Source organism: Hirundo rustica, chromosome 11 (genome assembly GCF_015227805.2).
Source record: "Hirundo rustica isolate bHirRus1 chromosome 11, bHirRus1.pri.v3, whole genome shotgun sequence".
NCBI lineage: Eukaryota > Metazoa > Chordata > Aves > Passeriformes > Hirundinidae > Hirundo > Hirundo rustica.
Window position 1 is genome coordinate 20688647 of NC_053460.1, and position 207497 is coordinate 20896143.

The 207497-nt window shown below is 42.5% G+C and overlaps 2 protein-coding genes and 1 long non-coding RNA gene across 4 annotated transcripts; 2 read left to right on the forward strand and 1 right to left on the reverse strand.

Annotated features, from left to right (window-relative positions):
* The first annotated feature begins 6225 nt into the window (after positions 1-6225).
* Positions 6226-50433, forward strand: KCTD15 (potassium channel tetramerization domain containing 15). Of its 2 annotated transcripts, none has more exons than XM_040075158.1 (5): positions 6226-6659; positions 12387-12562; positions 35680-35824; positions 43553-43858; positions 49278-50433. In XM_040075158.1, exons 2-5 carry the CDS (start codon positions 12399-12401, stop codon positions 49431-49433), a joined length of 771 nt encoding a protein of 256 aa, XP_039931092.1. In that variant the 5' UTR covers positions 6226-6659; positions 12387-12398; the 3' UTR covers positions 49434-50433. The 2 variants fall into 2 exon arrangements, with proteins under 2 accessions (XP_039931092.1, XP_039931091.1); XM_040075157.2 differs by lacking the exon at positions 6226-6659 and adding an exon at positions 6869-7177.
* A 1412-nt stretch (positions 50434-51845) lies between these two features.
* On the reverse strand, positions 51846-201906 carry LOC120757649 (transcription initiation factor TFIID subunit 4-like). The gene is made up of 16 exons (XM_040075154.1): positions 200883-201906; positions 197041-197213; positions 183391-183513; positions 182269-182496; positions 181289-181411; positions 179587-179676; positions 177552-177809; positions 168197-168302; positions 164017-164131; positions 156816-156985; positions 137850-137980; positions 134236-134361; positions 124338-124394; positions 99018-99140; positions 54260-54524; positions 51846-51932 (listed from the first exon to the last, which is right to left on the reverse strand). The coding sequence occupies exons 1-15, from the start codon at positions 201904-201906 to the stop codon at positions 54357-54359; spliced, it is 3015 nt and encodes a 1004-aa protein (XP_039931088.1). The 3' UTR covers positions 51846-51932; positions 54260-54356.
* LOC120757652 (uncharacterized) lies at positions 200698-203986 on the forward strand. The gene is made up of 3 exons (XR_005702607.2): positions 200698-200839; positions 202379-202537; positions 202766-203986. It is a non-coding gene; the product is annotated as an uncharacterized LOC120757652 (long non-coding RNA).
* Positions 203987-207497: the final 3511 nt, after the last annotated feature.

A 207497-nucleotide genomic window follows, 5' to 3' on the forward strand; every position in this document is an offset into this window, starting at 1 on the left:
CTCCTTTCCAAGGGTCTCTGGCTTAGCAGGGTTTGGATAGGCTCTGGCTCAGCTGGCCAGGTTCAGAGCTCTCCTCTTCTTTGTGCTGAACAATGGCAGCTCGGCTGCGGCTCGGCAGAGCAGCACCAGCGCGCATCAGCCCTGTACTGGGGCACGTCCTGCGCTGGAAACGCTCCAGCTGAGCCCGCCTGCGTCACAGGTGGGCAGGGAGAACCACCGGGGCTTAGCACGCAGAAATCATCGGCCACAACACTGCTACTGCTCCCTTTTCATACTCTTAGCAGTAATGAGTTTTGTTCTGTATTGTGTCTTTCGCTATGCAAGTTTGCCGCAGTCCCACAAATTCCAATTCACTAATCATCTCATCCAACAGATGAACATCACTACCTCAAAATATTCTTTTGGTTTTCCCCTTTCAATTCTGCAATTTTTCCCCTAATATTTAGATATTTTTTCAAAATAAAGGTGTGCTTAATTCCATGTTGGTGTGCTGTTAAATTCAGGTTCTGGAAGAATTCACTCTGTTTTCTTTTTCTTCCATTTTCATGTCATTGTTGTGATACCTTACTGAGCTGCTGCTCTCTCAGGTTCTGTTCCTGCCATGCATGATCCAAACCTCTTTGGTCTGGTATTTGCCAAAGAAAAAGTGTGCCGAAATGCTGCTACATAAATAAGCAATACACCTATGATTCTAGAGGTGCCTGTGCCCAAAGATCCTAAAATGTGTAAATGATTTCTTACAAAGGGCCATTTGAGCTCTTTTCTTCATTCTCTATATTCTGTTCAGTGATTTTTTTTTTTTTTTTTTTTTTTTTTAGTTTAACATATCCCAGACCTTTGCTGGCAGAAGCAATGCATATAACGTCCCTTAGAAGTGTGTTCAGTTGGGAGCTGCCTGGCTACACAGGATTTTATACATCGTTCAGCTAAGTCAGCGATCCATATGCAAAAATCAAGCGTGCAGGGACACCATGTGGATTTGTGACATTCTTCAGAGTACATTGTGTCTCTAATAAACCAACGAATGGATTAAACTCAGCCAAAAAAATGTTCTCTCCTCTCTGTGACATATACAATATGGATAAGGTTTATTTAATAAGTAGTTAAAAACTGACACCACACATGTTCCTTAAACAGGTTAAAAAACACTCCTCAGTTTTATAACCTGTTTAAGAAGAGGAGGTAGAGCACCTAACAAAATGTGTGAAACTCAAAACACCATGCTGAACATTAACATGGGACATCCTGATTATGTAAATTTCATTTTGGAAGCTATCTTTGGCTTATAACAGTTGGAAACAGAAGAGGCAAACCAACCTTTCCTGTACTGTATTTCCTGACAAGTTATTTCATCTTGGCATTCCAGGACAGATTATTTCTTTGTATCACGCTGTTGTCACGAGTTAGGCACTGGATAATGGATAGTTTTAAAAACAGTCCATCTGTATTTAGTCAATAAAGTAATGGTCTGTAAACTTACTCAGCAGCAAGCTGTTTCTTGAAAAGAATAGAAGAGCATTCAAGGGAAAAGACTGACAAAACTTGGTTAGTTCCTAATGATCAGATTTTGTTCTTTGCGTGGTCATGCTTACTGCTCTCAGGAAACCCCTTATCTGTCTACAAATGACAAACGATTATTTGACTTAATTAGCAAACTCTGGGTCAAGTTCCTGTTCCAGAATGATTGGCACTGCAACTGGCTTGAAAACTTGCTTCAGCTGGGAGATGTATTTTTTTTTATTATTCCTTATATGTCAACTGACTGTAGCAAGTACTGAGATTTCAAGATGCTTAATATTATCATGTTCCTCACAAGAACAAACCTTTCTGTAGGCTCAACACATCTGCAACATCAGCTTTCCACAGCTTCTCCTTCTCTCTCACTTCCAGTGACAGAAGCAATGGTGGCAGTCAGAGCACCCATGGCCCCCGATGTCTGCGTTCAGATGTGTTTGTCCCCCTCTGCTGTCCTGGAGACAGAGCCAAACCCAGTCACAGCCGTGAAAACCCACTGGAAGCAACAGTCATCTAGCCTTTGCTCACTGAGTGTGCATCCAATGTCCAACAACTACTTTTGAAATCCCAGTTATTTACTCAAATCTTCTCTTCCAAGATAAAAGTCCACCTAAGCTACAGTGGTGTCTTAACACTGTCTTACAGTGGTGACTGGGAGGAGTATTAATCTACATATAGACATTGATTCCTTTGTTTTAAAGGGACTATCCCTTAATTCTCATTCATCTGCTTTAAACATTTAATGAAATGATCCATTTTCTCCCGTACTTCCTGCTTTCTCTTAAAATGCCTGGTAGAACATGGTGAGTTTCAGTGAGGACCAGGCACTCCACAGTTTTCTCTCTGCACTTATTGCAGTTGGTGGAAATACTGGTATCATCACCAGAATGTCTCAAGTTAAGTTATGTAAAATAACAAGTGCTGAAGTCAGGTCTAAACATCATGATAAAACCCAAAACGTAAGGAAAAGAGTAGGGACTAGGACAGGATGAGGTTTACTACCACAAAGTCATACAGGGTCCTCAAGAACAATACCAACTGTCCTGCTCTAATGTAGAGCGCATGGCACAGAAGAGGTTGATGTTCTTTGCCAATTCATGCTACTTTATTTCACACATCTCAAAATATATTTGGACCATCTTTTTGATAAGAAACTCATATCCCTTCAAATCAGCAGATTTTTATGGTCTAGTAATATTCTATCCCGCAAAATACACACCTTTTTTTTTTTTTTTTTTGGGGGGGTGGGGGGGGGAAGCAAATGAGCTGGAGTTCCTTATGGGCTTCTGTTTCACACTGTCTTAGGTGTGAATTAATCAATAAATATTTTACCCATTTATTTAAAAAAAAGAAAGTAAACTATAGAATAATTAAATATAAAAACAGATTAGAAAACAGTTCTGTCCAATTCCATTTTTAAGCATCTGCAGAGAACTTTTGGTAAGAGAAAAATCCAAAGTATGTATTTTTAAATACTTAGGATTGTAATAAACACATGCTGGACATTTAGTAAAGAACTTCTAAGCGCCTATGATAAATTACAACTTATAATTTCTAATTCTAATATCCTGCAACTGAGCTCAGGAATCTTCTGCTACAAATTTTATATTGCTTTATAGGGAGGATAATTAGAATTGTTGAGAAAATAAGTTATATTCAGTTCTAACAGTGTTTCTTCTTTTATGTTCACTACATACTATTTAATATTTTCCTTTGTACACTTCTTGATAGTTGAGCTTTAAGTGAAACTCTGAAAGACAACATTAGGATTCAAAATCCAGCGAAGATTTTATTTTCAGGGTCACAAGTAGCAGAGCGAGTTTTCTCTCTTAAACAATGACACTTAGTATCTCTGTAGTTCTATGAATACTTTTGAAGTGTCATATTAAAACCAATCTCTTGGCCTTCAGGCAAAGAGAAGCAATTAGTCTTGGAGTTGTGAATAAATAAAAATCCATTTATATACCCGTCCTTGACACGTACCTTGCAAATCTTAGAAACTTCATCTAGTGGGGGAAAAAAAATGTTAAATCATGAACACCAATACTAATCATACCGCAATGTTGCTTCCTAAAACTGTTTAGTTTATATCAATCTTTTAAGTATTGATTCATATGTATATATTCATACATATTGAAACAAAACAACAGAAAGGCACTCACACACTTGAGTGAGAAGAAAGAAACGAGAGCGTGCATATAGAGCTGGAAAGCGTACCTTTATTACTCTCAACATTAATAGAGGCAAGAAGAAACACAAAGCTCCCAAGCACATTGTCCTTTTCTCAGATACGGTAAAAACAATCCCGCACAAGTTATGTACCACGCGCAGGTTTTTCATCCCAAGCGCTACTGTGTCTTTGCTTTGATCTACAAGCAAACAAACAAACAAACCCAATCCTTATCATCCGTGCATCCCATTTCCGTGCAGCACAATTAAACAGCGCCTGTCACAGATGTGTTGGGATGAGTCAGATCACAATTTCTACTTTTCATACAAGTGCAGTATTTTTAGGTCTTCTCTTTCCTCTTCAGCGCGTCTCGGTGCAGAAGTATCCTATTTTTATGCTGCTCTGATTGCTGTTTGAGATTCTCATATATATTTTTCACTTAGCAGTCAGTAATTCACAAAGGAAATGAAAATTACGATGCCAAGTCATTCCGAATAGCCCGCCCGCACCCCTACGTAAAAGCCGAGTGAACCTCGGGCTGCGCAGCAGGTCCCCGTCTCGGTGGAGCTTGTCCTCCCCGTAGCCACTTGTTGACCAGTGCTGAGGAAATGCGAGCACTCAGGCTACAGCCTTGTGCGACCGTCAGGTGAGGCAGCTGGCCGGGGGCACGCTTGTGTTCGGAGGTTATTTTAGAGTAAAATCTCCCCCTTTGCGCCATGCTCACAGAGGCGGAGTCCCAGCCTGGAGGTCAGAGGTGGGACAGTGACCCCCACAAAGGATCACACCTGGCCTGATGGGATGGTCAAGGAAAACAAATTTTAGTCTCTTCTGGATGCAAATCTCTCTGCTGACCTAGTTCTCATTCTCCTTTTCATTTCAGAAGCTCAGCTAAAAATCCATAAATTAAGGAAATTAACTGATGGAGCCTCCGGCATCTTTGTAAGCTATTTAAATCTTTAAATTTACAACATCTTCTGCATATATCAAGTAATTGAACTAACTGCAGGGATGTAACTTTAATGAGAAAATTTCCCTCTTCTCCTGTAGTTTGTACTCTAGAAGGGGAAGGGGGGGGGGGGGGGGGAAGAAAAAAAAGAGAGAAGCTCCCCTTAGGAGAAAAGTTTCTGTTTATTCCTGCCACGGCAGAAAACTTTAGCCCCCCTCCCGCAGTGCTAGGGTGTCCGGCCCGCTCCGCGCCCGGCCGCTCCGGGGCGGGGGCGGCGCAGGCCCCGCGGCGCGGGGGGCGCTCCCGGGCCCGGCCTCTCGGGGCCGCGCAGCGTTGCGTAACGGCCGCGCGGCGGCGCGCGCTAGTGGGCGCTGCGGCCCCGCCGAGCCGCGGCCGCCGGCGCGCGCGGCGCCGTTCCGCGGGCGCGGAGGCGGCGGGGCCCCGCCGGGCGCAGCGCGGGGCGCGGCCGAGCGCCGGGAACGCCGCGGGGCCGCCCGCCGGCCGGGGCGCGGAGCGGCCCCGCACCCGCCGCCAAACTTCCGCGGGGACCAGCGCGGAGCGGGGGCGCATCCCCCGCGGCGGCGCGCAGAAACACGCGGGCACCGGCGGCCCCGCGCCTCTGGCTGAAAGTTGAGGGAGAGATTTGCTTTATTATTATTATTTTTATCTTTTATTTATTTTTTTTTCCCCTTCGCGGGGGGGTTCCCTGCCGGTCCCCCTCGGTACGTGGGCCGGGCGCGCTGCGCGCCCGCGGAGCCGCCCGCGGAGCCCCGCGCCATCGCGCCGCGCGCTCTAATTGAAATGGCGCTTTTGGCCGGGGGCGGGCTGCCAGGGCGCTCCGCAATAGCACAATGCATGTCGATAGACGTCATTTGGTTTTAATGGCCTACAGGAAATTTGGCGTTTACAATGCGAGACATTAGCAAAGGGTGAAAGGGAGGGGGAGGCAGGCAGGATGGATGGCTGGGAATAATTGCAGGCCCCCCCCGCCCCCGAGGCCCCCCGTCCGCACCTCGGGAGCGCCGGGTGCTGCAGGGAAGGGGGGGTCAGCGCTCTATTTTTATTATTTATTTTTTGACTTCATCTAGTTTATCAACAAGTGCAGAGTGGGTGCTATCCTAATTGTAACAGAAGAGTCAAGAGATGTGAGAAACGTGCCCTGTGTTGCTTATTTGGGAGCTGAAAATTTATGCCTAGTTGAAAATGCCTGGGGAAATATTACATCAGACCAAATGACAATGATTAAAATCAGCTTTTTTCCCCCTTTCTCCCCCCCCTCTCTTTTCCTCCTTCTTCTTTTCAGTAAGTCTGTTGAAGGACGTGACAGCGGCCCGATCCTCCCCAGCACCGAACCGTTATCCCCCGGCAGGGCCGGGTCGGGCCGGGCTCCGCGGGGCAGCGCAGGGCTCCCGCCCCGGCCGCGCCGCGCGGAGGGGCTCTGCGGGCGGCGGCGCCGGGGGCGCGGGCTGGGGAGCCGGCTGCCTTCCCAGCCTTATTTCATTTTCAAGGGCTGTATTTTATTTTATTCTGGGGGGGGGGAGGGGGTGGGGGGGAGTAAATCTGCAGACCTTCACCAAAAGGAGGGAAAAATATCCAATTTTCATCGCAAAATTAGCTAGGGCGAGAGCAAAGGGCTGAGCTAATTGTAGCCTAATCCTCTGCCCTGCAGGCGTTTGCAAAGCCCTGAGCAAGAATTCGCTTTTTTTCCTCCTCTTCTCCCTTCCCTCTGTTATTTAGAGACGGGATTATTGCCTTTCTTCTCATAACAGCCTCGGCAGTTTCATTTAAAGGCTTTTTTCCCCCCCTCTCGCACACACACATACACACACACGCGCAAAATAAATAGGAAAAGAAGCAGCAAAAACAGGGGAAGAGAGAGGAGACAGAGAAGCTTTAAAAATAACAATAATCGCAGCAGGATCTGCGGAGCAAAGATAGTAATAAAAGCAAAAAGCTGAGCCCGTCCACACACAGCCCCGGCAGAGCCCAAAGCCAAAGGGGGGCTCGCAGATCTCTTCTGTGCTCAAGGTAAGGACCGCGGCAGCGGCTCCCGCAGCCGCCCGTGCGCCCGCCCGTGCGGGGCCGGAGCGCGCCGTGCGCGCCGCGCCGTGCCTCGCATCGCCTCACCGCGCGGTTCGCGCCTGCTCGTGCTCCTTTCCTCCACCACCCCCCTCACCACCCCCCCGCTTTTTTTTTTTTTTTTTTTTTTTTTTTTTTTTTTTTTTTTTTTTTTTTTTTTGGAAAGTGCCGCTTCCAACTCACTCGGCTGCCGGCTCCGGGGAGCAGCGGCGGAGGGGTGTTTTTTTTTAAAGCTACAGGATCCGTTTGCAGCCGCCCCGCTTTGGTAGCGCTGCGCGTGTCTGTGTGTGTGTGTGTGCGTGCGTGCGTGTGTATGTTTTGTTTTGCTCCGCTCCAGCATGGGCAGCGCCGGCGGAGCCCCGCGGCCCGGGGTGCCCGCGCTCCCGCTGCCCCCCCGGCCCCGGCTCTGAAGACGGCCAAGCGCCAGCGCGGCGGAGGCAGCGCGGCTCGCTCCGCGCTTTCGCATGGTACACGCGGAGCCGCGGGCTCGGGCGGGCGGGAGCGCGGGGCTGCGCGGGCCGGGGCGCGGGGGCTGGCGGCGGGGCGGCTCGGCACAAAGGGAAGGCGGGCGACAATGGGGAGCGCCGCGTATGGAAAACACGGGCGGGCTGTGAATGAAACTCTGGCGCCAGTGAGAGTGGAAGGCTTGGTTTGGGGTAGACTTCAAACCACTCTAGGCTATAGTTTGCATTCCTGCTCCTGCATGCGATGTGGCACACTTCTGCAAAATTAATACATTAGCCTGGCTAATGTTCACCGCCATTGGCTGCGCGGAAAATGTGCAGGATCGGGGATTCGGGCTTGACTTTTTTTTTCTTGCATTCATCTAAGACATCTCCTTTCTTGTTATGTGGGAATAAGTAAAGGACGCCATGTTGTGCCCTTTTTTTTTTTTTTTTTTTTTTTTTTCTGGTTGAATTTTACCTTTGGGCATACAGTGTGTTCGAAAGAAAAAGGCAGAAGTTGAGTGACCGGGTGCGTTGCTCGCTGGTGATTTCCCTGACCATCAGTAGGGAAAAGCATTTGGGTGACGTGAAACTTGCACTAAATAGACTGGAGACTGCCAGAGAGAGGCGGGTTGCGGGGGGGGGGGGAGAGGGGGAGGAAGGAGAAAGCCTTTCCTTTTATTTTTTCTTTTATTTTTTTCTTTTTTTTTTCTTTTTTTTTTTTTTTTTTTTTTTGGTGGTGTTGGTGGGGGGGGCAACCAGAGCTCGAGGGAGTTCCCCCTTTGCCCCCCTTCCCCCCCTTTCTCCCCCCAAAAGTTTTGGGCACGCTCTCCTCTTGTCTCTCGGTGCAGCGTTCAGTAAAGCAGCGTGGAGGTGTGTGCAAATGTTTATGGAGTTTTTAATTTTGGAGGCACCGAGCGCGAGGTTTGTGCCCCCCCCGGCCGGCTTTGTCTTTGGGCTGGGAGCACGGCGCAGGCAAGTTGTGTCGGAGGGGCTGTGGAGGCAGACCCGAGCGGTCGCCGTCCCTGTTCAGACAGACAAAGGTAATTGCCCAGTCTGGGGCTGTGCCCCTCCGGCAGCGCCGGGCGCAGCCCGGGCACGCAGACATTGCCCTGCAGCCGCGGCAGCGCCGGGGGAACTTCTGGCCCGCGGTGCCGAGGATGGGGCGGTCGGGGGGCTGCGGTGGGTGGGTTTAGCCCTAGTGGGTCTGCTGGTACAGAAATCAAGGGCCCTGGGGAGGAAGAGCGGCTTCCCCGAGGCTCCAGCCGGGCCCGGGTCGTGCGGCCCGAGCCGCCCCCAGCCCGGCTCCCCGGGAGAGCAGCTTCATGGCAGGTCCGTAAACCTGCCGTTTTCATTTCACGTCTTAAATGTGCATGAAGGAATTAAACTGCACGAGTGAATAACAGCATTAGTTTCAATTAATTTTTATCCTGGCAACAATAAACTTTAGAAACAAAGCGCTTTTACATCCTTAATTAGTCTTGCTTCCCATCTGTAGTCTTTTAAGTGCCTGCTTCTTGATTTAACTTTGTCCCTCCTTCAGAGCCGCCTCCTTTTTTATTATTTTCCTTTTTTTTTTTTTTTTTGTTCCCCCTTCCACACTGCTGCCTGTTTCTTTCCTGCAACCTTTCACCTCCCTTGTCCCTATCTGTCTGCTCTGCTCTGTGCAGTTTATTTCTCCTGTATTTTCCCAACATCAACAGCAGTATTGGTTACCATGGCCCCAAGCTATGTGCAGAGGTGGGAAAGCTTCATCCGCCCAAAACTTCTTACACTTTTGAAGTCTTTCTTTTAGTAGGATCTGAAATGTATCATCTAGATTGTGTATTAAATGAACAGTATTCCTGAAGGCTTTAGAGCAAGAAAGGCAACACCCTGGAAAATTCTGCAGTCTTTCAGCATTCTCTGCCCTAGGGTTATAGCCCTGGGCACGGAGCTGAATGGAGCTCTTACAACTGCCTTCTGTTTACCTTTTATGGTTAAAATAACAGCTTAGCAAAGAAGCAACTTCATGGAGAAACGATTCAGTGAAATCATCTCAAGCTGTAGCAGCATAGCTAGTTTAATCACCCCTAGAGAGCTGAACAACTGTGAGCACAATGGGACACAAAATCATTTTGTGTGTAAATGAGCATGGCATTGTGATTATTTCACTTTGCATGGGCAAATAGTTTTTACAAGCAGTTAGCTTAGGAAGGCAGAAAAAGATAAGCTGGCTCTGAAAGATCTTGGTGTGTAATGTTTGAAAAACTAAATATTCACATAATTTGGGAATCGGGCTCTATTGATTTTGCCTTCAGCAGGTTCCTTGTGTTACTTATTAGAGCAGGGTTATTGCTTGTGCCACTAGTTGGGATGCTGTATCCTGTTGTAGGCAACTAAAAAGCAAGGATTATTTTACATGGTTTAATAAATGAAGTTTGTTAGTGTTTCTGCGATATTTACCCTTAAGGTTTTAATTTTCTCATCCATATTAGAAAATATGTGCATAAAGACTTTCACTGGATAAATACATTTAGGATTTTGCTTTGTGCATAAAATAAGTACATTACTCAGTGTGATGAATTTTTGCTGTGTGTTACATTAAGAAGAGGAAGGAGTCATTAGAAATATGGTTATGGTACCTTAAGAAGCAGGGGGTATTTTTTTTTTTTTTTGGAGCAATATTGCCCTTCATGTAGTGCTTAGCAGTTGTGCCTCTTGCTAATTTGCTCATACAAAAATGATTGAATTCCACAATTTCAATAAAAATCTAGGATTCATTTTTTAATATGAATCCTCTCCAGCCGGTGTTTTAATTCCCCTTCTCCTCTTCTCCCCCAAAAGCCAGTGGCACCTTCAATAAGTATGAAAAGCCATAAAAGTTTGAGAACTATTTTAGCTTTCCAGTGATTTTCTATAATTAAGTGTTTTTTCAACACATGCTCTAGCTGAGAAATGCCAAAAGCAGAGGATTGTTCAAAAGGTCCCTCCAGTGAATAGTATAAATTAAATATCTACTGTGTGAGTATGGCCTCACTGAGAATCTCAGTCTTTACAGATCAAGGAATTTACTGGTATACTAACATTAAACAAAATCCTAAGATAGCAGCAGTGTTTAAATATGCACAAATAGATTCATATCACTTGATCTTTAGGTATCTGTGCATATTTTAAAATTGATGTCTGTATTTCAAGACAAATGGTTAAATGTAAGACACATTTACAGAGGACTGGAAGTCCTTTGATTTCATTTGGAAATTGTAACAAGGGGTGCAGATGAGCCCTGATTAGACTCTTGTTTTGTGAAACTGCATGAGGTTTATTTCTAAGGCAGCCCTGTACCGTGCAAGGTCTGTACCTTTATCATTAGTGATAATGGTTGGGGTCTGAACAAAGACAGGGTTGACATTCAGCCTGGATCTTCTGACCCTTTCATTTAAGTGAAGGAATAGAGACTGAACACGAGTTTACAGTGCTCTTTGGTAAGAAAAAAAAACAGCAATCTTTGTCTGTGCTGGCAGACAGATTAGTAAACACGTTGCTAAAATACTGTAGGTACTTACATACTAAGTTGTTTTTAGAAGTTAGTTGTTTTATTTATGCTATATGACATATTTACTGAAGGTTGGCCACAACAAGCTCTTGTGGGAAACAAGAAAGCAACATCTTCAGTCATGAAAGGATTCAGTCACTTTCCTTGAAGGTGGTGCTGTAGTGAAAATGTTAATGCCCAATTTCGCATCGGCTGACACAAGTCCTAGGACAGAGCTGGCATTTGCTTCGTGTTCAGTGCAGATGTCCATCCAGCCTCTGAAGAGACGAGGATGTGGATTCATAATGGGGTGATGTATTTCTGTGCTGTAGATGCAAGAAATTGTTAGGAGCTAACCAAGATGAAATACAGTAAATGGAGATGTTGTGATGACTTTGTGAAGCTGTTCAGATGTGTTAAGATTTTTCAATCCCTTTCTCTATCGCTTGGAAATAATTTTACAAAGAATGTTGTTAAATTATGTTCATCAAGTGGTGTAGTCGGGCATCTCGTACAAAATACTGCTAAGAGAAAGGCAAGACCAGCTTTAGATTTTGAAGAAACATTGTCAAAGTAATGTGGGAGAAATAGAAATTCACTTTGCAGTGCTGCATGTGAAGTGTTTGTCAGATGTAGGGAAGAGCCTGGGTGCTTGGTAGCATGCTTGAATTACAAAATACCAGGAAAATCAGATTATATTCAGAAATGTCTTCAACTATAATGTTTTGCATATGTTGCTTTCCCCATAAGAAAGAGAATGGATGTACATTTTCTTAAACTTTTCTAAAAGGTTTTTTTTTTTGTTTGACCTGTGTGCCGTCTGCACCGATTGAACTGAAATCAGCTTTGAGACACATGTTTTGTGCAGAATAAGCTGTGCTTTTCTTGAGAAGAGAATTGAGGAATTTTCTTTTTTTGGTTGTCCTGTTCATTTTTAAGACATTTCAGTATTTTCAGCTTTGGTTTTGCTGAAAATGTTTTGATTCAATTCAAAAATTTCACTAATTTTCCAGTATTTTTAGGTGGATTACATTAGGTGGATTGTAGAATTTGTAATTTCATGTGCTAGATTATACAGTACTTTCTTGTCCTGAAAGCATGGGTCTGTTTATTTATCTTTGTGTTTTCACTGTTTTCAGGTATTAATTGCTTTCAGTTTGAAAGCTTATTAGTTGTTTAGGTCTAATATTATGGCTTAACTGAAAATTATCCATTTATTTCACAATTATTGAAAATAAGCCAGAAATTTGATCTTAGTTTGACGTGAAATTTACTACTTGTATAAACTAAATGCCTTAGGTACTGAGGAAGTCACTAATTTAGAGGTGTCTTGTTACTGAGACAAACTTGCAAAAACCCCCTGAATCCCAATTCACAAATTGGTTATTCGTTTGTCAGGGGATATTTCACATCTAACACATAAGCCCACGACCTTTAATTAGAATTTTGCAGTTTGTTTTATGCCCCTTGAGGCTGACACCTTGAAATTTTTTTTCTTGATTTCTTATTGCTAATAAGCATCTTTCTCTTCCCCTCTGGTACTTAGAAGAAAATGATGCAAATACACTTAATTACAGTGGTGGCAATAATTTGTTAGCTGAATATGTGATCAGGCAGATGCAAAAATGATCTGATTAGATCTGTGATCACACTGGAAAGAAAGGTAACACACTGCTACATTTAAGAGAAACTGTTCTTCTTGCCTCCCCATTGCAGGAGGGAAGAAGCATGTCCCGTCTGTCTCTAACACGGTCCCCGGTTTCTCCTCTGGCTGCTCAAGGAATTCCTCTCCCAGCTCAACTCACCAAGTCCAACGCTCCCGTGCACATCGATGTAGGAGGACACATGTACACCAGCAGCCTTGCTACCCTGACCAAGTACCCAGACTCCAGGTAAGACCTTGGTGTTGCCAGGCTCGCTGCCTGCTTCTGTTCACTGCGTGCACCTGTGAGGAATATTGCAGTGCAAAGTACGATTTATTATATATTCTCCACTCATGAATAATTCAGTTTCTGATTTATACAGTAACTTCACTGGGGTTCTGCAGGAAAAAAAAGGCCTGTACAATTTATATATTATTTAGAGAGTCTATTCATTTTCTCTCTCAACATCTGCGCTCTGCTGATGCATTTGAAGCACCTGTTGGTGCACTGCCCTAGATTATTTCCAACTGTACCAGGAAACTCGTTTCTTTCAGGTTTAGGGGGAAAATTGTTTTTTTTCTTCCTCAAGGAGAAAGAATGGTTCTACTACTGTGGGACTACTACTGGATGTTTCTGTTGGCCAGCCAGATTGCTGACCTCTCTGGTAGCTGTGTGCCTCAGCAGTCTGTTCCTTTGGGCAGTGCCTGGCTGAGCCGCTCTGGCCGCTGCAGATTAAATTCCGGATTAAATTCCCGTGTGTTTAAATGCAGTCCTTGTGCTGGACAGGTTGGTGACGTGGCTGGCAAGATTTGTGTAAATCTGGCCAGTATTATCTCAGGATAGACTCCAGATATGCCTGTTAGGAACAGATGTGGCACGAGATGATGCCTGTGTGTGACATGGAGTGTCTCTATTGTTTGCCTGGCTGCCGTCCTGCAGGGTAGTGTGCGCCATGAGGGATGGGGGGTCCTGGGCAGCGTGGGAGGCACTGCTCTGTGAAGGGTTAAAGCACATTCATGGGAGCAGGATGCTGAGAGGTGCCTGATTCTGATCTACAGTTATGGTCACTAAACCAATTCAGCTTTTTATCACGGAGGCTGCTCAGGGTGCAGAGGGTGAGTTCCAGAGGCTGAGTGTGAGTTCGGGGCAGGTGTGGCTGTGCTGGGCCAGGGTGCCCAGTGCTCTGTTGGCTCCAGAGCAAACCAAAGCCCAGATTTTGTTGCAAGAGGTTTTGCTACCTGCATGGCCAGAATTCCACAAGGGAGATGTTTGTTTTTTTTTTTTTTTCCTTTTTTGGTATGACAACCAGGGTAAAGGGCTGATTTCATCTGAAGGTTTTTCTTTTAAAAGAACTAAGGGGTTTTGCAGATTTGGCAGGTTCCCAAGCAATAAATGACATTTACGGAGACACCTTGAAATGCCTCTAATATCATAAAGCATATGGCTGTGATTTCATTCCAAGGAAGGGGAGCTGTTGAAATTCTCTTGGAAAAAAGCCCAATTATTAAAATATGTATATTTTATGGTCAGACCAAAACAATATGATTTTTTTGGACAGTGTCTGTTTAAGAATGTCTTTGTGGTTCTACTTTAATCATAGAGAAGAAATCTGTTTAGTGAAGAGAGGTTTATAATGGAGAAACGTACAAATGCTTCATAGTATTAAAAAATACAGTGAAGGTTCAGCAGCTGTAATAGAGTGGCACATCTGTTTCTACAGTTTAAAATATCGCTGCTATTTTTAAAATATGCCCCACATCAAACTTACTTAATAAAAGCTTCAGTTACGGAAGCTTTGGGAGAATATACATAAATTCACAGGTTTTATTCCAAGAGAATAGAATACTGAACCAATTTTTTTTCCTGCTTGATAAATAACAAAAACATATTTCTTCAGATTTTGAAAGTAAAAAAATGACCAGAGCTTACATGCTGCCTGATGTTTTGCTGTGTACGGTCTTTCGTTTGTATTGCTATATTATCTCATAAGGCTTGAATGCTTTTTCAGCTGCTCCAACTTCAGTTCTCACTGAAGTGAGAGCTTCCAGGATGAAACCTGTAGATGCCATTATTTTTATAGCAAAAGATAACCATTCACCAGGACATAGGACATATGCAGGACATAGTGCTTGATACATAATGAAACTGAGTGAAGGCTGTATCTTAATTTATTATCTTTTCTTCTTTTTTTAACTGTTATTTGTTTTTCTATGGAGCTGCGTAGTAAAATTAGTTGTAAGTCCCTCACTGAGTCTGGCCTGCTCCCATTCCTGGTTGAGGCAAAGTACTTGCAGTTATTCCCATGGGGATGGTTGGAGCTCCTTATGCTGCTTCCCTGCCCTGTTGTGCATCTTCCATATGGCACAGACTGGCTTTCCAGTGTGGCTGGGAGAGGATTCCCGGGTCTCTCACAGGGCAGGAGGAAGAGATAGCTCTTCTGAGCAAAATACCTGGAAGTAATGCCAGGGCACTGCTGGCTTCTGCTCAGAGGTAACTTATGGCCACACTGATCCACATGCAGAGCTTTCTGGATTATTTTGGACAGCATGTTATACTCTTGGTTTGAGCGTGAGTTTAAAAGCTTCAAATCCAAGAAATCACACAGATTTATAGATTGTATTTCAGCAGAAGATACGAGCATATGTTGAAATGCTTTGCTAAATTTTAGCTGCAGTCACATAAAATAGTTTGTGCTCACTGAAATTAAAAAGGAAGTTTATTGCCACAGTTTTCATTTGTTTTACAATTTGTGCTGCCTTCTCTGTGCTCCCAGACCCCAAAGAGCTTTTAGCTTGTAGGCTTTTTAGCATATACTGTACTTGGATTTCTAAGGACACGTGGAGTGTGAGCATGTGTATAAACTCAGCCCAGGTGTGCATGCACAGAAACATCACATGCTGGTGGAAAACAGGAAAAAATAAATCCCCAAGTCATGTTTAAACTTCCTCAATATTTTGAGGAGGTCCAGTCCTATTCAGTCCTGAGCAAACCGAGTTCATGCTGACTTCAGTGAGAGGGAGGAGCTCCCAGGAGCTGGCAGGTCAGGCCCAGCAGTGTAGGTATGACCAGTTCCTGCCCATGCTGCTGGGCTGTCACCCCTCTGGTGTGACACAAATGACACCTGACAGCAGCAGCGTGGTACATCCCTCCCTGGCATCTCCGAGGAGTGGCTGTGCCAAGGTGTGTGTGTGCTTGGCTCTGGTGTGGGGAAGAAAAGGAGCACCTTCGGGAAATGGGACTCCAGTTAGTGAATGGCTGCTAATGTGAAGCCAGAGGCCAAATCTTGCATTTCAGAGATCCCAGAGTTGTTTCAGAGCAACTTTGACAAAGTCTTTGATGTTGTTTGCATTAGTGCAGCTGCTGTGATCAGAGCATTTGTCCATTGATTAAATTTGCATAAGTAAAGGGTGCCAGAATAGGCATTAAAGGGGGTAAATGTCCTCTTTCCCAGAAATTTTTATGGCCTACATAAACTCTCTGAAGAGGAGAAAACTTGAGCAGCGCAGGACTGGTGTGACAAAGGAGAGGAGGGTTAATCAGCCACTGTCAAAGGTGGTTTCTGAACCACCCACACTCCCCCACTACTCTTGAACACCTTTCCAGCTGGCTTTTTGAATTAAGCCACACACAAGAAAAAAAAGCTGGCCTTACAGGGGGTGAAGGGCAAGGGAAATGAGAAACAAAAAGAAATTGTGATCAACAACAGCATAATGATGATGGTCTCAGAAATTACCTCACAAATAATATTATTATTATTCCCACATCCTATACCTACTTGTGGCCACTTTCTATGCATACCCAAAACTGTCATTGAAGTTGACAAGCTTTGAAGGTACAAGGAGGTTGATGTTGTCTTACCTGGATCTGAGACTCAATTTCAGTAGTTTGTTTTCAGCAAATTCTCCTACTTAAACTCCCAATTCTTGTAGCTCTGAATTACAGGTAAAAAACAAAAAAAAAAAAACCCAAGCAAACCAAAAAACTCTGCTGAATTCTAGTGACTCTTACCATCAGCATCTTATTTTTATAATAACTGGCTAAGTAGAGAAATTATTCATCTTTGTAGCATTTGCTCTGGAAATTTCATTCCTGTTTTCACCCAGAGGACCTCTAAAGCAGCCCCTTCACACGTTGACACTTGAATGTGGATTTATATGACAGATTGTAACGGCTGCAAAACCTCTAGCACATCTACAGAGTTGCAAATTGTATTTATCCAATGGAGTGAGACAATTTTTACATTTATAAAACAAACCTGCACCAAAAGTCCAAGCTCCTTACAAGCAGTCAGGAGTACCCCAAGGCATTGCCAGATCCCCCAGTCTTGTTCCCACTGAACTCTGACAGACATCTCATTGACTTAAAGCAGAAAAGAAGTAGAACCTCCAAATCCCTGTAGACCACAGCAAGACTCAGCTTCTAGATTTCACTGGAAATTTTGATACCACTTTGAATTTTTGCTAGAAAGCAGAACAAGATTTTTAGTCAGAAGCCTGTCCTTTTCACAGTCCTGAATGTTTTTATCTCAGAGAATTGCTGTGAGCTCTCTCTGAGTTGTTCTGCTGTATGAGGTAGATATATCTACCTTCCATTCTTGGATAGTTTGTGTAACCCTCTGTTAGAGACACTTCCATTTGCTGTAAAAGCTCCTGCTTTCTGTGGCATTACTTATGGCACAGGGGAGCAGAAATGATTTCTGCTGTCCAGGTGGGAGCAGGATGGGTGCACAGAGCCCAGAGAGCCTCCCCTTGGGGTTTGGGAGCTCTGCTCCCAGCCTTTCCCCTTGGGAGGATGGATCTCCCTGGCCCTGTGCCCCTTCTGATCTCAGCTTTTGTCACTGGGCTCTATCACCCCATCTCTGGAGCCTGTGGCCTCCAAGGAAAACCAACACAGGTTTTATATTATTTGTTTCAGGAACCAATGGCCTCTCTACAAGACAGTAGTTTTCCAGGCATATCCCTGCCTCACTTTCCTCTGAACCTGTGGACTTTTTTGGTGATTTACAAAGGACTCCCTTAAAGCATGTGTCTTCTCCTCTGGATGTTTCTTGACGCATTGTCATTCTTCTGACCCACCCTTAGACAAGCTCTCCTATCAAGTGACCTGATTCCAGCTACTCTCTAGGTATCTTTGGGTTTTAATTCACCTGCCTTTTCCTCTAGCACCTCCATCTCTCTGGTTGTTGGAGCTCAGCACTGACACCTGAGATCTGTTTTTCCCCCCTCCTCTTGCAGCCACACCAGCCTGGGTGAGTTCAGGGGGGTTCTCTGCTCCAAGTTTGGGGCCCCCTGTGTTCCCTGGTGGAACACGATTACTGACCCTGCTGCACACGCTGGCTTCATAGCTCAGACACACCTACTGAGATCTACCGGACAGATTTTCCACATCACCCTTTTCGTGAAGGGCTCTGGACTGGGCCCCACTCTGCCCTTTTTGGGAGAGAGCAGGGAAATTCTTAATTTGGATATATTTAGGACATATAATTCTCTGGATCTAGCAGAGCTGAGAATATCTCATGTATCTTGCTCATGGTATTCAGTGTCAGTCTTATAATAATTTATTTGCTAATTTTCCATCAAATCTGTGTATTATTGAGGTTATTGCCTGAAGACAATGTCCAATTAGCAAATTTTGTCACTTACCCCATGCTGGCGGTTAGGGTGTAAATCAGTGATTAAACAAGGCCCCTGCTCGAGACAGGTTAAGTGGGGTGAAGGCCGGATGCGTTCCTGAGCAGTGAGTGTTGGTGGGCTGTGAAAGCACAGCACAGCTGAGGGAGGGATCCCCGTCCGGAGCAGCCCTGGTTCTCCTGGGACAGCAGAGCCTGCTGTCAGCCCCGTGCTGCTGCAGTCCTGCACCGCTGCAGTGGCACTCCTCACCGAGGTGTCTCCCAGATCTCGGCGTGCCGCTGTCGCTCCGTGCCGCCCGCCCACCCAGCGGCCCTGCGCTGTCTGCTCCCTCTTCCGTCCCTCCCTCAGCCCCTCACGCCCTCTGAGGCGCACTGGGGCCCATTTCAGCCTCGGCGAGGCGCCGCTGTCTCCCCGGAGCTGCGGGGTGCCGCGGGCCCTGGCAGTCCCCGCCCGGCCGTGTGCTCCCCACAGGCAGTGCAGGGTCAGATCCAGCGCCCCGCGTTCCGGCAGAGCGCTACCGGCGCTTTGTGCTGCCTGAGAGCTGCAGCACAAAGCTCGTTAATTTCAGTGGCTGTTGTGAACTTCGCCCATACTCAGACTTTTAAGCAAAGCACCTCGAGAGGCGGGAGCAGGCGTTTTCCGTGCACGTGAGGAATGCTGTGAGAGGCAGATCCTGGGCACGGTGCAGGAGCAGTGCACAGCGGCGTGGCAGCGCCCAGCCGGGGCTGAGCCTGCCGGGGCTCTGCCCTGTCTCAGGCCGTTGGGTGTGTGCTGCGGGTGAGAACAAGTAAAGGAGCCCAAACCCAGAGGTTTTGGTTATATGCAGTGCTTTCTCTGAATTAACATATGAATAATCTTACAGAGATTAACACAGGTTTTGGGTTCATATTGTGCACTGGAGATTCAGAGATAATTTGAGTTTTTCTTATCTGGGCATTGAACAGATGTCTCTCTGGTTTCTAAAGGAACTTTGACCGGCAGAACCCATAAGACAAAAACCCAAAGACGGGCCTTCCCTGCTTTGCACCCTCTACTTCCCCCCAGCGTGGATGTTGTACTTAGTAAAACAGGACGTGGAGCAAGCAAAGGGTCTCCCTTTGCCAGTCTGCTTTACCGGGGGTGTAAGCTGAACCTGTCTGTCCCCATCTGCAGAGCCAGTTCATTACAGGTGCTACGTGGCCAAGGTCACACAAGTCCTTGCAGCACTTTGATAAGCTCTGGAAAAGGTGTGAAGTGTTTGTTCCTACAGGCCTTGTGTCCTACAGCACTGTGTGTTGCTGCTTGGACACACCCAGCACAGCTCCTGAGCAGGGGCAAGGCTGACCAGAGCTGCTACAGCTTGAGCTGCACCAGTCCAAGGTGCCAGAGGGGGTGTACCTGGCTTGGCCTCTATGGAAAATAAGAATAATCTGTAGTAGGGATGTATTTACAGCGGGGAATGATGATGTTAAATCCTCTGTCACTAACTGGACAAAGCCCTAGGTGCAGTGTCTGTCAGAGCTCATGGAGGAAGCACACCGTGACAGCAGATTTCCACATGTTCCCTCTGCTGTTGCACAGCTGGAGCAGTGGCTTTGGTGGTGAAGGGAAATAACCCCTGTAACCCTAACCCTGCACCCAGTGATTTAGGGAGATGGGAAGGAAGGAATTTTTATGAAAACTGATTCTTCAGACCTGTTTGTATCCACATCTCCAGAATCTCCTACTAACTGGCATGTAGAGAGCCGGAGCAGAGCTGCGGCTGTCTGCTGTGATAAAGGTGTTTACTCCTTCCTGGACTTGATAACCACTACCTTGCCCAGCACAGGCACAGACTGGGAACTGCCCACAGGCTCTGGAGAGGAAAGCAGAGTTTAGCCTGTGGGGAGTGCAGATCTTACTGTAATTGGGTGCTGAGATTGGGTCCTGTCGATGGATGAATTATTTGTGTGTTTACTTGGAAAAGTTGAAATGTTCAAGAAAATACTGCCTAGCTGGTCTCTGATGAACATGTTTTCAGAAATGATTTTTCCTCTTGACTTTGCAGCCTGGGTTCTGTGGGGTTCTAGGCATTAGTGGGTATTATGGGGACTAGGACAGGGCAGACCGAGCTCCTTATATGAAGGAGCAGATAGCAAATCACCACTGGGATGACATAGAGAAATAACATGGTTGTGGGGCTGTGCCTGGCACAGGTTGTTCAGAACCCCTGAATGTGAGAAAATTGTGCAGTCCTACCCAGACAGCAGCTTCCTTGCCTCAGCTAGTCAAAAGGAAGAGCAGGCCTGTCCATGCAGCTGGTGCTGCCAGGCTGTGGGTAGGAGGAGTGACACTTGTGGCCTCTGAGGGCAATCCAAAAGATGAACATTAAAGCACCTTTGGTGCAAACCCCAGCTGACCTTGCCTTGTTTTCTGCTCTTCCCTTTCATGTTCTGCAATGATAACATGACTGTAGCTGATTTACGCCTACCACATCACTAATTCCTACTCTTCCTGCGTACAACAGGTTGAAATATTGGCTGGTTTACTAAAACACACAAAGAGAAGCCAGCAGACAAGGAGACCAAAATTTCTTTTTTTTTTTTTTTTTTTTTTTCCCCCATTTAGCGCTCTGTATCTATCTCAGTTTCTTGTTGGTCAAGTTTGGTTTGTCATTTCTCTTGTTGCTACCTTTGCTTACCACTTACCTGAAAAGGCACATTGATGCCAGCAGCATAATTTAAGTATTTTTCAGCAGTCAATTTCAGGAGGGTAAGAGGAAAAGCATTAGCAGCGTATTTTGAGAAACCACTTCCACAGGATGCTGTGGAAGTAACTGCTTCTTCCTTTTAGGTGCTGCAAGTGGAGGCTCTTTCCTGCTCAACAGTGTGGTGTAAAGTACTGGAAAGATGCTGCACTATGAAATGCAGCATCTTTACACTTAAAACAAAGGGGGATCTCCTCTATTGATTGCTGCTTCACGTGCTGTGCATCCAGCTCCCTCATGGCGTGCAGAGGAGTTATGTAAAGACTCAGGTTCAGTAGCTTTGTGCTGGAAATCGTGTCCTGAGGTCACAGCTCACCACAGGGGCTGATGAGGCCCTACCCCTTCGTAGCTGGTTTGAGCACACATCGCTGGTGTTTGTCTTCTGATTCATAAACTTTTGATTTACAAAGACCCTGCAATGGCAAGTAGACCTATTCTGCTTAGGGGGATATTTCATGGACTACTTAGGAAGTTTATAAAACAGACTCCCTAGATTATGAAGTAAGGGGGTATCTGTTTTGTAAGGAACATGTTGTGAAATGAATTTGTCTCTAGGCCTAACTTAATTACTTTAATGATCCCACTGGTGGTTGTCGTAGGTGTCATTCTGTGTGCATATTGTGACCTACATGCTTGTGATCATTTGTGAAATCTAAAGATTTAAAAATACATTGGACTTTTTTATTTCCTTGCCTCCTTCCACTGAAATAAATGGAGGTGGTTTGGGTGTTGGTATGTTGGACCAGGTCTCTCTTCCACTGAAGTCGATGAGAGTTTTACTGTAAGCTTAAATGAAAACAAGCACTGTTGTTTTAGAAAATGATCCAAATAATGGACCTGGCCAAAAAGATCCTTAGTGTGACCCTGTTGTCGTGTGTGGAGTTACAGCAGAGATGGAGCTGGTGTGCTGCATGGTGAGGAGTTACCAGAACCTGTCAGATGCTGCTGCTGGGGGTCCACAGTGAAGTCTCAAAGACTTCTGAGAGTGTAAAACCAGCAGTCAAATGAACACGGAGTGTCCTGCCCTTACAGGTGCATGCACAAACCTCCTGGCCTTCCAAAGCCATCACTGCTGGTTTTGAAGGAGTTCCTTTAAATTTGTATCTGTATAACTGAAATCAGAATTAATCTATTCATGGGTTAATGAAATCCTTAAGAACAAAGTGCATATTTAACTAGAAGAAGTATGCAGGCATGCAAACACAGGGTTCACATGTGAAAGCAGAAGGGAAGCTGGATCTCTGGAGCACAGAGTAACGAGCTGGTGTGGAGGATGCCAGGCGGGAGCTGATGCAGCCTGTACCCTGTGCTGCTGTTACCCCCAGGAACTTTGCTAGGTTTTTGTTATGTAAAATGTAATAAATGGATGAGCACAGCTAGGCCTTGCAGAACCTTGGCTTGTTCCCTTGTGCTGTCGTGATGTTAAATGCATGATCTGATGTTAGGGACAGGTACTGTCAGTCACTCTCATGGCTGCTGTAACTGCACTGATACAGAATTTCACCAGGTTGGTGGCTTTCCTAACCCAAACTTACAGCTGGGAGAGGCTGCAGAGCTGGAATAAAACTCCAGAGTTATAAACTCACTTCATGCTCTGCTCACCCAACTGCTTACTGCTTCATCTCAGCTGCTGTGATTAGCATGTACTTCATTCTTTTGATGCTTTAAAAGGAAATGACATCTGTAAAAACTTTACCAGGGTTTGTTTTTACCTGCGTTGCTCTCACTTGAAACTCTGCCAGGCAGGACAGCTCTTAGCTTCACAAGTGTGCTTGGTTGTGTTCCTTCCTGGTGCAGGCACTGCCTGCTGCCTGTGTGTCAGAGCTGGGCACAGGGACACAGAGGCAGAGCAGAGCAATTTGGTGTTCACCTGTACTGTGTTAAATTTGCTCTACTGCAGTGTGGGATGCATTCAAGGGCCAAAATTGCTGCTTTTTTATCTGCTGAGGATCACATGAAGCAAAACCTGGGAGGAGTCCTGCATGTGGGTGCTGGGAAGTTTCTATGCAGCATTTGCAGCGTCCCTCTTGGTCAGACTCAGAAGGGATCAGTTGGCAAGCACTGGAAACTGAGCTTTGCAGCATAAAGCTGAAACACTGGGGGAATCCCGGTGCACAGGGCAGGCTCCTGTTTTGCCTCCCTCCTAATGGAGTGCAGATGCTGCCAGTGCTGTAGATAATCTGTTTAGATCTGGGAGATGCTTTGGCAGCAGCAAATCTCTCTCTTGAGAAAGTGGGCAATGAAAACCAGGGACTCTCTTTAAGCTCTTTGGTGTCACAGTGTGTTAGGCCAACAATCTGTGCCAGTGCAATTCACACCAAAGACTGCAGCTTTGGCATTTGGGGAATGTGGTGTGCAGGCTGGCACCTGAACTCTGCCCTTGCAGAACTCACAGGCAGTACCATGGGCAGGTTTGACTTGTGGAACTCCATGGGAACCACTACGTGACAGTAGAGAAACTGGGTCCTCTGCTTCTGCCAGGGTTGTCCTGGAGGGAGCAAGGGCTGAAGTTTGGCCATTAGTACGTAAGATTGCTGTTGAATGAGGGAAAAATTCAATGACTGCTTTTTAGTCTTATGGAGGGAGGATAATAAAGCTTGTAGTTAATACCAGTTTCAAACATATTTCTTTTTTGTTTCATATCCAGTTGTATTCTGTTTGCAGGCATGAGGGTTAAAATGGGGGCCTGCTTCTGCTTCCAATTAAACCAGAGGATGTTTTGGCCTTGACTTCACTGGAACCAGAATCAAACCCATGACCAGAGTATTGTATTTAAGAATGAATCTCTCACAGTCACATAAGAAAGTCAGGTTCAGCTTTCAGTAGTTCATCAGAATTCAACAGTTAACAGTTTACTTAGTATTGAAAAGTTTTTGATAAGCTTCATGTTGTGGGGGAGGTGTCTTCTGTTGCAGCAGGTGTATTGCTCTCTCCTTCCCAGGTGTGGGCTCCTTCTCTATAATCCCTAGACAGGGGCTCCTTTTTTTGGGAACATGGCTGGGGGGTGGACTCTGCCCATGGTGGTGGTGCATTGCTTCCTGTCTATCCCTGCTCTCTGGCTGCAGAACAGAAAAACTTGCTGTAAATTCCTCTTTTTTCTGCTCATCTGCCAATGGCTCAGGCTCAGCAGCAAAAAACGTAGACAAACCTTCCTACTTGCTGTGGCTCTGTGGGCTTTGGGGATTGTTTTCCCTTCGAAATAGCTTTTTTACAAGTTTTTCTTGATGTGTGCAGTTTTTTTAAATGAAGAGCCGGGAAAAATACATTGGTTACAGCTTAATCAAAAGTTAGAATAAACAAGAGAATAAACGTTATTCGTTCATCATTTGAAGCTTGATAGTAAAATAGGGATAGAGAGCTGGATGCAATTTCCCAATCACACACATGCTTGTAGAGAAACAGGACCAGTGACAGATCCTGTAACTTCCTGCAGTGCCTGCTCCAGAGCAGAGGCTGGTGTGAGCTGTGCTAGAGGTGTGCAGCACTGTACTGCAGCAGTTTGATGTGCTGGGACTGGGCAAAATCAGTGTGGTTTACTCAGTGGAGGATGCAAGGATGGGCTGCAGGAAAAGCAAAAGGAGCAAGAATGTAAGACAAGCCGGGTTCTTTCCAAAGGAGAGCTGTACCAGTTGAGTGGATCGGCATACCAAGGAAATGTCCAAGCAGCAGGGGCAGCTGCTTGTAAGCAGAAGGCTGATTTATCAGTACCAGAGACTGGAATCATTCCTGTTCCCAGCACTGGACATGTCCCAGTGCAGCACAGGACACTGTGGGCACCAAGGGTCACTGGGTGTTCCTGCTCAGCCCCCGTGATGCAGAGTCCTGGGCAGCCTGTGTCTGGGAGCTATTTCCTGTGAATCTGGAAGTAAAGGAGATAATCACAGGAAAAAGCTGCTCAGCTTTCATATGTCTGGGATTAGGAGTGAAGGTGTGTGGTTCCAGCAGGTTAGACGTTCTAGCTGTGTGTGTGTACCAAAGTCAGTGTGTTGGTTGTCACCGTTTGCGCTTTATAAAAGGTTGTGAAGCCCTGGAGTCAGTGACATCCCTCTTTCTCCTCCTGAAACGTGCTGGTTTCACAGCACCCACACATGCAAAAGATGTGGAGGGCCAGACTCACACTCTGAAAGGGAAATGAGTTCCACTTGAAATTTTCCCTGCCTTCACTGAGTCTCAGTGGGAGTTTCACTCTTGACTTCAGCGAGCAAGGATTTAGCCCATTTGTATTATAATATAACTAGTGTCTGCATGTTTTTGGCCTCCCAGCATGCCCAGCTGTACTGGGGTGTTGGTGATTGAAGTAATGACCAGATTTGGTCAGATGGAAAATCTCAGTAAGATACTGAGTTATCCTCCACTTGGAGTTACAGAAGGGAGGTGAGCAGCAAGAGAGCTGGTGTTTGGTGCAGCTACCCAGGGCCCTTGTAGCACCACGATTAGGAGAAAAGGGATGGTTAAAGGAATAGCAAGGGAAGACTTGTACAGGCAGGAATGTTTTATTTGAAATTTGTATCTTCTCAAGTATTAGCAACTTAATTTTCTTGAGTGCCTGCAACTCCCACAGAGTTTAAGCTGCAATGCAGGATTGGGACCTTTGGAAAACCAGGCAACACTTTGCAAAACCAAGATGCTAGTGTTGAATTTTGGTTTAAATTAAATAATTTTAGTTCTGAGTCGATTTTCATGACTAATATTTAGTGTAAATTATGTGTTGAGAAAACATGAGAGGCCCAGTATCCTCACAGGCCTCAAATCAGAGCAGCAGAAACAGTGGCGTAATAGAGGATACAGTTTAAATTTATATTAATGTTTTTAATCTTCCCCAAATATTTAGGCAAAAGTTTGGTTAGAATGAAGTAGAAGGCACAAGGAGAGAAAAAATAGCTTGAATGTTATACTAGAAAAAATGGATAGGAGCAGAAATCCAGCTTACATGCTTCTTTAACTTCAAGTCCACAATTTAAAATCCAGAAAGGAATTCCCAGGTAGATGGATATTACCTACAGTGTAGCAACTTCTGTGTAGTCACTGGATCTCGGCATATTTCATTGCAAGAATAATACTCAGCTCCTACCCCAAACACATCCTGTGTTTTGAAGGCTCATAGTGTATTGTAATATTATTTGGTTACTTTTATTAAAATTATGCAAGTCAGCCAGAGTCTGGTATTCTCACTCTCCCCAAACAGTTGTGCTTGCTAGGAGCAGGGGTGGCAGAACTGGCCTGTCTGGCACTACGGTAACAGCAACCTCTCTGCTGGGATTGGGGTGCCCTGGATCCTCACCCTGACGTGGTCAGAGCCCTGCTCTGCTCATGGTTACCCCAGAGCACCTCAGCCAGACCAAACAATGGGAACTGGATGGTTAAGCATCATAAATCATGGCAGGCTCTTTGTCACTATCCAGTGCAAAAGGTGAACAAGCCGTGTCCGTGGCAGGCAGGAAACTTCTAAGGAAGAAATGCAAATTGTACCTGTATTTGACGTTTACGTTTCTTCCCTTGTGGAGCACAGCAAATGCTTTTTATCAGTGATGAGTTCAATAGGTGTGGTGGGATGCTGATGTGTGTGCAGCAAAAGGTCTCTGTCCTCTGTGCGTGTATCTGCTTCCCTTACCTATGGATGTAGGCATGTGCCAAATTAAATTAAAGGGTTCCTGATGCAGCAATTAACATAGTAGAAATGTTTGTTAAGTGAAGTATTTTAATAGCTGTTAATGCACTAAAACAGACAAACTCTCGAAGAAGGCAGACTGGAATCATCAGCCTGAGGAAAGGCTGTGTCCTGCCGCTCTTGCTCTTCTCCTGCTGGTCACCCACAGGACACCCAGGGAAAAACTGGCTGCTGAGAAACTGGGGACAAGTGACCAGTGCTGATGGGCCTGATCCCATCAGCAGGTGAAGGGTTTAGGGTTAATTCCCTTGTGAACCCTGTCAGAGTGAAAAAAGGAAAGGAAAGCTTACAGGAATCTCAATTCCCTTAGTATTTGGTCTGCTCACTGTAATTGTTTGACCACCCCTCCTCCTCCCTGTTGGGATGTGTGCCTGAAGGGTTCCAGGGCCAGAGTGGCTCTTGACTACCAAGAGAGTTTTTTTCATTCAGGAGAAGACACAGGCTTCTCTGCCTGGGATTAGAGTTTCCACTTCCTTGTCTTACCTGCTAATTTATGATGAGTTGATACTTAAGAGGTAAGAGTAGTGCATCAAAATATGAATACACACACACTTCCAGGAAATTATATATCAAAGTCATCTGCTAAAGTGTCTTAAATGTGGAGATAGGCCATGAACAACAAGCATCTCTCACCCTTACCATGAATGCTTTGTGGTATTTCAAAAATAATAGGTAATTTCCACTTCAGTGGATTTTATTACCTGTTGCTCCAGTGGACTTTAGTTGATAGTAAAAGTGAACAGAAAACGGAATTGTCCATGGCTTTGTTTTAACTACAAAATCCATTATATACCTAATTTTGGTTTTTTTAGTGGTGGCATAGAAAGAAGAAAGAAAACCCGTCCACAGCTTCCTAAGAATGATTCTGCGTGGTAGAGTATAATGTTCTTTATGGATTATTGACTTTTAAAAATACATGTTGATACCATATAGACAAGCTCTGATCTGTAACAAAAATAGATATCATGGCCTGAACAGCAAAATATGAAGTATTAAATCTAGGTAATAGATCCTGCAGTTCCTTCAGGTGCTCAATAGTTAATGAGTGTAATATCCTTCAGAAGCACGGCAACGTGAGCATATGGCTCAAAAACTCCTGTGGCATTCCAGGATCAGCACTGGGAGGCAGGAACCGGAAGTTACAGGAATTGGAGATGGAAAAGCGTGTTACATTGTGAGTTACTTCCTCGTAGTGAGTTGGCCCTGGCTGGACTCCACCACCAAAGTCGCTCTCGCCCCTCTCCACAGCTGGACACGGGAGAGAAAATATAATAAAGGTTCATGAGTTAAAGACTGGGAGAGATCACTCAGGAGATACCATCACAGGCAAAACAGGCTGGAATTAGAGATATTAATTTGATTTATTTCTAACAAAGTCAGAGCAGGATAAAGAGAAGTAAAATAAAACCTTCCCCCAGCCCCTTCCTTCCCAGCTCTGCCTCCTCTCCTGATGGCACAGGGAGACAGGGAATGGGGTTTTGGTCAGTTCATCCCCCATAGCTTCCCCTGCTGCTCCGGGACAGGAATTGTTCCCCTGCAGGGTGGTGGGGTCCCTCCCACACCACTGGAGAGTTCTGCAGCAACTTCTCAGATGTGGCTCCATTCTCATGAGCTGTGGCTCCATTCTCATGAGCTTCAGCTCCCTGTGCCCTGCTGCAGTGTGAGTCCCTCCTCCCAAACTGCTGCAGCGTGGGTCACTGCTCCATGGGGTGCAGTCCTGCAAGGACAGGCTGCTCCAGCCTGGGAGCAGGGCCCTCCCTCCACAGGTCACCCACTGGGGCACAGCCTGCTCCAGGCATCGCCTGCTCCAGCATGGGCACCTCCCCCGGGGGCTGTGGGTGATCTCTGCATCCCCGTGGATCCCCAGGGGCTGTGGGTGATCTCTGCATCCCCATGGATCCCCAGGGGCTGTGGGTGATCTCTGCATCCCCGTGGATCCCCAGGGACTGTGGGTGATCTCTGCATCCCCATGGATCCCCAGGGGCTGTGGGTGATCTCTGCATCTCCTGTGGATCCCCAGGGGCTGTGGGTGATCTCTGCATCCCTGTGGATCCCCAGGGGCTGTGGGTGATCTCTGCATCCCTGTGGATCCCCATGGGCTGTGGGTGATCTCTGCATCCCTGTGGATCCCCAGGGGCTGTGGGTGATCTCTGCATCCCCGTGGATCCCCAGGGACTGAGAGTGGATCTCTGCATCCCTGTGGATCCCCAGGGGCTGTGGGTGATCTCTGCATCTCCTGTGGATCCCCAGGGGCTGTGGGTGGATCTCTGCATCCCTGTGGATCCCCAGGGGCTGTGGGTGATCTCTGCATCCCCGTGGATCCCCGGGGGCTGTGGGTGATCTCTGCATCCCCGTGGATCCCCAGGGGCTGTGGGTGATCTCTGCATCCCTGTGGATCCCCAGGGGCTGTGGGTGATCTCTGCATCTCCTGTGGATCCCCAGGGACTGTGGGTGATCTCTGCATCCCTGTGGATCCCCAGGGGCTGTGGGTGATCTCTGCATCCCCATGGATCCCCAGGGGCTGTGGGTGATCTCTGCATCCCTGTGGATCCCCAGGGGCTGTGGGTGATCTCTGCATCCCTGTGGATCCCCAGGGGCTGTGGGTGGATCTCTGCATCCCTGTGGATCCCCAGGGGCTGCAGTGGCACAGCTGCATCCCCATGATCTCACCACAGCTGCAGAGGAATCCCAGCTCTGGCACCTGGAGCATCTCCTGCCCCTCCTTCTCCACTGACCTTGGTGTCTGCAGAGTTGTTCCTCTCACACGTTCTCACCTCCTCCTCTTCTCTGGCCACAAGTACAACTGTGCAGTCACTTTTTTTTTCTTCTTAAATCTGTTTATCTGTTGTCACGGGGGGTGTTCCACCATTTCTAATCAGCCCAGCCTTGGCCAGTGACCCATCTGTCCCTGGGGCTCCCAGGGATTAGCTCTGCCAGACGTGGAGGAAGCTTCTGGCAGCTTCTCATGGAAGCCACCTCTGTAGCCCCTCTGCTACCAAAGCTTGGCCCTGCCAACCCAATGCACTCCCCCACCCTTCTGCTGAGATTGGACCGTACTGCTTGATGCTCTTGTCAAAAATTGAGGGTTTGGTACCTCTGTTTTGTTCTCACAGGCCAGATTTGTTGGAACACCTGTGGTAGCTCACTTGTGTCATGGGGATTGGCAGGCCTGGGGCTGCCAGGGTGGTGCCAAGCAGTGTCTGTGGGACACTGGCACCTGAGCCTGCCTTGCTGCAGGGTAGGTGCTTGCCCCAGCCGTGTGGGTGTGAGGAGAAGGAGCCGGGGTCAGGGTGGCTGGAGCCCTTGGAGCGGTGGGTGACCTGTCTGACACCACGGCCTTGGTGCCTGCACTGCCCTTGGGACTGGAGGTTGGTGCCTGATCTGGTACCTGCTTTTGCCAGGAACTCTTTTTAGGCACCTGTCTGTGCCTTGGGGCGCACGGGCCCGCTTGGATGTCACAGTTTGCAGAGCAGCACTTTGGACCCACGGTTTAAGACTCAGGCTCTCACATACACGGTTTTTCCTCATCCCAGTCCAAACAAAAGGTGCTTAAAATTCTCCCCAGCCAGAACAGCCTCCAAGCCAAGCACACTGCCTGCAGCAGTCTTAGGGGTGAAGATGTCTTTGATTAAGGTGGGAGAGCTGCAGGGGCGAAGCCTTGCGGGGTTTCTGCAGCACAGGGCAGCCAGGTTGGGTGGGCACCAACTGTGCTGCAGCCCTGCCTCTCCTCAGTGCTTTCTTCTCTCAGCTGCAGAAGGGCTTAAAATCACCGCTCAGAGAGCAGGGAGGGAGGGTATGGTACAGCAATACGACTGTCACACCAGTGGTAGCTGAAGTTTTACACTGAGGCACATCAGAAAACCTGCTGCAGCCAGATGCAGCTTCCAGCCACGTTCCTGGCTGTACAGGGCGTGAGGGAGCTTGTGCCCTGGCAGAGGCTGTGCCTTCACACCTCTCATAACTCATGCCAGGCCAGAAGGCAGAAGACACCCATCTGCTGGGTTATCCCTGTCCTCCTCTGGCCAGCCTGGCTGCTTTTCAGACAGGCTGGGTGTTTTAAGGTACCTCCCTGGGGAAGGCAGCTGCAGGTGCTTTCCCCATCGTGGTTTGCTTTGCTGGGAACTTGTGCGCAAATCCAGTTTTATCGAAATAATGGAAATAGGAAAAACGCTACTGGGAAGGTCTGACAGCACTGTCCACCGCCCACTGAGCCTGTGCTGCTTCAGCTGGGCTGTGCAGTGCCAGCTGAGAGCTGGCTCCTGGCACAGGCACTTCAGAGCCTTTCCCCAGGACCTCCCAGCAGTGTGTGACGGGACAAGGAGCGGGCCCCTGGCAGACACAGCTCTGCGAGCGGCAGTGCCAGACACAGTGCAAGGCCTGTCGAGCACCTCTGCTCCAATTCATGGCATTTTTTCTCTTCCAAGCAGATGACGGTATCTATCCTACCCACCTTGAGCAAATATTTAAGAGATAAGCAGCGCTGTTTGTGCTCAGCAGCAATGACTGGACTCTGCTCGTGCACCAGGGACGCTTTGCTAGCCTGTCCTGCAGGGCAGTTTCAGGTCATGCTCGGTGTCCCACCTCGAAACAACCCTCTAGTCCCTCTCTGTGGCATTTCCCATTTCTCCTCCTGCTAAAGAAGCCAGGTACAGCCGGCAGCCCCCGTAGGGCGCAGGGAGCTCTGCAGAGCCCGAGCTGGCTCCGCTGTGCCTTGGCTCTGGGGGCAGGAGGGCACAGGGTGCAGCACAGACCCCCCACGTGTTTGCAGGACACACAGACAGGCATTTCTCCCTTCTTCCCCCGCCCTCCCATAAAATCAGGAAAGAGACACGTTTTAATGACAGATCGCTGAAATGTGCGTTCCCTGCTGATTTGACATTGGGCAGGAAAAGTGTCTACAGAATCAATTTTTAATAAATGTAAACAACTAAATTATGAATGACAAAAATATCACTGAACGGTTAAATATTAATCATGTAATTACTTAAATTAATACTTTTAGTGCAATATTGTGATAGAGAGTTCTGCTAACGCTGTGTCACTGCACTGGCCAGGGGACCACAGTGGCCCCCACAGCGGAGGGACCTGGGGGCCTCAAGGTGCCTCAGCCCCGGCTGCTGGTTGTCTCACAGGTCCCACAATGCTGAGTGCTCTTCTTAAGACCTCTGGAACCAGATTTATTAGGAAAGAACTTCTATTTTCTTTTCAAAATAAAGCTGTCAAGAAAATGGCTAAACTGGCCCAAACCAGAGAGCAAACTGCCCCACTCCAGAAACTTTTCTGTCCCAAAGTGCCATGAAACTCCCCAACAGCTGTGAGTGATGTGCAGACCCACAGCTGTGCTCAGTGCTGATCTTTGGGAGGACCAGAGGTGCTCTGGAGGGAGCTGGGGGTGCCAAAAGCCCTATATGCTTCTGAAATGGAGTTGGGAGAGTTGAGGAGGGAGTGTGTGAGCTCTGCTGTGGGGGCTGCACTTACTGCCCTGCAGGCCCCCTCTCTGCTCCTGCCTCAACAGGTGCTGCAGGGAGCCTGCAGGCTGGAAAATTGGTCACCAGGATTAAGGGGGGTGGGCAGCAGCCTTCTGTAGGTGCTTGCAGGCAGCACAGGGCTTCTTTCCTTGCCCAAGAAACTAAGAAAAGAATTTACTGGCACTCTTGTCCTTGTGGGTTGGCTGTCTTTGTTGTTTGTTTTTAATCTAATAAAAGGAGATCTTAATACCATAGTAAAATTGGTACAAAGCTAGAAACTCACCCCTCGGCGTTTTGGCAAAACATTATTGAAAATGTAAAAGCCTTTAGCAGAAACAACAGAAGCACAGAGAAACAGGAGGAATGGGATCAACAGGTTGTGTTCTGCCTCTTGGGAGAGGCAGAGCAGTGCATCCAGCCAGGGCTGGAGGTGCCAGGCTGGAGGTCCCTGGTGGCTCTGTGGCAGCGGTGGCCGAGCGCAGGGACCCTTGGAGGGCTGGGGTGGGCAGCACTGCAGAGCAGTGACCAGGCAGGTGGGAAAGCATATTGCTGGGAGGGCAGGAGCACCTGAGTAGGAGGAAGAGGCTACTGGGAGGATCTGTCACTGGGCAGATGGTGTGAGCATGGCAGGACCTGGCCAGGGCGGTGGAGGCAGTGGGAAGACGCGCTTGGCATCCTTAGGCTTGCAGCTGCTGGAGTTGATCCTGGCTCAGTCTGCTCCCTGTATGGAAATTAAATATTGGACACAGATTATACAAGTGTTTCTAAATTAGAAAGTGAAGCATCTCTTGCAAAAAGGTGGGGATGCTGGAGAGATGTTCATTGTTCAGACTCGCCCTTTGCTGTAGGATCCCAGTGCAGCTCTTTCTGCCTCGTCTCCCTTTCCCTGTGCCTCCTGCCTCTCCACAAGCATCACTTGGGAGTACCATTCCTGTGTGCCATGAGCAAGTGCCTCCTGAAAATGCCATTAACTGATTTATCCTCCAGTACAGTACCGGTTGCCGTGACCACTCACAAAAACAACCATTTTCGGGGTGACTGCTGCCCAGTCTGAGCTGCAGCATCTCCCCACGCCTTAGCTCACGGCGCACGGCGGGTCACTGGAGGGAGCTTCCCGAGGCTGCCAGCCAGGCTGGTACCTCATTTCTGATTGATCATCACCACGACTGTACAGTGCAAAGCCCTTCCTGTCCCCTGCTCTTGCTGAGCTCTGACAGCCTGAGTGCATTTTGCTGCTCTGCTCCCGCATTTTGTTCTGGCCACCAAAGACCCATCCGCAGAGAGCTTCGTGTCCTGGTGCAGAGCACGGAGCTGCTCTGGGCACTGTGCTCTTCTCCAGAGCTTCACACATGGAGAGGAATCCTGTCAGGGACTGTCCATTTGAAGCTGCCATTTGAGTTCATTTTGTGCTCTCACAGCGTTGCGTTTTCCGAAGGACTTTTCCAGGTATGGTTTAAACTGGCGAGATGGGAGAAGTGGGAGCACTTTCCACATGCAGCATTACAACATGCTGCAATGAAGTTGGTTCTTGGAACATAGCAGCCCCCTAAAATGTCAAATAAATCCTTAAACTATTCATCACTCTGTTTTTGGGGTGGCAGTTAAGTCTTTCAACACTCTGTGAGTTTCTTTCCCCAGCAGTAATTTTGCTGGTGAAGAAATACAGCTCAGGGCACTCCACAAAGTGGAGCCTCAAAATTCATGTTTTGTTTTCATTACCAAAAAAATGCTTTACTACATTAAAGAGTGGTCCATTAAAACTTTGTACCCTGTCTTCTCTGCACCCTGTCGTTGTTGGCAAGCCTTCCCCCGTGCCCATGCAGAGCCCAGCAGCTTTGCTTCTGCAGACTCCACAGAGAAAGGGTGGTAGAGGGGAGGAGGGTTCAGCCACAGCTCAGCTTCTTTAGATGTAAGTTCTCAAAACTTCCAATAGCCATGCAGATTTACTCAGTCAATGTACGTACTGAACCTTAAGCTATCAGTGCTTCCTCTGCTTTCAGTGTATCCCAGCACAGCACACTGCCAAAGGAAATAAATTAACTGTCTGGTTCCTGGAATAAAATGTAATGCCGTACAGAGCAGTATATTTAACTGTCTTGGGCAAATAAAATAACAACAAAAAAGAAAACAGTGAATTACAGGAGTCTTACTGAACCTTGTGATTATATAAATTAAATGTCTCCAGATGAACTGGATGGTATTCTCTGATACTGTAGGAACGCTGGAGGTTGAAGAGAACAGTAAATGTTATAATTAGGGTTTAGGAGAGCACTTGGTTATTCTCACAAGTAACTCAGACTAGCTGTGTGCTGGCATGGGCATGAGAGCAGGCAGTAAAACCCGGAGCTCCCTTAATTAAGAGGGCAGAGAGGTTTTTAGCAAAATTCAGTGGACGCTTACTAAGTCCAGTTTTATTTAATATATCCACATTTTATTTAGCTATAAACGGCACATTAATAAATTTACAACCGTATTAGCAAGTTAGGAGATCAGAGCAAGGTGCAGCTGTGGGCCAGGGCGCAGGGCACAGGCAGGAGCAGCAGCAGGGCGGCGGGGCAGCAAACCTGTCCCTTCCCAGCACCCGCATGGGCCCTGGGAGCACTTCCCACTGCTGGGCGGAAAGCTTGGGCTGGGCTGCGCTGGTGCTGCTGGCAGGAGGGAGGCTGCAAGGCTGCGGCTGCACGCGGGTCAGCAGCGCTGGCCATGGCCTGCGGCAAGGTTTGATGAGCTTGTTTTCCAGGGAAGGGGAAAGCCCTGCCCTGGTCTCGGCCGGGGACACGGGGGCATTTCACGGGCGATTTGAGGGGCGGCTCGATAGGGAAATGCAGCCAGCTGTGGGATAGTCTCTCTGGGAAACGGAGGAGTCCTCAGTGGCAGGATTATTTAGGACTGGACTTTGAAAGACGAGACACTCTGCAGTTGGGAACAATGCTGCACTGTCAGAGAGATGGACTCAATTACTTAATAGGTCGTTGCTGTCTGTCTCCTGCGTTTTCCCTTTCAAGAACATATATTCAGCTGGGTTATTTCTCATGGGAAGACAAAGCGTTGTGAGAGAAGGCAGGCACTTGGAGGGGAGAGCTTGGAGGAGCAGCAGCCAGGCAGATCCTGGTTTGCTCTCAGTGGAGCGGGCTCCTTGGGAGTGGAAAAGCCCGGAGTGGTGTAGCCGATGTGGTCCTTTGGTCCTGTAATCAGCTGATCCCCTCACCTCACAGGTCTTGCTCCCGTTTTCTTTTCCTCACAAAAGATTTGCCGTGGTGCTCTCCCCCTGCCAGGCTCATCCCCAGGACTGCTGGTGGTGGCACTGTGGTCCCACGGGCTGTGCCATAGGGGCTGCGTGGGCCATCGGTTTCTGTTTTTCCAAAACATTCTGCACTGGATGGACACTGACAGGTCCTTCCAGCCCACCTCAGCGCGTGGGCAGCCCCTCCTTGGGCACAGAAAGGCCTGGATGGCGTTGGACGAAGTGACAGCCAGGCCGGAGGCAAGCTCGTGGCCAGGAGCCCATCTCTGAAGCCACCGCTTGGTTCCATTAGCAGGACGTGCTGGACTGGGATGTGTGACAGCCAGGGACTCGTGCTCTCACCAGAATCGCCCTGCCAGCCGTGGGTGGGCACTGCAGGGAGCTTTCCTGGGGGGGCCATGGGCCTGCCCGGCCGAGGGCAGCCCCAGCCTGCCCCCGGCGCCAGTCCCTGCTGGCGTCTCACTGCCCACCCCCCTGGGCACTGCCCTCCTGCTGTGTTTGTCACCTGATTAATCCTGCATTACCTTATGCACACGGAACTGATGCACCTCAATTGGTTGTTCTTGAGCCCCAAGGCTGTAATGAGGCTTTGTCTCTTTTGCCCATCTCTTTTTCTCTTCTTTTGTTTCAGGATAAGCCGTCTGTTTAATGGCACAGAGCCTATTGTCTTGGACAGTTTAAAACAACATTATTTCATTGATCGAGATGGGGAAATTTTCAGATATATATTAAGCTTCCTAAGGACATCTAAGCTACTGCTCCCAGATGACTTTAAGGTAAGGAAAGCTATAGTCTGCAATCTTTTTTCCTCCCTTTCTGTCATTTGTTTTGGTGCAGGTTGGTTTGTGTGCTTGACCTAAACACACTTAACTAAATTTGTTTCTGTTTATTTGTTAGGATTTTTAGTACTTGTGTATTACACCAGGGATGTTATTATTTAATAAATGGACCGATGGTTGTCATGGATACCAAGAAAAGTTAAACTATGAAGCTTATGGCTAAATCAGTTTTTCTAAACTAATTGTGTTTTCTCACATTTTTAGCTTATTTATCAGGGTATAACAACAATTAAGAAGCAACATCAGCAGCTTGCACTTAGCAGGGTTTAATGCTCAGAACCTGAAAGAAATGTTTTAAATTTGATATGTAGAGGACTTGAACTGTGTAAATCTTTTTCTCGTTGGTATAAAAAATAAACCCTTAAGCAAGCCCATAAGCGTTTGTGTTAGACATAACCAAAGCAGATACTTTGATTTCAGGAAGTAATCTGCTCACAGTTAATGTCAAAATAATTCTTGGGAAATGGAATTGACTGAGGGCTTTTTGAGGAGCAGGACATGTTTTGTTCGAGGTCATGGTGCTGGTTGTTTCTTTGCAGGCCCTGATTGTTTAAAGGCTCTCTTTTTGGCCTTGTTTGGCTTTGCCCTCAGAAACTTCCAGCATTGTCACCCTTACGTAGGAAAATTGGAAGACAAAAGTGTCCAAACTGTAGATGACAAGATTCAACAAAAGCACGTATTCCAGGATGAAATGATGAATAAATGGGCATGGCAGATGGGGGAGGATCTGCTCAGTTAGAGGATGCAGAGCATCGCTAGGAAGGAAAGCTCCTGCTTTCTCTGAAGTGCCATTTCACTCCGTTGTACTGGCAGGGCCCCAAGATGGCTTGGTAGCTGTGACTGAGCGAGGCCAGAGCTGTGGTGGTGGCTCTTGCCTCGGAGCAGAGCCGGTGCTGGTGCTGCAAACTCAGCCATTCTCACCTGGGTTAGGACCATCACGCCTGGCCCCAGCAGGGAGGGTCTGCAGCTCACACCTCGTGCCGAGGCAGGGGGAGGTTTTGGCAGTCCTGGGCGGTTCGAGCTCCAGCCCAGAGGAGCTGTCCTGAGCCCTGGTGTTCCTGGTGAGTGGCAGATGGGCTGGGGAAGCTGCCCCTGGGATGGGGGGAGCCAGAGAAATGAGGGCTGGGTGGGAGAAAACTGCAGAGAAATGAGAGAAAACGTGTGTGTAGAAGTGAAGCCGAAGACCAGACCAGTCCCAGGGGTCGTAAGGTGGATCAAGGAAAGGGGGTGAATGGAGAAATGGGAGAGGTGCAGGAGAGATGCCTTAGCAGCAGCGTTTCGGACAATCCAATGGGACAGGGTGTGGGAAGAGAGGGGACGAGAGGAGAGGAGAGGAGAGGAGAGGAGAGGAGAGGAGAGGAGAGGAGAGGAGAGGAGAGGAGAGGTGGTTTGAGCTGGTCATGGCCTCAACCAGCTTCCAGATCTCAGAGATGCTCAGAACAGAGCCGGCAGGACTTGGCTGGAGCCTGGAGGGGAGATGGATGCCAAGGACTTGTCTGTGCAGCGAGCCCTGGCAGGGCAGGAGAGGCTCGGGGGAGGCGGCGCTGCCCTGGCCCAGGCCGCTGCTCCAGACCAGCCCTTTGCACAGGGTTAACTGGATTTTATTTAGTTCCTCCCTGGGAGAGCTTTAGAGCAAACCCCAGGCTAATGAGGGCTCAAGAACAAAGCGAAGCATTGCTAGGTAGGGAGTAACTAAATCAAAATGCATAGAAGAATGCGCTGTAAAGCTGTATTAAAACTGCACTGTAAACGAATTTAACTTCACAGAAATAGTGTAATTTTGCCAGCATGATTAAAGTGACAGAAGACAATAATCAAAGGCAGCAAATGGAATCACTCGGTGTTTCTAAATGCAAAACTCTATTTAAGGTAAAAAACCTGACAGCTTTTCCAGTGAGACTTGCATTAAATGTTCTTTATGTCAAACAAAGCATTATCAAGTGTTTTGAATATTTATTAGTTTTTACCCCTTAATTTAATCAAGCAGTTTATTAGCCTCAAGGTTTAGCCAAGTTGCTTTTCAACTTGAATTGCTGCTCAGATGGTTATTTTGGAAAGTTTGGAATGCTAGTACCACACCGGCATTATTGCGTTCGCTGTTTCAGTGTTGTTTTCAGACGAAGTTAACACTGAAATGCGGAGAGAGTGGTGCGTGTGTTCGAGGCTAGTGATTCTTTATTATCAAGTCTGAGCGGTGTGTTTACAGTGAATATTAATTACACTTACAACTACTGCTAAGCCAGAACTTGAAAGTGTCTCCCAGGTCTCCCTGCTGAAAGCGGCACTCCTACAGTTCCTGTAATTTTCCCGGGTTTCGGGGAATTTGATCCACACGAAGTGTGCTGAGGGCTGAGCGTGAGTTTGGCTGGGCTCTGCTCTGCAGCCAGCCCACGGCAGGCTGGTGCTGGTGCCCGGGCTGGAGCTGTGCCAGCTCCCTGTGCCTGCCCTGCCTCGGTGTCCCCGGGGGACACGACCCCGTGCGAGGGCGCGGGGGCCGGCGCACGGCTGTGCCGCACCGCGGGTCAGGGCTGGCTGCCCGGCAGCTGCTCCTCCCTGGTGCGCAGGCACTCCTGCCCTGATCTGCCCTGCCCGCAGAGGGGCTTCCCCAGCACCCCCTGGCTGAGCAGCACGTGTCCCTGCGCCGGCAGCGCCCGGCTGTGCGCAGACCCAGGAGCTGTCGTGCCCGCTTGTTTGAGACTCGCTCCTTGCTCAGAGAGCATCAAACAAAAATAGACAAGGGCAGCCTGTGTATTGTTCCTCCCTCTCAGAGGGGGCAGCAGCACAAAGGCGCAGGACATCGGAGTTTTATGTGGATTACAGAGATCGCCTGTAACACCAGAGTGACAAGGCCACCACTCTGATTTATTAATACAGTTAGAAAATTTGTGTGCCTGCATCTAAAGTCTTCTCCGGCTGACCTCAGGAAACGGTGCAGTTGTCATCGCAGAAGTGAACAACTTCCTTTCATAGCCAGGAGTCAGATCTTCACAGCGCTAAAAATATAAAAGAAACACTGAGTTAGGATGACAGTTTGTTGTTTCATGTAATAAAGAATAACAAGTGAAAAGTGGACAGAAAGAGCCATTTCAGCCTGTTCAGGAGTCAGCATTAGGTACGAAAATAGAGGATGTCTTTGGTACCAAGAGAAGAGCATCAGGTCTGTGGGACACATGGTCTCAGCCTGTGCTGGCTGTGCCTTGGCAGCAGCTCTGTCCCAGCCCATTGGCACTGACAGGGAACAGCAGCGCTGCTGGCCTGCAGGTCACACCCCCCTTCTCCTCCCCGGGAATGTCACCCCTGTCAGGGGTGACTGCAGAACTTAGCCTCTTGAAATCCACCACAAAGAATAGCTCTTCTACTGAACAAAAAGCAGAAGATTATTTTGTGAAAGGCAAAAGGCTGCATCTTTGAAAGATTTGTTTGTGTTTCCCATGAGGTCTAAATGTAGGCCAGGAGCTGTGGCAGGAGAAAGGCTGTGTGCATCCTGCCTGCCTGTCTGCTCCCTTTTTCAAGTGACCTGGCAGAACTTCCCCACTAGTTCTGCAACAGCCACAGCAAGTTGAAGGCTCATGGTAGCTGTAAAGGCTTTTTGTGGTACTTTACAGAAAAATCAAAGGCTGTACTATCCTTTCCATCAAACAGCACCCTGCTTGTGGCTGCTACAGGTGGTGGGAATCACCTTTGGAGTAAAATGTGTTCCTAGGCTAAACAGAAGCAGCTCCACTATATCATAGTGCTTTGCTCTGCTACTGCTGTTAGGCAGCTGGGAACACAGAGAAATAATGTTTATAAGAAAGGGGAGATGCATTGGTCCTGCAGGACAAGGAACTCCCAGGTGTTGTACAAAATGTGCTGCGGAGTGCTGCCTGCTGCTCAGCACCACTGCCCTGCCACCAGGCTGGAGCCTCTGGGACACAGGCTGCACGTGGCCATGGGCACGGGGCAGTGCTGGTGTGGGGCAGCAGCCCTGCTCTGGGGCTGTTTCAGTCACCTCTGTGCCTGTGGCCACTGTGGCTCCTCCCTGCCTGGTGCAGTGAGATGTGCCTCTCCTGGATGGGGCAGGAAGATTCGTGTCTGCATCTGCCTTTGGTAACTCACTGAAACTATCAGCGTGGAAATGTTTTCATGCAGTTCCTGTGGCATTTCCCTGGCGAGGGCTCTTGTGGGTTTAATTCTTCTACTTCTATATTTCATATTAAACTTCAGTAAATCGTCAGGGTAGCATTTGGTATCTACAGTGCAAGGGTGAAAATACCTGTGCCAGTATTACCTGGACACCCTGAGCATTCGTGCAGATGGTCCAGAGCTGGACTCTCCCGGGCTGGTCACAGACAGAGCTCTGAGCAGTGTATAAAACCTGAAGGAGAAGATGGTGGGCTTGGTGTGCGGAGCCCTGCCCAAGCACAGGATTTAGAGAACCAGACCCCCATGCTGTGGGACACTCACTCTGCATTCTTGGCTTTGTGAAATCCTCTTCCCTCCCTAAACAAAGTCAGATTCCCTCAGGATGCCCCAGTCCCTGGCTGCAGAAATGTCCCCTAGGAGGAGCAGAGCGGGGCAGGGCAGCCTTTGCTGCTGGTGGCTGTGGGCAGCAGTGCCTGGGGTTACACACGGTGTCCCTTCCCAGCACTGTCACTGCTGCACAGCAGGGAATTCCTCTTGCCTACAGAAGACACTTTTCTATCCCCTGCACTTGTTACTGTGCTACAGCACAACAAATTCCCCGTACTGGCACTGCCTGGCAGTAGGTGCCCTGATTCCCTGGCATCACCTCTTGGCACCAGCACACCTCCCTTCCCAGGGTCTGTTACAGGGCCCTTCTTCAGGTGCACAACCTTTTCTCTATTTGTGCTGAATCCAAGCGTGGAATGACACAGCCATGAGAGTCTGACTTTAGAGACTAACCCCAACACCAGACTGAGCCCAGGCCGTGGGAGCAGGTGCCACCTTGTCCCACAGAGCACGGGTGTTCCAGCACAGCCCTGATTTCCACACAGCCCCCTCAAGTGTGGCTCTGGCATCCTGGGAACTGTAGGGGAAGAGCTGTTCCATTTCAAAGCAGGTTTTCTTCTCACAGAATGGTATCAGAATGTAAAATTTCTCCTGTTCATTTTAGGGCAAATGACAGCTAGCAAGAGTCACTAAGTGGGGTGGGCTGGGTTGGCTGTGGGAATAGGGGTGGTGTGATCCGAGTTTTGCTTGGTTTATGGCATTGCTGTTCTGGCCCGAGGGTGCAGGACCTTTGAAGTCTTGTGATTCAGGGTACTGCCAGGCTAGTCCAAAGCCAGTGAAGGCAGTCAAAGACTCTCTAATGGAATGGGCTTTGCATCCAGCCTCAGGAGCACTGTGCTGCTCTCTGCTCTCAAAAACGAAGGGCTGTTTTTTCTGTCACTGTACCATCTCTTCCAGTTGAGTTTTCTTAGCACATATTCTCTTGATTGATTTTACAAATAATACCTTATTTTATAGTGTCCATGAACCCAGATACTCTAAAACTGCTTTTTCAGGACCTACTGAAAACAGCAGATGACTTTCCATTACCTTCAGAAAGTACTGGGTGCTCCTGTTCACTCTACACCACTGCATTTTTCCTTAGCATTGCATGTTTCCTTGCTTGAAAAAGCAATCCATGGCACCAGCAGATGCGAAGTGAACGTTTGGCAGGCCACTGCACACACCTCTGTAGTGAACAGTTAGGTGGTAGACTCTGCTGATTCAGTGTCCTGCACAGAGATTTCAGATTTTTTTTTTTTTTTTTTTTTTTAATTTAGGCCACTGATTCCTGTAGGTTTAAACTGATCTCGTGTTCAGTACCCGGGGAGTGTCACTGGTGGACAGAGAAAAGCAGTAATAGCTCAGCAGAGAGTGCTGGTTTTGGGGAAGGGTGAGCATCCCTGCCATCAGAGGACGAGGCTTTGGGGCTGAGACCAGCAGTGCAGGCAGCCTCCACACCTCTGTGCCTGGCCTCTTCCCAGCGCCGGTCGGTGGTTGTTTGCAGCATGCTCTCTGCATGATTCCTCCTTTAATCTTCTGTTTTCCATCTTCGAGCTGTCCCGTGAGAGTGTTGACTGCCCTCATTTCTTCCCACTTGCTCTTATCCCTCTTCCCCTCTGCTCCTCTTATCCTCCAGTCCTTTTTTCTCCCTCAGCCGTGTGCACGTTGTCCCAACCTTAGCAGACATCAAAGAGATGTAAAGGGTTGGATGTCCCTTTTGTAAGTCGATCACCTTGCCCTGTCACTGTGAATATTCATTCGTCTCCGGGCTGCAGGCAGCCCTGGGGTGAAGGAGCACCTCCACTACCGCTGGGGCTGTGGGGCCAGATTTGAGCAGAGCTAAGTGCTTTGGTTCGGTAATACCCTGCAGCAGGAGATTTTACAGGTTAATTCTAAAGCGCTGTGAAGAGCTGCACCTTTCACTGGCCTTTGATTCCCCTCCTCCCTGGGTGCCGGGGCAGCAGCACACCCGTTATTCTTCATGTCGTTTTGGTGCCCATTTCTTGACTGCTTCTTGTCATATCGTACTTTCCGGTCCAAATTATTTCAGTCGTTCCAGTCTTGATTTTTCATTTCGTTTTACGTTTCATTTCCTTGGAGTAGAAGTGGCCTTTGTCCCAGGTGCTGACCTCCAGCACACCCCACAAAAGCACCTGCGGTGCAGCATTTGCATGTGGAAAGAGGTGCTAGAGCCAGGAAATCGAGGCCAGGTCTGTGCACGGGGTTGAGCTCTTGTTGCTCCTCTTCCCCTCGGGGGCTGGAGGAGGCAGGGGAGCAGAATGCCCCAGGGCCTTGTCCCTCTCCTCCTCCTCCTCCTCCTCTGGCCTGCGGGGCTCAGCTGCCTCTGGGCTCTGGGGGTGCTCGACACCCCTTGCCTCCGTGTGCTCTCACATCTTGCACTGAGGTGGGAAGATCTGTCAGAATCTGATGAAACGATCACTGAACTGGGAATTGGATCACACTGGGAATTTGAATTGCCCAAAGCCCAAGTGTAGTGATGGACACATGGCGGGGAAGAACTGTTCCAGTTCAGCTGTCGGAGCACAGAGCTGGCTCCCCGCCAGCAGCATGGGCACTACCTCCGTGTCATTTACCAGGCTCCAACACTCCAAATACATGAATAGTCATCAAGCGCAGGCAGCAGCTCAGCTGCTGTAGCTGAATTTCAGCCTCAGCAAAGACAGGTGAGAAGTGAAGCTGAACTGACATCTCCATCTCCTAATGTGTGTGAGAGGCGACAGCAGAGCCTGAGATCTGCTCTGAGATCAGAAGGAGCCGAGGCCACGAGTGAAGATTAGGGCTTGGAACATCTTCTCTTACATCAGTAAGCTTTGTTTATTGCAACCAGCTATTCTGATTTCTTAATCCAAGAGTAAAGCCTTTTGGCATCGAGCTTGTGGGATAATAAATGAAAGGATAATTCAGTGCAATGGGAACTTCTCAGTCAGCTCAAAGAGATTCAACACCAGCACCGTGTGGTTTTCTGTGGAGGTGTAAGTACGTGGGTACCTGTTGCCTTTGCTCTCTTGCTGACAATACATAAGCCTAAGTAGGTCAAACAGGAACAATACTCATTTTTAAAAGAGAACTATAAGCATTTCTGGTTTCTCTCTCTCCCTCTCTCTCTCTCTTTTTTTTTTTTTTTTTTTTTTTTTCTCTTTCCCTTCTCAGGACTTTAATCTTTTATATGAAGAAGCAAAGTATTACCAGCTGCAGCCAATGATTAAGGAACTTGAGCGATGGAAACAAGAGAAAGAACAAAGGAAACATTTCCAGCCTTGTGACTGCTTGGTTGTAAGAGTGACTCCAGATCTGGGGGAGAGAATTGCATTGAGCGGGGAGAAGGCTTTGATAGAAGAGATCTTCCCGGAGACCGGGGATGTCATGTGCAACTCGGTGAACGCGGGCTGGAACCAGGACCCCACCCACGTTATCAGGTTTCCCTTGAATGGATACTGCCGGTTGAACTCAGTGCAGGTAATGAACGGCCTTGCCTGCTGCCTCATTCCTTGCTGGGGTGCTTTTTTACTATGTCTCGTTCAATTATATGCAAATTATTTGCTTCTGCCCAATTACTTTCAGTGCTTATACTGCAAGGAAACATTTTTCTGCCTGGTGAGATCACAGTCTTTCAGGTTTTCCTAAGTCTAAGCAGAAAAATACATTTAGATTTTGTGTATGTTAGTACCATGCTGGCCTCATAATGGTGTTATACTGATAAATGCTAATTTTTTTCATCAATGTATAGCCTTTGGCAGGTTTTTTTTTTTTTTTTCCTTCCAAAGTGCCTCTAGGAAGAAAGAGAGAGTTCCAAAAACTACAAAAAAAAAAAATCTCCACACCATTTTATAGAAAATGCAACAATGTGTAAATGCATAATTTATGTCTCACTCATAATTAAATGATGGTGCCTGCGGGATGGACTTAAAAAAATTGATCTCTGCACTTTTTTTTTTTTTTTTTTTTTCGAAAGGATGTTCTATAAAAATTGCCCAGAGTATTTTAAACAAAAATGTATTTCATTTTATACTCAGAGTTTTGACATTAGGTTTAAAATTAAACATACGAAACAAAAGAAGCTAACTGGACAGATAGGTGGATGGCAGCAGGAGTAAATACATGGTCTGTGTTTAGGCAGCAGCCTGTGGGCAAGCAGTGCCATTTCTCAGGGGTCACAGTGCTGCAGCCGGGGCTCTGCTGCTGTGGCTGTCCTGTGGCGGTGGGGAGGAACCTGGCCATGGTTAAAGCCCTTAACTTGGGCTTTCATTAACACAGGCAAGGCAGAGCTCTCGGTTTTCCTGTGTGTTCCTTTGGCACATGCTGCAAATGCTCGTGTTAGGGGAAGGGAAATCAACCTGGAGGGGAGTATTTCCCCAGTGAGCATCCCGTGCAGATGGGCTGTGGCTGGGACGTCAGCCGGGCTGTGGGAAATGCCGTGGCTGCCTCGATAAACTCCCCAGTGGGCAAAAACCCACAGAAGAGCTGGGCCTGGCTGGGGAGGGAGGTGCAGCAGCTGGGGAGGACAAGAACCTGGAGCTCCTGTGCCTGTGTGGGTGTTACAAAGCAGGCTCAGGCTCCCTGTGTCTCCCAGGCTGCCGGGGGACATCTGCAGGAGCTGCAGTCACCTGAATATGGAGAGGTGACCCCTGGGTGAAACCAGCCCAGACCCAGTAGGCTTGGCTGGGTTTGGCTTCACGACTCCCAAGTGGTGTATTTGCTTGAACTTCACCAGGCTGTGGTTAAATCTGCACAGTCCTTAGCAGCTTCACACTTGGCAGGGTTTGGGGTGTGTTTGACAGGGTTTGGGGTGGGTTTGGCAGGGTTTGGGGTGGGTTTGACAGGGTTTGGGGTGGGTTTGACAGGGTTTGGGGTGGGTTTGGGGTGAGTTTGGATGGGCTGCCCCAAGCCCAGGGCTGAGGGTGGTCAGAGGCAGCTCTGTTGGGTGGCAGTGGGACAGGGAGGTGTCTCCATTGCTGTGCTGGGAGCAGAGGGAGAGTTTAGCTCGGGTAAGTGGGTAGGGAAGAGCATTTGTGTGCCAGCCGTGCTGACCCTGTTAGATCACACAAGGAGCTGGAGGAACTGCCACCACCAAGGGTCAGGGTGAGCCACTGACCAGCCTGGCACTGCCTGGCACACCTCTGGCTGCCCACATGGTTGAGCACTCAGCTCTCTTTTATCCAGGGCTGTAGCTCCTAGGATACACGTGCTACATGTGTAGCAAAAGCTGAACACTAATTACTGTTATTATTTGAATGTTTTTTGAATTCAGTCAAAATTCAGACAGAATCAAAGGGTCCCTTTGCAAGTTCATGGTGTGGAAAAAAAATTCTGTCAAAGAGTCTACAGTATAAGTAATACTGTTAAATTACATCATTTTACTAAATTGCATCATTTTACTATATAATTAATAGAAAGTGTTTTCAAACACTTTCTGGAAAATGATGCATTTCTGAGACCAAAGGCTGATGTAATCAGCAGCTAATTAGCATTGGCTCTGATGAACTCTGGTCAGCACACAGGCACTGCTCTTCCCCCTCCAAGGATTTTTTGGCAAAACAATATTAAGTCAAAAGTTGGAAGTACAGTGAGGCAAATGCACAGACTTTAGGGAGATGGGTAGTGGTTGGAAGAGCAGAATTGCTTGCAAAGGATCCCAAAGAGCAACACAGGAAGCCCGTCTGCTGTTTGCTGAGATGATACATTTACCTCTGTCTCCCTGTGCTCTGCTCAGTGTGTTTGGTAGCACAATTGCAATATATTTATACATTTTTTTCTATATGTGAAAAATATTTTCATTACATGCTTTATTATCAAGAAGTGTGCATATAAAACAAAGAACATCAACACCGAATAGGCAAAAAAATACAGTAACTCGTAATTTTACACCCATTTGTAATTATGTATAGGTATAGGTTTTTTCAACTCCTTGCAATGGGTTCTGGTGGGAGACATGAATTTACCTTAGAGAAAATTCTGTGATGCTTGTGAATGTTGAACATTAAGTCCTCATCATTAAGAATGTATTTGTTAATATTCTGCAAAATTTAAATGAAATGCACTAAGTGAAAGGATCAGGTTTCCTTTTGGAAAACCTTCCAACAAAATCAGATGTGCTTGGAATATTGGAAGACAGCATATAGTAAATCCAAGCACAAATCCTCTATTTAATAATGTGCATGTGTCCCTGTGCATGGGAGAGTCACAGCTGATACTCAGTTTTTGGCATATCCTCTCTGGCGGTTTTCAGCAAAGTAGCTCTGATTTCAGCAAAGGAGCAGAGACAGTCACTGCTTTCCCCTGTCCATATCTTACCTGCAGAAGAAATAATGTTGTAGAGCCAAATTCTCTGAATGAAATTTAAACCTGTCCATGTTCAAAATGCTGTTCAGCGCAAGGAGCCTTTCTCCCTAGACCTGAGCTCAGCCTCACCCAAGTGACACTTAAAACTGCAGTATTTAAACATCCTTAGCATTGTTTACAGAATTTGGCCTGTTCTGTTTCTTGCTGAGAAAATTGATGATCCCTGGGTTTTTACCACCAGATTATAGCCTGCAGTCTGGTCCTTCCAGCACGTACTGAGCAAAAACGAAATCGCTTTGTTCAGCGCGTGGTGCTCTGAGGTGTAATGTCTATCTGGGCTGGGTGTTTGCAGAGAGAAGCTCAGTGAAAAAGAATCCTGTCTTAACATCCAGCTTTCCATAGCTTTGGTCTGAGGCAAGCCAAGGGCACCCCCCTGCTTGTTTTGTCTTATAAGCAAATTGATTTAAAAAACTTTTTAGCAAGGATTTTGAAGTCCCTTCTCTCAGAAATCTTACCTGTCAATCCTCTGTTCCACTGTGCAGTTCAGTGGGAGAAGCCTCCTTTCCCATGGCTGGGTTGTCTCTCATAGTCATCCTGTCAGGGCTAGGAGCAGTGAGCATCATACAGGCAGAATATATTCCAGCCTGTGAAACAGCAGCCTGCTGATGTCTTATTCCTCCTTCTGTCTCAGACTCCTCCTGCCTTCCTCTCTGAGGAGGAACAGTGTTGGTGTCTGCACCCCATTTCTGTCCTACAGGCCTCATACAGCCTGGGCGATTAAGAGGGATGAAAGCTTTCTTTATCTCAAATGTATTTTATTAACCCATTCCCCTGCCTTTTCTTCTCTCTCACTTCATTTTTCTTCCATACTATGGTGTGCTTTCTTGATCTTTCAGTTTTACTATTTCTTGCAGTGTAGAGGCCGTAAAAATCAGGGCAAAAGTCAGGGAGATTTGGCAGATGTGACTTTCCGAGAATGTTAATTCCCTGTGTCCCAGGGCCAGGCAGAACTCTTCAGGCAAGTTGATTTTCAGCAGACTTGGCATGACTTAGGCAAAGCTCTGCTGGAGCAGCCTTTCCTTTGCCCGTCCTTTGAGCCAGGGTAGCAAGAGTAAAATGTTTTAGTTAGCCCTGAGAAGCCAGACCCTGGATTAAATGCAGATGGATAACACAGGCAGCCCCTAAGGAGGGATCGAAGGGATTAAAGCCAGCAAACGCTGCTGCCATGGTTTGCATTGCACTGTGACATCACCTTGGGCACAGCTGTCCTTCCAAAGTCATGTTCCTGGAGAGAGCAAAGCCAACGCTCAGGCAAAAGCAATGGTGCCCTGAGAAATGCGCCATGGCCTCCCGTGGGCCTGTGTCAGGGGGAGGGCTGTGCTCTGGTGTAGGCACTGACTTGCTCCCAGGGAAGCTGAACACACACCAAACTCCTTCTAGAACCTGAGCCCAGGAAAGTACCAGCTGCCTCCATTTGGAGGTGGATGTATTGCTTAGACACCTCCCCAGGACAAAGAACAGGGGTGTAAAGGGTTTGGTCCAGGTTGCAGTGGCTGCACAGGGGTGTCACACAGAGCTGGGGCTGCTGTGACTGGGATTCTTGGGTTAAAATAAACCATGGGGTCACTTCCCTGTTCCTGTGCTGCCACAGTGGGAACCCCACTTTGGGTGAGGCTCTTGGAGACCAGCACAGGCTGCTGCTCCTTGATGGCATTTACCAGTAGAGACAAACGCAGCAACCATTTTTCCAGGACTCAGGAGAGCCTGAGTGGGAGCTGCACCGTGATCTGCCCAGGGTGGATCTGGCATCTGCCCTCACCTGACTCTGGGAGAAGCCCAGTGTGTCCTGAGTATCACCAGGCTCCACGTGAGAAACAGCCCCGATGCCAGTGCCAGGATCAGGATATCCTGAGGAAATGTGCTGGGGGACAGTCACAGAAATTAAAGTTGCCTCTGGGTTTTCTTAATTCACCCATCTAAATTGCACCAACTTTTCTTTAGGAGGACAAAGAGAAAATACGTATTTGGGCAGTACAGATTAACCTCTTTCTTGGGCCAGAACATTTCCCTGTTCACATCCTGGCCCTGCATCCTGTCCCTGCCATGCTTTGCTCCCTTGCAGCGAGGGCAAACAGCTGTGATTGCCACGAAGGTCTGGTGGATGTGTCATTCAAACTCCTAATACGTTTTCATCTACCAAGGAGGAGCTTCTCAGCCCCCCTTTCTCTCAGCCTGTTCATATTAACTAATGAATAATTGGCACTTTTTATTAGAACTTAAATCTGATGTTGTTTTCTATAAGTAGTGAGAGCATCAATATCACCACAGTCCAGTACTTTACTATATAAAGTACTAAGCTGTTCTGCAGAGTGCTTATTTCTTTGATTAATTTTTGTTTTCTACAGAGGTTTGCTGAAAGCGAGACTTTAATCACAGTATAGTCATTTAACGATAAGTTATAGAATTATAGCTGAATAATATTCATTCAACGAGGACTGGAAAGACTGAATCCATCATGTAGATCTGGTGCTTCCGAATGCTTTTATCACTAAAATTTTCTAAATATTAATCTGATTTTTTTCCCTCCACATTGCAGGTGCTCGAAAGGTTATTTCAGAAGGGATTTAACGTGGCAGCTTCCTGTGGTGGCGGGGTGGATTCCTCCCAGTTCAGCGAATACGTGCTGTGTCGCGAAGACAGACGACCACAACCCACCCCAACAATCAGAATAAAACAGGAGCCCCTGGACTAGACCCTCCCCGTGCCCCCTTTGTAACCGTAGAAGTGTTGAATAGTCCCTTATGTGAAACACTAAGGATTTGCAAAACAGTATTAGCAAACAGACTTTGACTTTATGTTGCCAATTAGTGGTATTCTGAAACTACCTGTCACATAGCCAGCCCTGGAATGCATTTGAAAAACCAGCTGCGTGTTGTTCACGGCGGAGTTCCTGAGCACACTCAGCGTGGCAGGGCTGGGATGTACCTTGGGCTGACCAGCAGCGGCGTGGAACAGGCAGAGCTTCGGAAACCCTGGCCCTGGACTGGACTTCTGCAGCAAGAGCCATGGAAGCAGTGGAACTGACCAGCAGGAGCCCAGGGACACCCCAGAGCTGCGCTGCGGGGCCGGGGGCGTCTGCGGGAGGAAGAACCCTAAAACTGCACTGAGAACCTTCCCTGACTGCTGCCCCTCCTCCATATCAGACGTGCTTTGCACCCCCAGCATCACGCTCACCTGGTGATTGTACTCACCCACATGAGCAAATGGCTTATTTTTATACTACATTTCCAACTGAGGTCTCTTTCTGTGAACAGGATCCAGAACCAGAACAGGACTGATTCGTAGTCACTGGTGCTCAGTACTTAACCCCCACCCCCGCCACAAACCAAACCAAACAAGTGACAAGAAATTAGACAGGCCCACTCATGGCAATATTTGCAACGGTAGGGATCTGGAAGCACAAACTAAAATGCCATCACACGAGGGTCACGTACCCCACGTGGAGCTGTAGCTTTTTTAAAGCCAATCATGTTTTGACACAACTGTTAAGTTTTGCATCATCAAAGAAGCGTGGTTCTACCAAGCAAGCCACCCCTTATTAATCATTTACTAACCATGTTGGAAGCCCACATTTAGCAGGAAACTAAGAATTTTGGACAAGCCCACCTTTTATGGGTCGGGAATTCTTGCAAAGAGTTGTTAAAACCCTGTATTGCCACTGCCAGATGAAAGCAGGCTGCCTTCGGTTTAAATTGTTTTATTATATTAAATTATTATTAAAATTTGAATTCTGTAGCTGCCCTCTACCTGTGTAACTTTCTCTGTAACAAAGTCAGGGGTCTGTCTGCAGGAGGGTCCTGCTTCTGCCAGGACTTGGCACTGACTCACAGGGCTTTCTAACTCAGGAGACAGCACCATGTTTGCAGGTGCAAGGTTATAAATAGCATTCTGCTAAATCCTGTTTATTGCTGTTTAGCATGATTGGGTCCTCAATCACTAATTCATGTGTTAATCACAATTTAGTTTCCCCCACATTAATTTATAGAATACTGTTGTAGATGCTGAATTTTAATTAAATTCTTTTCGGATGCATAAATATGGCCATACAGAACAAGGGACAGAGTATTAAGTGGTCAACAGTTCGTAATGCAAATCGATTGCAATCAGGCAAAATTTAAAAGTCGTATTTAAGACTATTTTCAAAAGCAATGAGCTGTACTGACTGTCCAAGGTAAAATCTAGACAGGGGTCTAATTTTTGGAAAAGGGCTGGATACCTGTCCATGGAAAATCAGACCTCTGCAGGTTTTCTCACCTTGGTCACCCAACTCGGAAATCCCTAATGGCAATCCTGGCCAGTTGGCCTGCTACCTTAGCAGAACAGTTGAGCAAATCTGTCTACTTTAAGAGTTGTAAAGTTATGTTATTTTGTGGTTTTATACTTGTACGACATTCTAAAGTTGCTAGGCGTTGCCATATTTGAATATATGGCGCAACATTCACCTTTGTATGTAAGATATCTGTAGAATTGTATATTATACATTTAATATTGTAAAGAACTTAACGTATAATTGTCATGTATTTGTGTATGCACATTTCTTATACAGTACTTCATGCCATAAACATTTCTGTAAAGTAAATGAACAAAAACAAGCACGTAGGGTGGAACACTCACTGTATCTCCCATGTTGTTTGAAAGAGGTGAGAACTTTTGATTGCGTCTTCTCCAGCCCTTTGCTCCGTTCAGCTTGATGTAGCCACGTCTTACAAAAAGATAGAAGTGTTTTATTTATTACTTTCATACCTTTAAGTCCAAAGTATCCTTCAATAGTCCATTCACGTTCTTGTTTTTATCCTGTATCCACTCCTGCCCTGCCCTCCAGCACGGGGTGAGCTGAGCACTAGTGGCAGCGCACCCTGTCCCGTTCTTACCTCTCAGCCAGGGAATAAAGGTGATATTCCATCCCAGGGGCCTGCTCCTGCCCCTGGTGCTCTCCCCAGGCAGCTCTGGGGAGCGCAGCCTGGGATGGTGCTTTTACACATCTGTGGAACGGTGGAAGTATTTGTGGTTGGTTGGTTGGTTGGTTTTTCCTCAGTTTGGTGTTTACTGTATTTTTTTATGGCTCAATAAAGCAGCTCCTGTCGTTGGGGCAGCTTTGCTGAGGTGGCATTGGAAAGGGTTCCAGGCTGTGCCAGCCGAGTTAAATGTGAACTTGAGATGGAAAGTTTAAACCATGACATCACAGCATTGACTGCAAGACAGCACAAAGGCAAGGAAGACATGTGGAAACAATCACTTTCTTAGAAGAAATATGCCTTTTAAAAAAAAAAAAGTTAAGCTAGGATATGTTTTTTTAGTTAGTAACTTCAGGTCACTTATTTAAAGATTATTACGGTTTCATTTATATATTTTTTACTTATTTCCCTATATTTTTAGGCATCGATATCAGCAAAAACTGATTTGAATATTTACTTCTGGCCTTAAACCACAGCAACATAACTTAATGAAGAACATTGCTCAGCATCAGTAAGATGTTTTAGAGCACCACAGAGCCCCAGTGAAGCTGTGGTGCGCAGCCAGCACACGTTTGCGTGGCAAAGGCCGAGAAGCGAAGCACAGCCTGGTTTTTCACCTAATCCCATTGAGCAAAACTGTTCTGATTCGCTGTTGCTGAGCACTGGCCCCGTGCTTGACAAGCACGAGGCTTCACAAGCACTTTGCGTCCAGGCTGTCACAGCTCCAGTGGCAGACAGAAAGTGAATGTTCTGTTGTGCTCGTTGGACTCCTGGCTCCCCAGAAAGCCACTGCTGAGTGCATCCATTCTCTCTGCTGATGGCACCGAGGTTTGTTGACAATTTTACTAGATGTTTCACAAAGGATAAGAATCAGCACAACAAAACATTGAAGTATTTGGTTTTAATATTTGTTTGTGGGTATTCTGTTAATATTTTAATGCAAAATGTTTCTGACCAGTGCTTAAGAACTACAAGACAATGTGAAATTCATGTTTGATAAATTAATACTGTATGTCACTCGATGTGTTACTTTAGTAAATTGTTTTATTTCTTTACAAAATAAGTACAAATAAGGGAGTATGTTTTCACACAAATTGGGGGTATTTACCAGTATGTACAGAAATCATCAAAATAACGTAACTCTAATAAACACAAGGCCTTTATAAACAATATGTACAAATTATCGATACATTTAAAACATAACTTTACACTTCCTGGCCTTAAATACCTTATGAATAATCTTTTGGCTAAATAGCAGCAGTATAAATTTTCTTCTGCTTTTCATAAACCTTAAAAAATAATTAAAACCTTTGTTTTTAAAACTATCGGACAAATAGTTCTATTTGTGCTTTCGCTATGGTTTCCCATCAAAAAAAATATTGCCTCAAAAAAGTGGCAAGCATAACATAGTAAAAACGGAGAAGATAAATAAGCAAATGTCTCCCTTCCGTGGTGACTGTAACACTGTTAACTCTGCAGCACAGCTCGTGCCCCCTGCCTGTTCGCGTCCTACTCGATCCCCATTTCTCAGGCTCACACCGACGTCGCCGGGTTCCGTGTGCGCCCAAATTCTGCTTCAGCAAAGCATTTAAAAGGCATTCCCCCCGCCTTTAGGTACTTACAGCTGCTCCTCATGCTTAAAGCCACGTGCCTGCTCAGGAGCCTCTCCAGGCTGGAGCCTTGGTGTCCAAGGTGTCCTCACTGCAGGTGGCACTGGGCTGCCAGGGCTCACCTGCTCTCCCCACTCCAGGAGCAGAAGCGGCCCCCAAAAACCTTTACAGCGACTTTAAAAACCCATATAGAATACTCTAAAATCTTTACTGAACAATAGTCTCTTTTAAAATCACCATTAAACCATACTCTTTGCAATAAATAAATTAACTTTTTTTTTTTTAGAAAATAAAACGCAACTTTGAATCTTGTTACTAACCAGCTGCTACAAATGCGCAAAAGGTTGATGAGATTTCGAAAACAACTGGAAGCAAGTCAAGGTAACTCAGCTGAGACCCCGCACACTGATTTCATACACTTAAGATTTGGTTCAGCAAATGGCTCAGGAAATGAGCTGTGCAGTAAAAGCAAAAATCCTAAATACATAAAATTTATGGGAGTGTGCAGTGGCTAGTCTCTTGGCTGTGCAAAAAATTGCCATTACAACTAAGTTAAACAGCAACAGGTATCACCATGGTTAGTGAGATAGTGCTCGTAAACTGAAAACAAGCCCAGCACCAGGAGTGAACACTCAGGTGAACACCAAGGCTGGGACCCACTCCTGTGACCCTGTGCCAGGCCTGGCCAGGGGGTGGGTTAGGTGAGCCATTGCATTTGTGTCATTTCAACACCAGCTACTTCAGCCTTAAAAATGGCCAAATGAAGCAAGACTTCGATGCTGATTTTATTTATGGAGTTAACATTTTAAAACCTTTTGCACATTTTTTGTGGTTTTTATATATATATATATATATATATATTTTATATATATATATATATAGTGGTATATATTTATATTTTACATAAAGGGAATTTATTGCATGTGTCTGACAATTTTACAAAACAAAATTACTGGAACATTGACTTCTGAAAAAAATAGAAGGCACATCAAAATGACAGCTTTCAAAGCAAGTTGAGCTTCTGTGGAGCAATCAGTACGACCGTTGGCTTTATTTAAGCAGAGCTCGGTAGAGCAGGAGGGAATGGCTCATTTCTCGCTCCTGTTCCATGTAGAAGATGAAGTCCCTGAGGTTCACCCGTGTGATTTTCTGCCGCGGGTACTGCCGCGGGGACGCCGTGCCCAGCCCGGCCTGGCTGCCCCCGCACGCCCCCGCGCCCTGCAAGAGAACAACCACAGCTGAGGCCTGCAGCACCAGGGCCTGGATCCAACAGCTGCTGGATCCAACAGCTTCAGAGGATCGTTGGGAGCCTCCTTCTGAACACATCACATCAGGGGTTTTTTACTGTTACATTATTTTTTCTGTTCCGAGCCTCACCGTGTTAACCTGAGTAAAGGCCTCAAGTGCAAACACGTGAGACTGAACCTTGCTCGCTTAAAATTCACTGGAGACGTATTTGACCAGTGCAAATTCAGGAGCCTTTTAAGAACGAAATGATTTTCAGCGGAGAAGGCCATTAATATGTCAGATGTGTGCAGGATCCTGCTGCCCATCCAGGGACTGGAACAGGTGAGTGCCGTACTGGCAGTCCCCACAGGGACCCCAGGCCTCCCTCTGGGCCTGCTGAAGAGAAGGGCTCAGGGTGGGGACATTCTCAGCAAACAATCAAAAACTTAAATGGAAAAATCACACAGACTCAGACATTGGAGATGCTAAACACAAACACTAGTGTACTTGTTTCGACAGCTATGTTAAATAATTATATGTATTTTTTATTGGGTCATTGGTACTGAATTACTGAATACTTCATCCTGGCTTTGTATATAAAGTTCTGGGCCTGAGAACACTGTGATCTAAATATTTAGAAAAGGAAAGGACATAATCACAGCCCCTGCAGACTCATGGAGTTTAAACTGAAAGCTGATGCATACACATGTTCAGTCATTTTTTCATCCATGAGTCCAGTGTTTGTATTAATTCCAATTGGTTTGTAGCAAAATAAAATGTTCTAACTTAGAAAAACAGGTTTTAATCTCTGAAAAGGTTTAAGCTCTTTTTCAAACCTCTTAAGACAGCTAGTAAAATTTTCAATACTTTTAATACCCCGAATTTACTTACTGCTGCTCAAACCTACCTTTCTTTCCCTAGGAAATAGTTATCCTAGGATCTTGACTCCACACATTAAGAATACAATTAAGGGTAATTTTACTACTGAAAGGTTGTAGGGGAAACAGATCTGGTCTGCTGAGAGCAGGGCATGGCACTGCTTCCCTCTGTCCACCACAGTCAGTGTGACTGCTTGCAGAACTGCTTCTCCCTTAGCTGCTTTTTCAGTTACAGCAATGGGGCAAATCCTGTTCTGTAGCCACAAACAAAAGGCTTCATGGAGTGCAGTGCATGTGGCTCAGCATGCAGGGAATGGAGGGAGAAGCCCACAACCTTTGGGCACCCGGAGCATTTGAGCTGAGGGACTCTGCTCTCCAGTGTGGAGCAGTTTTTGTTAATTAATTGATTGAGCACTGAACCTCACTGCTCACAGGAAATGCAGCTGCAAGGGCTGCTCATCCGTGCTGGAGCCAGACACATGCCCAGTGCATAATCCGTGTATTCAGCAGTGCTTCCAGTTCAGACCTTAACCCAGGAAACACTTTGCATTCCTAAAAGAAACAAAATCATTTGAACTCTTTGTGTTCTACAGGTTGGAACACCTTGACCTGCCTCTCCCTGCACTCTGACCATGCACGCACAGCTGTGCCCACTGTTTCTAAGTCCCTAAGAAACCACCGTGTGTGTGTTTATTTTAAATCAAGCTGACTCAAAAAATACTTCTTCTCTGTTCAGCCCATGGTGCATCTCTCTCCTGCCCACAGCACTAATTTCAGATTCATCCTGACCACGGGACCTGTGACAAATACACTTGTAAGGAATGTGGCCACCTTACACTCAATAGAAACCACTGTCCATAGCACTCCAGACTGGGAGCATCCCACACACATTTACCAAACAGTCAGAGAAAAGCTGCATCATTTAATTTTTTTTTTTCTTTATATAAAACTATTTCTTGCATCAGTTGACAGCAAGCAACTGCCCTCTGTTTGGACAGAGTAGCTGGAATGTAGCTGTGCCAAGTCATATTCATTGCATTTATCACTAGAGATGCTGAACTTCAACAGAGGAAGAGCATATCCCAACCCAGCACCAGAACACAGCACCAAGCTGTGCACACCCACAACCACACCCCTGAGCCCATCAGTTACCCAAGCATGTTCTGGAGTTGTTTTACAAGGTGAAAATTAATCATAAAAATTATTTTAGAAACACAGAAGCACATCTGTAAGCTGACAGAACAGTAGTGTATATGTGTCAATATGATCACTAATTTAAATTAAAAATCAGTTTGTCTGGTACTGCATTGTACTCAAAATTTTCTGCAGCTGCTATATTAAAAAAGTAGACTCCTAAATGCCATCATTATTTAATTGCACACATCAATTAACGTATAGTTGAAAACAATGGCCAAGAATAGTGGAATTGAAGTAATTCAAAATTTTCTCAGATTCTCACAATTTTCTCAAGAAAAATCACATTTTTTATCAGCATGACAGATTTTTCATCAACCCAAACAAGCCCCTGTGTTGTCTGTATCTATGGCAACTAATCAGTTACACAGATAAAAGCTCTAATAAAAGAATAAATGCTTGTCAATTGTTTACCTCCTTTACTTCCTGGCCTGCCACACACAAGCTATTCCCAAATCCCACACACTCAAACATATATCAATGCTAGTTTTTTTATCAGTGAACTTCTAGTTGTAATTTCAGGAAAACTTCCTGACATTCCAGACCAGAAAAAATCCCATTTATAATTTATATATGAACTCTCTGCCTCTTCACTTTGAGACGGCTTCCAAACATGAGCTACGGCGATGTCCCAGCCTCTCCTGTCCCCACTGCCTCTCTTCCCCCGCTCCTTCAATCCTTTCCTGTGACACACCTGGGGACTGGGGACTGCCTCAGACCTGGCACATCACCCAGCTGAGCCCAGCTGAGAGCAAACACTCCTCCTGTGCTCTCTTTGCAGGGGCTGGGGAGCTCAGACTCGCCCCAGCTCCTGCTCCCGGCCAGGGCTGAAGAGAAAATCAGTTCAAGAAAATCCCAGGCAGGACTGCGTAACCCCGCCATGGTGCCGTGCTCTTGGGTAACGTGTAATCCCAGAGCCACTGAGACAGTCACAGCCTGTCTGCCTGAACAGCTTCACTGCACTTCAGCCCCTGAGCTGATGGGACAGAGCTCACCGCGTTCCAAATAACAGCGCTGGACTGACAGGCTTAATTCAAGTGCTGGAAGCTACCTAGCTTGAAATTATGGCTTCAGAAGAATCAGAGTAGTCACTCATTCAGTATGCACACTTTGAAGCAATTCTGAATTTATGTCAGACGCGACACATGATTTGGGCCGCCTTTCTCAGCCTGTTTGCTATTTTCATGATTTTCCTCTATGAGAAAACACGCTGTTCGCAAAGGGAAGTACAAACAGTTCAGAATAAACTACTGACCAAAGATTTGGTAGATCAGTAGCTAAATATACAACAGTCTGCCACAGAAACAAAGCTTCCTGAGTGACAGGGAGGCTACACCAAGCCCTGCGCACAGAGAGGCCAGCGAAGCCACATTCGTGTCACAGCGCTCCGGCACTGCTGGCCACAGTGAACAGCGTGTGCATCACCTCTCCTCTCTCCAGGAGCAGTCTGTGCCCTTCACCAACCACCAAGTGCCCCCAAACCTTCCCCCATCTCGGACTGTCGGAGCTACTCCAGGCTGGGCTCCCGTCGCACGCCCAGGTGCCCCAGGTGGTGCCCAGGTGTCCCCAGCCCGCAGGGCCGTGTGGCCCCGAGGCAGGCGCTCCCCGGAGCTCACGGAGCAGCCTGTTCCTCCTGAGAGCCCAGCCAGCCTCTCTCTGCTGGAGCCAAGCCAGGAGCTCCCGCAGGAGCTGCAGGCACTGGAAATCTCCAGCTCCCTCCTACCTCTGCCCTCCTTCTGCGGGGCCCCAACACCCAACTGCATCCCTAAGGATCCCCAAGGCTGCTCGGAAAGGGGACTGAGGCAGACAGACGCATCTCTTCCAAAATGATCTCGTTCCAAAATGGGCAAACTCGCCCAAAGTAGTAGTGTCTTTGTGAATTAAATTACAATAGTTACGGCAGCAGGTGGATGGAAATCAAAGCGTGTAAATCCCAAAAATGTGCTGTTCCCTGCTCGAGATAGAAGTGCTTTCACAGAAGAAAGCAAATGTAATACAATCTACACTTATTTTTAGAACAACGATTTCTACTGTTGAACAATTAATTGTTTGGTTGGGTTTTTTCCTCACAAACCTGCATCCCTTCAACTTTGAATTACAGAACCATGGAAATACAGTACAATATTCCTGCCAGGGAACAGAAAGATAAGGGCAAGATAAGGGAAGATTGCATTTAATATTTTATCCATCCTTCCTTCACCAGAAAACAATTCAGTGCTGACATCTCTGCTTTGAACAGAGTCTTGATCTGCAGCTATTGCTTCTCTGTGAGCCAGAGACAAGGCAATAATGATAAAAGATCCGCTGGGTTTCTTCCCAGGCTACGTGGCACATCCTTGTGGCAGACTTCACTTCAAGCCAAAGTCTGAAAGTGGGAATCATACAGCAACAATTCAAAGCCGAGCTATAGAGTAAAATACACCAGGAATTTTGTCTCTGCAAGCTGCATGCACTGCAGAGGAGTGGGAAGATAAGGTATCTATTAGTCTGCTCTTATGAATAAGAGGTCTTGAATCACAAGAAACATTCTGGAGATATTCTGCAGCAATTATGTTTTTACTTGCATAAAGTGCTATTAGATCTCTGGCTGAGAGGCACATGAAAAACAGGTATAATACTGTTTAATACTGTTTAATAATGATTAGCTGTCCCACATAAATTAGGGTTTAATCCAACATCTACTGAGGCTAATAGTAATGATTTCACTGAAACGTCCTAAAATTAAGATGCCTCTAAAGTACAGAAATGTAATAACTGTTCATCAGCACCTCAAAGATTAACAATACTATATGAAATATAATTATATCTACAAAAGTAACGTGTATCTTCATATGTGCAATGTGGTGGCTCTACAGTGTCTTTAGAAAGGCTCATCACCAAAAGCTATCATTTAGGCCTTCGGATGAGCAGAATTTACAGGGAGGATTAGTTCCATGCTTTCTTCAGAAGCTGGTTATTTTCATTTGCCAACATTTTTACCCTGTACTATTTTAGTGCAACTGTTCCTACAGACTGTTTTGGCACCCGTTCACTTGCTACACCCTCCTGGATGCAAATGCATCTCCTTTCCCCTGGGCACATAAACACACACCTCGCCCTGCAGACAAACATCAGAAAAACTGATTTGCACAAGTACTTACAAGTACTTCAAATACCAACACAATTGCAACATTTCAAAGACAGCATGCAGTAATTTTTAAATTAAGAAATAATAAGGGGAAGGTAAATCAAACTAAGTCATGGATACCGTGAAAATTTTTTCTTCAGATGTGATCACTTCAGTTTATAATTACCTGGCGTTATTTGAACCTAAAGAAATGGGCTGCCATTACAAGCAGAAAATTTTATATGTACCTGCTCCTTGCCTTTATTACATTACGCCAAGTCACATATGCAAGTACTATTACAGTAAAAAAACCTGCTTGGTAAAGCAGCATCAAACCAAAATCTTCCAGCTGAGGGAATTGGGCATCTATTCCAATCTCACCACTTGTTGCTCCCTCTAAGACAGCATTTCCCTCCCAGCTGAATGAGAGCAGGGGCAAAAAGCAGGCTCTAAGGCATTTCAGTGAGAAACTGTCTGGGAAAAAGAGGAGCTTGCCCCAGTGCCAACAAATAATGACGTGAAGTGTAAGGCAGCTTTGGGCATTGACATTTACTTGCTCAAAAGAGATGGGTGTTCAGTACCCAGTCCTCAATGGGTCACTCTAGGTAGGAACCAGACTGCAACTAATTTTCACTCCTTAATCGATGTATCCATGCAGTGTCTGAATAATCACTGCATTGATGTGAGGCAGAAATTCTCAGGGGTTAGAGATAAGCTCGGCATTCTGCAGAGACCTCTGACCTTTCCAAGATCTTCTGGTACCCCCACTGCCCATTTGGTGTCTGCTAAGAACACAGTGCCCTGTATCCTCCAGCTCCTTGCAGCACACCCACAATGGGCTGCTGGTGCATGCTCTGGGTCTTCTCATTTCCTTTGTTCATGAACCTGCTCTTCAGAGCAGCTACGGGTCCTGCCAACATCTTTATCCACAAGCATCTCATACTCAACACAACCCACTGCCTTACTTGGACTTAAAAGCAATGACAATTTTACCTGATTAAGAATTCTTAAGTTTGGGCTGCATTCTTGCAGTGGTAATTATAAGTGGAATATTCTATTTATCCTGTTTCCACCATACACGTATATTTTCATTTTGCTTGGAATGTTTCTCCTCGCATGCTTTCCAAATGTTTAATCAAGTGCTGCTCCCTTTGAAATACTAATCCTGCCGAAATTTTTTATTGCTATTTTTCAAGCATTGTGGTGCTTTACCCTTCTCGTCTTTCAATATTAACATAGGGGCTTTTTCCTTGTTTTCTGTTGCTTTGTTGAGGTTTTTTTAAGGATTTGCCTCCGTTGCTCCAACCTAGTCACTCTGTACATCCCTGCACTCTCTTACACTGGGAATTAAGAAACATCAAACCAACTTTGGGAGAAGCCCTACAGCCCAGCTTGCAGGATTCACATTTTCTTTGAGACATTCTTCATTCCCATCTGAATTTTTTCTAATATCCTTGATATTAGTTTGAAACTATTTCAGCTTTACACAGTGGGTGGCCCTTCCCTTTCTAACCTGTATGACTGTGACTTTCATTAAATCAGAAACATAAAATAATTAGAATATTCTTGACATTCATCAACCTCTAGACACATAAAACTGTAAAATTTAGTTGTTTCAATATCTAATTAAAAGATGCCTAATTGCTGTGCAGTAAAGGCTGCTTTTTGGCCTGTCTCTTTCTGAAGACACTCTGAGCAGAAGGACTGGTGGGGAGCAGGCTCATTGAGAGCAGGTTTTGGTGAGCAGTCAGTACCCCCATGAGCATCACAACATCCCCCACACGTGTCCAGCTGAGATCCAGGGACCACACAGCTGCTTCACATCCTGCCAGCCCTGCCATGGGAGGGGGACGGGCAGCACACAGAGAGAAAAGTATCCCAATCTAAAACACAAAATCACTTTCTCAGCTCTTGAGAGCATGAATTGCCCTCATTCATCTCAGCTGACTTTCGGTTCTTAAGCCTAATTATGATGTATAACACCCAGACTTTATAATAATTGTGTTTCCAGCTGTTGGCCATCCTGCTCACTCCCAGCAACTGTGCAAGTGCCAATCAAGGGACTTTATGCACCAAACAAAGGACAAAAATACCCGCAGATCTACCAGCTCCTTAGGACTTTATTCCTGAGTAAAATCTGCTGGTGGATTAGTCACTCTCTCTGAACAGTGATCTAAACCTTTCCTTGTAATTACCACAGGTTCCTCTGTGGACTGAGGGTAGTGCAGGGACCTTACCCATACCCAGCCCATTAAACAAACCAAAGTAAAGCAGGCAATGCAGTTATCTCTGGATTGAGTGGCAATAAAATTAAGCCCTAAATGCTAATACCTTCAGCTCACAGGATAAGCACATTGCCAGAACACAGTCCAGTATGCAGGAAACAAGACATTAACATTTGTAAATAAAAGGTGGAAGACAGCTAACACTCTATTACAGCAAATATCATGGAATATAATTAAGGCTGGTGCATTTCAGACATTAGGGAGAAATGATAGAGTCCAGCAGGGAGAAGTTACCAGATCATTCAGGCATTCAGTTCTTGATTTCTTCACATTTCTTACAGCTAAGTCTCACTCTTGGCTGTTTTTAAGTTAGTGGTTTGCTTGTTCTGAAAACATTTTAAAAACTTAGATTGGCACAAAGAGCTCTCAGAAGAAAGGCCCCCAAAAGGAAACAAATTCCTACAGACATCAGTAACCTTGAATGAGCCCCACTGCCTGCATTGCCTCCCTTCCACACTACGAAGAGAGTCCCAGCACAGAGTCCCGCTCGCCGAGTGCTGTTTCCATCACGCTCTTTCTCAAGTCCTTTTCCACCTTCCTGTCTTTCTCTCCCACACCAGGATCACTTCTCCAGGACTCAAAGCAGATACACTTGATGATCTGCATATCTCCACCACTTCTGATTGCTCTGCATTAGACTGCCTACCTAATCTGACCCTAAACTTCCAAAACCAACCCTCTGCTTCATGCTGTCCTTTAAGCTCTAAATGTCAATCCAGGTTTTTCTTCTTCCTCCATTATTAGACAAAATAAGACTGCCAAGCCTTGAGTAGCAAGCAGATAATTTTAATTTATAAACACATTACTGACAATTTCAACTTTGCTCTACACTTTAGAAACCCTGTAATCCCCTCTTACTTAACAAATTCCCAAATCTTTATCCTCCAGCCCATTTCACCATAAAGCAACCAATCTTTTCACTTACATTCAACACAGCCAGAAACAAAGAATAAACCTTCATTTCAAACTGAGCTAACTGAAAAAAACCCAAACATACTTGTCTTTTGTAAAGTTAACCCTTTCACAAACTCACAATTGTCCCAGGTCCACCTCACTGCATAAACAGTGGGATTAAATGCATCACAAAAACTTTCCAAAAGATTCTTTAACCAGCTCTATCTTGCTGTAACAAAATGATTGGCCAATTTATATCAATATTTATAAAGAATAAATGTCTTCAGTCTACAGATGGTCATGGAGGAGACACAGTGATCCAGAAAAACATTTTTTTCAGATATTCAAGCTCTACTCTTAGTTATCTCTAGCTTTTCATTTTTACTATGCTGATAGATTTGAACACCACCCAGACTACCTCAAGAAAAGATTTAACAAGTAAATGTCACAACTGTCATTAAAACCACCTTTATTAAAACCACCCCTAACATATATAGTTATTAATTATTTAAAATAAATTAAAAACCAGGAAGTCAAAATCAAGTGCTCCACCACAAACAACTCTAATTAAAAAAGACCTTAAAATATATTACAGAAATAAGCCTAAACCAGACACAAAATCACCTGATCAACCATCTGATACATACTGAAGAGCTCTTACAGATGGGTCCTGACTATTGACAGTGATCAATGTATAAACTGACACATCTATCAGATGGAATTACTCCCAAAACAAAAAAAACCTGAATATTATATTTAAAAGAAGGCTGTAACTATGAAAGAAAAACCTTTACCACCAAAGTACTGGCTCAAAGCAGAGGCTGGTGATGTGGTATTTTTGGCTAAGTTAAACAAAAGGCAGCGGAGCTGGCACAACAACCCAAGGCAGCAACGTGAGAACGGAGCAGATGCTGGGAGTGGGCACCCAGGCAGGCAAACACTGAGCACACACCGAGGGGATTACTGCAGTAATTACAGAGCCAAGGGAAACAACAGCGTGGAATTCCCAGTGTGCTCCATGGCATGGAATGGTGCTACTGGCCTATTTTTACCACTGGCAGTAGGAGGGGAGGCAGAGCAACTCCGGTAGGAGCAAGTGCATTATGATACAACACAACATGAGCATTATAAAATGCGAGATGAATCTCAAGCCCAGAGGCTCTTTAGCACCACTCCAAATCACAACTCTCTGCCTTCATTTTTCTTCTTTGCTACTATTCCACTTCTTCTCTCAGTACTTCTGACTCGATTAACCCTTTTTTTCCTTTCTTGTCTTCTACCTTCCTGTTTTTATGGTATCACATCAGATTCCTTAAAAAGTGTCTGAGTATTATCAGTGGAGATTACAGATCAGCAGTCGGGTTTTCTGACATACTCTAACCCAGTGAAGCTCCAGTTGTTTCCAGTGGGAAATTCATCATTTCGATGGCACCTCAATCAGACAGCATGCTCTTTTGAATCTGGCCCCTGTTACAAAAATCATAAATCAAACTGTAACCTGTTTTTAATGGTCTGAATTCAAGTGCTCTGCATTTGTTTTTTTTCTTCTAATACTTTCCCCAGAAATTCAAGTCTAATGAGCCCAAAACACTCCCTGAAACACAAGCTTCATTTTTGTTTTGTGGGAATTAGAAAAGATGCAGTTATGTGTTATGCCTAATTTTTGGTATCCCTTTCTGGAATGGTGAGTTCTGGTGTTTGGTTTAACAAACTACATCTTTCTCATTAACCTGGGCTGAAATGATTAAATCGATTTTTCAAGCTCTTTTTTGGTCTTTCTACAAATCTGTGCTGGGATCCTTGATCTTTCTGCACTGTACACATAATGTGCTACCTGAACGCGTGCAGCAGCAACATATGGTGCAGTAGGTTATAACTATTTTACCATCTGTTCTATCTGAACTCTAACCTCAATAATCCCAGATCAGCTTTTCCTGTTAACTGCCATTGCTCTTAGATCTTGGCTTCTACTTACTCTTTTAAAATTAAATTGCAGCAAAATGCACGGCCAGATCATAGACTGCTCTTCAGAAGCCTCCACTGCTCCCCAGGTGACTTCATTTGGCCAGGGTCTTAAACAAATTATGCCTTCAGAGCTACAGGCCTTTTTTTTCAGTGAAAAAGATAAATCAGTAACTGGAACATTCTTCATTCTGAAAAATATTGTTCAAGATCCCGCCGTATCTTTTACTTACTCATTTCCAAAGTATTGTGTTTCCATTATGCTCCTATTTAGAAAAGGGCATGCCCTTCAGTGGAACTACAGCAGATTCCAGATTCCATCCTTTCCAGGAGCAAACTTCAGAGCCGTCCCTGTCTAACCACCTCCCACTATGGGCCTAATTCAGTTTTCCACAAACAGCACCATCACTATAACCCCTTACTGCCTTGCTACTCCGGGTACCCATAAAACCCAAACGATACCATCATAGTGAACAATAAAATGTTAACTTTATTGCAATAAATCTAAGTTCTATCCAAAGTTCAGGAAACTGGACAGATTCTGTAAACTGAGAGAAGACATTCGAAACTTTCAATGTTAGGGCTTGTTGGTTTTGTGTTTTGTTTGGGCTGTAGGGTTTTTGTTTTGTTTTGGTGTTTTATTGTTTCATTTTGTTTTACTTTTAAGACCTGCATCTCATGCCATCAAGTTTTTTTTCCTATAGATGTTGGAATTTGAAAGTAAGCTCTAATTCCAGCTAGAACAGCTCATCTGGTGGACTGCCTTCAAATTTCAAGTCTGCTTCATTTACAAAAACTTCAAAAATAGCTACATAGTAATTAAAATCCATGAAAGACTGTGGCTTTGGTATAATTTATACATACCCATGCAAAACTACTACATACACACGGACATATGGAAAACAAAAAAATATTTTTAATATATACTAATCACAGCCACAAGAATATGCCCCTCTATTTTTTACTGTAGTACCTGACAATACCAGTTCTTATGGATGATGAAATTGAAGAAAGAATTAAATATGATTATCACCAATTACTATTTTACAATATCCATATTCAACTCAAAACAGTAAATCATAACAGCTCAGTAAACTTCTCTGACTCATTATCAACTGAACCAGACTGTAATGCCTACACAATGAAAACAACATTTGTAAAAGAGTATTTCTGTAAAATTATTCAACTTTTATAATCAGTAGAATGCCTTCTCATTAAAAGTATTTGTATCTTCTCCATTTTGAAATAGCACATCTTGTGTACAAACGTTGCTTCCTTTTGGATTCCTGTTTCGTATCTGAACAAAAGGGAAATTCAATTTTTTTGAATGTGTGAAGAAATCAGTTTGTGAGATATAATTTTGCTTTTTCACACATGAGCAGTTTAAATATGTTATTCAATGTTATCTTGAGGCACAAACATAAGGCATGGAGGTTAGAGAAGTCAAAACTACATACTAGCCTGTTACCTCAAATGTCTTCCAAAACACGAAGCTGAAGAATGTCATGGAATCTATGGTTTAACTAAGGAATATTAACTTTAATTGTAATCTGGGTCCTATTGCACAGATGGTATACGGTGTCTATACAAATATACAGAGTCCCTAAATGTATAATGCCACAGGAGTTTTCCAACCACACAAATGGATCTATATCCTGTAGCTCTGCTGGGGGAAGAGAGTAGCACTTTGTTTCTTTTGGAGTTTATGCTAAAACAGCCTCTTCCTCCATCCCCCCCACCCTCCCCACTGTGCAAGGGGGCTGTAGTAGCTGTCATGGTTAACAACTGAACTTCACTGTTCTCCTCCAAATACAGGAGAACATGGGCTCTGCCCTCCCCCACCAATTCTTCTTTGCATTCAAAATATTTCCACCTCTGCATAAAAATGACTTTTTTATTATGCAGTTTCACAGACTTTCCTAGGTGGCACCCCAGGAGCATAATCCTGATTCACAGAACAAAACCATCTAATTACCCCAGCTGCATAATTCATTGGGCCATGAGCAGGAGTTGGCCAACCCATGATCTTATCTGACAGACTCTGGGGAGCACCTGTGGGCATCTCTGCCAGGGACAGACACCAGGCAGGGCCAAGACCTCCTTGGGCATCTTGGGGTGGCCAAGGGGAAGGAGGACAAAGGAGAGGAGCCATCCTGCAGCCTGGACCTCGGGCTCTGCAGGCAGTCAGCCCTGCCTCTGTCTGCTCAGTCTGGCTGCAGGTTAATCAGTGAAGGAGAGGTTTCTTGCAGCTGTGATCCTCCACAGCCACACTGCAATGAGCCAACACTTAACTGCCAGGAAAACACTTGAACTGGAAATACTCACAGTATATACTACAGGTTTGCTTCAATCTCATTCAGAGGCAAGACTGTAATTTGAAAATCAGACATTGTTCAGATGACAGAAAGAAAACACAGTTCTGGAGTGTTCCTTACTTTGCATCTGTTTTTTTCTATCATGCTGATGAAAAGCTCTCAGTATTCTGGCAAAATTCCCAACAGAAACTTTTTTAGACGCTGTCTTTAGAGAATTGCAGCAGGCCCTTTTATTATTCCTTGTTTGTTTTAATTTACCAGAGCTGCTCTCAAGTTCCATCTAACCTTTGAAAAACAGCATCCTGTTTGTTTTCATGGTCAGGTATCTGCCATTCACTAAATTACAAATGAGGATGAGCCCTGGACCACTCTTGGTGCCAGCTGGCAAAACACCGGGTCTCAGGTGAATTTCAAATGTAAAGCATTGATATTTAAAAGAACTATGAATTCGGTTCCAGTGTGTAACATTTTACCTTATAATAAAGACTAAGCTGGAAAACATTTCAATTCTCAACAATGTTTTCATCCCGCATTATAACAAACATGAGTGGCAGAGAGACTTGTCAGCCCAGTGGTTCAGGCACTATTCATCTTTCATCTCCTACATCTGGGCTGCAACCACTTGGCAATAGACTCACTTTCTCACTAGAAATGTCATCTCGGAGCTGAGAAACCTTCTTGACAAATATGTTTTTGAAACAGATGTATTTTTGCTAAACATTTTATCTTTGACAAAAATGTATTTTGACAGAGGAAGTTTCATAGCAATCTTTTTTTTTTCACCAGCTCTAATAACAACGTAGACTTTTAGGGCCTGAATGGAGAAAGATGCTCAGGCTCTGCCTTGCAGATTGAGGTAAGGGCTCGCTGGCTGGAGCAAGGACCATTGCTGGAACCATCCCGATGGAAATAAATCTCTGCCGTTTGTCCATTGCTCTGCCCCGATTTACCGCTGCTTACCCTGAACCAGGGAGCTGCAGGACGTGAACTCATCTCATCCTCCTCTGCTGCTCTTCACAGCTTTGTCTGAACACTGCTTCGTGTACTTAAGTAGTAATTAACAACATAAATGTTTAGAATAAACAGTAAGGACAGGGCATTGGAAAAAAGAGTTAACAGATGTCCTTAACATTGCTGCTGGCCTAATAACGTTTCTGCAGTAATTTATTTGATGCGGAGTTTATTTAGCTGCTGCAAACATGCAGGGTTATAATAATCATAAGCAGGTTGCATTAAGCACAGTACAACTTGGGCGTGTAACACAGCGTTACAAATAATCCCAGAAACTGTATGCCTTGAAGATATTAGATGTGCAGTATCTTCCACAACTCGATTGTGAAACGCTAGCCAGAAAGCACCTTTCAGACTTAAAAAAAATATTAAAAGAAATATAAAACCCAAGACTTCTTTTACAGATAATTTTGCCGATAGTTTGGGATAGCAAGCATTAAATTCAAACATCAAATCCTGGCATACTTCAGTAAGCTATCAGCACAGCAGTGCTGCCTTTTTTCCTTTGAAAAATGAAAGAATTAAATTCAAAACAAACAACTTCAATTTAACACCAAACTACAGGATAACCAATCTTAAAAATGTCAAATTGTAATGGATCTTAATACCCATATAAAACACAAAAACAGTGGCATTGTTCCTTGGTAATGCATAGCAACCTTACAGAATTTCAGTGAAGGAGAAAGAAGGGAAAAACACCTTATTACTTCTAACTCCTGCGAGCCATTTTGGTCTCCAAAGGTTTTAGAGCGCCCGGGGCCATGTGTCTGCAGTGTTTCGGGAAATGACTTGCCTTCGCACGAACACTGCTATGTTCTGCAGCACTGCTGCCCCCCAGCATCCCCGCTCCATTTCTAGTTAACTCTTCCTTACCTGTATCAGCCTTTTCCCCCATTTCTTTTTTTTTTTTTTTTTAAAGCAAGATTCCAGAAAGGTTCTGCTTAAGGGGGAAAAACAAAAACGAACAAACAAAAAAACACAACAAAAAATTCCCCCCACAAAAACACAAGCCAAAAGCTCCTCTGCTTTTTCTGACCGGTTTTCTCAGAAAGAAACAGGACCAGAATTTAACTCTATAAACCTCTGAGAGAAAAAGGAAATCAATTTGAAAGTAAAATATTTGGCAAAGCAACTAGTTTAGCTAACCATCACCATGGAGCTTTGAAGTTTGATACTGCTCTGATGTTTGTTGCTTTGCCTCAGTTCACAAACAATAGTTAGAAAACAAACAACAACAAAAAATCATCAACACCTCCCCAAGAATACAAGGGCACTACTAAAATCCTTCACTCATCACTGTATTTAGATTTTTAATTACACTCCCAGCACCACATTACAGGCTGCGATTAAGTCCCTGGATAAGGCCTCATAACTATTCACCGATTTGTCTTAGCAGCAGTGTATTAAATAACAGGAAATAACCCATCCAGCATAGAGGGGAAAAGAAAGATTTAATCCTCCATATAATGTACTCATAAACTCTCTTAGCAGAGACGTTTTGCGTTTCCCTCTATTTTCTGTAAAGATACATGGCTGCACACAAAGCTATCCCGCTTGATAGCTTTTTAAAAAATCTCCAGAAAACTCTTTGCCAAGGTCACTGCTGATTGACACAAAATATGACAGTGTACAGGGCTACTAAAACATTCTGTTCATCTCAGAGGTTGAGTAAGCAGCTCTAACTAAGAGGAAAATCAATATAATACTTCACAGTGAGGAAGAAAATGGAAAATAGTTTAGCAGTTAAGTGGTTAATGCAATTCCTAAGTGTTCAGCAATCATTGCAATTTAGTGCCATTTCGATTATTACACAATAAACAGACCATGTTGTCTGGAAGCAAATTTTTATGAGTATAGCTGAAGGGGTTGCAACTTATTTAGCTGCTGAAACTCTAAGGGAAAGAACATTTCTGAATGCTAACGCTACAGATCAGAAATATACAGGTACACTGGAAAGGTTATTTTTAGGTCACTACTATGGTAACTAACCACACTGACCTTTAAAATTAGTATGCAGTTCAAGAAAAATGAAGTTCAGTAAAATGTTCTTTAAACAGCGTCATTTTAATAAACAATATTGCACATCCTTACAGCAGAATTGTCACTTTTTACAGCTATTAATTTTACTTTTATATCATAATATAATGTACGAAAATATCATTATGCAGAACTGACTAGAAAAAAAATGTAAACAGCCAGAAAACTGATTAAACTATCATTAATTTATGTTTGAAGAATTAAAAAAAATAAGAACAGCTATATTTATTTCCATAGAATAAAATAAAACTGCTACTTGGAGAAGAGCAGTCTTTCATATCACATGAAATATTCAGAAGAGGCATAGATAATTTCATATCGTGGAAATATTCAGAAGAGGCATAGTTAAAATCATCTCACTTTGTCTCATTTTGAAATACAGAATTTTAAGTGGATTTCAAAAGCAAACCCAGTTCTGCAATTTAAAAATTCAAAGAAACAGGCAAGATGTTTGGGGCAGATGAGCTAAATCGCATGAGACCAAGATGAGCTAAATCGCATGAGACCAAGAGTGTATGGTTGAGGCAGCAGGGACTCAATAAAGGAAACAGTATTTTGAACAAAAAGTGCTCTGAATCCAACCTACGAAGACAAAACATCAATTAGAATCATGGCTCTAATAAATAATACATAATGTGCCAGCCCATAAGGTAAGAAATGGAAATTAAACTTTGGTTGGTCATAAAGGTGTGCTGGCTGTCCAAGGAACCACCAGCGCCACACAGAACACACTGACAAGTAGTTAATGCTGGCTCCTGCAAAGAGCCAACTTACCCTGCAACCCCCAACCATCACACACAGCACAACTCTTCTCATTTGATTGTCTCAGCCATCTTTGAGACAGCTTATAATGTTATGTCAAATGGCTGATAATAAATCAGATCCATAATCAAAAATTATTTTATAAGCACGCATATACATCTATATGTGCGCGTGTACAGGGAGAGAGATACACAAGCATTTTAGTCTAGGCCATATTATAGACCTTTTTTCAAAATGTGGATCTTCCAGAAGAATATATAAAAAATATTTTTAAAGGGGGAAAAATTATATCTGCATTTTTCAAGCCTCAATATGTGAGCAACATTGCTCTTGAAGTGACTGTTAAACACCTGAGTCATAACTGCTATGAAAAAAGAAAAAAAATCTCAGCAGCTAGGGGGATTCTGGGTGACATGTACAGTGTTCCTGTGTTTGCTGAATTTCGTATCGTACCTACACCTCTGTTAGTCTCAGGAAAGAGAGATGGATGCTGGGCACTTGGTAACTATTCACCTTTAAGGCCCATCTGGAAGTGAGCCCTCTCACAATATTCACTGTACAAAGAGACAGCAAGGGACAGGAACAATTTCCAATCTAACACCACCAGCAACAAAATAAAAACAATCAAGACAACCCCCAGAGCACAGATGATAAGCTGTGCTTTATTCTCCTTGTCCTCCCAGGGCTCTCAGCGCAGCCACGGGAGTGAGCTAGTCCTCATGGCAAGGGGAGAAACATGTGCTGGGACAGGGACTGCAGCCAGGAACAGCCAGGAACAGGCAGAAACAGCCAGGAACAGCCAGGAACCCTGCTCTGACACTGTGTGCTGGGACAGGGACTGCAGCCAGGAACAGCCAGGAACAGCCAGGAACAGCCAGGAACAACCAGGAACAGCCAGGAACAACCAGGAACACTGCTCTGACACTGTGTGCTGGGACAGGGACTGCAGCCAGGAACAGCCAGGAACAGCCAGGAACCACCAGGATCCATCAGGAACCCTACTCTGACACTGTGTGCTGGGACAGGGACTGCACCCAGGAACAGCCAGGAACAGCCAGGAACCCTGCTCTGACACCGTGTGCTGGGACAGTGACCACAGCCAGGAACAGCCAGGAACCCTGCTCTGACACCGTGTGCTGGGACAGTGACCACAGCCAGGAACAGCCAGGAACCCTGCTCTGACACCGTGTGCTGGGACAGTGACCACAGCCAGGAACAGCCAGGAACCCTGCTCTGACACCGTGTGCTGGGACAGTGACCACAGCCAGGAACAGCCAGGAACCCTGCTCTGACACTGCTGGGCTCAGGGTTCAGGGACAGGTTTGCCAGGTTAGAAATTCAACAGAGACAGCTCAGAAGCAGACATCCAATCTGCCCATGTCTAACCCTGCACACCTAGGGCAGCACGCTGATTTCTCTCCATTGGTGCTGAAGGAGCTACATTGGCAGACACACTCTCTTTTTCTTTTTTCCTCATCTCATTCACACTTAAAATAGTTTTTCTTTTAGCAAAAAACACTTCAGCATATTTAAAAAAAAAAAAAAAAAAGTAACATGGCAACAGGGTCTTGTTTCCAAAATGCAAAGCAAAATCTTGAACTTTGCTTTTCTGAAAATTTAAGACCTACTGATTAGCCTCCCCTGCCTTTCTATGAGGTAATTTTGCTGATAGTAAATTATCAAAACTGTCATTTTTTGAAAGCCAACCAAGACTCTGAGCATTCCTTCCGACATCTTTTCAGCCAAGACTGCTTCCAGCTGTTGGGCAAAGAGCTTATTGAAGGAAGGGAAGGCTGGAATGTGCCAGCCAGAGGAGAGCCCCCAGCAGGAGGGGAACGAGCAAACACAACAGGTAGAATGCCTGGATGGAAAAAACCTCCCCATGGTATTCTCTCATCAGCAAAGACATTCATTCTGCTGTAATGAATGTTACAATCTCCATATTTATATTAAGGCAGATACAGGTTCTGAAAGGTTATTTTTCATTTTGCTTGACTGGTGTTTACACAAACAAATCCAAATTTCAGTTCAAACAAACAAAAATGCTCATATAAGTACTAATTCAGGACTAAGATTCCACCAAGATTATATTTTCTGGCCTGACACAAGAGAAACACGAAGCAGAAATAATTACTGTCTGACACTAGGAAAAACGATGCTGATTAACTACACAGATTTAGGTTTAAAATACAGATTTCACTGCAATACTACAGCCACGTACAAATAACTAGCTTTAAAAAGAAACTGCTAATTCAAAGGAGAACATGGAGGGGGGGGGTTGAGTGTATAAATATATATTCTTTTCATCTATTTAGTGTGCACATTTATTTAAAACACAATAAAATCACAGGCAGGTCTAAAAACTAAATATAAAAATATAAGGATGTGAAATGAACAAACTTTTTCACTCTGCAGTTTTATTTTATTATTAGATGCTATTCCTTACTTGTTAAAATTGATCAAATAGAAAGCTGTGAATAGAGAAAAAATTAAGCCAACTAGAAAAGTGTGACTTGGATTTAATATTTTATAATTGCCAAGGGACATACTGAGATCAATGAATTTTTGCCCGAGATGAACGTCAGAAAGAGATGTACTTCAGTCTTTTAGGGAACATTGGTCTATTTAATTCTTGTGTCTGATGCATGTGAAATATGCCTGTCTTGGCCTTCTTGGTGCCTCAAGGCCGTGCTGGAGGCAGACATTACCACTTTTAATAGGCCGCCATCTGAGCAATGGCAAGGGATCCAATAACCCATCGACTCTAATGGATTTGCCTGTTTATTCACTTACACCTTTTTTGCAGCTAATTTTAGTTTTGCATGCTGAGTTGTTTCACTTTAAATTAAATGAATAGAAACAAAGGGGAAAAGGCTGTGCAGCTAATAAACCATGATTATTTTCGAAGTTCTTCGCAACAGGATCCTCCATATACTAAGGTATATCACTCGAGAACAGATTTGCTGCTGCGTTTTTCCACTTGTTGTCACAATTAACAAAGCTTCTTTTAAATTTGGTGAGACAAAAAGTAGGTTATTATAAAGTCTTACTTATAATGCACAGTATAAGGCAACCAGCTTCAAATCATTATCACGAGCATCTTCAAAGAATAATACAGGTAATGTTAAAGGCTGTGCAGTATTATCACAAACAAAACCAGTATAGTTTAATCTAGCCCTTCATGTGTACTTTGAAGATCACAGGTAACACTTAATGTGTTACTTATAAACTTATAGTCCCTCTAGATACAGAGGAACTCTGAGTAATAAAAATTTCAACTACATTTGATCCTTAGGAAAAATATACATTACAGGCTAAAACTTATTAGGGGATATAATCTCTATATTTGGACTGCATTAATATTTTGTTCCTTTACAGAAAAGCTCTTCCTCCCTTTCCTTAGGAGATACCTCTTGCATCTCACCCTCCACAACTCGTGGGTCCTCTGCAAAAGCTCGAGGTGATCTTTCAGGTCCCTTCTAACCCAAAACGTTCTATAATTTATTCCAGAACCTTCTGCTCAGCCAGCTCCTTTTCCAGACCCACAGTCCAGGTGCTTTGCTTTTCTCAGAAAGGCTGAAAGGAACTTACTCAGGGGCTGTCCCGGCAAGGCACAGCTTCAGAACAGCGCTCAGTGAGTTACAAAGGGGCTTTTGCTCCAGGTTGGGTTGACCCTCCCCTCCCCAGGGCTCCCAGGGTCCATCAGTCAGGAGGGGCAGGCAGGGCCAGGTGTCACCTGCTGCTGACAGGTCATTCCCTGGAGCTCTGCAGGAGCCTTGGTGTCCCTGCCCAGGGGGACACATCCCTCGGGGCACACCAACAGCCCCCGACCACTGCCTGCCCTGAGGAAACCTTTCAGGCAGCAAGTCATCAAATCCAGGCAGGAATCGTCCTCTTTTAATGGCATAAAAATAATACAGCTCCTACTTCCAGAAAGAAGAGGCCAGGCTTGGTCCCTGAGGTAACCAAAACACAGCACCGCCGGGGTCAGCCCAGGAAAAACAGCTGCTGAGCTGGGGCAGTCCCCGGAGACTCCGACTTCACTGCTGCAAAAAATTACCCTTTCCTATAATAAAATTGCATAAAAATCAGCAGCATATGGTCATTTGTTCCCTCTTCATGACAGAAACCAAAATGCGTGACATCTACGAAAGGCTGTCATATGGGGTAAGGTTTGTTGACCAAACTGCAGGAATATGGACATGAGAAACTAATATTAAAGGGCCAGAAAGTTGGGAGTCAAAACTCAGCACCACTGTGAGCCACTGCTGTGGGGAGAGCAGAGATGCAGCAAGAGGGGAGCATGCCTACCCTTCATGTAAAAAAATACATTTAGTGTGGAGATGCTGCCCCTGTAAACAGTGTCTGGAGCACTAAATAGCCATAAAACAATATAAAAACTCTCCTTGGAGCGAAATATATCACAACAAAAAAGGGTCTGTGCCATTCAGAGGGCTCCCACAGCACTACCAGTTACTAATACAGAAGGAAAACGAAGCAGCTTCAAGTCTTTTTTTTGTCTCTAGCTGGTTGTGTTTTTAAGGGATCACATTATGAATCTGACATCTCCTGATTTTTGCCAAAGAGACTTCACCTCCTTTTCTATCAGTTGCTGATCTGTTACAGATTCCTTAATAACATGGAGTGACACAGAATCAACTCAGAGGCTTTACCAGGGCTTTTGGGCTGGATTTGGGGTTTTTGGTCACTCGGTGGCTCACAAGACACAAAAATAAGTATTTCAAAGGATGATCCACACATTATGAAAATCGGCATCTCCACTTTGCATTCATTTTATTGCTAGTGAATGTTTTCTCTTAGAATTGAGGCTGCAATTGGAAGACTTTTTCTGACACAAAACTATCATGAGTATCCCCTTAAATATGCAGCAAGAATTAAAATAAGGCTCCTCAAATAATTTCACACCAATCTACACATCTAAAGATTAAACCTGTTGGAGAAAGCTATTTTTGGATGGTTACAAATCCAGCTTCCCTCTTAAAATGTTAACTCAGACCCATTATTTAAATGTCACAAACACCCAAAACCAACAGGACATTTTACAAGCACACAGACAAGTTAAAATAATCTGCCTGCTTTAGCTATGTGTAAGTGAATCTGCAAAGCAGAAGTTACACAGCAGCAGAATAATTTTTTTTTCCCCAAATTGTATTTGTAGACCTGGATACTAACTCCCAGACACACTGTGGAGAGAAAAATGGGAACAACAGACTGAAGTTGGGATTGATTTACTTCATTAGCTGGGATTACAAGTTTAACTTACAAACCAGAGGTCAAAATTTCTCATTAACAAGGGGGCCATGAATCGCTGCAGGGCTTGGTTCAAGAGGAGACCACTCTTATTACTAACTACACATTTCAATCTGTCTTTGATGTTCTCCTTCTACCCTCCTCCCTTTTATTTTTTGGCAGAGGAGTTGATTTTAATTGTGGCTATACAACACAGCTCAGTTTGCCTGAGAGCCAGCCTCCACATCTGCAGTGAGTGCAGTTCTAGTGATATTGGGTGCAGTCCATAGCTTAGGGCTAATTTTAATGGCTCCCCTTTTCATACAAGGCTCAGATTGTTTTCCACGTGATTCCTGTTAATTTAGCTGCAGGAAAGGGCATCAGTTTTCCTTGCGAGTTTCTGATCCATACTTCTAAACTAGGTGAAATGTATTAAAGAAGAGAAATGATCAGAAAATAAGAGATTGAATTTTCTACCGCCTCCCCCAGCGATTAAGCAAGTAATCCCACTATTTTAATACACAAAAGGAAAATACAACATACAAATGGTATTTTTCTTATGTCTGTATTTTGATAAACGATTTATGAAATGCTGTAAAGAAGCTCTTGAAATCCTTTTTGTGCTAAGGGTTAAAAAAGGAAAGCTGAAATGCCTGGGTATTGTGCATTTTCAAAATCTACAGATCCAAACAAAGATTTCACAGTACATTTCTCAAAACAAGAGTTGTGTGCATCATGGCAGCAGGCGGTGGAGTGCACCATCAAATAATAAAATGTTTAACGAAGATTTTTTTATTTTTGATGAATAGAACTAAAATATAACTGAATAGTCAAAGGTGGAGTATTTAAACAGATTAAAATTGCCCATTCTACAGGACCTACTCTAGTTTTTAAAGGAAAACATGTCACTGAGGCTGGTTAAACAGCTGAAATTTTCATATATCACATATAGTTGAAATCAAATTTTTCTCAGCAATTGAAGTTATACTCTTTACATTTGGAACCACCTTTGAGCATTGCCAAATTAGAAAACCCTCAAAGAGAAGAAAAAAAAGAAAAAAAAAAAAAAAAAAAGCAGTCAATTCTTACAAGTAAAAAACACAGATGTCCTTTTAACGAAAACAAAGTATGATGGTAATTTTTTTTTCCATAATTTAAATGTAGAAAAACAATCGCTAAGGGTAACGGTTACCAAAATAATTTGTCATAGATATACAGTTTCTTGCCTTTGTTTACACACATCTATTTCGACTGCAAAGAGGTACCATCTCCAGCTTCATACCTATTATTACTAGTAATGAAAGACAATTCTGCACACGGTAAATTCATGCAGGCTTATGATGCAAGACCCCAAGGTGAAAAGACAGGAATGATTAGGTGAGTAATTTTAGTTTAGGACCAACACAAATTTTTATTTATTCCAATAGACAAAAGTCTCCCGCACATTATGCAGATCTCTTTCACGTTTCCCATTTTCTACTGGGCCAGCTTCCACTTCCCGCTTGGGGGTAGGACGTATTAAATCCCTCTGTTTATATTTCCAGTTGCTGTTAAGACTTCCCTCTCCGAGCTCTTCCAGTTGCCAGCCAGCGTCAGAGCATTCGAAGGTACGCTTTCACCCCGCGCTCGCGGCCAAGAATTCACTTTTTCCGACGGCCAAGCGGGTCCCTTTTGTGCGAGCCTTCTGTCGGCAGCGTGGAACCAGCGTGCCTCTGGAAGTCCATAAAGGCCCTTTGTGTGGGAGCTGTGGGGCTCAGGGCTGGTGGCCACACAGGTCAGGGCGCTGGCCACGGCTCCCCGGCACCTTCACGGGATCCTCTGATCAACATGGGGCGCAAGAGCCACCGCCAGCTTTCAACAGGGGGTTATCTTAACAACTAGACATCTTTAAAAGGTCATTATTGCAGTCTAATTTCAAACTGGCACCAAAATGAAGGGTTGTCTTTGTGCAGGATTAATTTAAAAACCTCAGGATTTGATGTCAGTGGGAAATAACCAGCGTGGGACTCATAATGCTGCCTTCTCCCGCTTCTGGCCAGCACCTAGGGCTAATTTCTTAGGAGATGAAAACTATGACAAGCCCTTCAGTTAAGCTGAAAGCAGGCAGCAGTCCAGTAACACCCACAGGCCTCAGAGGCATCCTGTGACCCCCTTAGAAAAGTCACATTCACTTTGCTCTTGAGAAAGGAAAAATAATGCTGGAGGCATTTTGTTTTAAACCATGTGAAATAAGGAAATGTGAGGATGTGAAAATGAAGTGAAAAAAGTTAGAATTCATTTCCTCCCTTTGCAATGGCTTAGAAGCAAAACTGGTTCATTTTGAAAGTGTGTGTAAAAATCTGATACATTCACCAGTAGGCAGTGACTACAAAATGCTTAAGGTAAAATATGTAAATATGTAAAATAATCTCTTGAAAACCATCTCCTTTTGTGCTTGAAAGCATTTTGTAAAAGCATCTTTATTTCTCGGTAGCATTAATAGACAGTCAGACAGAAAACTTGTCAAAACAAAAAATTGCAACGGAATTCAAGGTACTAGAATAATATTTTGAAACAAATCTGCAGAGTAGCAAAAGGGATGAAAATTAATGCATAAGTTCCTTGGATGACTTCTGCCCTTTTAGTATTAATCTGAATAATAATAAAGGAACATGTAAATTACAGTTTCAAAATTTTAAATGGGGTTATTTTAACTATCATAGACTTAAGGCAAATCTAATCTGCCAAATCTTCACTCTCATTTCAGCCTAAAACTGTCTCTCACTTTTTTACTCCTATTATGCCTTTTAACTTAGATGGGCTTTTTATCTCCTAGCTAAGCATATCCAACCTCATTTCCTCGTTCCCATTAAAGAGGTCTACACAAACGTGCATTCAGTCTGTTTATTACTTGCCAGAAACGGCTCATCTTGTTCCAAAATATTCTCATTAATAAAAGGTTGCACATTGAGGACCCATTAGAATGCTCAAACTAAAGAATACTCCTGAAACTTTCATTCTTTGTCCAAAATTCTTGAGATGTATTACGTACTGTCATATTATCAACTACATCACCAAAACCAAGTAGCAGAGAATTCATTAACATTAATGCAATTTTTAAAAACTGTTCCACAAGTGAGGTTCTCAAGTCTGAAAAATGAACTCCAGCACTAAAATAATTTGTCTTGATTTAATTGTTTTTCCTTATGTGGAGAAAGCTAAGAATATACAAGGAAAGCTAAAATAAGGAACATGTAAGGAGGAAAACAGGAACAAAGGCAGAGGATGGGAGTCTTGAGCCACTGCAACACACAGGTAATGAATGATCCTTCTAGCAAAAGGCTGCAAGGAGTTGGCTGAAAAAATTCACATGCTATCAGGCTTCAAAGGGGTATGTAACTACAGAAACACTTACACTAGAAAGGAAATGATAAATTGGAATTATTTTGAGACATGGCAGAATTTACTCCATCCAGGAGTTTTTATTAAAAACTCATCAAAATTAAAAATTTTTCAACCTCAAAAAGGACAAAATAAATGATTCGCAGCATTGCATCTGAGCCCCACAACCAGGCTACTCCACATTCATTTATGGGGAGTCAGATGTAATTACCATGTTGTAAAGAACTTCTTACTACCACCCCAGAACCCCAACACTACGACAAGCTGAAAGGAAATCTGGGAGGTTGATAGTGCCAAAGAATGACATATCCAAAGTCTTCATCATTCTCTTTTCCACAGTATTATGATTAAGCAGGAATGGCAAAAGGATGGTCTGCATCAGTGTGAAAGGGAATCAAAACACCCATCTTGATTTTCCTGCCCGCCATCCACTCCAAACCGTGATTTCTCAGTAAACTGAAGACGGAACGATGATGCATCTTGACGTGCTTTTAATATGCAAACTATTAATCTTCAAAGCTATGATCCTGCAAAATTTTTAAGTCTGAAGTGCATGCTTGAGTTAAGTATTTAGATGAACTGGCTTTTTTTCTACCTAAGACAGCTATAGTTAATGGGTCAAAACGTAATTTGCCTGTCTTGTTTGAGCTCATAGACATTTGTACAAGTGTCACAATCATTCATGTGACACTTGTCTGCTTTATTATTCTATGCCAAAACTGAGCAAATGTTTACAAGATTTGTTTTTCTGACGCATATAGGGAACATATAAGAAAAGGGAAAGACATGAATAAGAGTAAGCAGGGAAGCTTCACAGACACCAAGACTGCTCCTTTCCAGCACTGCTTTTTTGAACGCAAGGTTCTCTTCCCTGTGCCTTTACATTGTCATTAAATTATTATAAGAATGTTTATAATCAACCCAGTTACGGTCAAGTGTGCATTGGCCTGTAAACTCAAATATCTTGCCCTCCCAGCATCCATTCACTTCCTCACAGGCACAGAGAGGAGCTTCATGGCTGAAATATCCCGGGAATATGAGCACATGGACTCTTCCTCCTCAGTTCTGACTGCCAAGGAGGGAGTTTATACACAGCTCTTCGATGGCAATCTCAGCACAACTAAACAGCTTCTTTGTGTAATTCCTTTATTTTCATTCCACAGCTGCTCTTTACTGAGACTTGCACATATAACCGTTGCTGGGAAAGTATAGGAAAGTTAATAATTGTTAAAGGCTTACACAAAAGTAATTGTTCTGTTTCTTCTGAATTGCCACTACCAATTTTGCTGTGAGAGGGGATTATGGAAAGAAATGGAACACTAGAGACGGAAAGTACTGTTACCAAAATAATCTAACAAATGCAAATACAGCCCCCAGTATTAACAGAAGTGTCGAGTCTAAGAGTACAGACAGATGTTCGCTCTGGATCCAGCTGTGCTGATGAAGGGCTTTGTGCCCCCCAGCTGCTCCTGGGTGCCCCCTGCTGAAGTCATTATCCCGCGGATGGGCCCCGATTCACTGGGGCAGGGCCAGCCCCAGCCCACACCCTGCTCACGTGGGCCACCACAGCACAGCTGAGCTTGCCCTGGCACCGAGCCCGTGCCCCAGCCCACGGCAGGGACCTCCTCGACCACTCACACGATGGCAACCAGAGCGGTCCTTGCACGGGCATGCTCCTTCTGAGCCCCTAGAACACAGGCACTGCTAAAGCACCATCTCCCTCAGTAACATAAAGAAAAAGCATTTTTTAAAATCATCTAAGCAAATAAAGCAATGCCTAGCATCTGATTTCTATTTCTTTTTTTGTTCAACAAATGCACCCATGGTGTACTACAGACAGGATTCAAACATCACTGACATCTGAAAACAGCACAAACAATAACAATAACTTAGAATGTGCGTAGCACCAAAACCATCACTTTTGTTCAAATAATTCTTGTAAGTGATCACCAAGAGTAACAACTTAAACCACAAGCCAAAACATTGGTTTGTATGGTGATTCTTGATTTTGAGGGCATAGATTGTACTTGACACAACTCTTTCACACTGAAACAATCTGAGATTTTTTGTTAATAAAGACAAAACTAAATACACGTATCAGATAACATTTAGAGCTGCAAACTCCTTATCTAGAATGACATGTTCCATTGCCAACCTGTAAAATGCATTGTAGAACAGTATTTTTTTCATTTAAAATTTGCAGGAGAGTTTCGTATCATCTTTCACTTATTTTTGGAGGTGTATTTCAAACCATACAACACACATTTCCCAGCCTAACCACCAGGTACCTCACATGGTAAAACAGCTCTTGAAATACTAAATACTAAAACGGTGAACATATTTTCAGTTGGATTTCAGCCTGCTCTGGTAACTTCTCTCTTCAGGTGACAAACTATCAGTAAGTGAATTCATTACAGCCTGATTAATTATGCTGCTTTCATACAAAGGAAAAGGAGACTTCAATCAGAAGTGGTAACCTTAAACAGTACCTGTGCAGCAGCGTATCAGAACATCAATCCCAGATCCATGCACTTCCATTTGCCTTGAGAATTCCTAGTAATTACTTCTCCCTTACTATCACGTAGCTCAGCTCAACTCCACGGCCTGAAAAACTAAAGGAAGAGGTTTGGAACACACCAGTTCCAGCTGACAGGATTTATACCAGTTACCAGAAATACTGAAAACCACACCTTATGCTCTCCACTTGCTTACCACAACCTAACTACACCACCAGCCTTTTCCTCCCTGGCTGAACACAGCAGGAGTTTGGGGAATAAAAGGAGAAGAGAGGAGTGGAGACAAATGTCAGAGATCTTTTTTCACACAGCTGACGACTTGCCAGTTTTTCATCTACATATTTGGAGACAATTTCCTTAAATGATCCAAAAGCTGAGAACCACCTGGCTATGACCTTCTCGTAAAGCAGGCCTGTCACCACAGCGTGGAGATGGTACCTAGACAGAAAATACTGCTTTTGCTTGCCTGTCTTTTGTGCTTGTTAACAAGCAAAGGCAAATTAATGTAAGACAAGAATCTGGCATATGTGTCTAAAATACACACTGCATAATTAAACTGAGAATGAAAACAAATCAAAGGTATGTACGTTCAAATAGCATTTATTGTTCCTTTACATAAAGGAACAAGGAACTTGGCATATTTTTCTTATGAATAAAGGCCCATCTTCACAAGGTATGGGTTATGAATAGCAATGAACAAGATAAGAGCACATGAGATAAAGCCAGTTAGAGTAAGCCACAGATGGAAGCAGAGCCAGACTGACAATGGAAGAATTCCCACCCTACCGGGCTACGGAGTGCTCTCCACACAACCATTTAATGCCAACACACATCAGCATTTACACTAAAGGAGACACTTCAGAGAAATATTTTTAAATGCAAAGTTTGGGATATCTCTTTTTTAATATGGATAATACTCAAAGCATCTATCTCTCTACAGACTTAGGTCTCTCGTGCTTAGTCTGTAACATGCCTGTGTGCTCTGCTGCTAACGGCGATTTAAAGAATTTGCTGTACCTACAGAATTGTATTATGGAGATCCTAGAGGGTATGACTAAAACTTGTTGAAATTAAGTTCTAAGGAAATGAGGAAATGTATAAATGTAGGTGACTGGTTACGGTTTGGTTAAAGTCAAGAAGAGAGGGTGCTCCCAAGTCTCTTTCTCAGAGCCAATTGCCTGTAACAATAAATACACAGGGTTGGCTGTGGAATCAGGCGCTTTGGAGAAAAATAATAACGCATCACAAATATTGCCAGACCAACAGGCTTCCCCGTCTCGTTCAAACCCACCATCATCCTGTATGAACAAAAACTGCAAGAAGACAGCTTAGACTGTCACATTTAGGCAAAAGGAGCCAGCACTGCCTGCAAACAAAATGCAGTGACAAAATGTCATCCCTCTTGTTCTTCACTTAGGGATGCCCCTGCATTACACTTATGGACCCAGGTTTTCACATCTCTCTTTTAATTAGGCAAGATAATGCTGCAGCTAATACCTAGCAGAAGAATTTACTGTGGTTGTGGAAAAAGTATCAGATCAGCTTGCAAAACCTCACTCGTATAAGGAAAAAAAGGAAGTGAAACTCAAAAATGGATTCTTTAATAAAGAGCACTTAAGGCAGCTCCTCATCTTTATCCAATTTCTGTAAACAAAACTCTGATTTTTGTCACAGACAAGAGATTTAAAACCACAGAATAAAAAGTAATCGAAAAATGTTTAGTGAATTAATTAAAAGAAGTTGTGAAACTATATTAGTCACTAACTGCTAATGCATACTTCTAAAGAGAATGAAATGTAAAGAAAAATTCAATGGATTTATTTTCAATTATATGATTGCCTTCTTTTCAACATTTTTCCTCAAAATTTAACCATGAAAAAAACCCTTTTCTATGTCTGAACAGAGATGAAAATATATATTTAATATTTTATCAGTTACTATTAACCTTGCCATTAGTATAAATATTCAAAGACTTAAAAACACCTGTTCCAAAGGTACATATAAACCAGCCAAAAATTAATCTTAAAAAGAAAAAAAAAGCAGTAGACCAGAAACCTCCCTCACAGTCTTTGGATTTGGCTGGCTCAACCAATCTGCTACGGCCACTCAACCAGTTAAATAAATTTCTATAATGATTTCACCATTTTAGGCTGCCTATCTGCAAGTTCTTCCTGTCAAGACGAATTACCCTGCGTGCTGCAATTCCCCCATCAACCGAGACAAAGTATGATTGTTGTGGTGCTCTGTCAACATGACACGCTTCCCATGGATCTGTACTCCAAACGTCAGCACGACCCTGCCAGAAGTGTGCTGTTATCAGAGCTGGGAGAACAATCCCACCAAAGGGTTCAGCCAGGGCAGTGCAGGGCTCGCTCTGAGGTGCACTCTGGAGCGGGGTGTCAGCTCTGAGTGCTCAGCACTGCGGGGGCTGCGGTGCAACCGGGGTGTGAGCGGCTCCAGAGATACATGGGACACAGCTCGGGGTGTCCCCTGATGGGACACCCATCCCAGCAGTGCACAGAGCCAGGGCACTGCCTTTGGGCAGAGAGAGAGCTCAGGGCATTGATGGACACCCATCCCAACAGAGCACAGAGCCAGGGCACTGCCTTTGGGCAGAGAGAGCTCAAGGCATTGATGGACACCCATCCCAGCAGAGCACAGAGCCAGGGCACTGCCTTTGGGCAGAGAGAGAGCTCAGGGCATTGATGGACACCCATCCCAGCAGAGCACAGAGCCAGGGCACTGCCTTTGGGCAGAGAGAGAGCTCAGGGCATTGATGGACACCCATCCCAGCAGAGCACAGAGCCAGGGCCTTTGGGCAGAGAGAGGGCAGAGGGAGGGCACAAAAAGCTACTCATGAGCTGCTCTCGGGTCTTCTGGAGAAAAGTTGTTTCAGAAATTCAGCATGAGTCTGAAGTTTTCATAAAGGAGCTACTTACATAAACCGATTAAATGCTGCAGATAAAAGTTCCTCCTGAAACTATAACTACTATTAAGGTTTATAGAATTACACATTCAATTTTAAAAACAATGAATCTCAGTATATGCACTAATTAAGTAACTCAGAAATTACAGATGATACTGCCTCATTAAAAAACTTTTGAAATTAGAAGGCTTACATTAAATTCATAATTTAAACGTGACAAACAAAAATCTAATTTTGTAGAATCTGTAGTTGGAAAAACAGTTACACAGGAAGAAACACAGCTTTGCTATTTCACACCCACACTCTGTACAACTTAATATATTTACCACAGCAGTATATAATACCTAGAGAGTCAGGGTTGAAATATAGAAAATTATGTTAAAAAGTAATTGGTCTTTATCACCACCAGGATAAAAGGCAATATATAACTTTTTAGAAGTTGTATGAAGCCCACAAAATCTTGTATCCCAGTAGAGCTAATATAAGAAATGCATTTGACTGCAGACCAACCAGGATTTACAGCCCAACATAGGCTGTAGAAGCTGAATTATGGATTACATTACATTTTTTTATATATGGCACTGTAGAAAAGAAACCCCAATAGGTCAAACTGATGTATTAATCACTACAGCTAAAATAAATACTATATGTGAATAATATCTACTCATGGGCCACAAAATAGATCAAGGCAGAGAATTCTGAGGACACTTGGAACACTGGAGCCTTCAGTACCTATCAACAATATCAACCGAAAAACATTAAAATGCTCTTTAAACATTTGTAATTTCCACTAATTGCTGCAGACTGGGCAGACATCACACTGAAATACACATCGAGATTTGATTATGGAGAGGCCAGAGTTAGGACAAACAATTGACTCCAGCCTGTACTTTAAGACCTTACTCCAGATGCTCCTCATTAGGAATTTTCTAAAATAATGAACTATTGCTTAAGTGACTTGGACACTCAAAACTGAAAATTAATGATCTGTGGTGGAATCAAATCACCTGTTGTACTGCTTCTTGTCCTCAACCAGGAGAAGCCACAGAACATGTCCCTGTACAGTTAAGCTCCTTAAAATAAGGAACATTTCACAATATTAAAAAATAACTAATTGAAGTTTCAGACTCATAGTACTTGAAGTAGATAAAATAATTCTTCTTCTGGATTCTCAATCAAGACATAAAACACAATGTCAAATACTTCCAAATACGCAATTTTTATTTATTTCTTTAGAGAGAGAAAACCTACCTTCTCATTTTCTTCTGGAAACCCTTCCATATTGGTTCTAAGTTATTTAAGAAATAATATGAAAAGAATACTTGAAACCTTAAAGTGTGTTTGCTCTTAACATCACTGGCAAATTATTATTGCTTTGACTACCTGCACAGCTGACAAGAACAGGGAACAGTACCTGAAGTTCTCCATTGTTCTGTTACTTAGTAAGGTAGAAGCTACTCAACAGCAGCATCAAATTTATCCCATCTCACTGTAGCTACACAGCTGAAGATAAAATCTTCTGCTAAAAAAAAATTTGTGGCAACCGAAGTTTTACCAGAATTCAACACACCTATCAGTGTCAGGCTGCCAATGGTGTCCAGGGGCAGGAGGCAAGCTTGTGCAGAGTGCACTTTGTTTCCCCTTCCCATCTTTAATTGAACTTCAAGGTACTGGAGCTGACTGCTATTCATAAAAATTACTTACAGAGATGAGAAAAGTAATTTTGGCTTGGGAGACAAGCACTAGGATATTTTTCAAGTCCATTAGGTGTAGCTCATTTTTTTCTTTTGTAAAGATGTCTCTTACAGCTGCTTTTTTAAAAACTGTAATAGCATAAAAATGAAAACAAAATAAAAAGTGAAAACCAAGGGATTAACAAAAGCCTGCAAAAGACAGAAATGCAGGTGGCTTCTTTATGGATTAGGAAAAAACGTATCACAGGCCAGTGATATGGCCTGGAAAAAAATGCCCTCTGCCAACACCTCCCCTATAGATAAAGCAGGCTGCAGTGCTGCTGTCTTTTTGATCAAGAGGAGAAATCCCACACCAATGACTGTTTCCCCTGACAGACTGCTTGTCCTTTTTAATGTTACATGAGAGCACCAGCCTGGACTTCCCTCCCCTCAGAGCTCATACCACTAGCACTGATTAGAGATGCTGGTCTGCCTAGGGGTACTCACTTCTTTGGCCAAGGCTGTTTACCATGTTGTGCTCCTTGTATTCCTTGCTTTCTCCTTTGGAGATAGAAACTTTGCCTTTTTAATGGAACATTTTGCTCATTCTCCTGGCAGAGCTTCCTCTAAATTGTTCAGTAATTGGCGCATCATGCAGAAGTCCAGCTCTTGTTAGGCTCCTTGCTTTGCAAGAGAGTGTCATGCTCAAAGAAGACTGGAGAATTACCCCTTTTCTTGACAAAACTATAGCATGAGCTAATACTATTTTTATGCTGCTATAGCACAGAAATCACTATTTATGATACCCTCTACTTTCTCAAACACAGCTGCAGAAAACTTCATACTTCTCCTCATTTGCCTTCCCGTACAACACTGCTGTTCTCTGCCCTTTTGTTTGCTGAGATAATTATAATACCAAGAATAGTACAAAGAGAGTAACAAAAGCCAGTGAAAATAGGTCTCCTGCACTAGCTCCTTCAGACACCTCATCCACAGGCCAGCTCAAAGCTCATCAGAAAAGCTGGAGGGTGAGGTAGGGTAAGAATTCCCCAAGTGGTTCAACAGCGCAAAAGTCTGACTGTTAAGGCCTGGGACTCCTAAGTGAGTATGGTTTACATACCCAAGTTTGTAATGATTTAACTTAGTTTTAGTTAACACTGTGAAATATCTGTGTGTATTCAGTCATGCTTAGAAGAGAGATCTGTAACTCGTTAGCAAAACTACCCCGTGAAACTAACTCCAGAATCCCAGGAACTCATACCAGTTAAAAAGCTATAAAGACTGTAATTTTATGCAAATCATTGTAACTTCATATAGGCCAAAAAAGTGAGATATTTCTCCAAAGACAGGGGGAGAGGAGGGAAAAAACCCAAGTCCGACTTACAAGTCATGGAGACACTCATGATAATTTTATCACCACAGTCCTTCTAGAAGGTAAAAAAAATTCATGAAGTTGTCACTATTTTTTAACTTCTCTGCTTCTCTTTTTGACTGTCTCTCGCATTGCCAGCATTAAAAAAAACCCAAACTCCACCAGCTGAAGAAATCTTGCCAAGGCTGGGGAGCTGCAGTTCTGCCTGATGCCCTTCCCTCCCTCTTGCACCTCCCCTGCAGGAACTGGCTGCCAGCCTGTAACTTGAAGGCAAGCAGTAACCAAGTAACTAATAAATAAGGAGTACACCACTAAAGTAAACAGTACCCCAGCTATAATTAGCTAGAACAGACAAGCTGCTGGTGGTAGATGTCTCTCAGAGTTCCCTCAGGCCCTCTCCAGCCCCCACAGAATCCCTTTAACCAGCATGCTCCTGTTTGACTCCAGGCGAAACAAAAACAAAAAACCCCTTTTCTCCTAGTCATTCACTAGAGCAGAGTATGTAACAAAAGGAACACCAAGACGAAGATCCCACTATTAGCTATTTTTATTGTATTATTTCTTTGAAAGCAAAATCATGCCTGTACTATTCAAGAGACATTGGGAAACTTCATAAACCTGCATTTAAAACGCACTGATTAGTCCCAAAGATGTCCGTGGTCAAATAGCACGAGACTTTCCAAAAGCACACAGTATGACAATTTCCAGAAAGAAATCCCTGGTTTTACTACAGAAGGCAATACAGAAATGCAAGTGTTTTCTTACGCCAGAACCAGTTCGGGATTAGCAAAGCCAAGCTCACGCAGTGGGAAATGCCGGGAGATTGACAGGAACACGGCGCCCCAACAAAAGCTTATTGCAGGTAATTAATGTTCTACACGAGGCACATTACTGACTTCAAACAAACTCACCACTCTGCTTAAAGTTAAGCATGTGCACATGTCCTTGCAGGTTTGGAGCTCCAACGCTCAACTTCTCATGAATGTGGCCAAACAGGACCCACTTTGCCATCACTCCTACAAAGGAAGGATGTGCAAAGCACACCGTTTCATTATCTGTGAACAGCTTTTAACAAAGCTGAAAAGCTCATTTTGGCTCAAAATTTAAATATTTGAGCTCCACCTTTGAATTTTATTGTTGGCAAATTTCAGCCAGATTCTGAAGGAGTGCGGACAGTAGGAGACTGGTCAACACACGTAAAAGAAGGGTGAGCATTCCTTTCCAAATTAAACAAGTATTTGTTCAAAATGCCCTTACAATTTAGAATAGATCACAGGGATTGAAATGCATCATGTTCCTTGAACAGCAAAGCTGATCAAAATAAATTTGCCCGCACCACAAACTACTGATATTGTGTCATTTCATGATGACATCACTTATGAAACCTGTAATAGGGACCTGCCTTTAAATTTTGTGCACAGATATACATACAATATGCACACATTAAGCGCTCAGAAAGACATTCTGACTTACAGTAAAATCTTGGAAGACTTGCACATGGTAAAAGGAAACCATGAAAGGACTGCTTTCATTTCTCTTTCTTACACACTAAGCTTGTTTGCAACTGGACTACTGAAAACAAAGGGATAATTTTTTGAACACATAATAAGACAGCAACTTCTGTCGGGCTTTTGTTTTGTTTTCTTTTTAATTCAAGAAGTTGTACTTGTTTTATCAACAGGCCACATCCAGCTGTACATAACGCACGGTGCCGATGCAGAAGGGGCATGGCCATTGCTATTCCATACCGCTCACATCATCCCTCGGGATGTGGCTTCGGGGAGAAGGAAATGTACCAGAAATGTGGCATTTTATTGCGTTTCTTGCCCAGGGAAGTTGTTGGACCAGCCCTGTGGAGTGTCCTCCCACCGCTGCTCATCCCGCCAGCCCTCAGCAGGACTCAGCCGGGGCGTGGATGCAGCTCGAGGCAGGAACGGAGCCGAGCCCGAGCGGGGCCCGAGCAAAACCCTGCCAACCACAGCCGGGAGCGGGCGGCACCACAAGGACAATGCAGCTTTTTGTTGGATTGTCCATCACTGCTTCTGTTGTCTCAGGGACAGAAAATGCGGCTGTGGGAGCGCCACCACCTTGTTTTTGCCCCGGGAACACCTGCGCGCCATGGCTGAATCACAGGTGTCCGAAAAACCCTTTTTCTGACCGAGAGATGGGGCTCCTGAGAGCCATTTTAAACACTTTAGTTCCATTTTCAGTCTCATGAGAAGGGTGAGATGCTACAAATGTTACAATTCACGCCATCACAATCAGAAGTTCAACTATTTCCTAATTACAATACATTATAAGAGTTTTTTGGCCTAACAGCTTTTGCCACACAATGCTACTAATGCTTCTAAGCCAATCACCTATTAAAATACCCCACGTGGGTCTGGTACAATATATCCTCCATTGTTCTATTTCTCCAAAATATCTGGTCTATTTGGAAGGTCATCACTTGAAACTTGCTTCCAGTTCCATTTCTCTCTCAACAATGTCTGTCCTATTCCATGGCCTCTCTAAGCCAGCACACCTTATCTCAGAGTTTGCACACAGATGTGCAAGGCTCCGTGAGCTCTCAGTCAGGCTTTGAGAACCCTCTACAAATCCATTTCTCACACACAGGAACAGGTCTTGTTTTGGCCTCAGCCAGATGGAACTGCTTTTGTGCGTAAATCTCCTGCTCTTTTGTGCCCTTTTGCTATTGATATTGCTCCTCTCCTGTGCATTTCCTATCCCTCTGCTGTTTGTTTTCAGCAAATTGTTATCTCACCCCACAGTCTCTGCCTTCATCCATCTCTCACTGGAAACGGGGCAAAAGTGCAGTGGAGCTTCTTATTTGGAGTTTAATTCCCAGCACAGGGACACACAGCTTGGACAATGGTTTAATTCTGCGCTTGACAGCAGGTGAAATAACAAGTTCCGTTCAGCACTTCTAAGCAGGGTGTTTACTTTAGAAGCTGGCAACCAGATTTCCTTGAAGTTCAAGACTGTTTGCCCAAAGGCCCAGGGTAAACTAAAAACGTTAAATGACTAATTGTCACTCTCCGCAGGACCAATGCATTACTTGACTGCCTAAAAAAGACTTGGCTGAAAAAAATCCAAAAATGTGCATCTTAATAGATTTTAAGTTCTTTAGACTTTTTCCAAACCTTAACTTCAGTAAAAAAGGTATTAGACAAAAAGGAAAAAGATTATCCCACAAAATTTACCTAGCACTGCCTAGGATGGAAGCAGAAGGAAATTAATCTATTTGATGATTCATCTGACTGCTCTAGGGAAGAATTACTTCAATGGGAAACATTGCCACCTTAAGATACAGTCATGAATCTTCCCATGTACAGGTTGAAAAGTTACACCTTGAAAATTTTCTGGTCAGGTTTTAAAAATTATATTCACTGACATCTAAAATTGTCACAGCACCTCGGGCCTTACCCTCTAAAGTCAATGGACCAACCCTCTGCAAGACCCTTCCATGCTTTCTCTTAGTCTTACTGGTTTTACTTAGCCAGAAGGAAAAAAATCTGTAATTATAAGCATCAGAAGAAAAGAGACGGCAAAACAGATTCTATCCTTCAGTGTCTGAAAATCAGGAAGAGAGAGAGAAGACAATTGAAAATACAGAAAAACTCAACCCAAAACCAGCTTCCAAAAAAAACCCCAAAATGCAAACTCACATGCCCTCTGCCCCAACACATCCTCTAGGTAGCTGCCTTTTGCAAGAAAAACACAAGCTTCCCAGGAATAGCAGTAGAGTTCCATAAGGATTGACAAATAATGGATGAACTCTTAGCTACTCAGACCTCTTTGTGCCAAGTTCTCATTTTCCATGCTAATAAGCTGCACACGCTGTATCTACAGAGGATCCATAAATAAAACAATTGTTTTTCTTATTACCATACTGGTAAAATTTTCTTTTTAAAAATGTAATAATTTTTTTTTTAGTAACCAAAGAAGAGGATTTCTATTTCTATTAAGAAAAAAGGAGAACAAAACACTGTTTAAGTAAGAATGCAGTAGAAACTTTTGAGAAGCAAAGAACAGAATGCTCTCATGGTCTCCTCCTGCAAGCAACATCAACATCAGGCAGTCAGGTGGGACCAACTTCCATTTCCAAATGAAGCAAAAATCAAATTTGTCTTGGCCAATAAGGAAAAATTATTAATATCATTGAACCTCTGTCAGAATATTTTGTGTTCCATAGATCAAAGGAATATAGACAGCATGCAAACCTGTTCTACTAGTAAAAAAGAATGCTTTTCCTGGCACAGAGCCCACTTGCTGTTTTCTTGCATTGATGCCTGGCTTTTTCCTCCTGTGAACCAAGATCCATGCAAAAATGTTCTACTGCCTCCTGACTAACTGTCTGTATTCCTGCTTGTTTGCAACAGGTATGGAAATGTATTTCCACACATTCACTCTCAGGTACAATTATTAATCATCAGTGTGAACTTTGCATTATCCATCATCTCCAACGTCTTCCTAGTTTTACTGCTAAGTCTGTAAGAAGCATTAGAGTAATGGTCATACGTTTTGTTTCACAAAATAAAAGCAGAATTCTAAAAAATGCCGGTTTGTGTTCATCATGGGATAAAACACAGTTTGAATTAATTTTTTAAAAACAAGAACTCATCACTGGGACAACTGATTTTTAAATTGAAATCTCGTTCATTTAAGAATAAGGAAAAAAGGTGAAATTACTAATTAGGATAACATCTATAGAGTGTTTCAAAATACTGCTTTTGAAATAGATATCAACATATTTATGGTGAACTATTTTATTATTATTTGATTTTGAAAGCAGAAAGTAAAACAAAACAGAAGTAAAAGAGAAGTTCAAGCCAAACTTGAGATTTTCAAAGATTTATAAAGTACTATGCATGTAATTCCATTTTAAAAAATGTAAGGACAGACTCTTTTCTTCTGTCTCCTTGAAAACTTGAACCCATAAATTTATAAGTGATAGTTTTGGGATACCTCAAATGAAATCATAACTGTCAGCAGCACTGACATCCTACACCAAAACAGGTCTGAGAGAACACTGCATTTTATCATGTCACTGAGACACGGAGCAAAGAGTGCTTGAAAAGGTAATGATACAACAAACCATAAAAATTCCTCCTGTTCTGCTCTCAGTCTACAGCTTAAAAGCACAAAAAGCAATCTTTAACTTCTTGATCCATAAATGCTTGCAAAAGGTGTTCTGCTCCATTGTATCTCTTTCACGTAACTCAAGCTTAACCAGCGTTAAGAGGCTTTAGATTCCAGTGCTTTCTAAACATATCTTGACCACTTTAAACAAGAAGTAATTTATCCAGAGCCAACCATACAGTACAAAGACCAAGCTGAGACTTGAGTTGTTGAACAAGTTGTTCCAAGGAACTTTGAAAGTGGATGCCATAAAATAAGCTTTATTTCCGGAAAGGTGAGGCAACAGCCTAAAGATTTGCTCAGAGAACGGCTATGCTTATGATTGGTGGTTTTCCTCAAAATAAGACTATTCCTTGGTTCTAGTTCCTTTGGGTCTGTCAGGAGCAGTTATACCTCGTCTCTTGGCTGATTCATGACCCTCTAAAGTGGGTGCTATTCACTGAGTAGAAACCTTGGACAGAAGCCGAGGCACAACCCTCCTGTAACAGAGACTTCTGCAGAACACACTACACATCTCTTATTTTTAAAAAGTGCAAGAAAGGAAGGAAACAAGGCAAGGTTTTCCAAGGGACAGCTCATGTCTAACCCATTCCAAAGAGAATTACCTAGTATCCTGATTTCTTCTTAATATTGTTAAAATATTGACAATGGATTTGAGGAATAATTGCAGGTGTTGCTGAAATGTCCACGGATAACCCAAGCATGAAGTGAGAATGTCAGCTAAAATGGTGAAATAAATCACGTTTAGTACTGCATAACCAAAAAGAGACTGCAGTCAAAAGTACTTTGTTCTACTCTAGCACATACCCAAGTGCTTCCCACATAATCCTGAATCCATCCTTACATTTCCACTTAGAAATCAGGAGTTATTAAAAGTATAGAGACCTAACAGACAGTAATGCTAAGTAACTTCTCTATGTCTGCCTCTGGTACAACACAGATTTCCAAGTCTTAAACCAGAAACTTAATCATGTTTTGTACAAAACCTGAACATGAAAACAGCTTTAAAATACTCAAGTTATACCATCTGAAAGATTAATTTAATTAAAAAATGTGGTGCCTCGTACCCAAAATACATCTCACGATCACTTCAGTAATTAGCTTTTCTCTACACAAAACATCTCTGTTTTAACTGTTGGTTTTGGGACTTTCCAGGTCTGCATGAACATTATCTTTCTTGACTAATATAAAGGCTGGAATACACTGGATGAGAAAACACATGGAGTATCAGACCTCCCTTGAGCGCTGGCCCAACATATGGTCCTGCACATTTTGAAAGATGGTGTTTGGGATAGTTTGCTGAATATGCTTGAGATGACTGCTCTTCTGCTGTGGGAGGAAGAGGGCTTTTTCTTATCCCTAAAATGACTGTCTTCAATAAGCAGTGATTCACTGAACTAGCCCTGAAGCTGCCTTTGGAAGCTCAGTATTCAAAAACCATCTGTGCCAGCAAGTACCAGGAGAGGGCTTTCACTCGATATTTAAACAAATTATACCCTCAGATATTTCAAACATATACTCTGTATTTATGTATTTTGGGATACTAGCCATAGGTCTTGATGAAAAGCCAAATATATTATTATTATTATTATTATTAAAAATACTCATATTTAACCTCTACACTTTAATTTCATAAAAGGAAATGAGGGACTTGAAAATATGCAAATTCTGCACTCATGCCACCTTAGCAGTACTCAAATATTTAGCTTGTAAAGCTACCTGACCTACTCTCGTGCTGGCTAATCCTTTTTTTAAAGCTTTAACTCTTACAATTACATGAAAACATCTATTTCATAAACAAACCAAAATTTTAACTCTAACTCTTAAAAGCCTTATAATTCAAGGAAAAATACCACTGAAAATGTGAACTGAATAGATTCAAAATCAAGCAAAAAGCAACTAAGGCAAACAAAAGCAATGCTAACCTTACATTCAATTTATTATTGAGATGCCTAGGGATGCTAACTGAAGAACTTCAGTGCTTGCTGTTCTGAATGCTGTACCCTGTTTGTGTCACTCACATGAGCATCACAGGACCACAGCACAGATCAGACCTGGGCAGCAGTGCTGCTAAACACATAACGTGGGCCAGGATAGATACCTAACTTGATAATCACATGCTACATTCCAAAAAGCTGTGACTTTAAAAGATATTTTCCAATCATTTTTGTCTGGTATTACTAAAAAAATGGAAAACTCCTAAAAAATTCTGCAAATGCAGTATTTTCAATTCTGCCTGGCAGAGAAGCTGAATCCTTCCAAAGGTACCTCGCTTCTCTTTACCTCTTCTCCTTCACTCTTGATCTAAACTACATTATAATAATGAGCAGGCTGAATTACTGATGAGCTGCTGACTGCTACAGAGGCAGCTGTGTTTCTAGCAGATCATCTCAAATATGAGCAGACACAAAAAGTACTAAAAAGGAAGCGAATAAAGTGCAGGTGATCTCACATTTGCCATCTCTGTCTGGTTGTAAGTTCCTTTTCCAGTTTCACTGGGCTCTAGGCCAAACTATTTGAACAAGCAAAGCAGGAACTATTCACTTTTTACTGTTGTTAGATCAGTCTTCTTGCCATCTCATTGACTGGAGATGGGTCAGCCCAGGGTACAAGAGCCAAGGGAAGGGGCAGGAATGCAGGGATTGGGACAGGGGTCAGGGTGACATTAGTCCAGGCCACTTCGTATTCGTGCCCTGAAACCAGTCACTCTCTTGGTAGCAGCGTTATTTGGGAACACTGACCCCCTTCTCATCCCATGTTTTGGGAGGGCATTTTTTAATATGGTTGCACATAGAAGCAAATTAAAAAACCAGAACAAAACAAAACAACCATGTAAAAATAACCTCACTCCAAAACTGCTGATCTTCCATGTCCCCAGGTAAAAGTGGTAAAAAAATGAGCTGTACTAGTCCAGGAAAGACAATTGATAGGCCTGGTCTTGATAATTTATAATAATCCTGCCATCCAAAAAGAAAGGTCTATTTAGGTATGGCTTGAAAACAAGCAAAGAAGTCCAAATGAGCTCTGGCAATGTGAGACAGAGAAAAAGTTTCAAGAAAATACTCTCAAAAAAAGTGCTGGTAGAAAATACTTACAGTTATTAACACAAGCTTTTCCACATTTCCAAAAGCTGTAGAGGAGCTATTTCTCTCTATGTAACAAACAGTACTTTAACACAGAAATACTAATCTTTTCCATCAACTTCTTAAGTAGAAAATCCATCACTGCTCCTAAATTAACCTCTTGCTCAGATGAAAAGGGTATTATTAAAAAGATCCAATTTCCAAAAATAAATTGTTAGTATTTCTGTTAAACCCAGAAGCTGGACTGAAATCCAGCACTGCTCACTGAAAAATGGCCAATGCAACTAAGTAAAGTGTCAAACAAGAGTTAGTTCAGAAAAAGGGGGAAAAAAAGAATATGCCAGGTTGGGATGATTCGTAAATGACATCTCTTTGCATCAGTAAACCTGCAGGGTCCCAACTGCAACAAAAGCAGACACGTAAGTCAAAAAAGGTTAGTGAGGAGACTTGCAACTTCAATGCAAAAACTGGGTATTTTGACTAAAAAAGGGCAGGTCAAAAAAGCTCTGGCCAAATCAGACCTCGCAAGCAGAGATTATCAGCAGCAAGGATTTTAAGCAGCTTAGAAACTGCTGGGAGAAATCAGTGTCACAGACCATAGAGGAGGTTGGATATTTGGAGATGGAATTGGGCTAAGGGGGTGCTGGTACCGTAGAACACAGAATCATAATGATGTTTATAATCTCCAGAAACCCAAAGAAGAGATATTGGACAGTCTTAGACAAATAATACAACATTCCAGTACCCTTTTACAGTGAAACATTTTGGAGGAGTTGAGTTTATTTCTGCATAGCAGCCCTAATAAGCTCAGAAGAATACCAGAAAGGGAGTTTCTAGGAGCCAAGCTGTGTGACACAGCTTCTACAGACCTTAGGTCCTATTCCCTACAAAAGACATTGAATAATGCAGACACAGTTTCCAAGACCTTGAAATCAGCTCCCAGCCAGCCATCTCTACGAGATGGCCAGGATGGTTAGAAGCTAGGAGAAGAGGGATGGAAGCAATTCCATCTGAACTGGCACACAATTCACGGCTCCAGGAAATCCATGGATGGGCAAAACCTTCAAGGTTGGTTTGCCAATTGAACAATATGGTTGTTCAGCAAAATTTGGGCTAGGAGAGCATTAAAAGGAAGCAAAAATATCCAGAAGCCTTTGGAATTTGCCCCAGACCTTTATTTTTCCTCGAAGCACTGTAGCAAGAGAACAAGGAGCTTCTAGAGAGAGAGGGAAGCTATTCATCATAATCCATTCAGATATAAAGCTCTGATTAAAATGCTTCACTCACTGAAGGTGACCACAATTTTGTTCATCAAAACATTAACACTTACAAAATAATAACTTTCCTTAAAGGAACAATAGACAATCAAAACTAAATTCTGTTCCTTAGAAGAAAATATTCCTTTGGTGAAGTGTTAAAATCTGAAGGGATCCATCTATTATTAGAAGGTTCAAATTATTTTTAAGTGAGGGAAAGCCAAAGCTATGACCACCCAGTGGAGTTTCTAATGAAAGCTTCTTTGGGCCTGTTGCTGTGAGATTTGTTACAGGTGCATGTGAAGGAGAAGAGAATTCTTTACTGAATGTAAGACAAAGGAGGGAGACTGAAAGGAAGGGAATAACAGGACAACACCAAACCCAGGAAACCCCCTCAGTCCGAAATTTATTTTACCACAAACGGGAGCACCTCCTACGTATCTGAAGTCCTAAGTCAATTTTAGAGTATAAACATGATCCACTTCTGTTCCTAGCTCAGCTAATTCCCTAGCACTAATCTTAGCACATGAAAAGAGAGAGGAGTCAGATAAAAGCTCTCCAAAATGGGAAACAAAAAGGCCTTTGGAAACGCCTGGCATTTAGACAGTCATATGTCTGAGCCAAAACTGTTAGTTTAGTTATTCAAAACAAAATGTTTGCATTTTCCTCAGAACAGGCATGTAATAGGGAGAATTCCTCTGACTCCACTGCGTGGGCAGACTGAGCAGAACAAAAAGCAGCCCGATTGTATCTGCACTAAACAACACAGTGCTCTTCAGAGACACCCACAGCAGTGCCACCACATCACCCTGCTTCTCCACCTTGCTTAATACACATCCGGCTTTTGACAATTTTGTATTTATTGCATAGCAGAGCTACTTCTCCACTTAAAATAACAGGGGAATCATGCTAAGGAATCTGATACTATTTCTAGAGCACAGTATTCTTATGGAAATTACAATTTAGCATGATTATAAACTCATCATTGCAGTGGTGGAGGACACCTTGATGCTCTGGAAGAAGTTTATACACATATTTATCACAAACCCACACTGGTATTACTGCAAGCTCTTGGTTCAAACCGCAAGCAAGGCTACAGTTATGGTTTTTCAGATACATCTTCATTCCCTAATCTTTTTGGGTTTTTTTCAGATTATGCAGAGGAGAAGAAAAGATATAAAGGCAGCAGTGATCAGTTTAAGACCTACACTTCACATTTTATTATTTTAAAAATATTCTTTAATTATTTGCTGAAAGTTCACTCGAAAATACAACAAAAAGGAGCTGCTGTTTTAAAGGTGGCAGGATAAGCTGGAGCCCTGGTGCTGACGTGCGGTTCCAAATGCCACACACAGGTCCCAGAGAGCCCCAGCAGGAGCAGCTCTGCTGCTCCCCCCAGGTTCTGCAGGAGGGGCTCCCCTGGCTCGGGGTACACACATACCTCTCCTCCTATGGTGAGCAGGCCAGGTGCATCCAGCCTCCGTTTCTTGCGGGGACCGATGGCTGCCAGCGCCGTTAGGTTGGCATCCCTCTGCCTCATCTGGGCAAGCTCCTGCTGCTGCATCTGTCAGACAGGGAAAGAACTCTCTTTAGTCTTCATTCTCTGGCCATAGCAAAAAGCTATCTTCAGACCTGCAAGCGTGAGGTAGAAGTCATACACGAGCAATCCCTGAGAGTTTTACTGCTCCTGTTTTAGCAGCTTAGCCATAGAGGAATAATGGAGATACTGAAGTTCTCGTGACTTTCACAGGATTTCTGCTTCCAAATATCTCAGCTGTTTCCAAAAACACCATCCTTTTCATTAAAAACTGCCTTAGCGAGTACTAACTACACATCTCCAGTTTAAGACTGATATGAAGGATGTAATTACCAATTCAAATCTTTCCAAAACATAATTTTTTAATCTTATATTTATTTTGAATATTTCAAACACAGCTGGTTTTCTTTAAAAAAATCTAAATTAATAAAATATCTCTATCTAAATGCTAACCAAAGGTAATGCTGACACAGAACCTTTACAAACTGAACTTACAAGTGCTTTCTGGGCTTAGGCTTTAGGTAAGAATACATTTGACTAGTTCGAAGCAGCTGCCAGCTGCATTATGTAACAATATAGCACACTACAGAAAATAGGAGAAAATGCTCTGGCCAGCAGAGAGGTAAGATTGCATATCCACTATAAATTGTATAATTCTTTCAGAGTGTTAATGATAAGTGCCATATTCCCAGGAACACTAATATTTTAATAAATACTCTGATCAATACCACACAAGAATAATTGATTAGGTGACACAGTATATTATTTTAATTAGATAAAAGCATTCATAGCTCTTAGCAATAATTCTTATTAATCTCAAAACTGGGTTTGCAAAATCTATCAGTAAACTGAGAGGAGGTGTTTGCTTTCTAATCCCACCGATGTCACTCTCATTCCCACTTCAGCGGCAGCGCACAAAACAACACCTGGAGAAATTCAGTGGTGGTAATAAAAACATTATATGATACAGGCACAATTCTTCATTAAAACGAAACTGAACTGACAAGCAGAGATAGAAGTGTCTCAGCCATTACCTACACAGGATCTGCACATACAAGCAAGGCCTGAACTGTCTCAACCAAAGGAAAGGAGGGTTAAACAAAAAAGTTCCAGCGTGGAGTCTTTGTTCTCCATCCACCTCTGCCCAGGAAAAGCAGATCCACCTCATGGCTCCTCTTCAGTGCAGTTCTCAGACTCGTTTGTTCAGCAGTCCATACCCTTATGACAGCACTGTGCCTGAGCAGCTCTGCTCGAGGCTCGCCAGGGAGCGGTTCAGCTCCAGCTGCCGGTGCCAGGTGACCCAGAGAGCCCCGGGACGGCAGCAGCCAGGACCCGCGCCAGCGCGGGGCGGCCCCGGGGCCCAGAGCCGGGTGCAGCTCTCACGGTGTGGCCTCAGCGGTGCCCACACAGAGGGCAGGCACTGCCCGGGCCCCGCTGCCCACGCAGGCCCGGTGCCACCGGCCTCCTGCCCGCCTGGGCACACCTGGGCTGACGCTCAGCCGATGCCAAGCGCCACCGGCACTTCCCCGTCTCTGCCCGTGGTGCGGGCACTGGGACCAAGGGCGGCCTCAGGAACTGGGAATGCTCAGCCTGGAGAACAGAAGGCCCCAGAACAGACCTCACTGTGGGCTTCCAGCGCCTGGAGGGAGCCGACGAGAAAGACACCGAGGGACTTCGGACAAGGGCCTGGAGTGACAGGACGTGAGCGAATGGCTTCAGACTGAAAGAGTGTGGATTTGCATTAGATACAAGGGAAAAATCCTTCCCTGGGAGGATGCTGAGTCCCTGGCACAGGCTGCCCCACCCCCAGGAGTGTCCAAGGTTGGACAGGGCGTGAAGCAACCAGCAGAAGGTGTCTCTGCTCATGGCAAGGGGTGAAATAGACGAACTCTAAGATCCCTTCCAAACCAAACCATTCTATATTTTCACACACTTCTGAGATTTGAATTCAGCCATTTAGAGTTTGAAATCCCATTTTTCACACTTCAACGATACATACTTCGCAAGCGCAGTTATTTTCATAACTTCAGTACGGCATTATCTAAAAATACATATCTCATCTGCAGGGTAAAAGAATTTCCTAAATACAAAAAAGAAATGTAGAAAAATATCTAAATAATAGTGCAAAGGTCTATACATACTTCTCTTTGCCAATTCATATTAGGTTTTTAGCTCAAATATCTTTGGCTCTCTTCCAGATTAAATGCCAGTTAGACAGAGCTGCCCGCTTACCCTTTCAAGGTAGATAGCAACAGTGGTGAGCTCTAATCATTTACAAAGGTCATGATCGGAAGCTAGCCCGTAAGCAGTCATTTAAAATTCGATTGATCCCTATTTGTAGTCAGGGAAAGAAAATGGACATTTCAGCTGTATTGTAATTATGAGGCTTCAAGGCAACTGTAAATAGATGTGCAAATCCAGATACTGGCAAATACCTTAGAGAAGAAATTATTACTATAGTATAACATATATCCAGGAAAGGTTGAAGATAAAACTGCATATAAAAAAAGATCAATCATTTTTTTGCTAATTTGCCTTGCTTGCCAGCCTACAAGGGTTATCACAATTATCAGAAGTCTGATGAATATTTAAGCAAGGGCCAACTGGCTTAGAGTGATCTCAGACGAAGTTGTCAAGCTTTGCAGAATAAGAAATTTTGCACTGGAGTAAGTATTCGTTTCCTGGGAGGTGCAGGTCAGAAATGCAGCCTGATAGATAACTGGTACCATGCAAAGGTTATATGAATATTGTATCAGTATCTTATCCAAAGTCACCATTTGCAAACCCACAGGAAAGGAAGCTAATACTCACTTGGCTCTCTGCTACCTGTATTACACTATACCCTGGCTGTTTCCACGTGGAATATCAGCACACAGTTCCTCTGGTTGGGTTTTTTTGCACGTGTAAATTGTGCATGTAAAGCAAAACATGCCACTTCTCTAAATTTCCCGTGGTGGGATAAAGCCTGTCCTCACTTTGAAACCTGCAAACTGGTGCTGTTTTACCAAGAAAATATGGAATAGCTTCAAGAGTCTGCAGAAAGGTTTGCACTCCTCGGTTCCTCAGGTTCTTTGTCCTTTCTTTTTTAATCAGTGAGAAAAACTAAAGATGGTTCTTGATATCATATACTAATTTTGACAAATGCACAAGATTTTCCACTGCCTATAACTCATCACCTGACAGGACACCTGGCTCAACAGACAGAGCCAACGGAGCTGGGCTCTGTTCTACCCACACTGGGTGAATCCTGGGAAGACTTTGTTCTTCACCTCCCAGTGCCTCTCACCCCACATCACCCAGCTTGTCTATGTCTGCTACAGGCTCTCCAGATGAGGATCCTCCTCCACTATGTGCCTCGCTTATCATCAAGCCCCACTGTGCTGAATAGACATTACTTTAATACAAATAAGGAATATGCTGCCAGGTACAAAAGATCCAGACAAAAACACAATATGGTTTCTGATACTGGTTTAACAGCACACACCGTGGTAAACTACAGCAGGAATGAATAACCTTATGTAACCTTCATGAATGCTGATCAAAAAATTTCTAATACATCAAACACATCATCAGTGAGATCACAGTGTCCTGATATTTTACAACATAGCAGCCGAAGTGCTGAAAATACTTGATAAATACTGTATTGCACAAATTCTCAACAATCTTTCATAAATGATCACTGGTGGTTTTTTTAGGTTTTCTTTAAAGCTCATCTGAAAGCAGAGAATCATAAAATTACATATAAAAATAATCAGAAGAGTTGTGATCCTGATACTAGTTCCCAACAGAGGCCTTCATCTTGCAGAGGTCAGTGTATTCCAACTGACAGGAGAGCATCTCTGCACACTATTAACCATGAATCTGCTTACAAGAAAATATCTTTGCAGTTTATGGAGATACTTATTAGCAGAACATTTGATGAGACCTTATTTAACATCCCAGACCACCCTTTAACACCCCACCATTGCTGGCTTCTATAGCCCTATTCCAACTTTATCTTTTTTCCAAGTCACACACTTCTGTTTTTTCACAGCCTACATCAGATTACCTGCACCAGTCTCTTTCCTACCCATCATATGCCCTCTGAATTCTCAGCACTAAGAATAACATCAATTGAATGTCACCATCTTCAGTGTTTTGAAATTACTCTTAGAAATACCTATAAAACTAAAGCTACTTAAGCTTTTTACTATACTTGATCAATTATATCTTCAAGGTAACGAAGCAGCCTGTTATTACAATGCAGTTTATCGTCTAACTAAGCAAGTCACTAATTTCTGGATATTTAAACAAATGAAGCACCTGTTACTATCTGTACATCCTGATAAAATAATTTCCTGTTACTTAACATGATTTACCAGAAATGAATCTAACTCACTACATTAACCAACAAGATGGAGTCGTTTGATAGCTGCATTCATTCACACTCTCATTTTCATATGGGGCTGCTGATGCAGAATCTTTCTTTAACTTGCCTTTATCACAAATAATATGGATATACTTATCAATAGCATATTATAATTTCTGCCCTCTGGGAAGAAAGCAATGCTTCAATTCAGAACCACACTCATTAACAACAATTAACCTTTTTGAAAGTAAAAACATTTACCTAAAACACAGACAAATATTCCAATATATTATACAAGAAAAATGCTTACAAATTAGGTACCGTTCCTTGCTCCTTATGAAATCCAATGTATTTTTAGCATGCCATTTACTTACTGAGAGCTCTCTCATTTGATGGAAAGCACACCATAAGAAGAAAGCATTATTTTGAACAATTAAATTTTCTTGTGATAGTGGCAAAGCATTAAAACCACAGAAAGAACACTACTTCACCATTTTAATAAAGTGCATCTAACCACAGAAGTTCTAAAATTTTAGTTTGTTTTCTGTAGAACGTTATTTGTTCTGATACATTTAGGTATTTAAGGAAGAAATGCCACAAGCCATATGCCACAAGGAAGACAGCCATATGTCTATGTGAAGTATCAACACTAGATCTTAAAATCTAGGTTCAGTCATTTCCAAAAACCAAGAATGTACTTATTTGTCAGGCAAAACCCAGGCAAAGAGAATTGAGCTTTGTCTAAAGCAGAGATGTAAATAAAATACAGGTATGAGCTGTAGCTGCTAAGGACTGAGAGAAATTTCCTTCCATGTGATCACAAAGTAAGAGGACAGCTGGAACTCCTAAAAATTCTAGTCTACATATAAATACCTTCAAAAATTAAAGGGAGAAGAGAGAGTGAGATCACATGCGAGAGAGAAAGGTCAAGGCGGTGTTTCTGTGCCTACAGGCAGAATCCAGAGATGTTTTTTGGCCTAGAAGGAAAATAACCCAGTGACAGAGACACAGAGATGCTTGTGAAGATAAACAAGAAGAAAGAGCTTAAGGAAGTAGCCATGTATGTTTAAATACTGCCAATATAGGATTTGGTAAGGGAATAGAAGTTCTAAAAGTAAGTTTCTTTAAGTCACAGAGCCAACTCAGCCCACCAGGATCTACATTTTATCTACTTACAATTCCCAACTTAGTTCAGAAATACCACCTAAGAGGAAACAAGAGGAGGCTCCCAGCACCAGAGAAGCTATAAATATCAACAGCATTCATGGCTGAAGACAGGCAGCAGTGAACCCTGAGCAGGAAGCTGGCAACGGAGGGTGCTAAATGGCAGAAACGTTTGATGAAAGCAAGATCATATAAACAATGATTTAAGCATTGATTTCTAGCCAATAGGCATCAATGGAAATCCCTCCTAATTCTGCTTGCGATGGATGGCTTAATTCCTGATAACAGGGTCATATGCTGAGAAAAACTTGTCTTAATTGATGGTTCTGTAACATGTATCTATCAGTCTCAGACAGTGATTACACCCCCTGGAAAAACATCTTTTCTGCTGAGGAGCGCCTGAAATGCGGAACCATTACACATGTCCTAAGATGCCCACAACAGAAGGGGCAATTAAAAATGGAACTCATTGAAAATGCTGGCAGGAACCTCAAGGAGTCCAGGACAATGATGAAGAAGGATGGGTGCCTCGGTGAATTTCAGGAGCCTTGCAGTGCAGCTCGTGTGTGCAGCAGCCCCGTGCTGTTCCCCAGCCCTGCTCAGGCGAGCACAGCTCCACTGCCTGCTAAGGAACTGCTCCAAGTACTGAAATGTACAACAGGCACCGCAAAAACCAGAGAGGTTTCACCTGTGCTGCAGCAGGTCCTACAGCAAACACACTCTCTGAGACTTTTAAACACTCTGACAAATTGCATCCAGTTTTCTCCAGCGCAAAGCCAGATGCTGCTCCTTCACAAGTGCTCTCCCACAAGTCAGTAAAAGCTCCAGCTGTCCCTCGCAATGGCTGCACATCCATCTGAGCTACATCAGGATTCTTCTGTGCTGTGAAAGGTGGCTGTTGGGTTTCGGTGGGGGGAGTTTCTTCTTTTTTTCTTACCCACACACTTTTAACAGCGGTTGAAAATTATTGCAGAGCGTTAGGAAAAAAATCACCCTGGGCAAAGACCGAGCTGGGAATGTTTCAGCCTCGAGACGACTGTTTCTCAAAATAATGAGCATGTGAACACAGTTCTGGAATCTTAACTGGGGTACTTTGGACCAAGCATCTTTCCTCCAATACACATTTGTTTATTACATCTAATTTCATGATGTTTTATAAGTTTACTCAAATTTTCCGTTTAAACAATGCACCCTATTACTTCAAAGACAATGTGTCAAACTCTGATACAGAAAATGCCAGGTGCACCCTGCCTTTCTTTTTTTTTTTTTTTTCTGTCTGAAATAAAAAGCCTTAATTGTATTTTTCCCCAGTCTTAAATGGGGATTTTTAAAATGGGATTTTTAAAACAGTTATCCTTGTATCTACAATTTTATCCCCTTACTAGTCAAGACTACATACTGTCTGAGCTGATTTTTATATAATTTTTTATGTATATATATATATATATATATATTATAGTCACAGGTTAAATTTTTTTTTGAAGTATCCTTAACAGCTTACTCATAATTTATAAAAAAAATCAAAAGCATGAAGAATTTGAGATTTGATTTTAAACTCTTGAAATTTTTTAACATACTGGGTTGCATTTTTTGATTTTCCAAATACAATGCACTATTATTTATTTATTAACTTAAAACCATTTTTTTCTGCAACAGTCCAACCATTTCTTAAGGTACATATTCCTATCTAGAGTAACACAGGCTACAAGAAATACTTAAGGAAGATATCCCTCAAACATCACTGAAAGAGTTCTACAACAATGGATTTGTCTTTCCAGTAACTTTAATCATTACATTCCTTCACTCCTCAGAATCTTTTGTTTGAGTTCCAGTACAATTTCTCTGGGTTTGGTTATACTATTCCTCAAACAATTTATCTCCAGTAGCACCAGTTCCAGGCTGTCCCGTGCTAAGCTGGAGACACATCTCTTTTAAACCTTTATATTTGTTAGGTCCTGTAATAGTGCGTGGCAGATTTGCAAGGCAAATGTGAGCAAAGCCCACTTGAACAATGGGTTTCTGAAGCACGGACAACTGGGCAGAGTCAGCGCTACGAGAGGGCACCTTACTGGAATGTCAGTGACTTACGTGCAGTGAGATCAGAAAAAACTCTAAGAAGAGTTTAAAAAAATTCCCTAAGATCTGTTCTTTTGTTATTATCAGTGTTAATTTTATTTTGGAGCAAGGCAGCTACGGACAATCACAAATCCCCTCAAGCTGCTCTCCAAAGGACACGGGACAGCACCAGTATGACTGACTGGGAAGAACACGAGGCAAAGAGCTCCGTGGATTTCCTCAGGGGCACCCAATGGAACATCCTCACTCCCCGAGCCTGGAGAGAAAGATAGGATAAGGTATTTCTCCAAGCCCTTTGTTCATCTAAGTGGGGGTTTACTATCCTCCCCAGATTTCTAGGATCTTCTCCTTTCCCCGTGAAGGAAGACACTGTGTGAGGACTCAAAAGGATGTTTTAATCAATACACAGGGAAAGCTGAGTGGAGTTGGTCATGTTTAGTGTTACAGAAGTAATAAGAGCAGGAAATCTGTTGAGCTGTGACTTTGGGACAACTGACAGAAACACTGGCATATGGGAGGATACTTAACAAAGAGTTTGCTTTTTTAAAACCAGGTACTGGAAAATACGAGTGCAAGCAATAACCCCCAAAGGCTGTGCTGCCCACTGTAACACAGTGCTCCACGTTGGACTAGAACATGAACCCACTGCTCTGCTCTTCACACAGACAAATATCCAACAAAGCTTTCTGAAAATACCCTTTAAAGAATCTTCCATTGTGTCTGAGCAGTACAACAGCTATTTGGATGGTGAGAACTGTCCATGGCTGCTGCAACTTTGTGTTAGTGCTAGGGGAGTCTGACCAGGAATTTTATCTGCACCATCTTTTTTCCCTGTCAAGCAGAGCACGGCCTTTTGTTACTTTTATTTCTGTTCATCTCTGGCACACGCTTGAAATCTGAATTAAAAACCAGTACATCAGAACTGCACCAAGAAGATGGAGGAAGTTCTTGGCTGGTCTATCAATGGAGCCAACTGAAGGGTGAGGCACACGGGAAGATCTCATCTTCCTGGAAGTGAAGAGTGACAGTATTTCATACCATAAAATCTCATGTCAGCCTGAAGCACTTTCTCCATTTTTTTTCCAAAAAAGTTTTGGTTTTTTTGGTTTTGTTTTGTTTGTTTGTGGGGTTTTTTTGTAAAATTTCTCTGGCGATACGCCATTAACACAAAACTTCAGAATAGCAGAAATTTCAAGTGGATTTAAAATAGCAGTTAATCAGAAATTCTAGTAAGAGGCTTTATTAACTAGATTATTCCAAAAAAGAAAATGCCCAGATTTTGATACCAGTCCTCTAGCATTCTTATGGGAAATCTACATCTTGAAACTGCCAGCCTCATTTGAGGAAATGAGGCAAATATAGCAATCTACTAAAAATCATTTGGCTGTAATAAGTAATTTTAATCAAATAGTTAGAGAGAATGGCATTGGAGTTAATGTCTGAAGTGTCATAAACAGATGGGAAATGTGCAGTGTAGCGACTGGTTGTGCACTTTTAATGCAATATCCTCTTCTGCAGCCTGGATTGTGGTTTGATCAAGTCTAAGTGACATGACAAAAACAAATTTAATTTATTCTGAAACTATATTCAACTACAGAATACACAATACAGCAAGTATGCTACTCTGCTGGAAAGTGAGGTTTGAGGCACGGCAAAACACCAGGAACAAAAATAGCCACACGCCCACCACCTTCTTCCCCTTCAAAGTTGTGGGGGTAGTGCTGGGGGTTCACTTGTAAAATGGAACTTCCACTGGGGATGCAAAACAAGCTTGAATTTAAATAATCTACATCTTCTCTATTTTAGATTTAACCATAGCAAAACCGCTACTGCTCATTTGTGCTGCAGATCAAGGGAACAACGCACCACAGTGTGGGGACAAAATATTTCAAGCAATTTCTCAGACACTGACAAGTAGTAAATTAGGGAATCTTGTAAGTACAATGCAGTAGTCATCCCCTTCTATTGATCACATATAATTTACATCTTACAAAGATGTGAAATCTTGCATTCTCACTCCACAAGGAAAATCTCAATGATTTATTCATTTCAAATAAAAAATAGAAGGTAGATGAGAAGAATTACTTCACAGGCTGTAGCTTTCTCAGGGCACTAGTGCTAGGCTCTTCTTTCGCACTGCCCGAAGGGCCTTTGTGTGCAAGTCCCTCTAATTAACAAGGTGAATCATGCAGCAGTTCCCTAATTAGTGAACATGACAAGCCAATGGAAACAAGCAGACAGACCTGGCTACAGATATGGTCAACAAAAGGCACAGCAATACACCATTAAAAAAATGCCTGTTTCATGTAAATAAAATAGCAAGAGAACTAGCATAATACTTAATTTTCCTTTTCATGTTTTATGCTTATTCCTCATTTATTGCAGATAAAAATAATGGCACGATAAATCAAGGTTTCCAACTGCAAGTCACACCACCTCTCCAAAATCAAAGACTACTTATCCTACGTGAATAAGCATCTGCTTAAGGGGCATTATTTGTTTTCTCTCTTGTTTTTCTGCTTTAAAGAACTGCAGTTACATTAAGCTTAGGACATTAAGAATCCCTTAATTAATTCTATTCAAAATCATTTTTTCTTGAAATCCTTTTTCACCAATAGATGAAAGGAGTGCAATAGTTGCACTATTATTGCAGTATAAAAAATGCCTACATTCCCAACATGTCATAATTTCTACCTTTTGTATGAGAATAAATAAGTGAATAATCAAAGAATCAGATTTGCATTAGAAAGGAAATGAGATGACCTAAAATGTACCTCCTTACCTACCTCTTTCCAAGTAAAATATTTTTAATCTATCACTCTTCCTTCTGCTTTTCCTAAAAACACTCATCCCATCTCCAAAACAAGAGGGTTTATTAATTTTTAATTTATTGTATATTGAAACTTTGATTTAGATTTTTACAATCCTTCAACATATTACAAGTCTAAAATGTGTGTCACCACCAGCAGAATATAATTCTTCACAGAAAAACTCCACTATGTTTTTTGCTCTCTATTCCTTGGCATATTATCATAACTAAGGAGAACTATAGATTATATCCTTATTACAGGCTCATCTTTCTCACAGTCTTGGAGGGAAAAAGTTCTGACTTTCCTCTTCGAATTGTAAGGGTAAAAGGGTAAAACTTGCTTATGTTGTAAAATTGATGTTCAAAATACTAATGTCTAAAAAACCCACATTTTTCTGACCACTCCAGTGTTAAAAATATGCGAATTAAAATACTGTCCCCTAAGAAATAATTGTTCTACGTGCCCTTAAAGGTTGCTTTTCGGCTAGAAATTTGAAGAATATTTAATGAAACTATGTTCCATTACGGAACAGATCAGCTGTTTCAAAGCAGCTTTAAATTCCCAATGAACACTATCAGAGATCACAAGGGGAACACCGGAATCACCGCGTTCATCTTCCCCTTCTCGTCCGCGCGCACGTCCCAACCTGTCTGAGATCCCACCCAGCACGACCCTGCCCAGGACAGCTCCAGACCCCGGCTGGAAGTGTCCTCTTTTAACATCAAGGCACAACAGATAATCTGCTAACAACCGAACTCTGATCTGCCATATGCACGCGGGAAGGATTCAGCAAACAACCTGTCACAAACGCTTACTGTTCCACCGAGCAGCTCAGAGCACCGCGCTGGGCACAGCGCCCTCAGCACCACCCCTGCCCTGCACAGCTGCAACCAGAGCTGCACACGCAGCCAGAGCTGCAGCCCGCTGCAGTCAACCTCCGCGGCCTTACCTGCGGCTGGGGTCACCAAAGCAGGGGATAGGGAACGGACGCTAAACGGGCACACCCAGGAATCAACGCAAAATCACCGCATTTGATTGACCGCAATCGATCTTCAAATAAATTGCGTACACAAACACAGATTATTTCGTGTATGTGACTGCAAAAGTGCTTTGCATTTAAGCAAAAATGTTAGGTGCGGCTGATAACAATAAATCCCGATTGTCCACAGGAGCTGGTATGACACGAGATTATCTCTAATACCAGAGGGACAAATTCTGTTTGTTTTGACTGTTGCTACTGATGTCAATAGAGTTGTTCCATAGTTACAGTGGTGTGGCAGAAGAATTTAATTATAACTTTTAAATGTAAGGGACACACATTTAAAAAGTCACAGAAGCAAAAATGCAGTCAAAATTAAAAATCCCCAACACAAAACAGTCAGATCATTCTCATACTTGCTACATAGCCTACCACATGTCCTTAGCATTCCTGAATGCTGCCATCCTGCTAAGGCAGACATTTCCTTACCCGCTGGATTTAGGACCGTTTAGGATCCGTTTTTCAAATTTCAGTACTTCCCAGAAATTATTTCTCCACACAGCTAGATGGACAGACGAATTAACATTTTTTTAACTGAGGAATTATTTTTAAAGCCTCAGTTAAAATTACCTGAGGATATTTATGAAATGTACATTTGTGATTTTTTTTCTTTTGTATAACTCAGCAGATCACAGAAATCACCATATATTGCAAGGTTAACAGAAGCATCCATTGACAAAAAAATATATGCATTTTAGATAACACAACAATGTATAAGGTATTTAACTATAGTAGCTCTCTATCCAAATAAATACAGAGCAGAACACTGTTTCAGTCACATATTACTGAAACCCTGCACCTTGTGCTGGGCACCACGACTGCACACAAAACACAGAGAAGTTCAGTTCAATAGTTAAGCATATTTTATCTCTATGTAAATTACCAGATTAAACCTTGACAAAACTGGAATAAAACAATGGTTTCAGGACCATTCAAGTTACCTTTCTCCTCTGCTAAAATTCAGAGTATTGTTTGATTTCTGCACCCTAAAGTAAGATAAAAGTTTTCAATCTGAGACCTAATTACAGCAGCTCATAGGGTGAGCTAATGGAGCTTCATATTCTTTAGGTGTTTCCGTGCAACCTGAAGGTCTGTATCTCTCTTTCAGTCAGCTAGATCACTAAAAAGGTAAAAACGGCAAAAAGATGCAAACAATTTATTTCTTAGAGGGAGGAAAAAATCATCCCATACTTTTGTTTTCTGACACACCTTAGTACACAGGAGATTCCTGAACATACTGTTAACAGGGAAAGACTAGCAAATGCTGATGACAGACCATTACTAAAAGAGGGACCAATTCTGCTGAATACTGAATTCACTGTTCCTCAAAACGGGAAGATGGAAGTAGTTGACTTAATTAACCAGCAGCATATGCAGTGAAGTAATGATGTGTATTCAATAACCTTCCCAATCATTACCTATCGCACTGAGGCAGGGCAGACATCCTGGATATTCTGCAGGTACCCCCTGAGAGAAGCCCATCTCACCTGTCCAGGGCTGGCCCGTGCCACTACAGCCACTAACTGCTAAGACTAAGGGCTCTATGAAAACATAGATCACACTTTCCCAGACTTTAAACACCTTTTTTGAAAACAAATAGACCAAAATTATTCTGTTTCTCATAGAAACATGCTCCCTTCTCACCAATTTCACCTTAAGCATGTTTCTAGCAGAGTGAACATTCTGCTCCTCTCCTGTTGTCCTGAACACAATTAACACCTGAGTTTAGCACTTATGCTTTATTTTCCCATTTAGTATTTTTGCACCATCCTAAAGTTTACTTAAATTATCTAACACATTTGCCAGATATGAGCTTTTCTGCCAGGATGGATCTTTCTATTATTACTGATTTTTTTTTAATAGTAGATTTTCAAGCACTTCACTACATGAATATGGCTTTTGGCCATTAAGAGAAATCTTCTGAATCTACATGGTGTTATTTCCGTTTCAAGAATATAACTGCCTGTTCTGGATATAAATACATTTTCTACTTGTGGAGGGAAGGGACACAGTGGTGTAAGAGGCTTACTCTGTCCTTCATGCCTGTGCAGAGTCAATAAACCCATGAAGTGTATCACACTGTTTTTCAGCTTGCTTCACTTCAACCCTAGCCTATACCAAGGTATCAGTTTTTAGGAAGCTGTAACACCTCAGCATCCAGACACTTACCAGCATAAATGCATATAACACCTTCCCATTCCAGGAAATCACATATTTATCACCATTTCCATGGAAATCTACAAGTTACCCACCAATTCAGCAGCTATTTATAATACTAAATGAAAACAAAACTCTTACAAATCATTACTCAGCTGCCCAATAACATTAAAAATACATTAATACCTTTCAAGTATTTACATTTTAGATAGAATCATTTAACCTTTAACAAACATATCTGAGAGGAAAACAGTCTATATTGTGAATGACAATAAGAAATTTTATTTATTTAAAAGATTACTACTACTACTACTACTGCATGATAACTATGTTTTCAGGGTATGTTGAGCAGTATCTCATTATTCAGCTAAGATGATGTAACTACTCTTTCACAGGCTGACACGGTATTTTTTAATGACAAGACTAAACTAAAAATAGGAAATAGATGCTAACACACCTTTCATGACCTCTGCCCGTTACTGCCCACCCACCTAGCTTGTAGTTTAGAGAAGAGTTGCATAAAATCTAGCTACAGTCAGAAATGTTGAGTGTTTAGTTAACCAAAATGGATAGTTTTTACCTTACTGTTAATGGTATTAAATATTCTCAAAAATGGGCTGGCAAGGAAGTTTTAAATTACTGTTTAAAATTTTACTACTGCATTTCAACTGTTGCTTTACCTGTGCTCCCATGAACTTTTTCATCTTCCAGGTTAGAAACAGAGCCCAGATTTTATGAAAAGCGATGTGCTCTATGAAATGTATACATTCCAAACGAGGAGCTGCCCCTGTGAGAGGAACAATGACCACCCACCCAGACTGCAGCCAGGAGGGGGCTGTGGGGAGTAGGGCAAGGTCTGCTGTGGGGCTTGCACAAAGAGGAGCGGGGCAGGGACACAGAGCGGGGATGGGATGGGATGGGATGGGATGGGATGGGATGGGATGGGATGGGATGGGATGGGATGGGATGGGATGGGATGGGATGGGATGGGATGGGATGGGATGGGATGGGATGGGATGGGATGGGATGGGATGGGATGGGATGGATGGGGTGGGGTGGGGTGGGGTGGGGTGGGATGGGGTGGGATGGGATGGATGGGATGGATGGGATGGGGTGGGGTGGGGTGGGGTGGGGTGGGGTGGGATGGGGTGGGATGGGGTGGGATGGGGTGGGATGGGGTGGGGTGGGGTGGGATGGGATGGGGTGGGGTGGGATGCGGTGGGATGGGGTGGGATGGGATGGGATGGGATGGGATGTGCAGCCCCAGCCGGGCAGGGACACGCAGAGCCGGGCTGGGGGGGATGGGATGGGATGGGATGGGATGTGCAGCCCCAGCTGGGCAGGGACACGCAGAGCCGGGCTGGGTGGGATGGGATGGGATGGGATGTGCAGCCCCAGCCGGGCAGGCACACGCAGAGCCGGGCTGGGTGGGATGGGATGGGATGGGATGTGCAGCCCCAGCCGGGCAGGGACACGCAGAGCCGGGCTGGGTGGGATGGGATGGGATGTGCAGCCCCAGCCGGGCAGGGACACGCAGAGCCGGGCTGGGTGGGATAGGATGGGATGGGATGTGCAGCCCCAGCCGGGCAGGGACACGCAGAGCTGGGCTGGGTGGGATAGGATGGGATAGGATGGGATAGGATGGGATGGGATGTGCAGCCCCAGCTGGGCAGGGACACGCAGAGCCGGGCTGGGTGGGATGGGATGGGATGGGATGTGCAGCCCCAGCCGGGCAGGGACACGCAGAGCCGGGCTGGGTGGGATGGGATGGGATGTGCAGCCCCAGCCGGGCAGGGACACGCAGAGCCGGGCTGGGTGGGATGGGATGGGATGGGATGTGCAGCCCCAGCCGGGCAGGGACACGCAGAGCCGGGCTGGGTGGGATGGGATGGGATGGGATGTGCAGCCCCAGCTGGGCAGGGACACGCAGAGCCGGGCTGGGGGGGATGGGATGGGATGTGCAGCCCCAGCTGGGCAGGGACACGCAGAGCCGGGCTGGGGGGGATAGGATGGGATGGGATGGGATGTGCAGCCCCAGCCGGGCAGGCACACGCAGAGCCGGGCTGGGTGGGATGGGATGGGATGGGATGTGCAGCCCCAGCCGGGCAGGGACACGCAGAGCCGGGCTGGGTGGGATGGGATGGGATGGGATGTGCAGCCCCAGCCGGGCAGGGACACGCAGAGCCGGGCTGGGTGGGATGGGATGGGATGTGCAGCCCCAGCCGGGCAGGGACACGCAGAGCCGGGCGGGGTGGGATGGGATGGGATGGGATGTGCAGCCCCAGCCGGGCAGGGACACGCAGAGCCGGGCTGGGTGGGATGGGATGGGATGGGATGTGCAGCCCCAGCTGGGCAGGGACACGCAGAGCCGGGCTGGGGGGGATGGGATGGGATGTGCAGCCCCAGCTGGGCAGGGACACGCAGAGCCGGGCTGGGGGGGATAGGATGGGATGGGATGGGATGTGCAGCCCCAGCCGGGCAGGCACACGCAGAGCCGGGCTGGGTGGGATGGGATGGGATGGGATGTGCAGCCCCAGCCGGGCAGGGACACGCAGAGCCGGGCTGGGTGGGATGGGATGGGATGTGCAGCCCCAGCCGGGCAGGGACACGCAGAGCCGGGCTGGGTGGGATAGGATGGGATGGGATGTGCAGCCCCAGCCGGGCAGGGACACGCAGAGCTGGGCTGGGTGGGATAGGATGGGATAGGATGGGATAGGATGGGATGGGATGTGCAGCCCCAGCTGGGCAGGGACACGCAGAGCCGGGCTGGGGGGGATAGGATGGGATGGGATGGGATGTGCAGCCCCAGCCGGGCAGGCACACGCAGAGCCGGGCTGGGTGAGATGGGATGGGATGGGATGTGCAGCCCCAGCCGGGCAGGGACACGCAGAGCCGGGCTGGGTGGGATGGGATGGGATGTGCAGCCCCAGCCGGGCAGGGACACGCAGAGCCGGGCTGGGTGGGATGGGATGGGATGGGATGTGCAGCCCCAGCCGGGCAGGGACACGCAGAGCCGGGCTGGGTGGGATGGGATGGGATGGGATGTGCAGCCCCAGCCGGGCAGGGACACGCAGAGCCGGGCTCCTCGCCTCCGTGCCCTCGGGGCAGCGCATGTGACGCGAGCGCCCGGAGGATCTGGGGGCAGATGAAAGCTGGCAGCTGCGGCTGCCTCGGGCGCTGGAGGCTGCCAAACAGGGCTTACAAACACGTTAGCTCAGCAGCAGAATTAAAGCCCTCATTCAGGTTTGTTTTGGAGTAAGAGACCAATGCGCGCAGAGGGGATGAAAGAAAATTTGCCCTGCAGGCTAGAGCCTAAATACACCTTGACCTCCCCCCCGCAAGCTGCTACAGAGTACAGCCGGCTCGGCTAAGGGACCAGATCATCGAAATAAAAATTTATCTCGTTGTCCAAGCAACCTCCTCCGTTTCTGACAAGCAGACACAGCTGACATTTGCTGCCCTCTACTTATTAAACAGGCAATCATATTCTAAAGTGCTGTTATTCAGCCAAATTAGCACAAAAGAAAATCTGTTGCAGTGTTCAGATAAAACAGTTATGTGGTTTTTCCACATTCACAGCTTGCTCTGGCAATTTTTTTTCTTTTTTCCCCTCCGTCTATGCCAGTGTGATAAATTGTTCTTAACAAGGTTATTTCTACCTGAGGAAGATCCATATTTAGACAGAATACCACTGAAGCAAAAGGAGAACTGGAAATTCAGTCTTGGCCTCTCCTTTGCACAAACTGATCTGGTGTATGGAGATATAGATACACACATATATATATACACATACACACACAGAGTGTGTGTGTTTATATTAAATAGATTTTTAAAAAAATAAAAATTCTTTCAGAAAAGAAAGTACCATTGCATGCATTCCTTGCTGCTTCTTCTGGAACCTCTGGAAGCAATTGTCAGTACTCAGGACAGGCAAACTCAAACCATCCTTATCACAAATCTTACACGCCAAACATGGAAAAGAATAGCTCCATTATCTCTCCACCAAGGCTGGTGGTCCAGGCATCCAAAAGGGATTAGAAACAGGGGGCTGCCACCCTCTACTTATTCAAAATCAAAAAGGAGTAGCACTGGTTTATCCTACAGACATGAAAAGAAAACTACAGGAGAGCTGAAGGTCTGAAGATTCTACTGTTACCACCTTCAAAAAATTGATTTTACAGGAGGAAGTTCCTACTGGAGTATTTTGGGGAAATTCAGAAAAGCAAAGTCACCTTCAGAAATTCTTTGCAAAAAGCTTTTACTGCTCTAAATCCAAGTTCTGGAAATTCACATTTAAGTAGTCCTGTTGCTATATAGTGAGAGTCTACTTATTTCAACAACATTGTGCTCCATCAGGGTGTGTGTGCTCCAGAAGGTGATGGAGACAACAGGAATGGCTTTCTCCTTCCCTACCACCTTTTTGCTTTTAAAAAAATGAATCAGTTAGAGCAGACTTTTAACAGGTATTGCTCTTTCGGAATTGTTCAAACACAACCCAAATATATTTCACACCAGAATTAAACTCTGTTTTGAAAATGAGTCTTGAATTATCCTCACTAGTTTTACTTGAAAATTAAGAGTACACAGTTACTTACAATTTTGTTAGGAAACACGAAAAAAACAAGAAATAATCATAAAAAGAAAAGCCAACTTTTAAAGGTGTATACAACTCTTAGTTCTTTCATGCTCCACATTCTCAGAGAACTAAATGGGAATCCTTTTGGTAGCAAGGTAAGAAAATCACTGTATTTCATTGGTTATGAATAACTGCTAAAGCCTCAAACAGCAGATTGCACCAGGACAAATACACTTGTCATACAAAATCTAAGGAAATGACGTTGCTGTTGGGTTAATTTGAAGATTGATACTTTTCAAATACTCAGTGAGACATCAGCTAAACAAGGAACAGTGCTTGACCAGACAGCTTGCCTTCTTGCTCCTTGCTCTTGTCACACCCATAGAACACCAGAACGGTTTGGCTCGGAAGGGAACTTCAAGATCCTCTCCTTCCATGGCAGGGACACCTTCCACTGTGCCAGGCTGCTCCAAGTCCCAGTGTCCAACCTGGCCTTGGGCACTGCCAGGGGTCCAGGGCCTGCCCATCCTCCCAGGGAAGTTCTTTACTAATATCTAACCTAACCCTGCCCTCTATCAGTGTGAAGCCATTCCCCCTTTTCCTGTCAATCTGGCCCTTGTAAATAGTCTGTCTCCATCGTTCCTGTCAGCTGCTCCAGGTACTGGAAGGTCACAGTTAGGTCACCCTGAAGCTTCTCTTCTCCAGGCTGAACAATCCCATGCTCACTGTCCCGTTTTGTTTTGCATAATCCCCTGCTCTCCAAGCTATGCATCTTCATTTTTCCTGCCTATAAACACCTCCCATACAAAGCCTAACAGATCTGACACGGACCTTCGTGAGGAACAAACATGGATTCTTCTCACACAAGGCACTCACATTGGTGTAAATCAAGTTCTAAGAATTTGTTTTCTAGGTAGCAAGCATAAACAAAGATAAAGGGGTGTTCTTACTTGTTCTTACTTTATACTATGAGGATGGTGGTATAAAAATAGTTTGTTACTTAGGAATGGTTGTATATTTAGCTCCTGTATCAGTAAAACAGCATTTTCCTTTAAGACTGCTAAACCAAACAATTTTCATCAGTCATGAAAAATAAGCATTCATGTTAACTAAACAAGAGCTGGGCAGTGTGTGTATGCTGGAATAATGCATCAGTACGGAATGCCACCAACTTGATTTTGTAGAAGAAAATTATTACGTTGGCCAGCATTGGATTTAATTTAGATTTCTGGCAGACGAATATGGTAAGCTTGGGTCAAGCTTGGGTTAGAGAAAAGACAAAAAAAACCTCCAGCCCTTGACTCAGCTCTAATAAACATACATTCTACCTAAGCAGGAATAATAATTTGACTCAGCTGGAAGATATCATGGCCATTCCTCTGATCCCCCAGCATTTTTCTTTCAATTATCCACTTTCTGACTCTCTGTAAAGCAAAGGTGACACCACACTTCAGCCAGACAACTTGCCACAACTTCTGCTCTAAGCCCAGGAGAACAGGGTGGAATTGTCATCACCTTCAATTATACCAAGAGATATACAAGAAGTTCTGCTGAATGGTAAGATTGCTATTGACCAAAGTTCTTCAGGACTTGTAGAACTCATTGCAGGGCAGTACCTCATCCTTGGAAACACAGGAAATCTGGAAGACTTACACACCAAGATCCCTATGTAATAAACTTATTACTGGTTAGAGTTTATCTTGTTTCCCCAGCACCATTTGCATGTGCAAATGTAATGCCATTCCTCTCTTGTCCTTGGTTGTATGTTTTACAAACAAATTCAGTCATCAGAATTTGGGACTGTTACTATCATATACCTGTGCATCTAAAGCAATTATCTGCTAAAAGGAAAAAAACACCACAGCTAACACAAGCAGTAAGCTTGATAATGCAGCAGGAGAGTATTCTGACTGGTAAGACAGGACCACTCCTCTCTGACATGCAAGTTTAGTACTAACAATTTAGGTTATTGCAACAACTTTGTAACTTCAACTTTGTAAATCTTGTACTCTGAAGCCAAATCCAGGACAGCATTGCAGGAGCTTAAACCAGACAGGAATGGTCAAAGCATTTTTCTGGGTGCAAACAACAGACCTGTGGTACAGGGAAAGTATAAAAAAAGTGATTGTTATCTGATTTTCTACATGTATTGACAAAAAGCTTGCATTCCTTCTGCATCACAGCAGTACCATTGGTAACCTGATGCAGGAAACTATTCATGAAATAGCTATTTCACTGTTCTGAGGAATCAGTGTTGCCTAAACACTGCTTCATCATTACTTCAGGTATCACATTCGTAGCTTTTCCTTCTTTCTACCTACTGACACTCAGATGGGTTAGAGAGCTACATGGAAATTTCATTTAAATTTATTCCTGTTCAAGTGCCCCACTTCTCAGTGGACTGTGCTACAAAAAAACAATTTAAGATAAGATTGTTGCTTTTGAATCAATATTTTTATGTCAGGCATGATAAAATAGAAAACTTACTTAGACCTCTCATCACTGATACACTGCTTTAGCAGCACAATTTTCCTGGACTTAGGCTTTGCTGAAAAGGTGAATAAATGAACTTGCCAAAGAAAACAAAATCCTTTTCAGTAATTATGATAACTGCACGAAAATATCATTTAAATATTTTAAAAGAAACCACTCCTACTAAGTTGATACATAAATATTAGTGTGGTGACAAGAACTTATTTAGTGTAAAACTGTTTTCCTATTGTATTCACTAAGTATACAATGCTGGAGTTTCAGTAATTCTGCTACAAGTTAAGTTCTTCTGGGGGATTTAAAACCTCTAAGGTAATCTTAGAACCACATAACATATACCATATACATCATAGGATGTACATATTTCATTATTTTGAAGAGAAGGATCCTATAGCTTCTTCTAGAACTCTGTCTGCTAAGAGTCCACATATTTTACTGCATATACCTCAGAAAAGGATACGGGTCAGAGCCTGAATCTCAGCCCAGCAAGGCTCTTGTTGCAGAGGACACCAAGGCCAGTGGTTCCCACACTGTGCTGCCCTTCTGGGAGCACAGAAACGCCTCTGTCTGCTGTGCTCCTGCAGGAACCGAGCTCCCAGAGCTCCTGGCCAGGGAACACTCCCCAGCCCCTTCAACACAGGACAAAGGACCTTCAGCAGCCTTGGGCAGCCGGGCACACAAAGGGCTGCCTTGTGTCCTCCCAGATCCAAAGGCTGCTGGTATGAACATCAACAGGTCAGAGGCTTCCCTTGCATGGCTGATGAGCACATCTGAGAACAGATTCCACGGGGTGTTATCTAACCTGATCTGGGGCCTGGATACACGCCCAGGCATTTATGGGGTCTGGTTTAACTTCTCATTATTATGCCATATTCTTGCTTGGTGATGACACAAAAATTTGAACCAAGTTTATCTTTCAGGATCAAGCTCAGCTACTTGACTTTTAAATTAAAACATTTTTTAGGCAACAGACCCTGATATGAAGAATACTCCTGACAGAAAGGGTACTGAGGATCTTACCCTCCCTGCCTCTCCTTTAAACCATTTCTATCATTACTAGGTGTTGACTCAGATATTCCTAATTTTGATCTATTCCTGCTATCAGTTATATGGCCTGTTTTATGCTCTATTTCATGAAGCTTTTAAAGGAAATTAGAGTACTTATAATTTATTTAATTTACATTTGTGACTTCCAGATTACATAAATCACTGTATGTTTTAAAACTTGATTTAAAAAGCCTTAGTCCTGTTTTGTTCACTGAAACTTATCAGGGTTAGTTTAGCAAAACTTAAAGTTTCAGTGACTTTTTATAATCACTCTCTAACAGCAGCAATCTCTGCAAAAAACTTAACTATGTGTTGGCTGAAATGAAAGATTCCACTGCTTATGATTAATACTCTGCTTACTATTAATTACAACAATTAAAAAATGAATTAAAACCATCAATTAGAAAAAATAATTAGGAAAGTTATATAATTTCCAACAAAACAGACAATGCTCACAAATGATTGTATTTCTTACACTCAGTTGTACCAAGTTGGACATCTCAGAATTTGTTACAAAGCAGTGTAACAATAGCTGAAAAGCATATTTTTTCCCTGAAATAGTCTCAATGGAAAATATTTTTCAGTAGTTTATTAAATAGGTTTACCACTGAAACAATCAAATGTTGTCCACTGAAAAAAGGCTGCACCACCTGAGAAGTGTGAAAGCAAACGGAGAGTTTTGAGGAACATAATCCTCCACGGGCACATTTTGCTACTGCTTTCACTCAAGTCCATCTGAAATAGGTTAAGACCAAAGCAAAATAAGCCAGTCAAACTGAAATCAGAGTGGGTTCACACTGACTTAAAACCAGTGCTAGTCTGGGTTATGTCTCGTCTCTGCAGTAAGCCCCTGTGTAGATGGTAGCAGGGTAACAATCAGTCACCCCATCAGTTCATCAGTTTAAACGGGATTTGCGCCAATTTGGTTTAAAAAATATGCAGGGTGGTTTGAAGACTGGCTAATAAATGGATCAAGATGGAGTTACAGGGGAAAAAAGCAATCTTCACCTAATCAAATTAATTTTAAAACGTGTTCAAAGGATTCCACTTACATTGTCTTCATGGCACTAAGAAGCAACAAGGAAACTTTCAACTGGTGGATGTTCTGTGAAAGAAATTAAGCTAATGTCTTTTTCTTCTTAAATTAGGAAGAAAAATGGAGCGTTACAGAATGAAGACTCCAAAATATCCATAAAGGAGAATGTTTTGGAACGCATACCTTTTCCTAGTTTTCTTTCTTTCCTCTTCATCCTGTTATCCTTGTATTGCTACCTTTACTTTGCATTCTAAGACAGTGTTTTCCAGAGTTCCTTCAATGTTTTGAACAGTTTTTTTTCCTTTTAAGGAAAGATTTAGAAGGCTTTAAGATTTCAAATTACTTCTTTTGGTACTTCACTTTCTCTCTCTGACTTGTCAGTTTTTGTCAGTAGTGTCACTGTTTGAACAGTGACACTACTGACAAAAACTGATGAACAGCCAAACCATTATCCATTTTCAGAACATAATAATGATATTATCAGCTGTTTTGCTGGGATGAAAAAAACAATCTATCTGAGAATCATATCATTAAACAAGTAACACAACTAGAAGAGCTGCAGGTTTCTTGGGTGTCCTCTCTGTGCTTTTTAAAACACTACCTAACACCACTTTACTACAGGCCACAAGAAAATTTGTGCACAAAGGTCTTCACGGAATCATAGCTTCCAATCCAGCCTATTATTGAACTTGACAGTATTTTATTCATCAGCTTATACAAAACCTGGAAGAAACACAATTTCTCTTTGAGCTATGCGTTATAAGCACATTTAAGAGTAGCCCAGCTGGCAGTGAAGTCTTGAAATTTTTTACATTTTTGTTGGCATTGATTCAAAATTTTTAATTTCAAATGACAAATTCATGCCAAAGACAGTTTTTCTAATCAACCTTTTATACTACAAAATGAGTTACTATTTTTATTTTGGCAGTGCCAATATCATTTGAGACGTCAGCATATACCCAGTATCCAGTGCAGAAAAAAATATGAACAATCTTAAAACAACATCACTTCCCTTTGCAAAAGAAAATGTTTTTACTAACTAAATTTTAATATTTTAAGTGAAAGTCTCTAGAGCTTTAGAACCCTGATTCCTAAAACCAGAGGCAGTTCTTATGGTTTCAAACACGCCAAACGAAATTCAACTTTAGAGAGAGGCGTGGTGCCAGCAAATGATGCATTTTTGGGAGCAGGCTGGGAGAGCAGGCAGGGCTGGTGGTTGTCAGCCACTCTGACTACTCTAGGGGTCACCATCCCTGTCTTTTACTTGCATCTCCTCAAGTTTCCAATGGCTGAGAAGGAATGCCCAGGAAAGCCAGCACTGATGCAGCAGCAGTGCATTTAAGCCCAGCTCTGCTCACTTCCAGCAGCACTGCACCTTCAGTTCTCAGCTCCACAGCCCTTTCTGCCTGCCACAAATTGCTCTCACAAATCTGATTCTTCCTTTGCATACACTACATACAAAACTCAAGCACTATTAAAATCCTGCCTCTTTTCCTGCCAAATTACTCGATTCCTGTATTTCATTTCAATACTTCCTTGACAAATCCTTAGTGGAAACACTAAGGCCTGGTCTAATGTTTGCAAGAACTCATTTCAGCGAGTATTACTACATAATCACAGAATGAAATGAAGACAAATAAAACACACCCGTGTATCTGGATTTTTTAAATATACATAAAATCTGTGTAGCTAACGGGACTCCGGAATACTACCGAGAGGAAAATGAAACAGGAAGAACAGGTCAATACAAATGAACTCACTATATGCATTTTTCTGTACATCTTACCTTCTAGAGCACAATTATTGCCTGCTAATGTGTACCTCCAAACAAGTTGGCTAAAAAGAATGGCATAATTTTGTTGAAATTGCTTTCAACTGATGGATATTTTAATCTTTCTAATTGATTTAAGTTACAACCCAATCCTAAGGCATGAGATGCCTTAAGCAAAGGACAGTCACTCATTTATAGCAAATTAAGGTACTCTTAGAGTAACACATCACAACTTCATGGGAAATTATTTGATATTTTTTAGATTATTGTAATTTAGACAAATGAGTAAACAGTCCACTGAATCACAGGATAAAGAAAATGATTGGCAATTACGTTACTTGAAAGAATGTTACCAGAACAAAATTGTTAAGCAGCAATTCCTAAGAACGTGCCATTTTACAAAAAGACAAAGGCATATATTTTCCACCAAAATCTAGAGCTGCTGTCATCAACAACCCAACAAAAGCTACAGCTACCTAAAATGGAAATGAAAATGTAATGTATGGAAATATTCTCTTATAAAATCTCCTTAGGCTTCACATGTATTAATGTATTAGTTTGCAAACATTAAGATCAAAGGGAAAGCAACAAATACATCCTAAAAAGTTTTTAGTCAGATTTTTATTAACGATATACAAGTAGCAAGGCATAAAAAATTAATACGTTCAAGCCTTGAAATGTCAAGTGTAATGATCTCTAGCTCTGCTTACCTCCTTTGCTTTTTGTTTCAGTCTAGCTTGCTCTGGGTCTTCTTGCCTTGAGCGACTCTACATGTTTAAAAAAAATGGGGAAAAAAGGATGGTTTTAACAGATGGTTTAAGAACCCCTCATCTGTTGCAGTTGAAGTTAAAAAATAGCAAATAGGAACAGGATACAAGGTATCAAGCACAGGACACTTATATTGAATGAACCCCAATTCCAAACCCACCAGCCTCACCCTGTTAAATGTTCAGTTGTAAATGAGATGTAGTCAAGATTTGAATTAAAAAAAAAAAAATCAACACCCAAACCAAAAAAAAACCCACCCCAAAAAGAAACAAAAAACAAAACAAAACAAAAAAAAAACCCCAAACCAAACACCTTCTCCAAAAATGTTCACAAAAAAAAACAACAACCACAACAACAACAAAACCCCAACCCAACCAAGTTTTTATCAATGTGAAATTTCCATACAGGTTTAGATTTCAATTATTTAATACAAATAAATTCAAGCACCCAAGAGCAGAAGTTACACCCTTTCCATTATCCAAACTATTTAATTTACGTCCTTAGAGTCACATATTTTAAAACCTACTGTTTTCAACTAAGCTTGTATTTAGCTCTTGGTAGAGAACATGAAGAAAACCATTGTAGAGTTGCCCTCCCAAAAAAAGTAAATCTCTATAATAAAGAAGTTACTATTCCATATGAGCTTTGAGTACAGCATAGAAATACACTCTGTTAAACCCCTTCATGTACTACTAATATTAATGTTGTAATTTTTAAAACTGGATCAATATTGCTGAATGACAAGTTTCGTATTTTCCGTCAAAACCAGGAACAGTTCTAAAAGCAGATCATTTAATTGCAATAACAACCTGTAATGTTTCTTTAGATACAGCCTATTTTATAACCATACGTTAAAAAACCATTTCATTTATATTTGTGTTCACTGCATGCTCTCAGACTGACAGAATTCAAAACTCAAGAGGCAGATAATACACACATTATACTTTTATAAAAGTGTGATAGGTCAGCATTCATCAAATGTTGCATAAAAAGTAAGAAGCGCTGATAAAACTTGTGACATCCGTTGAAAACTGTTGTTCCTGATACCTGAAAGATGCAGTAGTTCTACTTCAGTATTTCTTTGAGATTTAAAGTGATATCATTTACACATCTCCTACAGGAGTATCTGTGCCCTCTCCTAAGTATCATTCTCTGCTTATTGCTATGCTGAAGGCAAACCTGAAACTTGAAAGAATGTTAGTCTGCAAACTTATGTAATTCTCAGATTTTTTTCCTGGTGTTTAAATTTTTCATACCATATTCTGGTCAGAATTCAGAAATCCATTAAGAACACCAAAGGGAGATAGGTTTCAAGGGCTTACACTTAAAAGGGTCGTGTACAGTTTTTGATACACTTGGAGAGCACCTTGGCTTGATTTGGCACAGAATTCCATATCCTTTCTCCTGTTACTTTGGTCAGTTTGTGGTTTTGGTTGGTTTCTTTTTGAACTGGGATTTTTTTTTTTTTTTTCAGCTAATAATTTTTTTTTTTCAGCACACCTACAAAACACAGTGCTGATAACGCAGGGTGACATTAAACAAAACAGATTCTTGGATGTGCTTAACCCTTCCACTGTGCACATCAGCTTCACCTTCCAACAACATCTACAAGTGCTTTCGTGTCTGTTGGCATAAGTGCTTGCTGGACAGGACTGTCTGCAGCAAAGGAACGACAAACTGAAATCTGAGCAAGCAATGACCAAACCAGACTCTCCTGTTGCAGCTGTACCAACCAAGAAACTCCACAACACAGGCTTAGGCTTCTTCTGACTGCTGTGGCCAGACAAAAAGAAAAACGTTGATAAGGTGACCTAGTTAATGTTCAAAGGTCAAAAAAGTATTTCAAGAAATATGTGGGTCTGCCAGGGAGCTGGGTTTCTAACATAGCAATTACTAAGAATTTGATTAAATTTATACCTATTAGGTTAAAAACCGAACTGACAAAACCCCAGTGAGTGAACTGCTTCTCTAGGAGATGGGCTCAGGTCAGTATTTACCAACTGAGCTGAACAAGGCCCTTGCTGTCACATTGCAATAACAATTCAATCATTGGAGCCTCAATTTCTCCAGTATGATGTATAGAAAAGCATATTTAGCCCTTTCATGGGTTTTGATGATAAATTTATAAATGTGCAATGAACTTCTATTGCCTTGTGAGGCTCACAGTGAAAGCAGTACAGAAACACAAAGTATTGTTACACTGCCGGATGAAGCTGAAAATTCGCCAAATGCAAAGTACAAGTTAAAAGCTTTTGGAGAAAGCAGAGTGTCCTGAGAGAATCCAGCTGAGACTTCTAATATTGTTACTAACTTTCGACAAGGAAATGGTAGAATCCTGGAAAACACACCAGATGTAACTTGTGTTTGGGGACATTGTAAGAAAAATTAAAGCAGTAGATGCAAAGTAACATTACAATTTCCTGGGCACCGTAAGTGAAGGAAAAAACTCTGCCAAGTGCTACAAAGTAAAGTAACACATCTAAAAGTTGGGGCGTTTTCTTTCTTCCCCAGAAACCGACCAAAGAAGAGCAGATCTGGAGTTCTGGATAATCCCAACGGGCAAAAGCAAATCATCTGCTCTGTGTAAACCTCCGGCTTGTTCACGGTAAATATACAATAATTATTGCAGAGGTAAAAACAGGTACTCAACTCCTGAACAAAATCAAATACAGGAATCTCGTTTCAAAAATGAAGATCTAAAATACCAGATGAAGTTAAATACCTAACTCAGATTGAAGGTGAAAATAAAACTACTTTAACATTTAGAATAATGCAATGATTTTTCTAGTTATTGCCTGAATCCATGCCAAAGAGCTTTTCCAAAGAATCCAGGCCACTTCTTGTTTCAAGGAAGCAGAATTCCAACTTCACACTCGATGGATCATTACTACTAAAAAAATTAAGGAATTTAACTCTTTTGTGTTCAGATAAATTTTAACAGTTTTTTTTAAAAGCAGATTTGTAGGACTAAAATACTTTCCTGCCCGTTACCATGCCAGTAAGCTCCAGAAATAAAATCATTAGTACATGAAGGCTAAAATGTATTAAAGGACAAGTAAAAACATCAACTATTTCATTAATTCTTCACTTCATGATCTAATGTAAATTATAAAAGGCTTCCCCAATGCTCATGCAACACAGATTAAAGCCAATAGAAGCAAATGCAAATGTCAGGCTTAAGAGAGGTGCCTAAATAAGCTTTAGAAATGTCACTGGATTCCCTTTACACTCCATTCCACATGTGAACATCTCTCCCTTCCTCTGAAGAGTTTGCACAATTTTGCCGCTGCTCAGCTCTTGCAGCGTTTGTCGACATGTCAACATCACCAAGCAATTCTTTTAGTATTTTACACTTCCTTTTGTCAAGTTACTGATTAATTGTTCCTAGCTTTTTTTAAATTGCAGCTTAACTTTTTCCTTCCAGTTAATTCATATTTTGGGTTTTCTCTTCCTCTCTCTTTTCTCTCTAACACCCAAATCTTAATATGCAGCACTTCAGCTGTTTTGTGAAACATGCTTTTCCAAAACCTTTTAATGCACCAATGTCTCCTTCCTCTAAAGCTTTGGAAACACCCATTAACCTGAGAACCCACCAAATCAAATACTATCAAGGACTTTATCCCAATTCCTTTGCCTTCCCCTCCCTGTTCATCATGTCTAGATCTGTAAATAAAGCAGGCTGAATTTACCTACTGTATTTTCCTGTTGATGAATAAACACCTTTAAAAGCAAGCAAGCTTCCCATAGTAATTTTAGAGAAACCCAGGACTGATCCTAAGCAGATAACATACTTCTAAATATATTAAATGCTGTCTCCTACTGAGAATGTATTCAGCAAACCATGTTTGTTAGCATTTCTCCCAAACACCAGCTATTTTATTAGACCAGACAACCTGATATTTTAATTGTGAAGAGCCAAAGTGCTTTGTGCTAGAGAGTTCTTTATCTGGAAACTGAAAACTGCATAGATCACATCAGGTCTATGGAAATACTGGACTTCCAAAGTATGAAAAGCAGCATATGTTAAATGTGTATATTCAAAACAACAGAAATAAGGGGCTTCATTTACATGTTACCAAACTCCCTAATGTTCCAAACCTCAGCTCTTTCCCTGGCTTGTGTTCAGGCAGGAGCCACAAAAAGAGACATCTAAGAGACATGGAACAATGTAGTTTTAAGGGTATTTCAGATTTCATAGAATTGTCTTAAATTAGAAAGCAATGGTGTTTTTAAGATTATAAGGGTATTTATAACCCATGGCATACTTAAATACATGGACCATTTTTTTTAGAATTGGAGCATCTGTGCAGATGGACAGATTAAAAATACTTTGGATGTGTTTGTTATCAAAATTATTCCATATTTTGCTTGACTATTAATGTCAAAGTTGCACTTTTGCTAAATTTTTGATCCACTAACAAAAGTAAGCTTTCTGTTTAGATTTGTGCAGACTTTAAAGTCTCATCTTGTTACACCTGCATTGGGAAATGTCTCACAGGGTCTCTTCTGCATTTAGCTACATCTGATCCCAGCTAAGGCACTCACAGCTCTACTGCCCCTTCCCAATACATACACTGGGGGTCTTTAATGCCTCAAATTCATCTTTTTTTCATTAAATAAAGTTAAGAGTCACAACTGCAGGTGCTGTATTATCGAGAGCCATGGCTGTACCAACAGTTTCAATTTTAAACCTATTTTTCCCCATTGATGACATTAGAACTTCACCCACGGCTGTACCAGCTTATAACTTTCACTTTTAATTAAAGAAATTAAATTGGCAACATGAAACACTTTGCTTTCACATTAGCTTTGTTAATAAAAAGTGAAAGTTAAAAGCATCATAGCTGAGGGTAAAATGCTGCTCAGGGTTACGACCATGGTGAGGTGGAATGCAAAAGCACAGGTCTGAAAAATGATTTATATTGAAATCATTACAACCGCAGTAACAAATTCCTAAAAATTCAGAAAATTATCTCAACATAATAATTGCCATTTTGCTCTGCTCTCATCAGAAGTGAGTTCCAAGTGCTCATGCAGACAGGAGGCTGCATTGAATCCACTGCTCTCAGAAGAGAGGGCAAGGATTAAATGGAGTGACAGCTGAACCGTTCTCAGACTCAGGGAACAGCCCCTCCAAATCATCACAGCACACGTGTTGGAAGGAAATCTGCAGCACCAAATTTCAGTAATCTCTCCATAAAAAAGCCCTTCAGCCTACAGTACTACCCAATCATCCATAAATGCTAATTAACTTTACAAACAACTCTAAATATAATTTTCCATTTACTTATGGAAATTTTCTTTTTACAGAACACATCTTACTCTTGTGATAGTTGTATTGAAGACCATAGAACTTGACAGACTTGTGCTACTAATACATAACACTCAAAATCATAGACTAAGTGAATGCATATATTGGAAACTAAATTTCAACATTAATTTTATTATAAGATACACATGAAATCAGCCGGTTTGAGCAAAACCATTAACACACTAATTTTAATGTGATCCACTTTATCATAGATAATAACACAGAAGTACCATTCATTCATTTTCTGAGAGCCAAGCTGTAACTCTTTACTGTCATCACTCTCTCCAAAAAACAATTCAGAAATGAAAACAACAAATCAGCTACAACATCCTACTCCTTCTGCTGCCAGAAATATTTCCATTATTAGCCCAGAACCAGAACTTCATTCAGCCTGACAGACACCACCTACATTTTCCAGGTTTTGCAAACAACTATGAAAGCAGCAAGAACATGGATTTACTATAATAAGACTAGTGCTTTGTTGGGTTTGGTTCGGGTTTGTTTTTTTGTTGGTTTGCTTTTGTTTTGGTTTTTTTTTTAGAAAATCCGCAGGAGACGCTCCATGTCAAATGTAAAGGTAAATTCCTCGAGTGATTTTAGTTTGGCTTTTGACCTTTCTGCAGCCTTAAGATTCTCGGTGCTGCCTGCACCATCCCCAAAGGCTGGGAGAGGATGTCTGGTCCTGCACACGCCTGGCAACAACTGCCAGCGGCTCTTACTGGCAAAACAAACCTGGGCTAAGAGTTAACGCTCCCAAATATTTCCTTTAAAGAGACTCTGCTCGACACGTGTGTTTACACACAAGATGCTCCCTCCTCGTGCCATTTTTTTTTCCACCTGTGATGCTGACATCAGGAACAAAACCCAACATCAGTGACGAGCAAGGCAGCTCAGTGCTTCCCTGCACAGCTTCTCCTCTTGACACATCACATTTTCTGGGGGCTTGAGACAGGAGCTCTTCCAGCAGCAGGAGGTGACTGGATGTCACAATTTGGGGACCAAGATGCCTTTAAACCCTTCTGTGATAAAAGTAGTTACTCGAAAGTAAATTAGAGAAGAGCTTTGGGCCACCCCTCCAGGGCTGGCATGGGAACGTTGTGGAGCATTTGGGCATGTTGTGGAACACTCTGAAACGTTATGGAAGGTTATGGAGGGTTGTGGAATACTATGCAGGATCCTTGAGGTCATTCCAGCTCCTCAAACAGCGAAGTAGTAGTTTCAGTTTCTAGATTTTTAACGTGAAAGAAATTGTACGTTGCACTGCTACTGCAGCAAATCATGATTTTTCCTTTCCTGTCAAGTTTGTCTTCTCACAAAGTATCTCACTGGGATGAGAACATCACTCACAATGCTTCTCAGCTTATGATAAAAGTTTCTATTTCTCAAGTATTTCCCAGGCATGAGACAGAGATTTGGTAAAATTCTCTCATTCAAATAACATTGCTATTTTGTCTCAAAGACACCCCTGTAGCACCACAGCTAATTTTAACTTTAGTTACTACCCTCAGAGTGTCAAATATCGTATTTTTTTGAAACCTAACTTTGTTTTTCCTTCTACCTTCTCATCTGATTTGATCTCTCCCTCTCCCAAAAAATTTCCTGAAGCAAAACCAAGCCCATCTGAGTGTTTACAAATTTTGCAATCATTTCCTACTGTAACAACTGAAATTACGGTTGCAGATCAAGCAGAACACTTGTGTCAAATATTTACCACCACCCAAACCAGCAAAAACCTGCAAACCTGACACTTTCTCTGGCCATCATTTACTTTTTTTTTTTTTTTTTTTTTTTTACTCCTTACTGAACTGTAATGCTAAATTACCAGATCAGTCTCGAGGCTTCCCAAAGACTCATGCTTGCCTCCCCCTTAATTTCAACCTATTCCTTCATTTTTCATTATCTTCTCCATTGATTATCCTGTTACTAAGTAGATTATTTAACATCATCTACTTCAATGCCCAAAACATTACTTTCACTATCTTATTCTTCATCAAACCCTGGATTTTGGCTGTTAACAAGGCTCCAAAGGGTAAATAATTTAAAAATAATTTTCACTGTGCAAGTTCAACCTTTTTATGCACTTCCACACGAGACAGTAGATGAGACACCACCCGCAGGAAGCTTTGAAACTTTCACTAAAATGGTTCTGCTGAGTAACCTTAAAAACATGTTGCACAATAACCTGTCAAAACACTTCCAAGATAAAAGATCACGTTGTTTCTCTAAAAGGCACATCAAGAAGCTGCAGTTATAAATAAATATGGTTTTTAGATTTAAGCATCTGTAGCAAGGAAAACAGAAGCAGAAATTTCACTTGAAACCCTGAGGTTTTTTATATTTTAAAGACAAACCGTTGAGGTGCCTGAGGCGCCACAACTGGGGGAACAAGGGCTTTGTATGGTGGATGTTTGAGTCTCCAGAGCCAGTTTAAGCATCTCCCGCTCTGCAGACACAAATATCACCAGAACCACAGACAGAGAGAAGTGGGTACCGGTGGGTATCGCTTCACCAGGCAGCTGGGGCAGATTTGAACTGTGTCACTACAACGACTGCATCCTTCCCACGAGTGCTGAGAGCTCCTCCGACAACAAGGCAAGATGGTAAAAACCAGAAAATCCAAAATCCTGGGTGAGGAACTAGCACACAGGAATTCAGAATAAAGACCTCAACAAGCATCACTGTTCACGTACAGGTGCTTTTGCATTTGAGCAGCACCAGATAATCTAAGGAAATAATGTAAAATGTAATATTTAGAATAAAAAATTGTGATCTGACCATATTTTTTGCCAAACCATGTCCTACATAAGCCTTGCAATAGGTCACCCATCCATCACAACAGCCTGGGGAGCACCAGCTAAACAAAGCAAGCTCAGTTCCAAATTGGCATTTACACTCAATCGCAACATTGCACAAGCACCTTCCAAGGGGCCCACAGTGTCTTCTACTTCTCTCTCTAAGCATTAACACTGATAAATCAGCACTGCTGATGGCTACTCTGTGCTTTGGGTTTGGATTTTTAACACCTTCATTTATTTTTTGCCTTCATATATTTTTATAGTATACCATGCATTTCTTCCAAGCTGTGTCCTGGTTATGAAGTATGAATTCAATAATTTCATTACGGTAATTTCTTTCAAATAAATTAGGGCATTCTTTTTGTTGTTGTTGCAGAATTCTTTAATTTGCTCTTCCTGTATTTTATAGGAATCAAACTTTATGATCGTGTATTCATTTCCTAAATTTAGACTTCACAGGACGTCATATTATCCACGACTAAAACAACAACCAAAAGAAGCCTGGCCAAAACACAGAATATCAATTCATGAAGGAATTCAGTTTGGAAGGAACACGAGGAGCTCCTCTGAGCCAATCTCAGACCAGCCTGCATAAGGCTTTGTGCAGTCAGAGAAACATTTCTGAACTAAGCACTATAAGCTACTGCATTTTTCTCAATGTCCATTAGAAAAATGACCAACATAACAAACAAGCAGCAGGATACACAGAAAATGATTTACCAAGATGTAGTCACTGAATGGAGAAAACAACCAAAAAATCCCATTTCTTTATTTTTAATAAGTAAGAATTAAGATTAAAAATAGCAAGTGTTTTCATCCAAACATTTAAAGAGTAGCTATGTTGTTTAAAAATTTGTGGAATATTTAATAATGTGAACAATTAAAAATTAAAATTACAATCAGATACAAGTAGCCTAATTGAGAAATAGATTTCTAAATAAGCAAGGCTTGGGTTTGGGTTTGGGTTTTTTTTAAAAAAACTCTCAATTTGTGAACATTAATAGCATAAAATCAGGAGGCGGCATTACAATTGAGTTGTTCTGTATAATTTCTTCAGAATATACAATCAATAACTCAATGAAGATTCAAATGCAATTAAAAATGGGATAACTAAGGGATAAACTCCTTTGTAATTAGATATGATATATATGACTAAATTTCGAGTTATAAGCAGGAGATTTATCTATCCCTATGCGCTCTTGAAACAATATTATTTGAGCTTGTTTTATTGCACCTATGAACACTCAGTCTCTGGAATTAAAGTTACAAAGGAACAAGTCCTGAGACCTGACAGCTGGAGACATGCAGGAATCAATCAAATACCGCAGTTATAGAGAAGCAACTGGAACTCATGTAAATGAAGATGAACAAATGAACAAAACTGTTTAAAAACAAAGTCTAAAAACCTAAGCAGTAAAAAGCCTCTAAAAAAAAATTCATCAGAATTTACTGAATTTGTTTAAAGACCAGAAGTGTAGGCTGTGATTGTCCAGTGGCACAGAAACCCTTGGCATCTGTTAAATTTGTCTCCTGTATTCCCAAGATGTGAAATTTGGAGCTGTATGCTGAAAAGACAGAGGCACCTGGGTGGGTCTGGAGCTCAAGGTGTGACATCACACCAACAGCACCCTTCTTACTCTAAGAACCAAAATGTGCCTATGAAACACACAAAATTAAATAACTGTCTGAAGTCTGTGGATCGTTAAGTAGTTTTAAAAACAGTAGAAGTGGTACCTTGGCAGCCTTCAGCAAAATTTCCCGCTCTTGTTCATCTTTCCTTTGCTTTTCTAAACGCTCCAGCTGTTCGAAGAACTTCAGCTGTGATCGGACATCGGTGGCTTGTTCGTACCATTCATCGTCCTGTAAAACAGGGACAACAGGGACAGGCTTCAGAAAAACAGGCATTTGATTGAGACCATGCATTTAGAGACTGTAGGTGTTACACACCAAAATCTTTCCATTCTACTAATAATAAAAAGAAAATTATTCTTTTTTAGGCTCAGGGGAATGAAGCTGGCCTATGGTTGATAAAGCAGAGAGAATCTGATAATTTAATTAATCTCTAAGCAAGTTTTTAAAAAGGATTGATTTACCAGCACCAGATACTTGAAAGTGTTAAAAAAAGTAAAACCAACTGGATGGAAACAATGGAAAGCATCTAAAATGCTTAACTTTATTACTGAATAATCCTAGCTATACTTTATAACCAGGCTCATAATCCATAATTCCTGCATTTGTACTAATCTTGAACTAGTAACAGACTTTCTCAAGACACAGTATTATAAAAGCATTAAATCTAAAAACTCAGTTGAAAATAATCCTCTCACTCCAATTAAAGCAGACGCTTATGCCACCTAAGAGCATGCAAATTTTCCTAGCACACAGCAACCAGGAGAGTTTATGGCATGAGCCACATGGAGAGCACTCAGGATGTCAGTCAGAAAAAGATGTTATCCACATTGCTTTCAACCCATTTACCTACTGAATGTTCTCCTTTCTGACTACCATGCTATGAAATCAAAGAACATTAACCAGGAAAAATACAGAATACAATGACAGTGCTACATTTCAGAGACAACACTATTATATTTTTTTTCCTAAGGATCTTTTAAGATATTGTTTTAAATGCTTCTTTGGCTTAACTTGGACTAAGCAAACTGTTTTCTTCTCAGACACCATCCCAGAGAGAAGGAAGCAGGGATTTAACACTTCTGAAGATGGTAAAGAATACTGAAAAGAAACAAGGATATTTTACTTTTAATCAAATATAGTAGAACATAGCCATTGATTGCAATGAAAGATCTAAGTGTAGGTAATAACCCAGAAGAGTGGCCTTTATTTCTTAATCCATTTTTCTATCACAATTGTGTTGATTATAGACACAGATCCCAGAGATTATTATTTTTGCAAATACCAAATAGAATTAGTCCAATCACGTGTCCCCAGGTTTGGGAAATAGGTGGGAGAAGACACAGTCCAAAGCTGCCACTCCAGGAATACAAAAAGGTACACCACAAAACTAAGGAACAAACTAAACCTGAGCTATCAATGTATATATACGCTAAAGAAATCTAAACACAGCTTAGACAACACACAACTAGTTATTGCCATCTTCTTTTGACAGCAGTTTAACAACTATAATAACTAACAAGCATCTTATTTCTACTGGGAAAGATATTTCAAATATATCAATAAAGATGTTTGATTAATTTGAATTTCAGACTGTTTAGTAGATCTTTATTTAAATTTCCCCCTGGTTTGAGATATCAAAATTGTTTCAGTTTTCTTCAGGAATATGATGACTAAAAAAAGAATCAGTAGCATTTTACCTTTAATTTTTTTTTAATAGAAAATCATGTTTAATTACAGTCAAGAATTTACAGCTAAATTCTTTAGTTGTTAAGGCACAAATTGGCAGCTTTTGTAAAATATTAATATTACTCACATCCAGAAAAGTTACTACAGATTTCTAAATACCAAAGCAATTTCAATCCAATTCCTGGATACCCTGGACAAAAAGGGAGCTATCAGGAATCAAGTCTTAGTCACAATTCATGAGCAGAAATAGCTTAGTACATGCTCCATGCCAGACACTTCAGCACAGAAAGACAGAAACAATTCTACACCCAAATTCCCCCAGAGCAGAGGAAGATGAGCTGGCAGGCAGATCCACCATCCCAGCAGTGTATTTGCTGAGCAGACAAACCAGCAGTCCAGGGAAGCTCTGCAGCACAAACCAGACTGTGCTGGGCACTGTGGCTATGCTGGGCACCATGGCTGTGCTGGGCACCTTGGCTGTGCTGGGCTGTGCTGAGCACCATGGCTGTGCTGGGCACCATGGCTGTGCTGGGCACCATGGCTGTGCTGGGCTGTGCTGGGCACCATGGCTGTGCTGGGCTGTGCTGGGCACCATGGCTGTGCTGAGCACCATGGCTGTGCTGGGCACCATGGCTGTTCTGGGCTGTACTGAGCACCATGGCTGTGCTGGGCACCATGGCTGTGCTGGGCACCATGGCTGTGCTGGGCACCAAGGCTGTGCTGGGCTGTGCTGGGCACCACGGCTGTGCTGGGCTGTGCTGAGCACCATGGCTGTGCTGGGCACCATGGCTGTTCTGGGCTGTGCTGAGCACCATGGCTGTGCTGGGCACCATGGCTGTGCTGGGCACCATGGCTGTGCTGGGCTGTGCTGGGCACCATGGCTGTGCTGGGCACCATGGCTGTGCTGGGCTGTGCTGGGCACCATGGCTGTGCTGGGCACCAAGGCTGTGCTGGGCTGTGCTGAGCACCATGGCTGTGCTGGGCTGTGCTGAGCACCATGGCTGTGCTGGGCTTTGCTGGGCGCCATGGCTGTGCTGGGCACCATGGCTGTGCTGGGCACCATGGCTGTGCTGAGCTTTGCTGGGCGCCATGGCTGTGCTGGGCTGGGCACCATGGCTGTGCTGTGCTGAGCACCATGGCTGTGCTGGGCTGTGCTGAGCACCATGGCTGTGCTGGGCTTTGCTGGGCGCCATGGCTGTGCTGGGCACCATGGCTGTGCTGGGCACCATGGCTGTGCTGGGCTGTGCTGGGCACCATGGCTGTGCTGAGCACCATGGCTGTGCTGGGCTGGGCACCATGGCTGTGCTGGGCACCATGGCTGTGCTGAGCACCATGGCTGTGCTGGGCTGTGCTGCGCACCATGGCTGTGCTGGGCTGGGCACCATGGCTGTGCTGGGCTGTGCTGAGCACCATGGCTGTGCTGGGCTGTCCCGGGCACCATGGCTGTGCTGGGCACCATGGCTGTGCTGGGCTGGGCACCATGGCTGTGCTGGGCACCATGGCTGTGCTGAGCACCATGGCTGTGCTGGGCTGTGCTGCGCACCATGGCTGTGCTGGGCACCATGGCTGTGCTGGGCACCATGGCTGTGCTGGACTGTGCTGAGCACCATGGCTGTGCTGGACTGTGCTGAGCACCATGGCTGTGCTGAGCACCACGGCTGTGCTGGACTGTGCTGAGCACCACGGCTGTGCTGGGCTGTGCTAGGCACCATGGCTGTGCTGGGCTGTGCTGGGCACCACGGCTGTGCTGGGCTGTGCTGGGCACCACGGCTGTGCTGGGCTGTGCTGGGCACCACGGCTGTGCTGGGCTGGGCACCATGGCTGGGCTGAGCACCATGGCTGGGCTGAGCACCATGGCTGGGCTGGGCACCATGGCTGTACTGGGCTGTGCTGGGCACCATGGCTGTGCTGAGCACCATGGCTGGGCTGGGCACCATGGCTGGGCTGGACTGTGCTGTGCCCCGTGCCCACGCCGGGCAGCGCCAGCCCCACGGCACACAGGAACTCAAACCCGTTCTGGGCACACTTACTTTGTACGACTCCATCCGGTGCTGGGTTATCACCGTCACTTTCTCTATCACCGTTCTTAATCTGTTCTGTGTTGCATGGGAAATAAAAGTAACGACCTCAGCTGGCACATCAGTAATTCCTAGTTTTTTAGCTAAAGCAAAAAAAAAAACACAAAACAAAACAGAATTAGCTTACCCTCCATAGAAAAAAACCCCAAAACACAAACAAAGCTCTAAAGGACTTTACATCACAACTTCATTTTCCGGAATAGAAAAATCCATGACAGTGTATTTATGTGGCTTTGATGACACATTCATGAAACCCTGAAAAGGGTGCAACTCTACAAGTTTAAAAGATAAATCAGAGAATTTCTTTAACACTTGAAAGCATTTCAGAACTTCGCTGAAGTTTAGCCTAGGACGTTAAACTGAGGCAATCTGAGCTCTCAGTTGTTCCCCACAAGAAAAAAACAATTCCTTAATTTTCAGAAGCATTAGTGTTGATGAATTTCAGTGTCGAGTGGGTGAGGGTGCAGCCCAAAGCTTTCTGTTGTATCCTTTAGCCTACACCACTGGCACAGTATTGATAACAGAAATTCTTTAGGGGAAAAAAACCCAACCTATTAACTGAAGGCAAAGAAATAAAGTCATATTAAAGAATTGTTTACAAACACCAGCTGCCCCCCAACACATATTCATGGCTACTTGGATATTTGATACTTCGTGCCGAGTTTGTTAGAAAAGCAAACAGTCTACAGTCTAATGCATTGAGATATTTAAAAACCATCCAAGTTACAGAAGAAAAGATAATGAGTAACACTTAAGGACTCCTAAATTCATCAAAATAATTATTAAGTATTGGATATAAATTTGTAGGTATCTGAATATATGTACTTACATAAACTACAGGCCTATAAAGGCATATGTTGTCCCTGCAGAGCAGTTTTCTGGATAGAAAACTGGGTGTGCAGAGCTGTTACTATGTTTTACACAAGAAAAAAACAGGAAGTTGTATTCTGTATGGACCATTGGTATTGACCCACCACAAAAGAAGAAATATGGACACAAGACTCTCAAAAGCGGTTTGGCTGGGACACACGATTGGTTTTGCGAAACGCTACAGGAAATTTGTGACTTTTGGGAAGTGCTTCCTACAGCCAATTACAAGAAGAATGCTCATCTGGGGAGGGTTCCCTGAGCAAACGCCGACCTCGGCTGCACGAGAGAGAGTGTTTGCTTTGCGTTCCTACCTTTTCTGGCTAAACTCGAGAGCAACAAACCATCCCATGTCTAAAAAGATAATGCGGGAGAGAAGTGAGTGCTGGTGGCACCAGGAGTGGAGCGGGGCCGGAGCCAGGAGAAGCTGGCACCTGCCCTATCCCACCCCTTCTTCTCTTCCCTTGGCTCCAGATCCATTGGGACCTGCCACTTCTTCTCTTCCCTTGGCTCACATCCATAGGGATCTGCCCCTTCTTCCCCTCCCTTGGCTCGGATCCATCGGGATCTGCCCCTTCTTCCCTTCCCTTGGCTCGGATCCATCGGGATCTGCCCCTTCTTCCCTTCCCTTGGCTCCTGATCCATCAGGATCTTCCCCTTCCCTTCACTCAGATCCATTGGGATGTGCCTCTTCTCTTCCCTTCACTCAGACCCGTCAGGATCTTCCCCTTGCTCAGATCCATCAGATCTTCCCCTGCCCTTGGCTCGGATCCATCAGGATCTTCCCCTTCCCGCGGCTCAGATCCATCAGGATCTTCCCCTTCCCCTGGCTCGGATCAATCAGGATCTTCCCCTTCCCCTGGCTCGGATCCATCGGGATCTGCCCCTTCCCTTGGCTCAGATCCATTGGGATCGGCCCCTTCCCTTCCCTTGGCTCCAGATCCATCGGGATCTGCCCCATCTTCCCTTCCCTTGGCTCCAGATCCATCGGGATCTGCCCCTTCTTCCCTTCCCTTGGCTCGGATCCATCAGGATCTGCCCCTTCTTCCCTTCCCTTGGCTCCAGATCCATCGGGATCTGCCCCTTCTTCCCTTCCCTTGGCTCGGATCCATCGGGATCTTCCCCTTCCCTTCCCTTAGATCCATCGGGATCCGCCTCTTCCCTTCCCTTTGCTCAGACCCGTCATGATCTTCCCCTTCCCTTGCCTCGGATCCATCAGGCTCTTTCCCTTCCCTTGGCTCGGATCCATCAGGATCTTCCCCTTCCCTTGGCTCAGATCCATCGGGATCTTTCCCTTCCCTTGGCTCGGATCCATCGGGATCTGCCCCTTCTTCCCTTCCCTTGGCTCGGATCCATCAGGATCTTCCCCTTCCCTTGGCTCGGATCCATAGGGATCTTCCCCTTCCCTTCACTCAGATCTATCGGGATCTGCCTCTTCCCATCCCTTCATTCAGAGCCATCGCGATCTGCCTCTTCCCTTCCTTTGGCTCCCAATCCATCAGGATCGGCTCCTTCTTCCCTTGGCTCCCAATCCATCGGGAGCTTCCCTTTCTTCCCTTTCCCTTGCCTTGGCTCCATCGGGAATACCCCTTCCCTTCCCCCCGCTCCATCGGGCCCTGCCCTCCCCGCACACCCCATCCCGGGGATGGCTGCACCACAGCCCCACTGCGCTCCCGGCCGCGCCTCCCCAGCACAGTTCTCTACTCCGGCTACTGCTGGTGCTCATTTTAGGGATTCTTTGAAGTTGTTACCTCTTAAACTAACTTAATCACTGACTCCCTATCTTACATGTTACCTTAAGGACTTCAGCAAGATGCATATATGACTTTTAACTAATTTTTGCTTTATCATGGGGAAAAAAATAAATTAAACCTTTCTTGGTGCCCAATTTGTCCTGTGTAATAGAGCTGGAGCTGCGCTCAGGTTGCTGAAAGCTGAATGTGTAAATGAATGTGTAATGGGAAGCAGACACACACATTAAATCCCAATGCTGCAACTGCCACCCAGGCAAATGAAGTCCTTGAAGTTGGGAGGACGATTCCTATGGATAGAGCAATTCCTTCAAGTCAGACTGGCAACAGTGAGGCCTATTTGAGCATGCACCATTTTACTATGCAAACACGTGTAAGCAAAGCCATCAATCAGAAAACCCTAGTCTGAAAGATAAAATGCAAGTAAGAAGGGGCATTTAATTAACTAGGTTCCAGAAAAGAGGCTTGGAGATGGAAAATTCTGCCCTATTCTAAGTATGGGTGAGAATGTGTAATTGTTACAGTTCTTTGAATTTCAGTATAACTATAGCTACTCAACTTCCCTGAAAACACACACACTCCTTTTATAACAAGAACTCTTGCCAACGTGGTTTTTAACACAATAAATGTCTTTCTAATCTTAAAGAATTTTACTCTAAGTAAAGTCAACCATAATAGGACTTTTCTTGTCCCTTTAACTCTTCAGAAATTCATCCATAATTAATGGACCATTCTCTGAGATACTTGATGCCTTAAGATTCTTGTCCTTCATCAATATCCCAGCCCTGCAATATTCCAGTAACTTTCTTCTCCTAAAATCCCTCCATATGATATTCCCGAGTCCAGAAAACTACCCAGAGGCCATAGAGTCCCTCAGGAATCTGCCGTGGGACTTACCCTTTTTAACGGGTGTCTCAGGACCTCGGGGGTGAGACACAAAAGCCCCTCGCCAAGTCTGCAGATGGCACCACCATGAGCAGTGCAGGGAAAGGATCTGGGAAGTGAAACAAGAGGAACTTCATGGAACTCTTGAAGGACAAGTGCAAAGCCCTGTGCCTGGGCAGGATTCACTGGAATGCCATGGGCTGGGGTCAGCAGCACCGCTGGGAATCACGGAGAGCCTGGAGGACAGTAGGTTACCCAGGTTCCAGCACTGCACCCTGGCACCCACAGGCTGTATCTACAGCAAAACAGTAAATCAATGGTAACCAACCCACCAAGGGGAGCAACTACTCCTCTTAACTCAGCCCACATCTACAATCCTGCAAGTTTGGGTCACGCAGTACAAGAAAAGCTTGAAAAAACGTGAATCCATGAAAAAGTCAACAAGACGGTCGTTGGAATTGCAGCACACAACGTACATGAGAACATGAGGGTTCTTTTTTCTTGGAGTAAGAAGACTTAAGGGAGAGTTTATTGAGAAGATGGAGCCAGGCCCTTTATTAAGGTTGCCCGGAAGAAGAATGAGAAGTAAATTCGTAAGCTGAATTCTGACTGGATATAGGGAAGAATTCCTTCATGAAGACAAATAATGGAACACCTTGCACAAACAACTTGTTTGTTGCACAAACAAGTTTTAGACTGTCCCATCACTCAAGTTTTTAAGACTTGGCCAATTGATGCCCTAAACAGTCTAAATTCAGTGCTGATCCAGCTTTGAGTGAGAGAGCAGAGTGATTCAATTATCCCTGTCCTCCTGCATATGTGCTTCCATATTCCTTATTAGTGCACAATACTGCGACATCTCTCCTACATCTCAGATCATCCCCTGGCACATCTCCCAGTCCCTGTTTGTCCAGCATGCCAGCTGAGCACAGTCAGGGACCCTGAGCCTGGCCAGCCAGTGCCAGAGAGCTCACTGGCAGCCCACCAGGCAGAAGAGCAAAGAAAAGGAAAAAATGGGTTCATTTCCCCGTCAACTCTGACACACAGAGGGGGCTCTAGCTCCTGATTTATCAGTTGACTCAAAAGTGACCTGAAGGGAAAGAAGAAAGGCAAACGGAATATTCAATCACTTAAGGCTAAAATTCTTTGGAAAACAGGATAAGGGGAAAAGAATACAATTTCCCTGCAAATGAATGAGCATCAAGGAACCAGACTACAAAAAGATTTTTAAAAAGTCATCTTGTCATTCACACGATTCATCATGTGTGGAAGCACCATCAAGTCTCCCCTGCTCTAAATTACATTAGTTAAACCCTGTTAGCTTGGGATGTCAGAGGAAGGGTGCATTCCAAAGCTGCATACTACATGAAGATTTGGCACACTCCTTAAATACTTGGATTGTACTTGGGGCAAGGGTGGGAAAATTACCAACTTCACCTACGCTTGGAAACGCTGGGCTGGTTTTACTTTCATACACCGTTGCTCACACCACTGTGCTGAATCCACTGACCTACGAAATGTGATACCACTGCTTAGAGCCTGGTCCCTTTTTCCTTTTTTTGCTTTCTACTACTCAGAAAAAATGCCAAATAGAAACGGAATCTATGCACAGGGCTGGCAACTGTTAATTTCCATGTGCTTCTATACTGAAGTCTTAGTTTTGTCTTTTTTCTTGACTGCCACTTCTCCTCCTGAGATCTGCTCTCATTTATAAACTTCATAAAATGCTATATATATAATGTCATCCACTCTCTTATAAAAAGCATATTGGAATCCTGTCTGCCATCAAAGGAAAAAACCACTTATCTCTAAACAGGAAATTCCTGACATATTCTTCCGGTCAGCTTAATTACTTTTCCCAGTGATAGTAGGAAAAGGCTTCTCTTCCTTTTTCAAGACTCCCTAGAGTGTTAATCATGTGAGAACAGAAATATGATTTATACTTCTAAGAAATGTATATATACACATATATATTCTAAAATACTAAACGTAGTTAATTGTATCACAAAACACAAATATCCTTGTTATTACTCATCCTTCTAACCAAGTTATTGGACAGTGGGCTTCATCTACTTATATTTATATTTAGGTCCTAGCATTCAGAATTCTGGCCTTAATTGTACCATCTGATCTTTACAATATATACACTTAAATATGCACAGAAATCAAGGAGAAAATTAAGATTAAAAAAACCAAAACAACTTACTTCTATCAACAGAGTGCTTTCCCTTGCCTTCTGTTTTTAAAAAGTTTAACTTCTTCCTGATTTTTAGATGATCATCTCAATGTACTTTAAGCTGGATGATGTGGCAATCTTAACTTGCAGTCTTGTGATCAAAAGTATCATATGTGGAATTTGAAAAGAGTTGCTTGCTTTTAAATAACACATTTGTTAAATTTAGACATTTTTGATAACAAGTATACGCCTCAAGTCTTTAAAATTACTTTAGCAATGTAATTTTGAACTTTTCCTAGAGCTATGATAAAAACATCATCAAGGTTAACAACAAAAAAGGAGCTGGAGCAAAGCAATGCTCCAAGCTATAATTTTAACCCATCTCTCCAGCTGAATTCAAGTTTTGATATTTTTAAAGACACAACTAAGGTCATATTCTTTATTCAAGTGCTCTTGCTAGAACTGTACAAGACCATCAAGAATTGATGACTGATTGAAAGAAAACTTCAATTCTTTGTGGCAAAACTCAGTTACAGCACACCCTCAGAGGCATCAGATGCTACTAAAGTGTCACACTATCCTACATGAGAAATACGAGGGACAAATTTGCACTCAAAGTGCAAATTTTGAATCTGCCAGGCATTACAGAACAACATGATAAAGTCTGCCCACATGTCAATTCTTAATCACATGTCTGGAAACTTTAATAGCAAACCCTAGTTCAAACAGAATTTAATAAAGATCTATAGTATATGAGCATGCAAAGTGCGTTAGGATGCTTTGTTACAAATAAACTATTCTACATTTAAAGTTTTTTTATATAGCAACAGAGTTACTATAAAGTCAGAACTTAGATACAAGTTCCAAAAACCTTGAGGGAAAAAACGTTCAGCAATATTATTCTGATATTGGCATACGTGTCAGTAGCACAAGATTGTTTTTTTACAAATATAAAAGCACCTAAACCTTGTAACTGAAAACTTTTTAGGTCTCAAGAAGTGAAAATTCTGCTATCATCTGCTTAGATATCTGAAAGTCATTGACTTTGCTGCACTTTAGAAGTTTAATTATATTTTATTGATCAAAAAACGAAACAAATCATAAGGAGGGTACTGCCCTGTTTGGGAAGCAGAAGAAAAATACTGTCTTTGCAGATAGGCTTTCAAAGAATCAAAAAGTTACTTCAATAATTTATACTATAAGAGGACTGACAGGATTGAGATCAAAGATAAAAAAAATTATTTGTAAAACATCAGGTCTGACTCTGATTATTGATGTGATAAATTATTGAGTGCCTGTATAAAATCTCTTTACGTTTACACTCAAAACAAAAAAACCTTGAAGAACTGGCATTAAGCAGTTAAACAGCTTATATTTAGAGCTTGGGTTGTCCTTCAAGAGCAACACTGTGAGGGTGCATAATTAGTGTCTGTTTGCCCTAACCACAGGCCAAAAATGCAGAAGGCACTCACTCCTATCACCCAAACACCAGGAGCAACTTCTTGAACTTTAAAGTCTGCGCGTGAAATATTGGTCCAAGATCCAACTGGAACCAGTTTTGTTAGGTCCAGACCCCTTCTGCCATTACAGCTGGCTTGTAAACCACAAAATAGAAAGTGAAGTCCATCCCCCTCCAATCCGAGACATTATTTAAGTTTCCTAGATCATCAGATCTAGGAAAATGCAGCAAAGAAGCCTCTGGTCAGATCTACTCACCTCCCTCCTGCCCACACCACAGAAAGGGGCTGTGTCTCGGACTGCATCCACAACTGAGGCTCAAGCCCCCTCCCTATGTCATGCCAAAGAAGCACCACAGCTTTGTGCCTCACTCCCCTGCAAGCTTCCCCATCAGGAGAGGCAATGTATTGGAAACACTACCACTTCAATTCCTGCAACCTTCCAAACTATTCAATTCTCTGCTAAAGAATTCTATTCCTTCACTTCATCAGCATAAGGGAAACTGACAACTTTATAGTGCTGCCATAGATGCAGTGTGAAGCATTTAAAACACCTTAATCTCTGTACAATTACATGTAATTAAATACATGATTGGTTAAGTAGACACTGCTCAAGAGTTACAATATACGGGAACTTCTGGAAATTACAAGCTGAAAAAACTGGGGTGAGGGCGAGAGCAGTTCACCTTCTGAAACTAGATAAGCAATATTTGTGTAAGACTCAGCTTGTGTGGTCTCTACAGAAAGCAGGCCATGAAATCAAGAGAAAGCAAGCGGAGCTTTGTCTGATACTGTGTATTAATAATTCTAAACTGAGCAGTCCCATTCAACTGTCAGGCTGACTAAACACGAAGGGGAGACAACTCTACTGTACTAAGGGGCCTTGACATCCTGAGAAGCACAAATGGCAATAACTAAACTCACTTCTCCCAACCTCGGCAGGCGGAACTTCAGCATAGGCTACATCTCCCATCGAGCAGTGTCCTCAGCCCACAAAGTCATCCATCAGCGCTGCACTTCTGGCGCTGTCAAGGGGAAAACCCAACCCTAAAGATTAAGCTAGAGAATGAGGGATGGAACAAAGGAAAGGAAAAAATTAGGGAGGTTGTTTAGGTTCAGAATACCCTGGGGTTATGTTGGGGGAGCTACCAGTGCCCCAGACAGACTTTCAGTACTAAAAACTGAAGGCAGAGCTTGTTAAACGGTAGTAGGGCAAACAGCAAGTCCTAGTTCTGATGATTAAAATTCGAGATTCCTAGGGGTACAAGATAACCCAGCGATCCCAGGCAAAGGAAACACTAAGATAATTTTAGCTGTAATCTTCTGGTTTCAGTCTTTTCAATAAAAGCTTGAATTTAAGTCTTACTAAATAAATGCAAAAATAATTTAATCAGTGCTGACTTGCTGGTCTGCTGCTAAAAGACAGGATGAGGAGAAACGACAAGACTTTAGTTGCTGCCTTCACAAAAACAGCCAACTCAAACAAAGCGGTTGGAGCAGGCAGCTCTGAGGAACCTGTAACCTGGAGCGTGTTCAGGAGAGCCCCGGGCTAGGGAGTGCTTCCTGCCAAACAAGAGAATCCCTGCCAAGTGCTGGGAGATGTGGTGCATGGTTCCCTGGAGCAGGTACAAACCAGCACCCCTCCGTGAGGGGCAGATGGCCAAGATGGAAGCCACAGCTCCAAACCAGCCTCAGCTGACACGGGAAGGGTTGTGCAAAGCACTCTGCTACTGTTCAACACGACCAGTGCACCTCCATGGGAACAACCCTTGCTTAGAGAGGTTGACTTTTTATCGCAGCGTAATTGTTATTTACAAGACAATGGAAAGCCCTGCACTCCTTACTGCAGGAAGCTTGTTTGTAAAAGAACATTCCTCTTCTCCGAGCTTAAGAACTAACTCACAAGTCGACTTCTGGACAAACTGGACAACCTCCTTGAGAACTGGCGATCTGCTGGCAGTAGTGTTTGTCCTACACTTCTTCAGGACTACCCACCTTGGGATGATTGCTAGGAAGCCCATTGAGAAACTAAGAAACTGCTCTACCATCAGTTATTTTTTTAAAATAAATTCCAAACTTGCAGATTAAAATCCTCAAAATACATTCCATGTTCAGAGCAAGACACAGTAGGGAAAAACATAACCAGTCATGTAATGTTATGTAAAAGAATAAAAACGCTGTATAAAATGCTACACAATTTTTAATATTGTCTTCTCCTGCCCTCTCCAAAGTAAATGCCAACCAAACTATTTTAGCAAAGTATGATCCAACTGAGACTTTTAAGCTCTGCAGTGTGAATGCACAAGCACAAAACCATTCAGAGTATGTTTCAGGCACTGTAGTGGATTCAACTTTTTCAGTATAAACTATATTATAATAAATACTTATGTATTTATATAACTGTATAAATTAAGTAAACCTACATTGGGTAACAGAGTTCATAATCCTTCCTCTAACTAGTATTAGGAGATGATGCTAGAGGATTATTAAAACAGAAAGTGTGTAGTGCTCACTGTGGACCAAAATTATGCCTTAGCCTGTCCTAAGTTAGAGCATCTTATCTGTCTATTAGGTCAGGATGGAATGCATTTTCCATTAATTTTTCAAACAATTTTTTTAATCTGCAACACTGTAAAACAAACCGTTCCACAACCGAACTATGCACCAGGCAAAAACAACCTTTTTGTTTATTTTTAACTTTTACTTTCCAATTTTACACTATATTCTTGTCAAAGGAAAACAAAATAGCTCCGCTCTAGAGGGTCATATTGGTGTAATTATTTTAACACAACAGAGCCAGAGAAATAGCTGCATCCATGCAAAATCTAAGTGTAACCCTGTCCTCATCCTATTTTCTGTGTTGATTCAAAGCTTTTATGTGCAAGTCCATAGGATTTAGGGTAGGACAAAAAAAAAATCATCACACAGAGAAAGAACTTCTCAAGAATCTAACTTAACCCTACCTATATAACTCACAGTTTTTGAGGGAAGTCATATAAGATTAACCAGCAAAAAGCCTCCACTACTCCAAAAAGTCTCAACCAGTGGGTAAGTCTGGGAACTTACACATAATTCATGCTTTTTGGCAAAAAGAAAAACTACTTTGAGAAGAGGTCTGTGCTAAGGTATATATAACCAGACAATCCAGTTTCCAAAATCCTTTCTCTAAGCTAGATAATTAAACAGCTGAAAGGCAGCTATTAATCATCCATAGAGAGTCTTTTTTATTACCCTTAGTGGTTTGTCTCTAACAGAACCCAGCTAGTCACCAAACAACATTCTGCAGAGGTTTGTGGAGGCTTGGAAACTGGAAGGAGTTGCCACAAAGCATGGAAGCATATACACATAAACAGTGCATCCAGGAGCAGAGAACACTTGGCATTCCAACAGCAAGGAAGGCTTGCAGCTTCATCAGAGAAGACAGAAAGAACGTCAGCTCTGAAGGAACATAAGGCACTACAATTAATTGTTTCCCTGCTCTCTTCTGTAACTAAACCGTGTATCACCTCATTGCTTTTAGAGGAAATCAAAATTTGAACATGTTAAGCAAAGACAATATCCTCAAGTTTGATGTTTAATTCCTCCTCTTTAAATAATACAACTTCAAGATGATTTTGTGCTATTTGTTATGTGTATTCTAAAAGAAGGGCAGGTGCTGAAGTTATTAAAAGGAGGCACTGAAGGACGAAGTCTTTGAGAACTACAGCTCCACATCCTGCCCTATAATCCCAGTAATCTCTGCTGCAGCAATTGAACAGTGTGAGGAAAACACTAAAGACAGAGGATGAGAACTGAAAGAGGGGCAGGTCTCAACAAGTCAAATAAGAACACACAGATTACAGTTATATGATCTTTTCTTCTTCATCTTGGCTTTCCCAAAACAAAAAATACAGCAAAATAAGCATGTCCAAAGACATTCAGGAATATTCAAGAATACACATGGAGTGACTGTAGAGGACTAGAAAATATGTTCGTTATTTTTATGAACAATAGTAAATGCCTCAATGCACTTTGGTACTGGGTTACTCACTAGAGAGTCAAATCAAAAGAGATTTTTACAGGGACCAGACCAGAAAGAACAAATATGGCAATGACACCAACAGGAGTCCCTAAGAAAACAACAGACAAGTTGTTAGTTGGGGATTTATCTGTTTTCATGCAGAGTAGACAAACACGTTTCTTGAGTTAAACTCAAAATAGTAACCAAGACAGGACCTCAGGCACAAACACCAAAAATACATGATTATGAGAATACACCAGGTAAGACAGATGGAGCAGAACTACTGTAAGGATGTCAGATGACAAACAGATGCCAGCATCCAATAGCATAGTCCTCACAAGGAACAGAACACACTCTCCATCACATCCACAGGGCTCAAAGGAATACCACATAGAAGAACTTGCCTATGTGGTTCTGGTTTTTTCAAACGAATTGTGTGAACAATACAGGCATTTTGACAATCTTTTTCCCCTGAAAAACCATCCCTCTGGCACCACAATCGGAGCAGGTATCACAGTTGGCACCACAAGCCTGATGCCAGGCAGACTCGTTACATGTGAGGCAGGATGGGCATGCCAGACAGAGAGGAGATGCACAAAACCCAGGAAACCCAAAAGATACTGAAGGGTAGACCAAAGACCGTAACGTGAATTTCAAAATGTCAGCACCTTCATTGTGTATGCCCAGGATTAGAATTAAAACTGCCAAGATCAGTCATTAATACCAAATAGAGCATCACCAGATCCACCGCTGCAAAATTTACCCAGGTCAGATACGGTCACTTAATTTTGTCAAAATAGCTTTTGTTTATGATAGTTTATATTAAAGTTGCACTTCTACACTACTGTGCAAGAACAGATGGTGGTACCTCATCTGGCAGCACTACTTCCTTGAAAACAAATACCCTTTGGTTAGCAGCAGAAAGTCTTCATACCAGTTCAATATTTGGCTCTGACTTTTTTAACACAAGAGACTGCAAAACTGGTTAAACCACAGATTAACCCTCTCTGCGTTACAACCACTGAAAAAAGTGACAAACTCAGCAACGTGAAGGAGGCTGACAAATGCAATTCAAATTCATGGGAGAAGGAAAGACTAAAGGAAGTTTACAAAGTTTCTCAGTAATTTTAAGAAATGAAAACACTACAACCTTAGTATGAGCAGCAGGATTGCCAAATAAACATAATGAACAATCATTCCAACATATTTTAAAAAATATTACCTTTTACTTTTTCCCCCTTAAACGGTCCTTGAAGATGCTGCTCACTGATCAATGACTTCCTCCTCCACAAAGATGTTCCAACATGTGTTGAGCGCTGGGGACATTAGCACCACCTCTAGAGCATGGAGTTCGCCTACAGGGATAACGTAAGTCAGCTTTATTGCAATATTGAATGGTTCTCTAAGGTTTTCTTTTTATTGTTCTTATTTTACATCCATGGACTTAACAAATGAATCTGGTAGAGAATGCATCTCCACAGAATGATGATCTTAATTTTACTCCCTTTTGCAGAGACCTGGAAATTTAAGCCATTCAACTCCCAGATGCAAACTTATTCTGAGGCTGGGTAACATATTTTGGTGGGCCCTGAAGGCCAGAACTGCCTTCCAGAAATAGCAAGACCTTTTAAAGATGGCGCATTCGCTACATTCACAAAACAGAATGAAAAATGGGTGAAAACAGAATTATTATGGTGAAAACAAAACTTGAATTCTCTAAATATCTCTGAGACCAAGTAGTATGGTCATGCTCACAGTTCAGCTGGATTAAAACCTTTAAAAATGATGCTTGAAGAAACAGCATCATTTTCTTCATAAATAATCATAGTTTAAACATAGCTACGTTAATCATATTTATTTTGAGAAATTACTGCTTGATGAAGGTGGTACTGCTAACAGCATAACTCAGATTCTGTAGTGTTGCAGAGCCAATAAGATGAATAAAAAGAAAACCTTGGAAATACACAAAAAATATTGAACAGAAGCTGCCCTACCTTTCACAGAAAGGCAGACTCCAAGCTCTCAGGTGGTACTGAAGTTACCATTCCAACACATGTTGGGACATCTTGTAAAACAGGAAGTCTAATCATGGACCTATTAAAGAAAGAACAACAACAGGGTTTAACATTCTGCTGAAGTACTTAATGGTTATGTTTATTTGGCAACACTGCTGCTGATACTAAGATGGGAATGTATTCCCACCTTTTTTGAAAAGGAAATAATTGATGTAAATGAAATATAATTGTCTTATAATATTGTAACATTAGCAATTGATTCAGTTGGAATATAAACCCAAATTCTCTACTGAACATGGACAATAAACTCAAATCTCAACCTAAGAAACAACTATCACAACAATGGACATTGGTTAGAAAACTGGGAGCAGCGCACGTCTTCTCATCTAAATACAATTCCTAGCAAATTGCTTGTTTTATACTAATGAAAAAAGCCCAAGTTACAGAACTATTCCAGACGTCAGAATGTGGATACATCTCTACACCTGCCACATCTCTGCAGTGCCATACTGAAGTTTACAGAAACTAAAGGAAGTCCATGCTTTTGGCAGGCACAATAACCTGCAATTTGAATTATACAATACCTAACGTGACTTTTGTTTGTTCCCTGAGAAAGCAAATAGAATCCAGAGAACTCCACTGTAGGTACAGTTCCAGCAGACTAAGCATGTCCTTAGGACAGTGCATGACTTTAACCTGCCACACCTATGAAGAGGTAGGTGTCAGAGCAAACCCCAAACACAGTCAAGAGTTATGTGCACAGGATGGAAAAAATTATATTCAAATGAATGCTTCAGTTTGAAGACAAATCAACTTATGGACAAAAAGTTAAATGTCAGCAGTGAAAACAACTAAGTCACATCAACAAAAAGTGCAGTGAAAACAAAAAATTATCTTTACAGGCGATCGGAGAGCTCACAATTTCAGGACACACAACCACTGTAACTAAAGCAGCTATAAAAGCCCTCTAAAGTAAAGCAGCCAGAGAAATAACTATACTTTTATGTTAGAGCTGCTCTGTACATGAAGAGCAGTCATCAATAGGACAGTTTCATCTCATTCAAACATGAATACAAATGTTGACAAACAAGCCTAGAAAAGGAAGATGACAGAAAGACTTACTGAACCAATAACAAATGCCTTAAATAGAGGCTGAAATCACCTGCCCTGGTTCCAGGAAGGATACCCCTATGGGTTTTAACATGGTTTAGCAACATAAAATGCCCTCTAGAGCACACAAACTATTTAGAATATATACATATGCACACAACTGCTGCCACTGTGATGCCACACAGTAGATTCAACACACTCCAGAATATAGAAAACATAGATAAGCTATTTCTGTATGTTTTAACATGCAGTTTTATAGCAGACATGCAATTCAAGCGTGGCTGAACAAGGAAAGAATCAAGGCAGAGCAATAATCAATATTTCATCAGACAGAATTAAAAACATATTTTACATGTAAAATAACAAAAAGGTGAATCTATAAATTATGTTGAGCCTAACCATACAACCGTTATATTGACAGAAACAGTGGCTCAATTCTAACCAACCAAGCTTCTCTGAAGCGGCTTTAAAGAAGACTGCAGGCCTTATAACTACTGAACTAGGAGAAACTCAATTCATCAGCACATTTGCAAGCTTTTTAATGACTGGCAAGCACCACTACATGTGTTCTAGACTAAAAATTTATTTATATGAAGCAAGAGAATCCAGAACTGCGTTTGAGGCGGGAAATAGTGCAGATGTATGCTATGTCAGTAGAACAGACTTTTTCCAAAGGACAGATTATGATGGTAGGTAACAAACAAATACAACATTTTGCCAAACCAGGCTATAGACAATCTGATTTATTAATACAGATGTAAGAAACTGAATGAATGTGAAATAATATCATGGCTGATTCTCCAATAAATTTCTATCATATGTATTTAAGTTAAAATAATTTGAAAGATACAAGATGAACAGTACTCAAAATGTATTCAATATGGCCAAACCAGTCCCATATTTCTTAGAATGCCACATCTGCTCTATTCAGGCACTGCTCTGTAACAATAAAACTGAAATAGAAAAACGGGGTGAAGAACACAAAGTGAAGAAAGAAAGGAACATCTAAGTCAAAGAATACAATATGCTAAACTCTTGCTTAAATATTATTGCATTATGACAGTTAATTTACGGTTAGGGTTCACCACAAGTTGTGTCATTTTAGGGAGAATTAATAAAAGCAAAATGGCATCACCTGCTTGCAGAAGAAATCAGTTAGAACTAAAAGTTGTGGGAATTAATAAGCTGCTAGAGATTCTAAGCCTGTGAAGGTATCATGCTCTGTTGTTCACAAAATATAAAGCAAAGTCTTTTGGAACCCCCAGTGAAGGTTTGAGAGACCACCAAGTTCTCAGAAAAGTACATGAGACAGCTGTTTCTTTTTCCCAAGGATTTAGTTACCACAGTGTTATAAAAAGGTTTTATGCCATCCTTGATGTGTCCTGCTACTTTTCACTAATATTTAATATAAAATGCAGTGCAGTCTCGTTCTTATCTGCACTCAGAAACCATGCTGTAATCAAGGAATTAAAGGCAAGGAGTCTCTATTTTTACAAGATGGTTATGAACTATAGAAAACTGTCACCCTTAAAAACCTGCTTTATTAAGTGTTGCCTGTTGCCTCATTCAATAAACAGCAAAAACTCACTATGTCAAAAACTAGCTACTAAAGCCTAACTAACACACCATTCTCACCCAGCAAGAAGTAACTTATGAATGAACAAAAGTGAAACAATTACGAATTATTAAGGTTATTTTTCTTGTTTGTTCCCATTAAACCATGTGGGAAATCCAGGATTTTTCAGCATTATTTATCTGTGAGGGTCTAATCAGCTTGCTTGCCCTCTGAAGAAACACTACTCATTCTACTAACAAAGTTAAAAGACCTACAAAGTGTCAGGAGTTAGTATGCACATGCATGATGAATATCAACCTCTGCCTCTCAACTTCCCAAAAAGAAAAACAAAAGCCTTACAACCCTTTGCAGATGTTTCATTGTGCTATGCTGTCATGTAGAAAGATCAGGGTTTAAAGTTTTATGATTCCAAGTGGAATAACAAAAGAAATACATTATATGCTGAGAATACCCACTCTTGATTTTGCATCAAAGAAGAATTTGAAACAGTCACAGCCTTGCCTTCCTACATGAACAAATGGCAATGATTACCAGCCCAAAATTACTAGATACAAAATTGGATAAGGAAGCACGTGGGAAGCGGATGAATATCTTTGCGTGAGTTACCTTTCAGTTACTTCTTCCACTTAAATGGACCAATATTAGTCCCTTAGATTTAAAATGAACTTTGGATTATAGCACTGCCAAGCTCAAGTAGAGATAAGAACATACAATATATGAAGAAACCTCATTCACTATGACTTTGAGGCATCTGACTGGTGGTTACTGCCAAAGTCTGAAGAGCATCTGCTCTCACTTTAGCAGTTTATATTCCGACTCTGGTGAATGGAAGCACAATCTCTGAAACAGCCTTTGGGGAACACTACTGAGTGGCTTGACAGAGCTCGTACTCAGAAAAGAGAGGAGGAGATTAATATTACAGAAAACTTAAAAGATTTAGCTTCTGAGAAAGGAGACAAGAGCAGTTTCCTAATACTGTACACACCACAAATCTCTCTTTCACTGAAACATTAAAAACCTGCCCTAAAACTGAAGTGATTAAATGTGAATAGACCTAAAGGTAGAAGATACCATGTTTAAGTCATATTCAGGCAAAAGAAAGAAGAAACAATGTATTTTATCTCATTGTCAACAGGCATAATGAAAACAGAAGAATGAGGACTCACATAATAGACTTTTCCTAATGTCCTCGAGAAGGTCACAGGCGCTTTGCTTAGTCCTGGTGTTGTCACAGCAACATATGGCAATACTGAGTCTTGTTGTGAACTTACAATGTCATTATTTTAAGTGCCCAGTAGCACAAATTACTAAATTTGTGTGTGGTCCTAAGCAAACAACAAATCTGGCCACACACCGTGAAAACCCAGCTTCTAAAACTTCAAAATCAGCTGAAGGAATTCTCTCCTCAAGAGCCACAGATCCCAGATAGTAGCCACTTCTGAACTCCACAGCCACTTTCAAAACTATAAAAGGCTTCATGTAAAACCAAAATAAAACCGCTCTGAAAGCGGCTGCAGGAGATCACTAGGAGTGGCCCTCTTCTGGATTCACTGCTTTTGAGAAGTAAATCCCTGCAGCTGCTTTTAAAATCTTTGAAAGTTTCATTTCAATTATCAAAGCTAATAAAGCTCCAAAAACAGCCATAGGGATTTGTTCCTCAGAGGAGCAAACCCCAAAAGGCAGCGATGAATAGTGTGATGGGTTCTGTGGCTCTTAAAGTATGTACAGATTCCTGTAAGTCCTGCACTTGTAATTGCAGCTCCATGTTGTGCAGCAATTGTTACAGCCAAACAGCTCATTAAGGCTTGTGTGGCAAATTCATTACTATTTCCCATTCTGTTTAACAGTTTTATGCCTGTTGCCTTTTCCTTTTCTTACACCTGTATCAACTATTATGTGAGCATCCCTCCCAACGTTTTCTCAGACACATCTCGTGAAGACCTTGCTGGCTGCAGTCTCAGGTGGTGCTAAGCCAGTCCCAAAAGGCAGGACGTGCTTTCCCAGCTGTCATCACATCCTCACAGCGAGCTGACTACAGCCTGCAAAGCCATGCCTTTCTCTGAAGGGGAACTTAAAACGGCATTTTGTAAAGTACAAGAGTGAAGGCTGACAATAAGTCAATGAAGAACTTGCCTGCAACTGCAATATAAAAAGGCCCCGGTTAATTCAATGAACATAAACACAAATAACATTTCAGAAGCAACCACAAGACTTAAAAAAAACCTAACTGTGCTGATTTGCAACAAGATTTTGGTCTTATCTTTAGAACTCTGAGAACTAGTTCCCTAAAAATTTGTGATGTAAGCGTAGGTCTGAAAGAGATACACTTTACACCCCTAAATAATTGGAGCTTAGTATCTTAAGACACTGATGGCACTGAAAACACTGCCAAAACTATGCTGAAGAATATACATTTAAGTACCAGAACACATAGTGTATATTAATAAAGTATATCATATAAAATACATTCTGTTTTATAGAAGCATATTTTCTAACCCTAAAACATCACTGATTTCGAACAACTATTCTACTGAAGTTTTTAACTTCCATTTTCAAATGGCAGAATAAATAAACATACCTTCTTTCTACCATAAATAACCACAGGTTTTTGAAAACAAGCCATTAAAAAAAATCACTATGAAGTTAAATAGATGCAGGTGTTAAGAACTGAATAACTGGTTTGTATGGGGAAAGAAAATCTTGACAGGAAACTTAAGCATTCTGTTAAATGTTATTCACAGGTATCCTCTGTGACCTGTACTACTTACTTTATCTCTCTGTTTCAATCTTCTCGTGTGTAAAACATGAAGGAGGATCGTAAGAAATAATTAATGTTTGCAAAGTGCTTTGAGATCCTTGGATATAAAACACATGTGGAAAACATGAAGTTTAAAAGTAGCAGCATGCTATTTTATTTCCAACTTGAAGTTACTTTTATCACAAAAACCTTGAAAGTTTAGAAATACAAAATTATGTAATCAAATGCTTAAAAAACCATCTTAAGTGCTAAGCATATTCTGTTCCTCAGAAGCTCATCACTCCGAAGGAAACACTCCCAGAAGGAAAGGATGTGCTTCTCACCCGTTTCAAGTATGCGTTTATGGAGAGGTACAGCAGCAAGGAAGGGTTCATCTTTACAGGACTGGATCTGGGTTCCAACCAAGTCAGAGTTGGTAGCCATAATTCGGGCACTTTCTTCATTAAGGTTAACGCCAGCCATAGAGGCAACATCATTGATGTCATCATCATCTCTACAATAAAAAAAAAAAGCCATATAAAACCAAATTTTGCATGTAATCTATTCCTTTTTTGCATCATCTACTTCTCCAGAAGTGATCATCACACCTAATGGGTGGGGCAATTGAGAAACAACCCCTCATGTCTCTATCTTCATAGAGTATCTTCAGAAACAGGTACATATTTTTCTGACCATATCAGGAAAACATCAGAAGCAGGACAATGTCTGGTAACAGAAGGTGTGACAGAGGTGCTTTCATCTGAGTGAAGTGATATCAGTGACACCAGGCTGATCAGGCAACTAAAGGCAATGATCACCACTAACAACTGAACATTGGGCTTTTCCCTTTATAAAGAAAACTAGGCATAAAATGGTAAAATAAATAACAGAAATTAAAAACAGAACTATGAATTTTTTATCCTGCACTGTTTCACAAGTTCCTACTAAAATGCAGATCAAAGCATTTTCAGCAACAGTCAGGGAAGATTCTTTGATCATGCTGAGCTCATAGGTAGGCCTGGCCCCCAAGTGTGGCTTGAGTATGTGCTGGTATTTTCTCTGCCAACATACAAGTATCAGTTGTGTCAACAAGCTTTAGGAAAATGAGCAGCATTTGAGAAGATGATAGCAACTCCCAGACCATTTTTTGCCCCGCAACATCCTTTTTAACAGCTTGAGAAAGTAATCCAAATTTGAGTTTCCATACTGGTATCTCCCAAGCATCTTTACCTCCTACCAGACTGAGGTATGACTCAGAGTTGTACAAACAGCCATCTGGATTTAGTACATTCTGTTTCACAGCTATTATTGACACAAACACTATTTCAACATATTCTAGAGTGATTACACAATCTTTGAGAATATTCTTTTCAGAAAATATATATATATACACACAGAGATAAGAACATTTAAGTCCAGACTCCTATTAAGGTATAAGGTAAACAAGCAGAATTTAACCTTTTAATTTAAAAGGTTTTTTAAAAATTGTTACATACATGACATCCCATGCACCCCAAAGTACTTTATCACTTGTAACAAGCTTAATGCCCACAGTAAAAACCAATACTGCAAGTAAGGTCTGAGAATAAAAGGAGAGAAATCCAGAAATCCATCATCTAGGTCCTCCCTCTCATCCCATGCTTTTCTGTTATCTGCACCACAGCAGCCAATTTTGGTGGAAGATTATTCTGGTTTGATAGACACTGGTTTGGTTTTCTCTTGTGGGAAGAAGTCAAGAAGGGAGTTTTATTTGTGTAAATCTGCAGAAATGTACTGAACACTCAAGGCAGAAAATTGAGTATTTGACAGAGCTTTTCAGAAAAATTCTACGCAAATGAGCTTCTATTCATTTCCAGGAGTGTTAAGCACTTGATTTTTTTGTCTTACAACAAAATTCCCAAGAACAGCGATGCAACATCATAGAATGGTTTTGGAGGAAAGAAACTTAAAAGGTCATCCAGTGTCACCCCAGCCATGGCAGGGACACCTTCCACAGTCCCAGGCTGCTCCAAGCCCCAGTGTCCAACCTGGCCTTGGGCACTGCCAGGGATCCAGGGACAGCCACAGCTGCTCTGGGCACCCTGTGCCAGGGCCTCAGTACCCTCACAGGGAACAGTTTCTTCCTAATATCCAAATTAAACCTATTCCCTTTTAGTTTGGAACCATTCCCCCTTGTCCTGCCATTCCACACCCTTGCAAATTGTCTCTCCCCTTCTCTATTGCAGGCTCCCTTCGGGTACTGGAAAGCCACAACTGGGTCACCCTGGAGCCTCCTGTCCTCCAGGCTGGAAAATCCCAGTTCTGTCAGCCTTTCTTCCCAGGGGAGGTGCTCCATGCCTCTAATCCTGGCACTTTGACAGCTGACACGATGTGGACACGCTGCTCGCAGAGGGACCCTGGGCTGCAATGAGGAATTGGCTCCGTGCCCACACCAAGCCCACCCGCACTGGCCCCAACACCAGCTGAAATATTCAGTGACCAACTCAAACGTTTGTAATTCTACAAATGAAAAGCCACAGGTAAAGCTGAAAGGAACTAAGATTTTGTCAGGTTAAAATCTGCATGCTTGAAATAGAATGAGAATCACCCAGGACTCACAAGGCCCAAATCCAGCAGGCCTCGAAACATGGGAAAACCAAAATCCTATCAAGGAGTATCAGCTCCCATCTCCTTCAAGCAATCATCCATTAAAAAAAAAAAAAAAAAAAAAAATCAAGACCACAGTCTTGAGTTCCAGAACATATCTTCTAAGAGAAGTTTATACTTCTCTCTCCTTTTATTTCACAGCTGAAGAAACTACTGTCGATCTTTTACCTTCCTTCTGCTTAGCAGTTCAGATATTCCAATTTTTTGTTCAGTGTACAGATCTGTGACCACATTATAAATAAATATTTTCTGAAATAAAACCAGATAAGTATTTCGGACACAAATCAGATTTCAATGAAATCACAGAAACCAATGCAAGAGCACTTACAAAGACCATCACTGCAACTCCTGGACAGAATCATTTTCTTCCATCTTACACTTGCAAGCTACAATCTGCAAATACATCCTTTTTTTTTTTTTTTCACTATTACATGGAAGACAACTAAGAAATATATTAATCACAGCTGGGACTACATTTTTTTCTGATAGAAAGAACTGTATCCATATATTCTTCCTCACTTCAAGGAACCTCATAATGAAAAATGTTTGGATACTGATACATACATTTATACATAAAAGAGAGTTGCTTCTCTTGATGAACGAGTTCCTATGAAAGTGAACTTTTAAGCCCAGAAAAGTGAGTTTTCAGAAGTCATTCTGTGGAACAAAGATGCCATCCAGTGGTCATCAAAACTGATGATTACTGTCTATCTTTCCTTTTTCATCAGAGCACAGTATTTAACAAACTCATATTTCTTGACATATATTACTACACCGGTCCCAAATCTAATGTTTTTAGAATGAATATTTCTGGGTTTTACTGAATTAAGTTCTGAGTCTCAGAGAATAAATCTAACATTCCAACACACTTGGTATTTTTAAGACACCGTGAGTTCTCAAACTCCCTCCAAACACAAACCATAACTTAAATAATCCAAGAGTCCAATTCTTCCTCCTATATTCAACCTCTTGTAACAATTTTCCCTTTCCTTTTCATTAACACTCATGCAATTACAAAAAGAAAAAAAATCTTATCTGAAAATAAGCAAGAAAACCCAAAGTATTTGCACAGTTACCTGTGAAAGGTTTCAAAGATTTTGTGTAAACTAAGACAAGCCATTATAAAAACCCAGTGGCATTTTCTTTATGAACAAACCTTAGCTGCATGATTGCACAGTTTTTCTTTCTCATGCACTTTGTCAGATTTAAGCTACTGCTGTCCCAAACTGCAATACTGAACTGCTCCCAAAGAAGCCAGAAGAAGGCACAAAGCAATTGAGACAACATTATACTACTGACTCCCTCTCTCTTCCAAGGGAAATTGTATGTCAGGAAAAAGTCCCTACATCCCCCAGATTCCACGGATCACACAATCAGAGATTAACAACAATACATGGCATATAAATGGTGACTTCAAATTACTGGAACAGCCACTACTGTATTGTATTTTACAATGGCATTTTCTGACTTTTATGTTATAATTCAAAATGTCTCCCTAATACTGCTTTGCCACACAATTCATTCTCTATGTGAAATCTTCTCCCCGATAAGCAGAAGGGCTGACAAAACAGACCACATTTATGGTCAGCATTTTTCTTTATTTTGAAATATAGGGAAAAAACATAATCCCCTTATAGCTTGAAATAATCATTTGGAAAAACAAAAACTTCAAGGGCAAGGTTTTGTCACATACCATTTTGAGATGAAAACTTTGAAGTTATTCATTTAACATCCACATTAGCTTTCTACTACTTCAAGGGTAAGCTGCCTCGCTTACGTTGTAAAACTTTCATTTTAAAAAAAAGGAAATAAAATACTAGACAAGAGCTCTTTATGGGTATGCAAGGGAGGTCTGAAAACAAATTTTTCATTTCCACATGGAGTCTACCTCAAAATGCAGCCAGACAGCAGAATAAAACACAGATACTAAGATCAGTGTCAAAGGATCTCAGAGACTGCACTCTGAAAACAAGTCCCATCCCACCAGCTGTAAAACCTGACACTGCCAGGCCATTCCAGGTTCCACAGAACGAGCTCTGAAAACAGGAGAAAGTACTAGATAAATAGAGTAATTTCCAGAAAACCGCTAAGCCTTACAGAATCATACACACTGGCTGTACAAAACCTGACGCTGCCAGGTTCCAGGAGGTCAGCTGTAACTTGGAAACCCCACTTCAGAAAAGGAAAGGTTTCTGGGAAAAGGAAGGAGCGCCTGGCACCCTAGGGCAAACGAAACACAGCATCATCCCACACGGCTTGGAAGAGGTGGGATATCACAGGGGGACAAACAGCCACCTCCATCCTTGGAGAAACGCAGAGCACACTCGGAGCAGGCCCCCAGCCAAGCGGGAAGCTGGAGCTTCCAGCTGAAATGATCCCGTCTCAGCATCAGGAACAAACGTTTCCACCAGCTCCCTTTAATCCCCCAGCTCGGGCAGGAATCACTGGAGAGCCTGCTGTCTCACCACACCAGGAGGAGCTGGTGGCAGCGGGAGCTCTGGGGGGACCAGACGAGGTGAGGAGCAGCAGTGAGGTCCCTGGCACACTGCAGCGGGATTTCTGCTTCTCTTGGCTGCACAAACCTCAAGCTGGCTGTGACGGCACAAACCCAGGCCGAGACCTCTGCTTGCAAAATAGACAGAAAAAATACTCAAAATGAAATTCAAATTTCCGTCCTTAGGTATTGACAGAGTTGGAAAGTCAACTAACTGGGAACTGAGATTGTATGTAGTTCTCTCTGAAAATTACTGCAACAATAAATTTAGTACCAAGAAGGTGACCTAAAATTTCACAAGCACAGCTTCACGTTGCAGAACTCTTGGGTTGAGAACTCTGCATCACAGAACAGCTACTGTAACAAACAGTGAACTCATGTGAGCAGTCTTACAGTTCATTAATAAATGCTAACCTTAAAGGCATAGCTGAAATTTGCAAAATTCTTAATTGCCAGATCTTTTATGTAATTCCATCTTGTATCTCCTACAGTACAGAAGAGAGGGGGAAAAAAAAAGAAAACAAGTTCAAATTTCTGTTTCTAGTGACCAACACTTCACTCACAAAAGTGAAAAGCTCAAATAAATTATTTTACAGAAAGCAGAATGCAAAATAATGAAACAAATATGCAATAATAAAACACTAAGGGCAAAATAAATTTATACATAACACAACTATTTTTCAAAATTCTTGCTTTGCTTTAGATGCCAGTTTGCCTTCTGGCTAAAAACACATTCTTCACACACGCTGGGAATGCTGAGGAAAACTAGTCAGCTTTCAGAGGATTAATACAGATTTCCAGCTCTGTGCCTTTAGGCTTAATAGTCAGACATCTATTTGTCCTCAGGAGAGGTTAGGGGTTGAAATGCAAATATGCAAACAACTGCATTCTTTGTTAAGGTATCAGAAAAAAGCTTGATCTTTGCTGCTGCTTTATAAAACCTTGCAATTTTATGGACTTATTTAAATGCAGCTTTGTGTCTTACGATTTTGAAGGAGAAAACAATGTAAGGAAACAAACACATTAATTCTGACTAAAATTTGTTCTCTAGAGGAAAAATGACATACACCCTTGACAGCTTATTTACCAAACTCACTAAAGATTTATTGATTTATCAATCAGTGCCTTGAGCATTTGCTTCTCCCCAAGGGAAAATTAACAATTCCAGCTAACCTAATATATTCTATGTATAAACTAAGTGAATGCGAGAATCAATCCTGGCACAGTTTACAACATCTAGTTAAAAAAATGCTGTCCCTTTTGGTGTATGTAAAATTGAAAGCTATACTAACGAAGAATAAATGCTCACGTTGCTTACAAACATAAAAAATACTTATTAAGACAGTACAATTGAACCCAACAGACATTTTAATTCATTTAAATACTCAGTGGGAGGCAAAAGCATTGGAAAATAAAAAATTGAATGATTTTGCTTCCAGATTAATACTAAGTACTACCACTATTAGTTACAATTCTGACATGCCTCAAAGCAGAGATATTTCAAAGAGCTACAAATTCTCTTTTACTCCACCTGCAAAAGCATAAGCCTGAATATTAATTAGCGGTTTGATTATGTCAGAGCAACATAAGAATCCCAGAAGATGAAAATTAAAATCTAGGAATATTTCGTCATTCAATAAAGAAAGAAAATATTTTAACGCAACTAAAACGTACACAACTAAAATGGTGTTAGCAAAGAAAATGCAGTAAACATAAAATTTGCCTTTCACTACACGAAGGAAAAATATCCCAAATATATGTGAATAAAAGTCTGGAGTGTAACGAAGTGGCAGAGCAGCTCAGCGCATCACTGCTACTGTGTTGAAGCTGTGCGGCACCTGATTCCTCCAGGGGCCCACGAAGCACCCAGCCTCTGCGAGCCAAGGAAGCACAGGAAGCTCAAATCCAGCAAATCCCTTTAAAACCAGGACCAAGAACCTCGCAGGCTCAGGGATCCCCTCCCAGGCCCCTGGGACTGGCCCTGGCCGAGGAGGGGCTGCTCCAGAGCCCTGTCCTCACCACCAGCACCTTCCCAGCAAGGCACATTCCACAGGAGCACCAGAATCCAATGCCTAACACCAACCACAGACAGACTCCTTTCAATCCTCCTGCACATAACTCCATTCAGCAGAAGTTTTATTAAAATCCACAGAATTCACGGTTTTGTTAAACATTAAAATGTGCACTTCAGAGAAAAATCCTCAAGATTTGTCACGATCCCCTCCCTTTTTTAAAAATAGAATTAAGTATGAAAATTGCCATCCAATCCCAGGGAAAAAAAAGACAGGAATTATTGTAAAAGACTGCCCTCTGGTGTTACACCAATTCTAAATTCTGTTTTATACTTCAACTCCCCCCACAACCACCCCGCTGCATTTTTTATTATTATTTTTTTCTTTTTTTACCTGAAAGAACCACCTCCAGGGTCATTCAGCTTGTTTTTCTGATTTGCAGAGACCTGAACACCAAAGCCCCCAGGACTTTTACTGGCTTGTATTGTTGGTGCCTTCCCTACTGTGCCTGAAAAACACCAAGCAATGTTATTATGAGCTGTCTTAGACAATTTACATCAAAGAACCTTCTGTCCAGGAACTAAATTTAACTGTCTGTAAATTGCAAACAAAGGAAGTTATTGTTTTTAAAGACTACGTGCTGAAGAAGAACAATTTAAAATACAAAATTCATATCAACATTACAGTTTGTTCAATATTTACAGAACAGTGAGGATTCCAAAACTGAAAACCATTGGCCATAAATAGCTATAAGATTTATAATGTCTGTAAGTATGTTTGCAATTGCCAGTAAACCACTTTTCTGGATAATCTGTACAGAATAAAGAAAGTGAATTTGAAATGTTCTTAATACAAATACTTAAAAGTCAGAGTTACTCGGGGTATTAGCTATGCCTTTTACATTTTCTATATAGTAATTTTTCTTTATTGCAGTGGAAAACGTATTTCAGAGTCGAAAGCACTGCATGTATTTTAAAATGTTTTGCATTGCATACAAAAGAAAAAACACTATGCCAAATTTGACACGCACCCCCAATAAAGGTTGTCTTTTGCTTACTCATCTTGAAAACAATGACTCAAAAATAATTCATGTGTGTATCTACATTTTACAAGTCTTGAAGTACAAGTAAAACAGGGCTTTCCAAATAAGCTGAAGTGTGGTGGACATTCAGTCAATCAAAGAGATCTAAATTCCTCTCTGACATGAAACTTTTGGAGTAAGCCCTCCTTGAGTGCCTAACACATTTTCTGGGGTTACATTTCGGGTTTCCTTCAACCCCACCTGCGTTTTGGCATGTAAAAACAACTCATGTCTACTTGATTTAAAAGATCTCGCCTCCCTGTTGTTTATCACTCCATTTTATTGAGCATTACAGACGTAGTGTTTGAGCCTTGGAGAAGGACGTGAAGGTTGTTCCTGCACCCCAGTGACCCAGTTGCACAAAAACGGCATGGGAAGAACCTCTGAAGAGTTACAATAGTTTTCTTCCATGAACAGTAAAATCCTGAAACACAACTATCCTAATAAATCCTTTTAAGAACATTTCTTGGCTAATACAAAGCTGCTAGCTTTGACTGAGTCTTGCATTACTTTTTTTTTTTATTTTGAAGTCTTCATCAACTCCAACATATGATCATAAAGAGAAACTTGATATTATATATATACTTATTTTTTAGTTGATATTATATATACTTAATTTGATAGTGTTTGTTGAGTTCTCCATCTGTACAAATAAACTGTAATGTGGACTCCCAACATTAGCAAACACAAAACCAGATTTAGGACTTCAGGCTCAAGCCTGGGGAATAAAAATATTTTGTCATCATAATATTCAAGGTCCATGAGATGTCACAGAGAGCTTTAGTTCATGGACCAGGCAATTCATTTATCTATTTCAGATGAACTAATGGAAAGGTTTTCTACTAAGTGAACTGGAAGGAAAGAAAGAAATAATACAGTGATAAAAATTAGCAGACTTCTGCTTTGTACAATTAAGATCTAGAAGATCAAAAAATGTGTTAACCTTGAAAATTACCGCCATGGCAAACTTAAAGTAACGACAGCACTCCTCTGGAATTATTAGAATCAATATCAATGCTTTGCTTTCTATAGATGATAACTTTTGATTGAAAGGCACCCCCAAAACATGTACACCCATATGCATATGGAAGAATTAAGTCTCACATTCATCCCAAGTATATCTAATTCTATTCAATGGATTGGGCAAAGTCAGTGAAAGATTTGGGATGACACTTGAGTTTTCTGGTTTAAATAAATCACAACGGTGCATGACTAAGGGTTAGACATAAAATATGCCTAAAACGCCCATTTTTATTATGGGCAGAGCGTATTTTGAAAATTAAAATCACCTGTGGGCCTAGATATTTCATGGGATTGGTAATGACATACAGAGTCTTTCACCACTGCATCCCTGCTTCAAATTTTAATTAGCATGATCTAGAAAAATAAGCCCAAATTTAGGAGCTTATAAATTCCTAGCTGTATTTCTGCACTGGTTAAATAGCTGCAATAAATACTCTAGTTAATTATTTTATTATTTGGCTCAATTCCTCCATCTATGAGATAGAATCTACCTAATTATTATACTAGTAAGTGTGTTTTGATAAAGGAGTACAAATTTTTCATGCAGTAGCAATGGCGTTACTTTCACTGCCGGGGAAGTAATTTTATTTATATGGAAGTCCTTAAAGCCTGCCAGTTTTATCTAAACTACTGTTTTAAGAAGCATTACAGTCTGTTCACACAGATGTACTGACGATACATTACACTTGGAGATTCACTCCTGTCAGGGAGGAAAATGCAGCACTTTGTGGAGGTCAGCTCACTTCTGAGGTTACTATCCTTAACAAGTCACACTCCACAAAACTATGCTACTGTAATTTTTACTCAGATGATGTCCTGTTCCCTCCTTCTGCAGGAATACCTAGGTCAGTATAAAATACCTTTACACTGGTGTTTACAGTAAAAGGTTTTAGCAATATATCACAATGATGCACTCTTGACAGTGCTGCCACTACACAGGCAGACTGCTCCCTAGACATGGGCTGCAGGATGAATGGTTTTATACTGGGATGTTTTCTAAATGTTTATTCTTGTTTGTTTTGTCTGTGTAATTAAACAATATACTGGAGGGCTTAACCAAACCTGTAAATTGGAACAAGCTCACCAGAAAGTAGGATCTTGCATAAATCAGCTTTTACGAAACCATCTACCATAAGCCAAACTGCCAGTTGAGTTGCATTGCACTGGCTGATCAAGGGCTATCAAGAACAAACTCATACTCCCAACCTGCTGTTTAAAAGACAGATGCCAGTATCATGCAAATTCTCAGCACACTGTTGACATTCACAACTTGGAGACGGAACAAGCAAAGAAATGAAATCTGCCTTCACTCTCAACCACATTAGTCAGAAGTGAAGGCTCATGCTATAAGATGCATGGACATGTTACATACTCAAGACATGAGTATCAGTGCTATCAAACAAACACATTTTATGGCAAGTAACTGTATTTCATCCTAACTTGGAAAACAGCCTACAGGATTACAGCAACAGCTTGGTCTCTGTGTCCATTCAACCTTTGGATTCCCCTAGGAGAGCAGAGCAAGTAAAGCATCAACTGCTATTAAACATTTTTGTTGTTTTTTTTTCCCCAAGGAGAAGAGAAACGACCAAGCAATGAAGTCAAGTAGGGAGCAATAGCTTTTATGTGCATTTAAACTAGTTGGATTCCTGGTTCAGTACCTGAAGATGACAAACTCTGTATTCCATTACAAACCCTTAATCATGTAAATGCCCACATCTAACAAGATACTCTCACATGTATTCAGGAAAAATAATAGCCTAAGAGGCTCAGTGGTAGAAAGAAACAAATGGGTATTTATTAGGAAGCAAGGAGGCTTCGAGAATCCTCTTAGAAAGTGGGAAGTATCAGCCAGACATGGACCCACCTGTGCACAGACAGATGAGGAAGCTGTGCACAAACCACATGCCATGGCTAATCATGGCATGGCAGGTTGCTTTAGCCAGTCTCTGACCTCGCCAAAAAGTAAACATACTGACAGGAGTCAAAGAAAACCAATGTGAGGCTTGAGAAATTTCTCTAGGGCTCCCACCTTGACCTCTGTAGCTGCAGAGGTGGGGACTACCATGTTCTGCTTCAGGAGTATGAATCTGAAGTAGGATGATTAAATTGAGGCATCCACTAGGTTTCAGGAAAATGCAGAATTTCTTTCTTGGCCCAGAGGTACAGTTTAGGACGGTGAGAGCCAAGTTCCTGACCTGGTTTAGAACTTCCCATGAAAAACTGCTAAGTAAGGAGCTAAAGATGTGAGAGTTTAGTACTGAGGTTGTTTCAAAACATTTCACTGTATTGATCCGAAACACCTTGAAACTGCGTATGAAAACATGCATTCTTCAGCCAGCATGAGGTAAAAATAAACGTCAACAATGTTGCCAATGTCAACACTGTACTTTTTTCATGCTACTCGTTTGTAATTACAACAAAATTCATACAAAGGTAACAATCTCACTAAAACATTTAAACCCATACCTTGTGGTCTAATGGTCTGAGTTATTACCACTGGCATCCTAATCTGGGTAGTCTGGCAAGCAGGGGTTCGTTTCACAGTTTGAGCAGATGTTGACTGGATAATCTGCTATTATTAAAGAAAAGTATACTTATATTATACTCTTTATACACAAACACACACAACGTAAATACACTAATACCTGTAATTACCAAGATAAGCACGTGGATCTCTACAAGCACAACCAGCTGGTGACAAAAGTCATAATCATGTAATGCATGTGGTTGTGTGTGTGTGTATATACATAGTTTGCCATTATGTTTTAAAAAAAATTAAATAATATGTGACACAGATGTCATACCTCACAACCTTCGCTAAAAATATATTTCAATTTTGTATGGTTAATAGTAAAATTCAGGCTTTTGTCTTCAGAAATTTTACTAGGAAGAAAAGCAGCTTTGTAGAAGAAAATGTTGCAATAATTGTAGTGGTATCCACCTACAAACATTAGGCCTTGCACTAAATATCTACGCTTTTTAAAGAAAACATACTAAAAATAAATTCTAAAATATTATGGATTTCAAAGTCAGATATATACAAGAAAGCAAATCAAGTTTGGGGGTGATCATACACTATGAATCTTTAAAATGCTAATTTGATATTCTCAAGGTTTCACTTCCTACTAATTCAGGTTCGGAAGCCCTTTCCCAAAACTAAACCTGGGTTAGAAACTTAAAATTTGACCCACAAACAAATCAAATCAAATCGAAAACACGTGCAAGGGTCATGTTTAACCAACAGCAAAATGTACATTGATACGATCAGGGACGAGGCAGGCACAGACGTAACCAACACAAGATTCAGAAAGATGTGTGGATGCTGCAGAGCTGTAAAAAACCCCATAAATAAACTTTGAAAATAAAACACTGGCAAATAGCTATTTGAGTAAGATTCCAGCCACAACTCAGGCATGACAACTTCAGAAGCCACGTGCTCCTCATGGTCACAGCGGAGTTCCTCCCTCTGTGTGAGCCCAAGCCTCCCACCCTGGGATGCAGCATTCCCTCCTGGAGGGCAGCCCCACACTGCACCTCCACAGAACCACTCCCACAAAGAGTATCTAAAACCATTTCACCCAGCTGGACAATAACTGGCCAAAGCTCTGACTGCAAAGCAACCTATGGAGAAAAGGAAAGGAGAAACAGCATCTGCAAAAGAGACATGAAAGTAGAGGATGAGCAATGCAGAAACCGTTCCAGTAGCAGGAAGCAGGGTTCCAAAACTGAAATGGAGACAGGTGAAAACTACAAACAAGAAAAGAGTAATGAGGGATCTGTGATGTATTCTGGAGAAAAAACAAATAGGGCCATTCTGAAGTTACAAAACTGCATTTTGTACATCCTAAAATACAGAGTTGGAAAGTTACAATAAACCTGTGGACGTAGAAGTATTAGCAATAACCACCTTGCAGAAAGAGAAAAGGGAAAAAAGATTAAAGATTTGGCTTAAACTATGGTCACTGAAGGAAAATGGAGCATTTGTACTAAGCACAGAAATGGAGCAAACATATAAATCTACTTGGTCAAGACAGCAAGTGAATAGTCACACTTAGAAGGGAAAGAATAAAGCAGCTACCGTGCTTAAAAACAGGAAAGAAACAGAGTTGATCATTGAAAATAACAGAAAAAAGTTGAATTCAACTGCATTTTGATGCACAGGAAACATGAACAAGAGGGGTTTTGGTAAAAAGACAGAATAGTCCATGTTAAGAAAACATACATTGGTATGAAAAAGGAGAATGTTGCCACTTTTACAATAATTTATTGGATCAGTTTTCAGAGAATAGTGAAGAAAAGCTGCTGAACCTTAATGAGCCAGAAGCCAGGCCATAAAGGAGATGTGTGGGACCTCTGGACAGAATTACTATCTAGTATTACAGTGATCTTCTGCAATTACATTTTTTTTTTCTTTCTGCAAGGCAACTCCAGTTCAGAGCCAAGTTCTGCTCCCCTTGATTAATATTTTCATGTGAATACCCTACAAAATCACCCACTAACACCATTAAAGACAGGACAATATTTAACCATTTAAGATGACATAAATAGCAAAGTTTTCTTTACTATCCAATACATTCCAAAAGCTATCTTTTGGCAAGTACTGTACTAGGACTTCAATGTATGTACAAATGCTGAAAGTCTAGAAAATTACTGTGAAACAAACTTTTCCAAGGGGTAGAGACCAAAATCATCATCTTAAACTCCATACAGAAACCAATCAGCAACAGGAACATACTCTCTCAAAAGAACAATTGCACCAGAGCTCAGAGTAGCATCTTACACTAAATCCCCATTTCTATACTGGAGTTTTAAGAAATGTTTCAACACAGATGCAACCTTCAGATCTGGAATTCATTAAGGAATTAACATTGGCAATTTGTTTCTGAAGCAACTTCTTTGCAGGCAAACTAGAGACAGAAAAAACCAATGAATCAGAGAATTGTGCATTAAAATTTATAACTAAGCCACACCTCATCAATTAAGATAATTCAAACTGTTCTAATCTTCTTGCCTGTTTTTCCAACATCATAAACGTTACTAAGAAGTCCTTAGCTTGATCTGAGAGTCGTAGACAATGAACAAGTGTACCAGCAAGCTGGTCTGGGAGATGATTAACTTAAATTATACCATATTTCTCAAGGACTAAAAACACGCACAACAAGTGCACCCCACGTCACGTTATCTATCCACATTCTGAATCAAAGCTGAATGCCACTGATCAGTTCACAAGCACTGACCCAGACTGAGCGAGCAGATACAGGAGTTTGAGGACACTGAGGTTATCAGGGACATTACTCCAGCCTTCAGAGAAGGGGAGATCTTGGTGCTGCTGCAACCACCTTTGGAAGAAGACAAGAGTCAGACTCCCTCAGATGTGCAGAGCAGAAGGACTTAACACAAAAGGCACAAGCTGCAATATAGGAGATTCCAATGTAATGTAAGGAAAAAAAAAATTACCATGCGGGTGGGCAAGCTCTGAAAGGGTTGCCCTGAGAGGCTGTGCAATTTCTTCTTGAAGACACTCAAAACAGGACTGGTCACATGGGAGACATCCCAATGTGTAAGAGGAGGCTGCACAAGACACCTCCAGGAGTCCTTTCCAGCCTTTCACAACTGTGTCTATAAACACATCATCACAGATTTTATTGAAGTGCTGAGTCACAAAAGGCAAGAAGACAGAATACAGTCTTCAGAGCTTACAGAAACTGTTCATCATTCCATCTCCACTAAAAAGGGAAACATTTTAATTACGTGCATATTCATTACAGAACAACAAAGGCACAGAAAATAGTAAAGACAGAATGTGATTTAGTCATTGCCTGGATTTGACAGAGTTTGGAAAACAGCAAAATTACCAAACAAAACTATGATCAAGACAGTGTTGAGGCAGCAAGTACTGCCATATACTGGTTATTCCTCTTCCATTTATCTGTCTAAAGTTGAAGAATCATGTCCCAGGCTGCTGCACGTTGGAGCTCTTCAAGGAACACAATAAAGCAGCAAAGTCATGGCGTTGCTTCTCCAAGTGCAATGTGTGAACAGCTACCTACATTCTTCTTCTATAAAATAACATTTTTCTGCAAAGTAAGATGTACATTTCTCACAATAGAAAGTATTCTCCCTCTCTTTTTATTTCATCTTCACACTTCTCCCCTTGTCACCTTTCTCCATAACTCACACTCTCTTTGATTCACCATTTGTCTGCTCTGCCAGGCCGGTTCCTCCTCTCACCTCCTGAACACTGCAGATACCACTCTGCCCTTTGCTAAAGGACTGTATTTTCACAGGTGAAAAAAGGGATGGTTAAACAAAGGTGCTTCCATAAGGCAGCAAGCTGATGAAGACAAAAAAGGATATATGACAATCACACTGCTGATAACCAGAATAACAAAGAGGTCACAGCTGGAATATTCTTTTTTTTTTTCTTAAGGGTTTTCTTCAAAAAGCGTAGATTTGGTAACTCTGTGAGAATGAAGTAATGGTTCTCTCTAGGCCCAATCTCAAGCCAAAAGGTGATGATCATTCCATGACACCATCTACTGTGTAAGTTATTATAGGACAGAGGACAAATTACAGACACGAACACAGACCAATAACCAACAAAACCAACAAATACAGACTGAGAAAGAATCCAGCCAAAGCACATCAAACATGCAGAAAGAGAACAGGAGTTATCAGTCTTTCTCATGCCTGCACAAGAGAGACAAAATGAAATAAGAGCCACTACCTAGAAACCATTGAAAGGAAAATTCCTTTAGGACGTAAGATTAGAACTCATTGCTAATGTTTCTGAGGACAAGGATTTTGCAAATCTCCTGGACCAGGGCAGATGCACACGGTTCCAACCTTTACTTGCCTCCCTTTTACTTGACGAGGGCTGCAAAACCAGCCTGGCTCAATTCGCCCTTTGCAAAAAAAGCATCTGATCCAAAAGCTTAAACCTATCAAGTACTACAATAAAGACAAATACACAGTAAACAAGAGCTTCTACAAAGAGTGAAAAACAAAAATACATTTGAAAAATATATCCTTTACCAAGCATTTTTTTCTCTCCATTAAGTTAAAGAAATATTGTGGAAGGAAGAAACAAAACATGCGTAAACATATAAAATTCGGAATGGCTGTGGTCTGATATGACATTTATCTTCACTCATGAGTAAACACTTGCTAACTCACTTGTGGCTATGCCACTTGTGATTTATCAGTCTACTCACTCCTGAAGATAAATGTCATATCAAACCTCAGCTATCATGTAATCTGGCAGCATTAACTTACAATGTTCATGCTTTTATAGGCCTAGAATTCATATTTACCATTGCTTACCATACTGCAGTAGGAGCTACAGTTTTTCAATGGTGCCACAAAGTCTGCATAAGCAATGATTTTTCCTCCCAAATTAAAACAAAAAGACTATTTAAAAACTCAGCACATGAATTTTAATATTAATATGACAACAATATTATTCCATTGAGGATAGGTTTCCAACAAAAAAATGAAGAAAAATAAAACAGAAGCCACAAGATCACTTGTTCCACCTGCCTCTCAATTATACAATTCTTCCTACAATGGCCAAATGGTCTACTTTTAAGTGTTTTCAGTTATGGCTTTTTCATCACTGTCTTTTGGAGCCTGATCTACCATCTAATATTCTCTCTTACTTTAAGGATATTTTGCCTTATATCCTATCTAAATCCTGTTTCATTTAATTATATCCTGTAATTCCTATTTATACCATTTTGGTGTGTTCCAAATAATGGATTCTCCCTTTCATTCTCCCTTATAATCACTGTTTACCATGTTATGTGTGTTCAGTTCTCTTTAGCTTTTCTTTTAATCTTTGCTTTCAAGCCTGGCTTTTACTTACTGGTTTGCAAGCAGCAATCAGTGACAATATTCTCCTTGTATTAAGGTACAGCCCACAAAATTCTGAAAATAAAGTCCACGATAAGAACTCAGAAAACCACTAGGCTGTGTTTCAAATAGGCATACAAGCACAGGCTTTGTTCCTGTTAATGGATCCCAGATACCTACTGTTCAACAGCCATTTTTATTTAAGTGTGACTGCACACCAAATTTCACGTCAGTGGCTGTATCTTTATTAGTTAATTAATAGAAAATACTCCTTTTATCCAAACAGCCATCTATTGCTCTTCCATTTCTAAGCTGCCTTGCAGACAAGACAAAAGGAAAATTATTTCCTAAAATTTCACTAAAATGTGTACAAATTACATTCATTCATGAACAGAAAAGCAATGCCAGAAAAGCTTCAGTGGAGATGAGATTTAAAAAGCCAAGCGGAACATCCTCACATAACGTAATTCTTATTCTGCTGCTGTATCTTGTTTCCAAATTCCATTGCTCCATCTCAACTCTGAGACTCTAACCACTGTGACAGTGCAGGGAAAGTGTCAGTAAATGTTTGAGCACATCCTGTTCTAATGTGACTTAGAATGTGGCAGAGCCTACCCTCTGCACGGCGTGTCCAATTAGCGCAGCAGTAACGGTGCAGATATATTTCCATACATCCCTCCTAATCCTAGACCTCCATGAATCTTGATACAGCTTTGTATATAATTAAATTAGCTTCAATTAAGATGGATCGCTGATTTTCTTATTGGGCTTTTTATCACTGGAGTTTAATACCTGGCTTTAACCTCCTCATGATGCACTCAGTGCCAACACAACACAGAGTGTCCACTACCCATCAATAACCTCACCACGTGTCATAAAGAACACCTCTCTTATTCAGACAAATTTTACCTGCTGCGACACCCAAAACGAGACAGGCAACGTCTGCATATATGAGGCAACACAGAGCACATGGACTCTAAGAATGGCAATTTAGATAAACTTTGAACATTGCACTTAGAACAATAAAAAATTGATTGCTGGCTTATCTCATTAGTGTCTCATCAATAAAATGTTAGCCTAAGATTGTTCCCCTTTTCTTTATGTAGAAGTAGCACTACCTAGCTTTATAAAGCACTGTTTTTCATAGTTTGGAACATGATTCCAGTACTTTACAAAACAGATGAAAAGTCTCCTGTTTCACTTCTGCTAACACTGTACATTTCAAAGCCTTTGTGCAAGCTAGGCTGCATGCTGACAGCGTACACAGGATTTCCATGTTGCAAGGTACCTCAACGCAATCCAAGAAACCACAGCTGACACCTCTGAGAAACAGAAAAGACAAAGGAAGGAACTGCTAACAGACCCTTCATGTTTTAAGGGAAACTGGACCACTGTAAACTGGCTGGTACGAAAATATCTATATTCTAAAACAAGCTTGTCCTTCTGCAGCTGGACAGTTTGCAAAGCCAGCTGGAACTCTCTCCAATGAGCTTCAGGCTTGGAAAACCTGGAGCTCAGCCAGTTCTTCCATCAGTGCTGGCTACCCCCAGGCAAGCCAGCTGCAATCTTCCTCTTCTGGACAAGTCCAAGGCAAGATGGCCAGCAGCTCTGTGCTCTGATTTCGGGGAGCACTGAGAGCTGTGACAGTGGGATCGCTGTCACTACAAAAACATCAATACTTATCACCAGTTACTGGGGTGATATGGAGCTGCTGCTGTATTGGCTGCTTGGCACCTGAGTTGATGGCTGCTGTGCTAAGAATTTTCAAGGCAGTAACTCTTGATGTCTGATGCTGCTTTTGTCTGTATAGAACAACTCTGAGGGTTATTAAGTGCCTGGTTAATGTAATGTTTGGTTCAATTAACTAACGACTGAAAAATTTAAAGGAACTATGAAAAGGCAGTTTCACGCAAAAGGAAATAAATGATGATTTTTAATGTCTTATAATACATAATATATTATATATATTTTTATATATTTTCCAGAAAAGGAATAGCATTGACCATAGTTTTTCTTTGCATAGTTCGTGACCTTTTGAAAATGTAGTGGTCATTTCATGTACCCAGTAAATGAAAATTCAGGCCTAGACCTGTGACCTCCTTACAGACAGAAAACCAACTTCTCTTGCTCATCAGATCCATGTCCATAATGCTACTTGAGCAGCTTTCAGCTCCTCCTATGACAGAGATATGTCAGAAAAGCTCTTCATGTTGTTAATCTCTACTCAGGTTAACATCACAATTGCTTGCTTAGAGAATCCATTGACATAAGACAGGCAGAACGTGCCTCTCAGAAATTTGGCTTTATCCCAATCAGAAAATACTCCACCAGAACTAAAATCATAAGAGTAAGAATTCCTGTGGTCTTACCCATTTTTGTCCTTACATGAGTGTTTCTCAAAAGGCAGGGTGAAACCTGCCAAGTGGGCACAGGAGCACTTAAGGTGGGCTGCACAACATTGGAAAAAGCACGTTACAGGGCAGCAGGTTAGCCTTACACTGTGGAATGAGAGAAGGCCACACTTACTGGCCATGGACATTTCCACCTGTAAGCAATCTGTCAGCTGCAGGCAGAAATTTGCTTAACCTGGGACAGGGAGTCGTTTTTCCACCCTCTGCCTGTAATTATCACCAGTTTCTGCTCCTCTGCCTAGAAGAGCCAAAGCTATTGTCCATTCAGCCATGAAACATGGACAAATCAAAGAGATGTCACAAAAAGTGTGAGGAACACTTTTCTAATTAATGCAACAATCCAGACAGAGTGGGGAGAAGCCATCTCAGAAAAAGAAAGAATGGACTTGCATTGAAGCAGCTGAGCTAAGGTGAAAAACACCCAACTGTCTTGTGCGCATTACAACTGCCGGAGTCACAAATCTTACCATTCGAGATGTTCTTACACAGTAAAACTATGCTCACTAAAGGATTATTAAATTATATTCATTTTATTTTAAAGTTAATAATTTAATCACTACCAGAGTGTTTGTAAGGTTCCAGATACACCTCGGGTATTTTCAGACTGTGCACTGCTACTTTTAAATTAAAGCAAAAGAAATATTATCTCTCCACACACCTTACAAATCATTTATATGCTTTATAGAGCCTATAAACTCGAGGACAGATCACTGTAAGCTTTTACATTATCACATTTGCATTTCTCAGCCTTGATAATATAAACTTTTACCAACTTGATACATGTTCTGGAATCTCCCTCTGATTTTCTAACCTAAGTGAAGTACTTTACTCACACATACACAGAAACCACAGACAAGGAAACTCTCACAAAGGGTACTGATGCCTGTATGAACCCAAGGCCCTGTAAGAATCCTTAACACTTTTTAGTTCCAAGTGCAAACACACACACAAGATCCTGTGTAACAGCAGGATAAAGCCACCACGCTCTCAGTGACTACCTGGCTGTACAGCTGCCTTACTGACAGTGCCTTTGAAATCAATGAATCTAAGCACTTAATACTCCACTATGCACAAGATACACTTCAGTGAGCAACAGAGAATGGCATTATTACTAAACAAAACATCCTGGTATAGCACAGTTATTCTTCCACAAGATTTTATAACTGTGAGCAGAAGCGTTTAAAATGAGAGAGTTAATTTTAATTTTAAAGCAAAGCAGCATACCTAATGACATACTCAATATTATACTCCTGCCTGTAAATCTTGGAAAGCTTTCTATTCCACATTTCTAATTCCCTCATGTTCCACTGTGCTCATACAAAAACCGCTCTGTTGCAGACAAAAAGACCAAGAGTGCACTTCCTTCAATTTATGACAGCAATCTTATCTGAAGTAATGACTGAGCATACATGAGAAATGACAGAAAATGAGGTACTACCACATGTCACAGAATATGATACAAACAACAAAGGATTTTCCCAAACAAGCCACAGTGAAAGCGACACTGAAAACTGCTATTCAGTTCATGAAGAAATCCTCTTTTATACTACAGTACCTACCAGTTGAGAACTTTGATTTGACTGTACCACCTTAACCTGAGGAGGCTGCACTGTATTTGATACAGAGACTGTGCAAATGTTGTTTGGCTGCCTTATTCCTATCGTCTGCGTCGTGACAACGGAGGAAATGCTTCCCGAGGCAGATTGAGGTATCACTTGTGAGAGCTTGGTCTGTTGGAGCGACTGCTGAGACGGCTGTCCTTGCAAAACCAAATGCTGACTATTCAGTAAAGATTGTCTCAGTGCAGGTAGACTTTTCTAAAAACAGAAGAAAGTTTATGAAATATCAAACTTGGCAGACTGACAAAAAGCATTTTGAAATTTGCTGGAAATGTAATTAAAAGAATGCATCTTTATTTCCAATTTTACTAACTGCCTGTTCATCAAACAGAACTAAGATTGAATATATTTTGTAAGAGACAGTTTAGTTTTTAATAAGCTTACAATTTGGATTTAGCAACCCTGTAGATTTTCACATGCCCTTAATTCCACTGTAGCAGAAAAAAACAACACTCTTCTTCTCAAGACTTTCTAGAACTTGTAGCTCAGGTCTTTGGAAGGGCAAGAAATGGAAGTAGAAAAGGTAGAACCATCGAACAACCCTACTCCCAGCAAGCTGCATCAATTTAATGCTCCTAACACACCTCTAGTACCTAGAACCAGATGATTCCACTCTTGGTGCCCTACAGAAGTAGCTGTTTATTGTGTTATTTCTCAAGTAATGTATTGTGAGTGGATTAGAAAAGTGTACTTTTGTAAGCTCCATGTTCATACCATTTCAGGGAAAACGTACTCCTGAAAGGTTTTACTGTACCTCCATGAACAAACTTCTTACTTTTCAAGTGGCAGAAGTGCTCTTTTGAAGTGCTCCCTCAGGCAGCTGTAGAATGCAACACTGCTTAGCCCGAGCTACAGCTCCTTCTAAACTTCTACTATTGATTTAAAAACTTAATGCCTGTTGCCCAGAAAGGACTTCAAAGAAAGGAAATAAATCAAAACTTATAATGATGCTAGAAGTAACTGCAGTGAAAGCCACAAACAAGAGTTAATGATAACTTGAAAAAACAGCAGCAGAAGTTCTGAAGAAAAGTTGCAGGGAAAGAGAGAGAAAATCTGCTTTAAACAGAGAAGTTTTGAGCTAGACCAAAAATACTTTAAAATCATATCTGTGGTTTTGTTGGGACTTAAACATGCTTTTTATGTTTGTATATAATCCTGCATATGGAAGTTATTGTAGCTAATTTACAGAACCAATTAAAAGTTAAATTTATCCCCACATATACTAACTTAGGACCCCACAATAAATCTATTTGGTATCACATAAGAAATTCTACTGTTGATTAGTTCCAGATTAGAAGCAGAATCATCTAATCTAACACTTCATCCAGCTCAGTTTTTCATAATCATTTTTACATGTGGATCAAAAGTTATCAATGACCCAAGCACAGATTAGGAAAACGATATGGAAACAGCTTCTTAAATTACTTGAAGCAGTCTGTAAAAATAACTTGGGACTCTTTGATATGTGAATGTTTTTCTTCTTGACAAAAAATTACCTATTACTACAGAAAAGTGTATTTATTCTAAAAGTAAAGGATCACTACAGAATAGCCAATGGATGGTTTCCAAACTAGGGAGTAACTGCCTCTTTTTTTTTTTTTAATTCAATTACTGCAACGTTCTACATCAGGTTACTCGAGCTGTGAACTCCAGATCAACTCTGGATGACAAATACATTTTTGTAAAACTCAGCCAAGGCCCAAAATACACGAGGTCTCCCTTCTGTGGGAACTGCCTCTTTCTCACCACTGTGCCAGGCTTTGGAGCAGCACCTGCCTGGCCTGACACAGGTGGAGCCTGCACAGGACCTCCAGCCAGGAAGGTCTTGGCACAAATGGGCAGCATTTAGAAGTAAAGGAAAGTGTAGCCTTGCTCTGGACCAGTGAAGATAATGCTATTTAAAAAGGATATTCTAAGACTTGATGTAATGAAATTTTGCACTGAAATAAATTTTTCCAAACAATATTCACATTACCTTAAGGAAAGGTACAAGATATGGCTGAGGAGATGATTTGAGTTCTGTTTGAAGGCGGCCTGTAAACTCTTCTGGATCAATCTTTGCATCCTTCAGGGTGAAGAAAAAAAGGGCATCAACATCTCAGTTCAGTTGTTTGGTTGCCTCTTTCCCAGCTACTACATACACTCATCTCTCTAGCTAAATAAGCTGCCGTACCAAAACCTTTCAGAGCTGAACTCCCTTAATTCCTCTCTAAGATCCTTCTGCCAAGCACTAATTCAAACATGCAACATGCCACTCAAAATTCAGAGAATTCCCTTGCGGATGCACAATTTAAGACAAAATGAAGCCCTAGAAACACTCAAGTCTCTTTTGGGACTCCACTCTCCTGCTATTTACATAGCTATTTCTTTTTTTAAAATTAAAAGAAAACAACAACAACAGATTGTTGACATAACCTTACATAAACTTTGTCAGCCTTTGTAACAATTCCAAAACCAATTCTGATGCTACAATTAACTTGTAGAATCCATATAAATAAAACTATAGATGTGAAGCATGGCCATACATAAAAAGCATGCTTATAAGTGGGTGGAAAATCTTCTCCTCTATGAATTTGTATGAATACTCACAAAACTCACACTTATAAACGTATCAAATACATAATCATTATTTAGTAGTAATTCAAGAGAATTCTAACTTGGGTGCATTTTATGATACTTCTAAAGTATCATTAGTTACAAGTCCAAGTTGTAATAAAAACATTAATTAGCCTTCCCAACTGATACAGAACAAGAGAAAAACCAAACCAAAACAAGCTTCAATAAATATATTTATTACATATGTGTGTTGGTACTTTGTTTAAAATACTGTAAGTAGTTACCTTTACTTATTTACTCTTTTCAAGTTAGTAAAAGTTACAACAAGTTTTCACTGGAATCATTGAATATGATTTTTGAATGGTTCACACTCAAAAATGGTCTAAAACACACAGGCTTCTCTGGCAATGAATTCAAAGAAATGTAGAGCAACTACCTTTAAATCCAAGTTTTTCATAGATTTTATGACATTTCTTTTAAGAAGCTTGACTCTTTTCGCAGCTCCACAGTAACCTCTGTCTGCAGCTGATTTATACAATTCACTGCAGCAGCTGCTGCCCTGGAGACTGCAGCAAGTGCAGCCTTTTCCTGGCCCCGAGGACTCAAACACAGCTTTGCCTCTGGAAACCCCTGTGCCACTGAGGCTCCATGCAGGGGCACTGTCTGCAGAACAGCTGAACATCAGCAGCCCAGGAAAATACTCTTCCTTCAGTCCTAGAAACTCTAAATCACGTTGTGAAGGGATTGTATCTACAGTTGTTCTGCCCTCCAAAAATAAGAGCTTCTTGTTTCAGAGAAGACCAGAGTTTGGAGGAAAAAAACCCCTAATCCTCAAGGAAAAATCCTGTATTTTACTAAAGAAACCAAAATATTGCTCCTTAAAACAAGAGTGGCTTTGATAACTGCCACTTTGCTGCATTTCCCCTTCCAAAAGCCAAGAGAAAGTCTGCCTTTAACAGATTTTTTAATATATTTAATGTACAGAATATTGCATTTTGATGAAGCCCAACTCCCTTCATCGTAGTCAAAAGATTTGTTAAGATCAAAGCAACAGTTTTTAGCAACCAGAAATAAGAAGTTTAATAGATAACTGACAAAACTAAAGGTAATTAAATACTTACCAACAAATCTTGAACCAGAGCTTTCACATTGCGGGACGTTTCTGGAGATGGTGAATTATGAGAAGCAAGTTTTATAAGGGTAGCTAAAAAGTTTTTACATTTTTTCACATTCTCTTGCATTTCCTGCAAAAGCCAAAGAAAACAAATATCAGTTCCATCCTATTTTTCTGTCACACAATGCATGCTCTGACCACTTCAAATAAGGAAAATGATGACATTTTTCTAACTCAGGCCGTATATGAAATACTTTTTGCTATTACCGCTTGTTACCTAAGACTTTCTTATCTTCTTTAGGTAACTGAACATCATAGCTTGTAAATAACAACAACAAAATCAATGAAAGAAATATATTTTATACTTTACAGCCTGCTTTGGTACAAATAAATATGAGAAGTAACATAACAATTTGCTGGAGATGCATTCCCCACTGAGATGCCCAATAGACAATGTACAAACGTTCCCCAAGCTATCTTAATTTGTTAAATTGTCGGTTCAGTATGTTTTTGTACAAAGCAGCTACAGCAGTAAAATCAAATTAGAAATAAGTCTTCAAACATCATCATATCTAATCTTCTTTTCATCAGTAGTAAAACAAGCCATTATTTTTATATGGTGTAATTCCTCCAAGAAACAGAAACGCCACACTTCAGTGTAACCATAGTTCTGAGGCCCAGCAGCAGGACAAGCATGAAGTCCCCAGAGCCAAGGCCTGACTGCTCTGGCTACAGGAACAGAACAGTTCTTTCACTAGTGCCACATCCACGGCAGGACGGGGAAAGCTGACACTAGCCTTCTTCCTCCCGCCCAGAATTTGTATCCCATTTAGGGGAAACCAGGGGAAGGGTTTTCCTGTTTGTAAAGTATTTGCTCCAGCAGGGGATACACACTTGCCTGAAGAAAAAGCTCTTCCTCCCTCAGAACACACCCAAGGAACTCGTAAGGCACTAAGAAAACAATGTTTCCAGTATTCTCACACTTGCCTGCGACACCACGGTAGTTCCCGGCACAGGGGAGCTGGGGATGACCAGGGGCTGCGCTGGCACCTGCGCTGCCGTGGGAGGGGGCAGCGGCAGCCGAGGCTGCCCTTGGGGCTGCCCTGAGCCCTGGCTCTGCCCTCCACTCAGCACCGCAGGCTGCTGAGAAGCTGAACTTCCAGTGGCTACCGTTGTCTTGTACAAATTCTGAGCGCTCGTCGTAGCTACTGAGACCTATTAATATTTTATATTGAAAAAAAATATTAATTTTCACTTTCCAAAAACCACGTAGATCATAAAATCACAGAATGGTTTGGGTTGGAAAGGAATTTAAAGCTCATCCAGTTCCACTGTCCCAGGCTGCTCCGAGCCCCAATGTCCAAGCTGGCCTTGGACACTTCCAGGCATCCAGGGTGTCCTGGGGTGACTTTATGATGCTTGTATCTCCAATTGTCTGCTCAGTTTATGTTGTATATTAAGTTCTACACCTTTAAGACTGGTTCTGAGAGCAAAGTGGGGGAAAGAAGCAGCACTGAGTTTGTTTTGAGAAACTGCACTCGCTCCTTTGCATCCTGCTCCTGGACTGTGCTGTCTGCAGCACAGACAGACAGCAGGACAGAGATCCCCTGTACTTTTAGCTAGCTTTTAGCTAGCCGAGGCTGAGAAATTCCCTGAACTGGTTTTTTTTCCCTTTTTCTTGGAGCTGTTCGAACCTGCTCTGGACTGAAAATCCAGCAGAGCACCAGGAGCTCACACCTGCAGCCCACTGGGGCCCGACCTCGGCACTTTCCAGCACTGGAGGAACTGAGCCAGCAGAGCTACACCCACAGCAAGGACTTTTCCCAATTTGCCATCTCTCCTCAGAGCGGCGAGAAGTTTTATCGGTTCACACCGTTCATTTTTTATGCTTGCGGGCACTTTGTTCGTTAAATAAATAGGATTTTCCACTTTTCTCTACGGAGATTTTCTCCCTGATCAGTCTGGGGAGGGGCCGTTTGGGCTTGCCATTCCAGAGGGATCCCACTGGGAGGTTTCCTCCCCAATTTGCCCTAAACCAGGACCCAGAGGCCTGTCCCCGTCCCCTCCCAGGGAAGAATTCCCGCGGTGTGGCCGCGGCGCGGCGCTGACCGTGGTGTGGGAGAGCACAGCCCCTCCTGGCAGCGTGGCCGCCGCGCTGCTCGTGGTCGGCACCACCTTGGCTTGCACCGGGAGCCCCAGGCGGACGCTGGACGTGGCCACCGACGTCGGCTGCTGGAAAAGGAAAAACGAGTGTTTGACCTTTAGTTCTCCTCAGTGACTTGATCTCCAAGGCTTTTTAATAATAGCTATTGCAAGAATAATTGTTATTAATACTGAAAAAAAAAAAAAAAAAAAACAACAAAAACAACCAATCGAACCTAGTAATGCGCTTTTAAATATACACTCACGAATACTGGAAAAATTAGCTTTCGATGACGGGTTTGCAGTATTTCTCATAAAAGCTACTACTCGTACAACTATATGGAAAAGATTAGCAAAAACAAATATGACCTGCAAAAAAACTGATGTTACACTGATACCTTAATTCAGTTGTGATATTTACATGTTGGTATTCATCAATATTTGAGTTTATCATTGCCTGCAACACATATTGGTCCTCTTGGTATTTATGGCCCTGTTCTAGTGCTTTATCTTTATGAAAATTAATAATGGACAGAGAATTCAGAAAGCAGAAAAATATTCTTAAAATAATTTCAGGTTGAATTCTATAGAAATTGGCTTGCAGAGAAATAGAATCTAAGCATTGGGATAACCTTTGTCATAGAACACAGGCTCCGTACCCAGACAGCAACTGCAATGTGAAGTGCAGACAAAGGAAAATGAGTGACCTACAGCCTTTCAGTCAGTAGTACATTATATAGCTCAGGAAAATTTAGCAAACATATTATTTATTCTGTGATTTATGTACAAGTCTTTCGCTGCAAGACTGAAATCTCTTGCCGTCTTACAAAAGGACAAGATTTAGGAATTCAAAAATGTCTCCAGAGAAGTTATTTAATTCTGCAGGAATGTAAATATCATCATAAATGAAAGGCATCACACAATATGGCAATTATGACAAAATGAGAACCACACATTACTAAAAATGGAGGCCACACTGGTGGCTTGGAACTTGCATTTATTAAGATTTGCATTCACACACCTGTAGAAGACAAATTTTCTAAGTGGACAGAGTAATAAATCATGGCTGATATTGTTTCCCACAAGATAAAACTAGTGTTCTTGATTTAAATTTTAATTCATATGTCTCTAAAATTCCTATTTTATAAAAACCTGCTTATTTTAGATTCTTACATTATCTATTAAACCTACATAAAATACTTCTCCAAAGAACATCCAGTGTACTCTAAAATATCTCCAAAAGGAACAGAAGCCCAAGCAGGCATTCAAAGCCCCAAGCATTCCTTACAAATCAGTCCAGCAGCATCATCTACTGAATATCAATCTTCTGTACTTGGGGGAAAAAAGGAGGAAAGAAAACAAATCAAATCAATCTACCTGACATCTGAACAAACCCCTTTTTTTTGTTTGTATAGCTTTCAAGATTTTTTAAATCTTGACTAGGGATGCCTTCCATCCTGAGACAGCCTAGAGACAAATAGCATCATCATGAAGAGGCAGAATTGTCTGGGTTTTTGGGAGAAGGACCATATAAGCTTTCTCTGTTTTAAACACCCTACACCTCTTTTCTTCATTATAAAAATGACCAAGTATTTTAAAATCCTGGCTGAGTGAAATTATATCTACCTGATGAGTGTTGCATTTAAAATATAAATATTGTGTATCTTGTTCACTTGCTTTAATCAGTTTCCAGCCTAAGAACACACAATGCCTGTGGTATCTGTCCCCTTATCAGTCTGGGCTTCCAGAAGTGAGGATTTAGGAAACAAGCAGATAACCAGGGGCACTTCTGGCAGCTACTTGCTTCCAGGCAAGACTTGCAGCCAGAAATCCACAAATACAGAGTGAGACTGTGAGCTAGAGAATTTTTCTCAGCTGATAAATGCTCATTATTCATCACAGGAACATACTTGAAAATAAAACTGCAGAGAATTAAAATACAAATTTTCACTAATAATACCCAGCTAAGAATGTATTCCAGTACACCAGACTTCAGCAGCAAACTGTGAAACTTGAAGACTAAATTCACCCTTGGTTTTGAAAACCAATAGTGACAAAAGCCTTTGATACAAAACGGCAGTAAAATCTACTAATGTGCTGGATATGAAGAAATCCCTCACCACCAGAGAACTGCAAACAAAGTAATGCAATGGTTTACTAACGTGGTTCCAAACTCAGAAGGGTTAAAAAGGTAAGTATGAAATGACGGCACGAGAAACATAACAAGGAACTAGCCTGGAGAAATTCTTAAATATCATGGAAATGAGCTTCAAGTGACAGCTACAAGTTGCCAGAAGACACTCGAAGGATTCCCCACATGAATGCTTTGAGAACAGATAAAAATTATTTAGAAAGAAAAAACCTGTGTTTTCTGTGGAAGGAAAACTTGTAAATAGACCTCACGAGAAATACATCAAAAAGAAAACAAAAATGATCAACATTTTTTTAACAATAAATCATAACCCAATGTGCCAAGTTCCTGCTGGAAGAATCCAAAAGAATTTATGATGTTCTTTAAGCTGCTGAGGTTTGCTAGGATGCTATTAAATTCTGAAATTACCAGAAGACTTAGAAAGAAACACATTTTCAAATATAACTATAATTTTTATTAGATAAATCAGATGTTTTTACATTCCCTAAATACACGGAGGGGACACTGAAGGGCCTTTTGCCCTGCACTCAGACATTTACAGGCAGGACACCAGACCATGAATGAGCACAGTCAATAATCTGCTCCTGATGCCCACGGGGACACCGGAGGATGCGCGTGCACACAGACCTGGCTCTGTCCACACAGCTCAGAAACGGGGAGCTCAGCACAGCGCTACAGAGGAAAGGAGGACTCCAGGAGGGACAGCCTGAGAGGGGGGATGTCCCAAGGTTTGTTCTGCCTGCCCAAGTCACACAGGTAACACAAGTGACTCCGATTTCAGGATGCAACAAGTCACTTCCACTTAGGCAGTCAGAGCACACTGGAATTGTTCACCGTACAGAAATACTCTGTCCTGTAAATTCAATCCTTAAGCAACTTCGCTACTTTCCTTCTCCCCAGAGCTCTGGGCACATGAAAAGAGAGGCAAAGCTTGGGAGAGAATCCATTCTACCTGCTATGCACAAACAAGCTCTCTCTGTACTTCAAAGAATACACAAGGCTGCATTTGAAAAAGCAAGTCACTTGAATATAGAGAAAACAGTCAAAATAGCCAAAAATTATTTGTCACTGCCAAGACAAGACTGTACCCATTTCAGACACTGCACTGCATATTCACAGCTTTATCAAATTAAATCAAACTGTCAAGAAGGTTAATACACAAATCTTTGGGAGCAGGTTTGGGATACATTTATATTTTGTACTATAGAACCACCTACTGACCCCAACATTCCAGGCTCTGCACTAGAGCTCATTTTTGCCAAGTAAGTTTCATACATTTTTCATGACCATTCCTGTCAATATACTTGGCCAAAATACCCCAATAGCACTTGAACAAACACTAACACAAAAGCCAAGTTTTTCACAACACAGATTGTGACACCTCTTTACATTTTCCAATACATGGCTTCACTGAGTGTTATGTAAAACTCAATTTTCCTAAGATCTTTAAGTTTAGATTTAAATTTGTGAAATCTGAAATGAAATTCAATTTTATTTCTAATCATTGATCTAGAAGACTTCTTATAAACACAACAGACCATGCTAAGATGCCATCTGAGATGCTTCAAATAATCAACAGCACTCTTTAACAAAGAGAAAACTGAAGTGGGATCACTGACACTGAGAGAAGCTAAAGGTCAAATCTGGGAGCTCACTTGCACGGAGCTGGCTCGGCCAGGTTTTGGAGGTGGGGTGGCTTTGTGGGAAGCTGCCAGAAGCTTCCCCTGTGCCCGGCAGAGCCAATTCCAGCCGGCTCCAGGACGGAGCCGCCCCTGGCCAAGGCCCGGCCCAGCAGCGACAGCGGCAGCGCCTCCGGGGAGCTTTTAGACAGGGGAGAAAATCCCCGTGGAATTGCAGCCGGGCGAGAGCAGCGAGGAGATGGGAGAGGAGCGGCTCTGCAAAGGCCCGGGCCGGGGCAGGAGGGGCAGGAGCTGCTCCAGCCGCCGGAGCCGAGCTTCGCCCGAGCCCGGGGCGCAGCCCAGGGACAGGCGGCAGCCGAGCCCCCGCAGCCCCGGGGCTCCGGGATGGATCCGAGATCCCCCCGCGGCCCTGCAGGGCCCCACCGCGGAGCAGCGGCTGCCTGCGGGAGCCTGGCACCGGGAACCCCACGCTGGAGCAGCTCCTGGCAGGACCTGGGGCCCTGGAGAGAGGAGCCCGAGCTGGAACAGGTTTGCTGGCAGGACCTGGGACCCACAGGGGACCCGGGCTGGAGCAGCTCCTGAAGGACGGAGTGCAGCCATGGAAGGGACCAGGCTGGAGCAGCTCCTGAAGGACGGAGTGCAGCCATGGAAGGGACCAGGCTGGAGCAGCTCCTGAAGGACGGAGTGCAGCCATGGAAGGGACCAGGCTGGAGCAGCTCCTGAAGGACTGAGTGCAGCCATGGAAGGGACCAGGCTGGAGCAGCTCCTGAAGGACTGAGTGCAGCCATGGAAGGGACCCGGGCTGGAGCAGCTCCTGAAGGACGGAGTGCAGCCATGGAAGGGACCAGGCTGGAGCAGCTCCTGAAGGACTGAGTGCAGCCATGGGAAGGGACCAGGCTGGAGCAGCTCCTGAAGGACTGAGTGCAGCCATGGGAAGGGACCAGGCTGGAGCAGCTCCTGAAGGACTGAGTGCAGCCATGGGAAGGTGCATTTTGCTCCCAAAGGACTGCAGCCCATGGGAAGCTCTCAGGCTGGAGAAGCTCATGGAGCTCACTGTCTCCTGTGGGAAGGACCCCACACTGGAGCACAGGAAGAGTGTGAGGAGCCCTTCCCCTGAGGAGGAAGGAGCAGCAGAGACAACGTGGGATGAGCTGAGCACAGCCCCCATTCCCCGTGCCCCTGCACCACTCGGGGGAGAGGAGGAGAAAGCTGGGAGTAAAGTTAAACCCAGGAAGAAAGGAGGGGTGAGGAGAAGGTGCTTTAAGATTTAGTTTTTATTTCTCATTTTCCAATTACATGTTTGATTGGTAATGAATTAACACCCCCCCAGTTGAGTCTGTTTTGCTGTGTCAGTAACTGGTGAGAGATCTCCATCCTGACTCATGAGACTTTCCTTACACTTTCTCTCCTCGTCCAGCTGAAGACAGGGATGGAAAGGCTCTGGTGGGCACCTGGTGTCCAGGCAGGGTCGACTACCACATAATTTTTCAGTAACTAACTCATACAACCTTTCCTCCAGGCATGCCTGTAACCCAAACTGCTATTAATCCATCATAACACTCCCCATTAGCAACTCTGCTTCCCAAGACTTAAACTTCAGAAGAGTGCGTGGAGAAACTCCACACATTGATTGACAGCCTCTCAATCCCTCTGGTTACAGTTCACATGGACAGGCACTTAAATGTCAGATGCAGAGAAACTTTTTATCAGAGATTTAATGTTTTTTTTCAGTCCAGTAAAAACACAGCAAAACTGACCCAAAGTATTACACCTTTAAAAGCCTGACATTCACACACAATTACAGGTTACTGGAAACAGAATCTCTAACAGGTCAGACAGCAGAGAGAACCTTCACTGCCACCACTGTGTCACTGAGTGGAGCATCAGAACCCAAAGCAGGGAGATGCTGCTCTGTTCCTCATGTGCACAATGTCCCTTTGGGGATAATAGGGCAGGAAGACACAGGACTGGGAGCACTTACACAGGACAGGCAGAGGACTTTGGGGCCACAAGGGAAAACTTTCAGAAACCGGGGTTCTAAGTCCAAAACCCCTATTGCCGAAGCAAATACTTATCAAAGTACTTTCTCGTGCTCTGGTGAAGTGGCTGGTCCTCCTGCAATCACTGGGTTTCATCCAAAATATCTGGTGAATAAAAAACAGCTGAATTTTGTCACTTCAGTTGGATTCTACTCCCACCTCTAGTGCTTAGTACTGCTTGCAAATACAGATAATCCATTGTAATCAATACTCTTATGCAATGTATTTATGAGTGCCCAACCTGACACACGAAGTTTGTGACCAGAAGTGGCCATGGCCGAACTGAAGGCAATGAAGTCAAATGGAACACAATAAATTAACCAGCATTTTTCATTTCGTATTTAGAAGAGAGTCAATTAGGCTCCATTTCCTACTTACAAAAGGAGGCTAGTAATCCCCTTAACTCCATTGTTGAGAAAGTTGTTATAGGGATAAGCTTTGCAAAAAAACCTGCTTGGTTATTAATTCCCACTGCAGAGAGAGGCAGCAAGTAAGCCTGAAGCTACCCACTGAACAGTGGAGGAAAAAATATGATATAACTCTTCATTCAACAGGACTGTCCAGCCTACACACTGTAGCAATTAAAAATAACAGTAATATGTGGTCATGCAGCATAATGCATACGCACATGGGAGCCACTGCAACAGTGTGCAGGAACCTCCTCTACAGCACTTCCTAATCTTTGCATCTTTAAATTTACAGCCTTACTAACATTTGAGTGTTTTCTAAGTTTTAGAGCTGTGTTAATGCTACAAAAATGTAAACAGTATTATTTGTAAGCATTGAAAACCTACTGGCTGCTTATAAAGAAAAGAATCGCTCACCATAAAGGAAAAGAAGGAAAACAGTTTTGTGGTTAAAGCACGGTAAAGACCACACATTTCTTACTCTCTCTGACCTCCCAACCCCCCTGCCCTACTACCAGAAGTGTATTCTTCACAACACTGTAAAGAAACACAAAAACCATCTATACAGAAGAAACAGTACGGAATAGCTTATCTGATGATAGTGGCAGTGCACCTTAGCAACAATAAAGATTTATCTACTTGCTTCAAATGTCTGCATAGAGTGAAACAAGCATTTGTCAGAAAAGCAGAAAGAAAAACAAGAGTCAGTAGAAAGAAGTAAGTGAGAAAAAAACACCAAAGGCGCCATAAAAACATAAGCAATGCTGAAAACCCGGGCATAAGTGTATGAGCAGACCAATCTCAGACTTGAAAGGCTCTTCTTTAGCAAGAACAGCAGCTTGGGAACCATCAGGCAAGCTCAGACTGCCCTCAGCATCAAGTGAAGGCACAGCCTGAGCTGTTGCTGCTGCTCAAAGCATGTTCCACAGCAAAAACACGGCCACAGCCAGAGCAGGGGATGCACTACTTGGCACATCCTCAAAACACTTTTCTTTTTTCTTTTTTTTTTTAATTTTAAAAACAGATGGCAAAGTGAAACTTAACAGAAAGTGAGTATCGAAACCAAAACAGTAAATTTCATGATATAAACTTCAAATTCTGAAGAGTAGAAGTCAGAAAAATGCCTAAAGCAAGAAAAAACAAAGCTAGAAAAAATGGTCATTTTCTTAAAAAAAAGATATATATCAGACTGTTTAGACTATGAAAACAAAACACTAAGCCATCAAACTTCACACATAAGTGCCTTTTCTGATCACTAAAAAGATACCAAAAAAGCTTAAAAATGGAAAACACATTTTGAATCAAACTTGCAAACAAAAACATTTGTAAACTCTGAAGCCTATCTCATTTTCAGCAGCAGTGAAAACTCCAATACACACTCTTTCACCTGCTTTGAAGTTCCAATAATGGAGATTCCAAAATAAAATATTATGGGCCAGGCTAACATCGGTCTTTCCCGTATGATATTCACTTGATATTCTTAGTTTACAGACGCACTGTAATTTTGTAACTAACATAAACTAATTGCAATTAAAAATCATTTGAAATACACAACTTTTTTGCTATTGATTGTGAATGTAAGCCCACCTGGGTATTGAGATTCTGAAAGCCAGTGAAAAAAACCACATCAAAGGTATGCAAAGCCATAAAGTGTACAAATGAAAACCGCAGACAAACAAAAGAAACACAGCAAAGGAAAACTAGATGGCAGCACCTCCCTATTTTTCACGGTTTCACAAGTCTAAGATTCAAAACAAGATATGGAGGCAAAAATTTAATACAATCTAATATGCAGTCTTAGAAGACTTGTGAATTTATTTATTATCTCTGAAGAATACAGTAGTGGCAAGCAAACCCGTATTGCTTGAGCTGCTCATAATACAAAATCCAGAGCAGAATTCTTCTAAGATCAATTTAATTTCCAACAAATTACGGGTTGTTTCCTAAAAATCCTGTGCCTTAATTAATATTCTAAAGCTTATTAAATTTTGGCAACGTTAAAAATTTATTAATATTCAGCTAAAATTAACATCAACCAAAAATTAAAAGGAAATTAAAATCACAAAGAGAAAATAGTTAAATTAAAATTATGCACAGCTGAGTCAAAAATATCCAAATCATGTTTTTCAAAAGAAGCACATTATCACTTTCACAGTACAACAAACTTGTACTTTTTAATGCATCCAAAGATTATTATAATACTCAAGGAAGACCAAGTATGTCCACGTAAACCCTGAGATACCAATTAAAAAAAAACCAAAACCACCAAACAAACCTCTTGTAGCTGCACTGATATGAAAAATACTTTTAATATACCTAAATATTTTGCATTTTTTCTCAGAACAGAACTCCAGAGAAAAACTGCAGCTAGGAGTAGATAATATCACAGAATTGTCGATTCATTTAGGTAGGAAAAGGTCTCAAAGGTCAAGAGTCCAACCATTAACATCCCCATTACAACCCTTTACAATCTTATAATCTGAACTAAATTAAAACTGTTATTTGGTACAATTGCTCTTACTAATGTTTTTCTTGAATACTTCAAAGACACCAAAAAGATTCTAAATGGAAAAGATGATTAAAACATCTAATACATCTTTCTGTTACAGGTACTTCTCTCAGTACTGTTGTTCCTTTCAGGTTCTGCTTCTTTGGAGTGGCTGTGTTCCACTGCTCTATCCCCCTGGGATACATGTTGAGCTCCAGCACCTTCACTTGGCCTTAAACTGACCCCAGCTGAGACCCTCCCTACAAGGGATGCGTTTATCCCCATTTCCCAGTTCTTCAGAATCCCACTAAGAATGGAAACCATCAGACTTTATTCATGCTTTACACAGCAGCAATTAAAAGAAACATACCTAAATGTCTAATCAAAGATTACCCCACCTAAGAGTCAAGAAGAACCCAAATCTTCCTTTCAAAATGGATTTGCCTCTCTTCTCCCAAGAACCTAACAGAAAAGTGTACCCAAAGCTGTACATCTGCCTCTGCTCCGGAAAGCTGTGGAAAAAAAGACAAAGGTACTAGAAACCACAGAAGTCAAACAATTTAAATAGCAAATCCAAGCAATCAAAGAATAAGAAACGGGAGATTTAAGTCTGCTGTGCAACTCAGTTGTGTTCCTTGAGTGCCCAGCTGAAGCACTCATCATGGAAGGACTGGAATTCACTGCACACCCACAGGACACAGCAATGCTGACCAACAGGAAGTTATGGATCATAATCTTTCTGAGTTCTTGTGTTTGGCACTGCAATCCAAATCCACCTTTTTTGTAAACTTGGGAATGGAAGAGGGGTGGCTCTATCAATTCCCTCCAAGGCTAAGTACTACTGTACACAGATATTTAACTTCTGAATCTTCAACAACAGAATACGTAAGGGTAGAGCCACTGTCTTTAAGGAAAGCCTTTACTTAAGCCCCTACACAAACTCCACAGGAGAAACACATTACACTTTCCTTATCTCAGCAGTTTCCATTGTTCCCGGAGAGAGGTGGCTCCTTCCTCACACACTGTCCCAGATATCAGCCCAGCTGCTGAAGCTAGAGGAATTTTCATGGAAAACCTGGTTCATTTTCCTCCAAAATATCTGTGAGCAAATGATTGCCCTGGGTATGGCAAGATAGATATTGCTGTGGTACCGAGGCTGCAGAAATGGCTTAGAATCTGAACAGCTCTCTACATTGAACTTACTTCAGAACATTTAAAACACTGGCTTATTTTCCCTTTCTTTTTTGAGAGTGGAGAAATTACAGTTGTCAAGGAGAGAGAACCAAAGAGCTTTCAAATTTAGATGAACATTTGGTAGTTTTTCAGACACTCCTAGTTTTAAAAAAGGTAATTCCAAATCCTTTTTAATGTTCTCCAGTTAGCACTTTCTACACTTCTAAATGAGTTGCCAAAAGTAACTGCCAGCTTTTGCAATTTCTCTGGCATGTTATTTAATATCCTGTATACATCTTGCTGTATAGCTCACAACACACTTGCTCATCACAATAATTATTTGAAGTGTATAAACACTGAAAACAATCACTTAGCTGAGTAACTTGTGACACCCAACACAGGCTAAAAATTAGGACAATCTGCAGAATAGCAATCATAATACTCATAAAGTATGAAAGCCATGACTTTTTCTAATACATTCTTTATAAGATTATAACTTCATAAGATATTATTTCCTAGAATCCTTAAGGCAGACTGCACATTTCCACCTGTGTTGACTTTCTACATAAGTAAGAGAAGGGTAAAACTCAGTGACTAAAATACAATGCTAAGCTCTATAAATTTAAAGCACTCTGCATTTTAATCCAAATAAAGCTATCTAAAAATAACTGAATAAAGATACAGTAATTAAGTTGAGCTCTGCACAGTAAAATAGCAACCATTCCACTAATATTAGAAAGAAAACAGCCACAGCCTGACACGTTCATCCATCTCACAAAACACTTTACAGGATTCAGGCAATTAATATTTATATTCTGTCTGTCTTGAGTTAATGGCACCAGAATTTTCCTGAGTTTTAGTCACAGTGGACACCATGACTCTTGAATATTCATACTCTATATACATAAATACCTAGGACGTTATTTTTGATTCATTTTTAACTTCTGGAAATTTTAGTTCAGCTTTCTGAACTCAAATTCATCTTTCTGACCACCAGAAAAAGATCCTGAAAGAAAATAGCTTCATTAAAAACTCCCTGAAAAAAATTTTTAGTATGTACCATTTCCTTTATTTTAGAACTTGATCCCTGAATTGACTAATTATACTGACTACTCAAACAAATAACTGACATATATAAAACCCTAGATAATATTTACCATTGCACATTTCATCTGGAAAACCAATGAAAAGTCTTTGGTTATAAACCATCCACCTAATCAAATAAAAGTGTCTAGTTCTGATCAGATAAACCTTTAGGACTTGTATCTTTACAATCTTGTTTTAAAAGGCTGCCAACCACAACTTTTAAAGAACATTCTAAGGTCAAACATACATAAAACATATGAAACGCATGTCACAATGAAAGAAGTCTCTGAAGATCAAATGCAGAGTCAGGGAAGTTCAGCGTAAATTTCCCAAGGGCAATATTAATTATTTCTTAACCCTGTTAATTACAACAAACACAGAAACGATGCAGTACAGTTTGGGCAGCTACCACTAAGATTTTCAAAGGAGGTGACTCGCGACAAGCTACAACCTCACGATTCTAATCCGCCAACACGAAAACAATCAAACTTTCACATCTTGCAAGATATTGATCATTCCTAAGGCCTTGCTGGCTTCCTCAATTCCGAGCCAGTGTGTTTGCACTAGGTATTGTAAAGGATCCTCTACAGTGCAGAGGGGCATTCATCGGGCAGAACCCTGCACAAAAACAAACACAGCTTTCTAATACCTGAACTCCTCTAGATCTCAGCTGACTCTACAAACACCTGAACATGCAGCATTCCTCACGGGTTTATTTTTATATAAATCCACCAAGTAGGACTGTACTTCTTCTGCAACATTAACTGCTTCATAAAAGTAGCCAACAGCTGCCTGAGAGTGACGTGATCTACATTTGCTGTGCACACATCTTAGGGCTGACTTTGGGATCCAAACCCTAGACTAAACCCAGAGCCAAGCAGGGCTGCACTAAAGGTTATTCCTCAGAAGTCTGCAAACTACAAACAATTTGTTAGTATCTGTTATGAATGCTTCCAGGTTGAATTTTAATTCAGCATGCTGGCCACATAAAAACCTAACAGCATGGAAGAAAAACAGCCAAAACTAAGAGATTTAGATCCCATTCTTAGACAGTGCCACCACACACATGTTTTGCACTTACACTACACACTTGTCTCAGGAGCTGTTGCTAGACTATCTTGTAGTAATTACTAAAGAAGTGACTGCATTTATTCACAAAGAAAATCCCCAACAACCAAAGACATATGTACAAATTCAGGAATTGGCTGCAATTTTGTCATCAAACTAGTAAAAAAAAAAAAAATCCATAAATGAACACAGGTTTATTTCTGTGTTTATTTTTCCTGGAATACATTTCTCTTTTAAGGTTTCTACAAGTCTTATTCTTCCACATAGCACAAATTTAACTGTTATATGGCTGCCTTTTCTGCAAAGAGTTCTTTAACAAATTTCACCCAAAACTGGACTTACCTCTCTTTTGAGAACATAAAGTTTTTCCACATGTTTCCAGGCTTTCATTTATGTCTTTCCTGACACTGAGTTACAGTCTTCCTAGGTACACTCACTTCTAATACTTACATTCTACTTGGCTACTCTGTGGTTTATAGATTGTCTCATGTTGCTATTTTCAATTCTCCGAATTTATTCCAGCTTCCCTCTCTTCTGAAATGTTTATCATTGTTTTCAATTTTGAATTAAATTTAAAAATGTTTCAGACTATATATACAGTGTGATACATGAAGCATATAAAGGGAAAGTAATGAAATTATAAATATTGGGAAAAACCTGTTGAATTTATTTCAAGCAACTTCTGCAACAACTAAAAAGTTGTAAAGGCACATTTTTCATCTTTCCACACAGAATTACTTATCTCTTCTGCAGAGATAAGACCTTAGGCAAAACTGCCTTAAACTCCACTTCTTATTACTATGGCACAGCAGCCCTGTGCTAACATACAAAGATGATTGTCTCCACATTTTAGTAAAATATTTCAGTTCTAGCCCAAAGCTAAATTGCCTCTCTACAAACTTTTAAACCAATGCAGCCTTCAAAGAAATTTAGGAAAAACAAAACAAAACAAAAAAGATCACCCCACAAATTGACTCCAAGTTACATCAATACATTCCACTGATGAGTTTGAGACAGGAAAGCATTCTATCCTATGAATTCCTAGAAAAAGGGAAATGTACCCACAACAGAGGCAAAACTTTCAGTGTAGACAGATCACACCCAGAGACAAATTAGAGGAACCAAATCTTTCTTTTGAATAAAGTATATTTAAAAAGTTATTTAAAAATATTGCAAATCCTTGGATAGAATGTGATTGGCTTTCTCTTTTCTAATGTCCATTGATATTAGCTATCCTGGGATTCAACATGCTGGGATATCACGGTACTTCCGATTGAAGAGCAGCAAGGGACATTTATTAAACCAGGGATACACAGTCCAGACTAAGACTGAGCTTTGTAGCCTCCAAACATTTCTCAGTCTGAACGCAGTCTTAAGAGACTCTAAAGCAGATTTTTTTCCTAAAATAAATTTTTAAAAAAATAGGCCTCATAAAATAAAACTACATTTGAATTAGTACTTCCTGTTTTACCAACAAAAAGGGGAAGAAAGCACAGTTACAGAAACGTACAAGGCAATAACGTGTAAGACATAATGCACCCAAGTGAAATCAAGCCGGACATACCTGAGCTGTTGACAGGCGAAAAACGGGACCAGTTGTGGGCACAGAAAGCCTGGGTGACATGCTGGCAGGACCCTGTCCCTGTGTCTGCACCTGGGCCTGCATCTGAGCCTGTGCCAGAGCCTGCTGGGGCACCATCACCAGCTGTCCAGCGTCCGTGCGCACCAGGACCATCCCTAGCGAGGGCAAGGGAACAGTCACTACACAGCAAACAACAGCCAGAACAGCAAATAGACAACTATCCAAGCACAGAATGCAGAGTAAAAGCAATGTATAGCACTGCACGTTGTTCTCTAGAGTGTATCTTTTTCTGATTCTCATGTAACATGAGATTTTATTTCAAAGATGAAAAGGAGCCCCCGCTGGCAGACTCAATTCAGTTCGGAATTTAAATCAGTTTAGGCAAAGCAGTGATAAAAAAAGCAGCCACTTGAGTGTTTGGGGGACAGCGATTTCTAGCAGTCTAGTCAGGGTCAGGAGAACAGAATTAGAAGTAAATACTCATTAAAAGTAAACTCTAAGGACAACACAGCTGCTGGGAACACAATTGAGTATGTGCATACCAAGGACAATGACTCAAGAGCTTTACTAAATAACAGCTTACGAGTACATACAAATATTAGGCCAGACACACTTCTGAGTATACAATATTTGAAATTTACTTAACATGGAGCACTAACAGAGATTAATCTGTTTGGTACCCACCTATACCACTTTGGGAGGCACTACTTGTGGTTTAAACATCAACAACAAACACTGTCAGGCCCAGAGAACCAACACGACTCTTCAGCATACAGTGATACAGGGCAGAAATTTTAGAAAATTGTCAAGTGTTTTCTAACACTTTCTGGAAGTAAATGATTTTTTTTTCAGATTATTTTCTTGTAGAACACCTCACAAATATAGGTCTTCTACAGAACAGGGCCATTGCCATCAACCTGTGCCTTAAGTTTTGTAGTCAGCAGGTCGCAAGAGGGGAGACTGGCTAAGTTGGTCCACGAATCCTGGAGTTTCACACATTCAAGGTCACTGCAAAGCACGTAATGTTCTTCCTATAGTTCACTCAGAACTAAGAAGCAGCTCTCCAGACAGATTATTAAAAAGAATTTCCAAGTTAGTTCCAGAATACATTTTAATAATTTAACCTAGATAGGATACAACAGGTCAAATACACAGAAAAACATCTTGTCTGCAAGAGAACTAGAGAACCAAAACTAAAAACCTATGAAAGACACTTTTAGTCTGCTGATAACAGGGTGAGTAGACACTCTATCTACAACTTATCTCTATGTGCAAATTGCTTCATATACTTTTCTAACTTTTCAAAGGAAAATGAAGAAGGTAAAATCTTATACCCAATTTTAAAGGTAAAAGCTTACATCCACTTCTAATTGTAACCTCTCCAGGGGAAAAAACCAAACACCTTGCTAAAGGAACACAGTTTGTAACATACCCTGAGGATAAAGAAATTCAAACACTATTATAAAAAATTTCAGAACCCTATAGCAAGAGAGTCTTTCTTTCAGTCTGTCATGGAAAAATCAAATCCCAATTATGGGATGAACACGTGAGAGAACTGCAGCACACATAAAAGCCCTCACTCACAGACTTGGGTGCTCCCAGCCAACCTCTCCTGCTACAAACACAGACAGAAGGCAAATTTCTGCCACTAAAAACTAAAGATTCATGGAAATCAAAGTTTAAGGTAACTGGCATACAGAGCTACAGCAGGGACCACATCCAAAAGCTGTGATAATAACTCTCTTTCAAAGACAAGAGTAATTTAAAAATTAAGATCTTGAAAGAAAATCATTAAAAACTCATCTAAAAGGTAACTTTTAAGGTTCATTAGCCATTTAAGCACCAAGCTTCAGAGTTTATATTTGCAGAAAATCCTGCAAGCATATTTGGTATATGCCATTCCTAAACCATCTGGACATCACAATATGCCAACTGGCCAAATGGGTTATCACTTCTCTGATTATGTTGTGAATCTTATATAAAAATCCTCATAGGATAATGCCTACCACACATTAAAAATACATGTTCTATTTGCATTACACAGATTCACAGGTGTGCTCTTAATTTATCTTCTCATTTTCTAAAGCTAATTCTGAAAAGAGAAAAACTGAGTGGAAAGGACAAATGAATTGCAACACGTGCCTCACAGTCTCAATCAAAATTGCAGACACTATTACTACTATAAATTAATAAATGCTCATGTGTTAACATTATATTTTAATTCAGTTTGGAGGACTACAAATTCCTGTTACTGAGCAGCTGGTACAAGTGAGAATCCAGTTAAATGACGAGATTAATTTTACCTTCCTGTCAGCCACATAAGGATGAAATACACAACTTATGAGCATTATCTGATAAAATAACCTGTTTTCAAAAACTGATTCTAAATTTCTGTTTTATATAGAAGTTTGCTATATGGGAGTTTGAGATTAATTATAAATGATCCACCAAGTTAAAAACTCAAAAATAACATTGTGTTTTCTGAATAATCTTTTAGAACATAGTATCTTCACGCTTATGCAAATTTAATGGATTTCCAACTATCTTGTAATAAAATCAAACTTGAATTAAAACTTTCTGGCGTTTTATTCCCATAACATTTTCTAAATCCTGGATCAGGCTGTTTTTAAGGCTCCATTTTCCCTCTCCCGCTTGAAAGTAACAGCTCAAAGTATTGACACAATAAACTTCAGAAACTGTGTGCAAAGTTAGAATGCACATTATCATCTACATAGAGTAATCTTCAACAGATTAACAAAAGGAGGCAAAGGCTAAAGGCACCCAGTCTGAACAGCAACTTAATCTGTTTCGAGTTAGTTGGGTCTTCATGAAACCACCGAGATTCCTATGTTTGGAGCATCAGACTCTGGAGGATTTTTCATAAACTAGGGCCAAGTACACAACCACTAAAAGTCCATTCAGAAGCAAACACCTACACTATCACATTGCTGCCCTATTTAGCTAAAAAATACAGATATTTCAAGAAATGAGTTGGAAGAACTGAATTATTTCAGACTACATCAATAGGTCCACATCTTAACATGCTATTGATATTAACAAGAAAAAAAAAGAATTAGCTGAAATGTTAAATCAGCTCCTAATTCAGAGATACCCAAGTTTTTGCAACATGAAAATCTAAGCAGGGGACCACGGTACCCTACAGATAAAATAATATACAGTTTAAGAGTGGGGATCATGAGTATGAAGGGATGCTGATTTGGTTAGCTAGCAACCTTGCTGAACTTAAATCTTTAGTAATTCAAGTTAAGAAACTTAGAGGAGTACAAAGAGGAAATAATTGCTTCAGAATTGGAAATAAAATCTGGTGATGTAAAGACTATCCTCATGCAAAAACGACATTATCAGAATTAGTGAAATTATAAATTTTAGATTACACCCAGTTACCGCCTGATTCACAACAGAGAACATTCTTTCAAGCAGAAAAACTTTTCAGGACTATAAAGTATAAAGTAGAAGATAAAGTCCTTTAAAACACATATGAAGTAATTCTTAGCTGCCGCTCCAGCTTTTTATCCGGTGTCCAACTACACCAGCACTGAGTAACTCACCGCGAGTGCCGCTCTCCCCAGGACAAAACCAGTAACTCACCCAACAACAGCTGCAATTACCCTGCATTAGCCGTACCAGTTACACCCTAATTAGCGGCAACCAGTTCGTCAGACGGTGCCCTCAGACAAGTGTCTCTTCTTTGGTTTCCAGCACGTCGAGCAGCGGGGACGCGACAGCTTTGGGGGAGAGGAAAGCCCTGGGCCGAGAGAAGGTTAGAGCGAGCGGCGACGCCGGGAGCGCGGCGCAGCACTTACCGGGCGGGATGGTGAAGCCGGGGGGCAGCTGGATGGTGGTCTGCGGCGGCGGCCGCACGATCAGCTGCGGAGCCACGATCCGGGGGGCAGCGCCCAGCGCCGGCCGCGGCGACACGGCCTGGGGGGCGGCGGGCAGGACAGCGCCAGCCTTAGCGGTGACCGCGGGCTTGGGCGCGGCGGGGGCCGCGGGGGCCGGCGGGGCCGAGCCCGGGGCCGGCGGCGCGGGCGCGGGGCTGGCGGAGGCGCCGAGAGCGGTGACCGCGGGCAGCGCGCCGGGCGCGGGCTGGGGCTGCGCGGCGGCGGCCCCGCCGTGCCCGCTGACGGGCGGCACCGCGACCGCCCGGGACCCCGCGCCCTCCCCGCTGGGCGCCGCCTCGCCGGGGCGCGGCGCGGGGGCAGCGGCGGCGCCCTCGGCCGCTCCGGCCGCTCCTCCGCCCCCCGCCGGGGTCCCGCCGCCCCCCGCGGCCCCGGGCGCGCCGTCGGCGGCGGGCGGGCTGGGGCCGGGCTCGGGGCTCCCCGCGTCCCGCGCGGCGGCGGTTGAAGCGGCCGCGTGGTTGTTGACAGGCTGGGCAGGGGCGGCGGGCTGCGGCGGGGCGGGAGCGGCGGGGCTGCCGCCGCCGGGAGCCGCTCCATGTGATTGCTGCACACTACTACTGTTTACACTCGCTCCCCTCCCAGCCGCCGCCGCCGCCGCCGCCGGGGGAGACGGAGACGGGAGAGGCCCCTGGGCGGGGGCTCGGCCCCCCGCGCTGCCGGGGCGCTCCGCCGCCTCCCCTGCCCCGGGCGCGGGAGGGGGCGCGGGGCGGCCGTGCTGCTGCCGGCCGGGACTGCTGCCCCCCGCCAGGCTCCCCTGCTGCGGCTGCTGGGACGGGGCGGAGGTCCTGGGCGGGGGCGCCTCGGCGGGGCCGCGTCCGCCGGCCAGCTGCGATTCCAGGGATCCCACCAGGTCGCTGAGCGCCTTCTCGTCCACCTCCTCGGAGAAGAGCAGCATCTCCTCTAGCGGATCCGACGCGCCCGCCGCCATCTTGCGCTGAGCTGGGAGCCGGCGGCGCCGTGCGCATGCGCGGGGCTCAGCCGCGCGCGGGGCACCATGGGAGGGGCCACCGCCTCCACCCCGCCCCGGGGCGGGACCGCCCGAGAGCCCGGGCGGGAGCGCGCCCGGGACCGGGACCGACCGCGACCGCCCGAGAGCCCGGGCGGGTGTGATCCCGCAGGGAGAGGGCGGCAATGCCCCTGGGGAAGCCGCGGGGCGGTAGCGGGTGCAGGGAGATGCCGTAGGGACGGAGTGTGGAGAAGCCTCCCTGTCCCCGGCTGTCCGCAGGGGCTCGGCGCTGCTGTGTCCCGATGAGGCGGCGGCGCCCGGCGCGTCCCGTCCCGTCCCGCCGGGAGAGGCGAGCGAACCGCCCCGGCTGCCCCTCCGCGGGATGTGCGGCGGAGGGAGCCGTCCCAAGCCCTAACGCACGCACAGCTCACGGCTGCACTGCTCTGCTTTGCAGTTCCCGGTGTCCCAAGCTAAGGCTCTAGCCAGACCAGAATGGCTGCAGTGATACAATTTCCTAACGGGGACGCTGTTAGCGGAAGATTTGGAATACAAAAATATGGTTCTTTGCATCCCTGGCGTGCTGTTCCCTCGGCATCCTCGCAGGAAATTTAAGGTATTTAATTTTGTTGCTAACGCTTTTGTTATCGTTCTTCTGTGTGCCCTTTTCCCACCAGCACTTCCTCACACACTCTGGAATAACTTTTAAGAGAAAACAGTGGTCCTAAATCATCGGGGTTTTAACTAATGATAGGACAGTGTCTTCAATAGGACCCTCCAAGTAAATACATTTTCCCGTAAGAATAACACACAAGGGATAACCATGGCTTTGTGATCCTCGCAGCAGGCAGCAGCTTGGATTCCAGGTCTGTTTCTGCTGGCCAGCGACAGCACGAGTGTCTGCAAACTGGGATGTACTGGAGCTGCTGCCCTGTTGTCTGAAATGGTAAATCATTCCTCATTTTGTGATCTCTCAGGGTTTTCCAAAATCCTGGGAAAGGTGCCTCAGTGAATAAGGACTTTCAATTGCTCCATGCACTGGTGTGAAGAAGTGAGGGGCTGGCTCAGCTCCTCTCTCAATGTGCTCACTCCTACCATGGACCACTAGCTGGACTCATAAGACCAAACTGCTCCTGGCTGCTCTGTTACATCTCGAAGGAGGTTACGTTTTTATTCAGGGTAGTTTTTCCTGATCATCCTTTAGGAAAAAGTTTATGATGAATGAAAAGAAACCACTTTTAAAATGCATTAAATATAGGTTGTGCTAGTTTAAATGGGATAAGTTTAAATGTCTCCTGAAATTAAACCAGTGCATATTTCTTCAAGAAAGTAGCCAGTAAAATTACTGAAAGTCCAAAGGCATGATAGGATGTATGAGCAGGAGATGGTGCAGTGCATTAATAGGAAAGCACAGCAGTGTTATGAGAAACAGCATTAAATGTAAACAAGAGATCTATACATCAAAAATTTGCTTAGAAAATGAGCATTGCTTTTGTGGAGTGCTACAGCTAAATTAAATTTGGAGTTTTAACAAATGTTTCTACCTTAAAGTTTAATTAAAACATAGTAGATACTAAGATTCAATTTGCAATTGTGCAAATATAAAGAATAATTATTTGGGTTGGAAAAAATAGAAATCTATCCAATATTACTTTTTTATGAGTCACAGACTTTGTTGATTTTATCAGAGAACATTCCATGCAGTCCTCACTTAGTTGCCCTGCTCCTGAACTTCATTTGCATATGACCATCTCTGGAGTTTTCATAACAGAATGGAAAGTCCTGCAACTAGCCCTGACTATGAAACAAATTTTATTGTCTATTTTTCTAATATTGTGGTATTAATCTGGGTGTTTCCATAAAAACCACCCTGGAGGAAACTGAATTGCGTTGTAACTTTAGAAGACAAAAGTTACCTTGCCAGTGGATGGAGAAAATGGCAAGTATTATAATTTGAATATACATTTGTGCATGGGTAATCTGTAAAACATTCATTTGTATTTCTCCCCACTCACTCCTTTTAAATGGAGCCATTTTATATACATAAACACACAGGGTAAGGAAATGTAATAGAATGTTTTATTTACTAAAATGTGATGTGTTCTGACTCACATTTGACTTCCTTCAAGTCAAGAGGTGAAGACATGAATAAGAATGTTTATAAACTTGTTGCTGAAACTGCCTTTGGGCTTGAGATTTTACATAGGGAAAAATACTTCTAGTAAAGTACAGAATCTCTGTGAACTTTTATGTTCATTCTATTATAAAATGTTTTCCAAATATTTTCATGCATTTCATCACAAAAAACATTTCTGAACATATTTGTTGCTCTTTAGTTTTTCAGTCATATATGTACAGAATACCAAAAAAAAAAAAAAAAAAAAAAAAAAAAAATCTAAGAGACCATTGTGATCATCTCGTCCGATCTTTTAAGATATAGTCTTTCCTGAATGGTCTTTAGAAAGTTAAATTTCAACCATGGTTTCAAAATTGTCTGTGAAAGAAAATCCACTGCAGAACTTGTTGGTCTGCCCTTCAGTTCTCAGCACTGCTCAGGCCTGTGCCCTGCTTGCAGCCCAAATTTGTCTTTAATGACTCGGTACACAGCAAAGTCCCCCTGCTGTGTTCAGCTGCATGGAGTGATAACAGGGCACGGGGACAAGTAACCTATTGTCTTCTACAGAAGTGAAAGTGCTTAGAAAGGAACACTATTTTCCTGCTTATGGGTCATGAGTTTGTCTCAAATACACACTTTCAGTGCCTTCAAATATACAATTTAGCCATCTTAAGTTTAAATTTAATATCAAGATGCTACCTACCAATTCAGATAAGATTTTGAGATAACTTCTTAAAATTGAGAACGCTACGTTATTGAAATTCACTTTACACTATAAAAATATTCCTTCAGCTGCTCATTTTAAGCATGTCAGAAATTATAAACTCCAAAAATTGGAGAGCATGAAGATGACTAGAGAACTAAGAGCTGTTCTAGGAATAGCATAGGTGAGAGTTTAAAAAGACTAAGATTCTCTCAGCACTGCCGATGCTACCGCTAACCCATGTCCCCAGGTGCCACATCCATATGTTTTTCCCTCCAGGGATTAAGAGTCTGCCCTGGGCAGCCTGACCGCCCCTTTCCATGAAGAAATGTTCCCCAATATCCAACATAAACCTCCTTTGGCATAGCTTGAGGCTGCTCCTTCTCCTCCTGTCCCTGTTCCCTGGGAGCACAGCCCGACCCCCCCCGGCTGTCCCCTCCTGTCAGGAGTTGTGCAGAGCCACAAGGTTCCCCTGAGCCTCCTTTTCTCCAGGCTGAGCCCCTTTCCCAGCTCCCTCAGCTGGTCTTTATGATTTCTGCTCTAAATCCTTCACCAGCCCTGGGTCCCCAGCTTGGAAGGCAGAATATGTCTAAATTTAATTTCCTGTACTTCAGTTGCAAATGAATTTCATTTTAAATATGGCTCATAGAAATTTTGTAGCTTGCAAATTCGTTGTAAATATTTGTAACCTAGACAGGACTTGATGGTGAAACTTAGTAATAGTGGTCATCCAGAAGGTTAGAATTTAACCCTTAAGTGTTTCAAGTGTTTCAGTTTTCTATTCCTAGGCATTTGTGCAGATTGTTCGTCTGTTTTGAGTTTTGTTTTGATTTGTTTTTCATTCTGGCTAGCTGCCCTCTTCCAGAAACTTACAAGCTGTTTCAGAAAAGGCTATTAAGCCTGTTCAGCCTAAAGACAGCTGAGAGGGACCCTCAGCCCCCTGTGTGTCCCTGTCCATCCCTGTGTGTCCCTGTCTGTCCCTGTCTGTCCCTGTCTGTCTGTCTGTCTGTCCCTGTGTGCAGCGAGGGCAGAGCAGGCCCAGGCTCTGCTCCAGGCCCAGCAGTGGCACCAGAGCCAGGGGCAGGGGCTGAGCCCAGGAACTGCCCCTGCACAGGAGGCACAACTGCTGCCCTGGCAGTGCCCAGCCCTGAGCAGATGGTGCCCAGAGGCTGTGCAGGCTCCTCTCTCCCTGGGGATATTGCAGAGCCCTCTGCACACACTGCTGTGCCCTGTGCTCTGGGATGGCCCTGCTGGAGCACAGAAGTGGCACCAGAGGAGCCACTGTTGTTCCTTCCAACCTGACCCTTTCTGGGATTCTGTGAAAAATAAACCCTGACAGTTTTCCATTTGATTTCTCTTCTGAAATGCTTATCTACTGTGTCCCAAGCTCAAAGAAATGTCCATTTCTATTTCCTCTTCCAACGTTATGACCTTGGCACCCTAATTCTAAAAATGTAAAATGGAAAATAGACATATGATTCTGCAGCTAGTCCTGACTATGAAATAAATTTTAGTCTCCATTGTTCTAATACTGTGGCATTAAACTGGGTGTTTTCTTAAAAACCACTCTCTCCAGTTTTGAGAGGCAGATGAGAGAAGTCTTAGGAAGATGCTCACCAGAAATTCCTTCCTTCCTTCCTCCCTCCCTCCTCTCATCTTGTGTAAAGTGACAGGAAATCCATGTACTATTGGGTGTAGCTCATCCTCTACACTGTTACAAGCCTCTCCACCTCCTCCAAGAGATTGAGGGGCAGCCACAGACAATGTTTCTTGTAATAATATAGGTGTCTTTGTTATTTCCCTAAACAGAAGGTTTACTTTGAGCTGAATTACAAATGCAAATTTTCAACAGTGGTGTCCCACAACTTGATACGGTATATCCAGTCATTTACAGCAGAACTTTACTTCCTAATCTTTCAAGTAGTTCAGGACACACTTGCAGCAATTACAGTAAAGTTCCCTGGGCACTCCAGTCCTCCTGGAAACTTTACAGTCGGTTCAGCTTGGGCACAAAGCTTCCAGGAGTCCGGTCTGGCTCCTCTTTAGGCACGGGAATTTCCAGGCCCCTTCTGGAGAAATCTGGTTTGTTATTGCATGTCAAAGGCCTATTCTAAACAAAATACTTGCAGAATCTTTGCAAAATTATAACGTCCAGTTGCTGAAACACAAACTAAGTCACCTTTCCAGAGGTTGGTCTTTGTTGTGGTGTTTTCTAGGGGGGAGCCTGATGCAGTATCGGGGCCTCCAACAGAAGCCTCATTTGTGATTCTTGCTTAAGGTGCACAAATCAAGTGCAATGACAAAATCATGCGGTGTTTGTGTGCTTTGTTTTGTGCTGTGTTGTTTACTTGTACTAAAAGGGTGTTTTTTCAGGGTTAATCCCACACTTTGATCAAGATTTCATCAAGTATTATGTTGCTTAAATACTGGCCGCCAGGATCTGACTCTCAACACTGTCAGCAGAGTAAAAGGGAATCCCCGTGAAACACGAGCCGACGTTATCACCCACCCCCTGCGGTTCTCGGCATGTTCTCGACTGCTCATGGGGGTCACCAGGGGGTCACCGGCCAACGACCGGGCCCCTCCAACACCCCGAAACCCCCAATCACCAAAGCTGCTGTCACTGCCCGGTGCCCGCACAAGAGCTGCGCCAGGGCCGGGGCGGGGGAACGGAGCCGGGCTGAGCCGAGCGGGGCCGAGCCGAGCGGGGCCGGGCCGGGCTGAGCCGAGCGGGGCCGGGCCGGGCCGAGCCGAGCG

Bases quoted from the DNA above. Each gene is read 5' to 3' on its own strand.
- LOC120757649 (XM_040075154.1), bottom strand. From the start codon at position 201,906: ATGGCGGCGGGCGCGTCGGATCCGCTAGAGGAGATGCTGCTCTTCTCC. The intron at 137,981-156,815 runs GTGAGAAGCACA...TTTTTGCTTTAG, and splicing joins TAAACGCATACTTGAAACGG to CTAAAAAACTAGGAATTACT. The intron at 99,141-124,337 runs GTAAGCAGAGCT...CCTGTCTGACAG, and splicing joins TGAAACAAAAAGCAAAGGAG to ATGCAGCAGCAGGAGCTTGC.
- KCTD15 (XM_040075157.2), top strand. The intron at 12,563-35,679 runs GTAAGACCTTGG...CTTTTGTTTCAG, and splicing joins ACCAAGTACCCAGACTCCAG to GATAAGCCGTCTGTTTAATG. The intron at 43,859-49,277 runs GTAATGAACGGC...TCCACATTGCAG, and splicing joins GCCGGTTGAACTCAGTGCAG to GTGCTCGAAAGGTTATTTCA.